At 45.7% G+C, this 253960-nt stretch overlaps 4 protein-coding genes across 7 annotated transcripts; 3 read left to right on the top strand and 1 right to left on the bottom strand.

The window, feature by feature from the left end:
• Positions 1–3054: 3054 nt before the first annotated feature.
• On the bottom strand, positions 3055–63672 carry IFT56 (intraflagellar transport 56). 4 transcript variants are annotated; one of them, XM_037514244.2, is made up of 20 exons: positions 63471–63672; positions 47432–47585; positions 40674–40956; positions 40067–40204; positions 35355–35447; positions 33971–34085; positions 31569–31618; positions 29738–29883; positions 28639–28816; positions 24891–24965; positions 23337–23439; positions 21716–21771; positions 19993–20046; positions 19071–19134; positions 16897–16985; positions 16613–16696; positions 15516–15585; positions 14175–14281; positions 7371–7504; positions 3055–5391 (listed from the first exon to the last, which is right to left on the bottom strand). In XM_037514244.2, exons 3-20 carry the CDS (start codon positions 40674–40676, stop codon positions 5280–5282), a joined length of 1671 nt encoding a protein of 556 aa, XP_037370141.1. In that variant the 5' UTR covers positions 40677–40956; positions 47432–47585; positions 63471–63672; the 3' UTR covers positions 3055–5279. The 4 variants fall into 4 exon arrangements, with proteins under 4 accessions (XP_037370141.1, XP_037370165.1, XP_054548679.1 ...); XM_037514268.2 differs by having other exon boundaries at positions 28645–28816; XM_054692704.1 differs by lacking the exon at positions 63471–63672 and adding an exon at positions 63436–63449.
• ZC3HAV1 (zinc finger CCCH-type containing, antiviral 1) lies at positions 53705–95648 on the top strand. The gene is made up of 13 exons (XM_037514231.2): positions 53705–54079; positions 67609–67744; positions 69235–69487; positions 74635–75561; positions 76036–76134; positions 78490–78613; positions 81166–81337; positions 83148–83268; positions 85019–85121; positions 88312–88486; positions 89232–89362; positions 89728–89861; positions 91461–95648. Exons 1-13 carry the CDS (start codon positions 53778–53780, stop codon positions 91721–91723), a joined length of 2940 nt encoding a protein of 979 aa, XP_037370128.1. The 5' UTR covers positions 53705–53777; the 3' UTR covers positions 91724–95648.
• Positions 95649–102256: 6608 nt separating this feature from the next.
• ZC3HAV1L (zinc finger CCCH-type containing, antiviral 1 like) lies at positions 102257–110966 on the top strand. The gene is made up of 5 exons (XM_054692703.1): positions 102257–102629; positions 103585–103720; positions 107356–107614; positions 109464–109589; positions 110824–110966. Exons 1-5 carry the CDS (start codon positions 102277–102279, stop codon positions 110871–110873), a joined length of 924 nt encoding a protein of 307 aa, XP_054548678.1. The 5' UTR covers positions 102257–102276; the 3' UTR covers positions 110874–110966.
• A 24505-nt stretch (positions 110967–135471) lies between these two features.
• KIAA1549 (KIAA1549 ortholog) lies at positions 135472–252716 on the top strand. Its single transcript, XM_054691921.1, has 21 exons — positions 135472–135497; positions 137594–138033; positions 186190–188883; positions 192550–192638; positions 193586–193763; positions 194692–194822; positions 197232–197415; positions 198881–198940; positions 200088–200236; positions 206733–206910; positions 210359–210543; positions 219299–219495; positions 221140–221255; positions 224813–225018; positions 227144–227367; positions 227985–228138; positions 231473–231790; positions 238324–238370; positions 240383–240540; positions 243915–244060; positions 246386–252716. The coding sequence occupies exons 1-21, from the start codon at positions 135472–135474 to the stop codon at positions 246638–246640; spliced, it is 6135 nt and encodes a 2044-aa protein (XP_054547896.1). The 3' UTR covers positions 246641–252716.
• Positions 252717–253960: the final 1244 nt, after the last annotated feature.

Genomic DNA, 253960 nt, shown 5'->3' with positions numbered 1-253960 from the left:
GAAACGACACATTTACAAATAAAATCAGGCTTTTTTTCAAGGACCAGATTATGTCTCTATATAAATAAATAGGAACAATTGAAGATTAAATGTCTGTAAATATTACTCATGACTCCACTACTCTGTTATCTTCATCTGACATGATTGCTAATTTATTCCCTACCTCGTTAAATTTTATACTTCAATTTTCAACTCAAGACTCACTTCCGGGGCCACCCCTGGAGGCGCAGGCGGTTGAGCATCGCACTGTGAAGCTGTCTGCAGCCTCTGCAGCACGGGTTCGATCCCGGCCAGCCTGCGAGAATCCCACATGGCGAGGCAAACATCTCCTGCCTTGCCCACTGCTCCCCTCAGCAGTGTATTTCAGTCAGCCTGCCTGTTCTGTTCCCCGCGCTGTCTCTGGTGAATCCTCTTACCCTCCCGCAAATCTGGCCTTACCCCGGTTCTTGTATGCATGAATAAATATTAAAAAAAAAAAGACTCACTTCCCCAATATAGCTTTTTCTATTTAACTTATTCCACTATACTTTCTAGTTGTGTTTCCTCAGTGAATGTATAAGCTCTCCTACCCCATCACTTTATTGCTTCTATAGTACCTTGCAATTATAGGTCACTGTTACCATATTTTCATCCTATCCTTGTAATTTAAAAACTTGAATCACATGTCTCAGCTCCACCATATTAATAACTACTCCTCAGTCAAAAACTAGCAAAGATGACTATAATTATGTTTATAGAGGAAATTAAAAATGGACGGGCAAATATAATTACTTAACAGTACACAGTGAGAAATACCTGCCCATGTCTCAAGCAGCAATAAGATGCCCTTGAACTTTTTGTTAAGCATATAGTTATATCTAAGTTAGTATGTAGAAAGCCTATGTCAGAAGCCACAGATAATCAGAGATCACTGAGAAATTAGGGCTCTTCCCCTTAGGGAACTCATTCACCCAGAGGGACTGTGGATTGTGTGTCTGGTTGTGTTTAACCTTTTGCTTTGGCTAGTAGGAAGCTTGAAGGTATAGTTCTGGCCTGTTTATAAGTAATTCTGGCATGTATTTCTGTGTATTGACTTTACTCTTGGCTTCCTTTACTTTTAAATGTCTTCTAGCCACATTTTGTTATGTATCCATATATGTAATTTATCTCAAATCTTTTCTGAAACACAGTGGGACATATAACTGAACAAATATACATGAATATAAGAATGAATATACAAAAATTACAATAAATCAGATAAAATGCATCACACAGTAGAAACTAAATCCCGGGCACCCAAAGCCTTTTCACCTGAGGTTCAGCTAGGAGGCTACTGACAGCCCTAGTTGCATTTGGCATGTAAGTTTAACTTAGAGGGATTTCATATTTTGAAAAAGTGCAAACTATTGTATACACTACACACTCAGTACACACCCACCAGCTGATTGTATTTGTCTCGTGTTTTATCGTGTGCTGTCTCAGACCTTTCACATATTCCTCTGCTCAGAGTCAAGGTGGAGATAGGCACATCATCAGGTCTCTCAGTTTCCCTGACAGCGTCTCTACAGAGGTAGAGCACTATTTGAACATATAAGGGGGATGACTAGCCATCTAAACATAGAAAAAGTCAGTCACTTTGCCGCTAGAAAGTAGATACACTGCCCACTTGCTTGCCACTTTTTTTTTTAGATTTATGTATTTATGTACATAAGAGCTGGGGTGCAGGCCAGAGGTATGGGGGGTGAGGGGGAGAGAGGATTCACCAGAGACAGACCTGGGAACAGAACTGGTGGATCTACTGAAATATACTGCTGAGGAGAGCAGCTGGCGAGACAAGAGAGGTCTGCTGCGTCATGTGGATCAGCTCCCTGGCCAGCTGGGGAACGAACTCGTGCTGCAGAGGCTACGGATAGCTTCATAGGGCTAACGCTTAACCTCTTGTGCCACAGGGAGGACCCTACTTGCCACTTTTGAGGGGCACCAAGGCAGGAAAGGACAGCAATCCTTCAGCTCTGTGTGCTTGGACGCTTGCTGTGTGTGCTGCACACAAGGCAGGAGCTGGGCATCTCTGAGCTGCTGCATTTCTGACTGTTTGTCCCAACTGAGGCAGGATGTATCCCATTTATATGGACACAAACATTCCGATTGCCTTATTTTCTCTCTCAGTACTTTGTTCCTACTGAAAATGACAGTCACATGAGTGTGCTTAGTTGTATAGACTGGTTAACCTGAGTTCCTTAAGGGTCAGGGCTATGCATTATTTATCTTTGTACCCTGGCACCTACCATATGCTTGGCACACAATGAAAGAACTAGATGGGAGCCAGAATATATAAGGTCAGGAGTCCAGTGGCAGAGGCTGGGGGAAGGGGCAGCAGGTGTTACGTTCAACTGTGAAAAGGGCAAATGGAGTCCTTGAAGCAGCCCAAGAAGCAGAAGAGATGAATGAGGAAGATAAAGCATAAAGCATTCAAGCAGAAACAGAAAGAGGAGCAGAAGAACCTTGAGATGCTGAAAGTGAAGTTTGCAGGCAAAGTCCTCCTGGCCACAAGTACAACAAAGAAATCTGGCAAAAGCAAATTGTTTCTTGAGCTTGAAGCAATGGTGATCCTTAATTCCATTCCTGTTTAAACATCTGGATTCCCTGCCATAACATCTGTTGCTACCACTATCTAGAATGAAGTCCTGAAGCCTGTTTCATATTAAATAATAAATGTTTATATTATATAATATATGATATCTGATATATAATATATAATATACACACATAGATAGATTAGATGCATAGATATATATAGTCAGATCTCACAAGTTCCCTGACTTAGCAGCTACTATATGCTTATTCAGTCAACAAGCATGTGAGAGCTTTCTGTGTACAAGGTATTATGTGATGCACTGGTCACACAACTTCTAGAATGCACTGTGATTCATTCAGCAGAGGCAAAACTATTATGACTGAACACAAACAGTGAGCAGGTCTTCTGAGGGAATACCTGTTTTCCTCTTCACTTGGGTTAGGGGAGAAAGGTACATGATGTACCCCAGACTCACACTTACCACACTCAACACAATACCATTATGAGAACCAAATAATAAACTTTAATTTGAATATATTACAATAGAATATAATAATTCTTTCAAAGTACAAAAATAAGTGTAAATTTTTTTTTTGTTTGCAAGTAACATTTGCTACAGACTATAAATAGAACATTGATTTCTGAATTGTAGACATCACACTATAGCCCTAAGCCAGGGCCTTCCCCTCCTACAATACCATCACGTGTAAGAAAAACAGCTGTGCAACACTACTCTGTAATCATGAGGCCTTGCCAAGACATTTCAGAAGTCATTATTCTTAATAACAGAATTGAATGCTATCTCTCTTAAACTAGTCTTTAAGCTTTTTTAGCTCAATTCTGTAGATTAAAAAGGATTTGAAAATTAGCCTTAAAATTCTGGGAATTGTTATTTTTGGAATATCTGATTCCCCCCCGCCCCCAGAAAAAAAAGAAAATAGTAGTGAGAAATTAGTGTTAAATTCAACAAAAGTTCATGTAAAGGTAAATTATCATCAGTGAGAAATATAGTAAATTTGAAATAGCAAATATAGTAAATTTGAAATAGCAATTAAATGGAAGACAGATTTCATTGCCAAAAGCCACTGTGGAGTTCCATCTGTCTTTTCTCACTATTATGTTTCCTAACATTTTAAGTGAGGTAACAGTCACAAGAAGGATTCTAAATATAGCAGGTTCTGCCCAGATCTGGCCCACCTATTACCATAGATGTCAAGAATCAATTATTGAAGTAGGAACAACATAATGAGGAAACAGAAGCTTTGGTCTATGAAGAATGATGTGACTTTGTTTTCTAAAACGCAGTTGTGCGGGTGACCTTATTTTGATTTGTGCTGTGAATTGATTAGAACTAGGACTAAGATAAAAGTTAGGAAAACTGGCCTTCTGCCTGAGTAGAGCTCAAAGAACCCTTTGCAGCCATGCAGAAACCAAGGCTTCTGGTTGTGAACATTCTCTCCCTAGCTGCTCTCCATTCTATACAACTTCCTCGTTTAAGGGAGTCAGTGGAACAACCGAGGCTGTGCTTGCAGGAATTCTGTCTTTAGTGCTTCAAAGAATGATGATTTTTCTTCAGGTGTCATGCTGGATAGGGATGACACTGCACTTTCTACCCTGTTAATTCTGGGTACTGCTCTGAACTAATAGAAAGAAATTGTATTGTGTAGAAACAACAGTAATCTGGTATGTAAAAAGATAAGGGTCTGTTTTCTGAAAATCGGTTATGAGTCTAGCTCAGTTGTAAATTAGATTTTATGTTGGCAGTGCGCAGAAATGCAGTACTCGAAGGTGACATAGGACAGAGTCCAGGCTTTAGGTTGCTTCAAGGGCTCCACACAACCTGTGTCTCAGCATCACTGCTGTAATGGCCACATGAATATACATAATACATACATGTCATATGCATACATGTAATCTGTCATCCTACTTTCAAAACTGGTGCTTATTCAACAAGATAGATAAAGATAAAGCTAATCTGATTTGTTACCTAGAGTATTCTAGAGAAGTGACTACAGCAATTCATAAACTTTGTTTCCTGAATATCTTTAAATGCGTCATACAGTTGTTTTTTTTTCCATAGTACTCACCTATTAAAAGCTGCCACATGTTACTCCACTGTAACGTGTTATTATCACCAGGAATCAGTTACTGAAAGAGTAATCCCATAAGCCTATTATCCTCTAATGACTGAACAGTTTGATAAAGGTTCTTACTGCCATTCTCAGAATCATAAAACTATGTGTAATTTCTGCTCTCCCAGGAGTCAGAGATGCATTGCAAAACTCTTTATGGAGCTCCGCAGTAAAGCAGGATAATGTACAGAGACAGCTGAGATAAGATGACAGAACGATGGGACTCTGGAGCATCAAGGCATCTGTTATTGCAGCTAGGAGAAAATGCCTTGGAATGCTAACAGAGCAAAGTGATGCTGTTCTCCTTAAGGTCAGTTAACGACTCAGTACTCCGAGCACTTTTGGAAGAAAGGCACCAGACAAGTCCAAAGTCGTATTGCTAGTCGTATCACACAGGGGCCACAGTACAGACCATGGCACTTAATTCAGCCAAAAGGTGAGGTCTAAGAAAGTCATTCACTATCTTGAGGCTTGAATAGCAAGGAAGGATCATGTCAATATAATAGAGTCCTGCATCTTACATTAAACTGGAGGCAAATGGTTTCCAGTATGATGTCAAAGTGGTGGCTGGCCCCTAAGGTTCTGGAGTTATCTTAGACAGGCACTCGGTTTTCTTTGGCCCATTTCTTCATGATCCGGATGATGTACTCTACTTGGGTGTTACCTGTGCTTCTCAGTAAATGGAGTACTTCTCGAAGGGTCTCTCTGAGGAAAATGTTTGAAAGTATAGTTTTTCAATAAAGAATGAAAATGAACAAGTAAAACACACTGTAACAACAGTTCATTTACTTCTAATGTGGCACTTCTAATATACTTTCTCACTATGTATTTGTAAACCAGTTACCAACTTCCTAGTCTTCTTACTATTTCCATGGTAAAATGGAAATTCTGTGCTGTCCTTCTTATCAACCCAAATTGTCTTTGTTTACTTGTATGGTTTACATATATACTGTTCATCTTTTTGACCTCCCTAACATGACACATGTATTTCCATGTCTATCTTGCCTCTAGAAAAAGAGCATATCAAGGAGTTGGGTTCTCATTCTAGATCTGTACTAACAAGACATTGATTTCTCTGAGTTGTAGATTCTCCTTTGTTGAAGATGATAATCATCTTAAAATGGGTGGTACTCGTGTGATAAATGACTGTCTCCTAAGACTACACCCTGAGATCTGTGCCACCATACATATGGTGGAATAAAAATTAAAAGGGGGGATTGTAACAGGATGATCCCCAGGAAAAGGGAAGGTTCCAGGTTTCCTGCCACAACCAAAAGGAGGCTACAGTTGAGTAGGGAGAGAAGGAGCTACAGAGGAGACTGAGGAAGGAGGAAGCAGGATGGAGCCACAAGGAGAGCTGGAGGAGGCACATGGAGCTGAGAGACACGTGAAGAAACTGCACTTGCCTTGTGGTCGTGGACTGGGTGACACAGACGTGGGTGAGAGACCCGTGGGGAGGTGACAGTGGTGGTTTTTGTCTTGCTTTTGATTTTGCTCTTTTCCCTCCAGACTTGTCTGGTGGTTTCTGATCCTTTTCTGTGGGTCCCCACTGGAAGGTGCTTTAGACTTGTGCCAGGCTTTGGGGCCTTGCTCTGGGCCAATCCTGCTTGGGTGGACTTTTACCCACGAGGGGACGGGTCACTTTGGGTGCTTGATTTAGAAACTATATTCTTTGCCTTTTCTGTATTGTTTCCTAATTGTATTAAAGTTCCTTCCCATTAAAAAAAATGGATGGTACTACCATATTTGTAAAATTTTACAAAGGCAGAGAAATGAATGTGTTCTTCAAGAAAAATAATACATTAATAAATACAGATGAGAGGACAGTTAAGGATATCATAAAGGTTATTTATGTTTTAAACATAACGGATATTTATGTTTTAAGTTATTTGAATTTAATTAAAATTAAAATTCATGTTTTCAGTAATGCATACAAAAACATCCCTACTACCTTATCAGATCTGTGTCTTTTCCCTAAGGTTCTCTCATATTTTCTACTTTTTTCCCCACAAGAAATCTCTTTCACCCAATCAAATTCTTTAAATTTTTATCTAGGACTGGAAGTAGACTCAGGGCAGTAAGCAATTTTTTTCTTTTTCAGGAAATAATTTTTAGCATTTACTTAGAAGACAGTCACATTTCCTATCTGTACATTAATAACAAATATGTTCCATTGTTATTTTTAGAAAACTGAACTTAGTCTTAAATATTTTAACTTTTGCCACAAAGAGAGCTATAAGCCACTTGATTGTATGCAATCAAATGTCTCAATGTTTTTTGGGATATGAAAATGCAAAAGAAAAAAAAAAGAATTATCCACCATATTCCTAATTTTTTGAGGTTAAAATGGAAAGACACACAAAAAAGTCAATAGGTAAAGAAGAGACTGAAAAAAGATTTTGTGAAAAGGGCAACACTTTTGGCACCAAATCTACATCTTGCTCTTAGAGCGCTATAGTACAGTGTCCCCAGAATATATGCTTTAGAATGATCTGATTCTACAAAGTAAAAAATTCCTGGAGGAAAAAGGCCAGACAGAACTATAAAACTCTCAATCTTTTTACTGCCATTCTAAAACATTATAATTTTGAGTTTTCAGAAGAAAATGTCATCTCAGAAAACAATGCTGTTCCTTCGCAAACCAGCAAACCCAGAGGTAGTAGTGTCTCTTATTGTTCACTTACTTTGGTTCTCTCCCAGCTAAGATCATCTGGAAAATGCCCACACAGGCACCCCTCTTGCCTTCCCAATATTCAGGGTTGGGATCCAGTCTTTCTAGGACATCAAATGCTTTGGCTGAATAGTAAAACTGGCCCATCTGAGTAAAAGAAAGTATGGGGGTAATTGTACATAATGAAACCAAACATAAACCAAACATAAAACAGAACTTATAAAACCACTGCGTGGGTAATGACAAAACTCACTTAGAAAATTAGATACATTTAAATTCCCTCTAAAACAAAGAGGAAATAGTTTAGGTAACATGGTTTAATATAAATCATCTTACCTTTATTCAGTTTTTTTTTTAAAGATTTATTTATTTATGCATACAAGAAATGGGGTACAGGCCAGAGATGTGGTGGGTAAGAGCATCCACCAGAGATAGAGCGGGCAACAGAACAGACAAACTGAAACACACTGCTGAGGGGAGCAGTGGGCGAAACAGAAGAGGTTTGCTGCACCATGTGGGTTGCTCTCTGGCCGGCCGGGGGTTCGAACTCGTGCTGCAGAGGCTGTGGATTGCTTCATAGTGCGGTGCTTAAACCCTTGAACCACCAAGGAGGCCCTTTATTCAGTTTTCAACAATGTTTTTTCTATCTACAGTCAAGTTTTGCTGTAGTCGTATTGGTCATTTCTTCTAATTCTGATCCTGAGGATAAACTCTGATGACTGATACGAACTGGTCATATTTCAGGTCTCCTCAATACATTCTGTAGGTTACTACCATCATTCATTTTATATTAATTAATTTGATCATGTTCAACCCAAGAGTATGGTGCTTCACTCATCTTGTTCCAAAATTCTCAGCATGGGACTCCCTGGTGGCCTAGGGGTTAAGTCTCAGCACTATCACTACTACTGCCTGAGTTGGATCCCTGGCCAGGGAGCTGACCCATATAGGGTGCCGCAGACCTCTGTTGCCTTGCCCAATGCTCCCCTTAGCAGTATATTTCAGCAAAAATCCATCTGCTCTGCTCCCCACCTGTCTCTGGTGAATCCTCTTACCCCCTGCACCTCTGGCCTACACCCCAGTTCTACGCAAAAAAAAAAAAAAAAAAAAAAAAAAATTCTCAGCATTCCTAGATCTATACTGCCACTCTAAACACCAACAAATCTTTGAAACATTTATTTCATTTTGACACACACCTTTCCCAAACAGACTACACAGTTCCTTAGCCTGATTGAGCATGTTGAACATGCTAAAATATCATTAAATTTTGCTTAGATAAGTTTTATTGACTGGCAATCAAAAATATACAGTGTTACCAATTTCACCAAGGCTTCGAACAGCTAGGCTAGCCTCTTTACCCAGTGTGGTTTAGTTACTTCTCCATTCCTATAAACTATTGCTCTAAACCGCCTTCAATTTCCTCAGATCGCTATTGCATTCTTTGCTTAGCTTTTTTCTATGCGTTATAGGGACACCACAACTTTCCTCCTTTCAGTTCAAACAATACCTATAATTTTCATTCATCCTTCCTTCTTTTCTGCCTGTCTCACAGGAAGAAGTGTTCTGATACCTTTTTGAGGTTAATCTTATTCCTGAGTTCTCTTAAATTTTTTTCCAAGGGGGTGAAATAACACAGTTAAATGATGCATGAAACATAAATATACAGTTCAATGACTATTTTTTCAATATTATTCATTAGGGTTTTTTTTCTTTTGCTTATTAGCCAGAGGTGCTGGGAGTGAGAGGATTCACCAGAGACAAGGTGAGAAGCAGAAACAGTGGATTTATTGAAATCCACTGCTGAGGGGAGCATCGGGTGAGACAGGAGAGGTCTGCTGTGCCATATGTGGGTTAGCTCCCTGGTCGGGGATTGAACTCTGGCCATACAGGTGATTGTACTGAGACTTAGCCTCTAGGCCACCAGGGAGGCCCCAGTTTAATGACAAAGTATGTGGAGGACCTCCCTGGTGGCACAGGGGCTAAAGACAAAGCTATCGCCAGCCACTGCAGCACAAGTTCTATCTCTGGCCAGGGAGCTGACCCACATGGCACAGCAGACCTCTCCTGTCTCGCTTACTGCTCCCTGCAGCAGTGTATTTCAGTAGATCCGTCTGTTCTGCTCCCCGTTCTGTCTCTGGTGAATCCTCTCACTCCCTACCCCCACACCTCTGGCCTAAACCCCAGTTCTTGTATGCATAAATAAATAAAAAATCTTTTTTTAAAAAAAGACTATTTATGTGAATACAAATGTGCCCATAGTCCAGGTCAAGAAAGAAAACACTGGTGGGGAGGAGGAAGTAGGATCAAAACAGGGAGGGGTGGGAATTGTATGGGGACTATAACCAAGATGAAAATGCATACATTGTGCAAAAATGAAAAATGATGTAAAAAATACATAAAATTAAAAAATAAAACAATTAAAAAAAAAAAGAAACAAAACACTGACAGCTGAATAGAAGCTCCCTGTGTGCCCCTTCCAGACTACAACCTACTGCCTCCAGAAGTAACTCCTGTTTATACTTCATGGTCATCACTTCTTTGACTTTTGATAATTTTCTCATCTATGCACACATCTTTTTTTCCCAATATATACATGATATGAGTTTGGTCCCTAGAATTTTATCTTTATGAACCAATACTCTCAAATATTCTTTTGTATCTTTTATATGTTTGTAAGATTCATCTACATTGTTGAGTACAACTTTTGTCAGTTAATTTAAAATGTTTTTTATTTTAAAATACAGAATTACAGGAAGTTACAAAAATAGTACACAGGGTTCATGTACCTTTCTCCCAGTTCCCCCCCACCTTAGTAACTCCAGTATATCACAATATCAAAACCAGGAAATGGATATTGCTACACTGTGTGTATAGTCCTGTCATTTTTTCCAATGCTTAGCTTCATGTAACCACTAAGCACACTCCTATCAAGATGCAGAACTGCTCCATCACTACAAAGACTTCCCAAATGCTACCCCTAACTGCACACCTTCCCTGCCCACCAGCCCTAACCCCTGGCCATCACTAATTTGTTCTACATCTCTGTCATTTTGACATTTTAAAAATGTTAAGTGTATGGAATCAAGTAGTATGGGACCTTTTTTTTTATTCAGCATGATATTTGTTCTGATTATGTAACCCTGCAAAGGGAAGAGGGGCCTTCATCCCAAGTTTGGTTTGGATGTTGAAAATGTTGATGTTGCACACACACCAAAAGGGTGTGTAAAGGTTTCTTGGGCCTCCCTGGTGGCACAAAGGGTTAAGTCTCAGCACTATGAAGCTATCTGTAGCCACTGCAGCACAAGTTTGATCCCAGGCCAGGGAGCTACCCACATGGCACAGCAGCCCTCTCCTGTCTCACGTGCTGCTCCCCTCAGCAGTGTATTTCAGTAGATCCGCCTGTTCTGCTCCCCACTCTGTCTCTAGTGAATCCTCTCACTCCCCTACCCCACACCTCTGGCCTACACCCCAGTTCTTGTATGCATAAGTAAAATAAATCTTTAGGGAAAAGAAAAGGTTTCTTACTTATATAATTGAGGTATCCAGGGAGAGCAGGACGGGTCTCATAAACAAGTCCAAATTGACCTGGGAACATGAAAAGAAAACTGGCCGGGTTTTTCAGTGTGGGTGGAGCTGGGTGAGAGCTCTTGATCTCGGGTAGGGGCTTGTGTGGTTTTAATCACTTGATGGCATGGCTCCAGAAATGGGGGTGGGGTGCCAAGCATTCTTATCATTTTCTCCAGATGTAGGGCATGAGAGAAATACGAAGGGGTAAAGGTTAAAATTTATTAGCAGCCAAACAGCAAGAAATGGAGTCAGACTCATCATCACAGTTCCTTTTTTCCCCTTTAATTACTGGGCAGCATTCCATGCCAAACCATGGTTTAACTCTTTGCCTCCTGAAGGACACTTGGATTGTTTCCAGGTTGTGGTGATTACAATAAAGCTGCTATTGACATTTGTGAAAAAGCATTTGTGTGGATACAGGCTTTCATTTCTCTGGGATAAATGCCCAGAGGCTCAATTGTGGGATCATCTAGTCAGTGTATGTTTTGTGTTTTAAAGAAACTGTTTCATGGTCTATCTTTTTAATCCTTTTATTACTTTCAACCTAACTATATTGTTACATTCGAAGCAATTTCTTCTAGAGAGCATATACATTTTGCTCACGGCTCTTTACTGTCAATAACTACCTTTCATTTATTTTTGTTTTGAGTTGGGTTATTTTTTCTTTCTTTTTTTATTGAGGTAACATTGGTTTACAGCACTGTGAGATTTAGGGGACTAGGTTCACACGTCGGGTGTATGTTACCATATCACCTCTACCATCAAAGCACCCACAGTCTTTTACTCTGGGCCACAGGGCCCTTCCCCTTTGTTCCGACCCTCCTCCCCCAAATATCTGTCTTTGAATTAGGTTGTTCAGACTGTTAGGACTTAATTTGGCCATTTTTCTCTCTTTGTCCTGTTTTTCCTGGACAAGGACATCTCATACATGTCTCTGGAGTTTGTAGCTGGAGAAAGATGCACAGAGCAGGCACAGGAAAGCTGGCCTTGACCTCTCTCATCTTCACTGTACATGTCATTCTCCTGGGCCCTGTGCTGCAGTGAGTCTCAGTCACGAGTATAACTCTACACTGGACTGTATGAGTCCATCTAGTGAATCACTGAACTAGTGGGTGCCTGTGGGACACAGAGGCGCTAGGTAACACCAAATTGTTCTTGAAAGTTGTTATCCTCCTTTGATCTTAACCTCATGCCCTCTCCTTCACCTAGGGCTTTAGTCCACCAAGACTGCTCCTATTCTCTTGAATCTTTACTCTCCCTGTCCATGATTCCTTGTCCTCTGCCTGAAATTACATTCTTTATTTTTTTTAAAGATTTTATTTTTATTTTTGTGTAGAAGAACTGGAGTGTAGGCCAGAGGTGTGGGGGTGGTGAGAGGATTCACCAGAGACAAAGTGGGGAGCAGAACAGGCAGATCTACTGAAACACACTGCTGAGGGGAGCAGCAGGTGGGACAGGAGAGGTCTGCTGTGCCATATGGGTAGCTCCCTGGCCAGGGATCAAACTCAGGCCATAGCAGTGAGAGTGCTGAGACTTAACCACTAGGCCACCAGGGAGGCCCTACAGAAAAATTCATACTTCCTATTATAAAAGACCGAGCAGCCTCCATCCCTAACACCATTTTTCCTTTAAAGTTAGCATCACATTTTCCTTTATATCTCCAGTATCCATTTTTCAAAGACTGGTTTTCGTAACATCATTCATTGAATCACGTTTCTAATCTGATTCTCGTTTCTGCATACTACTGTTTTCTTGAACCTCATGCAACTCCATCTGGTTGCAGATCTAACATTCTCCTTCCTTGGTTTTTGATAAAGCAGGAATAAAAAAATGAGTAATGACAAGCACTTTTTCCTCTCTCCTCACTTTCTTCTTTCCTTTCTGTCCCTTTTTATGTTCTCCCTCTTTCTCTGACTCTTCTATTTCTATTCCTTAAATCTTGGAGTTCCACCTGGTTCCTCCCCCCATGCACTGGCTCATGTCTCCCACACTCCGCTGCAGCTACCACCACCAGCACCATTAACTATTACTCACTTTTAAACTACATCTCTCACCCCGATAATTGCCCACTTGTTGTATATCTCTCTGGGAGCCACAAACACACTTCAGGCTTACCACACTGCAAAATGAACTCAGTTGCTGTCTTAATGTTTTCTTTCCTTCTGCCTCCCCAACTCATTTCACATCATTTTCATCCACCAACTCATACATTTTCAAGTTTCCTATATTTTAAAATCTTTTCCATTGGTGGTGATTCACTTTATTTCTACAATGAATCAATTTGAAATGAGCTATTATTGATTTACAGCAGACTCTCTTTAACTGATACTTTCCTATCTTTTGGGTAAGAATATTCTAAAAAATATGAATTTCTGAGATTTGAATCTAATTTTGAAAAAAGCTTTTAATTTCTAGGATAGGGGTCCAAATTCCTCCTACCTCCCTGTCTTTGCCATTCCCATCCCCCCTTTACTAAATCTGACTGCTTTTTATTCTCTCTCTTTTTTTCTTAAAGATTTATTTATTTATTTTATATAAGCACTGGGTATAGTCAGAAGTGCAGGAGGGTGAGAGAATTCACCAGAGCCAGAGCGGGGAACAGAACAGACAGATTGACTGAAATACACTGCTGAGGGGAGCAGCAGACGGCAGGAGGGGTCTGCGTGCCATGTGGGACCCTCGCTGGTGGCTAGGGATAGAACCGACGCTGCAGAGGCTGCGGGCAGCTTCACAGCCCAGCGCTCAACCGCTGCGCCACCAGGGGAGGCCCTTTATTCTCTTTTTTTCTAGTTCTTTCATCTTTCCTTTTGCTGTTTACACCTTAATATTTCCAAGGTTTGGTTTGCAGCCTCTACTCTTTTCACTTTAATTCCTTACTGGGGTAATCTCATATTTTTCAGTTCTTCAATTACTACTGAAATACTGATGATTTCTCCAAATCTGTCTCTAGATGTCAAAAAACATCTTTCTTGAGCTTCAGAACCAAAGTTCCACTGACAGATGAATATTTCTATCTGGATGGTACCTAAAGATATACAGGCTTTAGAAAATCTAAACCTCCTTCTAACTCATTATTTCCTTGGCATATAAAATCTGAAATCTTGTGATCTCTGAGTTTGGCTCTTTCACGAAAGGAATGACGTCTGATAATCCCCATGTCAGTCCTCTCACCAGCAGACACTTTCCCCTAACACTCAGCCAAGCAGCATGTGATAATCTTCTGTTTCATGAGTGTCCCGCTCAAACTCACCTTGTAGCAGTCATTAGCAATGAGCTGCAGGAGGCTAAAGGACTCGCCCGAGGTCTCCATCTTGAGATAAAGTTCCCAGGCCAGTCTTGGTTTCTTATTCATGATATCTATTAAAAAAAAAAAGTATGCTTTTTAAATGTATAAGAAATACATTGCTTACGCAGTTGCTGAGGTGAGAAAATGTACTCCTGAGCCCATGTCTCAATTGAAAAAACAAACAAACATGCCAGTCACTTTAAAAAAGAAGGAAAAGAAGAGAAATACTATGCATCTTGTTGTTCTATGGGTTTGGTTCTATGTTCCAAATACACAAAGTCATGGTGAACTGCTGCCTCACAGGGCACCATCGGCTTTTAGGGGGAGACTCCCCATCAGAACTCTACCACGCTGACAATATTTAAGTTAAGATTCACATCACTCTGTCTCTTTAAATTGGGTGGATTTCCAGTCATTTCTACTTTATTCATCTGCATAAAAGAGGACACCTATCATTGATTTCAATCCTACTCATGTATCTGTAGCCTGATTTAGATATGTGATGCTAAAATATTCCTGTGACCTCAAAAACTCAGTAAACATTTTAAATTCAAGAGAAAAAAAGGAGGTAGAAAAGAGAGTCAAGAGAAAGATAAACAAATATTGACTACAGGTAATGTAATGCATTTAAAAAATTATGGTTTTGACAGTTTGGCATTTTTTAGACCTGCACCATGATGAAAAGATAAAAACAGCAAAATAATATCATTTTAAAAAAACAAAACAAAACACTGTAAACTGAGGCTCTGGAAACTTTGACAGGGCGAGAGGGAGAAGCCGGCATCTTTCAGGACTGTACATGCTATGTCAGTGTTGTACGGTAGAACTAACCACAGGGCAAACACATAACACACATTCCTGGCCACCCTATGACTAGCCTTCACAATGCTTATTTTCAGTGCTTGCTCATTCTTTTTTTTTTTTTTTTATTTAATACAAGATTTATTTATTTAATACAAGAGCTGGGGTACAGGTCAGAGGTGTGGGGGGTAAGAAGATTTACCAGAGACAGAGCAGGTAGCAGAACAGGCAGATGGACCAAAAACACTGCTGAGGGGAGCAGCAGGCCTGACAGGAGAGGTCTGCCGCACCATGTGGGTATCTCCCTGGCTGTCCAGGAATTGAACCCACACTGCTGCAAACAGCCTCACAGCGCGGCGCTCAACCCGCTGCGTCACTGGGGAGGCCCAGTGCTTGCTCATTCTACAGAATAAAATGCAAAACAAAACTAGAAAATATGCAACATAATTTCTATCCCAAATGGTATGTAATAGAGAAGAAAAAGAGGATTCTTTTGTAACTCACAGCACCGAGCTAACCAACTGAGGTAAATGTAGTCATTTTTCATCTTCTCACTTTGGATTAAAAGGAAAACCTGCAAGACAAAGAAAGAAAGGGAATAAAGATGAAGATGCTTTTGGTGTAAAAATAACCACATCAACTTGCCTTAAATTAATGACTAGCACATTTTCTCACCTCAGCAACTGCGTAAGCAGTGTATTTCTTATACATTTAAAAAGCACACTTTTTTTTTAATAGATACCATGAATTTGGTCATTGTAATAATTGACCAAATTATTATAATGACCATTATTATAATGACCAAATTCTAAATAAACTGCCAAGAAAAGTGAGGGACAAAATTGCAGTGACTTCCACACACGTCTCAGTTACTGATATCACAAGCTGAGAAAGGGTCACTAAGGGTAAGATGTGAATGAAACAATCAACAACCGCCCAATACATACACTTTTCAAGCACATGTGACCACACTATTGGGCAATAAAGCCGCAAGCCGTTTTAAGATGAGTGCCCATATACGTCATATTCTATGACACAATACAAGCAAGCTAGAGATCAAAACAAAATAGCCTGGAAGAGATAGCACACATACTTGAAAACCATGAAATATGTTTTAACTCAAAAAGAAGAAACCATAATGGAAATCTGGAAATATTTAGAATTTGAGTGATATTTTGAATAATAACAAAATTGACTAATTCAATTAAATTATTTTGATAATTTAGATAAGTTAATTCACAGAGTGAACAGTCAAGACAGTGGTTAGCTTTTGGGGGAAAATGTGACTCAAAAAGGACACAAGAGGGTATCTAGGGTTTTGACCATTTTATTTCATGACCTGATTACTGACTGTTTGGTATGTTCACACTAAAAATTCATCAAGCTACATAGTTTGGTGTTTATACTTTTCCCTCTGTATGTTATGCTTTTATAAAATTTATGAAAAAGGGAAACACTAAAATGGCTATAAAAATGAATGTAACTTAGGAACAAAAGAACTTTTAATAATCTTTATTCTTGAAGATATTATTTCAGTGAGGAAAAGCAGAACAATATTTGTAGATAGAAACATCGAAATACCTTCAAAAGCAGGTACCCACCTCTTCACCCTCACTGGTATTGCCTGTTGCAGCTTTGGCTTGGGCATAATTAAAGTTAAAGATGTCGTCATTATAGAAGTAACTCTGAAAGACACCCCAAGAACAAGTCACATGAGTATTAACATATAAAACATAAAACATGACTTAGATCAACAAAAATAATATTAAGGAATTAGTGGATGTAACTAATGCCACCATTAGTAAAAGGGAGTTTTCTAAGAGTATATTATCTCCGACACATTATAGAATTTTGCACACAGAGTCATCTCAAAAATTCTACTGACCTTAAATGAGTTGAGGTAAATCAAGACATCATCAAATTGCTTAAGCAGGAAGAAACAGGAAGCCATGCACTGCCTCCCTGGTATCGTATCTGATACAGAATGGGAAAAGAAATCATGTGTATTCATGAAACTAAAAATTATTTTTAGCTGAAATTTGAGTTATTTTATAATTTAGAGATCAGAATATATTCCCTGACATCTTTTAAATACTGAAATTACACATTCTGTTCAGTGGACAAAACCTCAGCACAGCAGAGATCACAGTACTTGAGAGTGACCAGTTTTCTTGGGTTAACTCTCAAAACCAAGTGATCACATGCCCTGCAGGATACAGTATCCCAAGATCTTTTTCCGGGGCTTTGATCCTTCCACCCAACTTTAACATCTGTACACTCAACTAATGTGGCTTGGTCTCCATCATTCTTCTTTTAAGAAAACCTAGCCCTTCCAATCTCAAGTGGAAAAATAATTTTCCATGGAATCATCTGACCCTGACCCAACTTTTGGTCTGGTATCAGATTCCTATTTGAGGTAACAGATTAGTAAATCCCCCCCTTGCCACTGGTGCCAGTCTTCTCACTCTGTTCAATTTCTCCCCCATAGCAATGACCACAGTCAGCTGTATTATATGAGCTATGCGTTTACTATTTTTGTAGTCTGTCCCACTAGACTGTATACTTCAAAAGGGTAGAGCCTTTTTTTTTTAAAAAAAAAAGGGAGTTTTTTTTTTATTTACTTTTTAAAAAATTTATTTTATTACTGTATTCCCAACACCACAATGAATTCTTGTATGAATGGATGGAATAGAGAAAGGAAAACTTTTTTCCCCTAAAGACTTATTTTATTTTTTTATGCATACAAGAACTGGGGTACAGGTCAGACATGCAGGGGGTAAGAGGATTCACCAAAAACAGAGTGGGGCGCAGAACAGGAGGATTCACCGAAATACTCTGCTGAGGGGAGCAGCGGGCGAGACAGGAGAGGTCTGCTGTGCCATGTGGGTCACCTCCCTGGCCGAGGATTGAACCCATGGCACCCATGCCACAATGGCTGGCTATAGCCTGACAGTGCTGAGCCACCAGGGAGGCCCAAAAAGGAAATCTTATTCATTAAATGAGTTCGGTGAAACATTTGAAAGAAAATGGACATTTAGTCATGATACAAATATTGAATGGCCAGTTGAACATGAAGACTGCACTCAAGACAGAAAACACAGACAGCCTTATCAATTCAGACTGTTAACTATCAACCTTTTTTATAGCCCTTTCTCAAATCTTACATTCTTTTTTAAAAAAATTTTTTAATTGAAATAATATTTATATATCCCCATCTTGCCAGCACAGTGATCAGATTACACTGACTCTTGACAGATGAGGTCAGTACTTGAAAAAAAAAATATGAAGCCATAAAATTACTTGTGGACAATATGTCTGTCAGGGTAAAAAGGCACTTTCTAAGTTTGATACCCATGTCAAAATAGAAAAGATAAATTTAATTAAAAGGCATTTAAATATTTTATGTAGGGGAAAAATACCATATATAAAGTTAAAAGGCACATGACCTACTGGAAAAATTATCTATATCATGACAAAAGTTTAATACATAAACAGCTCTTAAAAATCAATACAATTAAGGGCCTCCACGGTGGCGCAGCGGTTGAGTGCTGGGTTGCGAAGCTGCCCGCAGCCTCTGCTGCGCCGGTTCGATCCCCGGATGCTCCCCGGCCACCGAAGGAGGGTCCCAAATGGCGTGCAGACCTCTCCTGCTGCCTGCTGCTCCCCTCAGCAGTGTATTTCGGGCCTTCTGGCTGCTCTGTTCTCCACTCTGGCTCTGATGAATTCTCTCACCCTCCCGTGATTCTGATTGTACCCAGTGCTTGTATAAATAAATTAAAAAAATAAATAAATCTTAAAAAAAAAATCAATACAAATAAAAAACATATTCAAATTTTTCGCACTCTCATGAACTAAAAATACATTTATTCTCTATACTATTTATATATTCTCTCATCCTTCTTTAGGTGAGATGTTGAGAAGAGCTAATTCCAATATTCGTTCCTGCTTCTGCCCTCACACTTTATGACGGGAAGTCTACAGGAGTACACCCGGACACAGGGTCAATGGCAACCAACTCCAGGCATCCATCATGCTCCTAAAAACAGACTTCAGACCTACCACATTCACTGGCTGATCCTCCCACCAACTGGAAGAACTGCTGGGCAATTTTCATATGATCCCTCTGAAAAACAAAGCAGAGCTGATATAGAGGAGTAAGTTAAAAATATTTCATAAAAGTTCATGCCTGTAACATTTGTCAGGCTTTAATATACACCTTTTGCTTTAAATCCTCCCCAACAATACCGATTCTTATTGCATAAGCAACTAGAAAATGATAACCAAAACTGAATTAAAATGTATGCAGGTCATATGGAAAAGGAGAAATATCCAAATTCTAGCCTAGAAGTATTTATTTACACATTCATCCATTCAACAAATATTCATTACTCTTTTACCATATAGCCAATCTCATGGTAGGAGCTGTATAGGTTATAATAGGAGGATTTAATAAATACTCAGTCATTCAATAACTATCTACTATGTGAGGCACTATAAAGTCAGCTGGAGAAAAAAAGTTTATACTTCACTTGGTTCCAAAAAGAACCTAATATGCTATAGTTCAATGAATAAGATATTAATTTTGGAAAGCACTGTAGTGCATTTATGAAACACTTTTCCAGAGAAATAATTATCTCTACTTTACAGATGCCAAAATTAAAACTCAGAGGTGTATAAGGTTAAAAAAAAGTTTTTTAAAATAACAATGCAACCATGTAATACTTAGTTATTGTTAGGGGAAAAAACACTTTAAAAATTGGCTCTTTAAACAAAAAGCATCTTAGAGTTAAGGCTGTTTTGTCTTTAAATAACATGGATTTCTTTTTACAATGGAATCTAGATTGGGGATATGGAAAAGCACCAGGACCTGAAGAAAAACCTGTCTGAAAGTTTTCCGCTGGTTGAATTTTGACATCTGTCTGGATCTTTTCTACATGCTCTAGCCTTGCAAACTATGGAGCACCTGGGAACTCATACTCACTGAGCCCATTTCCTGGCCAAGAGCTGCATTGACCACTCCTTTGAGGATATACTCCTGGAAACAGGCAAGAACACTAATTAATTTTACAGGAAGTTATGAGAGGCCTTTCAAGGTGATTATTGACACCAATGTAGTATTTTATACATATAATTCAAAGTTACCCAGAGTCACTTCTCTCTGTTCTATCCTTAATTTGAATGAAAGAATTAGGGGACTTTCATTTGGTTTCCAGCAAGCAAGTATCCATATAACAGAATTCATTTGTTTATAAATTCTCAATCTTGAGCAGAAATAACTCAGTGGAAAGTTTCAGGAGTTAAGTTTTATTTTCACTCAGTGGAAAAAATTAACAGTAACATGTTTGCATGATAATTTTTATCATCTTATTAGCTATTGCCATATTAATATCATGTGTATTATATTCCATTTCCAATGACATAATAAGTCCTTTGCTAGTGATTTTTTTTTTTCAAAAACAGGATTTCCATTTGCAAGGTAAATGGAGTCCTAAGGCATCACCTACATTCCTTTCAAATGATATATATATATATATATATATATTTTTTTTTTTTTAAAGATTTATTTATTTATGCATACAAGAACTGGGGTAGGTAGAAGTGAAAGTGGTGAGAGGATTCACCAGAGACAGAGGCGGGGAGCAAAACAGGCAGATCTACTGAAATACACTGCTGAGGGGAGCAGCGGTTGAGACAGGAGAGGTCTGCTGTGCCATGTGGGTCAACTCCCTGGCCAGGGATCAAATTTGTGCTGCAGTGGCTGGCGATAGCTTGATAGCACTGAGACTTTAACTCCTATGCCACCAGAGAAGCCCTCAAATGATATATTCTTTAAGTGATGCCCTCTACCATCTTTAACAATTTTATGTGGGCGCTAATAAAAATACTCATAGAAAGAATAGCACAAAAAGATGCTAAAGTTTTTATATACTTGAGAAATAAACTTGTTTAAACTTCATGGGTTCTGAAACATTTTTCAATCAGTCTTTTTATTCAGTAAGTATAATGCCTATTATGAGCTTAGCGTGCTAGAGGAGGTAAAATACAGTCAGCCCCTGACTACAACAAGCTGACAATGTAATGGGGGAGAAAGATAAGTTCAAGACAATTATATCAGTAACATAGTCTAACCTTGATGTTTGTTTCATCAGAAGTCTATATTTCAGTATTTTCAAATCTCAGCCCTTTTGTAAAAATGACTACACATAAAGGAGCTTGAAAAATATCAAAAAATTGGGCCTCCCTGGTGGCACAAGGTATTAAGCACCGCACTCTGAAGCAATCCGCAGCCTCTGCAGCACCAGCTCACTCCCCGGCCCGCCAGGGAGCAACCCACATGGTGAAGCAGACCTCTCCTGTCTCGCCCACTGCTCCCCTCAGCAGTGTGTTTCAGTCTGCCTGTTCTGTTCCCACTCTGCCTCAGGTGAGTCCTCTCACACACCCCTGGCTCCACCACTGAGCCCATTTGGCCTGTACCCCATCTCTTGTATGCATAAAGAAAGAAATCTTTAAAAAAATATATCAAAAAGTCCAGAATATTTATTCTCATAACAAAAGTCTCACATACCATCCTAAATTAGTATATACACACTTTCCTGTATATAGGAAAGTCCAGTAACCTTTTCTAACATGCTTTCCAGCTACCATTCCAAAGTTCTACTTTTAACATAACTTAGTTAGTAAAAATGTAACACATTCTCAAGTACCTGAGGAGTAGTGGGTTCCAGATCCTTAATTAAGTTATAAGCCTCTTGTACATCATCTGAAATATAAGAAATACGTAGCTATACTAGACTGTATGCCGGCATACTCTATCAAACAGTCCCTGTAAGATAAGATCCTTCAGTACTCAAACATTCGTGGGAAATTTGATCTGCATTATCTGTCCTCTCCATCAAGGTTAATGTTGAGTAGTTATTCTAAAGATAATCAAATAACCTTAGGGAATACGTATTAAGTTATGAATCACCTAAAAAAATACAAGCTAAGAAAATGAACCAGGTATTATATATACACCAAAGGCTTTGTAGTCATGTAAAAAAGACAACCATTTTTTTTTTTTTTAATAGAGGCATGCTTTTTATTTATTTGTTTGCTGGTTTGTTTGTTTGTTTTGTTTATACATGCACTGGGTACAGTCAGAAGCGCAGGAGGGTGAGAGAATTCACCAGAGCCAGAGCGGGGAGCAGAGCAGGCAGAAGGACCGAAGTACACTGCTGAGGGGAGCAGCGGGCGGCAGGAGAGGTTTGCACGCCATGTGGGACCCTCCTCCGGTGGCCGGGGAGCAGCTGGGGATCGAACCGGCGCCGCAGAGGCCGCGCGCAGCTTCGCAACCCAGCGCTCAACCGCTGCGCCACCGGGGAGGCCCCAAGACAACCATTTTTTAAAAGAGATATACATATTAAGTATGTAGCAGTGAAATGAAGTCTTGGGTTTGCTTTAAAAACACTTCTGCAACAAGAGAGAGGAGGAAGAGGATATATGAAAAAAGATAGGGAATATCTTGAAAATGGTGAACCTGAGATAAAGACTAGGGTGTTTATATATCTACTTTTGTTTATGTTTGAAAATTCTTATACTAAAAATCAATTTATAAAATGTTTTTTAAACTTTTATCCAAAAGCATATTTCTTTGAGCTTATAGGTCAAATAGAGAACTGTTTGCAAGTTCATGTTCTTATTTTAATAAACACTTACATTTTCCTCGATGAGGAATATGTTGTCTGGTTGGTTTCTACCATGCACCTAAAAAGGCCCACACTGTTAGTCCGAGTCCATGGCAGAGTGCCACCACCGATGCATGGTAGCTGTGCCCTGCACTCACACTGGTAGATAAAAGACTGCTTTAGACATGTGTCTAACAACTTCAACCTTAATTAGGGGTAATAAATACCACATTCTTGTTGAATCATATTTCTAATTAAAAGCCAAAGGTACAAAGAAATGGGAAAACAGAGCAAATAAAATACAAATAATGACAAAAAGAAATACTTGAGAAAATGTGACTAGGGGAACACTGAAAAAAGAGAGAAGATAAGGGGAGGGAAAATAATGGGGAACTGAAATAGAACAGGTAGAGAACAAAAGAAAAAAAGAATAGGAAAAAAAAAAAAGAATAAGGAAGACGGTTGGAAGCACCAAAAGAGTAGAAAGAATTAAGAGAAAAGGCACTAATAAATACCAAATAAATTTGTTCTGTCCTATGAAAATGCTGCAAATATGTTTTGGAAATATTATGGATTTTAAAAGTTAAGCAAGTAGTTCAATAAGAGATTAAATGCTCTAAAATATCTCATTACAAGCAAGACCAAGACCAATTTTTCTTACCTTGACGAAGGTAGTAAATCACTAAGTTTAGCCTTGCTTCAGGAATGACATCAACCAGGGGAGGTAAAACCTGCAAAGCTCCTTCACCTCCTCGAAAAACCACCTACAGAAAGAGAAACTATGTTATAATGGCAGCAAGTACAAATACATTTGTGAGTGGAAATGTCTGAGGCTGCCACTTAAAAAGAGTTATCTGATATCCAATTAAAAAATAGTGCTCAGAATCAGTTCATGTCTGGAGAACTTTCATGATTCACTGAATTAATTATTGAAACTCTTGGTGCTTCTTACCACCTCTCTTTTTTTCCCTGATTTTGATCCTTCTATTAATAGCCCTGCTGTATTTAAGTCATTCATTGTTTTACTCTACCTAAAACCTGCCTGCATTACCAGTCTTATAAATGCTTCATAATCACGTTTTGTCTTATGTACTTCTTTGTGTGTCCTGTTATATTGTTTGCATTTCTTTGTATGTCTTTTGTTACACCCACCTGATCATAAATTCTGTGTGACAAGGAACTTTGTGTTTACTGGATACATTCAACCCCTGGAACCATAATTATTATAATTGGTACTTGGTTAGTCTTTGCAAGGATGCATCTTTTTTTCATTTTCTATAAATTTGTAATATTTTGACTTTTGTAGCACTAGAGTGCTAAAGAGAAGGTGATTCTGCAAATCAGCCACTACATGTTCAAAGATTCCTAATGCCTATTTTGGAAACACTTAAAACAATTCCTAGTCATTATCAATTTTAGTTCTATTTCTTGAATTATACTCCTAATCTTTTCAGTATCCTTTTGAAAAATTTTGAGTGGAACCAATCTTAAGTGCAACTTTATAATCCTGTAGCTCTACATAACTCTAGTTGACAGAATGCTGTTCTATGTCATATATGTGCCTTCATTCTTGCGTTACTTGGTGTCAATAATTCTAGGGCCTGAGAAGAATATTTAGAGGTTTTGTGTAAGTTTTTCATTTTAGGTGGCAAGCAGCCCAATTCAAATACAATAGTGGAATCGTATTAGTCTTATGACTAAGTTGTACACATTAATAGCTGCCAAGTATTTTTTCTTTGCAAAAATTTGTTTCCCTTGCCCTTCAACTGTCCTGGTTTCTTCTCTTAAATCAGCAAAGTTAAGGAATATCAGTCTTCATTGCTCTTGGGATCGCTGCTTGTTTGTGTAGTAACCCCTCCTGCTGCCTGTGATTTCTGGGGGGCATCTGGGAGTACTTCAGTACTTAACCTCATTTCCTTTCCTCCACAGCTAGGTGGGGTAAAGAAATGTTTGCTGAGCTATCTCCCCTCATTAATCTTTCTAACTGATGTGAAGCTGCAAAGTAGGAGAGGATTCAAGTCAGTCAAGAAACTACAAGAGGGAAGAGTTGGCAAACTGGGTAAAGGGAGTCAATTGTATGGCAGCGGAGAGAAATTAGATTTTTGGTGGAGATTATAACATGGGATATTCAGAAACTGAATTACAATACTGTGTACCTGAAATTTATACACTGTAACCTCAATATAAATTTAAAAAGACAGGAAATTATTTTCACCAGATTGTGCCTGATGAGTTCTTTAGCAAATTCAAAGGATGAAGAAGCGTTGTCCATCAAACTTTTGAGTTCTGCCTGAAATTGAAAACGGAAAGGCTTATGAAAGTGGCAAGTGTATATAGTTCTTACACAACATATTTGCACAATGATTTATAATTTACAAAGAATTTAACAAGCTATTTTATTTGTTCATTAGGACTCTAAGAAATTGTCATCATAATGATTACCCTCATTTTACAGATAAGAACACTGAGGCCTATAAACGTTAAGTGACTTGAACCTTGCAAAAAGCAGTTTGAAACTGATGGAGACTTCTAGAGTTAGTCTTCTTTCAGGACCAAAGGTAATAATAGAATTACATTTTAATCATTGAGGTTGATTCTTCAATCTGACCATTCCACTTAAGTCTGGAGTGGTCAGAGCACTCCCCATTGCTGAATTTCCTTTTTTTTTTTTTTTACATAACACAATTAAAATACCTTCTCCCCTCTGGTTACTTATTGAATATATCAGTTCTTTTTTATTCTTCTCCCCTCCCATCTTCCCTTAGAACAGTGGTCCACAGTGTCTTCCCTACACTCATTTACTACCCACCTCAGGTTTCTGTTATTCCTACATTGCCAAACTACACTTTTGAGTAATTCTTCTCTCCTCCTTTTCCTACTTCTATCACAAGGTAGTTAAACTTTTATGGATAAAATAACTAGATCCTTGATTATTTTCACTTTACTCGCAAATGCCCTCACTTAGGGAGAGTAGTGTCGTCATTGCAGGTCTTCACTTATCCTGATAAGGAATTTATCCCTTTAAGTAATTTTTCAAATATTGTATTGAAGACACAAAAATAACCTGATATATAAAGAACCTAGTCTTTATGAGGGAGAGCCAGGAGAAACAAGAGAAAACAGAATCAAGCACACAAAAATTTTATAATTAACAACCTCAGATCACAAAGCAATTATGCTGACAATGTTTAAGGAAACAAAAGACGAGTACAAAAGCAGAAAACAGGAAATTGCAAAAAGATTTTTTTAAAAGAAAGAACCAGAAATATAAAATTCTATGAATAAAATGAATAACTGAACAGCCAGGTGTTTTATAAATGGACCAAAAATAGCCATTGTATATTAGCCCCTAGAATGCTTATTTCCCCAAAGCAACTGAGACCCATTAGCTCAAAAGCCTTCTGGCACCAAATTTTTATAGATCTAATTGTTTTTAAGTGTAGCCCAAACAAGCAGATTTTCAGCCTTTAAGAACTCACCTGTTTTGTGTACCTCACAAACATCCCCTAGGCCCTGCTGGCCATAGATACCATCAACCTCAGGGCTGTGAAGACCCCTTGCAGCTACTGCCTTTATAAAGAGCCCAAGCAGGGGCCTCCCCGGTGGCGCAGCGGTTGAGCGCTGGGTTGCGATGCAGCCCGCAGCCTCTGCAGTGCCGGTTCGATCCCCGGCTGCTCCCCGGCCACCGGAGGAGGGTCCCACATGGCGCGCTAGACCTCTCCTGCCGCCCGCTGCTCCCCTCAGCAGTGTACTTCTGTCCTTCTGCCTGTTCTGCATCCTGCTCTGACTCTGGTGAATTCTCTCACCCTCCCGTGCTTCTGACTATACCCAGTGCTTGTATAAATAAATAAATCTTAAAAAAAAAAAATTAAAAAAAAAAAAAAATGAGCAAATAAAGAGCCCAAGCAGAATCTGACCCAAACACTTTGCAGTGCATTGCTGTGACATACCTAAACACTATAGCTGTCTGTCTAGTCCGCCCCCCTGACCCCTGGCCACCTCGGGGAGTTACCCTGCTCTTCTCCCATTCTGGAGGCCACAGCCTTTGAATAGTCACATGCTGTGATGGACTTTCCCCACACAACAACCTGTCAGAGAGTCACCCAAATAAAATGTGTGTGCTACTGTCACTGCATGATCCTATACTTCCCCCGATCAGTCCTGAAATCACTGTATCCCCTACAGCTTCTGCAGGAAACCTGCCAAATAGGCAGACTCAGGGGACTCTTTAGTTAAAGGGAATACATCCAAGACGTATTTTATATAATACATAAATAGACTCAGTTGTATACTAAGCAATTTAATTGATGGGCATTTCTTTTGCCACAACTGACCACCTTTATTGACATAAGGCACGGGACCGAATCTGGACAAGTATTCTCTGCTCTGTCTCTCTCCTTCAGCTACTAAACTCTGTTCACTAAGGAGCTGATCTGTCAGTGTGAGCAGGTTAGCCGTGCTCCTTATTATTACATTTTCACAATAAATTTTGCTCTGAAAACATTAATTTGTTAGTTTGAATTCTGTTCCTCCTCTCCCTATTTCAGGGCGGCATGATAACAGCTGGAACTTTTTTGGGGGGCAATGATGGGGTATTAATATTTTGAGACATGCCGAAATTTTACATTTTGGTGGCTTCTGACATCAACTAAAGTAATGGCCCCCTGCATGGCCCCCTGCATAGGGTCAACCTGAAAATATCTACATGCAAGATATATAGATACAGCGTTGAACATGATGTCTATCTATATAACCATATATCTACTTATATCTATATGTATGTTTATGTGTATAGACACGTGTGTGTAAAATGTTAACATAAAAAGGGTCATAATATATGGTTTCCTGTGTTCTTTCTGTTTCCAATAAAATGAGAGCTGTAACAGATTTTATCTACAAAATTATCAGTGAAATTAATTAACAGAAAGCATCCTACACAGTGCTTATGAACTAGCTAATTTCTAGGTATCTATAAAATGTCTACACTATTGCCTCTTGGAGATAATCTTTGAGGAGAATTTTAAAGGAGAAGTTGCAGTGTACCAAACAGAGGCAGTCATTACAGGAAATGAGAAAGGTATATGCGAAGTTATGGTAACTGGAATGTATCGTGTAAGTAACAAACTCAGTAGAAGGACTGGAAAGAACAAGAGGCAGGGTAACTGTTTAAAAAACTGAAGAGAGGGCCTCCCCTGGTGGCGCAGCGGTTGAGCGCTGGGCTGTGAAGCTGCCTGCAGCCTCTGCAGCGCCGGTTTGATCCCCGGCTGCTCCCCGGCCACCTGAGGGAGGGTCCCACATGGCGCGCAGACCTCTCCTGCCGCCCGCTGCTCCCCTCAGCAGTGTACTTCGGTCCTTCTGCCTGCTCTGCTCCCCGCTCTGGCTCTGGTGAATTCTCTCACCCACCCGCGCTTCTGACTATACCCAGTGCTTGTATAAATAAATAAATAAAATAAAATAAATTAAAAATAAAATAAAAAATAAAAAACTGAAGAGAAATGTAAGAGATAGGGAACCCTGGGATGGAACAACAGCCAACAAGGTCTAGCTTTGGACAGATGAGGTAGGCCACAGAGCTGATGGGAACTGGTAGATGAGAGATGAAGGAGACAGTGATGAGTACATGAGGTTTCCAACATGATTTACACAAAGGTGACATTCAACCACAGAGCCACGAATACATTTTAGAGGAAGAAGCCAAAATGCTTAGTTTTCACATATTTAAGCTAAAGGAAGGCATCTAGCTAAAATGACGTACAATATATTAGACACACACCAAGAATTCAGAAGTCAACATTCTTTTTAGACTATCTGATAAAATATTCATACAATCAGGTTCTTACAGAATCATACTGACAATGATAAAGGGACTGAATCAAGAGTTGTAAATAATGAGTTTCATGAATAACCTGTAAAGTATATGGTAATTTAAATAGGAATTAAGTAAGCTCAAAACACATTTCCACCTCTACCTCAGCTGCTTTGCCGTTGTATAGGCGAAAATGATTACAGGCCTTAAGATTGAGTGCGATGGTGCTATCAGGGATTTGCTGAAGATAAACTGCCAGAACTTCTTGAGATACATCATAGTAATCCAGTTTGTAGTAACATAGGGCCACATAGACATTGAGGGCAAGGTATTCCCTAGTAGATGAAAGAATTAAGGGTTAACAATGTAAGTCTACTTCACAGAAATGTCAAACTACAAACACTTTTTAATGGCCCCAGTATACAATAAGGCAAAGAGGACATGAATTTACCAGTTGGGGAAAGAAGGCAAGATATAATCAGTACAATCTTTTTTTATTTTAATATTTGATGTTTTGACGTAAGTAAATAAAAGATGATAAATAGAGGAGAAATGGAAAAGTTCAACTCCCACCTGTTGATACTAAAAAAACCCAAACATAAGCTATAGCTGAGCACAAGCGCACGCCTTTCAGAGGCTGGACAGGCAAGGCCAGCAGACTTGGCGACTGGGAATGGGCAGGACACTGAGAAGGCAAGGCAAAAGAGGGGAAGGGAAGGGTTGTGAATGTGATGTATTTAGGATCTGGGAGATACGCCAAGCGATCTGTGGTAAAGGTGGGATATTATTTCTTCAGAATGGTTTATTTCTAATTTTTTCAGCAAGTTACCCACCATGTGACTACAACACCAAGAATGATAGATCGAGACCACGCAAAAAAGGGCTGATATCACCTGCAAAAGGACAAAAACTCATTCTCATGGGGTGGGGGGAACGGGAAACTACTCATATAACATAAAGCATACATATACTTAGCGTACACAGATAGATATATGGTATCCCATGGTATTAAAATTTCATGGCAGGATGATTAGGAAAAGAAAGTCTAAAAAGGTACCATAAAAGAGTGATAATGAAATAAAGGTGCAGATAAAGCCCAGATCTACACAATAGGATTCTTACTCTCACCAGATTATTGAATAAACAGATGTGATTACCTGGTGATACTTAGCACCATAAGATACTAGGTCCTCCCAGCCAATTACAGAGGAAACTAACAAAATCAGAGATGTGGGTAGGGATAAAAAGGCACAGACCTGTTATCTAACAGTATCCGCTTATAAATATCAATAGCTTCTTGGTAGTGAGATCGCATATAGTGGATAGAAGCTAAACTGAGTTGATCTTCTGTGATATCCTGAAGATTCTGATGAAAGTTCATCAATTTCTTCTCATCATTAAACTAAAATTGTGAGAGTGGAAAAAGACATGTAAAGATTCATATTGCAGTCAGAGAAAGCAATACCTATATTATAGACGTGAACTCCTCATTCAACTGCTGTGTATCTACAGTCTCCTGACTTCTCTTTAGTGCCTGGTCTTCTGCTTTGCCTCTCCTTCAGAATAAGAAAGAAAATAGCTCCTGGTTGGGCCTCCCTGGTGGTGCAGTGGTTGAGCACTGGGTTGGGAAGCTGCCTGCAGCCTCTGCAGCACCAGTTCGATCCCGGGCCACTGGCGAGGGTCCCACATGGCGCGCAGACCTCTCCTGCTGCCCGCTGCTCCCCTTAGCAGTGTATTTCATCAGTCTGCCTGTTCTGTTCCCCACCTCTGACTCTGGTGAATTCTCTTACCCTCCCGCGCTTCTGACTGTACCCAGTGCTTGTATAAATAAATAAATAAATATAAATCTTAAAAAAAAAAAAAAAAAAACTCCTGGAGACATATCCTTGGCAATAGAACTATCTTTATTTCTTTTTAAAGATTTATTTTATTTAGACAAGAACCAGGGTACAGGCCAGATGTGCAGGAAGGTAAGAGGATTCACCAGAGACAAAGCTGGTAACAGAACAGGCAGACTGACGGAAATACACTACTGAGGAGAGCAGCGGGCAAGACAGGAGAGGTCTGCCACACCATGTGGGTTGCTCTGAGGCTGGCGAGGATCAAACCGGCACTGCAGAGGCTGCGGACAGCTTCACAGTGCTGCGCTCAACTGCCTGCACCACCAGGGAGGCCCAGAACTATCTTTATATAAAAGTTAAAAAGTCATGGTTTTGAGGACTAGGGATTCGGGGATATGCTTATAGTATAAAAGCAGGCAAAAGAAAGCAAAATACAAAAATACATATTCAACACGAGCCATTCTGCGAAATAAATGAGCAAAAAATATTAAATATGCCTATAAAAATAATCCTGAGATATAATAGACCAAAAGATTGAATGTAGTATGGTAGAAGTTATTTCCTATTATTTCTTAATTATATTTCTATTACTTAATAGAATTAACGTGCAACTTTTATAATTTGAAAAAGTTTTATGTTTCAAATTTTATGATGATGATCAAAAAGCCTTATTGCTATAAGGCAATTCTGAAAAGTATGTGATAAATTCAAGGAGTCAGGACACGGGGGCTCTGAGTGTGTTTCCTAAGAGAAAAGAATAGTTGAAACAAACGAACCTTAAGTGACTACTGTTTAAGAAGAACTAAAATTTAACATTTTGAATACAGTAAAGAACAGTGATGGGGCCTCCCTGGTGGTCCAGGGGTTATGTCTCAGCACTATGAAGCAATCTGCAGCCACTGCAACACAAGTTCGATCCCCGGCCAGGGAGCTGACCCACATGGCGCAGCAGACCTCTCCTGTCTCCCCGCTGCTCCCCTCAACAGTGTATTTCAGTGGATGTGTCTGTTCTGCTCCCCATTCTGTCTCTGATGAATTCTCTCACCCCTGCACTCCAGTTCTTGCATGCATAAATAATAAAAATAAATCTTAAAAAAAAAGTGATGGGGGAGAAAATCCTATAAACCTATATATCATCTACTCTAAAAATGCCATTAATAAGAATTTTGAGTTATCTTTCAGTATTGTTGGTAACAAGAAGAAAAATATTTTAAAAGTATAAAGTGTGAAATGAGAGTATAAATACCTTGTGAGCCAGGTGGAAGAGAAGGCGGTTTTGAAGTCGGCTTTTTGGAGCTGGAAAAAAATCCAAATTGTTTATTAAAGAACTCAATTGTCTTAGTGCAGGGACATGAGGAGTAACCTCTGAGCCAGTGGGTGGCGCTCATAGACAACTCTAGAGCAGAAGGCGGAGCTTTTCTGGACTCCACCCTATGATGTACTCCACATGGGACTGGAGCTGCTTTGGTAGCATAAAACAGTTAGGGCTTGGCAGCTAAATAGCTGGTGCCTCGACAATTAAACCACTGGTGATTTTTTAGGGGTGATGTGGAGAAGCCCCAGCTTGCTTTGGCTTGGAGCAGGGTTTCTGCTCAACAGACACTATCTGGGGTAGGATTGTACAGCTAATAATTTCTTTTACCCGCCCCCTCTCCCCTCAGGCCCCCTTTTCTCACTCCCTATGTAAATACATCCTGTCACTGCTGTTTCTCACAATGTGTCTGCTTTTAAGTTGCATTTCCGGCAATCTCTGGTCTAAGGATCCACCAACTGGGTCAATCCTGGTCCCCTAGTTTGTTCTGCTTCATTATTCCATTGCAGGAATGACATGAGACTCAGATAAATCCTCCCAAGTCCTTACCTATACGTCTCTGCTACAGCATATGTTATTTCAGTCTGATCTCCACCTGCAGTTGTAACATCATCAAGAACCAGAAGAGAAGGGTTGCAAGATTTTGTTCTTCCCACCACTGTTTTACTTGATTCTGTCAGGGCAACTCACAGCACAGAACTCCACACAGTTATGCCAGCATTCTACTGCCAGGCTGTTCACATACTAAACCAAAGACTGCAAATAGATGGTTGTGGTCATCTCAAGGTGTGTATGAATCCACTCTCATTCAGTTGTTCCCTGTATTTTTGTAAATTCCCTGTATTTTGTAAATTTTTATAAATTCCTTCTGAAATTGCTTTTCCACAACTAGACTGCCATATTCCCCTAAATACTAGCCCAGGCTATAGTCCATAGATCTTTTAGCATATGTCACTCTGAAAGAGGTAGCCAAGCAAAAAGATTTAAGACCTTTCAAGTTTCAAATTTCCCTTGCAGACTTAGATAGTAAGAAGTCATACTTCAGTGCACAGAAAAGAAAAAAAAATATGGAAAGAAAACTAGTATCTGGATCACCTTCTTTATATCTAACAACATTCTGGACACAGAAAAGCCTTAGAAACATGAGCTTAAGTAACTTAAGCTTAAAACATGAGACTAACTTAAATTAGGAAAAGCTATACTAGTATATAAGAAACAATCCGGGTACAAATCAAGAAAGATTTGAACAAGCAGGCAAACTGCAATGAGGTGTGTGCAGCAAATAGGCGTGTATACCCCTTAAGAACTGTCTTCTTCACTTCATCTCCTCTTTTAGCTGTTTAACATTATAAGAGGCAAAGAGACTGTCTCCCTTTCCACATCAAAGAATTGAGAACTACTGGCAATGTGGTTCTTCAGCTTGCAAGAAAGGAAAAGCACTTGTTGGGGAAGGAAAAGCTGTGTGGAATGACAGTGAAATCCAGGATAAAAACCTAGCTTGTCCAGGAGTCCTGCAGACTATAAATGCACTTTATTTAGCATACCAATTCTTTTCTTCAAATTATTTTAATTAGTGGAACTATTTTTTTTTAATTCATGAAAAGGTATAAAGCCTAAAAATATGAAAGACTTCAAGTTTCCTTGAATCTGAGCTGGACTTCTTTCTAAATCTGTATATATCAGTTAATTTGCTAGGAATTCTTCCCTGTATGCATTCTACCTAATAATTTCCTAATAAACATTCCCTCGCATGCTTTCTCAAATTTCTTTGAATTTAATTTGATTCTAAGTATTGTAACTATTCTTAATCTCTCCTCCCAAATCTCCTTCTTTGTCCTACTCTTACTTATAAATTTGCGTGCAGATCTCCTAAATTAACTATCACAACAAATAAAGCGAAGGGAAGAAGTCTGGAATCTTCAAGCTGAAATGACTTGTCTCCTCACTCAGAAGCTGGAAAAGCAGCTATAAAATCTACAGCCATATAAGCTTGAATAACAAACTCCACTTGTACCTACAGCAAGAATATCCTATCATGATGGGGCCTACAAAGGGTACTTGACCTTTTTCTTCTCTCATCCTTCTGCTTTTTGGCTTCTGGAGAGGTTGGTGAGTGGAGACTTGGGGGTGTAGACACCACTATGATCAACTATAAACATAAATTTGCTCAAATCCAATATTTTTTGAAGAGTAAAGATACTTTTTAATCTTTCTAATTAAACAACTTTCCAGTGTCATAATTTTTCCTCAATAGGAAAAGGAATTAAGTAACTTAAAATCTCCAGTGTTGGATGGAGATTTTGATGGATACTAAGTATCAAAAGCGTCCATTTTACCTTTAAATCCAGCTGCTTCAGCTTGCTTATACATTCCAAGAAAAAAGTAGGTACAGGCTAAGTTCACCCAGACTTCAGGGTTGCAATTTTCCACTTTGGTTGCATTTTCATATTCCTGAAATATATATTAAGCAGTGATTTCATTTTGACAGTAAAGTAATGGATGGCCGTTCTTCTATCCTGGGTGGCTACACATTTAGAAGATCCTATACGCTCAACTATTCTCTACCTATAAGGTTAAACACTGAAGCTAAAGCTCAATTCACCCATGCAAGGCTGTTATCCCACTAACTTTACTCTTGTTTGCCCTCTCTAACTCTGGTATGGGCTAACAAACAGCAGAAATGAAATGTAACTACTAATTTCACTTGATTCTAATTGTTTTTTTGGTTTTATTTGGCTTACATTTTAAAAAGGTATTTCTTTCCTGCCAAGGGGACACTTTGTGATATTCATTTTGTCAAAGACATTTTCATACTCTTTCTATTGTCTTTACCAGAGGCCTTTGTTTCTTTTTCCTACACATTTGGGTTACTCTCTTTTCGCCTACACCTTTCACAAAGACCGCCAGCCCCTGTTCAGTCCTCTTTACCCTTTCTTTTTCTTCCCTAATTTTGTTTTTACTCTTCATCTCAGCTCCTTCTTACCTTATGGTGGAGACTTTCATTTCAGTCACACAGCTTTAATCAAATAGCCTTAGACTACATGTTGGAAGTAAGAACATGTGGAAAATGTTTAAGCAATTTCATTTGTGAATTAAAAATTGCTTGACATAAAGGCATCTGTAATTTTATGTACATACACAATTCTGTAGCTTACTTATTAGCTAGGCGGTTTCCCTCTACCTCCCCGCCCCAGCCAAAAAAAAGGTTAGCTTTACTGGGAGAGGATGCTGGCACAGATACAAGCAGGCAGGAGAGCTGCCAGCAAGGTAGGGTTCTGAATGACCAAGAAAAACAAGTTTCAAAACTATACTTGCAAAAATATAAAAACAATATAATCTTTCCCATGTTTAAAAACTTTTGATAAAAGACTCAAGACAATATTTTTACAAAGTAGTTCATTTTTCCTGTCTTGTGGAGCACAATCTCATTAATATATATAATTATATAAACACAAACATATATAATTAGTGTGTGTATATATATATATAAACAAGATGTATATATTTGAACATATTTGCATTTCTGAAGCAATATATCTAGTGGTTGTCTCTGTTAACAAATAAGTAATATTGAGGAGAGCAGACAGGGTAGCTTTATGTCTTTTCACTTTGTTCCCTTCTGTATTGTTTGAATTTTACCATGCATATATAATGCTTAAAAACAAATCAAAGTTTAAAGACATTTCCAAAACGCTTCTGATGTGATTTTTAAAAACTAACCTCCAAAGCTCTTTTATAGTCACCCAGATGAAAGGCACAGTATCCAATCCACAAACTGGTATCCTCCTCTTGTTCCCCAACATGACGTTTGAACTTCAGGTTAAAATTTCATGAAAAAAGAAATCATGGAAACCTTTGAATAGTAAATTCTTTTTTTAAAATATGCTATGTTAACTTGCTGATGAACAATGAAACAATGAACAATGAAAATCACAAGTAACAGAAACAAAATAATATCCAATTTAATTAAGTGTGTTCTTTTAGAATTTTTCTAAATATGCATATATTTAGAACTCAGTACTTATCTTCTAATTATCACAGAAACTTATACTTTAAAGTAGTCCATGCTAATTTTCCTGTATTTACTAACACCTTACTTAGAGAAGGTACTTAGGAGTCATCCTCCTAAGAATTTTGGGTGATATTTAAGGAACAAAACAATTATGTTTTGTTACTTAATACCAAATAGCTGAAGATTAGAGAGATTTCACAATGAACTCAAGGCCACACAGCTAGTAATTGCGGGGGGGGGGGGGGGGGGGGGGGGGGGTGGCCTGAAGTAGGTCCACATTCTCACCATGGGGCATCCAGCCTCATACTACAACCTGTCTCATCAGTGAAAGGTCCATGCAGCAGGCCGGAATGCAAAAGCCTACCCGGAAGCCCACCTGGGGGGCAGGAATGCGGATACCTGCCTGGAGGACTCAGACAATGAGCCTCCCCCCTCCCCCCACGAGTCTCTTCTCAAACAAAGAACCTCTACCTGCCCTACAAACTTTTCCCACCTTACGAGCCCAACTACCCACCTGACCTCTCCTCACCCTATAAAACCTTGCTTCCCCCTAACAACGTGCGCGACTCCACTGACCCCTGCCTTGGGTCTGTGAGGTCCGCCCGGGCGCAATAAACTTTCCCTCCCTTTGAGAAATGTAGCCTGGCTCTCCTCTCCTTTACCGCGCCGAACCTTTCAATCAGCACACACATACATGTACTCACAGGTTCAATTTTCACTGAGGACACCGTAAGCTATTAAATCATCTATACCCTTGAACAGATTTATGAGAGCCTGCAAGAGGGCCTCCCCAGTGGCGCAGCGGTTGAGCGCTGGGTTGCGAAGCTGCCCACAGCCTCTGCAGCACCAGTTCGATCCTGGCTGCTCCCTGGCCACCGGAGGAGGGTCCCACACGGTGCACAGACCTCTCCTGCCGCCCGCTGCTCCCCTCAGCAGTGTATTTCGTCAGTCTGCCTGCTCTGGCTCTGGTGAATTCTCTCACCCTCCCGCGCTTCTGACTGTACCCAGTGCTTGTATAAATAAATAAAATAAATCTTAAAAAAAAAAAAAAGAGAGCCTGCAAGAGTGATGGATGTTTCAGAAGATGTCCGCATTCATATCCACTGTGAACAAATATTTATGAATTCCTCAGTCAACAGAAGAACAGTTCTGTTTGAGAGAAAAGGACTGAGCCTTTGAAAGACCCCGAACTACCATGGTAAAGTTAAAGTTTCTCACTTTACAGAGTGATAAATCAAAAACAAAGGTGAAAGGTTAAATAGTAAGTCACCCATATTTACAGATCATGGCTACACAACACCGGGTGCCTTGGCCATCACAAGATGAAGACTGGCACTATCTTGTCTGGGATAGTCACTCCTACAGCTGACTCCATAACTAGGAATCCTCATCTCACCAAATGCTATGAGTACAGTGCCTTAAGTCTGGAGAAATTCTCATTTAAATCCTCCTCTGAAAAAAAAATAAATAAATAAAATAAATCCTCCTCTGAATTTGCCCCAGGAGTTCTTTGCAACCACAGGAGAACTCATGAGACAGCCTCAGCCTAAACCATGACACTTCCCATTGCCATACATCATGGTACTTTGGCTAGCTAAGAATGTAAGCAGTGAGCACAGGCTCCCTGACAGCTGAAAGGCAGTGTGAGATTACAATAAGGAAAATGTGGTCACCTCCTTAAAGAAAAGAGAGAAGAGAAACGGAGACTGAGAAGAATTAGACATATACATAGCTACCACTCTGCCCACTGATTTATGTATTTATTAAAGATTTATTTATTTATGCATACAAGAACTGGGGTGTAGGCCAGAGGTGTAGGGGGTGAGAGAATTCACTACAGACAGAGTGGGGAACAGAACAGGCAGACAGACTGAAACACACTGCTGAGAGGAGCAGCAGGCGAGACAGGAGAGGTCTGCTGCGCCATGTGGGTTAGCTCCCTGGGCAGGGATCAAACTCATGTTGCAGTGGTTGGCGATAGCCTGATAACGCTATGTCTTTAACCCCTGAATCACTTGGGAAGCCCTGCTCACTGATTTACAGAGCCAGAATATTTTTCCAAGTCAACTTCCCCACTTTAAAGATGAATTTTAAAAAAGCAAACCCTTTTTATCTAGTGCTCAATACCATAGCACTAGTAGGAAACATAGGACAATATGCAGAAGAATGAAAAAGATATACAAAACTCAATAAAACAATTATTACAGGTAGATTTGGCTTCACATGGCCAGAGTTGTGCATTTTTTAAAAAAAATTGTATTATTTTCTATTGAGGTAACATTGGTTTATAACACTGTACATGTTTTAGGGCAACAGGTTCATTCCTCTTCAAATGTATGTTACCATCCTACCCCCACTCTCCACTCCACACCTCCCCACTTTAACAGCCCCAAGTCTGCAGCCAGACTTCTAGGACTTGTTTTGGTTTAGTTTTGTCTGTTCCTTTGTTTTGTTTCTTTATATTCTACATATGAGTGAAATCATCCCGCATTTGTCTTTCTCCTTCTGACTTATTTTGCTTACCATCATCCCCTTGGAGAAACGATTATGGCAAAACACAACCAGTCTTGCTGTCAAAGTAAGAAGTGTACCCCTCCATTGTCTTCTTTTTTTTTTTTTTTTTTTAAAGATTTATTTATACAAGCACTGGGTACAGTCAGAAGCGCAGGAGGGCGAGAGAATTCACCAGAGCCAGAGCGGGGAGCAGAGCAGGCAGAAGGACTGAGGTACACTGCCGAGGGGAGCAGCGGGCGGCATATGTCTGCGCGCCATGTGGGACTCTCCTCCGATGGCCGGGGAGCAGCCGGGAATCAAACCGGCACTGCAGAAGCTGCTGGCAGCTTCGCAACCCAGCGCTCAACCGCTGCGCCACCTGGGAGGCCCCCCTTCATTGTCTTCTAACATATGCTTCCAACAAAGCAGTTTTGTCCTTGAACCATCTAATTAAGAAGTACTTAGACTACCTACCTAAAATGCAGACTCCTGAGCACCACTGTGAACTGTTTCAGTAAAGAATAATACCGAGGGGCCTCTCCTGGTGGCGCAGCAGTTGAGCGCTGGGCTGCGAAGCTGCCCGCAGCCTCTGCAGAGCCAGTTCGATCCCCAGCCGCCGGTTGAGGGTCCCACATGGCGTGCAGACCTCTCCTGCCGTGCCTGCTGCTCCCCTCAGCAGTGTACTTCGTCAGTCTGCCTGCTCTGCTCTCCGCTCTGACTCTGGTGAATTCTCTCACTCTCCCGCGCTTCTGACTGCACCCAGTGCTTGTATAAATAAATAAATAAATCTTTAAAAAAGAATAATACTGAGGGAGGGAGCTCAGAAGTACACATTTTAATTAGTGCCCTAGGAGATTCTGATGCATGTAAAAAGTTGAGAACTGGGGCGGCGGGGGGGGGGGGGGGGGGGGGATGGGGGGGAGGTCCTCCCTGGTGGAACAAGGAGTTAAGTCTCAGCCCTGTGAAGCTATTGGCAGCCACTGCAGCACAAGTTCAATCCATGGCCAGGGAGCTAAGCCCTATGTTGCAGCAGACCGCTCCTGTCTTGCTCACTGCTCCCCTCAGCAGTGTATTTCAGTCAGTCTATCTGTTCTTCTCCTCACTCTGTCTCTGAAGAATCCTCTCATTCCCACCCTCCTGCCCCACACCTCTGACCTACACCCCAGCTCTTGTATACATAAATAAATAAATCCTTAAAAAAAAAAGTTGATAACTACTGCCATTGATGTATGAAATACTTTCTGAGGATATAATGTTTAAACTATAAGCATGTAGATTTAAATCTGATGACAACTGTACAACATATAATAGGAATAAACCATAAATCAGTTGGAGGTTAGAATAAAATAATGCATGAACTGACACTGTATTAAATCTCCTTCCTTATTTTTAGTTGAAAAGACTAGACCACCTGAAAGACTAGACATTGGGTCTCCCTGATGGCACAGGGGGTTAAGACGCAACCTATGAAGCTGTCCACAGCCACTACAGCAGGAGTTTGATCCCTGGCCAGGGAGCTACCCACATGACACAGCAGACCTCTCCTGACTTGCCTGGTGCTCCCCTCAGCAGTGTACTTCAGTCAATCTGCCTGTTCTGTTCCCCACTCTGTCTCTGGTGAATCCTCTCACTGCCCCCACACCCCTGACCTGTACCCCAGTTCTTTTATGCATAAATAAATCAATCTTTTTTTAAAAAAAGACTAGACATCATTACAAGTGCCCTTCAAGAAATAAATTTCTCTTTTTAGTTAATCCCTAATCAGGTTTGAACTATCCTGGAATCTTGAATCAGTGTCTTACTAGATTTACAGGTGATTCTTCGAACAATCCCCAGAACACACCTGCTTTTTCCGCTATCATAGAAAACAGCATTCATCTATATTCTGGTATTAACCTCCTAAGAAGCAACATTCTTCAGACATTACCTCCAACAGGGTAATTGCTCCAGTGAAATCTCTTTGTGAAAGTAGCTCCTCTAGTTTTGGAATCTTCCTACCTTTCTTCTTTCTTTTGTCAGTGTTTGGTAGGTCCCCGCCTACTGCAGGTTTGGCCCTTGAAAGCATCTGTGAAAAAACAACAAAGGCAGTTATTCGATTCAATTCCAGCGGTCCAAATTAACGCGAGAGCGTCAGTTCCAGGATTTACAAGTCAAATCCTTAACAACGAATCCCAGGGAAACGTAGTCAAACTCTTTATAACAGATATTTTACCATAAGGGCTACCCCACTCTCCTTATACTTGAGCTGAGCCAGTTACTCCCAACTTGTTTATCTTCTTCCATGAGAGCACAGTACGAGATGCTTTCGCGCAGTTTCTGTCGTCTCACCCTCCCCTCGTTCTGCTCCCGTCACACAGGCAGCTCAGGTGTGGGGCAACGGAGAATTAGGAGGGGAAAAAAGCGTCTACCTACCTACAGTTGCATCCCCATTGCCTGTGTCAACACGGCTGACCTGACACTCTTAGACTTAACACAGAAATGTGCTGGGAGCCTCCGATCTCCAGCACCAGCCCCCCAAGTTCAGAGCCACTAACCATCTTGGCGTCGGTCCTGTGAGCCCCTTCTGCAGACAGGCAGCTCAGGCCGGGCCTCGGCGGGTCTCAGCATCTAAACACCTCGCTCCGTCTCCACGGCAACCCCGCGCGGGGGGACTGGTCCGTTCGGGAAAAGCGCTCCCGGAGAACCTGTGCCCGGAGCTTCTTGGTTCCGTTCCACTTCCCCGGGGGCTGGAGGGGACGCGCCTCTTCCCGGAGGTGAGCGTTGTTCGCTCTGCGTAGAGCGAGGGTCTAATTGTATTTCTACTTACGAGTTTATTTCCTGAAAAACAAAATGCTGCTCTTTGTTTTTCAAATGCAAGGGTCCTGGGAAAGTAATTTTCGAGGACCACTTCCGATTGGACCAGTTGGGCGCCATAGCAACGCCCTGCCGTGGAGTCACGTGCTTAGTCGCACGTGATCTTGGTCTTAGGTGCGTGAGCTAAGCTTGGCGAGAAGATTTCTGCTGAACAGAGAAAACTGGATTTGGAGATGGTAGTTCTCGCTACAGTTTATTTTTATTTTTTTTTTAAAGATTTATTTATGCATACAAGAACTGGGGTGCAGGCCAGAGGTGGGGGAGGGTGAGAGGATTCACCAGAGACAGAGTGGGGAGCAGAACAGGCAGACTGATGAAATACACTGCTGAGGGGAGCAGTGGGCGAGTCAGGAGAGGTCTGCTGCGCCATGTGGGTAGCTCCCTGGCCGGTTGTTGATTTGTGCTGCTGTGGCTGCGGACAGCTTCATAGGTTGTGTTTAAACCCCTTGCGCCACCAGGGAGCCCCAACACTACAATTTATTTAGATGGATACACCTGCACGCAATGGGAACTGTGATAAATATATATTCATTGGGCAACTTAATGTATATGTCTGACTCCTAAATCCTGTTAACACGGCTAAAGGGTTGCCTAAGATAGCGGCATCTTGGAATGGTGTAGTTGGAAAGGCTCTTAAAGGACATCCAGTCCAACTTTCAGAATTAACAAACTAAGGAACTAATATCTGGAGAAGAACTGGGGAGCAGCAGGTAAGACAGGAGAGGTCTGTTGTGCCTTGTGGGTTAGGTCCCTGGCTGGGTTCGAACTCATGCCGCAGTGGCTGGCAATAGCTTGATAGTGCTGTCTCTTTAACCCCTGCACCACCAGGGAGGCTCCATTGAGGTGGGTTTTATTCTACTTATAGAGGAGAAAACTAAAGCTCATGGAAGTTAAGTAATGTGCTCAAGGTCACATAGGTAGGAAGCAGCATCTTGTTGACTCCAAAACACACAACCTGTGTCACTCTTGAGTTCCCTGATCACCATTCTGCAGGCGTCCAGGAGCCATGCTTTTGTACTTAATGCATGGCTATAAAACAGCACCTGCTGGGGGGGAGGGCCTCCCTGATGGTGCGAGGGCTTAAGACACAACCTATGAAGCTCTCTGCAGCCACTGCAGCACAAGTTCGATCCCCGGCGAGAGAACTACCCACATGGAGCAGCAGACCTCTCACAGCAATCCTGTCCCTTTCAGGGCAGCCCTTTCTGCCTTTTTGTGTCTATGCAAGTGTAGCAGCGGAAAGGAACAGGGCAAGATCTCTATGATCTGAGCAGACAGGTAAAGGAGAGAGTCCTGGAACCCTTGGTGGCTTTTTCAGGGTTTTATTGGGATTTTACCATGATGCATGGCAGGCAGGGTGCTGGGGGTAGGGGCAGGAGGCTGGCAGGCCTTCTAGCCCCGGGCGAATCTTCACTCTTGTGGTTTAGTTCTCGCTCTTGTGTTTCTCTTTCATTCTCTTACTCTCTTCCTGCTGGTTCCATTTCCTGTGATGCCGCCCTTATAGGCCCAGTCTCAGCCCAGGTGTACCCACTTACATATGCCCACACCCCCCTCCAGGTGTCTGCCATCAGGCATGCATTCAGGATCCCAGGGATCCATCATCAACGCTAATGGCGGGAGGGCAGAAAAGCCTGATAATCATTTACCCTACAGCAAGTGTCCTTTATTCTTTGCTCCCTTTTATAATAAGCCTGCCCTTTGGGATATAGCTAACTTCTCCATGTTGTGGAGAAATTTACATCTATTATTAGTCATTCTCCACTCCCCTCAAGCTCCTGCCAACCATTAATCTATTTTTTGTCTCTATGGATTTGTCAGTTCTCCGCATTTCCTGAAAGTGGAATCATGCAATATGTGACCCTTGGTGTTTGGCTTATTTCATGTTGTAGGGTAAATGAAGATTGCTCAGTTGGCCTCTGTAGCTATCATCTGTGCCTTGAATGCAGGAGGCACTTGGGAGTGTGGGCTCGGGGTCCGCGTGCCTGATGGTGGACACCTGGAGTGTGGTGTGGTGTAAAGGCAGGAACTGGACACAGTGCAGGTTTCCTGATCCCATGCAGACCGGGTAAAGGAGGAGTCAAAGTCCTCAGTAGTTTTGCAGGTTTTTTATTTGGGGTTCACCAGGCATATGGCAGGTAGGGGTGCTGGCTGGGGGGCTGGGAGGCTGGCAGGCCTCCCAGCCCCCAGCAAGTCTTCACTCTATCTGGGCTCTCTAGCGTTCGTTCTGCTGCTTCTCGGCTTCTCTTTCGGCTTCATACTGCTACTGCTGCTACTGCTGCTGCTGCTGCTGCTGCTGCTGCTGCTGCTGTCCCCGTGACGCCGCCCTTAAAAGCACAGTCTTAGCTCAGCTGAATCCCATCTACCTATGCCCACACCCTATTCCAGGTGCCCGCCATCAGGCATGCATTCAGGACAAGGATCCATCATCTATCCTGATGGCGGAAGGGCAGAAAAGCCTGATATTTTCTCTACCCTACATGTGGGCATATGTAAATGGGTACACCTGAGCCTAGAGGCCGAGCATATAAGGGCAGCATCAGAGAGGACAGAATGCGGTGGAGGACTGTGCAGTGGAATGCAGTGGAGTACAGTGGAGAGTGGCAGGGAATACCAGATTGTCCAGAGAGCCTAGGGAGAGTAAAGTTTCACCAGGGGCTGGGAGGCCTGCCAGCTTCCTGACCCCCTGGCCCCCAACCTGCCCTGTGCTGGCTTTCCACTACAATTGGCGATGGTCAAGGCAGACAGGTATGGAGGCCTCTGAAGACCTCAGGAGGTACTGAGGGGCGGCTGGCCTCCTTGCTGTGGGTGCCTCCCGAGTCTCCGGTGAAGTGGAGAGGACTGCATGTGGTGGGGAAGGCATTGGAGGGACAGGGCGCCTGCTCGGACACAGGGCTGGGGGATGAGTGCTCCCTCACAGCTCTGCAAATGCAGCGGAGGACAACGCTGGAGGCGCCATGGCAGCACAGGTGGTGGCTGGAGTTGGAGCAGCAAGAGGAGCTAGGGACGATGCACAGCACAGGAGTGGGACAAGGTTGAGAAGCTGTGGGACAAGGCATCACGTGGAGGAGGAGACGGCCTGAGAGGACCAGCCCACTACCCCAAGGTGGCAAGCTCGTTGGGAAGAAAGCATAAAGATCTGATGGAGGGGCCCCTCTGGTGGCACAGGCAGTTGAGCGCTGCACTGTGAAGCTGTCCACAGCCTCTGTAGCGCCGGTCCCGGACGGCTGGCGAGAATCCCAAATGGCGCAGCAGACCTCTCCTGTCTCCCCGCTGCTCCCCTCAGCAGTGTATTTCCTCAGTCTGCCTGTTCTGTTCCCCGCTCTGTCTCTGGTGAATCCTCTCACCCTCCCGCACGTCTAGCCTATACCCTGGTTCTTGTATAAAAATAAATAAATCTTAAAAAAAAAAAAAAAGAACTGATGGATTTGGACTAACAATCCCACCAGAAGGAGGGGGAGCTTTGGCAGGTTGATGTTCTGACTATGGGAAATGGGCTGGATGGGATTGCTTGTACACCCCAGGAGGTGAGAATCAACGGGTAGCCAGTGGGCCTTGGTGGCCTAAAGCAGCTTGTGCTCTGCCTGGCACTCCCAGGGCCACAGCCCAGAGAGGCAAGGACCAGAGTAGAGGAAGGAACAGCATGAGAACCCGGAGACCCCCCCCTCTTTGCCCACCTGCACTACACACTTAATGTTTTCAAGTCTCACCCATGCTATAGCATGTGCTGGCCCTTCATTCCATTTGATCGCTGACTACTATTCCATTGCATGGATATGCCACATTTTGTTTAAGTCTTCCCAGTATTTAAAGTACTTAACACAGGGGCCTCCCTGGTGGCGCAAGGGGTTAAGCACAAAATAGTGAATCTATCTGCAGCCTCTGCAGTACGAGTTTGATCCCTGGCCAGGGAGCTACCCACATGGCGCAGCAGACCTCTCCTGTCTCGCCTGCTGCTCCCCTCAGCAGTGTATTTCAGTCCGTCTACCTGTTCTGCTCCCACTCTGTCACTGGTGAATCCTCTCATCCCCCAGCACCTCTGGCCTGTACCCCAGCTCTTGTATGCATAAATAAATCTTTTTTAAAAATGTATGAATTATCTATTGCTATATAACAACTTACCATAAACTTAATAGCTTAAAGCAATCAATATGCTTTATCTCCCACTTGAATGACGTGACTGGGGGGTTCTGACTCAGGTCTCTGACTATGAGTTATCTCCTGTCTTGACTGGACCGAAGGATCCCATTCCAAGTGGCTTACCCACCCGCCTGGTAGGCTGGAGCTGGTCGCTGGCAGGGGTCTTCATCACCTGCCACACGGTCACCTCCACAGGGCTTCTTGAGCGAACGTAACACAGTTGGCTTCCCTGGGCCCCTGACCCACTCGGGTGAATGAGGAAGTCAATGTTTTTTGTGACCTTGCTTGGAACTCACACTACGGTGTCTGGAATATTCTGGAATATTCTGTCTGGAATATACTGATAAGTATATTCAATGTGGGAAAGGAATACACTGGTCTAGATGTCAGGAGCAAACTCGAGGGGGCCATCAGGCCATCAGCACCGAGTTAGCCCTGCCTGTGTTACTACATGCCGGTTGTGTCTGCCTGCAGATGATGCTCATGAATGAAGAAAAGCAGCCTGAAGCTCCTTGTTTTCATGCCACCAAAGCAAAGTCTATATATTCCTCCTTATAGAGGAAAATGACCCTTCTCACTCTGTCTACCCCAGCACCACTACCTAGAGCTCCATTCTACCCCAGTTCAGTTCTTCCCAGTATACCTTGCGGCATGCCCTGACAATCTAGGGGAACCCCTTCTGCCTGCTCCCTACCTCTGCCCTCCCTCCTGTCTGATCATTTGCCTATTGCCTCCCATTAGTCAAATATCTCCTGGAGAACAGCTCCATATCTCCTGGGGTACAGCTGTTTGCCACGGACTTTGGACATTCCATCTGACTGAACCCCGTGCTGTTTATGTGCTTTTCATTTCTGTGACTTAGTAGAGCTGAGTCATTGCTGCCTTGTGTATGTTTTGCTTTCTTCTCTGATTGGTGATTCAACTGATTCACCAGGCTGATATCACTTTGTGGGGAGAATAAAACAGAGAATAAAACAACGTAGCAGAAACTCCTTAGAGTTTCTCAGGCTGATTTTCACTGTGACCATCCACACAGGTGGCCTAGTAGATAACATGTAGCCTTGAGATGTCATCTGCATGTGCAGAAAGTGGTAATTAATATGTGACTTTGATAACAGAGTTTGCATGCACAAAAAAAAACATATGAGGCATAAACTTGGCTCTGTGCCAGCTGTGTCTGTACATCACATAAAAGCTAATAGGGGTCAGGGGTCTCCCGGGTGGCGCAGCGGTTGAGCACTGGGTTGCGAAGCTGCCCGCAGCCTCTGCAGCGCTGGTTCGATCCCCGGCTGCTCCCCGGCCACCGGAGGAGGGTCCCACATGGCATGCAGACCTCTCCTGCTGCCCGCTGCTCCCCTCAGCAGTGTACTTCGGTCCTTCTGCCTGCTCTGCTCCCCACTCTGGCTCTGGTGAATTCTCTCACCCTCCCGCATTTCTGACTGTACCCAGTGCTTGTATAAATAAATAAATAAATCTTTAAAAAAAAAAAAAGCTAATAGGGGTCCTGGGAAGAGGGCACCCACTGATGGGTGGGTGAAGGGCCCAAGGGGAGCCGGGGATCCAAGAGAGCCCAAGGGGGCCTGAGGGGTGCCCAGGGGCCTTACCCCACTGGGCTGGCGGAGGCTTCCGCTGCCCAAGCCATGGGCCAGGCTGCTTCTATCAGGCCAGCCAGACAGATAATGCTGTTGCTACCTGTGTGTCTCCTGTTGCTGCAATAGACTTGTTCCTGGCCCCGCATATGGGCGATGACCTGTTTTCACATCTGCTACCACGAAGAACTCGGCAAGCTTGTAGCTGAGGCTGCACACACTAATGTGCCCCAGTTTGTGCAATTTTGTATGCTCTCCACGTTTCTTTTTTTAAATATTTATTTATTTATGCATACAAGAGCTGACGTGCAGGCCAGAGGTGTGGAGGGTGAGAGGATTCACCAGAGACAGAGTGGGGAACAGAACAGGCGGATGCACTGAAATACATTGCTGAGGGAAGCAGCAGGCGAGACAGGAGAGGTCTGCTGTGCCATGTGGGTCAGTTCCCTGGCCGGGGATCAAACTGGTGTTGTAGTGGCTGCGGACAGCTTCATAATACTGAGACTTAATCCCTTGCGCCACCAGGGAGGCCCCTCTTCACATTATTTTTTTGAAATTTTTGCACATGCCTGGATGTTCTAGTAAAACAACAGCAATAAATAAGACAACAAAAAAATCTCTCTCTAGCTATATAAATAGTGCCTTCCCTCCCCTCTCCTCTATTCTCATCGGTCCTCAAAAAAATAGCAATCTATTTTAACTTCCGGTCTCACCATTCTGAGAACACTGCTTGATCCGGCCAGCTGAAATGGATGTCTGTACACAGGTGAGTTTGTTGACATAAGAGCTCTCTGTTGTTGGTGTTGCCTGGAAATACTGGATTCTTTTCTGCCGGCCACCAGAAAAGAATCTTTTCTTTTGTGGAAACTAAAAGATAAAGAACAGGGATTAAATCTTTAATATGCATTTTCATTAGATCAGCAAGCTAATCTGAGAACAGCTGAGCATCATGCTCCAAAGAAATCATACCAACACTGCATCTCTAATTGGCTATTTTATAGTGAGCTAAACAAAGACAGCTAATACCAGTGAGCGGGGCTTTACTCCAGGCAGCTAACAACCTCTGGGAGTTTTATGGTGCCCCCTCTCCCTGGCAGCCCCCCTTTCACTGGCATCTGGATTTAGGGCACTTCATTCCTTCTGGGCTGGCTCAGTCTCTGACAGAAATGGCGTCCACTACTCTTCCAGGTGCCTCCTGTCCTGGGATGTCAACTTAGAGCAAACAGGTCATAGGTCAATCTGTTATAGGGCAGGATGAGGGACAACCCAGGCCCCCCAAACCTGCCTGCTATAATTGGGTTCTGCCATCTGTCCCATCAAGACAAAACCTACTCCTGCGTGTAAGACCTTCAATAGAAAATAACTTTAATGCATTTAGTGTGCAATAAAGAGAACAGAAAGAATATAGTTCCCAAATCAAGCGCCCAAAGTTACCGATCCCCTGGTGGGTAAATACCCAGTCAATGGGCCTCCCTGGTGATGCAAGGGGTTAAGTGCAGTGCTATGAAGCTGTCCCCAGCCTTTGCAGCACGAGTTCGACTCCCAGCCTGCCACGGAGCTACCTACATAGTGCAGCAGACTGCTCCTGATTCGCCTGCTGCTCCCCTCAGCAGTGTACTTTGGTCTATCTGCCTGTTCTGTTCCCCACTCTATCTCTGGTGGATCCTCTCACCTCCCTCACCTCTGGCCTGTACCCCAGTTCTTGTATACATAAATAAATAAATCTTTAAAAAAATAGGGTTGGCCCAAAGCAGGACCACTGAGGCCCAAAAGCCTGCCACAAGTCAAAGGCACTGTCTGGTGGGGACCATAGGAAAGGGGCAGAACAGAAAGGCCCGGGCAAGTCTGGAAAGAAAACAGCAAAAGTCAAAATCCAAGTCAAGGTAAAGTCTGCCATTGTCAGCCTCCACGGGTCTCTCAACCATGTCTGTTTCAAGTGTTTCCTTCCATGTCCAAGTCCCTGGTACAAGTCCAAGGCTGAGAAGCAAGTACGGCCTCTTCACATGTCTCTCTGCTCCAGGTGCCTCCTCCAGGTCTCCTTGCATCCCTTGCTTCCTTCTCCTTGTCGTCTGCAGCTTCCCCTCCCTGCCTGGCTCCACCCTACCTTGGGTGGGGCAGGGAAACTGGAACCTTCCTTTCCCTGGGGACTACCCTGTTACAAAGCAATGTGTGTACGTGCAGATTCCTCAACTATGCATGGTGGCCTGCTCACCTCCTCCCTAGTCCCTACCATTGGATAAACCACTGAGCATTCTGGTAAGGAAGCGCATGCGCAGTAAAATGCTTCTAGGTGGTTCACAGAAGCTTAGGAAGGTGAGAACCCACAAAGAGCAAGGTTGAAATACCTAAATTTCTCTTGCTGACAGTAGAAAAAAGTATTAAAGGATTTGGAAAAGAGAACGTGCTAGGATAGATATGTTAGATATGTTGTGGATCTTCTCAGAAGATCCACAAAAGATTAGGCCCCACAGAGGGGCTCAGAGGAATTGCGTATGTCAAGGGCACTCACCAATGTCACCTAGAAGTTCGGTGGCACTTTCCCCCGTAACAGCTGATGGAAGGACAGGCTATCCTGGAGCTTGGCTCACTGGTAACAATGGGATGTCAGATCCTCAATACCATAGATGCCAGGTAATACCCTTTCACTACAGAAGCCAGGGATTCAGAATCACAAAGTCAGGGGCAGCCAATGACCCTGACCTGGAGAGTCCATAGAAGGAAAAGAGATCAGAAGTCAAAAAAAGTACTGCCTCAGGGCCTCCCCTGGTGGCACAGATGGTTGAGCGCCATGCTGTGAAGATGTGTGCAGCCCCTGCAGCTCTGGTTTGATCCCAGCTGGCCTGCGAGAATCCCACATGGCAAAGCAGACCTCTCTTGTCTCGCCCGCTGCTCCCCTCAGCAGTGTATTTCAGTCAGTCTGCCTATTCTGTTCCCCTCTCTGTCTCTGGTGAATTCTCTCACCCTCCCACTCATCTGGTCTGTACCCCGGTTCTTGTATAAATAAATAAATAAATAAATCTTTAAAAAAAAAAAAGTACTGCTTCGTATTTATAATCCAAAAGGAACAAGAATCAATAAGCAGGCTGACAAGGAGGCTGACCACCCAATAGCAAGTCATAATTCTGTGCCTGGTGTCCATACCTGGACATGAAGAATCAGGGACATTGGGCTTCCCTGGTGGCGCAGGGGTTAAGTCTCAGCATTATCAAGCCATCACCAGCCACTGCAACATGAGTTCAACCCCCAGCCAGGGAACTGACCCACATGGCACAGCAGACCTCTCCTGTCTCTCTTGCTGCTCCCCTCAGCAGTGGATTTCAGTAGATCTGCCTGTCCTGCCCCCTACTCTGTCTCTGGTGAATCCTCTCACCCTCCACACCTCTTGCCTGCACTCCAGCTCTTGTATGCATAAATAAATAACTCTTAAAAATAAATAAATAAAAGTCCCCTTCATTTGAAGCATGACAAATAATTTAAGAGTTTGTGGGAAAAGAAAGAGTAGACCTCTTGAGATTTCCTAAGTTATCATGACCTAAAGCAATGCTGATGCTATCTACGTGGTGAGGAGGACAATGCCAGGGTTTAATCATTTTCCTGACTTCTGAAGAATGCACTGCGGAGACGTAAAGCCTAGGTACCCATTGTTTAAATCTCTTCAACAGAGTCCTTGGACGTTCATGTAGGGTGAAATGTTATTTTTTCCTCAGGCTCCAGATTCTTGCAGGGCTGCTTCACAGAACAGGACAAGACTACTCAACCTTAAGTTTATGCAGGTCACTTTGCTCTCTTGCCCGTTGGGCCAGTGAGTGGTCTCCTAGAATGTTCGCAATATGTTCACATCAGGCCCTTCTTTAGTGAGCTTGCCAACCACCCAGCAATGCACAGGCCAGAGTGGCAATGGACCTAGGTTTTTCTGCCAAAGTCTAAGCTCCTGCTCCCAGCCCCACCTCCACCCCTAGATCTTGCCTGGTCAACACCAGACTGAAATCCTTTGACCTCCTTGAGTTACACCCCAGGCAATCTGTGCTCTTACCTACTTCTCAGTATTTCTTCCTGGAGAACTTCGAAGGCACACTTTCAAAATTTCTCAAGTGTCTGCTCTTTCTCCTCCACAAGCCCTTAAATTGTTTGTCATAGTCCAAACTGAGGGAACTTTCTATTTCCATTTCCAAGCACTCTAGCTAAACTTCCTCCCTCTCCAATATCCAAAGACCCATCACACCATGTAACTGTTGTGGGGCAGACTCAGGTGTACACCACAGGCATAGGAGTGAAAGAATTAACCGGAGACAGAGCAGAGAACAGAACAGGTGGTTTTGCTGGCACGGCTAAGAGAAGCAGCGGGCGAGAGGCAGGAGGGGTCCGAGGCTCCAGGCATCATTGACTGGCTAGGGTGACTGGTCTTGGGTGTGTCCTGACTGACGACCTAAATTAGCATAGAGGATAATCAGCTCTTCAGATGGGTTCCCATGGCAGTTTCATCTACTCCTTTTATCCAGTCAAGCCCCCAAACTTTCCTGTTGAGCAAGGGATGGGGGTTCGGTTTTTTTTTTTTTTTAATACTTTTAAACTTTTTTTTTTAATAGAGGCATGCTTTATTTATTTATTTGTTTGTTTGTTTGTTTTTGTTTTATACATGCACTGGGTACAGTCAGAAGCACGGGAGGGTGAGAGAATTCACCAGAGCCAGAGCGAGGAGCAGAGCAGGCAGAAGGACCGAAGTACACTGCTGAGGGGAGCAGCGGGCGGCAGGAGAGGTCTGCGCGCCATGTGGGACCCTCCTCCAGTGGCCGGGGAGCAGCTGGGGATCGAACTGGCGGACTACTTCTTAAACTTCTGCAATTCATAAGTAATTTACTAATGTCAGGGCCACCCAAAAGATACTCACTTGAATTATATTGATTCGGTCTTAAAAGCTGAGTTCCTGGAAACCTGTCAGACCACAACTAAAGTCAATCAGATTAAAAGACCTCGGAAGTGACCACTACAGGGAACAATTAGATGACCCCGTGTGTCTCCAGTATGGATGGTTTTTATACCAGAGCATTCCTGAAACAGTTCATCTACTACAATCACCAAACTGAGGACTCCCAGGAATCATTTTGAAGGTTTTCTAATTTGACAACTGAATGCCACTTAAAAAAAAACAAAAGTATTTCCAGGCCTCCCTGGTGGTGTAGGAGTTAAGTCTCACCGCTATCAAGCTATTGTCAGTCACTGCGTCATGAGTTCCATTCCCCAGCAAGGGAGCAACCCACATGGTGCAGCAGACCTCTCCTGACTCACCTGCTGCTCCCCTCAGCAGTGTACTTCTGTCAATTTGCCTGTTCTGTTCCCCAGTCTGTCTCTGGTGAGTGAGGAACACCTCCAGTTCTTGTATGCATAAATAAATAAATATAAATCTTTAAAAAAATTTCCTGTTTAATCAGTGACCCACTTACTCTACTTGGGAGTATAGGGAGGAAGAAACGTTTTCTTCTTTCACCTTGGGTCCAGTATCTGGGGGCGTGCGAGTCGACTGACAGTACACAATTAACAGAAGAAAAGATAAGATTTATTTACCTGTTTTGGAAAAGGGAGAAATCTTCCAGTAAAGGAAATGTCCTAAACCACTCTGAAGTAACTATGTATCTCAATTTAAAAGGGAGGTTTTAAGGGCTTCAATGAGAGAGTGGAAGGTTCTCTTTAGCTTTTTGATGCTAATAACATTGGCTGCCAGTCTCCTCCGGCAGCTGAAATAGCTGGAAACGCCCTTGGAAGGGGGTGAGAAGGAGGAAGGGTCTGTCCTAGGAGCAGATCCTGCTGGGCAGATGAAGAGAAATTCATCTAAAATTTCTTCTGTAGGGGCGCAGCGGTTGAGCGCTGGGTTGCGAAGCTGCCCGCAGCCTCTGCAGCACCGGTTCGATCCCCGGCCACTGGAGGAGGGTCCCACATGGCGCGCAGACCTCTCCTGCCGCCCGCTGCTCCCCTCAGCAGTGTACTTCGGTCCTTCTGCCTGCTCTGCTCCCCGCTCTGGCTCTGGTGAATTCTCTCACCCTCCCGCGCTTCTGACTGTACCCAGTGCTTGCACAAATAAATAAACAAACAAACAAACAAATAAATCTTTAAAAAAATAAAATTTCTTCTGTAACTCAAATGTTTTCACTTTAAAATATTCTTTATGCTAATTCTGGGGGTCCAAGTGGGTCCCCACGAAGGAGGAGCGGTCTTGTCCAAGCATCTGAAGAGAGCTCCCCATCGAAGGTCTTGAGAGACGTCTAAACTCGCGGGTCTGGCATTGTTCGCTCCCGGGGTGTGGGCACCGCACCGCACAGGGCGATCTCGGCCGGGCCAAGACTGTGTCAAGAAGTGGTTCTTCAAAAGGCTCGTCAGAGGCAAAAATGACGCAGAGAAATGGTCGCAGCTCTTGCCGAGGGCGTGGAGGTGCGGGCGCAGCGCACCCACTCTGGGCACCTCCGGGCTGCGCCCCGAGAGCCGCGCTTGTTCGCTCCGGCTCCTTCCTCCAGCCCGGGGAGGAAACAGCCTTTTTGCGACGCGTGAATACCGTGAATACTCAGCTCCCTCCAGGGCGAAGCAGGGTCTGTCCTTTCCGGGATGGGTGGGGTGGGGACAGATGACGTCTCCAGGGGGATTCCCCGACTCGCGGTATTAAACCCCCCCCAGAACCCCGAGATCATTTTTACTTTCTCTTCCTTCCGCGGAAGCCTCGCAGTGCCTGGCGCTCCGTCCTCCCGGAGTCCAGAGCCGCGAGGGAGCCCCCCCGGCGGTCCCGGCGCGCGCGGGGCAGCTGTCTAGCCATTCGGTTGCGGGGCGCGGTTGACTTTAAACTCGCTCCAGGGACGGGCTTGGTGAGATCTGGCTTCTGGACCCACAGCCGAGAAGGAAACCGAAAGTTCTGGGCTCAGCTAACCCGGGCAGAAAGCGCGCGCTCGCTCCTGGCCCCGGGCGCGCCCCGCCCGCCCAGCCCAGCCCAGCCCAGCCCAGCCCGGCCCAAAGGCTTAAGTTTCGATTCTCCGCGCCCCGCTGTCCCGCGCGCGGGCCGGGCCAGAGCGACGCGCCATGGCGGACCCGGAGGTGTGCTGCTACATCACCAAAATCCTGTGCGCCCATGGGGGTCGCATGGCGCTGGACGAGCTCCTCGAAAAGATCGCGCTCCCCGAGGCGCAGCTCTGCGAGGTGCTGGAGGCGGCGGGGCCCCACCGCTTCGTGATGCTGGAGACGGGCGGCCGGGCCGGGGTCACCCGGTCCGTGGTGGCCAACACTGGAGTCCGGATCTGCCGTCGGAAGGTGTGCCAGACGCTCTGCGAAAACCTGCACCTCTGCAAGCTCAACCTGTTGGGCCGGTGCCACTATTCGGAGCGGTGAGTGCGCTGGGAAGGGAAGGGCAGCTCCCCCGGGTCTGGCTGCTTCCGGAGGGGTCCGCCCTCGCCGACCTCAAGCCCGATAGCCTCTTGGCACAGCCTCGCGCTGCTGCGCTCCCCTGGGCGTCCCTTGCTGGCTTTGCACTTCTATCCTTTCGGTTCTCTCCAGCGCCTCCAGACCTGGCGCGCAGGGAGGCTTAGGTGACATTGGGCGGGTGGCGGCATCAGAATCGAGTACCTTCCGGCCAGCCCAGGGTCTAGGGAAGTTGAAGGCAGGGCTGGAAACGAAGGCAGAGGCCTCCAGGGTCTGGATTCTCAAATCTTTGCTCTCTTAGTCCCCGGCGCGACCTGGCTGCGCCCCGCGGGCTTCTTCACCGCAGCGCGCTGCGGGGCCTTGCGGGGCCTTGCGGGGCCTCCCTCTGCGCGCCGCCATGCCGTCGCGTCACTTTGCTGCTACCTGACGCCAGGCCCCGCCACCTGACCAGAGTGGATCTCTTCAAGGTTATCAGCGATGTAGTGACCTCTTCCTGCGCTGCTTCCCGACCCTGCCTCGCCTCTGTGGCCCGCACCCTTGACCGCACACTCTTGGAACTGCTTTTAAAAATTGATTTGAAACGGTGTGGTTTAGCCTTCAAGCAGCTTGTTCTTTCTTTAACCCCTAGATAAAGGGGCGCGGCAAAGTTTGGTTAAGCCTTTGGAGCCAGGGACTTGCAAATCTGCCTTAAGACCGCGCTCTCTTTAGGTCGCGGAGCTCTCTTGTGGGGGTCAGTTGTCACATCTACAAAGATGGCTCCCCAGCCTCTGTGTTTTCTGCCCAGGTCTTCCTACTGAGTCCAGGCTCTTCTGCCTGAGAAACACCTCTTTCTGAGTATCCTGCCAATCCATGTCAAATTCATGTTCCCCCAGCGCAGGGTCTCTGACACTATCCCCAATCCCCCCTTCCCCCTTCATTTAATGAAATCTCCCACCCCCTGTCGAGTTCCTCTTTCCCCATCGCGCTTCTAAATGAATGCCTTGTGGAAATAATGATTTTTCTCTATTATCTCAAGTCTTTTCTGCTCCTCTGCGCTTCAGCACCAGTATTTTTCATGATATAGTACTTTTCACACATCACCTCTCCCTAAAAACTCTAAGTGGTGATCTAAGGTCCAAAATGGTGGTCCAGACACTTTTCATCACGCACTTTATTTGCAAGAACTTTAGATTCCTCACCCGCCTATGTATGTGTAATAAAAACTATGAAAGGCAGATGTTTCAAATGGATGAGGTAGATGAAGTATTTCTTTTAAAATATGTTTAGAGCTAAACAAAAAAAAGCAAAGTGTTTGCATATGCTCCATTATTAAAAAAAATTAATTGAACGGGTTGGGAGGCAAAAATTAGGAAGTATTTCTGAGTTGCAGGAAGATTGTGTAGAAAAGGAATCAGTCTATGTCACAGCAACCAATCAAATCAGGAAAGGAGGGAGGGAGGGGGTGCAGAGGGAAAGTAGAAGAACATTCTAGCACTATGCTGACTAACAGCAGGAAGGCTTTATTATTCCTTTTTCCTCTTCTGTTATGAAAAATTCCCCACCAACTAGTATTGGCTTTTATTTTTATTTTTACTTAAAATTTATTTATTTATTTATTTTTGTATAGACGAACTGGGGTATAGATAAGAGGTGTCAGGGTGAAAGGATTCACCAGAGTCAGCAGAGAGCAGAACAGGTGGATTTACTGAAACACACTGCTGAGTGGAGCCTCTGGTAAAGTGATAGTGCTGAGACTTAGTCTCTAGGCCACCAGGAAGGTCCAGTTTTAAATAAATACCTAGACTTCGTGATCAATTGTGTGCTGGAGAATGAAAACTAGACTTTTGGTGGGGATGATAATATCCTATAGACAGATATCAAATTACAATGCTGGCATCTGAAACCTGTATAGTATCATGAACCAGCATTACTTCAATAGTAATGAAAAATACATATGCCCCTTTTAACTTTTTCCCTTTAATATTTTCACCAGAAGAGAGAACTACCCATCATTCCACTTGAATCATTTTCAAAATATGGTCCATCTTTCATTTATTCTTCTGTCCCCATTCCAGCCCCTACCTCCACCCGTGTTACTTTGAAGCCAAATCCCAGAGATCATTTGCTTTGGAAATATTTTAGTAATACCAAAAGATAGGACTCTATTTTATTAACAAAATCATAGTACAATGATTCTATATATGTGTGTGTAAATATATATATATATATCCATCACAGTTTTAGTCTTATCTAATATCCATTTGGTGTTAAAATTTCTGATTGCGTTACAGTCTGAATTACACTTTCAGCAAAAACCTACACAGATATAATTTATAAACTTTTCTGTTAGTTACATATCTAATATATTTAGAAACTTTGTTTCAGTTTGTTACACACAATAAGTGTAGAAACACTTTCATATTTTTTTAACTTTTTTTTTTTTAAGATTTATTTTTATTTATTTATACAAGCACTGGGTACAGTCAGAAGCGTGGGAGGGTGAGAGGATTCACCAGAGCCAGAGCGGGGAGCAGAGCAGGCAGAAGGACCGAAGTACACTGCTGAGGGGAGCAGCGGGCGGCTGGAGAGGTCTGTGCGCCATGTGGGACCCTCGCCCAGTGGCCGGGGATCGAACCAGCGCTGCAGAGGCTGCGGGCAGCTTCGCAACCCAGCGCTCAACTCCTGCGCCACCGGGGAGGCCCCGCTTTCATATTTTTGTTGTGAAATTTTTCAGACGGATGTGTGAAACATCAAAACAATTTTAAACTCATAAATTGGGTGGTTGGCGCTGTATAAAATTGGGATAATTTGAGCCACACAAGTTTGATGGATTCTCTGGGGAATCCAAAAAAAAAAAAATTATTTATTTATTTATTTATTTTTTTAGTGGAGTGATTCATTCTTCTTTCTTTCCTTTTTTTTTTTTTTAAAGATTTGAAGATTTTTTTTTTTTTTAGATTATTTATTTATTTATACAAGCACTGGGTACAGTCAGAAGCGCGGGAGGGTGAGAGAATTCACCAGAGCCAGAGCGGGGAGCAGAGCAGGCAGAAGGACTGAAGTGCACTGCTGAGGGGAGCAGCGGGCGGCAGGAGAGGTCTGCGCGCCATGCGGGACCCTCCTCCGGTGGCCGGGAAGCAGCCGGGGATCGAACCGGTGCTGCAGAGGCTGTGGGCAGCTTCACAACCCAGCGCTCAACCGCTGCGCCACCGGGGAGGCCCCATTCTTATTTCTTACATTAATTGGTCTGGTTATATTTTATATTTCCTTTGACATCATTTTTGGGAATTACAAAATTTTTTTTTTTTTTTTTTTTTTTTTAATAGAGGCATGTTTTATTTATTTGTTTGTTTGTTTGTTTTGTTTATACATGCACTGGGTACAGTCAGAAGTGCGGGAGGGTGAGAGAGTTCACTAGAGCCAGAGCGGGGAGCAGAGCAGGCAGAAGGACCGAAGTACACTGCTGAGGGGAGCAGCGGGCGGCAGGAGAGGTCTGCGCGCCATGTGGGACCCTCCTCTGGTGGCCGGGGAGCAGCCGGGGATCAAACCGGCGCTGCAGAGGCCGCGGGCAGCTTCGCAACCCAGCGCTCAACCACTGCGCCACCGGGGAGGCCCAGGGAATTACAAAATTTTAACCCACCAATGTACATTGTGGCCCTCATAATAAGAACCCTTGGGAGAATATTTTAGTGCCCACTAAACTACTCTTTACTGACCAAATAAATCTTAACCAAGTATAATGACAGCAACTTTAGAGATGGTAGCCACGTTAGTTTGTTTTTTTTTTTAGCTCTTCTGCCCTTTTTTTTTTATAGAGGCATGTTTTTATTTATTTATTTGTTTGTTTGTTTGTTTGGTTTATACATGCACTGGGTACAGTCAGAAGCGCGGGAGGGTGAGAGAATTCACCAGAGCCAGAGCGGGGAGCAGAGCAGGCAGAAGGACCGAAGTACACTGCTGAGGGGAGCAGCGGGCGGCAGGAGAGGTCTGCGCGCCATGTGGGACCCTCCTCCGGAGGCCGGGGAGCAGCCGGGGATCGAACCGGCGCTGCAGAGGCTGCGGGCAGCTTCGCAACCCAGAGCTCAACCGCTGCGCCACTGGGGAGGCCCGCCACGTTAGTTTTTAACCTTAGCTCCTGAGGTATAGGTATTATCCCAATTATTTAAATCCCACTTCACATAGGGAAATCATGGCTAGAGCTGTTTAGAAATTTCTCGAAGTTCACACAACATAGAGCTGACAGAGTTGGTGTTGATCCAGATCTGTGTGATTCTTAGCTATTTGTGTTGTCGAGTACCTATATAAATATAATTTTTCCATAATTCAAGTCCTTGAAAGTATGATTTCTGTTCAACTGTTCAAAGTAGGTTGTCTGAATGTCTTCAACTGGCTTTGTGGTTTCTGCCAAATGTGGGTGTTTCCTCCAGGCACTTTCCTGTTTGTATGCCTTTCCCCGGGGTTAATTGAGACTTTGGGTGGGTGTGGGTAGATAGGAAGAGAATTAGTTGACTAGTTCATAAACTGAAAAAACCCTGAAAAGTACAAAGGAACATATAACAAGCACAGAGTGCTAATTGGAAAAGTTGAAGCTAAAAGAACATAAAGAATAATAAACTTGGGCCTCCCCGGTGGCGCAGCGGTTGGGCGCTGGGTTGCGAAGCTACCCACGGCCTCTGCGGCGCCGGTTCGATCCCCGGCTGCTCCCCGGCCACGAGAGGAGGGTCCCACATGGCGCGCAGACCTCTCCTGCCGCCCGCTGCTCCCCTCAGCAGTGTACCTCGGTCCTTCTGCCTGCTCTGCTCCCCACTCTGGCTCTGGTGAATTCACTCACCTGTACCCAGTGCTTGTATAAACCAAAACAAACAAACAAATAATAAATAAATAAGACATGCCTCTAGAAAATTAAAAAAAAAAAAAAAAAAGAATAATAAACTTGTATATATAACTCACTTCCCAGAATGAATGTTGTCTCTTCCTTCCCCATTTTCCCCAAAATAAATAAAAACCATAACAGGTCTACGGATATTATTTTTTTCTTCCCTAGTTTCATACCCTTGTCTCTCCCAAAGCAGCCTCAATCATGATTTGGGTATGTATCCTGACTTTCCATTATTTTATAATTTCCTTACAATTAAACAAATTGTACATTTGTTTGCCAGATGTGTATTGTTTTAGATTTTTTACTCAATACTCTGTTTATCTGTTGGTGTTGATACATAAGAATCTAGTTATTCGTGTAAACAGCCACATAGTATTTCATCATAGGATTTATACCATCCTTTAGTTACCTGTTTGCTCAATGATGGACATTTGGGATATTTCCACTTTTTAAAAAAATAAAAGGTTTATTTATTTATGCATACAAGAACTGGGATGTAAGCCAGAGGTGCGGGGTGGCAGGGGTTGGGTGGGGTGGGGTGAGAGGATTCACCAGAGAGAGTAGGGAACAGAACAGGCAGATTTACTGAAATACACTGCTGAGGGGAGCAGCGGGCGAGTCAGGAGAGGTCTGCTGCACCATGTGGGTAGCTCCCTGGCCGCTGGGATTGAACACCTGCTGCAGTGGCTGCCAATAGCTTGATAGCGCTATGTCTTTAATCCCTGCGCCACCAGGGAGGCCCCTATTTCCACTTTTTCCCTACAACAGACCATGCTGCCAGGAACATACAAGCTTCTGGGTGCGTGTGGCAAGAGCTCCCCAGGGCAGATCACTAAGACCGGAATTGCTGGGTTGAATGGTCGTGTGGGGGTGGATGGGAGGAAATAGAAGAGGAGCCAAAAAATCACACAGATGCAGGATTTCAGACTCAGCGAGAAATCAGATTAAACAAGCAAGAGAGCTGGACTCTGGCTGGGAGTAGAGTAGGGAAAAGTGGTTCACAATCCTGTAATACTTGCTCACCCAGAAGACATAATACGCTTCAGGCCACCTCAGAACATCGGGTTCAGAGCGATCCCTGGGGCGGTAGTTTCCAAGCCTTTTGCTTCCTCACCCTTGACAGTGCAGAATGTTGTGAACTCTGTTATCTGCTTAGTTTTTAAAAAGTCATGTAACATAGAATCTTAATCTGTATGTTAAATATTTACTAATTTTTCACCTTAAAAATCCTAAATAATAAAATGCACCCATTTAAAGTAAAAGTTTGAAGATTTTTGACATGCATATGGGTACACCCATATGCATCACTGTGGAGATAAGAACATTTTCCTCAGTCCTAAAGGATCTCCTGTGCCTCTTCTGTGTTAACCAGTTCATCCCCAACTTCTCCATCCCTTTCAGTTCAGGCAATCATTTTTTTCGATAAAAAAAAGATATAAAGGGTTGTAATACTCCCCCGTGTCCTGGTGGTTCAATCTTGGGGATCCCCAGAGTTAAGGTGCCCAGCTATGGGACAGTACTGCCCCTAAATTACTGAGGGGAGGAGATTATTAAAATGCTAAGTCGGGCCTCCCTGGTGGCACAAGGGGTTAAGCACAGCACTGTGAAGCAATCCACAGCCTCTACAGCACGAGTTTGATCCTGGCCGGCCAGGGAACTACCCACATGGTGCAGCAGACCTCTCTGTCTCGCCCCCTGCTCCCCTCAGCATTGTATTTCAGTCAGTCTGCCTGTTCTGCTCCCCATTCTGTCTCTGGTGAATCCTCTCACCCTCCCGCACCTCTGGTCTGTACCCCATTGCTTGTATGCATAAATAAATAAATCTTTAGAAAAATAAAATAAAATGCTAAGTCACACCAGAAATTCTCGGTCAGGGCCGGGGACTCTGCTTTCTAACCAAGGGTTCCTTTGTAGGGGTCGGGAACCACATTTTCTCACTTCCTGGCAGGGTGAGATACAAAAGGAATGGATTATTAGTGCAGCATAAGCAAAAGATGACAAAAGTGTTGCTCTGTTACTTTTATATGATAAAACCATAAGGCATACGGAAAGCTTGGTCATTGCAGCTACCCTATTAACAAATATTTAATTAAGCTCATTGTCAAATAGTGGATTGTTCTAGAGGTTTCTGCCCCTTTCTCACTAAAGGAATCCTCAAACACTGTTAATTCATCTATTTTCATGTTCTTCCAGAAGATAATTATGTTGGGAAATATGGCAGGGGGTGAAGGGACATCTCGGGGGAGAGGAACTTATGTAGCTTTACTAACCAGCAAGACTTGGAGACCACCACCATCTCCTGCCCTACTCTCTTCACTTCCTGGGCTTTTGCTCAGACCTGATGTGCAGTTAGGACAATGGTTCCCAAACTTGCTGCGTGTTGGAATCACTTGAGGAATCATTTTTTTTTTTCCCTTTTTAAAATTACTGTTTTATATATTTTTTACATCATTCTTCATTTTTATGCAGTATATACTTTATCATCTCGGGTATAGTCCCTGTGGAATTCCCACTGTCAATTCACCCATGTACCATCACCATAGTCCCTTGTGCTCTTCCCACCCCTGTTTTGACCCAACTCCCTCCTCCCCCACTGCAGAAAGTCTCTTGTTTAAAGTATGAAGGTGGTCCTAATTGTCAGCAAAGTTGGGGAATCCCTCACTCTAGGGGCTGGAGAAATAAATCAAGACTGGGGAGATTGCCTTTTTTTTTTTTTTAAAGATTTATTTATTCATGCATACAACAACTGGGGTGCAGGCCTGAGGTGCAGGAGGGTGAGAGGATTCACCAGAGACAAAGTGGGGAGCAGAACAGGCACACTGACCGAAACACAATACTGAGGGGAGCAGTAGGTGTGACAGGAGAGGTCTGCTGTGCCATGTGGGAATCTCCCTGGCTGGCTGGGATGGAACATGCACTGCAGAGGCTGCGGACAGCTTCACAGCGCTGCACTCAACCCCCTGCACCACCAGGGAGGCCTGAGATTACCTTCTATAATAGAATTTTTGCGTGCCTCACTCTTGCTGCAACTATAGACCATGCACAGATCCTCAGCTTACCACCTTCCGCCCTCAGCGGACCTGCCCCCTCTTGTTGCCCTCTGTTACCCAGTCCTGCTGCCTTCCTCACATCTCTTCTCCCCAGGCCAAGACCTGCAGACTTGGGTTCACCTCTTGCCACAGGTAGCTGGTCTTTGTGCCTGGTGTGTTCTGGATAATACCGTTGCTGGGTAATACAGCTGCGTTGAAGTGACCCATTTAGTCCTTTAGCTCCACCCTTCTACTTCCCCCATATTGTTCCTCAACCTGCTCTCTCCCATTTTATGAGGGCTTCAGATTCAGTGAAACACCCCTACTTCTAGTAATGAGGCAATTTAATATTGAACATTATAAGTACCAACTCAGGAGTTTGTAGTGTTAAAATAATACTTTTCAGGCTTCTTTTTGGTGGATGACAGTTTATTCTCTAGGCCAAGTTTTTCTAGATTTTATCTTTCACACGTCCTGGTTCGTTTTTAACCTGGCTTATACTGTGGTGAGCTATTTCCTGTTTTCTGTACAAATCAGTTCTCTTTGTCTTTATCATCCAACCCTGTACCTGTGTATTGGGGAGGTATTGGGGAGCAGAGAGGCTGAGGGGGTAAAAGGCAAATTACTGTCAAAGACAGGTTGTCTTTTCCTGTTGTTCTGGTGTGGAGCTCAGAGTCCAAGAAGCCAGAGGTGAGCATGTAGTTCAGGAACCTGACTTAAAATCTGACCTGATAAGCCCGACCTGGACCTGTGATTCTCAGTGCCACTGCACCTTAGAATCACGTGGAGTCCCACCTCTTGCCAATTAAATCAGACTCCTGGGCGTGGCCCAGGTTTAGGAATTTCTAAACACTCCCAGCTGGTTGTTCTGTGTGTCCAGGGATAAGAACCACCCTGCAGGCCCGAATTCATCTGTGATGTGGGAGGATTTATTATCAGGGTTACAATAACATTTTGTTCTATAGCTGAGAGAGAAAAGTGAAAAGGTCATCTGTTTTTGAGCTTTTGGCTTGAGATTCCTGAAAAAGAGACAAGTCTGCCTCTTTCAAGGCTATCTTCTCCCTCCCCCTTACTCCCAAACTTATCTCAAATCCTCCCTCACATTGAAGTTTATCTCTCCAAGGGCAGGCAGGATTCTGCAAACTTGTTTTTCCCTGAGGAGTTCAAAATGGTTTGTGGGTGAGCTCTTTGCTGTGCTGAGAGGTGGGGAGTTTCTGTGGCTGCCAACCAGCTTCTGCATGGTGCCTTGTTGGAAGAGGCAGCCTTGAACCTGCAGTATGGCCAAGTATACTCATCAGGCCCTGGGAATCACCTGGGAGCTAGTTAGAAATGTGACTTCCCAGCCCCCACCCCAGGCCTACTGATAAACTCTGGGAGTGGCCCCAGCTCTCTGTATTCTGACAAACCTTCTAGATGATGAAAGTTTGAGACTTACCTGGTAGGTCTAGATGATGAAAGTTTGAGACTTACCTGGTAGGTCTAGAATGGAGCCCAAGAATTTGTATTTCTGTGACAAACTCAGATGATGGTTGGCTTGGAGACCACACTGTGAGAACCGCTTGGGGTTCCAGACAGCCCAAAGAGGCCACAGGAAACTTTCACATTTCCTGTCTTAAGTCTTCTAGTCAATATTAGGGCCCCGGAGCTGGGGCTGAGTGAGCAGAAGAAAGTGGGAGGGAACTTCCGGCATTTTAATCTGAAACTCCACCCAAGCTGCTGAGCCAATCGCAAGAAATTGTTTCTGGTTTTATTGTGTCTTTACTGTCACTTTGACAATTTATGTGCATTCTCCTTGTGTCCTGCTCTCTAAGTTCATTTAGTCTTGAGGAACTGGCTTTAATTCCTAACGCCAATTTTTTTTCTTTCTGGTTTGGAAACCATTCAGATCTGTTTTGATGTATGTGTGTGTGTATGTGTGTGTGTGTGTTTCAGATTAGGGGTTTTGTTTCTGGAGATCCAGGTTCATTTTCTCAAGGCTTTCTCTTATTTAAGTCACCTCTAATGTCTCGTTTTATCCAGTTCAGTTTCCCAAGGTAAAAATAAACCATTACCTCCTAGGATTATTGTGATGATGAAATCAGAAGCAAAGTTCCTGTCACTTAGCAGACACACAATAAATGCTAGTTGCTATACTTCTGATCTTAACTACTCCTTAGAGGTGAGGAACACAAGCGAGCCCACCCTTGTGACAGATCAAAATGCTAGAATTAGTCAAAGATAAAGCCTTTAAGAAGTTGGGGCGGACCTCCCTGGTGGTGCAAGGTGTTAAGTCTCAACACTATGAAGCTACTGGCAGCCACTGCAGCATGAGTTTGCAGCTGACCCACAGGACACAGCAGACCGTTCCTGTCTTGTCCACTGCTCCCCTCGGCAATGTATTTCAGTAGATCTGCCTGTTCTGCTTCCCACTCTGTCTCTGGTGAATCCTCTGACCTCCCCCCCTCCCCCCCTACCTCTGGCCTACACCCCAGCCCTTGTATGCAAAAATGAATAAATCTTAAAAAAAAAAAAATTTAAAAAGAAGTTGGGAGGAGTCTAGAGAATATGGGAAAACTGAGCAGGCCTTACAGGCCAGGGGCTGAGGTTAGAAACCCAGGCTAGACATATGTTGCAGAGTGAAGTGAGGTTTAAGGGGAGTGTTGTTGAATCTAGAGAAAGGAGCAGTTTGCTGAGGATGGAGATGAGAAATGAGAAGTTACTAGTATGCTACTGAGGGGTGCCCACGGACCCCCAAAATGGAGTGTGTGCTCCAAAGTGGATTCCTGCCATCCAGTGCATAAAGACAAAAGTAGCAGACTCTTAGTAGATAGATCTTAAGTAGAATTAGTGTGCACAGAGAGGGAAGAGGACAGAGGGTATTACTACTAATAATTTTCCAATAAAACACCCCCTTAGGGACAAATGCCTAGTCAAACAGGGTCTGCTCAAAGCAGGGCCACTGAAGCCCAAAAGTTTGCACTAAAGTACCTACTAGTGGGGAACCATAGAAAGGGGGTGAATGGGAACAGCAAGTCCAAAACAAAAGGAGCAAAATCAAAGTACAAATCAAGATAATGGCTGCCAGTCAGCCTCTCCACAGGCCTCTCACCCATGTGTCTCTTCCAAGTGTCTCTACATGGGCCTCACTGGGGGAGCAGGCGTTAAGTCTCAGCACTATCAAGCTATCGCCATCTGCTGAGGCCTGAGTTCGATCCCCAGCGAGGGAGTTGACCCACATGGTGCAGCAGACCTCTCCTGTCTCGCCCGTTGCTCCCCTCAGCAGTGTATTTCAGTCGATCCGCCTGCTCTGCTCCCCATTCTGTCTCTAGTGAGTCCTTTCACCACCCTTCCACCCGCCTGCACCTCTTGTATGCATAAATAAATTTTAAGAAGTCTTAAAAAAATCAGTGTCTCTACATGTCTCTCCTCCACATGTCTCCTTCCAAGTCCTTCAGCAGGACCAGGGTGCAAGTTGGGCTGCAGGAACAGAAGGCCTATTTCAGCTGTCCTGCCTCCCATGTCATAGAGCTTCCCCTGGCTGCTCAGCTCCACCCCTAGTTCCCAGCAGCTCAGGGGCTGAAGTAAGTGGGGGCAAGGAACAAGACACCTCCTAATTCCATGTGGAGCTGTAAAAATTGAAGCTGGGCTCATTGGGTGGGCTGCATGGAAGACATAGCCAGTCAGTGTTCTAGGTAGATTTGTTTGTTTTTTAAAGATTTATTTTATTTATTTATGCATCCAAGAGCTGGGGTGTAGGTTAGAAGTGGGGTGGGGGTGAGAGGATTCACCAGACACAGAGTGCGGGCACAGAACGGGCAGATCCACTGAAATACACTGCTGAGGGGAGCAGAGGGGAGACAGGAGAGGTCTGCTGTGCCATGTGGGTCAGCTCCCTGGCTGGGGATCGAACTCAGGCTGCAGTGGTGATAGTGCTGAGACTTAACCCCTAAGCCACCAGGGAGGCCCACTAGGTGGATTTGTTTTCCAGGTGTGACATGGGCTTCGAAAGACCTGGACACAGGGTTGTCCAGGCAGAGGAGCCCACTGTAGGCTGGTCAGCCTTTGGTGATTTAGAGGAAATGCGAGCTCTGGGACCTTGGAGATGCCACACTCCTCCTGGGGTAGGACCGGGTTAGGACCAGACATGACAATTGTGCATCTCTCTGTGACTTGGAAAGGGTCTTTGTCCTCACATCTGAGCCTCACTTACTCTCAGGGGAGGAGTCACAGTCTTAGCTCTAAGTTTAGGATATCTGGACTGGAGCAAACAGAAGCAAAGTTCTTCATTCCTTCCGACTATCTGTTGTCAATACCTCCTTGTTTGGGTGTTTCATGAGGTTGGTTTCAACCCCATAATAAGAGCACATTCCTGGCAATGGTCGCTCAGATCATGGGGGAAAATAGGCTCACACCTGTCTGGTGATGCTGTAAGGGAGGGGATTTCTGCATGGCGTCGGAGGCTGGGCCCTTACCACAGCTGGGTCCGCCCCACTCTAATCTCTTCAGTGCATCCCTTCCATGGAGGTTGGGGAGTGATACGGTGGAGTCCTATCCCAGCTGCCAAGAGCTCCCCTAGGGAGTTGTTATCTGAAACCACATATTGAACCCCCAAACAAGCAGAAAACTGAAGTCAGTTTTATCAGGGAGTTCCAGAAACACCTTAGAAGCCAGGGACACTGAGTGGAGAAAGCAAGAAGACCCACCTAGGAAAATGGCTGGGACAGAGATGGTCACCAGCTGCCCTTGACTTTGCCATGAAGCTAGGGGCTTGGGAGGGCTGTTTGGACTTCAAGGGCTTGCGTGGTAACTGACTAGATTGTTGATTCTGTGATTTTTCTTAATTATGAGGTTCCACAGCTAGATCTAAGTCAACTCCAGAGGGTTTCAGAAATGACTTACGGGTATTGACATTTGAAGAAGTGACTTAAAGATCAATTTTTTAGAGAATAACTTTTACCTAGATATTTACATTAAAAGATCAATTTCATTAAGATGATTTTGCAGTCATTTGCACTTCTGTTTACTAGTGACAAATAAATGAAAAATAATAATGACAATAATTACATTTTTTTAAAGATTTATTTATTTGTGCATACAAGAACTGGGGTACAGGCCAGAGGTGCGGGGTAGAGGGTGGTGAGAGGATTCACCAGAGACAGAGTGGGGAGCAGAACAGGTGGGTTGACTGAAATACACTGCTGAGCAGAGTAGCAGGTAAGGCAGGAGAGGTCTGCTGCGCCATGTGGGTAGCTCCCTGGCCGGGGATCTGACTTGTGCTGCAGAGGCTGTGGATCACTTCACAGTGCCGAGACTTAACCCCTGTGCCACCAGGGAGGCCCACCCCACACACATCCTGTCTCCCCGCTACTCCCCTGCTTACTGGCACCCTTATGCCTGTCCCTGCAGAGAAAAGTTGCAACCTGTGTGTAATTTGTGGAAAAAAATACAGATTTCTCTTCCCCCTGTTTCTAGCTGTTTCATCGGTTGATCTTTTTAAAGTGTTCTTTAAGCAGGACCAACCTGTATTAGTTACCAAAGGAAACGGGCACTGATATTCGTTGGCTTATTTCCCTGATGTCTTTTTCTTCTGTGAAATGGCAACACTGATGATACTTATATTTTCTTTCAGAAATTTATGCAAATATTCTCATGACATTCTCTCAGAAAAGAACTTAAAAATCCTGAAAGATCATGAGCTCGTTGGACTTAACAAAGAGGAATTAGCAGTGCTTCTCGTCCAAAGTGACCCTTTCTTTATGCCTGAGGTAAGTCATGATGCCTTAGTTTAAAAAGCAGGGGGAATATAATAGGCAGTGTTGTGTTATGGAAGTGTTGGCGTGGGAGTAGGAAAAACTCAAAAGTCAGGGCCAGGTTCTTCAGATGGCAGTCAAGGCTGTTGCTAAGTGACCTAAGAGATCCTAGTAATTTCCTTCCTATTTGAGATTTTATAAGAATTTGAATCTGGAGTTCCCCTCCTTTAGGCTGTAGGGAACCCTGTGTGAGCAAGTGTGATCTGAATACACAGCAGCAGGCCTAATGGATGCTTCATATCAGGGTGGATCCCTGGAGGAGGTGGGCTTTGAATCAAGATTTTGGAAGACGAGAGGGTTTATTGGTTACAGGTCTAGGTTAAGTTATTGTAACAAAGATACCCCAAAATGTAGTGGCTCATGTAGCATATAATTTTATTTTTCTATCACTTTATTGTCTAGACTAGGGGTCATCAAACTATATCCCATGGGCCCATCTTGAGGTGTATGTATGTATAGGCCACACGCATATAATGTTTTTGTGGTTACAGCCTTCAGTGTATACAGACGTCATCAGACTTCACACCTGTAGCCTCAGAACAGGCCGTTCTCTTACATCACCACAATCGAGCTGAAACAGGAAATTCAGCACTAATGCTAAATTTGATTTATAGTCTTCGGTCCTGCTTCTTTAAGTCTCTTTATTTTTATTTTATTTAAAAATAAAATAAAGCTTCCCACTTTGGACTTATTTTATTTTATTTTTAAGATTTATTTATGCATACAAGAGCTGGGGGTTAGGCCAGAGGTACGGAGATGGGGGTGATTCAATAGAGACAGAGTGAGGAGCAGATGAGGCAGATCTACTGAAATACACTGCTGAGGGGACCATCGGTGAGACAGGAGGGGTCTGCTGCTCCATATGGGTCAGCTCCCTGGCTGGGGATTGAACTCACGTTGTAATGGTTGGCGATAGTTTGATAGCACTGAGACTTTAACTCCTGAGCCACCAGGGAGGCCCTGGACTTTTATAATATGGGGTTCACTTTGGGTCTTGTCATTGGTAGCTAACCATCTTATTTTGATTCTTCTGAAGGGTGATGAAATTTATCAGTTTCTTTTAGTTAGTCTTCAGCCCTCTTTTGCCTCCAAATAAATCATCAGTTCGATACAGGTTCCGCCTGCTATCAAGAAAGTAGACTGTTTCTATTTGGTGGGTTATTTTTGGCATCTGGGAATGCTTTTAACACTAATATATATAGAAAAAAATATTGAGCATTCCCAGAACCCCAAAATCACCTATAAAATCATACCAAGCAGGTGCGAGCTACTTTGCAATAGCGGGGAACTGCTCAACTCACCAGAGATTGTGGCATCCGTGTGCATTTCCCCCCCTTTGGTGTATCTCTGCTTCCAAATTTTTGTATCCTTCATATTGCTTTAATGACTGTGTGGCAGTTCCAGGAAGGTGTTTTGCATGTGGCTATTGCTTCTCCATCCTGTAGATATGCAAAAGTTATAAAGGAGAAGGCCGAAGACAGATCTGTGCCCAGCAGCCACCCTGTGAAAGGCTCCACATCTGTGAACACTTCACTCGAGGCAACTGTGGTTTCCCCAACTGCCTCAGGTCCCATAACCTGATGGACAGAAGGGTGCTGGACATCATGCGGGAACATGGCCTGAATCCGGAAGTGGTCCAGAACATCCAGGACATTTGCAACAGCAAGCACCTCCGCAGGAAGCCCTCGGGCTGGAGAGGTAAATCTTTCTACTTTTGAAATTGATAGGCCAAGCAGAAATGGGAAAAAAGGAAAAGTTTTTACCTAAAGGGCTCTACCATACTACATAAAACTCCCGTTATTTTCCCTTTTAGAACATAGTCATTTGCATGGGCCACCCCAGTGGCGCAGCGGTTGAGTGCTGGCCTGCGAAGCTGCCCGCAGCCTCTGCAGCGCCGGTTTGGTCCCCAGCCACCGGCAAGGGTCCCACATGGTGTGTGCAGACCTCTCCTGCTGCACCCGCTGCTCCCCTCAGCAATGTACGTCATCACTCTGCCTGTTCTGCTCCCCGCTCTGGTGCTGGTGAATTCTCTCACCCTCCTGCGCTTCTGACTGTACCCAGTGCTTGTATAAATAAATAAATAAATCTTAAAAAAAAAAAAAAAAGGGACATGGTCATTTGCAAATGCAGTTTTTCCATAATTATCATCATAGTATATATGTGATTAATACAGTCTGATTTTCAGGCTAAGCACTATCCCACCCCCCCCAGATTAAAAAAAAAGTTTACCATTTTTCTAAAAACTGATAAAACTTTTTTAAGAGGAAAACACAAGACCTTAACATTTAGTCACAATTCTCTTGTGACCACACACACGTAATGTTTTTGTGGTTACAGCTTTCCACGTCATCAGACTTCACACTTGTGTTCTCAGAACAGGCCGTTCTCTTACATCAGCACAATGCAGCTGAAACAGGAAATTCAGCACCAATGCTAAATTTGATTTGTAGTCTTTAGTCTTGCTTCTTTAAGACTTTTTTAAAGATTTATTTTAATTTAATTTAATTTATTTATTTATGCATGCAAGAACTGGGATGTAGGCCAGAGGTGCAGGGGGTGAGAGGAGTCACCAGAGGCAGAGTATTGAGCAGAACAGGCAGACTGAAATACACTGCTGAGGAGAGCAGTGGGCGAGACAGGAGAGGTCTGCTGCACCATGTGGGTTAACTCCCTGGCCAGGTATCGAACTCATGCTGCTGTGGCTGGCAATAGCTTGATAGCATTGTGTCTTTAACCCCAGGGCCACCAGGGAGGCCCCCTTTAAGAGTTTTTATTTTTATTTTTATTTTTTTATTTATTTTTTTTTTAATAGAGGCATGTTCCATTTATTTATTTGTCTGCTTGTTTTGTTTATACAAGCACTGGGTACAGTCAGAAGCGCGGGAGGGTGAGAGAATTCACCAGAGCCAGAGCGGGGAGCAGAGCAGGCAGAAGGACCGAAGTACACTGCTGAGGGGAGCAGCGGGCGGCAGGAGAGGTCTGCGCACCATGTGGGACCCTCCTCCGGTGGCTGGGGAGCAGCCGGGGATCGAACCGGCGCCGCAGAGGCCGCGGGCAGCCTCGCAACCCAGCGCTCAACCGCTGCGCCACCGGGGAGGCCCCTTTATTTTTATTTTTAAATTGACTATTTTCACTATTGTCAAGTGTAGTTCAGGGACATTAAGTACATTGGCATTGTTGTACAACCATCACCACCATCCCTCTTCCAGAACTTTCTCATCTTCCCCAACTGAAACTCTGTCCCCATGAAATGCTGACTCCCCAGTTGCTCTTCCTCTAAGCCCTTCCTAGCTGCCACTCACTTTTCTTTTCTATATATATTGAAAAAAAGAATATGTATATATTCTTTCACATATATGTATAAATGTGTTTAATTGTGATAAATACATATAACATAAAATGTATCATCTTAACCCTTTTTAAATGTTCAATAGCACTGAATGTGCTCACATTTTTTTTTGCAACCAACATCTCTTTTCATCTAGCAAAACTGAAAAACCTTCACCTAGTGCATCAACTCCCCATGGCTCCCTCCCTGGTAATCCCCCTTCTATTTTCTGCTTCTGTGAACTTGACAGATCTAGGTGGCTTTTAGGCAGGATCATACATCTTTATCTCTTTGTGATGGGCTAATTTCACAGAACATAATGGCCTCACAGTCCATCCAGGTTGTAGCTTTTGTTAGAATCTCTTTACTTTTTAAGCTAAATAATACTCTGTTTTATGTATTGGCCACATTTTGCTCATCTGTTGATGAACACTTGTGATACAACTTCTTTTTGGCTACTGTAAAGAATGCTGCTATGAATATGGGTGTACAAATATCTCTGACCATGTTCATTATGCTCAAGTATGCAGTTCAATGACATTAAGTCCAGCTTGCAATTCTTTTGGGTATGGACCCCAAAGTGGAATGGCTGCATCATGTCATTCTATGTTTAATTTTTAAAAAAAAAAAAAAAGATTTATTTATTTATTTATGCATAGAAGAACTGGGGTGGGGTGTAGACCAGAGGTGCAGGGGGTGAGAGGATTCACCAGAGACATAGTGGGGAGCAGAATAGGTGGCCTGACTGAAATATACTACTGAGGGGAGCAGAGGGTGAGACAGGAGAGGTCTGCTGAGACATGTGGGTCAGCTCCCTGGCCAGGAATTGAACTCAGGTCACAGAGGTGATAGTGTGATAGTGCTGAGACTTAACCCCTACGCCATCAGGGAAGCTCCTATATTTAATTTTTTGAGAAACTGCCGTGCTATTATCCATAGTAGCTGCACAATTTCATATTTGCACTGGCAGTGCACAGAGGTTCCAGCTTCTCTACCTCCTCACCACAAGATTATTTTCTGGTTTTGGGCTTTTTTTTTTTTGGTAGATAATAGTCATCATAATGGGTGAGAGGTGATCTGTTCTATTCCTTTAGCTTTTTCACATTGTTTAATGGTATTGTATTAATACTTGCAGCTTTTAATGTCTTTATGAAGTAGATTTAGAAGAGATGAGTTTTATAAAGTAAATACATAAATGAGATTCTGTAAGAGTTAATATATAACTATGCCTCCTCGTGTTTGAGGAAATGCTTTGTGGTTTTCAAGGGATTTTTCACCTAAAAAATTCCCATCTTTGTTCTTTACAGCAAAACCATGAAGAAAGGAGGCTATATTATTAGCCTTACTTAATGAAAGAGGAACTGAGGCTAGGAAATTTTAAGTGACATTTTATCGCGAGCAGCCTGAAACTATTTTTAGAACATTGGGGGAAAATACCATGATTAAATAAGAGTCATGTTTTCAAGCCTTCATGCATTCCGATTCCATAGCTAATTTTTTTTTCTTCACCCACAATGCTCTCTGAACAGGGAAACATCTGGAGGGATGGTTTTTGATATAGTTTCCCAATATGAATTTATTGTATGTGAGAAAAATCTTTATCATCACTTCTAGTTAACCTACTTAGTTAACTATTTTGTTAACAGGAGGAGAAATATTTTACTGTATTCCTGCTGTTTCCTAGATTTGAAAGAGAAGAGACCTCTGCCTCCACACACGATAGCACAACTCACACACCCTTAAATGGCAAACACAAACACATGCCACGTGCAGTGCCACTCATGCACAAACATCACATGTCACATGGTATCACACACATCCAGGAATCAACATGTGTCACCCATGCTTGAGTTCACACCAACACTCCTTCATACCTCACACTGATGCACACCGCCTGTACCACACCTCACACAACAAATACACATTATGTATTTATGCACCTTGCACACACACCACACATGCACCTGTTAACGCACATCTTGTGCAAGCGCAGACATCCAGCACAGCACACACTACATGTAAACATCACATATACTCACTCCACGCACACTCACAAACACACACTCACTCACTGCCTGCTCTCTGCTTCCCAGCAGATTTGACTCATCAAATTTTTAGAGAGAGACTAATTCTTTCTGATATTATTCACTTAACCTTGGGCATTTGGGGTAGATGAAGAATTCTGGGAAAATTTCTAGAGTGAAGGAAGTCACATCTTTAGACTGGAGATTCACTTTTTTTTTTAAAGATTTATTTATTTTATTTATACATGCACTGGGTACAGTCAGAAGCGTGGGAGGGTGAGAGAATTCACCAGAGCCAGAGTGGGGAGCAGAGCAGGCAGAAGGACCGAAGTACACTGCTGAGGGGAGCAGCGGGCGGGGCGGCAGGAGAGGTCTGTGCGCCATGTGGGACCCTCCTCCGGTGGCCGGGGAGCAGCCAGGGATCGAACCGGCGCTGCAGAGGCTACGGGCAGCTTCGCAACCCAGCGCTCAACCACTGTGCCACCGGGGAGGCCCGGAGATTCACTTTTTTAAAAATTTAAAAAAATTTTTTTTTTAAAGATTTATTTATTTATTTGTACAAGCACTGGGTACAGTCAGAAGTGCAGGAGGGTGAGAGAATTCACCAGAGCCAGAGCGGGGAACAGAACAGGCAGACTGACGAAATACACTGCTGAGGGCGTGGCAGGAGGGGTCTGTGCACCATGTGGGACCCTCGTCAGGGACTGGGGATTGAATTGATGCTGCAGAGGCTACAGGCAGCTGCGCAGCCCAGCGCTCAACCACTGCACCACCAGGGGAGGCCTCCACTTTTTTTTTAAAAAAGATTTATTTATTTGTGCATACAAGAACTGGGGTACAGACCAGAGGTGTGGGAGGTGAGAGGATTCACCAGAGACAAAGCGGGGAACAGAACAGGCAGATTTATTGAATACACTGCTGAGGGGAGCAGCTGGTAAGATAGGAAAGGTCTGCTGTGCCATGTGGGTTAGCTCCCTGGCCAGCTGGGGATTGAACTCGTGTTGTAGTGGCTACAGACAGCTTCACAGTACTGTGCTCAACCTCTTGCACCACCTGGGAGGCCCCATTTTCGGTTCGAGTAGTATGCATCCTTAATCACTGGGCATGCCTATATCTTAAAATTGACAAAATCAGAATGATTTTTTGGAAATTCTCCCTGGTTTGTACTCTCCCTTCACCATACTGGCCAATGTTGATCCGAACTGGGGGTAAGTGGACAGCCCAACCTCAGAGCTTGGGGATACATCTGATTCGCAGTAGAGAAGCCAGGAAGAGCCAGGTCTGACACCCCAGCTTAGGCTGTGGATGGCTTTTCTGTTGGCCCAGCAGGAGAGCAGGATTCCTTTATTGCCATTAATCCCTTTCCTGAGATTTTTGCACACCTTTTACAGACAAAGAATTTGATAGAATTTGGATACAAACCTGGAGAAACTGAAGAGGAGCAGGGTGAGCATGCAGGCATGTTAACTCTGTCATTGTTTTTCTTGTCCTAGCTCCTCCCTCACACCCCAGAGGTGTGGCGTCTCGAGGCAGAAACAGGAGCCGAAACCCGCCATTTCACAGAAGTCAAGAATTCTTTCCATCGACCTCAACTTCTGCTCAGAGGTCCAGGGCATCCAGTCCAGAACAGAGTGACCGCAGCTCTCCCCTGGATGATGTGTCCGTGGAGGACCTCGCCCACCAGTTTGTGCATCTGAAGAGCAATGATTCGGCCTCCATTTCGTCAGAGCCAGCCAGTCCTGTAAGAAAAAGTCAAGCGGAAGAAAGTCAGAGATTGTCAGAGAATGGCAAATCAGAGAATGTCTTTTCTGGAAATGCAAAAAACGCTTATCAAGAGTTGTCTAGCCCAACCCCGGCTTCCAACTGGAAGTGCCTCCCCTCCTGGCCGAATGGCCAAGGCACAGGGAGAGAGGCTTCATTTCCTCCAAGCCAGGCAGCCTTCAGCGCTTCTGGTTCTCCACAAACACCTGCAGCCGGACCCATCCAGAAGAGCATGTCCCGGGAGCATGAGGGCACAAGAGGGAATCCAGAGAGCCAGAACTTCTCTCTGTTCAATGATGCCCAGGAGGAAATGGCCACAAAGAGAATTTCCACAGGATCTTTAAATTACCGAGACAAAATCATTAACAAGACAATAAAAGCCTGGACTCAGAGTACTGAGATCACTGGCAGAATCCCAGATGACACCGACCCACCAGCAGTGGCGTTCGTGAACAGGCAACCTGGCGCGGAGACACTTGGCGTTAGTAGGTCTGTCCACAACGGCTCTAGGAAAGTTACGGAGGAAGCTTCTTGCGGAGATAAATCCGATGCTTTTGGCTTATTCTCAGCAACCAGAGTGGATAAAGATGCGGTACACTTTGGCAGCCAGAACCTGGGAACCCCGGTTCAGCCCACAGCACCACCTTTGAGCTACAGAGGTACAGTGTAGGGGACCAGGCTCAGAACCATGCCCAAGTCTCGTTAACTCTGCCAGAGAGCATAGAAGCGGGGGGTTACCCCGGGCTGTGCTCTGCATGAGTCACAGAAGAACGAAGGGGGCCTGTGTTTTGTGTCTGCAGCCGAGTAGATGCGGCTGTGGTTCCCCTTTGGACGTTTCTTGCCAGTTAAGGGCTTAGAAGTAGAGGGTTTGGGGGAAGGGGCGGGAACGGCAAGTGAAAGACCAACCAGTAGAAGCGAATGAGTTAAGTGGCTCTGTTTGTTGAGAAAGGGAAGTTTCAGCTCCAGTTTAAGAAATCGACACACCTGTTACGTGATTCTCACGCCCACCGTGAGTCACTGGGATTTTCTTGACTATGACTCCAGATTCTCATATTCTTTCCCAGAGTCACTGGGTATCTTGGTTTTTGATGGAAACATGAGATTGGCATCTGTGCCTCCTCTTTGTTTTACAGATTCTATAGATGACGTTAGAAGTGCCGCATCTTCCAGGATGGACGATCGTGGCACAAAGGAAATTTGCCTTGACCATCTGTACAAGGGTTGTCAACTTCGTGAGTAACCTAAAGACATTCTAGAAGCAGAGACTTTAGTCATAGTGATAGCGACATTTTCTAGAAGTCAGGCACAATGATAAAGAATCTCACATCTATCTTCTTTAAACTTCGCATCAGCCCTAGAGGTAGCTTCTATGATTTTTTAAAAAGTATTTATTTTAGGGCCTCCCTAGTGGCACAGCAGTTGAGCGCTGGGTTGCGAAGCTGCCCACAGCCTCTGCAACGCCGGTTCGATCCCCGGCCACCAGGCAATGGTCCCACACGGTGCACAGACCTCTCCTGCCACCTGCTGCTCCCCTCAGCAGTGTACTTCGGTCATTCTGCCTGTTCTGCTGCCTGCTCTGGCTCTGGTGAAGTCTCTCACCCTCCCGCGCTTCTGACTGTACCCAGTGCTTGTATAAATAAATAAATCTTTAAAAAATATATTTATTTTATTTATTTATGCATATAAGAACAGAGGTTGGGGGGGTGAGGGATGAGAGGATTTACCAGAGACAGAGTTGGGAGCAGAACAGGCACATCTACTGAAATACACTGCTGAGGGGAGCAGCAGGGAGATAGGAGAGGTCTGCTGCACCATGAGGGGAGCTCTCTGGCCGGGGATCGAACTTGTGCTGCAGTGGCTGGTGATTGCTTGATAGTGCTGAGGCTTTAACCCCTGTGCCACCAGAGTGACCTAGTAGCTTCTATTATAAACCCATTCCACAGACGTGGAAACTGGAGGCCTCCCATGCACAAGTTGCTGTGTTGGGTTTGATCCTAAACCCCCCCTCCCTGTGATTTGCTGCGGCACAGCATTGAGCTTTCTCCTTCTGCAATTCAGTTGTAGATGAAATGATTCATCAAGTATCTTTCACATACTGGAAGCAAACAAACAAATGCATAAAATGAAAGTGTCCTGGGACACATTTCAAAGCTCATTGTTGGTGGTGATTTTGGCATTGGCTCTTCTGGACATTGTCTCCTCTGTGGGCTCTCAGCCTGTGCTTCACAGTTCCTGTCACGGGGCCAAACCACTCACTGTCCCTCCGGCCACCTCACAGGCCCCCTGTAGTGGTGTCACACTGTGGGTTCCCCGTGCTGCCTAGACCTGCTTTATGTTGATTTCCCATGTGCTGTGCTTGGGACAGAATGGGGAATATTGGGATGTGGTGGAATATTATTCAGCCTTGAAGAGAAAGGAAATGAGTGCTCAGGCTACCGCATGGATGAATCTTAAGGACCTTATGCTAAGTGAACTAAGCCTGCCTCACAAAAAGACAAACAGCATGTGATCGCACTCATAGGAGGCCATAGGGTAGATGTTTTCATAGAAACTGAACCCAGAATGGTGGCTGCCGGGGAGTGGGAGGGGACTATGAAGAGCTATTGAATGGCTACAAATTTTCCACCACGCTGCTATGTACCACATTCTGTTCATCCGTTCTTCTGTTGATGGCCGCTTGGGTTGCTTCTGTTTTACCTTTACTTACTATCAGTAATGCTGCTATGAACATGAGTGTATAAATACCTGCTTGAGATCTGGGTTTCAGTTCTCTTGGGTGGATATATATATATATATATATGTATATACAGAAGCACAATTGCTGGATTATAAGGTGATTCTAAGTTTAATTTTTTGAGGAGCTGCCACATGTTTTTCCATAGCAGCTGTACTTTTTACATTCTCATTAGCAATGCACAAGGGTCTCACTTCCCGCGTATCCTTGCCAACACTTGTTTTTTTAACAGCAGCCATTATAATGTGAGGTATGGCCTATAACCAGTGTTTCTCTACTCTTGAGTCAGTCATAGCTCCAGTAGTGTCGCTCTGTGGGTTTCTTTGTGCTGCCTACACCTGCTCTATTTTTTTTAAGATTTATTTTATTTATTTATGCAGGAGCTGGAGTGTCAGCCAGAGGTGTGAGGGGGTGGTAAGAGGATTCACCAGAGACAGAGCGGGGAGCAGAACAGGTGGATCCACTGAAATACACTGCTGAGGGGAGCAGTGGGGAGACAGAACAGGTCTGCTGCGCCATGTGGGTCAGCTCCCTGGCCAGAGACCGAACTCGTGCTGCAGTGGCTGCTGATAGCTTCATAGTGCTGAGACTTAACCCCTTGTACTGCCAGGGAGGCCCCAGGAAGTTTTGTTTTTGATGAGTCTCTATGGATAACAGAGAAACCTGGAGATACAGGATTGGGGCAGTACAGGTGAGGGCGTCTTGAGCAAAGGTGTAGATGGAAATGTGCTGGCTTGCAGGTCTGGTGGGCTATGGGGCTGGCCTTGATGGGGGAGTCAGCAGTGAACATGGTTGTATTGGTTTGACCCCCGCCAACCATCAGACCCTCAAGATTTCCTTTCTGTCTTTGTAGAAAGTTGCAAGAATGTTCACTTCCACCTGCCCTACCTGTGGCAGAGTTTCACCGGTGGCACCTGGACCAACCTCCAGCCCATGGAGACTATTGAGAAGGCTTACTGTGATCCCCAAATCATCGTGTAAGTTGCTGGCTGGACTCTGTCTGCTGAGGTCCACCACATCATCAAAGGAAGGCTAATCTTAATTTTCCTTCAGATTCCCATTTAAGTATGAGCTAACTCTTTTTTTAATCTTTTTTTTTTTAAAGATTTAGTTATTTATGCATATAAGAGCTGGGATACAGGCCAGAGATGCGGGGGGTGGGGGGGTGGGGTTGAGAGGATTCACCAGAGACAGAGTGGGGAACCGAACAGGCAGATTTGACCAAAATACACTGCTGAGGGGAGCAGCGGGCTAGACAGGAGAGGTCTGCTGTGCCATGTGAGTTGCTCCCTGGCCGGCTGGGGATCGAACTCATGTTGCAGGGGCTGCAGATTGCTTCATAGTGCAGTGCTTAACCCCTTGCATCACCAGGGAGGCCTTGAGCTAACTTTTGAGATAAAAGTGGCAAATGCCTGCTGAGTTAATGAAGGAAAAACAAGCTGGAAAGACTGGAAGTTGCTTAGAGCCTGGCTAGTACTAGGCATTCTGGGAGTATTTGTCTACTCAGGTAAAATAAACAGTGACATGATTGTTTAGTTAATATTTATCCATGTGTCCTGCAGAAAAACACGACATGCAGGTCAATTTGTATTTCTATCAGAGCATCCTAGGACAAATTAAAAATACTTAAAACAGGGCCTCCCTGGTGGTGCAGGTGGTTGAGCGCCGCACTGTGAATCTGCCCGCAGCCTTGCAGCGCAGGTTCGATCCAGGCCGGCCTTCGAGAATCTCACGTGGCGAGGCAGACCTCTTCTTTCTTGCCCACTGCTCCCCTCAGAAGTGTATTTCGTCAGTCTGCCTGTTCTGTTCCCCACTCTGTCACTGGTGAATCCTCTCACCTCCCTGCACCTCTGGCCTACACCCCAGCTCTTGTATGCATAAATAAATAAAATAATAAATCTTTAAAAAAATACTTAAACAGCTGATTTGAGTCATTTCATATAGTTCTAGTGTAAAATTTGGTTGTCTGGTTTGGCATTTTATACCTTCTTGTTGGCTATTTTTTCTCTCTTGGAGTTATCAAAGACATTACCATACATTTCTCCTCCTGTCCAGGACCCAAGTGGATTGGGTCCATACCACACATGGCCTTATTTATAAGATGCATCCTACTTTTGTAAGGAAATTGTTTGGGGGAAATTATGTTCATTTCATCATCTGAATTTTTGGTGGCAATTCTGTGTTTCTGCATTTGGCCACTAGAGGGTGGCATCAGCTGTTTTCTTGCTACTGGGTGCCTCTCCCCAACACCCCCTCTGCCATCTGAGGCTGGGCTTTGCTACCTTGGCATTGTGGGACCAAATAAGTATTTTTTGGGGGGGTAGGCTGTTTAGCAACATTCCTGGTCTCTCTCCATGAGATGCCAGTTGTAATAACCAAAAATGTCTTCAAACATTTGCCCCAAGGGGGCAAAATCTTGCCTAGTTGAGAGCCGCTGGTCTCTAGGAAATCCGTTTTTTAGCTCAGCCATTCTCAACCTTCGTGGCCTCTGACACCTCGGAGAACTTAAACAAACTGAGAATCCCCAGAAACTTCTGCATATGTGGATTATAGCTACCAATATTTAATATACTAAAAAGATCAAAACCAAGAAATCGAAATGTTAATGACTCATTTCAAAGATAACAATTATAAGCTCATTGTTAACATGAATAATGTTTTCTAGAACTATGTTTATATATTTTTATGTCTTTATGTATAGCTATACAAGTAACTTTTCAAAAGCAAAATCATTCATTGAAAAGAATGACATTGTTTGATATTTTGGGAAATCTCCCCAATCTGTCATGAAATTACTTATTACGTAGTCTTTGGGAAAACCCGCTCATTGTGTCCTTGTGAGAGTATGAAAGTGAAGAAGGCAAATAATGTCTTGACATTATTATGAAAATAACTTTGACCTCACTGGCTCCCTAAAAGGTCTCTGACCACATTTGGATAACTATTTAGTTAACACTAAATAATTGAAAAAACCAAACTGAGTTTTTGAATATTGAGGCAATTATTTTTTTTTTTAAGTTTTATTTGTTTTTGCATAGAAGAACTGCAGTGCAGGCCAGAGATATGGTGGTGGGGGACCAAGGGTGAGAGGATTTACCAGAGACAGAGTGGGGAGCAGAATAGGCAGATCTACTGAAATACACTGCTGAGGGGAGCAGTGGGGAGACAGGAGAGGTCTGCTGTGCCATGTGGGTAGCTCCCTGGCTTGGAGTAAACTCAGGCCATGGCAATGACAGTGCAAAGACTTAACCCCTAGGCCACCAGGGAGACTTGCTAATCAATTATTTTGTGCAGACTTTTATCGTGGTATATATTTTAAGGGAAGAATACATTTGTGAGACCATTAAATATGTGGGTTACACCTCCGTATCCCTGCTTTTTCTTTTATGTTGCAAGACCTGGAGCTGTATAAGGAAAAGATGAAGATCCCTTTCAGCTCCTAAAGTTCTGTGCTCTTGTTCTAGAAGATTAAGTTTTAAGAAACGGAGTCCATGAAATGTTTTGTTAACTCCAAATTTTTCCCTCTCAGATTTGCTCTTGAAAATTTTACCATCAATTTTGAGAAAATGACTTGTAATTTTAATCCCATGCGACGTATCTCCACGCCTTCATCTGTCACACCAGTCACAAATTCTGTCTTCACCACAAAGTGGATCTGGTACTGGAGGAGTGATTCTGGCAAATGTGTTGAATATGGGGCGGTGAGTACCTTTCTTCCATTTGGAGACTCTTTAAAGATTTATTTATTTATGCATATAAGAACTGGGGTACAGGCCAGAGGTGTGGGGGGTGAGAGGATTCACCAGAGACAGAGTGGGGAGCAGAACAGACAGATCTACTGAAACACACTGCTGAGGGGAGCAGCGGGTAAGTCAGGAGAGGTCTGCTGCGCCATGTGGGTAGCAACCTGGACGTCCAGGGATCGAATTCGTGCTACGGTGGCTGTGGATAACTTAATAGTGCTGCGTCGTAACCTCTTTGCCACCAGGGAGGCCCCCATTTGGAGGTTATGTTTCAGTTCTAGGAGAAAACTAATGCAACATTTGGCCCCTATGTGGTTACCCTGGGAGAGATCTGGTAAAGGAAGTGGTGCATTTCTGCATTTGCATTTTTTTTTTAGCAAGTATGTATTCCAATTATAATGATAAAAAAGTGTACATTAATTATTTTTTAATTTAATTTTATTTTTAAAGATTTGTTTTATTATGCATACAAGAACTGGGGTACAGGCCAGAGGTGTGGGGGGTGAGAGGGTTCACGAAAGACAGAGTGGGAAACAGAACAGGTGGACTGACTGAAACACACTGCTGAGGGAAGCAGCGGGTGAGAAAGGAGAGGTCTGCTGCACCATGTGGGTAGCTCCCTGGCCGGGGATAGAACTTGTGCTGCAGTGGCTGTGGGCAGCTTCATAGTCTGCATCTTAACCCCTTGTGCCTCCAGGGAGGCCCTATAATCTGGTTTTAGAGGCAGATGCATTTCTGTTTAAACCTCATGCTTAGGCCTCCCTGCTGGTGCAGGTATTAAAGACAGCTCTATCAAACAATTGGCAGCCATTGCAGCACGAGTTCGATTCTGGGCAGGCCAGGGAGCTACCCACATGGTGCAGCAGACCTCTCCCATCTCTTCCTCTGCTCCCCACACTCTCTGGTGAATCCTCTCTCCCCCCACACCTCTGGCCTGTACCCCAGTTCTTGTATGCATAAATAAAATAAATCTTAAAAAAAATAAACCCCATGCCTAAAGTAAAATTATATAAGACAGAGTGGTAGAATATAGAGGATATTGTATGTTTAAATTGTGAAATACAACTCAGTTATAAATAAAAAGATGAACTCTTGGTATTTGTGACAACCAGTGTGGAACTGGAGGGGATGCTATTTCATTTTTTTTTAAAGATTTATTTATTTATTCAAGAACGGGGGGACAGGTCAGAAGCACGGGAGGGTGAGAAAATTCACCAGAGACAGAGGGGGGAGCAGAACAGGCAGACGGACCGAAGACACTGCTGAAGGGAGCAGCGGGCGAGGCAGGAGAGGTCTGCCCTGCCATGTGGGTATCTCCCTGGCTGGTGGGGAATCTAACCCGCGCTGCACAGGCTGTGGACAGCTTCGCAGCGTGGCGCTCAACTGCTGTGCCACCGGGGAGGCCCTGGAGAGGATGATGTTAAGTGAAATAAAAAGAAACATAAAGGAACAAAATAAAGGAACTGACGAAACGAAATCAAAATAAACCGTAGAAATCGGACTATAAAATGAGGCCACCAGTGGGGTGGTGGCGTGGAGGTGGGGCAAGTAGGGAGACATCCAGCGGACTGTGATGGGGACTGTGGGTGCTTTGATGGTGGGTGTGGTGTGGCAGCACACATCTAACAGGGTGTGGATTTATACACTTAAATCATGCAGTGTTGCAAACCAGCATGATTTCAATAAAAAAGGACAAAGGAGAAAGACATAATGGTAGAGATTTCTTAAAAGCCAGACCTGACATCTTTGCTTTTTTCCTTTTAATTAGGAAAGCATTCATCCAGTTGCAGACGTGGAGTCTTCATACCTGGAGTCTTTGTTTCTGACCTGTCCCAGGGGAGTTGTGCCTTTTCAGGCAGGTTCCAGCACCTATGAACTGAGCTTCCAAGGTAAGTTTCGAGTCTGGAGCTGGGCTCTGACACACACACACACACACACAGAAGGGAAAAAATAACTGGGCATGCAGATTTTTGTGGCAGCCTCATCTGTAAGTTAAATACAACTAACATAGAGGACTAGCCCGTGTCCCAATAGAGGAGTGACTAAAAAATTAAGACACTAAACTTCAGTGGAATACTAGGTGGCTGTTAAAAATGATGATCATGAAAACTAAGTAGTAAAAACAAAATTTGACATTATTCTATGACATTATTCTATGACAAAGGCGGAAACCCAAATTTATGTTTCTGTACTTTTCTGTTTGTATGTTACATTTCAGATGATGAAATTAATTTCATGTGCATGAATAGGATGTAGCAAAGAATGTCTGTTGACCAAGACTAGAAGCAATAGAGAAAAATCTTCTGTTGGATGGTGAAATTAAAAAATAACTTAAATTTTTAAAAAAGATTTTATTTTATTTATTTATGCATACAAGAGCTGGGGTACAGGCTAGAGTTGGGGGGGGTGTGGTGAGAGGATTCACCAGAGACAGAGTGGGGAGCAGAACAGGCAGATCTATTGAAATACACTGCTGAGAGGAGCAGCGGGCAAGAGACAGGAGAGGTCCACTGTGCCATGTGGGTCAGCTCCCTGGCCGGGGGTTGAACTCAAGCCACAGCAGTGACTGGTGATAGCTTAATAGTGCTATCTTTAACCCCTGAGCCACCAGGAAAGCCCCTGTTGAGTAATATTCTGCTGTAAGGCTATGTTATGGTTTGTTTATCCATTCATCTGTTGATGAATATTTGGATTGGTTTTGCTTTTTTGATTATTGTAATAATGCTACTAGAAACATTCAAATGTGAGTCTTTGTATGAATACAGGTTTTCATTTTGGGGATAAATATCTAGGAGTGGATTGCTGGATCACATTAGCAGTGTATATTTAACTTTGTAAAAACCTGCCTGTTTTCCAAAGTACATGGGCCCAGTGACACTTTTGCTAACAATGTGCTATAACTAGTAACTTTTTATTTTATTTTTTTGAAGATTTATTTATTTATTTATACAAGCACTGGGTACAGTCAGAAGTCGGGAGGGTGAGAGAATTCACCAGAGCCAGAGCGGAGAGCAGAACAGGCAGACTGACGAGTACACTGTTGAGGGGAGCAGCGGGTGGCAGGAGAGGTCTGCGCGCCATGTGGGACCCTCGCCTGGCGACCAGGGATCGAACCGGTGCTGCAGAGGCTGTGGGCAGCTTTGCAACCCAGTGCTCAACCACTGCACCACTGGGGAGGCCCAACTAGTAACTTTTTAAAGAACTCAGTCTGGATGCAGCCTGCCCTTAGTTCCACAACACGCATGAGCTGAAAATGACCTTTCATGTTTGATGTAGAAAAAAATCCCTTCAAGTTATAATTAGTATGTTTCAACCCATATCACTGATGCCTGGTTTAGGGGAATTTAAATGGATGATGTCTTGTTATCTTACTGCCCTGCTCTTTACCATCAGACTTTTATTAGAGATTAGATTGATTAATAAATGTTCATTTCCCTCTTTGTTTTCTGGATCTTATAAAAGGACAGTGAAAAGCACTGGATTTTATCATGAGTAACTTCCATCAGAAGGAATTTCTCTATTCATGTGTGTACAATTCCGTCACGAACATCTATGGTATTACTAGCTTTGAAAATAACAATAAATCACTTTCTAGGACTAATTCTTGATTCTTGGTTGTTTTCTTTTTTCCATCTAAAGGGATGATTCAGACAAACACAGCTTCCAGGACCCAAAGGGTGGTCATCAGAAGACCCACATTTGTGTCTCACTCGGATGTGGAGCAGATTAAACGTAGATCAGAGTAAGTGTTCTGCAGTGCTGCTTGTCGGGAGGTGTTCTGAGTTGTTCACGCCCATCTCATCGAATCACGCACTCCCCTGGACCATTAGCATGAATTGTTCCTGCTTGCATTACACCGCAGTTTCCTTTAGCATTATCTTACTGCGGTGCTCTACAGTGTGACTGGAAGCACGAGTGTAGGAGAGCTATCCTTTCCTCTGACTCTTGGGGCTCTTGGGCAAGCCCCTCAAACATCTGGGCCTCTGCTTCAGCTGTGAGTGGCTGGATTCGTGGGTTGTGCTTAAGAGATCAGCACCTGAATGATTGCCGGGGTTCCTTTGTTTTGGATTGTTCTTTGTAGCTTTCATTTTGCCTAGTGAAAATATAGGGGGTGGGACACAGGAAAAGAAATGGAGAGGAGTAAGGCATGAGGCAGTGGTTTGAGCAAGGACTCTGGGGATAAAATTGATTAAAGGGAATTTTCAAAGGAAATTTTGCTGTGGGGCTTTCAATGTAACCCTCTGCCTGCTGATGAGATTCAGTAAAATCTACATTGTTCATGCACCTGGTGTGGTTTTTTTCCTGGGTGAGGTGTGATTATGTAAAACAGTTTTCAAGGCAGGTGTAAAATCAAGGTGTTCTCATGAGGGTCTTTTGGTTGTACGGATTAAGGCATTTCATGACCAAGGATAAACATGGTATAATATGGAAAATGATGTTTTGTGAGACTCCAAGGATGGAAACTGAATATAATCCGGGGCCTCAGGAATGGGAGTTGGTTCCAATTCTGCCTTAAAACCTGAGCAGTTTGGGCTCCCAGATCCTTTCTGGAATCTAGATGCTGGATCTACATCTCCTTAGTTTAGCTTCTTCCCTCTACTCCATGAACAATCCTGCTTCCCCCTCGTCTATAAAATGGGCTTAGTATTAATTCATAAAAGTTGCTTATTGAATACATTAAAGGTATTCAAAATGACCCGCACATTGGGGTTCAGTACTTTGTTAGTGACTCTTATTTTTATTCCTCTGATATCAACAGACTCAGTGACCCTGTCTGTTTGTCTGTTTGTCTAGCTATATATCCCATCCTTGTTATCTGACTGACTAACCATCCATCCCCAAATACTGTTCTCTGACTAAAGCTTGACAATTTGGTTTTTTTTTTAATTTATTTATTTATGTATACAAGAACTGAGGTACAGGCCAGAGGTGTGGGGGGTTGGTGGTGAGAGGATTCACCCGAGACAGAGAGGGGAGGGGAGCAGAACAGGCAGATTGACTGAAATACACTGCTAAGGGGAGCAGCGGGTGAGACTGGAGAGGTCTGCTGCACCATGTGGGTAGCTCCCTGGCCTGCCAGGGATCGAACTCGTGCTGCAGAGACTGTGGATTGCTTCATAGTGTGGTGCTTAACCCCTTGCACCACCAGGGAGGCCCTCAATCCATTTTCTGACTTAGTAATTTCACAACTGCCTCATGCTTTTCCATTTGCTCTTCCCCTTCTCTGGGAACTCTGCTTCTATCACCCATGAATCCAGACTGTTTCACCCCCCAGTTCCAGTGCTTTTGCTCCCATACCGATTCCACTGGTGACTCCCTCCAAGCCCCCATCCCTTTGCCCTCCAGTTTGTACGTCCCTTGTGCTCTTACCTATTCCACCTCACGACAATTTTTCTCTGACTCTCTCCTAGCATAATCCTTCCATCCCACCACAATTATCAGCACCTCAAAGCTCTTAAAAATGTTTTGCTAAGGGCCTCCCTGGTGGCGCAGGGGTTAAGATGCAACCTGTGAAGCTGTCCGCAACCACTGCAGCACAAGTTCTATCCCTGGCCAGGGAGCTACCCACATGGTGCAGCAGACCTCTCCTGACTTACCCGCTGCTCCCCTTAGCAGTGTTTTTCAGTAGATCTGCCTGTTCTGTTCCCCACTCTGTCTCTGGTGAATCCTCTCACCCCCCACATCTCTGGCCTGCACCCCAGTTCTTGTATGCATTAGTAAATAAATCTTTAAAAAATGTTTTGCATAATGAGTAGGTATCTAGCTATACTAAAGAGATAGCTAAGTGGGTGAATGAATACAGTGCATTGAGAAACCCATGTTAGTTGGAGGTTTATAGAAGTCAGCTCTTCCTGTCACCACTAATCCAGAGACACACCCATTTTAGGATAGAATATGGGCTGAGCACTATCCTGAAGAGTCAAAAGGAAAGTGAACTAGCGCATGCCTCTCTGCTGCTGGGCACCTTACAACAGACCGGTTTAATCTGTTCTACTCTGCATAAATCCAATTTTCCAATATGGAGGAAATCTGAACCTGGAGTACAGAAATATGGGGCCCAGTAGCTCTCTTCAAAAATAATTTTCATTTGGGCCTCCCCGGTGGCGCAGCGGTAGAGCGCTGGGTTGCGAAGCTGCCCGCGGCCTCTGCGGCGCCGGTTCAATCCCCGGCTGCTCCCCGGCCACCGGAGGAGGGTCCCACATGGCGCGCAGACCTCTCCTGCCGCCCGCTGCTCCCCTCAGCAGTGTACTTCTGTCCTTCTGCCTGCTCTGCTCCCCGCTCTGGCTCTGGTGAATTCTCTCACCCTCCCGCGCTTCTGACTGTACCCAGTGCATGTATAAACAAAACAAACAAACAAGCAAAAACAAATAAATAAAGAAAAACATGCCTCTAAAAAAAAAAAAAAAAAAAAAATAATTTTCATTTTATGAAAGGATGGCTTAAAAGTATTTTTTCCTTAAAGCATTTTCTTAATTTAAATTTTTCATTATGAATTGTACAATAAGCCTCTATGTATGTGTTCATGGAGGGGGTCATGTAGGGTTATCCTGAAATACAGTTCATATAGGAGTGGTGGAATTCTTTCCCTGTACCCCTAAAATTTAAATGTTTATCGTTTGACAAGAAGTCTCGAAGAAACACTTAAGGCTAATGCATTAGGATCTTTGGAGACTGAGCAAAACTATAAAAAGGAATCAATGCTTTTGCATTTTAAAGCAAGAGGGAAGGAACATTTAATTAATTTACCAAATCATGAATAATTAATGCAGAGAAACGCATGATCACTGGTACACTCACCAGAAATATGCAGGAATGTAGTACAAAGAATAAATTCTCTGAGAAACCTTGACTTAATGGTTGCAAGTTAAGTCAGAAAGTCCTAGGGGTAGCAGAAACAGGGTGCCCTGAGAATTTCCTACTTTTATTTGTAGCCATTTTCAAGCGAACATCCAATCAGATCCTCTTCCTCAGAGGAGCACAGGCCTCCCGAAGACCCAATCAGAGCCTTTTCCTCAACCAGAGCCTTTTCCTCAACCAGAGTCTTTTCCTCAATCAGAGCCTTTTCCTCAGAGAAGCATGGGCCTCCCGCCCTCCAGCGGATTTGAGGTACTTGGGTTTTACTTTTTGGCAGAAGAATTGTTTAGAGGCGGGAAAAAATACTTTGCTACCAATGTGTGTCTTTGAGTGAATGAATTGCTTTCACAATACTAACTTTGAGATTCTAAGGTCGACACATCTCTGTGGTGATGTCGCCTTCCCAGGGAACAGCTACCTGGTCTGTTCAATGGGCGCCGCCTGGTCTCCACAGTCCCGCCACCCACGATCTCACATGGGCGACCTTCTGAGGTAGATAGTGTCTCCATAGACTAGACAATTGACCTCAGAGGAAAAGGGACTTGTTCATGAGTGGGAGTTGAGAAGGAGCTTTCTGCCAAAGTCAAAGGGTGGCTCCTCCTCTCACCTCACCTGGTTGGCGCCAGACCCTTGCTAGGTTGATCAGCCTCCAGTCACTCCAGCGCTGGGCACGGCCTCTCTGCTCGGGCTCACTGGGCACCTCCATTGCCTTTGCCCATGGACTGAGCTCAAGCCACGGACTCACTGAACTAAATCAGATGCCTGCCAGGTTAGGGGTTTCCCTTGACTCTTTAGCATTGTATTTTGTTAAGTCAGCCTGGACAGATGGGCCCAAGGCCATGTTCATTACTGGAATGCGCTGCCAGCTGTGGAAACCCTAAACCAGCTTATCCACCTCACTTAGATTCCCCATGGTGTAGCAGGCTACACATATGGCCATATCGTCCTTTAAATGTTTCCTGTTTAACATTTATGTATTTCTATTTATTTTTTTTAGTTATTAGAGGTCAGTAACCTGACTTCAGAATATGCCAGAATAAGTGAGCATTTTAAAGCTTCCATGAAAAACTTCAAGATTGAGAAGATAAAGAAGATCCAAAACAGGAAGCTTTTAAATTCATTTGAAAGGTTGGTGGCCACATTATCAGGTTTCTTTACATAATGTTTGAAAAGATTGGTTAAGATTTATCCCTCAAGATTTGTATTTACCAGTTTATTTTGGTGAAACAGTGTCTGTAAGCTCTAGTTGCTCCTTCTTTGTTCAAACTTGAGCTTCTCTTTTTCAGCTTTAGTTTTACAATTCACTGTTTCATGTGTCTATCATTAAAAAGATTTCACATATTTATTTTTTTACAGCTGTTGTCTAATTGTTAGCTCCGTAATGCAATGTGATAGAATGAAATTTTAAGACAATTAGATTTCAGCCTAATTAATATCATTAGCTGGAATGGGAAAGGAATGTTCTGGTATAAGTCTCACATTTCCTTCATTAGGAAAAAAATGAACATGTTGAAGAAGGATGAAGAAATCCTATTTTATGCAGCAAGCCGCGCCCATGTAGCAACAATCTGTGCGGATAATTTTGACTATACCTTACATGGAATTTATGAGACCAAATATGGAAGAGGTTTGTATTGGGATGGACTCATCAGGACTCACCGGGGAGTTCATGAGTCAAAGTCTACATGTGCTTCTCTTAAGGAGAGACATGCCATTATTAGGTGTTAACCAGCACGTGCAGGCTTTTGCTGTCCTGGAGAGACTATATATGTGGGTTAACCTTAAGTGACCCAAATTAGAGCAGGAAATTGACGTGGGACTTGATTGTTGCACCTTAGCCCTGTTCCTGTCTTCTGTTTTTTGGGGAGAGGGACCAGAGTCTCATGCAAACCTGCAAACTACCCCACCTGTTGGCTACATTGTCGTCCAGTACTACTCACTTCTAGCCATGCCTCTTTCTCGCCCATGCCCATCCCTGGAAGCTACTTGAAATAGCAGCTTCTCCCAATCTTATGTTCTAGTCAAAGAGGCATCTACCCATTTCAGGCCACGAGGGTCACCTGGGGACTGAGGTAGCTTTGTGCTTCTAAATACTTTCATGCCACTCTTTAAAAAAAAAAAAGATTTATTTTATTTATTTATGCACACAAGAACTGGGGTACAGGCCAGAGGTGCTGGCGGGTGAGAGAATTCACCAGAGACAGAGTGGGGAACAGAACAGGCAGATTGACTGAAATGCACTGCTGAGGGGAGCAGCGGGCAAGTCAGGAGAGGTCTGCTGTGCCATGTGGGTAGCTCCCTGGCCGGGGATCGAACTCGTGCTGCAGTGGCTACCAATAGCTTCTTAGTGCTGAGATTTAACCCGTTGCACCACCAGGGAGGCCCCTTCACACCAGTCTTAAAAAAGCAAATGAACAAATAAGATAATTGCTTATCTTTAGGGAACAAATAAGATTTGTCACAGTCTCAGTGTAGGTCCAACTCAGGTAATTGAGATTAAATCCATACATCACCTGTAAGCAAGAAGCCAGTGAGTCAGTCAACAAATATTTTGGAGTGTTAGATGCTGGGGGACACAGGGGTGAACAAGTTGGACAGCCCCACCCTCAATTATTTGACATAATTAATGAAGTGATCATGAATATGTGGCTGCCATTAATGGAACAGATCAGGCCCTCAGACTCCTAACCTGGCTGGAGAGGTGCCTCCGAGAAAGGGATATGGGGGTATTCACCTGCCTTGTGGAATTAGCATATAGAGTCAGGGACAAGTGATATAGGCTGTATGGCCACACAGTAGAACTTGGACTGAACCCTAAAGATGTGGGAAGCGAATGAAGGATTTAAGATGGGGGAGTGACTGGAGAATGTCATAAGTTTAGTAAGTTTAAATGAATCACTAAAACTTGCCTAGAAATGCTTGGGGAAGTGGGGTAACCATCTTGAGTGAAATAACACATGTGAAATTTGAACCCTTCAGTTTCTCAGGAGAGTTATGTAAGGACTCAAATACTTACCTAGAAAGTAGAAATACAATTTACATATGTGATCTGCATTTTTGATCAATATGCTAAGTGGTTGGAAAGAAACAAAAATGTTGTATTTGAAGAGGATGTGTCTATTTAGAAAACTTAAAAAGAATCTACAGAGACCTCATTGTGTATAAATAATTGTATAACTGTATACCTCTCTTTATATTAATTCTTATCCCTTCTGATTATTTCTAGGGACTTACTTCACAAAAGATGCCATCTCTTCCCATAAGAATTACCCGTTTGAACCCAAGCACGCCGTCATGTTTGTAGCCCGAGTCTTGGTTGGAAATTTCACTGAAGGAAATAAGGGGTACACGACGTGTCCTCTCCACTATGACAGCTGTGTGGATACGAGGGTGAATCCCTCCACTTTTGTCATCTTTGAGAAAGATCAGATTTACCCACAGTATGTGATCGAATATTCTGAAATAGACAAAGGCTGCATAATTAGTTAGAAACGCTCAGTACAGTGACCTACAGGAAACCATGGCTGTTGTGTTCAATACGCCAGATTGCGGTTAAACCTTTCTATTTCTTCGCCAAGAGATCAACTTCCTTCCATCAGTGGTTCCCAGACTTCGCTGCATGTTTAGATCATATAGGAAACTTTTCAAAATTCTGGTGTCCAGCTTGCACCTCCAAATAGTGATTTATTTCTAAGTTTAGAAATTTTTACTTCTGGAGTATGATTTTTTTTTTTTTTAAACAACTCCCTGAAGAATCAAGTGTGTCCTAAAGTTTGGGAACCACTGTCACAAGTGGAAGTGATTTCTAAAGCTCTCTAAGGGAACCATGTTTCCTTTACAACCACTTTCTAGTTTTTAATGTGGCGTGGTTTTGTTTGGGTTAAATGGAAAGAAAATTAATTCAGGAGAAATCTAAAAATGCTTTCTGAAATAAGGACCTAAGAGAGCATAGTCTTAGATGGAAGACTGTGAAACATTGGGGGGGGGCGGGGTATTTAGGAAAGTAAAGGTAATTTGAATGGTATTACAGACCTAGTGATAAGGTTATACTTTACCTTTGTGGTGAAACTGATTTAGGGCACAGTTCCCTACATGAGGGGGCTCCATCTAGGAGGGCTTTCTGGAATGCAATTGTGCAGAGCCACTAGGTGTGGCTCAGGGAGAAGCAACCACATGGAGTTAACGGCCCGTTTATTTAGCTGTGTTGGCAGTGGCAATATGCAGTTGCTGTTACCAACACCAGTATACAGTGGTGGCAGTGGACACATTGTCATTAATATGATTGCAGGGCAGGTTTTTTTCAGGTGCATCTTTCTTGATGTGTCTATATCTAGTGGTGGAGGGGGGCACTGAGTTACAGTAACCAGATTCACACAAGTATGACTAATAAACCTGAGCGCTGTAGCCATTTGCTGTAGTAGATAAGGCTCACCTAGGAGTTAGAAGCTGGGCCACCCCTATTGAAGGCTGGGCCCCTAAGGAGGCAAGATTAGTTTCCTGGTGAGCACTGAATCAGAAGAGAACGCCTCGAGCAGTCCTCATGCCTGCAAGGGGCTTCTTTTTCTAAATATAGCAGATTGTAGGTATAGTCTGTAGGACAGTTGAGGTGTCTGACAAGAGTTCGTTCCTTGGTATAATCAGGTTTTCCTTTTTTTTTTTTTTTTTTTGTGGGACCCTCGCCAGCGGCAGGGGTCAGAACCGGCGCTGCAGAGGCTGCGGGCAGCCTCGAAGCCCAGCGCTCAACCGCTGCATCACCAGCGGAGGCCCAAGGTTTTCCTTTTTTTTAATTCCAAACCAGTCCCACGGAGTTCCTGTAATAGTTCCTCTTAGCAGACATGCTCCCCCAACCAATCAGCGTTAGCGATGATGCCATATTAGTCAGATTTTATATCCATACAAAGATCCCCACCCCTCCTTGGCTTGGAGGGCTCCACCATTAACAAACATGGAGGGGCTTTTAGAGTCAGATTATGCTCTGGGATGCTTGCCACAACAATTTTCTCTCATTCACTCCTTTTTCTTCGTGGTAGCTTCCGTTTTGGAGTTTTTATTCCCTGATCTTTCTCATTAGAGAGAGAAATGTGTCCAGCTTGCTCTTTCTGACTCATCTCTAGCTGGACATTGCACAACTAGAATGTCCACAATGGAGCTCTTGATCTGCCTCCCGGGAAGGAATCCGCTGTCCCCCAGATCCTACCTATAGTAAGTGGTGTCCCCATCCATACATCTGTTCGAGCAGAAATCCCAAGTCATCTTGACTCCTCTCGCGCCCCACATATCTGAGCGGTTCCTACGTCCAGTTTTTCTTCTTTGTTTTTTCCCTTCTGAGTTATTCTTTGCTTAGCAGCCAGATGGTTATATTTTTTAACTTTTTACTTAATTTTCAAACACACATCTGATCATGCCTTTAGAATAAATTTCAGCTTCATTATTATGGCCCCACACAAGCCACCATAATTTCTGCTCAGTTCTTCGGTTCCCTTTTCATCTAGCCCAGTGGTTCTCACCCCCCGCCCTTTTTAATGAAAAATGCTTTGTAACATCTACCTTAGTGTACTCAAAATGCAATTCAGTGGTAATATACTCGACTACATACATTTTTAGAAAGAAAATTAACATAAAAGGGAAATATAAGCTATATAACATGGGCCCTATTATATGAGAAGCCCTAATTAAGTAATCAGATTTTTCCATCTACTTAAAATGAGTACATATGAACTTAAGGTAGAGATCAGAACTATTTTGTTCAAAGAACTACGGGAAAATGAAAAAGCAGGGATATGAGTGGACATTAAAATAGAAACTAGTGATACAGTAACTTACATATAGTGTTTCTTTTTTTAAAGATTTATTTTTTATTTATTTATGCATATAAGAATTGGGGTCTAGGCCAGAGGTTTGGGGGTGGTGGTAAGAGGATTCACCAGAGACAGAGAGAGGAGCAGTGGGCGAGATAGGAGAGGTCTGCAGTGTTATGTGGGTCAGCTCCCTGGCCATGGATCGAACTCAGGCCTCCGATATCTTGATAGCACTGAAAGTAACCCCTATGCCACCAGGGAGGCCCTAATACTTGTTTCTATAAGAGAAAGAGTGTAATAAAGATACTAATGCAAGAAAATCTACAGATTGTCGGTATGGAGAAAATGAGAAACTGTATTTTTGCTGACGAACTGTAGGTCATACATGAATGTCTAGAGAGACATTCAAAATTCGTATAGAGCGCAGGGTAATTCCTTCTTGTAAGGAACTGTCGTGTGTGTTGTAAGATGTTCTGCTCACACACTAAGTGCCAGAAGCACTTCCTCCTACCCCAATTACAGAAGTCCCTCCTCCCCCAAATCTTACCAGATCTATTCTTTTCAAAGCATCTCCTTTGCTGTCCTGAGAGGATTCATAGATAATACAATCTACTCACACATACACACTTCTTTAAGAAAATGTAGTGCCCTATTACAACAGAGAAACAAAGGGAAAGAATTTTGTAATGAGATAAAAAAGAATTTCAATAGGTAAATACTCAGGCAGGATTATCCTGTCTGGCATCATAACAGTGAAATAGGCATTGACTTCTACTTTTACTGAATAGGTTTGGATTTAAGAGTCGATTAGAGGCTACTTTCTGTAAAGAAATACAGGAAAGTGAAAAATATTAGCGATAGGGGTCACACCAGAATGAAAACCAGCCTTAGGGTAAGTCCTAACAGACCCTATAACTGATCTGTACATGGTAAGGGAAAGTGTGAAAGTAGCTTAATTGAAATAGGATAATAGGACAATACATATTACAGATTGTCTAAGAGGAAAAAAATAAAATTGTATTCTCTTAGATGAACTGTAGGTTCTACATAAGTGTCCACAGACGTTACTGTATACAGAATACTTCTTCGTTGTATGGGACGAACCCATACACTTCGGTTATCCCCAGCTGCATTCAGTGATAACCCCCAAGTGTGGTGAAAACAACAGCCCATCCATTTCCATGATACTACAGTGAGAACCACTAACAATGGTAACTACCATCCTTAGATTAGCTTAATTGCTGCTTCTACAAGGAGGTTCTTCTGGACTTCAGGCCAGATGCTTGCTTGCTTTCCAAACGCCAGATTTACAAAGTAACTTTGCATCTTGCTTTGTTCATTGGGAGGCTCTACCCAGCTGTAAGTTGTTTGCTTTCTGCATTAGAATGTAAGCTCCCTGAGGGTGGAGCCAGCCTGTCTTTATTCTCTGTGCAACCTCCAATAAATAAGCTGAGCTTTTGAGATGCTAATACGTGGAAATGCTTTGTTGAGTAGAGTAAGCTCAATTACTTACACCTTAATAGTTGTGCTGCATTTCTTGTCCTTCTTCAAACCTTACTTGAGACGATCTAATAAAAGGAAATAAATACAAATTTTGCTCTGCTGTCTTTATTCGGTCAATTTCCTAGGTATTTCCAAAAGGGTAACCAAAGTTTCTTACCTCTTCCAGCTTCATCTTTCCAGGGCTGAAGGTCTAGGAAACTGCCAGGGAAAGGAGGTGATGGTGGTGGAGAAGCCCACCATTGGGGCTTTGAGAGGGAGCGGCTGGAAGGTGCTAACTCACCACTTTTAAAAATGATCATCAGCAGAATGTCCTATCAGTCACTCCTCCACACATTATTTTAATAGTTTTTTTTTTTTTTGTAATTGAAGGAATAGTGGTTTGCCACACTATATAATTTTGGGGGTACAGGTTCACACGTCTTTAGATATATGTCACCATACCAAACCCACCAACCATCAAAGCACCCATGGTCCTCCACCATAGCCCATTTGGTGCCCACCCCATCTGCTCCCCACTCCCACCTGCTCCCTCTGGAAGCCTCATTCTACAGTGCATGTCCCTGGAGCGACTTATTCAAACCCTGTGCTAGAGATCGTGGGTGGTCATCCTTGGTTTCAGAATGAGCTTCAGAATCTGAGCTGGAAGGTAGATCAGAACTTTCAAGGAATTCCCTAAATCCTAAAAACTCAACTTCTGAGGGCCTCCCTGCTGGCGCAGCGGTTGAGCGCCGTGCTGCCAAGCTGTCTGCAGCCTCTGTAGCGCCGGTTCGATTCCCCGCTGGCCATGGAGAACCCCACATGGCATAGCAGACCTCTCCTGCCTCGCCCGCTGCTCCCCTCAGCAGTGTCTTCGGTCCGTCTGCCTGTTCTGCTCCCCGCTCCAGCTCTGGTGAATTCTCTCACCCCCCTGTGCTTCTGACCTGTACCCCAGTTCTTGTATAAATAAATAAATCTTTAAAAAAAAAAAAACAAACTCAACTTCTGAAATACCATTCCAACCTTAGTGTCACGTTTCAAGTTTCCATTCCCTTGTGAACCTGCTTGTTATCTTTAGCCTTCACTCCAAAGTCCTCTTTTCTCCTTGAAATAATGTCACTCCCTGGCCCCCGTAGTCTGCTCTGTGATTTTCTTTTTTCCTGTCCACACCTCCCCATGAAGGAGCTCATTTATTCCCATATATCAATTTCATGCACTTCTGGCCCCAGACTCGATACCACTGCTGAAAGATCAGATCATTTACCCATTTTCGGGACCAATAAGTATCAGAACCAGGACTATGAATCACTGGGGTTCTGGCCCAGAACCCACATTAACCACACTGCTCTGCCACCTCTCTGCCTCTTTGCTCTCACCTCCCCAATCTGCCCCCATTAGCCCCTGCACATTTGCCCTGTCCTGCTTCCACAGGCATCAAAGATTTGCTCTGACTCAGTTGCCCTCTCATCTCCCTTCAACCCTCTGTACAGCCCACCCGACACACCTTGCCTTCCTCTTTTACATTCTCTGCATCTACTTCAGCCCCGCCCTGCTTTTGTTTCAGCCCACTCTTTCAATTACTATATTCAATCACTCAGAACCTTTGACCTTATGTCCCATCCATTTGGCAAACCTAAGAGAGGATTAATCAAATTATGTTTCTAAACATTATTCTGAGTGAGAATTGCAAAGCTGTCTGAATTAATGCCACGATGAGTTCCTGGCTTCACCTCTGTGCTCCCCATCCATCTCTTCAGCCTTCTCCCAACAGCTCTGCCAAACCTTCCCTGTCTCCTCAGGTGACCCTCCCCACCGGTTCTTGGTGTTGTCTTTTTTTTTTTCCAAGATTTATTTATTTATGCATACAAGAGTTGGAGTACAGACCAGAGGTGTGGGGGTGAGAGGATTCACCAGAGACAGAGTGGGGAACAGAACAGGCAGACTGACTGAAATATACTGCTGAGGGGAGCAGCGGGCGAGACAGGAGAGGTCTGCTGTGCCATGTGGGTAGCTCCCTGGCCAGGGATCGAACTAGTGCTACAGTGGCTGGCAATAGCTTGATAGTGATGTGTCTTTAACCCCTGTGCCACCAGGGAGGCCCTCTTGGTCTTGTCTTAACAACAACAGCAATGCAAAAATAGCTACTGGGGCTTTTCTATGTCTCTGTCTTAACCTATAAACATCTTTTTCCTCTTGTCTAAATGGAAGAGATGTTTTTCCCTTTGCCTGAGGTTCCTTCTCCCAGTGTCCTGTTCTCTTCTGCTCCCTTGCAAGTCTCCCCCCATGAGTTCCCATCTTTGCAGCCATCTTGTCAACCTTCCTCCTTACGGGCTCTCCTGGCATGCACCTGTGCTGGTCCCTCCTGACAAGATACTTCCTCACCTTTATGGCTTCCTGTAATTATCACTCCCTTACCTTTCCAGATAATTTTTTTTTTTTTTAAGTAATCTGTAACCTCTGGACTTCTTTTTTTTTCCTTCTTTATGTTTAACCGATGGAAACTTCACTATTCTCGGGCCTCCCTGGTGGCGGTGGCGCAGCGGGTTGTGTGCAGCACTGTGGAGCTGTCCGCAGCCTCTGCAGCGCAGGTTTGATTCCTGGCCCATCAGGGAGCTTCCCCCCTGATGCGGCAGACCTCTCCTGGCTTGCCAGCTGCTCCCCTCAGCAGTGTATTTCAGTCAATCTGCCTGTTCTGCTCCCCAGTCTGTCTCTAGTGGATCCTTTCACCCTCCTGCACCTCTGGCTTGTACCCCAGCTCTTGTATAAATAAATTAAAAAAAAAAGAAACTTGACTATTCTCATATCTCTAAAATAAACTCGCCTCACTTACCAGTGCCCATGTGGAAAAACATGGGCAGTTTGTATATGTATTGCAATATACATATTGCAGTCTGTATAATGCTGATGATTTCCTCCTTGGAAATTCTTTTGTGCATCCATGAGTGAGTCTCTCATTTCCCCTCCTAACCTCTCTACCAGTTTCTATCTTAGGCTGGGTTCTCCCAGAAGCAAAAAGAAAAGAACTGAGTGTGAGCAGTTTATTTGGGAGGTAACCCCAAATAACTCTGGTAGCAGAGTGGGGAGTTGACACAGGAAAAGAAAATCAATAGAGGGTTTGCTAATGAACAGATTATGGCTGCCGGCAGCTGGGGTTCAAGTCCACTGAGGAATGTCCGGGAGACTATGGAATATAAATCTCCAAGTTGCTCCAGCTGAGGAATGATGTCCTGTGATATTTAGGCACCATCTGGGAGGAAAACATTTTCTTCTGTCTTCTTAGGTTCAGTTCCTGGGGGCCTGAGAATTTAACTGACAAGAGATGAACAGGAGGAAAAAAAATTCATTTATGTACATGGAAGAAGAGATTCCCTAAATGAGGGGGGGGGGCGTGGAGGAGAGAAAAGGTTTCTATGTTTCCATAGAACAAAAAGGTTCCTAGAGGAATAAAGGAGAAATAAGGAAATTTGTGACATTTTCTGTTTATGAAGGTGTCTGTGATCTCCACTTTTTTTTTTTTCAAGGCCATAAAACTGCCCCATGGAGAGGATTTTTGCTTTTAATGAAAAAGAGAGGCTCCTAGGTTTCTGTATCTGTTGAATCTTAGATGCTTTTAGTTTCAAGTACGTGTCAGAGCAACTCTGGGAGTGCAAGTAGATTCCCACATCACTAACTCCCTAATATCACTGGTTGAGGGTTCTCCCTCGAGGTATTCATTCCCTGGTAATGCCAGCCTGTGTCCATTGCTCCTCCTGCAGGAAAAAGACCCTCGGTGGAGAGTCCAAGTGTAAACGCTGAGTTCCCAAGGCACATAGGCAAGGCATGAAGAGATACTTGCCAGTTCTCCTCTGATTTTTCTCTTCCATCCCTATTTCCTTAATGCTGATATTTCCCAAGTGTCTATCATTCCACCTCTGCTTTTCCACTCTTCATTTTTGCTAGTTGATCTGATCAACTCTTGTACTACAATTACTTAAGACTTTGATATCTTGGGAATCTGTATTACCTCCCTCTCTCTTAAATCCTTGCCCTGCACACCTGTTGATTGCCGCACACACCTTGCGACTTACCTTGGATTGCTCACTGCAAACTCAACACGTGAAAAATTGAAATTATAGTCTCTCAAATCCTGTGTTTCTTCCATTAGTTCCTATTTTGTCTTGCTTTTCTAGAAATCCATTGCTATTGCTGCCAAGGATCTTTCTAAAATACCTAGCCTACAGCATGGCCAGGCATAGTGTGGGGATACAGTGGTGAACAAGACAAATGAGTTTCCTGTTTTCACAAGCTTGAAGCCTACAAATACATACATATAAACAGGAAAAAAATATCAGTGATAACTTCCATGCAGCGATTGGGAGGTTACTTTAGATTAGGAGGCCAGGGAAGACCTTGGTAAAGAGACGTTAGCTTAGAGTCGAATGACAATAAAGGGACATCCACATGTGGGGTAAACACCCCAGACTGGGCAGGGTCATGGTTTATTAGAGCAAATGGAAAAGGATCTTGAAGCTCTTGGTATATCTGACATAGTTTTAATGCTGAAGCAGGGAACCAGGCACACAGGCAGACTAGCTGGCAGACTAGCTGGCAGAGAGGCAGGCATGAGGGAGGCGGGCATGAGGGAGGCAGGCATTAAGGGGGCAGGCAGTAACCGAGCTCATGGTTCCCACCCTCCATCTCCCTGCTCTCTCCCTGACTTCTCTCCTCTCCCTTGTATCCTTTGCTTCTTAGCCCAGGGGTCCTATAAATGTGCAAGCCCTGTGCTTGTGTCCCCAGCACTTTTTGCAACAACATGCTATCACGTGTGGGTAATGAAACCTAGGAGGAAAACAAGGCCACAGGTGGCAGCCTCAGAGTCTAGCAGTGGGAAGGTGAAAACGCCTGAGTAACTCCATTTTCCCTGCACCACATCAGGGGGAAAGGCTTTGAGACCGTGGGTTGTCACTTCCCAGCTGAATCCCCATCGTGGCTTCCCAAAGTCTTCACATAAATCCAAATTTCTTAGCATGGCTGAGATGGTCTCCCACTATGTGGCCAGTTGTCATCCTCTTTATATCAGAAGATATTAATTCGTTTCATCCTCACAACCACCCTGCAAACCTGCAGCTAAGCTGGCAGAGTCCCAGGTTCTGTGTCACGTGTCTTTGAACTGCCACTGCATTGTCAGTTGTCCGGACAGATGTTCATTCAAAGAGCAGGTGTTGGGCAAAAAGGACAGCCAATTAATAAATGCCCAGCTGAAATACCGTGTAAGCCAGATACGTCATTTAAAATGTAATTTATGGGCCTCCCTGGTGGCGCAGCGGTTGAGCGCTGGGTTGTGAGGCTGCCCGGGGCCTCTGCAGCGCCGGTTCGATCCCCGGCTGCTCCCCGGCCACCTGAGGAGGGTCCCGCATGGCCGCAGACCTCTCCTGCCGCCCGCTGCTCCCCTCAGCAGTGTCCTTCGGTCCTTCTGCCTGCTCTGCTCCCCGCTCTGGCTCTGGTGAATTATCCCACCCTCCTGACTGTACCAAGTGCTTATATAAATAAATAAATAAATAAAATTAAAAAAAATAAAATGTAATTTATTTTCAAAGTTACATTAGACAAGTAAAAGAGACAGATGACATAGTAGTAACATTTTATTTAATGGGATAGATCCAAAATATCAATTTAACATGGTTAACATCATCTTGATGAGTCAGTTTACATTCTTTCATTCTACTCCATCGCCTTAACCACTCTGCCACACCTATGTATCTTCTTTTTTTTTTTTTTTTAATTTTTTTTTCTTTTATAGAGGCATGTTTTATTTATTTATTTGTTTGTTCGTTTGTTTCGTTTATACATGCACTGGGTACAGTCAGAAGCGCGGGAGGGTGAGAGAATTCACCAGAGCCAGAGCGGGGAGCAGAGCAGGCAGAAGGACCGAAGTACACTGCTGAGGGGAGCAGCGGGCGGCAGGAGAGATCTGCGCGCCATGTGGGACCCTCCTCTGGTGGCCGGGGAGCAGCCGGGGATCGAACCGGCACCTCAGAGGCCGCGGGCAGCTTCGCAACCCAGCGCTCAACCACTGCGCCACCGGGGAGACCCTGTATCTTCTTTGTTTAAAAGCTTATTTATTTATTTATACAAGCATTGGGTATAGTCAGAAGCGTGGGAGGGTGAGAGAATTCACCAGAGACAGGGGGAACAGAACAGGCACACTGATGAAGAAATACACTGCTGAGGGGAGCAGCGGGCGCGGCAGGAGAGGTCTGCGCGCCATGTGGGACCCTCGCCCGGCTGCTGGGATCGAACCGGCGCTGCAGAGGCTGCGGGCAGCTTCACAGCCCAGCGCTCAAGCTGCACCACCGGGGAGGCCCACACCTACATATCATTTCACTCTAAATCTTCAAAACCCAGCATGTGCATTTCACACGTCCAGCTTCCCTCAGGTGGTCACCCCATGGCTGGATCTAGCGGGTCCCCCTCGGACTGTCCCCTAGGCCTTCCAGCCCTGCTCTTCCTACACTACCTATCTTCTTTGCAGCCCTTACCGGCGCCCCCAGTTCTCTCATTTGCTCGGATGTCATGACTCCCGGACTGCACAGGGCCAGGCCGGCCGGGCTCACCTTGCATGGAGCCGGCAGAGCGCGCGCGGCCTCCACCCGGCCCCTGCCCGGGCTGCAGCCCCCGACCGCCCCTGGCGCGCCCTCCCCCGGGCGGGTCCAGCTATCCGGCCCGGAGCGTGGACGTGACTGGGAGGAGCCGGCCGCGTCGGGTTTCCGCGCGCAGGGAGGGAGCATGGCGGAGCCCACCGTGTGCTCCTTCCTCACCAAGGTGCTGTGCGCCCACGGCGGCCGCATGTTCCTGCAGGACCTGCGCGCCCACGTGGAGCTGTCGGAGGCGCGGCTGCGGGACGTGCTGCGCCAGGCCGGGCCCGACCGCTTCCTGCTGCACGAGGTGGAGCCCGGCGAGGGCGCGCCGGGCGCCCAGGCCCAGGCGGCGGCGGGCCCCGGCGCGCGGGCCTGGCGGGTCGTGGCCGTGTCCTCCGCGCGCCTCTGCGCCCGCTACCAGCGCGGCGCGTGCCAGGCCTGCGACCAGCTGCACCTCTGCCGCCGCCACATGCTGGGCAAGTGCCCGAACCGCGACTGCTGGTGAGCGCGCCCGGCTGCGGGGGACCCGGCGGCCTCCCGGCGGCGCGGTGGGCGCGCGCGGGCCGCGGGCCTGGTGGAGCAGGGGCGGGCGGGACCCCGGAGGAATGAGAAAAAGGGGCCCTTTGTCCCGGGGGCGGGCGAGCCCCTTCGAAAAGGCGGGAGGGAAGCTTCTGGAAGGGGCCCCCACCGAGGCCTGGGGGAGGCCTCTTTTGCACCCCCAGCTTCAGAGCGGACTGAGACTGCAAGTCGTTTCAATTGGCATTTCTTAACCTGGTCAAAAAATAAAATGCAGCTGCAACAGCCTCTGGGATCCCTGAATAAATGGGGATGGAGCGCCTTTACTCCAGTGGCCCTTTGGGGTGCATTTGAGGATTCCCCTAAACCCTTTATTGAGAGACTGCCGGCCCCCTCATAACCGCAGAGTTTCCCTGGAGGGAGGCTGTGCTCTCCGGATGTGGCCGCCAGCCAGTGGGGCAAGGGCCTCCTGAGGCCACCTCTGAGGCCACCTCTGAGGCCTGCCTCCGTGGTTGACTCTGGGGCCTCCTGAGCAGGACTGGGCAAGCTTTGTTTGTAACCTTGGTGGACAGTGGCGGTGGGCAGCGGTCTGGGGTGGAGAAGGAAGTGTAGCCACTCATTGCACTGGTGGGCACCCCAGTCAAGGCAGAGACCCGGAGGGGAGGCACCCTTGGCTTTAAAGCAACTTCATTTGAAATGAAAATGACCCTGGAGGGGAGTTGCTTCTATCCAACTTTTTAATTACCCGTGCGCGCTCAGTAGGCTGTGCTGTCTGTGGGTTCATGAAAAATTATTTGATTTCACATGTAAGTTGAAACATGTGCTCAGGTTACATTTGGTCAGCAATGCACACCGAAAAAAAAAAAATGCCCTAGGCAAAGAATTCAACAGACTGGAACTTTCTTCGTCTGGGCATCTGATGCAGAGCTTTGTATTCTAGGTCTACCTGCACTCTGTCCCATGATATCCACACACCTGTCAACATCCAGGTGCTGAAAAACCATGGACTTTTTGGCCTCAATGAGGCCCAGCTTCGAGTTCTGCTTTTGCAGAATGACCCCTGCCTTTTACCTGAGGTGAGTCTCCAAAGTGTCACCCCCGTGTTGTCTACGCCTGAAAGAAATCAGTGGGGAACATGAAAAGTCTGCTTGTAGAGGACAGCCTGCGGGTACAGGGAGGGGTGAAGGCATAGGGCTGATCTTTGTGGAGGCTGTGATTTTGCTGGGCTTTGATGCACATAGTCATGGGTTTGTGTGGTCTAGAAATAGTAAGAATGGCTTCTGGCTTTTGGGGTGCTTCCTGAATGCTAAGCAATTCCTGCACCTTAGTCCTTAATAACCCGTCCTCATTTTACAGGCGAGGAAACCTGGACTCAGAGGGATTAAACAACTTGCCCAGGGTCACTCAGTAAACGACAGATTTGAATTTAGTTCTGACAAGAGAACTGCTTTTAGTGGCTTGCCTGTTTATGCTTTCACTTATTTTACTGTTAAGGCATTTGTCTTTCCTGTTGATTAATAAGATGCCTTTAATGATATAAATTTTTTGGTCACATTTGTTGCAAGTATTTCCCCCATTTACTTTATTGAGGCTTTATTTATTAATTTTAATTGCTTTGAAATCACATGACTTTGTTCCAAATGCTTGAAACGACTCATTATAACTGCTGTCTGGCATAATTAGCATGTTTGTATCTGTTTAGCTATACACAAAGAATTTTTTTAAACAATCTAGTTGGAGCCCTCGAGGAAAATATTCGAGAGACTTTTGATTCAATGTAGAATTTTGTAATCTAGCACAATGATTCTAGCGTAGAGACTCCCAGGTTGACAGAAGAAGGGTGTGAAGGTGGGGCGGTGTTGGGAAAATAGAGAGTAGTGCCCCATCATGACCTCATTTTAAATCCCAGGTATTTCGGGGTCTGGAAGGGAAGACAGTGGCAACACTGGAGGTGTGCTGGGTTTTTGTTCAGCTGAGGGGGCTGCCCTGCAGAATCCCTACCCAGAGGCAGCACTGGCCTCAGCTTTAGGAGTCCAGAGGCTTCCTCTTGGCATCTGGGTCTTTCCTAATTTCTTCAAGCTTTGAAGCCAGGTTTGGCACATGTGCTGAGGAGCCTGACACCTTCCAACCACGTGGCCTAAGAGGAGTGGGAGCTGCAGCTGGAGCGGGCTGTTGGCAGGAAGGGAGAGAGGATGGCAGCAGTTAGGAGGCAGGGTCCAGTCTCTTAGAGTCATGTCCATGTAAAATATAGTTCCATCCTGCCACTTCACGGTGTAATTCTGCTTATTAGAATAATCAGATGACGTTAAATCAGGCCATTATCTGAACTAATTAAATTGATATAAAAATATTAAAATAGGGCCTTCCTGGTGGTGCAAGGGTTTAAATCTCAGCAGTAATGAAGCTGTCTGCAGCCACTGTAGCACAAGTTTGATCCCTGGCTAGGGAGCTACCTACATGGCCCAGCCTTGCCTACTGCTCCTGCCTCACTCGCTGCTCCCCTCAGCAGTGTATTTCAGTAGATCTGCCTGTTCTGCTCCCACTCTGTCACTGGTGAATCTGCTTAGCCCCTGCACCTCTGACCTACACCCCAGCTCTTGTATTAAAAAAATTTGAATCCCGTATTTTCACCCTAATGTTGACAGGTGCTGGTAAAAATGCTGTCAACCAAAGTCCTTGAGTCCATGTCTATATAAAGAGGGAGAAGAAGAAATAGAAAGCCAGAATAGTCCTTTCCTTCCCAGAAGGTAAAAGTGCTAATATAAACATTTTAAAAACTCCACAAAACCGGAGCATTTGTTAAATTCTTCTACAGGAAAACATCAGGCTCAGATAGTTTCATCACTGAGTTCTGTTACCTCTTTAAGGAACAGAATATTCTGATTTTTGGACTAGGTCTAGGTTCTACTTTTCTTGATCAGGACATTCTTCAGCCAGTATCACGCCATCTGATTAAAGTAGCTTTAATATATAATAGTACATCTCTGTGCCTATTACTCTTCTTTTTCAATTTTTTCCCTTTAATCCTCACTTGTTTCTATTTCCAGATAAGCTTTAGAATTATTTAAATCCCTAAAAATATTTTACAGAAATTCTTTGGTGGTGGATGGTGAAATTGCTCTAAAATTATGAGTTCATTTTAGGAAATTGGCATGTAGGGCGCCATTTTGTTTTAAACTAGGTCACTTGTGTCCAGTAGAATTTCCCATGTTTTAGATTTGACTGATTGCATTACTTATAACATCATTTAGCATGTTCTTCTACTACCTTAATTTACTATATGAAATATAAACTTACTGTGTGAAAATTACTACTTTTTTAAAGATTTATTTATGCATACAAGAGCTGGGGTACAAGCCAGAGGTGCAGGGCGGGGTGGGGAGTGGTGAGAGGATTCACCAGAGACAGAGTGGGGAGCAGAATAGGCAGATTGACTGAAATACACTGCTGAGGGGAGCAGCGGGTGAGACAGAAGAGGTCTGCTGTGCCCTGTGGGTCAGCTCCCTGGCTGGGGATGATGAAACTTGTGCTGCAATGGCTGCTGATAGCTTCATAGTGCTGAGACTTAACCTCTTGCACCACCAGGGAGGCCCTGTAAATTAAAATTATTGTAAACAGTGAAGATTTGTTTGGATTTAAGTTTGATTTCATAGTAACATTTCTTTGTATACATGGTGCACCGATGAGGTAGCTAACCCTCCTTGCCTGCCTGGGACTGGGGGGCTAACAGTGATGTCAGACTTTGCTGCTAAAACTTGTACAGCTATATTACCTGGCATGCAATATCTGAGCATCTTTTTTGAGTGTGATTTTAAGATTGATTGATTAGTGGTTTCAGGGTTGATGGCTCGATATATCATAAAGTTCCCCATCAGCTATGTCTTGGTTTGCCTTAGGTAGATCCAGTTTACATCAGTTGTCCCAATGTAATTATTAATAATGCTTCCCAAAAAATGTCCTTGTCTGGGTGATAAATGATCTGTTCGCGCCACCTGTCTAGATTGGTTTCCCTGGAGTCGAGCCTGACATAGGGATTTAGGTGCATATGATTTATTGAAGGAGGGGTCCTTGGGGAAAACTCTGTGAGGTAAAAGAAAGAAGCAGGATACAGGGAAGGAAGAGCACAGTCTGACCTTGACTTGATTCACCCGGGGCTCTGCAGCAAAGTGCCCTGAAGAACTGTTCTGACCTTGAGGCCAGGGGGTCAGCTTTGGGTACCAAGTGTTTCCAGAGAAATCACTCACTGGCAAGAGGCTTTGGGAGCTGAGGGCAGGTCAACTGAGGGACTAAGTGTGGGAGGGGAAGCTGTGAGTGGTAGCGGCTGGGTGAGATTGTGGGGGTGGGTACCCTGATAAAACCCAATGATTGTAAGAGCCATTTATCAGAAGTTGCTACTGAGAGAACCTCTCATTTCTTGGCTTAAAAAGCAGAGAAGAGGGGCGTCCCTGATGGCACAGGGGTTAAAGTCTCAGTGCTATCAAGCTATCAAGCCACTATGGCACGAGTTTGATCCCAGCCAGGGAGCTGACCACATGGTGCAACAGACCTCTCCTGTGTTGCCCGCTGCTCCCTTCAGCAGTGTATTTCAGTAGATCTGCCTGTTCTGCTCCCCACTCTGTCTCTGGTGAATCATCTCATGCCTCGTACCTCTGGCAGTTACACCCCAGCTCTTATATGCGACTGTTTTGAGTGTTGCCTTATTTCTGTACAGGTCTGTTTGCTCTACAACAGAGGTGAAGCGGTTTATGGCTACTGCAACCTCAAGGACAAATGCACCAAGTTTCACGTGTGCAAATCCTTTGTGCGAGGAGAGTGCAAGCTTCAGAAGTGCAAGCGGTCTCACCAGCTCATTTACGCCACAGCCCTGCAGTTGCTGCAGGACCAAGGGCTGAATATTCCCAGTGTCGTTAATTTTCAGATCATCTCCACCTATAGGCACATGAAGCTGCACAACATGCTTGAAAACAATGGTGAGATACTCAGAGGCAGACAAAGCACTGTCAACCACGTAGGTCTCACCCAAAAGTGAGTCTGGGGGGGAAGCACTGTACATGCTGGCAGCCTCTGCAGCACGAATTAGATCCCCTGGCCAGGGAGCTACCCACATGGTGCAGCAGACCTCTCTTGGCTTGCCCACTGCTCCCCTCAGCAGTGTATTTCAATCTGTCTGTTTGTTCCCCACTCTGTCTCTGGTGAATCCTCTCATACCTCTGGCCTACACCCCAGTTCTTGTATGCATAAATAAATTTAAAAAATAGAGAAAATGACTGTTTTGAGTGTTGCCTTATTTCTGTACAGGTCTGTTTGCTCTACAACAGAGGTGAAGCGGTTTATGGCTACTGCAACCTCAAGGACAAATGCACCAAGTTTCACGTGTGCAAATCCTTTGTGCGAGGAGAGTGCAAGCTTCAGAAGTGCAAGCGGTCTCACCAGCTCATTTACGCCACAGCCCTGCAGTTGCTGCAGGACCAAGGGCTGAATATTCCCAGTGTCGTTAATTTTCAGATCATCTCCACCTATAGGCACATGAAGCTGCACAACATGCTTGAAAACAATGGTGAGATACTCAGAGGCAGACAAAGCACTGTCAACCACGTAGGTCTCACCCAAAAGTGAGTCTGGGGGGGAAGCACTTCGTACATGAAGTGCTCCTCTGTTCTTGCGTAAGCTTAGAATTGTCAACATTTCATGATATATTGGGCCTCCCTGGTGGAGCAAGGGATTAAGACATAACCTATGAAGCTGTCCTCAGCCTCTGCAGCACGAATTAGATCCCTGGCTGGCCAGGGAGCTACCCACATGGTGCAGCAGACCTCTCTTGGCTTGCCCACTGCTCCCCTCAGCAGTGTATTTCAATCTGTCTGTTTGTTCCCCACTCTGTCTCTGGTGAATCCTCTCACCCCCCACACCTCTGGCCTACACCCCAGTTCTTGTATGCATAAATAAATAAATCTTAAAAAAAAAACATTTCATGATATAGAAGGTGATACTAACCAAAGGAAGGAAGCCATGGGCTTTGTCTTCAGCACTGCCTGCTAATAGCATCAGCCCAAGTGTTTGAGTAGCTCGCTAGTATAGGGAGAACAACCTTAAGAGGGAAAACATAGGAAGGAGATGGGCCACGGATCGCAAGGTCAGGATAACGTGTGAATGGCTTTCCTCGATAAAACGGAATTAAAGTTATTTTTCTTTTAACTTTTAAGAAATTTTAGCCACATCACAGAAAAATTTGGAAGATAGAGAGTAGAACCATGCATGGTCAGCTTCCACTCGCCGTGGTGCACAGTAATTATTAATTGCAGGCGGACCCTTCAGTCCCATTATCATGCAAATACTAGCCCAGATGTGGTCAGAGTATGAGTTAGTTTAGCGTCTTAAAATTTCACTTTCTACAACATGAGAGGAATCAGTGATAGGAAACCAACTCACAACATCAGAGCTGCCGCTAAGCCTCTGTGGTTTTCCGATGTTGGGCTGGCGGTGGCTGACTTCTGAGCAGTCAGTTTGAAGGCAGGGAGGACTCTGCACATAAAGTCAGAGGCCATCAGGGAGCTCCAAACGGGGCAGGTCCCTTCTCTATCCTGCACATGGGGCCTGTCGTCATTTTCTCCTGGCCTTGCGTAGTGGGTCTCTCCTACATACAAAAGAGAGACTTTTGCTGTTGGGCTGTGAGTGTGTGTTCATCTCCAAACTCTCTACATCAACGTGTTGGGAGTTTTGTCTGAAATCTGATTAGCTGCGCCATAGTCTAACATAAATAAGAAACTGAGAACGATGCCAGGGCTGTCTTAGGAAAGCTCACCTTTTTCTTCTTTTCAGATAATTCAGCCTCCTCTGGGGAGCAGTCACTGGGCCTGGAGAAGCAAGGAGCGCACGCAGCTGGGGCCGCGGAAGCCAGGCCTCTGGTTTCTGTCCCTGCTCAGTCTCCCAAGAAGGCAGGTGCAGGTAAACCGTGAAGGCCTTCTGTGAGAAAGGCCGCAGCTTGACCAGTTGGAAGGTCATAAACGCAGCTTCCTCTGAGCTTTCATCTGCAACCGTTCCTAGATATAATTGTTGGTTAATAATGGCCCCAATCATACCTACATCACAGGCTGTAGTGAAAATTAAAGAAGATGGAAATGGAGAATAAAATCCTCCTCAGTGGAGGATAAAATTGGGGAGGAGTGGCTGGGGATGGGGTTGGGCATTGAGGAGGCAAAGAGTGGGTAAAACACATGTGCAGATGTGGTGGGTCCAGGGCAAGCCCTGCAGGTGGCTCTTCTGGGTGCAGCCCCTGAGCTCCCCGAAGCTGGTGGAGCCAGAAAGAGGCAGTTTCCTACTGATTTGTGATGTAAGTGAACCAGTGTTTTCTATCCACAGTTTGCACTGTGGTATTCACAGAGTACTTACACTTTATACTCTTTTTAAATTTAATATTCTATAAACATCTTTCCATGTCGGTTGACATTTATCATGCATAATCCTTTGTGTGCACAGACACACTAATATATCATCATTTACGTAACTCTTGCCCTTATTCTGGGATGTTTCCATTTTTCCTAACAAATCTTGAGTACAGTTCTTAAAATCCACATGATATCAAATTTTCAAGTTATCCTTTGCTTTTGCTTAGCATGTAGGTGCTAAATGATACTGTCTTTCGACATGTGTTCCTTCAAACATACGTGTGAGTCACTTTTCTCTGTGTCTGCTTTCTGTGTGTCTTTTGTGCATTTTGTACCTGCTTTTCATTCCTGGGCCTTCTGTGCTGCTGTGGGGTTGCCTTCAGCTGGGCTCCTTGATTTGCATAGTAGGACATCACCCATACTCTGTTCCTGTGGCTCCATCCTCTGACTGCTCGCCAGGGATTTCTACCCCACTGTGTCTTCTCTTCATCTCTTACTAAACTTTCAACCAAAGCCAGCTGCTGCAGGCGGAAGGATGTGTAGTTCCTCTCCCTCTAAGCTCTATCCAGTTTTTCTGTGCTTCAGGAGGGGCCATCAGCAAGCTACATGCCTCACCCCTGCCATGCTGACTCGCTGCTTCCTTCCCTCTCTCTGAGCCATCCCCAGTCACACTTAGATGTTTAATCTTTATCAAATGTACCACAGAGAAGCAAATTTACGAAACCCTCTCTGTGTTTGCTGTAGTAATACCCCTAAATGTCAGTGTGCAAAGTGTTTTTTTTTTTTTTTTTTAGTTCAACTGCCCTGCAAAAATGCAACATTTGAGAAATTAGGAACAAGGTAATCTTTTTTCTGGAAAGCTAATTTTCTTTTTAATTTAGAGAAATGTTTATTGTAGAATGCTATCTTTTCCATTGGGGGAGATGTGCAAAAATGTCCTTTTAAAGTGAGAAGTTGCTGTTTTCTCCTCATGGACAGTAAGACTCATGCGATTTCTGTTATCTCTCGTCAACAACAATATTTTTTTTGCTAGTTCTGATAGGTGCTATTTTTTAAAAATTATTTTTGCATTTTATTTTATTATTATCTTTGTTATTTACATTTTATTCTTTTACTAAGTGTACTTTTTGGGTAAGCCATCATAAATCCTGAATGGAAACAGTGTAGCGTGTTCATGTATATCCTTTACATGGAGAGACTTCTGTATTTTAGTGTTCTTTTTATATATCTTATAATTATACTCGTATACAAAGTATATGTAATTTTGGTGACGATATTTTATTCCTTTCTCCAACACTACGTTTTTGTCTTCTGTTGGTATTCATTCTGCAGAGACACTTTATATCATCATTTCTGTCGTTTTCATCTGATGATTCAGCAGTTAGAGAGTTACTCTGTTCCAGCTGGTCTTTGGTAATTTATTGAGGCTGGTGGGAAGAAGCTACATGCCTGTGGGCTCTGCAGTTTACATTCTACATTGAATGATGAACCTTTCTCCGGGCATGTTCGTCCTTTCGAGTGTCACCACTTAATGACTTAAACCCCAAACCTGCAACTTGTCCTGTACGTTTCTTTCTCCCCTTTCACCCGCGCACCATCATTTGGTTACCCAGTGCTGGAGATTTTTTTCCCCTTTTTGCCCTTTCTTTCCACCCCTCCATACTGCCTGGTTTCAGACCTTCATCCCTGATGGCATATATTCCAGCGATACGTAACTCAGTGGTAACTCAGTAGTTTCAAGTCATGTCTGGTGAGAGTTTATGGTGGGAGGTGCTAGGTGGCGCCTGCTGTTCCTCATGAAAGAGCCCCGTTGTAATCTGTAATTGACTGCACTTTGCAGGCTGCATCACTCTCCTATCTGCCCTCGCCTCCCTCTGCTTTCCATCTTGCTGCCTGGTGATCTTTGGAAACACAAACCTAATCATAATGCTCTTTCTGCCATAACCTCCATTGGCCCCCATCCTATGGAGGGTGGTTGTAAACATCAGCGCCTTCAGAGACAGGAAAGGGGCATTAAGTGGACCGAGCTGGATGTCAGAGAAGTGACGGGAGAGGGAATGCTGTGCTAATGTCCCCTCTGAAAGGGGTGCTGTCTTCTGTTTCCTTCTGGGCCTGTGGGAATGTGTGCCCAGCTTGTCACATTGTCCAGTTTGTCGAAAGAAGCCAGTAATCCAGACTTGCATCAGGAATTTCAGATTTTTAAAATATTGACTTTTAACTGAATATTTAAAATGCACACCGATATTGTATGTGTTGACCTACTTGCAGTTCTTGGATTGTGCCATTTCTCGTGACCCCTGTGGTTGTGAATGTTCCCTCTTTTGTAAGAGCTACTCCTTCCCTTCTGGTTCAAAACCTGGCAAAATTAGATCCTTTTAAAATGGTCTCCCTGGTGGCGAAAGGGGTTAAGTGTCAGCACTGTGAAGCTATCAGCAGCCACTGTAGCATGTGTTTGATCCCCAGCCAAGTTGCTACACATGGCACAGCAGACCTCTCCTGGCTCCCCTGCTGCTCCCCTCAGTAGTATATTTCAGTAGATCTGCTTGTTCTGCTCCCTGCTCTGTCTCTGGTGAATCCTCTCACCTCCTGTACCTCTGGCCTGTACCCCAGTTCTTATATGCATAAATAAATAAATCTTAAAAAAAAAAAAAGCCCTTTAGCCTTTCATGACCCCAGCGGAGCTCTCTTGGTGCTCTCAAAGCTCCAGCCCAGCACTGGCTACAGTACATGGCATTACTTTGTGTTTTTATTCCCTAACTTTGAGCAAAGCTGTTATTTCTTCTTGGTAATCCTCATACTTGGTAGTTAAATACTTTTTGCCATATATTGAGTGAAACTTAGCGTTTCAATTCACTGAATCAGTATCATGCTGGTCTTTGTTGTTCTTTTTTCTTTCCACATGTATTTTTTTTTTTTTTTTAAGATCATGTTTTGTTTTTTTTAAGATTTATTTTTATTTATTTATACAAGCACTGGGTACAGTCAGAAGCGCGGGAGGGTGAGAGAATTCACCAAAGCCAGAGCGGGGAGCAGAGCAGGCAGAAGGACCGAAGTACACTGCTGAGGGGAGCAGCGGGCGGCAGGAGAGGTCTGTGCGCCATGGGGGACCCTCCTCTGGTGGCCGGGGAGCAGCCGGGGATCGAACCGGTGCTGCAGAGGCCGCGGGCAGCCTCAACCCAACGCTCATCCGCTGTGCCACCGGGGAGGCCCTCCACATGTACTTTTAATATTCAAAAAGGTTTTTCCCCAGGAAGGTGTTGTATAAGGTCAATGTCTTTATGGTGTTTCAACTTTAATCACCTGGGTCTAAAATGAACTCTTTAAGACTTATGTTCACATGTACAATAAGGTAAAGACTCTCCATCATTGACTTGTTTCTTGATTTCTTGCATTATAATTTGTTCTTGTTTTTGTCTAGGTCTTATATAGCTCTTACTACATGAATTCTTTCTTGGCTAAACATTTGTTTTGCTACTCAGTATGGGAACCTCTATCATTAGAATGCTATTAATGTTTAAAATATTTGTCTTTTGGTGACTTGTCTTTGTTCTTTTAATTGGCCTATTTGTTTTTTTAATATAAAATCATAGCTACAGAACTATTTGTCTTTTCTTATGTATTTCTGTTTTGTCTTTGTGTTAAATAAAATTGTAATAAAAAGATATTTTTGGATATTTGCTCATTAAATATGAAGTTAATTGTTGGTTTTAAACAAATGTTCTCTATTATAAAGAGAATAACATCTTCTATTTCTATTCTTTGGGAGCTTTTAGTGGGAATTGTTATCTTTTGATATAATCATATAATTTTAGTCCTTTAAGTCAACTAAAATGATTATATTAATGTCTTTTATGAATTGAAAGCTCCTTAGTAAACTCAACTTTATACACCCTAGTAAACTTTACTTGATGAAGGCATATATTATTTTATTTTTTTAAAAGTATTTGGCAACTTTTATTTTAGACCTATAGGTCTAAACATTCATAAGTAATACTTATGTCTTATATGTGTTTGCAACAATTTCCCTTTTTTGGTGTAAGCTGAAGGTGTAAATTTTGTTTTAAGTATCATTTTGAGTTTTTATATTGATTTATAATGTTATTTTTACTTTAAAAATTTTCCAGCCTGTGCGTTTAAAGTGTGCAAGGTGATTGAACACATGTACATACTGTGAAACGATCACCACAATACGGTTAGTTAGCACATCCACCACCTCATATTTATTATTTTTAAAATAATATATTATTGTATCTTTTACCTCTTTATTATTAATTAGGAATATAACATTGTGGAAATTTCAGAGAATATAGAAATCTATTAAGTAGGAAATCATAGTGCTACTGTGTAGAGATAATCGCTGTTAGTGCTTTAGGATTTTTCTTTTCAGTCTTTTTCATGCACATGTTCTTTTTCTTCAAATTTATTTATTTACATATATTTTATATCATTGTTCATTTTTGTACAATATTCACTTTCTCCTCTCAGGTGTAGTCCCCATAACGTTCCTACCACCAATTTACCCATGCGCCATCACCATAGTTCCTTGTGCCCTTGTTTTGATGCCTCTCCTTCCCTCTCCCCTGCAGAATGTCTCTGGTTTATAATTGCCTGTTAATTTTGGTTTTAAATTTTTTATTATGATTATTTTTCTCCTCATCCCTTATTTGGTTCCCCTATAGCCCACTATAAGTGAAACCATCCGATGTTTTTCCTTTTCCTTCTGGCTAATTTCACTGAGCATAAACCCTTCCAGCTCCATCCATGTTGCTGCAAATGGCATGAGTTCATCTTTTTGATTGCTGAGTAATATTCCATTATGTATATATACCACATCTTCTCGATGCAGTCATCTATTTTTTGGCATTTGGGTTGTTTCCATATCTATTGTAAATAGTCACATGCATATCCTTTAATATTAAGGGTATACAGAAATTCTTCAACTTATGATGGTGTTACATCCATCTGCATAAACTTATTATAAGTTGAAAGTATCCTAAGTCACACCATCATTATGTCTTAAGTCAAACTGTCGTTAAGTGGGGAACCATCTGTATCCAAAAATGGTCCACTGTAGTGTCCACTGTACAGTGCCTTCCTGATCTCCTGGCTGATTGCCAGCTGCCCCTCAGCTCTGCCCTGGTCACAGGAGAGCCTGAAAAAATCCAGATTCACAGTATAGTTTCTACTGAATGAGTGCTGGTTGCTTTCACACTATCATAAAAGTCAAAAAGATCTTTAAGTTGAACCATTGTTAAGTGGGAGATTATGTAAATACAATTTTGTATTATGCTATTTTGGATTGATACTATTTTGCTAGCATTTTCCTACATAATTGAAAGCATCACATTTAGACTTGATGACCGCATTAAATGTTCTGTGTATCGTTTATTTAATCATCGTTCTATTGTTGGGGATTTACTGTTAACTATGGTTTAGTACATAAATCATTGTCTGCATGTCTGCTTATTTTCTTCGACTACATTTCTAGATGTGAATATACTAGACTCCCAAAGTTTATGAAAATTGTCGTCCAGGGTGAGCAGTGCACACTCACCCTGTCCCTGAGCATGGCCCACCTCGGTGTGGCCAACAGCACGCTGTGAGCACATGCTGGTGAAAGGCACAGAATGCATTTTGTTTCCTAAGGGGTTCTTCTGGGCAAATATTTAGAAAAATACAATCGCCCTAATTGCTACCTAATTATATACGAAAGGCTGTATTTTAACCTATTAGTCAACAACATGCTTAAGTTTTGTGTGGTTTCTGAATTATGTGTTATTTTTATTGAGATTTCAAATTTAAAATACAGAAGGTTGTAACAGTACCAACAAAATAATTGATCTAGGCAACAAAGCACAGAGATACAACTGTAGATTAAAAGGAATTTCTGAGAAAGCACCAGACTAGCAGTTTAACCTGGTTTATAATAGAGAAACATTTCCTAGAACTGGAAACAATAAACTGAGCCCGAAGTTTAAAAGCATGTCCAGGGTCCTATCAAAAACTAGCATTGAAAACAATGAACCCTATGTAAATACTTTGATTTTTGAGCTTTAAAGGTGAAGAGTCCTCTAGGCAATTAAAACAGGGTAGATAACATTTAAAGAATTAATTTGGACATTGGAATCCAAATAAAACTCCTAAGGACTGAAATCTCTATCTTTGAGATAGGCAAAGCAATTATAAGAAATAGTAATACTATAGCTTCATTCATTGCATCTCTACTGTGTGACAAGTACTGTTCTAAGTCCTCTCGCTATGCTAAGGTGTTTAATGATCAGCATAGACAAGAGTCAGATCAATATTACCCTAACACTTGGCTACAGGGCTTCTGCCCTGGGTCTCTTTTAGAAAGCTTTCTGTTATGATTTACACCTGTCAGCCCAGGCAGACGCTTCCCCACATCTCTTATGCCGTGTCCTCGGCATGAAAGGTGACTGCTTCTGCCTTGCCTCTGCCTGCTGTGCAGCCTGTGGGTTGTACCACTGCCAACATTGGAACCATACTGTTTTGAAGTCTGGAAAGATTTCAGTGGTGGAGTGTGAGGAAAGCAAAACTGAATGAACTTGGTAAGTCCTGCCTTTCAGACAGTGTGGATGCTGCAGATTTTTAGAAAAATGAAATTTCTTTTCCTAGTAGTTTCCAGGTTTTGTCTTTCCTCCTTCACTATGTTCTGGCCAGTTGTTCTAGAAGGTATTCACACACTCTGTTGTATTTGCTGCAGGTGTACATGGTGGCTGCTTTGCACGATGAAACAATTCATACTACTTCTCAATAGTAAATAAGTAGCTTTCTGTGTAACCTGGGAGAGGCAGGCTATTGATTCCTGCCATTAGCAATTACTTGCACACTGAATGTGGTAACGAATATCATTTTCTGTCTTATTTTTTATAAAAGTATGGTGATGGTTCACTGGTGACTTGTTGATGGGAATTTTACGGGCACTATACCTCAGAGGAGAAATCAAACTTTGTACAAAAATGAACAATGGTACAAAATATATATATGTACATATATATATGACTGTATATATATATATATATATATGCAAGGATACTACTAAGCATTCAATATTTTTATACTCTTTTCTTGCCTATATATATAAAAATATTGAATGCTTAGTAGTATCCTTGCATGTATTAAGTATTCAATAAATGCTATCAAAGGAAAAAATATTGTTAAGAGTTCATTAAAATTTAAAAAAACTAAATGGGGTGTTTCACTTTGGCTCATGGTATAGCAAGTGATAAGAAAAAAATCAGATAACCTACAAAATCATAACTTTTCTGGAGAGGACTGCAGTCGAAAGTCAACTGAGTTAACTGAAATCCAAAAAATGAGAAGTTTCTGCACAAAAGATGTGACATGAAAATGATTTTACCTTTGACAGAATGATGGGGAAAGACAAGACCCTCATACAAATGGCTGAAGCGAAATCAACTAAAATATTAATGGATTATTAGAGGCTAAGAATGAGCTAGCATGTCATTTTGTAATGTGTGATAGTGGAGGAAAAAACTGAGAAAGCTATACAAGAACAACCAAAGCAAATAGACAAGGATTATAGGGCGCCTCTCCCAGACACACACTTACCAAAGATGAGCTTCTCTCCATATCAGAAATGTCAACCAATGCAGCAGAAGATAAAAAGAGCTGTAGTAGCAAGTTGGATGGGGGCCTGAGGCTGACACTCTAATGCACTGCTGGAGGGAGAATACTGGATGGTAAGCTGGCAAGCTTATCAAAATATTTTAACAAACAAATTCTCATTTCACCAGTTTTTCAAGTGATAACAAAAGACGTGTAGAGGAATATACTTACAAAGTTGTGTGTATTTATTATAAAACTGTAAGAAAAAGGCACACTTACACAGGTCAGTGGGGAGAACTTAAATGAAGGATTCTTTCTAAAGGTGTGGGCAGGTTGGTGGAAACTGACAAGGGTTGGTGGAGTAGTCAGTCTAGCAGTGGTGGGGATACCATACCGCCCTGAGTATGAAGGTACAACAGGAGGGAGCTGGTACACGAACCTAGGAGGGTAGTCATAGGAGAGAACCTCCCCCCAACTTCAAGGCCTCCTGCTCAAGCACACAAGTAGTGCTTGAGGCAGGAAGCTGGGGGGAAAAATGCCTGGTCCCGCTCTTTTCCCGTTATTGGAATTCTTGCTGGAGCCTCTCTGTGGTCAAACCCATAGGACACTAGATGGCGCAGTCTTGCAAAGGTCAGCTTTCTGAAAGCAAAGGGCATGGTGGAGAGGGGTAGAGGATGGACTGAGGACTGATGAGCATACCAAGCAGTGTTTAATGCAGCTTTGCTTAGAATGGTAAAATATTAAAAGCTGCCTAAGTCACCCAACAGCTCCTGATTAGTCCTTACCCTGGAACACAACGCCACCATTAAAAACTGATGTTTTGGAAATAGGATTTCTTAAGGTGAAAGGGTTTTTTTTTTTTTTTTTTTAAGATTTATTTATTTATTTATACAAGCACGGGGTACAGTCAGAAGCACGGGAGGGTGAGAGAATTCACCAGAGCCAGAGCGGGGAGCAGAACAGGCAGACCGACGAAATACACTGCTGAGGGGAGCAGCGGGCACGGCAGGAGAGGTCTGTCGTGCCATGTGGGACCCTCACCAGCAGCCGGGAATCGAACTGGTGCTGCAGAGGCGGTGGGCAGCTTCGCAGCCCAGCGGTCAACCGCTGCGCCACCAGGGGAGGCCCAGGTGAAAGGGTGTTTTTAATTAAATGAGCTTTTATGTAAAATCTGGTCCTAATTTTCTATTAGTGTTTATATGTGTACATTATAAAATATCTGAAAGAGCAGATAGTCTAATGTTAACTGTGTTTCTTTTGGGATGGTGAAATTACAGGTAATTTTAAAATTCATAACGTTCTTCTAATATACTCTGCTTTTTTTAACACTGTGTAATAAAAAATTAAAGTTCAATTTAGAAAAATGAGAAATATGGCATGATCCCAAATTTAATTCTATGAGTTCAAAAGGTACTATTCTTAACAGTGACAAGGAAAATTCTCTAAAATTCTATTCAAAGCCAATTTCATTTTTTGAATAAAGTTACAAATTTCTTAAATAAAATTCCAGCAAAGAATTGAGTAGTAATTTCCTTAGATGTCAATTATCATACCGAGGGGTTTGCCTGATTCTCTAAGCTATTTTCATACAATGCTATGAAGTGGATATTAACAACTTTAGGTGAAGGAACCATAGCTCAGAAGAATTCTGCCCAACTTACTTGGTTATTAAATGGCAAAATAATAAAGTCAAGTCTGTCTTCATCTAAACCAAGTGATCTCGATCACCAAAACTAAAAACTTGAAGCACAAGAGTGGCAAGTCACAAAGTTACCTCCTTATGTGAACAGTGAACATCAGTAGGTGATTTTATAGACATGGCAAAGCCATTGCATAGTAGTACTTCAGTCTCTCTGAAGCTAGAAGCAGGAAGATACTTCATCAATTTGGTGTCTGTGTCTTTAAAAACAAAAGTCAGCGTCACTCCTGCAGGACTTCCCTGAAGGAGTCTGAGAACCTTTGGAGGGTCTGCTGAGCCATGGACTTTATTGTAGGGTGATGGGGAGTATTTGAAGCTTCGTTTTTATATTTAGGAAGTGTTTATTTTCATGACAGATGTTTAATTTGCAGATGTGTCTCATTGTTTTATTTACCTGGTCACTATCATCATCATGTAACACTAGTCTGGTGGGAAGGTGAACCTACTATGTGCCAGATACTCTGCTAGGCACGGAGCAAATAGTGGCAAAGAAAACTTGACACTAACATAGAGCTTGCTATGTGCTAAGGCTCTTTTCTGTGTGCTTCATGTATACCAACTGATTTCACTTTGATGCCACCCCATGAATAATTCTCGTATTATTGTTCCATTTCATAGATGAGGGCACTGAGGCACAGGGGCCAACAAACGGTGGGGCTGTGACACTAATCCAGATAGTTTTGCTTCAAATGCTTGTACCATTTACTTTGTGTCCATATCCCTCTCTAAACAAGACGTCATGGTCTCGTCCACTTGGAGATTTTGACTGAGCGGCAAAGCTAGACTCGAAGCCCAGTGCAGAAGTAAGTGTTCAGTTTCGAGTAGTGACTGCTAAGGAAGAGAGCAGCAGATGGGGTGGGGCAGTTGAGAAGGCTGGGTGAGGAGGCGCCAAAGGAGTCTGGGTGATAGGCCAGGGGCAGGGGGTGGTTGGGTGAGGAGTGCGTAAGGAGGGCCCTGGCAGTTCCTGGAAAGGTCCCAGTGGCTGGACTTCCCTGCAGGAGTCTGAGAACCTTTAGAGGGTCTGCTGAGCCATGGACTTTATTGTAGGGTGATGGGGAGTATTTGAAGCTTCGTTTTCATATTTAGGAAGAGTTTATTTTCATAACAGATGTTTAATTTGCAGATGTGTTTCATTGTTTTATTCACCTGGTGATTAGTCTGTATTGCTCCTGGGATTTCCTCTGATATCTGTGATCACAGGTGATGGTGGTTGAATTTGACTCTGACCTGAATTTAAATTTAACTTAAATTTAAATAAACTTAAATTCATTAAAATTAAGTACCATTAGGGCCTTCCTGGTGCCACAGGGGTTAAGTCTTAGCACTATCAAGCTATCAGCAGCCACTGCAGCATGAGTTCGATCCCCCACTGGGGGGCTGACCCACACAGCGCAGCAGACCTCTCCTGTCCCGCCCGCTGCTCCCCTCAGCAGTGTATTTCAGTAGATCTGCCTGTTCTGCTCCCCACTCTGTCTCTGCTGACTCCTCTCACTGCTCCCTGTACCTCTGACCTGCACCGCAGCTCTCATATGCATAAATAAATAAAAATAAATCCTTGAAAAAAAAGAATTCAACCTCTTAATCACACGAGCCAAACCCTGAGCACTCATGGCCCTATGTGACTAATGGCTACTTCACTGGACAGCGCAGACCTTAAGAACAGTTCCACCATCACAGTATATTATTTTGGACAGCGCTGGTCTAGAAACTTCTTCACCACTAAGTGGTGACTGAGTCCGCACAGAGCTGTTTGTGGGCAGATAATGTTATCATTCAGCTTTTCAGGATGTTCACCCAGACCTCATAAAATTTGAATTTTCTAAGCGTATTTTATTGTTGGAGATTGTCATTTCCTAAAGGCCAGAGACTGTGTTCTTCCTCTATTTCTGCAAAAAGCCTCAGTTCACAAAATGTAGTAATTGTTTGCTGCTGCCAATTACCGTCACTTGCCGAACTCTGTACAAGGCCAAGGTAATGTCATGTCTGAAATTAACTTTTATATTTCTCAAGAAATCTTCAGCTGGTGCTTCATTAAATATAGCAGAGGGCTCTAGTACTTCTTGACATTTTGTGAAGTCTGTGTAGGAATGGGTAAGTGGATGCCGAGACATCTTTTCTGGCCCTGGAACCAAAGAACTGTCGACATACTCACACTCCCCTTAGATTAATTCACTGAGTTAATTTGATTAATTAATTAGGTGATTGCTAATTGGGATGCAGAGAGGACTGAGAAGAGGGAAGAGACTGGCTTGGGTCTTAGTTCTTATACTTGCTTTTGTTCATCTAATAAGCATTAATTGAGCCTTACAGCCTGCCAAGCACTGCACCAGGCACTAGGGAAAAAGAGATGAAAACAAGAAGGTCTCTGCCCTTGAAGAACTTACAGACATGGAAGATTTCTACTGCAAGGTCACTGCAGTGACAGAAGTATCCCAAGGACTGACGGGAACACCGAGGAAAGGCTCTGAGATCAGGGAGGGCTCCCAGGAGTGAGGCTGTCCTGCCCACAACTCCAGGAGGTGCAAGAGCAGACACCTCTCCTAGGAAGGTGTCCCTCTTGGGATCTGAGTGAGAGGGAGTTTCCTAGAGAAGCGGGGAAATCAGGACAGATATGTGGTTAGTGTGGGTTTAGCTCTATCCATGTAATTGATCGGAACTCACAACAAGGTGGAAGAAGGAACTGAGCTAGGCTATTATTCTCATTCTGAATCTGAGCCAGAGTTAATGAGTTTCAGAACACAGTCATATGTGAGTTAGAGTTAGACTGCCAGAGGATGAGGTGGATTCTAAAAACAGCTTTCACCAACTGTTGCTGTGTTTCTGCAGATTTTTGGCAGCCTCAGGAGAACTGCCCATGCGGCTTTGGGGCTATGGTGGGGATTGATCCTGGAGAGTACAGGCAGAGATTGAACCCAGTGGGTTGGAGGCACCTTGTGTATTGCGGGGAGGAGGTTGGACAAAGGCACAGACAGAGAGGCAAAGGCCGGAATGTTCTTATTGGCCATTATTGCTACCAAACTGGGCAAGAGGAATAGACCCCCCCAGCCCCATCCATTCAAGATCAGGATCCTAATTTTATTTTATTATTATTTTTTAAAGATCTATTTATTTATTTATGCAATAACTGGGGTACAGGCCAGAGGTGCCGGGGGTGGTGAGAGGATTCACCAGAGGCAGAGTGGGGAGCAGAACAGGCAGATTGACCAAAGTACACTGCTGAGAAGCAGCGGGTGAGTCAGGAGAGGTCTGCCATGCCATGTGGGTAGCTCCCTGCCAGGGGATTGAACTCTTGCTGCAGAGGCTCCACACAGCTTCATAAGTTGCTTTTTTTTTTTTTTTTTTAAGATTTCTTTGTTTGTTTGTTTGTTTATACAAGCACTGGGAACAGTCAGAAGCGCAGGAGGGTGAGAGAATTCACCAGAGCCAGAGCGGGGAGCAGAACAGGCAGAGGGACCGAAGCACACTGCTGAGGGGAGCAGCGGGCGGCAGGAGAGACCATGTGAGACGCCATGTGGGACCCTCCTCCCGTGGCCGGGTTGCAGCTGGGGATAGAACCGGCGCTGCAGAGGCTGTGGGCATCTTCGCAACCCAGCGCTCAACCACTGCGCCACCGGGGAGGCCCCATAGGTTGCATCTTAACCCAGGGAGGCCGGGGGATCCTAATTTTAAATATTGTATGTGGGGTCACGGGTGCTAGGCAGGAGGTCCTCCATAGGAATTGGGGTAAATTGAGGTAATTATTCCATTTAGATCATGGCATCTAAACTCTTTGCTTACTACAATCTGAGCTGTTTGCTCTTCCCAAATTCCTTCTAATTAGCTTTTTCTCTAATTAGCCAAATCTCCTGTGCTCAAATTCACCTCATTTTGACTTTCTTGCTTCTGCTTGTTTCTGTGATGTCCTGTCTCCTCTTCCTTTTCCTTCCTTTAACAAACGTCACCCTTTGTTCCTGCTGTTGAAGACCCAGCATCAGCCCCAAGAAGTCTGTGAAAACTTCCGTGAAAACTGACTATAATTCCAGCCGATCTTTTTCTTGTGAGATGTTCAGATGCACAATCCAAATTGTGTCACCCAACACTGAGACTTGGGGAGGGGAGGAGGGAGCATCATTTTGGAAACCGCGAAGCTACCCAGGTCATCGTTTGTCATTTTTCTCTTTTCTTGAAGGAAGATATTGCCTTTTTCTAAACATTTGTTATTGAAAAGACAAATGCGACCACACTATCAAAGAATGCCCATCATCCCATTATCTTCATACAATTTTTGGGGCACAATTCCTTCCCAGCCATACATATTGCTTTATGTCAGTTTGTAAACCATTTTATATCTAGTGTTCCTCCCTTCTTCATAGTTATTGTAGCAAAAGCAGAACATTCCTTCTTGTTTTACTGCTGTAATTGTATCAAGATCGTTTCCTGACACTGGACATTGGGTTGCTGACTGTGTTTTCACAGGAATCACTTCTAAGAATTTACCTCAAACCTCTAAGAATTTGTCAACTCTCTCTATCTTGCATTTATTCTCTCACTGGCTTCAGACATCTTCTGTCTATGGGGATGTTCAGTCTTGTCTATCCTAAAATATATCTAAACCCTCCTGTACAACATTGTCCGTCATTACCCAAGCAGCTCATTCTTTTTTTTTTTTTTTTTTTAAGATTTATTTTATTGATTTCTGCATACAAGAACTGGGGTGTAGGCCAAAAATGTGGGGAGTGAGAGGATTTATCAGAGACAGAATGGGGAACAGAACAGGTGGATCAACTGCTGAGGGGAGCAGCGGGCCAGTAGGGAGAGGTCTGCTGCGCCATGTGGGTTGCTCCCTGGCGGGGGATTGAACTCAGGCCACAGTGGCTGGTGTGGCCTGAGAGCTTGGTAATGCTGAGACTTAACTTCTGCGCCCCCTAGGAGTCCCCAACCAGCTCATTCTTTTATCCTCGTTCTTTGCACCCTCCTAATTTCAACAGAAAGCTGCTTTTCTTTTTTTCTTTTAAAGATTTATTTATTTATTTATTTGTTTTGTTTTGTTTATTTGTTTATTTATACAAGCACTGGGTACAGTCAGAAGCGCTGGAGGGTGAGAGAATTCACCAGAGCCAGAGCGGGGAGCAGAGCAGGCAGAAGGACCGAAGGACACTGCTGAGGGGAGCAGCGGGCGGCAGGAGAGGTCTGCGCGCCATGTGGGACCCTCCTCCGGTAGCCGGGGAGCAGCTGGGGATCGAACTGGCGCCGCAGAGGCCACGGGCAGCTTCGCAACCCAGCGCTCAACCGCTGCGCCACCGGGGAGGCCCAGAAAGCTGCTTTTCAATGACCACACCATGCAGCCCAAAGAGAATTTCTCAGTCCTTGTCATCCCTGACATTGAGCTTTTTCTTCTGAAACGTTCCCCCCAGCACATTCCTGTTCTCCTCAGCTTTCTCTGCCTTTCCCTCAACTCTGCATCACTTTTCCAAAATGAAGGTTCTTTCTCGAGTGCCTGTCCCCAGCCCTCTTCTTCCTGTTCTCTGCTTCTGAGCATGGTCATTTACTCTCATATCTTTACTAATAACTCGGTGCCAGTGATTTCGCTGTGCTTTCTACTTTCCCCGCCTGAGGTTCCCCTCCGCCATCTGCTGTGTGCATGTTGCTCTCTGGGGGCCACCCAGCTTCTCATAGCCCACATATTTCACACCCAGCACGTCTTCTCCTCCATGAACCCCATCTCTCCAGCTGACCCCCCTCATCTAACCCAGTGTGTGGTCTCATAACCTTAGTGTCACCTTTATTCCTTTCTCCCTGTTGCGCCAGCAGCACCACACTGAGAAAGAAGTGAAACGGGAATCGTGGAGCAGGCTGTAGGATGCAGGATGCTGCTTGAAGAGCAAGATCCTGACCTTTTTATTGATAGAACAAAGAGAAAAGTGTCGATCAAACTGGAAATATGATTATATTATTATCATTATTTTAAAGATATATTTATTGGGCCTCCCGGGTGGCGCAGCGGTTGAGCGCTGGGTTGCGAAGCTGCCCGCGGCCTCTGCGGCGCCGGTTCGATCCCCGGCTGCTCCCCGGCCACCGGAGGAGGGTCCCACATGGCGCGCAGACCTCTCCTGCCGCCCGCTGCTCCCCTCAGCAGTGTCCTTCGGTCCTTCTGCCTGCTCTGCTCTGCTCCCGCTCTGGCTCTGGTGAATTCTCTCACCCTCCTGCTCTTCTGACTGTACCCAGTGCTTGTATAAACAAACAAACAAACAAATAAATAAACAAATGAAAATACATGCCTCTTTAAAAAAAAAAAGATATATTTATTTATGCATAGAAGATCTGGAGTACAGGCCAGAGGTGTGGGGGGTGAGAGGATTTACCAGAGACAGAGTGGGGAGCAGAACAGACAGATTGACTGAAATGCACTGCTGAGGGGAGCAGCGGGTGAGACAGGAGAGGTCTGCTGCACCATGTGGGTTGCTCCCTGGCTGGGGATTGAACTTGTGTTGCAGAGGCTGCTGATAGCTTGATAGGTTGTGTCTTAACCCCTTGCACCACCAGGGAGGCCCTATGATTATGTTATTTAGGGCTTTAGCCGGGGGTTAGTCTGCTAATCATGTTAATCATAATCCTGACCCCCACCCATGGTTCCAATTGTATTAACAATGTGTTCCTCTGATCAGTCTCTGGGACACAAGGTACATCAGTCAACGGCCCCCGGGGCGTTCCCAGTCATACGTCAATTTTCTAATCTCTATTTCAACCCATAGTTTTTATTTAAAAATTTTTGAATACAAAAGTAGAACATGCTCATGTTAAAAATCCAATATTATTTATTTATCTCAATGAGATATCACCTTATAATTAGATGTACTTACACAGAGAGTTATGAAAGTGAAGTTCCTTTTCATAGATTACTCCTAACCCCTCTCCAAATTCTATTTCTGTTTTTTTGACGTCTTTTTTTTTTAAAGATTTATTTATTTATTCATTCATTCATTCATTCATTTATTTATTTATACAAGCACTGGGTACAGTCAGAAGCGTGGGAGGGTGAGAGAATTCACCAGAGCCAGAGCGGGGAGCAGAGCAGGCAGAAGGACTGAAGGACACTGCTGAGGGGAGCAGCAGGCGGCAGGGGAGGTCTGCGCGCCATGTGGGACCCTCCTCCGGTGGCCGGGGAGCAGCCGGGGATTGAACCGCCACCTCAGAGGCCATGGGCAGCTTCGCAACCCAGCGCTCAACCGCTGCGCCACCGGGGAGGCCCCAAATTCTATTTCTTTCCCAGCAGTCACTGTGATTTACACTCATACTTTTTTTTTTAAAAAGTGGATTTAACAAAGTCACCAAGATGGTGACAGTTTATTCTTGACTTTGCTCCCCCTCCCAAGAAGAACAACTAACAACTGTTCAAGAACAAGACACTGCTGAGGGGATTCTAGAACATGCAGGTGAAGTCAAGGCATATGCTTGCCCCCCAGGGGCCAAGACAGACAGCCTTAGAAGGAAGTTAGTCTGTCTCAAGGAAGATTCTAGCACCAGCAGTTGAGCTCAGGGCCTGAGAGAAGAAAGGGGTAGGACTTGCCAGGAGCGAGAATTCTCTGCTATGGTTCTGCGTCAGCCGTTGACCATAAAGACCAACTGACTACAGTCAACAATCCACCATGTTGCCAGTGAAAGGAGAGAGACCCTCCTCCTTTCTTGCCTCCTGACTAGATGTAATGGGGCGGGAAGAATGTCCGACAAACCCCGACCACAACAATGTCACTATAAGAACAGAACCCGGGCCTGAACAGAAGAGCGAACCCCTGCGAACAGAAGAGCCCTACTAATGCACATCAAATGGGGATATTTACAAGAAGTAAATCTGTGTTTGGCATAAATGAACAAATTAACATTAAAAAAGTGAATTTATCATCCTAGTCTTCTTCCCCATTAATTGGGTTATGCAATCCGGTCTCTTGCTTTCCTTCTTCCCATGTAACATATGGATCTTCATGGAACAGAAAAGAAAGTCCAGAAATAGATCCACATATCCATAGCAATTCATTTTGAGAAAGTGCAAAGTCATTTAAATGGAGGGAGGCTAGTCTTTTCAACAAATGGTGCTATAACAAACAGCTATGTTTTGCCAAAAAAATGAACTTCAACCCTCTTCTCATAAAATATATAAAAGTTGACTCAAATGGATATTAGAGTTAAAGATAACAGTAAAAACAATATGATTCTAGAGGGAACATAAAAATATTTGTGACCTTGGGTTAGGCAAAGCTTTCTTAGTGAGGACAAAAAAAAAGCATTTGCCAAACAAGTAAAAAAATTAAAACTTGGACTTCATCAAAGTTAAAAGCTTCTGCCATACGAAAGATACTGAGAGTGAGATAAGAGAATGAAAAGACAAGCTATGGACTGGGGAAAATAGTTGCAGAGCACATATCTGGGAAAGCATTTATATCCAGAATATGTAAAGATTCTTACAACTTGGTAATGAAACGACAGACAACCCAATTATAAAATGAGTAAAAGATTTGAACATACACTTCATTAAAAAAGAGGTATTGATGGTAAATAAGCACTTGGGAAGCATGCTCAACATCATTCGTTATTTGGAAAATGCAGATTAAGACCACAAGGAGAGGGGGCCTCCCCAGTGGCGCAGCGGTTGAGCGCTGGGTTGCGAAGCTGCCCGCAGCCTCTGCGGCGCCAGTTCGATCCCCGGCTGCTCCCCGGCCACCAGAGGAGGGTCCCACATGGCGCGCAGACCTCTCCTGCCGCCCGCTGCCCCCCTCAGCAGTGTGCCTCGGTCCCTCTGCCTGCTCTGCTCCCCGCTCTGGCTCTGGTGAATTCTCTCACCCTCCCGCGCTTCTGACTGTACCCAGTGCTTGTATAAACAAAAAAAAAAAAACAAACAAACAAATAAATAAATAAATAAAAATAAATTAAAAAAAAAAAAAAAAAAAAAAAAAAGACCACAAGGAGATACCATTACACACGTACTAGAATGGTTCAAATGTAGATGACCAACAAAACCAAGCATTAACAGGGACGTGAAACAACGAGAACGCTCGTACGTTGTGGCAATGTAAAATATTATATCTGCTTTGGAAGACAGTTTGGTGGTTCCTTATAAAATTAAATATACACCTACCACATGACCTAGCAGTACAATTCCCAGGTATTTATCCAAGAAGTGGAAGCTTAGAGGGTTCATTTTCCCAAATTCTAGCACAAATGGATATAATCAACTTTTTAAAGTTCTATTTGATGGTGAAAAATGTTATGGTCCTGGGCACTTCACGCGCACACTGCGAAGACATTGTCCTAATTTGGTTTCTCTGCTTGCAGTCTTTTCTCTTTTCAAATCATCTTATGTATTATTAATAGAGGAATCCTTCTTTGGCTTAGTTCTAATAATATCTCCCCAAAAAGCCATTAATAATGCCCCATTCCCGGCAAAATTAAGTCTAGATCATTTTGCCAGATATTTAAGTCATCCTTATTCTACCCCAGCTTCCCTTTGCTCTTATACTCCATACTTCTTTAAGTATCTGTCTTACCATTTTTAGTAGCGAGGTTGACGCTTAAGTTTCTAGCTGAATGGTTCTTATTCCTTTCCCCCCAGCTTTAAGGAGATATCGTTGATATATACCATCGGTTAAGGTGTACAATGTGATGATGTGATACATATAGATATATTGTGAAATGCTTGTTACAATAAGATTAGTTAGTACCTCCTTCACCTCATATGATTATCCTTTGATGTTGTTATGGAAAGGCATTAAAGCTCTACTCTCTTAGCAATTCTCAAGTACATAATACAGGATTGTTAAGTATGCTAGAACTTATTTATCTTATAACTGAAAGTTTATTTAAGGTTTATTTATTTATTTATGCATACAAAAGCTGGGGTACAGGCCAGAGATGTAGGGGGTGGTGAGAGGATTCACCAGAGACAAAGCAGGGAGCAGAACAGGCAGACAGACTGAAATACACTGCTGAGGGGAGCAGCGGGTGAGACAGGCAAGGTCGCTGCGCCATGTGGGTTTCTCCCTGGCCGGCCGGAGATCGAACTCATGCTGCAGAGGCTGTGGATTGCTTCATATTGCGGTGCTTAACCCCTTGCGCCACCAGGGAGGCCCTAACTGAAAGTTTTTACAAACTTTGATGGTCATCTCCACATTTCTCCTGCCCCCCAATCCTAGCAACTTCCATTCAACTCTGTGTCTAGGAGTTTGATGTTTCTAGATTCCACAAACAAGTGAGATCATAAAGTAGTGACCTGATTCACTTATTTCATTTAGCATAATGCACTCAATGTTCACCCATGTTGTTTCATATGTCAGGATTTCCTTCTTTTACACGTCTGAATAATATTCCACTCATCCTTCAATGGACACTAATATGTTTCCATGCCTTAACTACTGTGAATAGTGCTGCAATAGACATGGGAGAACAGCTGTCTCTCTGAACTACAATTATACATCAGTTAATATTTCACATACACTGTGGTGGTCCCAATAGGGTATACCATATAGCCAAGGTGTGTAGTAGGCTGTACAATCTAGGTTTTATACTCTATAACATTTGCACAATGATTAAATTGTCTAATGACACATCTCTCATAAATTATCCATATCATTAAGCAACATGCCACCATACGGATTTCATTTCTTGTGGGTGTTTACCCAGAAATGGGATTGCTGAATCATATGGTAGTTCCATTTTTAATTTTTGGAGGAATGTCCATACTTTTTTCTAATCGTTCTTACTCCTGATTGCACATCAGAATTTTGGAGAACCTTCAAAAGACATGATTGCCTGAAGCCTTATGATACTAATTACAATGTGTGTGTTTTTCCACATCACCAAATAATTTTCCAACACCAGCTGAGTGTCCTATGCTTCAACTCAATTCTGCACTATCTACTTGGTGAAGGTCACATACAGGTTAAGGGCTCCGTGCTGTAAGACTGTCCTTCCCCACTTCTGATAGTAATCTAAAGTCCAGGTTGGGCCTCCCTGGTGGCGCAGCGGTTGAGCGCTGGGTTGCGAAGCTGCCCGCAGCCTCTGCGGCGGCGCCGGTTCGATCCCCGGCTGCTCCCCGGCCACCGGAGGAGGGTCCCACATGGCGCGCAGACCTCTCCTGCCGCCCGCTGCTCCCCTCAGCAGTGTACTTTGGTCCTTCTGCCTGCTCTGCTCCCCGCTCTGGCTCTGGTGAATTCTCTTACCCTCTCGCGCTTCTGACTGTACCCAGTGCTTGTATAAATAAATAAATCTTTAAAAAAAAAAACCTTAGAAAAAAATAAAGTCCGGGTTATTAACTATGCTTCTGACCAGTCAGAGATTGGAAGCTGCTTGGGGTTGATATAGATTAGCTCACAGGACTCAGATAAACATTTTATTTCCCAACCACTGGTTGAATATAAAAGGAGGGATATTATGGGGAGAGAGATGTGGAGTTTCCATGTCACCCCCCCAACACCCCTTGTGTTTACCAGCTGAAAGGCTCTCTAAACCCCATCCTTTGAGATTTTTATGAAGGCTTTGTCACATAGGTATGATTGATTAAGTCATTAGTTATTTTCTACTGGACTTTTCAGCTCTCTCTCCTCCTAGGAAGTTGGGGTGGGATGGAAAATTCTAACTTTTTTTAAAGATTTATTTATGCATACAAGAGCTGGGGTACAGGCCAGAGGTGTGGAGGGGTGAGAGGATTCACCAGAGAAAGAGTGGGGAACAGAACAGGCAGATTGACCAAAGTACACTGCTGAGGGGAGCAGCAGGTGTGTCAGGAGAGGTCTGCTGTTCCACATGGGTTGCTCCCTGGCTGGCTGGGGTATCGAACTTGTGCTGCAGTGGCTGCAGATAGCTTCATAGGTTGCTTCTTAACCCCTTGTGCCACCAGGGAGGCCCCCCAAATTCTAACTTTCTAATCACATGGTTGGTTACACCCCCATCTTGAGGTGTGACCCAAAAAGTCACCTTATTAACATAGAAAAGATGCCTTTATCGCTCACCACAGAAAACTCCTAGGGTTTTAGGAATTCTGTGCCAAAAATGGGAAGAGGACCAAATACATATGTATATTTTATTATAAATCAAAGTATCACTCACACTTCATTTGCAGAGATTTAATTGATCTGAGGTCTGGCTTGGGTTTTGTTGTTGTTTTGCTTTGATTTTTGGAGTCTAGATGACTATGAATTGTGAACCATTGCTCCAGGGGTCCAGCATACCAGCTAGATAGATCACATGCTTTCCTGCCTTGATATCTTGATTTATACCATCCTTTCCACCTGGAACACTTGTCCGGTTCTCTTTACCTGCCAGATTGTCTACCTAAAAATTCAGGATGCAATTGAAAAGGCAAAGCATGTTCATTTGGGATCAAATAATAGTAATTTGGGGTACATAGTTTCAGGTAGAAAACCTAACACCTGTCCCATGGAGGGGCAAAGCCGGTTTTTTTATGGGAGGAAAAGAGGAAGAAGAGATAAGCAGTTAAAGAAAAGAGTTGAATAGGTTTTGTCTGACCCTTTTGTTTCTCTATATTCCACATGTGAGCAAAACCACCCAGGATTTGTTTCTTTCCTTCTGGCCTATTTTGCTGAGCATGAGCCCTTCCAATTTGTAGAGTTAATGAATTAATCAGGTGTTTTACACCATGCGCCTCTGTGGCCATCACCTGTGGTCTTGATGTGTTCATGGAAGGCGCTTGAAGCGTGCTCTCGGGGCACGCGTGTCTGATTGTGGACACCTGTGCCTAGAGGTTAAGAGAAAACAGTGATGTGACTACAGAGGAAGTCGAGCGGCCTGACTACAGGAAAGAAGAGAGAGAGAGAGTGAGAGAGAGAGAACTGGGAGACTTGGTTGCCTTCAGAACCTCCTGGCCCCCTATGCTGGTGTCCCCCAACCGCCCTGCCTGCCTGTTGCCAATACACAGTTCCATCCATGTTGTTGCAAATGACAAGAGTTTTTTTTTCCTGTAAATCCAATAAAACACACTGTAGGGTAAGGTACTAGGTTTCAGGCTTTTCTGCCCTCCCGCCATCAGGATAGATGAGGGAACCCTGTGATCCTGAATGCATGCCTGATGTTGGGCACCTGGAGTGGGTACACCTGGGCTGAGACTGTGCTTTTAAGGGCGGCATCACGGGGATGCCAGCAGCAGCAGAAGCCGGAACAGAAGCCGAAAGAGAAGCAGAGAAAGAAGCTGAAAGAGAAGCCAAGAGCAGAGAAGCAGAGAGAACGCCGGAGAGCCCAGAAAGAGTAAAGACTTGCTGGGGGCTGGGAGGCCCGCCAGCCTCCCGGCCCCCCAGCGCCTCTGCCTGCCATGTAACTGGTAATCCCAATAAAAGACCTGCAAAAACCACTGAGGACTCTGCCTCCTCCTTTACCCGGTCTGCTGGATCCTAGAAAACCTGCACTGTGTCCGTTCCTGCCCTTACACATACCCTAGAAATCTCACTATAAAACTGAAGCTACCGGTGGGGAAGGAGGAGGGTGGACACCAAAGTTGGGGGGTGGGGGGGCAATGGACTGTGGTGGAGGACTATGGATACCTTGGTGGTGAATGGAGAGGTGTGACCCTGTATTTCTGAATCCTGTGCAATATTCTAACCCAGTGTTACCTCAGTGAGAGAAAAATGTATTTTAAAAAAAGAAAGAAAAAGTTTTGTAGCATTAACAGGGTTAAGCTGTTCTTGGCTATATATCATGGTTACTGATTTTCTAGAAAGGATGACAGAGTCTATCCTCTGGCTAAAAGTCCACAATGTCATTTCTCAAATAATTGTTTGCTTGATGATTTCTTGAACAATTGTTTTTGACTCAATCCAAAGATCCCTGGCCCAGTCCAAAAGTCTTTGACCTAGTTCAAAAAGAGACAGGTGACACAAGTCCTCTGTAATGGCTGTCAGCTCTATTTTTCCCCCCAAAGATTTATTTATGCATACAAGAGCTGGAGTGTAGGCCAGAGGTGTGGGGGGGTGAGAGGATTCACCAGAGAGAGTGGGGAGCTGAAAAGGTGGATTGACTGAAACACTGCTGAGGGGAGCAGTGGGCAAAACAGGAGAGGTCTGCTGCGCCATATGAGTCAGTTCATTGGCTGGGGCTCGAACTCATGCCGCAGTGGCTATTGATAGCTTGATAGTGCTGAGACTTAACCTCTGCACCACCAGGGAGGCCCTCTCAGCTTTAATTTTAAAACTGCTTCACAAAATTCCACTTTTAACAAATCCTCTTTATCTTTAAAGCAATTAAAGATAAAGGGCTGCTGAGGTGCAACTTGTAAGCAAGTCCACAACAGTATGCTCCTTGACACCCCCTCCCCCCATCAAATCTTTTCCTGACCATTGTAACTTCTCTCTGACCCTTGTCATGTTCTGCTTTGTAATAATATATTTTTAAGCTTATTTTTTTTTTTCTGTAAGATTGTTAGCTCTTTGAAAAAAAAACTGTAGTGAATTAATCTTGGTCATTATTCAGCACATTTGGGTCACTTACTAGGGGTACAGTAAATATTTTTGAATGTTTATTCCAGCTTCTTCACCTTGCACAGTAGCTACCTCTGCCTGGAATCCCTTTCCCAGATATATTCCTGGCTCACTATCACTGTATTAGAGAGATCACCCCATCACTCAATTTGACATGGTGACACCTCGTCTCTACACACTCCTTTCCCCTGTTAGTAGTCGCCATAGCTCTGTCTCACCAAGTGCAGCTTCACTTACTTGCTTATTGCCTATCTCCTCTCACTAGAATGTAAACTCCATAAGGAAAGGCCATTGTCTTAATTTTAATGAATGAACTTTACGGGCATTACCTGATTTTGTATAATCCTAATCGTGAAGGACATTACTTGCTTCGTCTGTCTCCTTTGAACTAGGTCAAAGACTTTTGAACAGGGCCCGAGAGCTTCAGGGTGAATCAAAAGCAATTGTTTAAGAAACCACCAAGCAAACAATTGTTTGAGAAATGATGATTAAGTACTTGTAGCCAGAGGATAGAACTGAAAGTTCCCTTTTCATTCTTTCTAGAGAATCAGTAACCAATGCTGTATGGTCAAGCACAGTGTCTACTTGTTAACACTAATCGAGTCTTTTCTTTAATCACTTACCTCATTTTCTTTTCTGCTCATGAAAAATCCCATTGTCCCTCCTTGGGGCATGCTTTAGGTTTTCAATTTGAATCTGTCTTCTCCAAATTGCAAGTTTTTGATCCCAAATAAACATGTTTTCTTTTTAAAGGTCTCCTGAATTTTTAGGTTATATTCATAGCAATGCACTGCTGGGGCAAGACAGGCACCACCACATAAGACTGAGGCTTCAGAGCAGGGACAAGCCTTTCGCTCAAGATGAAACCTGGTGAGACAGAGCAGAGCTCAGAACTCAGTCATTCTGACTCCTGCTCCAGGACTCCTGGGCTCAGTCCCACTTCCTCTTAACTACTTGGCCTGTCCATCATTCCTTCCCATTTCTAGCCATGCCCATCCTTAAGACTTGAGATGCCCAGGTCAAAAATACAAATGGAGGCCCATATAGCATCCACTGAAATGTCAGGAAATTACATGCTAAGCAAGCACACTATTAAGCAAGGCCTTTTCCTGCCAAGTATACCCTCCGAGCCGCCTGGCTGGGCAGGTCAAAGCAGTGTGCTCAGACTCCTTGGACTCCCGGCAGGACACGGCAGCAAATTTGCCTCATGGTAATGGAGTTCATTCTGCCGTCTCTTCCAGTCCTTAGTTCTTTGCTTCCCTCCTATAAGCTTTATGTGCTCCTCTCACCCTACCTCATGTCAAAACTCCACCACTCCCTGCACGCAGGCACCCGTTGGCCACCCTTGGGACCAGACACAGGAGCTGTTGGCCCACCCTTTGGGAGGAAGAGGCCACATAGGTCCTGGAAATAGGCCTGGAGTCGAGCGGCCAGGGTATTCTGTTGTCCTGGGCCCCTGAGCATGAGGGAATTAGGGACAGCATGGGGGAATTAGGGAATTGGTGGGGTATTGCCTTGGCCTCTCAGAATACCTGTCATGTGGGAAGAGGTGCATTTAGGGGAAGCCCAGAGGATCTAAGGCCTTTAAGGGTGAACTGATCCTATTTTCCCCCTTCCCCAAACCAGACTATAAGCCTTTTGAGGACCAAGCCAATTCCCCTCTCCCCCAGAGGTCCTGTGGAAAGCAGGATGTGAGCATGCCTGTGGGGGCAGACAGCCCTAGGTAAATAAACTAACCTCTCTGACTTGTATCTTTAGCTATAAAATGAGAACTGGATGAGGTAATCTCAAAGTAGTTTCTTTTATATTCCCCCATAACACCAGCACTTCACAGTAGGTGCTTACCAGTGCTCATTAGATTTATTTGTTGCATAATTTGGTATGACTTACTTAAGGTCTTGTCTTAATTCTTCTCAAACACAATGCGTAGGTGTGTGTGTCTATACATGTGGGGGCGCATGTGTGTGTGTGTGTGTGTTTGTGTGTGTGTGTGCATGGCCACACACCTGTACCATTCTGTCTTGGACTTCCAAGTCACACAGCTTACCAGCTGGACTGTCAGAGCCCTGGGAGACCTTTTCTTAAACACTGAGGCCTAATGCCCTAAATCATTACAGAAGTATTAGTTAACATTATGCCTTCAGAGCTTCCAGACTGTGGCTCCCTGGGGAATCTGACTTTTCTTAGAGAGTTGGTGACCTTGAATCGTTTCTAATATCTTGAAGTTGCGATTTTTATTTCCGACAGATGACAGTCCCTTCTCAATGGCTGGGCAAACATTTCATTTTCCTTGAACTAGCTGAGAATTGAGAGGGCACCTCCATCTGCTTACATTCTGGTTCTAGTGTAGGTGAGATTTACTGGAAGCTGGGGTCAAATTGGAAAGGTTGAGCCTCTGGTTCAGAATGGCACATGGATAATGGGATTTACTGGTGCTATGGGAAAGCCTCGCAGAGTGGCACCATCTTTTAAGTCTTATAAATGTGGTTGTCTTGAAAGGTAAAGTATAACTGCATAAAACATAATGTAACACAACAGGACAAAACAAGTTAAGAATTACCCCTAGGCAGCAGTTTGTGGTCAGATGAGGTGTTTACACAATGAGTTGGGTGGATGAAGAAAAACATGCACAAGAGGTCTCAGATCTAGGAACTTGTGTCCAGGGACCAGACAAATCTAGACACAGTGTCTCCTAGAGGTCCTCACCTGGAGTTAAGGTGCTGGGGTAAGATATGCAAAGGCCTCTGTTTATGGGCGGCAGATGGAGGAGATCAATTGCTCAGAGTAGGGACTGTTTATAAAGCGGAGGCACAACAAAGTCCTCAACAAATGAGGAACATCCACAGAAGCTAAGGCCACTGCCCATTCTCCAATAACCTCCCCACCAGGCCAGACTCCTAGATGGACTAGAGCTGCCTGGCTGGGCCTAGCAGGCAAACCGGAGCTCAGAGCAGACACTATCCTCTTGTCAGTGTAGATGATTCACATTGCCCGCTGTCGCCAGTTTCCAGGGCAGCACTACAGCACCAACTCACCCCTTCAGTACCCTGCCTGCCGCCAGCACTCACACCCCATGCAAAGGTCCAAAACTGCAAATCCTTGTTCCAAGACCTTTTAAACTACTGAGGTCGTCGGCGTTGGATGCCGGGCACCCAGCAGCCCTCGGCCAAACGCTAAGTCCCTTCTTCACCTTTTCTACCCCCCACCCCCAAACACCAATCTTTGCCCTGCTCTCTGTCCCCCTGCCCTAAATTGCCTCAAAGGGGCCTGGACGTGCGGGGTGTCTCCAGCTCCGCTCCAGCTCGGTTCAGCAGGCGCGTCCCGCAGGCCTTCTACCTGCGGGGTCTTGCGGGTCTCCCGGGCCCAGGGCGTCCGGTCGTTTATCCACGACCCGAACAAGAGGCAGAACCTCTAGGCCGGAGGGAGACCGGGCAGGACAGGCAGCGCGGCCCTCCATGGTCCATCGGGCTGCTGGGCCGGGGCCGGCGCTGTCCTCTGCGACCCCGACGGCTGTCCCCAGGCGCGGGCACCCGAGCACCTGGGGCTCCCGCACACCTGCCGCCCGCGCGCAGCCCGCAGCAGCGCGAGGCAGGCGCGCGCGGGGCGGCCGGGCTGGGGGCGGCTCTCGCCCTTCCTCGCGGGCCTCGCGTCCTGCGGGCGCCCCGCGGGGCCGGTCGCGCGGGGCCACCGGGGCGGCGCGCCCCGGGGCCAGGCCTCCGGCGGCCCCCGGCGCCCCCGCCCGGGAGGCGGGCCCGGAGGAGGGCCGGGCCGCGGCCCCGCGCCGCGCCGCCCCGTGGCACCCGCGCCCGCCGCCCGCAGGCAGGCGCCGGCCGGCCGGGAGGTGGTGCTCGCCTCCCCGCGCCCCGGGCCCGCGCGTTGCCGGGCAGCGCCGGCTCCGGGCTCCGAAGGGGGCGGAGCGGCGAGGCCGGCGCGCGGCTGGCGGCCCCGGTCCGCGGTTCCGGCCCCCGCCCGCCCGCCCGCGCTCGCCGGCCTCTGTGCGCGGAGCGCGGCGCCCGGTCCCCGCCGCCTCGCCGCGGCCGCCCCTGCTGGGCCCGAGCGCCGAGCCGCGAGGCCGGCCGGGCCCGCCGGGCTGCCGGGGGCGCGGCGCCGACGCCGAGGCGCGGCCATGGAGGGGGAGCCCCGCGCCGGGGTCGCGCTGGCGCCGGGGCCTCGCGCCCGCCGCGCCCGCCGCCGCCCGGGGCTGCTGCTCCCCGGCCTCTGGCTGCTGCTGCTGGCCGGGCCCGCCGCGTGCGCCCCAGGTAAGCCCCGCCGCGCCCCGCCGCGCCCCGCGCCCCTGCCCGCCTGTGCTGCTGGTATGTGCAGGAGCCTCTCACGTCCACCCTCTTTATTCTCGCCGCTCCCGGCGCTCCCGGCCGGAGCCGCCTCTCCATTCTGCTGGGCCCAGCAGAGAGAGGCAGGGGGAAAAGAGAACGCGAAAGCCGGCGGCTTCTGACCCAGCTTGCCGGAGGTCTGGAGGGCCAGCCTCGGTGTCCACCGCGCCGGAGGCGGGTCTGGCGGCTGCATCTCTCTGAATGCGCTTTTATTTTCCCTGCAAAATGCAGGCACGGGGATGCTGTTTGTGCATGGCTCTGGGAAGGTGGGTAGCAAATGTTTTGGAATACTTTGTTGTCGGGGCGAAGGGGGTGCATCGGCTGCTTGTGCCCGACTCTGGGTGGCCCCGCGTCCCCCGCCGAGGCAGGCAGGCTGGCCGCGGCCCCCAGTGCACTAGGACACAAAGAACAGTCAAAGAAAATCTCTTGGAAAGCGCCCTGGCCGTGCATCTTTCCAGGGAAACAGCGATTGCTGTTACTTCTGCAAAGGCATTAGTACAATGGAGTGTGGAAATATTGTGATCCCTGAGTGTCAGGGCGTGAAAGGAGTAAGGGCTGTTTTTATAATAGATGCAGTTTAGAGACTGTTAGCATGGAATTAGGAGGCATGATGTATGAAGAAGCATGTGGGCGGGTTTTGTTGTTAGGAAATGATTTTAATTCGTGTTGCTTCTCCCAAATGTTTGTTTGTCCACCCTGAGCATTCACACGGGATGGCCTGGAGACCTGGACACCCGTCTCTGAGCTGACAGGCTGCAGGCGGGTGCTGGGGCCCAGCTTACCCCTGGACTGCCTGGGGCAGCAAAGGGAAGGTGGCACTGGCAGTGCAGAGGGAACAGAACGCATGGAAGCTGCTTTACATCCTCCGTGCTCCTGGATGGAGCCCCGGCCAGTGGCTTGGGGAGGAAATGGAACCCATTTGAAGTCTCTTGGACTTCTCTGCTGGAATGAGAACGAGCAGAACAGAGGGGCAGGTACTGTAGAAGCACCCGCAGGGGTTCAGGGTTCTCAGAAGGGGACCCTGCCTTTACTAAAGAAGAAACTGATACAGAGAAGTGACTGGCTCAAGGTCACAGGCTAGTTGGTGTAGTCATCACTCTTTCAGACCCCCACCCCCCTTGACTGGCTTACACCAGAGACCTCCACAGTGATTTCACGTAGTCAGATGGAACCAGCCTCGGGAGAGACGCCAGCTCCGGGTGCGCCAGGTGGGTCTCCTTTCAGGCAATTTGCAGAGTGCAAAGGACTTGGAGTTAACCTAGCACGTCAGGGCTCAGTCCTGCCCCTGCTTGTGCAGACCAGGAGACCTCTGGCCTTCAGTGAGAGGAGGTCATCATGAAGTGCGCTCTTGGCTTTAGTCAACTGAGCAAGCCCATCGGAGGCTTCTGGGGTCATCAGTTGTGGGCGCGGCAAACTCAGGGGCCAAGTGCCCCTGAGTGCCCGGCACTGCCTCTCCTGTGCATGCTCCAGGCATCGCTACCCCCATTTCACAGATGAGGAAATGAAGGCATCTGGAGTTTGTTTAGGTCTGTTTGGCTGCAAACTCTGTGCACTTAACCTCTGCACTCAAAGGCTTCCCCAAGCCTGTGTGGCCATCTGGATAAACGGTAGATGTTATGGAGAATGTAGTTTTTTTTGATGCATTTACAATAAATAGTGGAGCCATTGGGACTGTGTGTCCAGAACTTTCTCTTCTTTAGAATCTATTCCTGTTTCTTCACACCCCCCAATCTAAATATTCTACCTGGAGACATGACATAAATTCATTGTCCACTCTAGGCCACAGAAGCAGCATGTCATCCCTTCACTGTTGTGTGTTGGGTGCTTGGTTTGCGCGGCTGCTTCCAGGCTGGGAGTAGGACAGGAACAGAAGGAGCAGAGGACCCCACGCGCCTGGCCTCCGTCCAGCTGGGATTGCAAAGCGGTGCGCCAGCAAGCGGACCCCGCTCCACTGCTCACGGGCACAAAGGGCAGTGAGGACCCGCCAGTCAGGGGTCCGGCCGTCCGACGCCCTCTGAAGGGCCCCTGGTCCACTTCTTGGAGGCACTGGGGACCGCTCGTGGGAGTGCGCCTTCCTAATGCGGGATGTCTGGGCCGGGCGACTGCTGCTTGGTCCTGGGCAGAGGTTGCATTTCAATTGTCCTGAGCCACCAGGACCCTCTGTCTCCCAGTCCTGATGGTTGTACTTTCACCAGCAGAGCAGGACTGGGGGGCCTCAGCCGAGCTCTGCCGGGCGGTGATTCTTTCCCTAGAGTAAGCTGCTAGTCTGAAAATGGCAGGTGTTAATCCTGGTTTGGATTTGCTGGGTTAGGCACGGAAACCTTCTTGCAGCCTGAAAACCACCTCCTGCGCAGGCTCCTCTTTGTCAACTTTTGTTAAATGGACGGCACCTGCTAGCTGGACCCTTTGTTTCTCTCTTTATTTCAATTTCCATGTTTTACTGATTTCTTGTCTATTTCTACTTCGTTCAGTATTTTTGAATGTGCCCCCTTTTTTGGTTTGTTTAAACTTTTTTTTTTTTGGTGAAGAGGGTGGGATGTTTAAACATTTCTAAGTTGGGTCTTCACTCTTCACTGTTGTGTAAACAACTTGTAATACTTTGGACTTACTCTAAAGTGTGGTACTTTGGGGTGATCCTGCAGCCCTAGTCTATAAAGAAAGAATTGATGTCCCATTTCTTTAGCTTATTCAGGGAGAAAAGGCTTTTTAAAATTATTGAGATTATGAAATTGATAATTTTTTGAAAATTTGGAAGTTACCAAAAGGTACAGAAAAAAAACATCCATAAGTTCACAACCCAGAGGTAACACTGTAAATAGTGGTCTCTTTTTTTGGTTAACTTTTAAAAAGTTGAATTACATGCACAGTTGTGTCCACTACTCCTGTTTATTTATTAACTTAAGTATTTCTTGATTCATTAAATGTTTGAAAACAGCCTTCCATCCTAATAGTTTATATAATTATTTTCAGCTATTTTGTTATAAATGTTATGATGAGTAGCTGTGTAGGCAAGTCTATTTATTTTTCTTTTGTGTGTGGGTCTTTTTTTTCTTAGTATGCATTTCTAGAGGGGAAATCAGAATGTAATTAAATTCAAGGCCCATCAGGCTGCATCATTGCATGCTTTGTTCAGAGTGCTGGGTGCCTACTAGGTGCTCAGTGAGTGATGGTGGAAATGAAGCAACTTTTTGAAAGCTGCGAGGCTGATATACACCCTGGCATTTAGGCGGTTGAGTTTCAATTCACCGTCACTAGCATTAATATTATTAAAAAAAAACTTGTTAAATAAATTTGTAATACATTGCTTTAGTTTTAAAGTGTCTTTTCATGTGAATATATTTTTATTTTAATAAATTTGCGTTGTTTATTATTTTTTAAAAGTTATTTTTGCATAGAAGAACTGAGGTACAGACCAGAGGTACGGGGTGGGGGTGAGAGGATTCACCAGAGAGAGTGGGGAGCAGAACAGGCAGATTGACTGAAATACACTGCTGAGGGGAGCAGCAGGGAGACAGGAGAGGTCTGTCATGCCATGTGGGTCAGCGCCCTGGTAGGGGACTGAACTCAGGCCACAGTTATGATAGCTCTAAGACTTAACCCCTAGGCCAGCAGGGAGGTCCTGACTATATTTGTATTTTATTGAGATAACATTAGCTTCCAACACTGTTTGGATTCTACCAGGACGTTTTCTTGCCATGTCCAACATCAAATGCCCAGTGTTCATCCACTGGGTCAGCTGGCCCCTTCTCCACATTTTCTCCCCCAGGTAACCACCATTCTGTTATCAGAGTCCAAGGGTTTCTGTCTTCTTTATATTCCATAAATAGCATGCCCATAGGATACCATGTGGGGTCTTATGCCTCCTGACTTATCACTTCACCTAATTCCCTCAAAGTCTATCCCTATTACTCTCATGGTGAGATTTCATTTGAGTGGAGTAGTTTTATTTATTTTGTATTTGTATTCTATCAGTTTTCTAGACCTTTGTTCATTTATTTGTTCTGGTATGTATCTTTGCATTTTTATTTACTAAGGATAATGGCCATTTTCCCCTCTTGTTTGTTGCATTGCCCTGTCCAATGGATTTTCTTTAAATTTTGTGTAATTTTGATGTTCGAAAGTCTGGTTATTTTTATAAGCAAAGTACCATTTTTCTTTTTCACAGTTTTCCATTTATGCTTATGGCATGTTGAATTTTTTCTCTTAATGTGCTATTTTAGCCATTTTGAGGTGAATACTCCTTCACTTTGTGAGCGGCTTAGTATCCTATAAACAAAGACTTAGAGAAATGTTTCAAAACTTCCTGATGTTCCTTCAACATCACTGGGGGATGTTGGGTGTGAATTTAGATTTCAGGGGCTCACCCTTGACCTACATTAGAAACGATGGTGGTGATACCTGGGAATTTCATTTGTAACAGGTGAATTTTTAGGCATTTAAAACTTTGGAACCATGGCTCCAGATATGATAAACCCAATAACTGAAAGTTAATTGTAATTTGGGGCTACACCATCAAAAATCAGGCCACCATACTTGGGTTTGTTCTATCTGCTTTGGTTGGTTTCCTTTGGGCTGGGAGTTAAAGGATGGAGAGAACTTCATCTTAAACTCTCACTCCTGGCCACGGCCACGTGGGGCCAGCTGCTGTGGCCTGCGTCAGCAAATGCCTCAGTTAATTCTGAAAGCAGAACCCTGGGAGTTGTTGAGTCTCCGGGGACAAGGAAGCCGCAGGTTTTCGTCAGTGGCCTGGGTGCTAGAGGCGACTAATTAATGCAATTAAAATCACACTGGGTTGATGTTCCCAGCTAGGAAGATGCTGTTCTAATGGGTCTAAGTTGTTGCCAGGTTGTGACCGCCCACCTTTCACCTCTAGCCCACAGGGCATGACTGTCTGTCCTGTGCTTGGGCAGCAAGGTTTGCTGGAAAGCACACTGAAACCATGAGCCGCGCACCCCAGGGTGCCCTCAGCTGATCGCTTCCTTTGTGAGGGGATAGGTTGCCTTGTCCAGGGATTCCTCCTCTGAGGTCGCCAAGGTGGTCTCTAAGTTCCTTTTCGGCTATTACCTTTCAAGTCCGCATATTCAATGCCTTGGAATGCACTTTGTCCTGTTTCTATTGAGCGTTTGCGAGTGTCCCTGTCTTCCTGTCCCATTGATGGGATTCGAGACCCTTTATTACCTTTAATTCTTTGAAAAATCCTCTTCTCTGCTTCTCCTCCTGTATCCCCACCTGCAGGACACATGTACTTTGCTTTCTCTTACTTGCTTTCCTTTATCACTCCTTATTGACAGTGTGTCAGATATGCCAGTGCTCGGACTTATGGCCTCGGTCAGGCCTTGCTTTTCTTCATGAGTGGTGCTTTTCTTCATGAGTGGTGCCCTGACCTGTGGCATCATCACCATCTGGGAGCTGACTCCAAACGCGCAGCCTCTTAGGCTCCTCCCCAGACCTTCTGAGTAGGAATCTCCCTTTTCACAAGCGCCTCAGGTGATTTTGCAAACTCACTCAGGTCTGAGAAGCACTGGCTGGGAGGTTTTAGACTCCTGTTGCAGCCTTCGGGGGGCCAGTGGTGTGGAAATGCTGGGACCTGAGTCATTCCAGACTGCTCCGGAGATAGTCCAGGCCGTCAGAGTCCTGGAGATACACCTGCCTTTGGGCTGAGCTGTGTGGACAGGGTGGAAGAGCCCTATTCCATCTGGCCGGCAAGTTCAGAACAGACGAGTACTCTAGACCTGGCCTGGTCCATAACCCAGTTATTCATTGTGGACTTGTGGCTGATGGTTAAAATAGTGAAACGCTGCCCCACCCGTTGCTCAGTAGCTGCGGTAGAGAGCATGCCCTGCCCCCCAAGTGTCTTGGGCCTCCCTGCACTCTCTCTGGGCTCTTCTCCTAGAACCCCTATCCTGGCCCTCCCCAAGATCCAGCAGCTGATGGGTCAATGCTCAGCACAGCAGGAATCTCAGGATTCTGCTTTAGAACAGTCAGTGCTCATGCCCCACCTGCTGTGACTGGGTTGAGTAGCACTGGAACCATCCATCCCTCCCAGACCCAACTTTCAAAAACAATTGTTAAGTGGCTGATGGTATTTGGCCTCAGAACTGGGATACCTACCGGGGAGGGACTTAGAGTTAGAAGGTGAAGGACAGAGGCCCAGGAAACTAACATTATGGAGCCCTGGGGGAGGTGAGCATTACCTGGGTGAGTGGTCCCTCAGCTCCGTGCTGCTCCTCTAAGCTGCTTCTCTATGGGTGGGGTGAAGGCCACCTGGTAAGAATCGCCTTGTTGCGAGGGAGGGCCTTGTTCAAAATCGGGATTCATGGTCAACCTCGACATACTGCAGCTCATAGGCAGGTCACGCCTGAGGATTTGGGGTTTTGAGGGGCCCAGCTGTCTCACCGTCCTCTCGCTCGGCCAGGTTTGAGTTGCTCCCTATAGCCTAGAGGCGGCAGCAGGTGGACGGAGGTTTCAGGGAAATGTTACAGACTCGATGGTGCTTATAGGCTGCAGGGAAGGCTGTGAAGATGTGGTGGTTGAAAACAAGAATAGAAGTCACTGGTAGGTGATTTACTGAGGGAGCATGTGACGGCAGCCTCGCCGTGGCATTGGGAGGAGAGGAAGGGACTGTGTAGCTGCAGGAGGGGCCAGAGTAGGAATCTATGATCCGAGCAGACCTGGTAAAGCAGAGTCCTGGAGCCCTCAGTGGCCTTTTCAGGCTTTTATTGTCATTTTACCAGATACACAGCAGGCAGGCAGGGGTGCCAGGAGGCCAAGAGGCTTGCCCGCCTCCCTGCCCCCAGAGAATCTTCACTCTTCCTGGGTTCTCCGGCGTTCTCTCGTGGTCTCGCTCTCTTTCTTGTGCTGGTTCCATTCTGCTCTTACAAGTCCCATCTCAGCCCAGGTGAACCACAGCCCACTCCAGGTGCCCGCCGTCAGGCATGCATTCAAGACAGCAGGGATCCATCATCAATCCTAATGGTAGGAGAGCAGAAAAGCCTGACAATCATTTACCCTACAGACTGGTGGGAGGTTGGGGTGAAGTCGATGGTCATGGCCGCCAGCGCACAGGCGGTGTGATTCTGCTCCTGAGTGTGGCTGGGGTCAGGTGGGTGAAGAGCATGGGAATTGAGGGAGCTGACAGGAGACGGTCTTGGTGATGTGCAATGGTGATGTGAATGTAGACCTGAGGGGCGATGAAGAGAAGCAGTGGGTGACGAGCTGGGTGGGTAGCCAGTGAAGTGGGGAGTGGGCTGGATTGGTGGTGTTGGTGTTTAAGTTGCAGAAATGGATCCACTCTGGTTTTGCCCTTGGGTGGTGACCCACTGTAGGCGTAGCTGTGGGAGTCAGTTGTTGAAGTGGGTGTAGGGAAGACTTGTGGATGAGCAGCTCTTGTGAATGTTGACGTGGCAGGGGTGAGGCAGACAGGACTGTGAGCTGCAGACTGTGAGCTGCCCCCCAGTGCAGGGAAGTGACGGGGCAGCTGTGCATGAGAGAGGAGGGCCTGTCCCCTGAACTTCTCCCTGCTCTACCATCGCCACCACCACCTTCCTCGTCACCAACATGCCCTCCGCCTCTTCCCTTTCTCCATCCACTTCATCCTCCACCTTCACCTGGGGGGCCTTTTAGAAGTGAATCTGGCCACCTGCCTTCCTTCTTGCTTGCACATGTGTGGTGGCACTTGTGGTTTTCATTCTGCTCCCAGTCTGTGCCCACAGCCTAGGCTCCCAGGGACAGCTGTGGGGCCTGTGGGAGTTGGCATCTGGGATGTAGGGGCTTTTGAGCAAGTGGACACAAGTGGATGCAGAGTGTCCAGAATGTTGATGCTGAAAGGGATCCACAAGATCACCCCAGCAGGAGAGTGACATGCTGTGACTGGGCGAGTTTCATTCCCCCCTGTGCCCCCATCAGGCCAGCAGTCTGGGGAGTTTGTCAACTCCAGAGGTGCACTGTGTGGTGACTGGCCAGCAGCTGGCAGAGGGCCAACTTCTTTTGGGGTGCTGCGTTTGTGCAAGGGTTGAAGTATGGCAGTAAGCCAGGGGAGTGAAATACAGCAGTAAGTCGGTAAGCCTGCCTGTGGGGTCACCCAGCCCACGGACAGGAGGGGCGGCCTGTGCAGGTGAGGAGTAGGGAGGAATAAGTCAGCCTGGGCGGGGCTGGAGGAGACATTGCTGGAAAGGGAGGAGCAGAGTCTCCTGGGTTTGGGCTTCAGGGCAAGAGGGAAGGAAAACAGGGGCCCTGGGAGGTCAGTTCTGGAGACAGAGGCCTGGAGGAGCAGGTGACTATTTGTGGAGGTGGGAGCTGAGATGACCTTTTGGGAGGATGGCTAAGTGCCCGGGGAATGGGTGGCTTGAGAAAATACAACTGGTTCCCAGGGGAAATGGAGAAGAGGTTTGCCAGGAGTGATGGGGTGGGGTTGAAGCTGGGATGCCAGTCTCTGTGGCCAGCTGGGCGGGCCATGGGCTTGCCCCTCCACCTTCCCTGGGTGGCCCAGAGCCTGTGGCAGGTGAGCAGGGACCGAGGCCCTGGACTGTGGATTGGCATGTGTTGGTGGGGGCCAGAGCTTTCACAACTCCGCCTCCTTGGTGATTGGCAGGTAGCTCACAGCCCCTCGAAGCCCTTGGAAACTCTCCTTGCTTCCTTTGTTCTCCTGTCTCTTGTTTGGGCCTGTGGGAGGAACCCTTCATCACTTGTTTTGGGTGCGAGGATTAACTCTGGAGCCAGACAGCCTGAAGGGCTGTTTTAAAACACTGGGTAAACACTGCTGGGGCGCGCTTTCAAAGGGGGACGCCTCAAACATACAAAACAAACCCTCTTCTGAAGCCAGCTTGAGGGGAGCTTGGGCGAAGCCCAGAAGACAGGTGTGAACTGGTGGGAAGCTGCTAGGCCTTTGCTACTTCAGGTGTGGTCCCAGATCCCCGGCATACCTAGGAGCTGGTCAGAAAGGCAGCATCGCAAGTCCCGTTGCAAACCTACTGCACCTGCCTTTTAAGAACTTCTGGTGATTTGTCTGAGCTCCAGGGTTTGAGAAGTTCTGGCCTAGGCAGTGTCTCGCTGAAGTTGGGTGCCTTGCAAAGATCTTTGGTTGTTAGCTAATCAGGGGGGAGGTTCTACTTGTAAACATCCAGCCCAGATTTCAAGATGATGGAGAGCAGCAGCAGCTCAAGTGTCTGACTGGACATTGGCTCAGAGAGCGGCTCCTGCTCTGTGTCGCTCCTCAGGGCCTGAGTATGTTTGGAAGCCTTTTGGCCAGTCTTTGCTTTCCCTGCATGGGCCTCAGCAGGAGTCGGGGGGGGGGGGTGACAACCAAGGATTCCAAAAGCATCTGGAGATGGTTGAAGCAAACAGGTGTCAAAGCTGAGGCAGAGGGCCTCCCTGGTGGCGCGTGGGGTTATTTCTCAGTACTATCAAGCTATCGCCAGCCACTGAGGCATGAGTTTGATCCCTGGCCAGGGAGCTACCCACAGGGCACAGCAGACCTCTCCTGTCTCGGCGCTGCTCCCCTCAGCAGTGTATTTCAGTAGATCTGCCTGTTCTGCTCCCCACTCTGTCTCTAGTGAATCCTCTCACCCTCCCCCCAACACCTTTGGCCTGTACCCTAGTTCGTGTATGCATGAATAAATAAATAAATCATTAGGAAAAAAAAGCTGAGGCAGAGATGGAAGCGGCCTGTAGCGGCAGTGTTATAGAGCAGCCCCGATATTGAACGGGTTCCTGGCTGTGGGTCCTTACCCGCGCGCTTACAAGGGACTTATGAATACTCCACTACAGGCACACACAAAAGGTTCAAAGGGAAAAGGAAATAAGGAAAATGTACAACTCAGGGAGAAAATAGGGAAATAAAGTCTTTAATGCGTCCTACCCGATCCGCCGACCTGGAAACCCAAAGTCACTCTCAGAGCTGGCCGGACGCTGCGAGCTGGTGGAGAGCCAAAATGGGGGACCCCCCCAACGCCCACGTGTCTGCCTTTATACCAACTTGGCTGCTTAACCCCACCCTCAGGTCCCAGCCACCTTCCCTTGGGTGGTGATGGGATCTGGAGTTCCCAGTGTCATTGGCTTTGGCCTGGGGTGGGGGTGGAGTCCACAAAGCCTGTATGGGATTAGCTTTAGGACAGCCTTTTCCCCCTCACAGCAAGAAGGCACAGTGCAGGGATCTCCATGATCTGAGCAGAGGGTCCTGGAACCCTTGGTGGCTTTTTCAGGATTTTATTGGGATTTTACCAGGTACATACATGGCAGACCTCCCAGCCCCGGCGAGTCTTCACTCTTTTCTGGGCTCTCTGGCCTTCTCTCGTGGGCTCGTTCTTTCTCTTCTGCTATTCTTTCGTTCTGCTCTCTTGCTTGTTCTCTGCTGGTTCCGTTCTGCCGATGCCACCCTTATAAGCCCAGTCTCAGCCCAGGTGTACCCACCTATGTATGCCCACACCCTACTGCAGGTGTCCGCCATCAGGCATGCATTCAGGACCACAGGGATCCATCATCAATGCCTGATGACAGGAGGGCAGAAAAGCCTGATAATCACCCTGCATGGCCCATGTGCCCATCGGCAAATGACTGGATGAACAGAAGTGGTGTGTACGCACAGTGAGATGCTTATTCCTTCTTACAAGAGGACATTCTGACACAGCCTGCGACGTGGATGAACGTTACACTCATTGAAATAAGCCAGTCACAGAAAGACAGCATGTGAGATTCCACTTCAGTCAGGTGCCTAGAGTCGTCGGAATCAAGGAGACAAAGTCGAGAGTGCTTTGCAGGGGCTGAGGTGGGGGGGTGGGGAGTTAGTGATTCATGGGGACAGAGTTTCATTTTTGCTGGATAGAAAGCTCTGGAGATCAGTTACACAGCAACCCAAATATACTTAATATTGCTTAGATATATACTGAGAAATAGTTAATATGGTAAATTTTATGGGCTGTTTATCACTGTTATTCAAAAAACAAAATGAACCTGAGTTGGATGCTAGGTGGATAGTAGGAGTGAACATTCCTCAGAGCCGGGAGCCACCGTGGTCTGGGGTAGTGCAGGCACTCACTATTGAGCAGGTGGGCTGAAGCAGGTGACAGGCTTGGATGGGAGGATGCCTGCACACCAGCACAGGCCAGGTCTGGCTGGAGGTTGGGCAGGGAGCAAGTCAGTGACTGGCAGCTAGGAAAATGGTCTCAACCTCTGCCCTTTTGCTTTGGTACCAACAGGAATCTCCAGGCTTCAGGACTGTGTCACCTCCCTTTATCTCTCACCTCACACTCCTCACTTCACCTCACCTCACCCCCCTCACTTCACCTCACCCCTCACTTCACCTCACCCCCCTCACTTCACCTCACCCCCCTCACTTCACCTCACCCCCCTCAATTCACCTCACCCCCCTCACTTCACCTCACCCCCCTCACTTCACCTCACCCCCCTCATTTCACCTCATCTCACCCCCTCACTTCACCTCACCCCCCTCACTTCACCTCACCCCCTCACTTCACCTCACCCCCCTCACTTCACCTCACCCCCCTCACTTCACCTCACCCCCCTCACTTCACCTCACCCCCCTCACTTCACCTCACATCCCTCACTTCATACCTCACACCACTTGCCTCACCTCACTTCATCTCATTTCTTACCTCACCTCTCACCTTATCCCCTCAAATCTCACCTCACTTTACCTCATACCTCACTCACCTTACCTCTTGCCTCACCTCTTCTCTCACTTTACCTCACACCTCACTCTGCACCTTACCGCTCACTTTATTTTACCCCTCAATTCTCACCTCCCTGCTCACCTCACCTCACTTCTTACTTTACCTCTCCTCTCATTTCACACCTTACTTCACTGTCCTTGCATTGCTGTACGATTTTCTCCTGGACAGCAGGAGAGGATCGAGGATAGAGACTATGCTGGGGAGGCGGATTCTAGGAACAGGTTGGAGTTTTCAAGTCGGAACTGGATAAAAGTTGAATAGTCCTATTAAGGGAAAAAATCAGTTTCTTCTTTCTAGTTTTTAGAACTTGTCTTTTAAACATTTTTATGTATTTTCAGGTTTACAATACTTTTATTGGCCTTTTCCTTATTGTAGAAATGATGTGTGTTCACCACAATAATTTGTACTCGCTGTTCCCTCTGCCTAGAACATTCTTATCTCTGGTATTATCTTCATGGTTTACTGCATCCCTTCCTCCAGGTCTCCGCTCAGACCTCATATAATCAGAGGCCTTCCCTAGCCATGTTTAAAAAAAAACAGCAACTTCCTCCATAGTTCTTTGTTCCTGACCCTGCTTTATTTTTCCCCACAGTGCTTATCACCAACTTATATGTCTGTTTATTCTGTCTCCCTCTCCCTCTGCTAGACTGTGAGCTCCGCCAGGCATCTGTGGTTTTTTTTTTTTCATTTATTTTATTTATGCATTTTGATTTATTTTATTTATGCATACAAGAACTGCAAGAACTGGGATGTAGGCCAGAGGTGCAGTGGTGAGAGTATTCACCAGACAAGGTGGGGAGCAGAACAGGTGGATCTGCTGAAATACACTGCTGAAGGAAGCAGTGGGCGAGACAGGAGAGGTCTGTTGTGCCATGTGGGTCAGCTCCCTGGCTGGGGATCGAACTCAGGCTGCAGTGGCTGGTGATAACTCTGAGACTTTAACCCCTATACCACCAGGAAGGTGGCATCTGTTTTGTTCACTATTGTCTGTTCACTATTGTTTACTCAGTGAATCTTTCTTGAGTGCCTAGTCTGTGCTAGGCCTTGGGGTACACCAGTGAACAGTTAATCATGTGGTGTGTTGCTGGTGATCAATGCCATGAAGAAGTGGAGCGGACAGCGAGCTTGGGAGTGAGGACTGGTGCTGTGACCTGGTCAGAGAAGCCTCACTGACAGGGTGATTGTGTTGATTTGCTGGCACTGCCAGAAGAGCGCACCGCAAACAGAATGGCTAAGCAACAGCAGTTTATTGTAAAGTTCTGGAGGCTGGAGTCCTGGATCAGGTGTCAGTAGGGCCAGGGTCCCTCTGAAGGTGCCAGGGGAGGGTCTATTCCAGGTCTCTCTCTAGCTTCTGGGAGTTCCTTGACCCATGCAGTGTAACTCCAGTCAGTTCGCATTCTGTGTGTGTGTGTGTGTGTGTGTGTGTGTCTGGCATCAGATTTTCCTGTTTTATAAAGATGGTCACATTGGGGCCTCCCCGGTGGCGCAGCGGTTGAGCACTGGGTTGCAAAGCTGCCCGCAGCCTCTGCAGTGCCGGTTCGATCCCCGGCTGCTCCCCGGCCACCGGAAGAGGGTCCCACATGGCGCGCAGACCTCTCCTGCCGCCCGCTGCTCCCCTCAGCAGTGTACTTCGGTCCTTCTGCCTGCTCTGCTCCCCGCTCTGGCTCTGGTGAATTCTCTCGCCCTCCTGTGCTTCTGAGTGTACCCAGTGCTTGTATAAATAATAAATAAATAAATCTTAAAAAAAAAAAAAAAGATGGTCACATTGGATTAGGGCCCACTGTAATGTGACCTCATCTTAACTAATTACATCAGCAGTGATCCTGTTTCCAAATATGGTCATGTCCTGTGGTACTGGCCACTCCCCCTTTGTGGTGTGAATTTTATTCAACTTTTTTTTAATACAAGAACTGGGATGTAAGCCAGAGGTGTGGGGGGTGAGAGGATTCACCAGAGACAGAGTGGGGAGCAGAACAGGCAGACTGACTGAAGACACTGCTGAGGGGAGTAGTGGGCGAGATAGGAGAGGTCTGCTGCGCCATGTGGGTAGCTCGCTGGCCAGCCGGGATTGAAGCCTCCTCCTGCAGAGGCTGTAGATTGCTTGATAGCGCTGTCTTTAACCCCTGCACCACAGGAGAGGCCCCCTGATTCAACTTTTAAGAGTGACCTTTAATCTAGGAGTTTGAAGGAGCCAGGGGTTGAGCCAGATATTTGAAGGGACAGTGTTCCCAGCAGGGCAAATGGCCAGTGTCACATGGGAATATTTGCAGGCAGGTGGGGGGAGGCCCATGGTAGAGAGGGTGGGGGCTGGGGCTGTGGGAGGCAGCAAGAGCTAAGGTGTGAGAGGAAGTGGGTGCTGGGTGGAGCCTCAGAAGTTCCCTAAGGACTTTGGCTTTGCTCCAGGCAGGGTGGGAAGCACTTGGAAGCTTTCGAGCAGAGGAGTGGTGCGAGGAGGCTTAAAATGTAAAATGCATTACACATTAAATGAATTCAGATGGTATGAAAAGGTGTAAGTTAGAAAGTGAAAATCATCCCCCAGATCCCACCGCTGAGAGATAACCACTGTGACATTTGGGTGTTTCTGCTTTCAGACTCACCTCCCGCACCCCAAACACACACACCAGCACACACCGGCCAAGTAATGGTTTCATATTCCTCCGTGTTGTTTGCTGACTTGCTTTTTTTTTTTTCTCTCTCCACTTCACACTTTATCATAGAATCTCTACATTGTCAGGGAATAGAGATCCACATCCTGACTTTATTCCATGCTAGGGGGGTTGTATACTTTTTTTTTTAACCAGTTCTCTGTTGAGGATAATTATATCTTTCAACTTTGGCTGGGATAAGAAACACTGCTGCGAGCATCACTGTACCTTGTATCTTTACACACTTTTCTAGTTATTTCCTTAGGACAAACCCCCAGAAATAGAATTGCTGGACTAGGCAGCATTCGGATATTACATTGGTGCCTGTTGCCAGCTTGCTCTGCCAATGGGTCGAAGCATTCTCCATTCTCTCTAGCAACGAACCACAGTGCCACTTTCGCTCCACCTTCCCAGATGCAGCCTGCTCCACATCTGGATTGGCCTTTGCCCAATTCCTAAGTAAAACGTACCTCCTTTAAAGTTGCCATTCTTTGTTTGTTAATTGCCATTTGGGCAGCCCCCCCCCCGCCCCACCTTGTCTCCTTTCTCTGGTTCTCTCCTGCAGAAACCTCAGGACTGACCTAGACATAGGAACAGCACCCAGAAAGACCTAACTCCTGCATGATGAATGTTGTGCTAGGTGCTGGGGGTCTTGTTTTGTCTACCCGCCTCTGTGAGGTGGGCAGTTATCCCTATTTTACAGAGGTGGAAAAGAAAGGGGTAGGCAGGTGCACCCCCAGCCAGAGTTTCCTTTGCCCTGGGTCCCTGGGAGGGAAGGCTCCGTGAGCTCTAGCTCTGAAGTGCCCACACCAGGCCTTGCTTGCTTGGTAGAGTGAGGGTGCCTGGAGAGTGGTGGTCAGGGGCCAGTGTGCTGTGGCCGCTGGCCACCCCCATGTGTCAGGGTCCTGGCTGTGAAGGCATGGCCAAGGCTCAGCTTCTAGAAGGCATCACCCAACGCTGGATAAGAGAAGCAGGCTTTTGGCACCTCCAGTATTGAGTGGAAGTGCCATTTTGTTTTACTTTAGCAGATTAAAAAATAAATGTGTAAAATACTTCAGGAAGTTAAAATTCATATTGCGCCCACATGCCATGTCCTCCAGCACAGAGGATGTTTTTGTTAATGCCAGGTAACATTTTCTGACTGCATTTTATCTCTTATCACATCCTGGATTATATCTTTGTGGTTCTGATAATACTTTCGACTCTCCTGTTTTTCTGTGGTTTGTTTCTGAGCAAGATGTGTGGTTGTAATCCATCCTCTTTGTTAATGAATTAGAGTGTTCCACTGGTTAAAAATCAATTTCCCATTCACTTTGAAATTTTGGTGGGAGGAAGTGAATGCCTTAAAATTAATACCTGTTCAAAACCTAAGCAGTGCCCCAAGCTGTATCTATTTCCATTGCTTTATATGCCCCTTATGGGTCTTCATAAAGCACAGTATATTAATGCCTTAAGTTCTTGCCTGGATCTGGTATTAAAAGTTTAATCTTCTAGATAGTTTGCAGAAATCTGAGATGTGCAACTGTTACTTTTTTTTTTTTTTTTAACATTTCATAATGACTTTACTCAATAACAACCTTCAAGTTCCCTTTCTCTTCCCATTCAGGATTCAGCTCCCCATGAGAGGGGAAAACATGTGTTTGTAGCATATGAATTCTGCTAGTCAGCATAAACTAGTTGTGCCACAGGAAAGAAATACCCAAATCTTGGTGGTTTCCAACTTGTGGCTTCTGATTCCCCCATGCTGAGCTTTCCCTTCATCTCTTTACTATACATTTTTAATTGTGTCTGGTTCTGGAAACCTTATTTGCCTGGATCCTACATTTTTTTCTCTCATCTGACTTATTGTACTTAACATAATCTCCTCAAGGCAAGTTCACTTGACACGCACGTCAGGATTTTACCTTTTTATGGCTGAGTAGTATTTCATTGTGCATGTATATACCATCTTTATTAGGCTAACTTTTTTTTTTGTTTTGAGTGAAATTTGTTTATACCACTACATAGCATTCATTTTACTCCCATTACAAAGTGTTAATTTTTTAATATAATTTTTTTTTAAATTTTATATTCCCCATACAATTGCGACCCCCTTACTTATAGTTATTCTTTTTCCTGGTCCCTTATTTAAGTTTTCTAGATTCCTGCTATGAGTGAGACCATCTGGTATTTTCCTTTTTCTTTCTGGCTTATTTCGCTGAGCATGATCCCTTCCAGCACCATCCATGTTGCTGCAAATTGCATGGGTTTATCTTTTTTGAATGCTGAGTAATATTCCATTGTGTATATGTACCACATCTTCTTGATCCAGTCATCTAATTTTGGGCATTTGGGTTGTTTCCAAAGCTTAGCTATTGTAAACAGTGCTGCTATAAACATAGGGGTGCAGGTGCTCTTTGGAATTGATGTTTCTGTGTCCTTTGGGTAAATATATTAGGTTAACGTCTGTGGTGTAAGCTGAACCTCTACCCAGACCAGAGTTTGTCCATGTCAAGGAACCAGCATTCTTCTGTGTCTTTGCACTCTAGTCATAAACTTGCCCCGTAGAACGAGGCTAGTACTCTTAGAGTTGAAAATAGGTTGTCCTTGAGACTAGTATTTAAAGAAGGTTCATATCTGATTGAGAGTCAGAGTTCCCTGCTCAATGGCTCTGTGATTGTCACCAGTGAGGTTGACCTCATACCCTTTGGCCCAATGGTTCAGTTTTTAGGTTATAGTTATAGTTCTGTGATAGTAAAATTTACATAAATTTGTAAGGTGATTTGTTAATGGATCCTCTAATCAAGAAAAAAATAACATTTCTAATGTAATATAAATTTAAGCCTTATTTTGTAACCAAACTTTCAAGGCATATTTCACGCTGAAGTAATTGACAACCAACATCAGGGTTAAAATGATCACAATAATTGTTAGATTTTCTCTACTTATAAAATCTGCATTCTAACTGCAGGCTTTGGGAAATTAATATTAACTCTTTGCCCTCTATAGTTTGGACTTCTCCTTTGTAAGCCTTCATTTCCCTTTTCCCAGAGTGGGGACCCTGTTGGAGTTACCTTTTTATTCTACGATGTCCCACACAGTTTCTCGTACCAGTAGGTGAGTGAGTTCCAGAGTTCCAGGCTTCGACAAGGTCATTGGTTAAGATTTATCCTTTGACTTTGGTTTTCTGTTTGTGTTCGTCTTCATGGACCTCTTGGCTCTGTCCTTGTCAGTGATTTTACCAAGTTCATTTGGTCAGAAGGGCAATGTAATATAATGCCTTAGATGGTAAAGTCCCTGGTTGGTTCCATCTTCATTTTTCTTGACCTCCTTATATTAGTGGAACAGTCCCCACTTTCCTGCCTCATTCTCCTGCCTCTCCATTGCTCCCTCTGACCATAGGGTTGTTTTCCACAGGGAACTGTGTTGACGTCTGTGTGTTTGCATGAGATGTTCCTACTGCTAGAATGCTCCTCCCTTAAAACCTCAGCATAGACATCACCTCCTCCAGGAAGCCTTCCAGAAATCCTAGAATGGTTTTGAGGCCACCCATCTGTGTGCTCCCTGTTATAGTCATGAGTCTCTTAATGATAGGGTATGTCCTAAGAAATGTGTTACTATGTGATTTTGTCCTTGTGTGAATGCCAGACAGTGTAATTACACAAACCTGGGTGGTCTAGCCAACTATACCTGTAGGTTATATGGTATCCCTTATTGGGGCCACCATGTGCGGTCCACTGTATAGCACAGACCACTGTGCAGTGAGTGTTTCTAGCTAATCAGACCCTTCTGGAGGGTAGAGATGGCACATTATTCACCATCTAGCACTCAGTAAACATTTGTTATCATTAAATGGATGATTGAAGAAAGGAAAGATCCTATGACTGACGATTCACTGGTTAAATGACTGAGTCAGTTGAACGAACCGTAATGAATAATGACTCAGCAAATTCAGCTGCTGATTCATAAAGCCAGACTTCCTCTTATCTTTCGCTGTTCCTTACTGGCTTCCGCCTCCCCATCCTAACTCAGAACTCCTTCTCACACTCTTTGTTCTTGAAGATTTTATTCAGTCTCTTGGCTTTAAGCATCACCTCCATGTGGTTGAACTTCAAACTTCTCTGTTGGGATAAGAAAGGTTTGTTTTTTTAATTATAAATAATACTCATTTATCTATTCTTTGGAAAATAAAGAAGTATATTTGGAAGACAGATATTTCTATCACCTACTAATATTTCCTGAATTGCTTGCTATGCACCTTTTTAGTCTTTTAAGAAATGTGCATACATATACTTGACTTTTTCATAAAATGGGATCAAAGATCCTATATAATTGCACATCTGTGTAAAATTGCATCTTGCAGTATTCATTTTCTGAGCTATTATATATTCTTTTTGATGACTACATAATATTCCTTTGCAGAGCAGAATTTTTCAGCAATTCTTTAATTGTTTGGCATCTTTCTTGGTATTCATTCTTACCTTTGCATACAGTGTTATGGTGAGCCTCTTCATATACAGGTCTTTGAGCTTGCTTCTAGGATGTATCCTCATAGAAGGAGGATACCTGGATCGAAATGGATAGACTTTGAAAGAAAAAAAACCTGTGTGTGTGTGTGTAAGCCAGATGATTTTCACAATAACTTCCAAAATAAGCGCTCTATGATGGGATTTTAGAAATAGATTTATAGTTTATATAGTTCAGCAGTTTTCTTGAAAGGGAGCACCTCACTGGGACTATTGTTTTTCCCAGCCCTGCTGTCTGGTTACACCTGCTTCACCTCTATCATGTGAACAGGTGTTTACCCATCACCGGCTCACTTTAAAGAAACAGAATCCAGCAGTCAGAGAGTGTTTTGCACTGGGAAACTTGTGAGCAGGCAGTGACTGTTACATCCTGGGGGACAGGGATGGTCTGGGGTGGAAGGAGGGGAGCTAGAAGACCATAGGGCTCCCTTCTGAAGTCCTGTCTGCGTATCCTCCAGAGCCCAGCCCCAGCTGTCTTCCTGTTTGGGTCTCTCCTTGACCTGCCTCTACTACAACTCTAATTCATTGTCTCTATTTTGATTGTTCTTACCTTGGATGACAGTGATTGGTTGGCTGTTGTGGTGAATATATACACACATATAAGATTTACACTTGAACCACCACGGTTCAATGGCATGAACCGTTGGTGATGAGCCATCATTTAACCAATTGCGCATCCTCTCATCCCAGAATCATCCCAGACTGTGAGCAACCTGGGCTCAGAGGATTCGCTTCTGTGCCGGGTACACAGTAGGAGCCTGAGCTCCTGCAGGTGCTTCAGAGCAGGGCAGAGCGTGTCACTTAGTCTCAGTCCTGGTTGTTCTTTTTGGGGTCTTTCCTGGCAGTCCCATCTGCCTCTCCAGCCTGCTGGCTCCAACACTCCATGGCGTGGCTGTGATAGAATTAAATTGCATGAATGTACGCTGTGTCTCACTACGCTTTTAGCAGTTTCTGTCTATGACATTCATTTGCCCTTATTGGAAGCTAATTATTATTTTTATTAATCTAGGCTTTTGTGCATACATCCTTACACCCTAATTAGATTATTAGCCCCCTGGTAGCCTGAAGCCTTGCACATAGTAATGTTACTGCTGATTCCTGGCAGGATATTTCATTGAAGCTAAGCTGCCATTGAAGGAAAGTGTGGTGGATCATTTAGTTTTTGTACCTCTGAGAAAGAAAAATGATCAACATCACCGCCACTTCAACCACAACACACCATTGGTTGTAAGTGCACATTCAGATCTCTTAGAATGTGCAAAAAAAAAATCCTTAGATGAATCATAATAGATATGAAATACCTGTTTACCTTCTTTTGTTTCATTGTGCATGTTTATTTGTGTAGTTGTGTTATGTGGAAGATCGATAAGTAAGTTTTAAAATGTTACAGGAAACGGTCTTAAAATTTTATTTCATGAAAATTCTTAATTAAATTCCCATTGATTGCCTATTTGGGAACGAGAGGCGTGTAGCTTTCCCTTTTGAATTCAGTGCTGTCTGCTTTCCTAAGGTGGCTTCACTCTATTTCACTCATTTTTTTCTTTCTCCTATTTTTGTTTTCCACTATAGATTTTTCAGCTTGCTCGCTGTGTTGTTTTTTTGGGTAGCCATTTCAACTAGAAAGCACCACCACTGACCTTGTTTTAAAGCTTCCTCAAACTTCTAGAATCCTTTTTCAGGATCCAGTGTGATAGGCATGATAAGAGTAAGAACTAGTATTTTTAATGCCAGGTACAGCTTTCAGTGGATGTAAAATACATTTTAAGACTGAGTATGAATGTTTGGCTAAAGTGGCCCATGTCTGTTTATGATATTAGCCTCTGGTTACAGTGTCCAGCGCTGGGATTTCACATCAGCACGTAACACTCTCTACTGCTTAATCATGAGTGACCTTCACTTGATGTGTAGTGTCCTTAATTTATTCCTGGGAACTATGTTTTTCTGACTTCACTAGGTGAGAAGAACAGGGAAAGAAAGCATATTTGCCTTTAAGTGCCCTTGAACCTTAAGGTTCCTTATTGTTAAGATCCACTCACCTTAGCTTTGCTTTTATGTGTCTAATTGTTTGCACCTAGAACCCTGGCTTCTTCTTTTCCTGGTCATATTATGAATACTGATACTCATAGCTGGCAGTTGTTAGGAAGGTCGCCATGTGGTAGTCCAAGGACTGTGCACATCACAGTCACCAGGGACATTTAGAAATTGCGCCCCACACCCGGTCACATTAAATCAGAATCTCTGAGTGGGACCAGATGTTGGTATTCTGGAAAGCACCCCGGAGACTCTGGTGTGCAGCCTGGGATAGTCCAGTCCATGCCTCATCTCATTTCCTCTGTGTGGTGACCCTGTGAGAAGGTGTTCCTTCCCTCTCTGTACAGACAGAGACCCCGAGGCAGTGCTGACAGACCCAGCGTGATGAGATGCAAATGTGGCTTGGTTCCAGGACAGTGCTTCCAATCTGTAGCAGGCGCTAGAGCTGGGCTGTTTGATTCAAACAAAGCAGTTGCATTCTGCAGTGTTTGGAAAGGTAACTCTTTAACAGTGATTCATGAACACTTTTAAATTCCCTGCTATTGTGTGGACACCTCCGTGGTGTTCTGCGCTCTGGTGATTTGCTCATCATGATATGGAAAGTTCCCATTGAGTCAGGAGTCTTTGCCAAGATTAGCATTTTGTTAACTCAGATTTGATCCTAGATGAATGACTTGCTAAGTTTCTTGGTACTTGTTTCAACCTCCTGGTTATTTTAGATCAATGGTTTGTGGAGAGAGCAGATGTTTTCATCTAACAAGTGTGTTTGCAACTTAAGCCCCTGCACTTGTCCATCTGGGGGCCGCTCACTGAACTCTGCAGCTGGACACACACATTCCTGCGGGCACATGGAGGAAAAAATGCGGGAAGGGATGTCAGCTGTGCATTCCAGGAAATACCCAAGGAAGGAGAGGGAAGGAAAAAGAAATTGTAGCTGGGCAGCAACAGGCTTAAGGAGAAAGTGTTGTAGGGAGATGAGAACTCTGGTGTTTGATGGTGAGATCGAAGCTTCCAGGTGTGGGAGAAATGAGGTTGGGGGTGGAGAGAAGATCCCAGGAAGACATGTTTGGGGTTCAGGTTACAGGAAAGGAAGGTGTGTGGGTGGGCTAGGGGAGAGGCCCACCCAGCCCTGGAGATGACTGTGCCGTGGAGCTGGGCTGAGGTGATGGTGGGGACCTCATGTGAGATGGTGCTGATAGCTTAGCAAAATAGGAGAGGTTATCTGATGAGAGTGTGAGGTTTCAGCCCCATGGGGAGTATAGCAGCTGCCTGAGGAAGGCACTCAGGGTTGGGCCACGGCAGGAGGGCTGGTCACCTCCCCCTTCAGGAAGGCAATAGGGGGTGGTGGAGAGCTGCACGGCAAGCGATTAGTCTCTAAATGGCAACTGTCCCCTGAGTCATTCAAATATAATTCACATTCCAGAGCTTTTTAAGAAGTCGCCTCACTACACAAATTAAGGCTCACAAAGCAAATTCTCTCTGCTGGAGAATGAGATAGGCTAGAAAGAAGACTCTATGCAGCCTTTCCTTTTCTGGAGAGTTGGCCCATAAGTGATCAGTTTCTTTTGAGTGAGGGCTGTTTTCAGGATTTTACAAGGTTGACAGAAATGGAGTTTTTTGAAATTTTATATATCTCTACATCTTTCTCGCTGTATATCTCTTACTTGTAACTTCTTCGAGTATAATGTATACACAGAAAGGTGCTTCTGATGTGTGGCTCATGAAATTGTACAAAGTGAGCACAGCTGTGCAACAGCGCAGGCCAGGGAGCAGCCCCTCCGGCCCTTCAGACGCCCCCCTCTAAGTCCCCTAGTCGCCCCCTCCCCCACCATAATCCCTACCCCCGTTTCTAGCCACTGAAAACCCTAAGCCAGCCATCATATCACGCACAAACACAGCACAATAGAGACCCCCAAAGTGTTAGTTTATGTTGCTAGGGGAACTTGTTTTTGCGCAGGTCTTGGAATAAGAGGGCCTCAGCCATCTTCTTGGAAATGTGGCATCAATTAGGATTGTGGTTTGGCACGGTCTGAGACTTCAGGTCTGTTCACCGCTCTTGTGAACTTGCACAAGCTGCCCCCACCCCCTGCGGGAGCCTGGCCAGCTCGGGGAGCCAGGGTGTTGGAGGTAGTTTGGAGATTTGTCCTGGGTCATCTGCCCCTTGGGCCACTCTGTGTTCATTCAGGGAGTGTGAGTGATTGTTTGGGAAACTTGCAAATGCATCCTAGCATTCTTCTCTTGAACTTGAGCCTGAAGAAGTTGTTTTGTTGGCCTGCAGATGTATTTATTTTTAAAGGTTTATTTATGCATACAAGAACCGGGGTGTAGGCCAGAGGTACGGGTGTGTGTGTGTGTGTGTGTGTATGTGTATGTGTGTGTGTGAGAGGGAGGATTCACCAGAGACAGAGTGGGGAGCAGAACAGGCAGACTGACTGAAATACACTGCTGAGGGGAGCAGCTGGGAGACAGGAGAGGTCTGCTGCGCCATGTGGGTCAGCTCCCTGGTGGGGGATTGAACTCAGCCTGCAGTGGCTGCGGACAGCTTCATAGTGCTGAGATTTAACCCCTTGCACCACCAGGGAGGCCCTGCCAGATGTATTTATTTTTAAAAAATGTTGAAAAGAATTACTAACATTTAAAAATCAGGAGACTTCACATTAAAATGCAGATATCTGTCTTTTCTTGGAATAACTGAGTATCCAGCCTCCCCGAACCTGCTCTTCTGAATTGAGGCAGTGTGCAGGGGGTGGGGGGATCATGAATCCTGGATTTTGCCCAACTGACTCCTGGGCCTCTTCTCTCCCCACTTCTTTCTATAGGCATTTGTGCTGAAGAGCCCCCGAGACTGCTGAGTGAGGACTTTAAGAATCATTGCAACCTTTTCTCTATCTTTGATTTAGAATTTTCAGTGTTACTCTTTTCTAGCAAATAAATTGTCTAAATTATGGATCACAAGCTTCCAGCCCAAATCAGCAGGTGTGATATATTGCTTTTTGTTATTTAAATTTTTAATATTCTAATTATTGACTAGGTCATACCCTCCCACAATTCAGATGTGTTCGTGGAGGGTGTGACCTGGTCCGTCAGGAGATGGTGGGCTGTGAGCAGTGGGGCCAGGGGCGAGTGCCCTACTGGGGGCTGCAGACCCTAGTGCACATCCCAGCAGACCCCAGTGCACTTCCCAGCCTTTGCAAGGTCCATGACTTGACAAACAACCTTTGTAGGTTCCCTAACCTATCTAGCTTCAGCCGCCTCATCTGCAAAATGGGTTGTTGAAGAAATTCAGTGATAATTATGCTGGAGAGATGCTTAATTAGCTCAGAACTTGATGTATAATGGACAGTAAATACTAGGTATCATGAGTGTGAATAAATTGATTTTCCCCCATGGTAGCATATTTTATTTACTATTCCATCTGGGAGAAAAATTGGTCAATTCAGGGGCCACACATTACACAGAAACTGAACTGGATAAACCGTGAGATGGGTGTGAGGGAGCCAAAGTGTGTGTGTGTTCCTCCCTCCACTTGTGTGAACATGTAGATAAATAGAACCAAGTGAATTGCCCGCTGTGCTTTTCCTACAGTGGGGGAGTCAGGTATGACTTGGGGATTGCTTTCCCCTTCCCATCAGCTTCTCTCCCAAGGTCACCCCAATAAACAAGCACTGATGCACAGTGCTGCACAGTGTCACCTACGGGAGCATTTATTTCTGTCACTGTCAGAATAAGGAGGCATTACAGATAGTGGGTGGGGTCCAGGATTTGAAAGAACTGGGGAGCCCCTGATGCCCCCATATAGGACTGCAGCGAGGCCTTTTTTAAAGTTAAAGCTCTGTTTTAGAAAATCGATGGTACGAAAGACTTTTCTTCCTGTCCTGATCGCCAAGCCAAAGAAGGAGCAATTGTATCATGCCAGCCGAGTGGTTTGAAATTCTCAGAGGATGCCCTGTGCTCCTTATTTAAATAGATCAGTAATCAAGAGTCCTTTTCTCTTAGAGGCCACTGATTCCTCTAGAGAAATCAACCAAGGCTTACATACAAGCAGAAAAAAAATTTCTTAAAGAACAAATTACAACCAGTGTTTGAAAGGAGGGAATGAAGAACCTCCTTCAGTGAAAGTGACAATGAATATATTCTTTGGTTTCATATTCTTATTTAAACAAATTGAGGATGGCAGAAGATGGGAAAGGCAAATAAGAACAGGGGCTGGGGAGAGGCTGGCAAAGGCCGGTGAGATTAGGAGAGGGTCTGTGGAAGGGGGAAGGGAGGGTTAGTAAGCTCAGAGATGGGTGTTCTTTTATATTAAATTTATTTTCTTACATCGTTAATTTGGATACAATATTTAATTTCTCCCCTTAGGTGTAGTCCTTGTGGTTTTCCTGTAACCACCCTTGCAATATGCTTCAAATCTATAGTCAGCCTGCAAGTTTTGTCCTTTTTCCTCACTTTCCAGATATAAGTGAAACTATCTGATAGTTATTTTTCCTTCTGACTTGTTTTGCTGAGCATAATCCCTTCCAGCTCCATCCATGTTGCTGCAAATGGCATGAGTTTATCTTTTTTGATCACTGAGTAATATTCCAGTGTGCATATATACCACATGTTGATCCGTTCAAAAGATGGGGGTTACTTTGCCAGACTTGCTGTTGACACAGACTGTGGATATGTTTAAATATTGCCACTTTAATTAAAAAAAAAAAACCAACCTTTATAACCTTCTAAAAAATCGGTCAGTTTTAAAGGATGATTTTAATATGCCTAGAAAAAAGCATGCTCACCTTCTGGTTTTAAAGTGGAGATGGTCGTCAGAACTCAGTCTCTGGGCAGTGTGGCCCATGTGAGCTCGTGCTTTAAATATGAACTATATTTAGGGCCTCCCCTGGTGGCGCAGTGGTTGAGGGCTGGGCTGCGAAGCTGCCTGCAGCCTCTGCAACACCGGTTCGATCCCCGGCCGCCGGGGAGGGTCCCACATGGCGCGCAGACCTCTCCTGCCGCCCGCTGCTCCCCTCAGCAGTGTCCTTCGGTCCTTCTGCCTGCTCTGCTCCCCGCTCTGGCTCTGGTGAATTCTCTCACCCTCCCGCGCTTCTGACTGTACCCAGTGCTTGTATAAATAAATAAATAAATCTTTAAAAAAAAAAAAAAAAAACTCTGCTTTTAAGGAGATCAAATGCACCTTTAAAAAAAAAAAAGAACTATATTTAAATACAAAGCATTGGTGGATGGAATACAAACATAGAAAACCAAACAGTCCCATCAATTTCAAAGCATTGTGCACCAAACAATACCTTTGTGGGCCAGAAGTAACACTCACTGTGGTTAGTGGGGCCATGGTCAGCTTCTGCCAGGTGGAGGTGGGGCTTGACTTGGAGATGGCAGCTTGACCGAAGCATAGCACATGCTAACAGCTCAGAGCTGGTGCCCAGACAGCAGCTGTCAGCATGTAGTAAGGAGGTCATTAACACCTTCCTCTTGAGAAGCCTGGGGGAACTGGCTGGCCAGCCAGAAGGACAGGGATGGTGCCAAGGCACTGGAGTGTTTGTGAAGATGTGAATTCCTGTATCCCATCCCCTACGGAGAGCCCGGGGAAAGACCTGGAAATAAATATATACATATTTATTATTCTGACATGATTGATCGAACAGAATAATTAGAACAAAATCTGAATTCCCTGTTTGCTAATGTTCAATGTCCTCTGTCAGAAACACTGGGTGATCACAGAAAACTGCACCCAACTGAGCCAGTTGTCTAGGAAAACACACACACACACACACACACACACACACACACCCCCCTTCCCCCCACCCCCAAGCAAGCACATCTTTCCACCAGTGAAAGAGAAAACCCTCTCTTTGAAGATCATGGTGGGAGACGAGGTCCAAGTTCTAGAAGCAGCTCCTTTCAGGCATCGCTGCAACAACTGTCAGCTGCCAGTCTGGCAAAGCCACAGGCAACAATGAGAAAGCCACAAAGGAGTCTCCAGTAAGCTGTACAGAAGTTACTTGAAGAACAAATCTATACATTGGGTCAAAAATTCAATTTCCACTAAACAGCTATTACAAAAGCACTCCTTGTAGGGCCTTCATTTCAAGTTGGATGATCATGGCCAGGATTAAGGCTTGGAAAGATGGCCTCACAGTCTTGTTTGGCCTCAAAGCCAAGCTGAGGACCATGCGCCACCGCCACTCATGGCTGGTGCTAGAACTTTCTGTGGGATTTCAGCTCGTCCTCCTCCTACCGCTTTTCAGTACCTCCCAAGCTGCGGTCCTGTGACACCCACTTCTAAGTCAGGTCTTCTGGAAACCTGTCTTGTGCTTTTAGGTGATTCTGAGGGCAGGTCACTCTGACAAACTGCCCTGGGAGAAAGGAAAGTCGGCCTTGGGGGTAGTAAGAGCTTGTCAGGTGAAGTTTGGAATAAGGGAGTGTGATTTGTACTTGGCAGTTTTTGCATTTGAGACCTTGAATTGATGGCATAAAAAAAAACATTAGTCAAACATATAACCTACACTTGGCATCTCAGCCATTTTCAAGAGTGGTTCGGTGGCCTTAAGTCCCTTCATGACAGGGTGCAGCTGCTTCCACCATCTGGCTCCATTGTCCCCAGTCCTGGCTCCAGGGTCCACGTTCCTGCCTCTGAATCTTCCACGTGAACGGAATCATACAATATGTGGTGCGCGCGTTCGCCCGTGTGTGTCTGGCTGCTTTCATGGGGCGTAATGTTTTCAGGGTGCATCTGTGTGGAAGAGTGATCAGCACCTCGTTCTTTTTTTGCAGCTGAATAACATTGCACCAGCCACACTTTGTTCGTTAGCCGATGGACATTGGGCTGTTTCCACCTGTTGGCCGTTGTCAGCGGTGCTGCAGCGAACATTCCTGTACAAGTTTTTGTTTGAACACCTGTTTCCAATCCTTTGGTTCCATACGGAGGAGTAGAATTACTGGGTCATATGGTTATTCTACATTTAACTTCTTGAGGAACAGCAAAACTGATTTCCACAGCAGATGCACGAGTGGTGTGCGAGGATTCCAGCTAGGGCGGCTCCTCCCCAGGACGCATTTTTTCCCGTTTTTCATAAACTTTTGCTTATAATGGGGTGGGGGTGGATGAAGCATTAACTCATAGTTTTGATTTTCATTTCCCTAATGACAAATGACATTGAGTGCCTTTCTGTGGGCTTGGTGGCCATGATATTGCTTTTGCATCAGAATTTATTCAGGTGGGTGTTGTTTTCTTGGTGCAAGGTAGTGGTATTTTGTAGCTGCTGGAGATGGCAGCCCAGCATTCTAGAACTCTCCATGCTGCCTTTCTTGTGGGTGAAATGCTGATGATTATGGCAGTTTCCCATTTGGCATTGTGAGAACTGGGGGGCCGTGTCTGCCCAGCATCCAGGAACAGAGTGAGCACTCGAAGACGCTTGTTACTGGGTCACAACACACGAGGTCTGTGATCATATCCCTGCTTCTTTCTCGTGGACTGAGCACGCTGCCTTGGCTTCCTCGGTGCTGAGCGTAGAACACGGCGGGGCACGGGTAGCTGCCCATGCACTGTGTGTGAAAAGTTGCCACCCCTGGAGGCATTTTAAAAAGGGGTCTGAGAAAGTCCCTGCAGACAAACCTCTTTCGAGGTTCGTCTGGGCCAACCCTCTGGACTGGGCTAAACTGCCAACATTGTAAAAAGCCAGTAAGAGAGAGTGTTCTGGGCCTCCCTGGTGGTGCAGTGGGTTGAGCGCCGTGCTGTGAAGCTGTCTGCAGCCTCTGCAGCGTGGGTTCGATTCCTGGCCGGCCAGCGAGAAACCCACATGGCGTGGCAGCCCTCTCCTGCCTCGCCTGCTGTTCCCCTCAGCAGTGTCTTTGGTCTGTCTGCCTCTTCTGCTCCCCGCTCTGTCTCTGGTGAATCCTCTCACCTTCCGCGCCTCTGACCTGTACCACAGTTCTTGAGTTCTTGTGTAAATAAATAAAATCTTTAAAAAAAAAAAAAAGGGAGAGTGTCCTTGAAAGGACTGAAGTCGATTTACCCACTCTTACTTTGTGACCCCTCCACTCGGCCACTACTTCAGACTCCTTTTTCCCCTATAACCCCCCCTAATTTTTGCCCCTCATAGGGACACAGATTGGGGTCTACTGAACACCTGCACACTGAATTGCGCGCAGTTGATCCCAGATAAACTCTGCATGGCCTCTCTGTTGGACGCCTCATTTTTAGGTGAATGTGTGAGGTGAGCTGATTCTAGGGGGTGTTTAGGTGAGGTGAGCTGATTCTAGAGACCTGCGGGTCCCAGGTCCTTGGGGCCTTTGTATTTCTTGCTTGCATTTCCCAGCTTCCGGCCCAACCTCCCCTGTGCCCCTGGGGTAAGCGTGTGCACTCGTGAGCAGCCCCGTGCCTGGAAGGAGTCCAGACCCTTTCGTGGGTGGTTGGCTGCAGAGCTGACCCCAGGAGCTAGCTGGTTTCTCTTAGGGGTTTAGTGTCCAGGGTATTATTTTTACTGTGTTGCCTTTTTCAATATTGCTTTAGTCCCCCTGTTGACAGGCCTGTGTCGAGGCAGTGAGCATGTTTTTCAAATCGGGAAGCTGTTTTTACTAGCGTTAGAATTCTTGTTTGCCGTCTAACAGTGAAGATTTTTGAGCATGGCTATTTAAGAACAACAATCTGGCAATGCTCCTTGAAATTCTTGGGTGCATTTCAAGGCACCCCTTCCCAGAGAGACAGTGTGGTGTTGTGGAGAGAGCAGGGAGTTTGGGGGGCCGATGGATCCAGGTTCAAATCCCGGCTACTCTTTTCTCGCTGCAGGCTGTGATCAGGCTACTGCATCTTGGGCGTCCTGGTTCCTCAACCAGTAAGTGAGAGTGTATTGGGGCACAGCACCGGGCACAGGGTCTGGTCATTGCCAGTGTGACCTTAAGTCTGTAAATTGACCATTGCCGCTTTTTTTTTTTTTTGGGTGGTGTAATGGGCAGGAAGGGACAGTGCAGATTTTCTATGATCCGAGCAGATGGGTGAAGGAGGTCCTGGAGCCCTTGGCAGCTTTTTGCAGGCTTTTATGGGGTTACCATGTACATGGCAGGCAGGGCAACCGGGGGCTGGGAGGCCTGCGCCCCCAGCAAGTCTTCATTCTTTCTGGGCTTTCCGGCCTTCTCTGGTGGTCTCTGCTTCTCTTTCGCTTTTTCATCTTGTTCTCTCTGCTTCTGCTGGCGTCCCCGTGACACCGCTCTTGTAAGCCCAGTCTTAGCCCAGGTGTCCCCACCTACATATGCCCACACCCCACTCTAGGTGCCTGCCATCAGGCATGCATTCAGGACCGCGAGGATCCATCATCAATCCTAATGGCAGGAGGGCAGAAAAGCCTGATACTTTTTCACTCACCCTACAGGTGGTAAAATGCATCAAAGTAAAAATTATCCTTTTAATAGTTATTAAGTGCAGAGGCCCATGGCATTCGTTGCAGTGCCTTTGTTTGTTTGTTTGTTTTGGTTTTTACATCTCCTGTTCTTTCCTCCGTGGAGTTTCGGTCCCTCGTCGTCATCCTGCGGGTGACCCCTGATGGCGGGTCTGCCGCCTACTCCTCCACTCTGCCCGGGCTGGTGAAGTTCCGGGAGCTGCAAGATCCTCACCCCAAGGGGAAATGCAGGTGGCCTCTGAGACTTAGCTGCTCATAGAGCCTTTCCCAGGGTGGTTAAGTGTTTCTGCTGAAGGCATGCGCTGGTCTCCATTTTTGGATGTGGGAGGAGTTGCCTGTCCACACAGGTGTTGTCGTGTTTATCAACACCTCTCTGGATGTGGAATAGGGAAGGAAGGGTCAGAGTCTTTTCTGCTGTTTTCTAGAAACTCTAAGGGTTTTGGGAAGAAGTGGAAATTGAAACTGTTTAGCTATCCACGTTTTAAGATTATTTTAGTACTGCATTAATCCCCCTTTTGAAAAGGGACTAAAATAAATGTACAGCTTTGGAAATATTCTGATATTTCTATTTCCTCTCCCCCTCCTACATAATTGTTATATGTAGGGTAAGTGAAAAAGTGTCAGGCTTTTCTGCCGTCCCGCCATTAGGATTGATGATGGATCCTTGTGGTCCCGAAGGCATGCCTGATGGCGGGCACCTGGAGTAGGGTGTGGGCATGCTAAGTGGGTACACCTGGGCTAAGACTGGGCTTAGAAGGGTGGCGTCACGGGGACGCCAGCAGAAGCAGAGAGAGCAGAGAAGCAGAGAGAACGAGAGTGAAAGAGAGGCAGAGACCACCGGGGAGCCCAGTAAGAGTAAAGACTTGCTGGGGGCTAGGAGGCCTGCCAGCCTCTTGGCCCCCCAGGACCCCTGCCTACCATGTACCTGGTAAATCCAAATAAAAGCCTGCAAAAGCCACTGAGGGCTCCAGGACTTCTCCTTACCCCATCTGCTCAGATCATAGAGATCCTGCCCTATGTCCTCCTGCCATTACATTATAATATGCAAAAATCTTCTTTATTCCCTATATTTTCTGAATTTCGAATTTCAGAGAGAGATAGACACTTACATACATGCAGAGTTAGTAGATTTTCTGTAATCTTTCTAAAGAACAGTACAGAAATGAGCATCTTTGTATTGAATACCCAATCAGGTGTTCTCAAACATACCCAAATATATGTTTGCAAATAATTGTTATTCTTTCTATAATTATATCTGTGAACATTAGCAATATCTTTAATTAGCACAGACTTAAAAAATCCAGCCTTCCTAATGAAATCATAGATGTAAGCAGTGATCATTCTGTCTGCTTAATCGTTAGGTGAAAAGTTTCTGGGAGCCTTATGAAGATAGAGCAGGCTGTCCCCATCTAAAGTCCCTGACAAATTTCACTATCACACAGAGGCCAGTGAGGTCTTCGGCACCTCCTAATGGGGCGCCACAGCAAGTACAGAGGACCACCTTGAAAATATTCTTGCTACCAGTACTGATCCTGAATTTAAAGAAGCCTCTCCATCTTATAACCAATTTCTAGAAACGTTGGCGGTTAAGCGCACGTATTAAATGACACCATGAAAATATAGTCAGCCTAATATAGAATATGAGCTGTCTACAGGGACAAATGATGTTTTTCTTTAACAAGTACAATAGGGGGCCTCCCTGGTGGCGCAGTGGTTGAGCGCTGGGTTGTGAAGCTGCCCGCAGCCTCTGCAGCGCCGGTTCGATCCCCGGCTGCTCCCCGGCCACCAGAGGAGGGTCCCACAGGGCGCGCAGACCTCTCCTGCCGCCCGCTGCTTCCCTCAGCAGTGTACTTTGGTCCTTCTGCCTGCTCTGCTCCCCGGGAATTCTCTCACCCTCCCGCGCTTCTGACTGTACCCAGTGCTTGTATAAATAAACAAATAAATCTTAAAAAAAAAAAAAAGTACAATAGGGGCGCTTAAAAAAAAAGAAAAAAGGAGGGGGAACTGTGATAGGGTGAAAGAGACTTAAGAGGCATGTTAACCAAAGCAGTGTGTGCACCTGGTTTGGACCCAGATTTGAAAGAAAGCATTTGTACCAAAATATTTTGAGGCCATCAAGGAAAACTAAGTGTGGCATGGATACTTAGATGATATTAGGAACGAATTTTAATTTTGTGGGTTGTGATAATCATTGTGGCCATAAGTTTATAAAAATCCCTCTCAGAGACACCGAAGTGTTGGTGAGTGAAGTGGGGACTGGAGTCTGGGAATTTGTTTTGCTTTCACTGAAACAAAAAAAGCTGTGGAGAGATTAAGTGAGCATGGGAGAAAGTGAGTGGCGAAGGGGCGGTGGGTCCTCGTCTTTCAGCCTCGGTGTGTGTCTGCAGGAATGTGTGTGTGTGTGTGTGTGTGTGTGTTTATTTATGCGTGTCATAAGGAAAAGCTAAAAATGCTGAAACGGCTTCATTGCTGGCCTGTGACCGTTTCGGCAGAAACAGAAACCTCTCCGCTCCGGTAGAACCTCAGTTTTGGAAAATCCCCTTTTGACTTAGCTACATACTCAGTTTGATGAGTTTCTTGGCAAATTAGTATTTACATTAACTTCATGTGATGTCTCATCCTGGAGTCCCAAGGAAGCCCCAAATAAATCAAGAGAAGTCATAATTATAGATACTCGCAGAGATAACGCTTTGGATAATTGCTAATCAGCAGGCTCTTCATGGCAATAAGCAGGCAGAAAAGGGGGTTTGGGAAAGATTGTCAGTGAATGGAAATGAATTAAGTAAGGATGAGAACAACTTCTGCGCGTCCCGCGCGGAACAGCAGAAGTCTGTGTAAGCAGCACCGTCTTTGAAATGATTGCCGACCGGGCCCCTCAGACTGGAAGAATATGGGTTCCCACCAGCCCTGAAGCCAGCGTAACCCTCTGCAGTGGGGAAATCAAGCTCTGTGCTTTCTCTTCCTTGATGGGGCCCTTTGACCTCAGTTACCGACTTTCTGCAGAGAATCACCAAATCCGGAGCCCAGTTTGACCCCTGTGGCATCGGCTGCCTGCCTTGCTCACCTGGCTCTCCCGGCCTCCTCTGGGGCCAGGCGTCCCTCCCGCCGGCTCCATCTCTCGCACCTCCCCTCTGCCTGGAGTAGGTTCCACTCTCTTGGCTCCTCAGCTTTCATGCCTCGACTCAGACGTCACGTCCTCTTAGGCCCCCGTCCTTTTGTCTGTCCTCTGGGTCACAGCGCCTTGCCCGTTTGCTCCATCATCCTCTCAGATCCTGTCTCCTCCTCTTCCCTGTCGTGGCTGGCACTACCTAGCCTGCACCTGGCGTGCATGATCAGGAGGTGGATCTTGCGTTTATGAGCGACCGGTGGAAGGGATGAATGGACGCGTTAGGATTGGGCAGACGTGGGAGCCTGACTGATGAAGCTTGCGGTCTTTCCTTTCAAGCAGCCCAGTCGCCTTGGGGATGCGGAGGAGCAAGTCAAAAGTTACAGCTTATGAGAAAAGCGCCCACAGGGCTCTGGGGAAGGTGGCAAGGGGAAGCCTGGGGTGTGATGGGAGTTAGGCAGGGATAGGTGTCCCCAGGAGAGGGACCAACCCTCGCAGCCGCATGGGGATGAGAGACCTCCGGAGCTGAGGACTGGGGGTTTCTGAAGGCTCTTCGGAACCACTGGAGGATGTCAGGGCAGGGGTGACGTGGTAAGATCATTTCTTCTGTTCGATGCACCTCAGGCATGTAGAAACGGAGGCATCAGCTCTGCAGGACAGAAACACGCAGGTAGATGGAGGCTGCAGGGTTCAGACTGGGTTATGGCTGGTGGGGAGAGACCACAGCCCCAACCGATTTCTGTGACCAGAACAAGCTTGTGCTCAGGGCAGGGCAGTAACTGCCCTAGGGCTTGGGGTGCATCGAGAGGGGGACTCACACATCTCTAGTGATGCTGTGCACCAGTCAAGAATTATCCTGGAGGTGTTCACCTCCTGCTGAGACCCCCCACCTTTGCACCTGGAGGCTTGGACACCCCACAGGAAGTGCTGCCAAAGCAGTTCTCCTGGCCATTTGAAGAATGCTCTAGACTTTCCTGGCTTGTGAACCAAATTGAGAGTGAGCAGGGAAACAGGGTTGGTGTTGGGGCTCCTGTGCAAGGGTGCCCCCAGTGCCCATCCCTTCACAGAGGCTTTGCCAGCCGAGTTCTAAGCTAGGCCCCAAACTAGGTGATGGGGATGAGGATAAAGGGGCTTGTGAGATCGAGAATCCAGCTTGAGGGTGCACTATTAATTGGCATGAGAGGGAGCATCAGGGGCCTATCTGATACCCAGGCGGGATGTTCTGAAGTAGCCAATGGAATCTTAGATCCAGTATCACCTTGGACTTGGCCTTCGCGCTGCATCCGTCCCCTCAGCTGCTGAGTTTATTGTCTCTTCTCCCTCTGAGGATTGCTCTTCCTTGCAGCTTCTCTTCCACTCACCCTGGCTCCCCCTGCCCCCTGCCCCCTTTACGTGCACCCACCTGGCTCCTCTCTGCACCCTGCCAGCTCGGCTTTTCTGCAGCATCACTTCGATAAAAAGGCCCCGGTGCTCAAAATACCCAGGGGCTCCCCACTGTCCACCGATACCCTCACACCCCTCGGCCGGCTTTCCTGGTATTCTCCCCAGGAGTATGCAGCCACCACCATTTCAGACACATCCACATTATCTAGATGTGGGTCCTTTGTCCAGGTAGCTGCTTCCTGCCGGGATGGCCCCCCTCTTTAAAGCCTCCTGTTCCCTTGATATAAAAGCTTAATTTAGAGCTGAGTTCAGAATTGAGCCTGCAGCATAAGCTCGACTGTTGGTTGATGTCAGACCCACCCAGGGAGGCCGCGATCGCTCCCGGTCACTTTGTGACTGGTTTGTGTGGAGCCGGTGTTGGCGGCTTGTTGGGGGGAAAGTGTCTGCTCATGCTCAGTCACGGGACTCGGCCCTCCAGCCCTGCCTGTAATCAGAGACAGGAGATTATCTTGAAGCTGATGGTGTCCTTTTCCCTGTTGTTACGGGGCTGTGTTTTGAATTAAATTATTTTAGAAACAGATGGCTGACTGAGAAATTTTTTGCCTTTGTTCTTAGTGAATCGAGTATTTAGTTGAGTTTGTTTTGGTTACTTAAAGTGCTGACATTCTGGCTTCCCAGGTTGGTAAACGTGAGGACTGAATTTTAGTCAGGAAAGAGTAAAACAGTGAAACAGGACACCTTCCAGTAAATACTCTGTGCCATGCTCTGAATTAAACCTACATGTAATGTCCGTATCTCCTCAAATGAGAAAATTATGCAGACACACAGTGTCTCTCAACCTGCAGTGACATTTTAACTATAATAGTATGGATTTTCAAAAAAGTTGTGGTTGCATTATTTCCGTATTGTTGATAGCGACGGTTTTCTGAAGCTACTCGTTAGCTCTCTTCGTGTTTCAGTGCAGTCACTAATTGTTATGTGTCCCCATCTCTAGAGGAGGAAATGGAAGGTGCGACTAATTAGATGGGATTTCTCCAGGGGAACCGAGCAAGTTGATGACAGAGGAGGAACAACTCTGCTCTCTGTGGAATGTTCTAGAGCTTTTGGTCATTGTCTCCCTTTCTGAGTGGGATGGGATTACATCAGGTGGGTTTTTGCAGCGAAAACTGAAGCCTCCCATTACTGACCCAGTGGCCATTTGTCACTGGGGGACTACCTTTATCCCTTTCAAAGGAATCCCTTCATTTGGGGGGTCAGAGGGCTGCAGGGGTGACGAGACATGTGGTATGTGACTTCACCTGGACCAGGTGGACACTCCAGGCAGGACTTCCAATGTTGAGGGGGTGCCGGTGAGGTAGAGGAGTAGAGGTGCCCTTGGCAGTGGTGTGGGTGGTGGTCCTGGCTTGGGGTCAGAGGCAGACACTCCCTGCAGCTGGACCCTGGTGGCCTTTTCTACCACCCAACCTCATGTGGCTTTTGACTGCTCAGCCTAAGCCACCTTGTCCATTCCCCAGACCCCTCCTGCTCTTGCAGCCGAGTCTCACTGCCAGCCAGAGAACCCTAACTGAGTGAGCCCCGCGGCGTACGCCTGGGCTCGGATTTCAGTTCATACATGGAAGGCAGCCCCCGGACACCTGTTTTTTAGGTAGTAATTTTCAGGAACCCTTTATCTTATTAGCAAAAGAGGGAATTGAGACCCAGGAATGTGCAGTGAGTTACTCAAGATCAGCAGTTAATTAACTCGGGGCAGAGCAGGACGAGATCCGAGGCCGCTGGCTCCCGTTTCTAGTAATCTCTGCTCCATCACAGGGCCTCTTGTTTGAGTCAGGAATGAAAGACATTGTCTTAGTCGCTCGGGCTTCCATCTCTGAATACCACGGAGGCACGACTTAAACAGCATAAATTGATTTTCTCGTGGCTCTGGAGTTTAATATTCTTAACTTCTCACCAGCAAATCTGTCCCACCTTCCCCCAACCCCAGTCTCTCCTCCAGTGGGGACCAAAGGCCCTGGCCCTGTGAGTTCCACTTCCTCCTTTTTCAGCCACCCGGCCTCACCACTTATCCTTTGCATCTCCCATCTCTTCCTTTCTTCCAGATTTTTCCATCAGCATTGCACTGGTCTTGTGCTTTTCGAAGAAAGGTCCCTTTTCCCATGGTGTTGGTTGAAAAACAGATCGTGAAACAGCAGTAACAACAACAATGCACACATCATACCACATACACACCATATACACACTGCACACCATATATACACACCACACACACACACCCCAGTTCCTGAGCCCAGCCTATTGAATGAGAACCTGAGTCATTTTAGCTTTCATTTGGAAAGAACTTTATTTTTTTTAACAGATGTGAGATTTATTTATTTATTTATTTTTATTTATTTATACAAGCACTGGGTACAGTCAGAAGCGCGGGAGGGCGAGAGAATTCACCAGAGCCAGAGCGGGGAGCAGAGCAGGCAGAAGGACCGAAGTACACTGCTGAGGGGAGCAGCGGGCGGCAGGAGAGGTCTGCGTGCCATGCGGGACCCTCCTCCGGTGGTCGGGGAGCAGCCGGGGATCGAACCGGCGCTGCAGAGGCTGCGGGCAGCTTCGCAACCCAGCGCTCAACCGCTGCGCCACTGGGGAGGCCCTGGAAAGAACTTTAAACATACAGTAAAGTCTTTTTTACTCAGCTTCCCCAGTATTAACACCGCATCTAATCATCTAGAGTTATCAAAACTGAGCAGGTAATACAGATGTTGCAGGATTTCATTCATTTTCCCATTTCTTCTGTTCTGGACTCATCCAGAAGCCCACATGGAGTCTAATGGTCCCATCTCCTCCTCCTGCTCCTTCTCTAGTCTGCGATGGTTCTTCTGTCCTCCCTTGTTTTTTATGACCTGGAGGTCTTTGAAGAATCAGGGCTTTTATAGAATGTCCCTGGGTTTGTCTGGTGTTTTCTCTTGATTAGATTGACATCTTGCTTTTTTAGAAAACTGCATCATTTTTTTTCTAATGTGGTAACATTGGTTTATGATATTGTATAGGTCTCAGGGGTGCAGCCTTATAACCCACATCTGTGTCTACCACTACTTTATGTTTGCCCAAAAGTCTCGGCACCATCCACCACCACACAGTTGTCCACTTTAACCTGATTTACTTCCCCTTTGTCACCCGCCCCTCCTGCTCTCTTATTTTCTTATAGCTAAAGAGTTTGTTTTTGTTTTGTTTTGCGCCTTCATTTGCTTTGTTTCTCTCCACACATGGTGTTTATCTTTCTCTGCCTGACTTATTTCAATGCCCTCTAGTCCATATGTGTTGTTATAACTGGCAGGATTTCATCTTTTTAAAAAAATAACCGGTGGTATTCCATTGTGTGTCTATACCATGTCTTCTTTATCTGTTCACCTGTCTTAGGTTGTTTTCCACTCTTGGCTATTAAGAATAATGCTGCAGTGAACATAGGAAGACATTTATCTCTTTGAATTACTCTTCTTGTGTTCTTTGACTAAATTCCCAAAAGTTGTATAGCCGGATCACAGTATTTCTAGTCTTAACTTTTTTCTGTAATGGCTGCACCAATTTATAGTCCCACCAACAGAATTCCCTTTTTGTTGTGTTCCTGCCAGAACTTGTTTCTTAAATTTCTTTCAGTCATGTCTTAGAGTTTTCAGTGCAGATTTTTTCACCTCCTTTGTTAGATTTGTTCCTAGTTAATCTTATTCTTTTTGGTTCGTTTTACATGGGTTTGTTTTCTTAATTTCTCTTTCTGAATGTTCAGTGTTTGTATATAGACATGCAAGCCAATTTTGTATATTGATTTTGTAGCCTGTAACTTTACTGTGTTTATTTTTTATTTCATAATAGTGTTTTTTTTTTTTTTTAACATGGAGTCTTTCGGTTTTCCCATGTACAAAATCATATCTTCTGCAAATAGTGACAGTTTTACTTCTTCCTCTCCTTATTTGAATGCTTTTTATTTCCTCTTCTTGTCTAACTGGACTTTTAATACTATGTTGAATAGTATGAGAACCTGCATCTTTAATTAGATCCTAGGTGATTCTTACTTCTTATCTGAGTACCCTCCAGTTGCCATCCAATCCTTTCCGGGTTCTACCCTGCTAAGCCTCTCCAAAAAGGTGTCTGCACATAAGCCTTATTCCTCTCCTGTTACTCTGCAGCCCCTGGCAACCTGGTCTCTGCCACTGTAAGGCCAGAGCAAGCTGTCACATGCGGGAGGTGCGTCTCAGCGTCTGGGTCAGTCCCCGAATGTGCTCCTGGCTCCTCTTTCCCGGCCCTCACGTTCCTGCTTCCCCTGCCTCTTGGGCTCCTCCTTCTTACTTTTGCAGGTTTATCTCTAGGCTCATCTCGCTATTTGCAAACTTGACATATCCACATGGATTTCTCTAAAATCAATCTCAGATGAATGCTCTCGGACTTTTACATGTGACTCACCTGCAGATCTTGTTAAGAGCAGTTTCTGACTCTGGGGTCTTCTGGACCTAAGATGCTGCATTTCTGAAACACTCTCAGTGAAGCTGATAGTCTGCAGGCCACACTCTGAGTAGCCACCTTCCCAGAATGCCCCTCTCATCCGAGCCTCCATCATCTCCAGTCTCACGTGCCGTCACCACCTCCGTGGCCTATTCTGTACTTAGCAGTGGGAGGGATTATTTGCCAAACCATTATTTTGATCATGTTGCCCTCATGCTTTTTAATTGGCACCCCATTGATTGATATTTTAATTGGCACCCCATCAATCAATGGCACCCCATTGATTGATAACATGGTTTATCACCCTCAACTTGTGACTTTGGAGCCTTGAGTGTTCCTATTTTTTTCTTACGGCAGTTTTATGGTTTTATAAACACACTTCATTGTGCCCAGAACCATCTGTGGGTTTTCTTCGTGGTACAGCCTGGCCTTGAGAGGGGCTCTGGGCCCAGCTGGACTGCTCTTTCCACAAGGACTTGGTGGTTCTTGGAGGAGACGTGGTGCCATCTCCGCATAGCAGGATTTGCAGCATGTGGGCAGCACCCCTAGCGCCATGATGCTGTAAACCAGGAGCCCCCGGGAGGTGCCCGTGGCTCAGGCTTTGTTGTCTTCTTGCTCCTGTGGCCAGTGCTGGGCATTGGCACTGACTCTTGAACCTTCTCACATCCTGTTACAGTGGCTTTGGGTTTCCCCCGGTCATGCTTAATTTTGACACACAGTCTGGTTGGTGCATGATGAACTTCTTGGTTCTCTCTTCGCCAGTCTTGGTCTGAGGGTAGCCCTGATGCTGAGATGGCTGCCTCGGCAGCTGAGGAAGAGCACCTATGTGTTATGAGACCCCCTCCAAGTCCTGTCCTGGAGCCCCTTACCTTTTCTTCCCTTCCTTTCCAGACCCTCTGGCTTTACTCTTCTTACGTGGGCTGCATTACCAGTGCTGCCTCCAGCACCCTCAGTGCTGGGCCACATGCTGATCCCCTGTCCTCTGCCCAGACAGCCCTGCAGTGAGCTGACCTGCAAACTTATTTTCTGCCAAGATGAAACAGAGTACTTAGGCTGGAGGGTGAATGGCCCTTCCTGGAGCTGCATGTGCAGCTGACACTTCTGTCACTCCCTCTACCCTCTGAAGGGTGTGCATTGAGTTCCATGCTGATTCATGCACCTCATCTCATTGCAGACCAGTAATGAAAAGTGCACACACTGGTGTGGCATTGGTCCATGTACATGCCCATGTGTGCTTATACACCCGCACATGCACACACACACAAAACACCTGTGTGTGTGTGCTCATGCATTCATATGCCTTATACCGGCAGGTGCATTTAGCTTTAAATGAGAAAGGTAAAACCTTAAAACTTTTAGAAGACAATATAGAAGAATATTTTGCCCTATTAAAAAAATTTTTTTAGAAGTGGGATACAGGCCAGAGTCTCAGGGGGTGAGAAGATTCACCTGAGAGAGCAGGGAGCAGAACAGGCAGACGTACCAAAATACACTGCTGAGGGGAGCAGCGGGCGAGACAGGAGAGGTCTGCCACACCATGTGGGTTGCTCCCAGCCAGCTGGGGATTGAACTCTCACCTCAAGGATTGTGGACATCTTCACAGCACTGTGCTCACCCCCCTGCACCACCAGGGAGGCCCTCATTTTGCCTTTTAATGTAGGGAAGGACTTCTTAAATCTTCCATCTTAAGCACACACACACACACTTTAATCTCAATAACAGAAAAGATTGGTAAATTTGACTATATTAAAAATCAGGACTTCTGTTCATGAAAAGACCACAAAAAAGAGAATCAAACAAGCCACAAACTGGGAGAAGTTATACGTGACATAGGTATAACTGACATAGGTATAACTGACATAGTTATACCTGACAAATTCATATCCAGAATTTATTAAGCGTGCTTTTAACTCAAAAGGCTTCCCAGGGCAAAATGGGCAGAAGAGCTGAGAGGAGAGTAGAAGAAGCTACCTGCCCGAAAAGGGTTTCAGTTCATTATAATCAGGGAAACACAAGTTTAAACCAGACGTTTTACACCAGACAGATGAATAAAAGTGGGAGGTCTAGGGGTAGTAAGATTTATAGCAATTGAAGGTGGGGCCATACATTGCCTCAACTAGCTTGAAAGATTATTTGGCATTATTTACTAAGAATACCCTCTGACCTGGCAATTCTATCCTCACACACCCATGCAAACATTCATGACACATAACACCTGTCACACATGCACACTCATGCCCGTGGGTTTGCATGCACACATGCAACTTACACATCACACTTCAACACATGCACACACATACTTTATATAAATAAATAAAATAAATAAATAAATAAATAAATAAATAAAAATATTTATGTATGCACATGCACCAGGAGCTAAGTAAGAAAGTTCATATCAGAAATATTTTTAATAATGACAATTGACGGCAGGCAGTGGGCACTACAGTCCTTCCCAGGACAACCCAAGAACCGCCAGCTTAAAAGTTGCTAAAGATTTGCCAGATGACTGCTTTTGTTCTTAAACACTTAGAAATTCTAGGGGGCTCTTGTTTCATGGTAGACAATATCCCCAAAGAGTTTAGATGACTCATCTTGCTTTGAAAATGCCACAATTTAGCAAAAGCAAAAATAAAGGTTCTCTTTGGATTAAAGCTCTTTGGAGATGTTTGAGCTGCTGTCCCCTGGGTTTCTCAGGCCAGAGAGGTTCTGTTTGCCCTGCACCCCAGGCCCCCAGGCTGTGAGGTGTCCCCAGTGGATCTCAAGGAAGCAGGTCTTTGCTTGGGTTTCAGTAACAAATTCAACATGTGCTTTCAACTCAATTGCAACTTAACATAACTTAGCATGTTTTAAAATTTTTTTGCTAGACTGATTTGACTAAACTTGGTATGCTGTGAAGAGCATTCAACCCCTGGGAAGCTGGAGTCTGCCTTTCTAGGCTGGCTCTTCCCAGTGTGCTATTTTGAGCAAGACAGCTTGCACTCTTTGAGCCTCATTTACAAAGTAAGGGAATTGGCCAGGACCTTAAAGGAGCCATTCAGCTTGAAAAATACATCAGTCTATGATCAATTACTGTATTTAGGGAAGATTTCCAGATAGAAAAATATGACTTAAAAATGCAAAACCCAGCAAATTATCTGGTTTATTAAGATCAACAAATTCCTAGAGATAGCTAAGCATCTCCCTCTTGAATTTTTAAGTTTTTATGTATTTTCAAGAGATTTTTTTTTTGGGGTATTTTTTTAAAATCTTTTTTTTTTTTAAGATTTATTTATTTATTTATGCAAGCACTGGGTATAGTCAGAAGCACAGGAGGGTGAGAGAATTCACCAGAGCCAGAGCGGTGAGCAGAGCAGGCAGAAGGACCGAAGTACACTGCTGAGGGAAGCAGCCGGTGCGGCAGGAGAGGTCTGCGCGCCATGTGGGACCCTCGCCTGGCGGCTTGGGATTGAACCGGCGCTGCAGAGGCTGCGGGCAGCTTCGCAACCCAGCGCTCAACCGCTGTGCCACCAGGGAAGGCCCTTTTTTGGGTATTTTTAAAAATTGAGATAATGCTGGTTTATAACACTGCATATGATTCAGAGGCACGGGTTCACGTCTCTTCAGATGGATGTTACCAATCACCACCAAAACACCCATAGTCCACCATAGTCCATCGCGCCCCCTCCCCACTTTCGTTCCATCCCCTGCCCTCTCCCTCTGGGAGTCTCAATTTTATAATCAGAATTTTAGGATTTGTTTTCATTTGGTTTTGTCTGTTCCTTTGTTTTGTTTCTTTATATTCCACATATGAGTAAAATCAGTTGGTATTTGCCTTTCTCCTTCTGACTTATTTCACTTAGCCTCATCCCCTCCATTTCATCCATGCTGTCACAAATGGCAAGGGTTCATCTTTTTTATAGCTGCATAGTATTCCATTGCACTTGTGTGCGTGTGTGTGTGTATACATACACATATATCACATCTCTTTAATTCACTCATCTGAAAAGACTTAATTTTTTAAAAGGAAGTTCTAGATTCACAGCAAAATTGAGTGGAAGATATACTCCAGTTATCCCCTGCCTTCCCACATGCACAGCCTCCCTCATTATCAGCATCCTCCACCAGCATCATATTTACTGCAATCATGAACCTATACCCAGTGGTCACCCAAACACTTAATCTACCTTAGGGTTCACTCTGGGGGTTGTGCATTCTTCAGGTTTGGCTGGGGGTGAGTTTTTAACCTCTGTGAATCAGTGTGGCAGTGGGCAGTTCCTGCTCTGTCATATACAGCAGGGCCTGAACCCAGCCCCAGGAACTGGTACAAGGCAGGTGCCAAGAAGCAGGCATCGTGTTGGCTGCGCGGGCGAAAGTGCCTGAACACTGGCTGCTCAGACCTGTACCACTTGGCTCCCAGGTGGGAGCTCAGCTCCTCCTCCCAGCTCTGCAGGTCACACCCGAGTTGCACCAGGATCCCTGTACCCAGGTGTACACAAAGTCTGAGAAGCTCTGGTGTCCTTGCAGCCCCCTATTTTTCCCGTCATCTTTACTCCTTTGTGAACAAACGCTTTAGAGCTTGGAAATTGATCTCTAGGGCTTGAAATTAGAGTCCCTGCAGCCTTTTGTGCTGGGGAGAGACTTCTCTTGGGTTTTCTAACCTCTTCCTGAATTAACTTCAGAAGTAATTCCCTGGGCATTGTTACTGCTATCTCTGCAGAGCTGGATTTTCTCCTCTGGGGCTTGATATAAAGGGAAAAAAACCAACATGAAAACAAACATTTCAACTTGGCACGCCTCACATTTCTTAACAGGAAGTTTCTGTTCCTCTGTTTTACTGGTCAGGAGAAGGTTTTGTACTTTCGACCACTTTGTCTTCCCGGTTCCCTGTCCTTTGAAGGCAGAGTCCATTGCATTCTCATTTGTATCAGATACCTTGATAATGGCAGTAGCACGTAAAATAGCCTCTAAACGTTGCTTTTCTTTGCTGTTTTATCTCTTGCAGTCTTCTGGAGTACAGATGAGTTTCTGATTCATTTTGAAGGGGCTCTTCACTCCCTGTTCAGATCTTATATTTAAAAATAAATTACAGCAGCGTTTTAAAACAGATACCTACGTTGATTTATCTTCAGGAAAACTGTCAAATCTGTATGCTACGTAATTGAACAGAATATTGATTTCATTAGTTCTTAAATTTATCTCTCTGTAGCCTTTGCTGTAGAACCAAACAGCTGCTACTTTATTGTAGCTGTAATAAGGATCCTGTTGACTTTTACTCAAGCTTGGAATGTGACAGGTCAGTAATAAAAGAACACAGACGAAAAATCCTAGAGCCAGATTCTATAGGGGACAACAAATGCCTAGTATGGCTATGAAACAACTTAATATCACTAAGAAATGGTTTCCTTCTTTTATTGTTGACTCATTTTTGAAAGTCCTATTACATAGAGAGGAGTATGACCCTTTAAAGTGAGCTGCTTTGTCTAGTGTTAGTTTGTCTTTCAAATGCTAAAGAAACCACTAGAAATATTTTATCTCTGTAAATATGTAACTGAATGTCATTTACAAGTGTCAGTATGTACACACAGATCTATTCACAGAATTTTGCCTTACTTTTGATTTCCTTACCACTGCTCCCGCCTCCACCCAAGCGTCTGTACAATTGTGATAAATGATTTTAAATCTGTATTTTGTCCTTTGTCACCTCACAACTTATGTAGTATTGTTCATTAATAGCATCGGTATACTGGTTTAGATTTAGCCATAGCTTAATCATTTATTTATTCTCAATTCCTAATCTTTTGTTTAGAGAGGCTTCTCCTGTGAAGATCTTCTAATTATATAACTTTTCATTTATCCGAAAAAGTATTTTATGTTTCTTTTTTAAAAGATTTATTTATTTATGGATATAAGAACTGGGGTGCAGGCCAGAGATGTGGAGGAGATGAGAGGATTCACCAGAGGCAGAGTGGGGAGCAGAACAGGCAGATCTACTGAAATACACTGCTGAGGGGAGCAGCTGGGAGACAGGAGAGGTCTGCTGCGCCATGTGGGTCAGCTCTCTGGTGGGGGATCGAACTCAGGCCACAACAGTGATAGTTTTGAGACTTAACCCCTAGGCCATCAGGGAGACCCTGCAGGTGTGGGTTTTTAAAATAAATAATTTTGCTGGGGATTTCTTGGTCTTCCTAAATTGAAGGACATACATCTTTTTCTAAGTTTGGAAGATTTTTAGCACTCTCTTTGAATATTGCCACTACTCTATTCCCTCTGTTGCTTTCAAACTTCGAACAAATGTATGTGAACTGTCTCATTCCAGCTTCCATGTCTCTCACCTTCTTATAGTTTTCATCCTTTGGTTTCTCTCTGTTTCATTCTGAATAATTTCCAGTCTGTCCCCCAGTTCACAAAGTCTCTCTTCAGCTGTGTCTAAATTGTTCTAATTATATATTGTTCATTGTATATTGAGTTTTAAAATTTTAATTGTTAAATTTTTTAATTTCTTTTTTAAAAAGATTTATTTATGCTTACCAGAGCTGGGGTACAGGCCAGAGATGTGGGGGGTGAGAGAATTCACCAGAGACAGAGTGGGGAGCAGAACAGGTGGATTGACCAAAGTTCACTGCTGAGGGAAGCAACAGGCGAGACAGGAGAGGTCTGCTGCGCCATGTGGGTTGCTCCCTGGCCAGGAATCGAACTCGTGCTGCAGAGGCTGTGGATTGCTTCATAGTGCAGTGCTTAACCCCTTATGTCACCAGGGAGGCCCCAAATTTTTTAATTTCTAAAAGGCTCCTTTTTAAGTTTTTCTGGCCATTTTTCATAATCTCTTGCTCCTTACTCAGGTCCCTCATTATTGTTTTAAATGAGTTAAATATACTTTACAACATATGTCCCCTAATTCCAGTTTCTGAAGTCTTTCTAGGTTGGATACTATTTATGTGGCTTTCTTTTCACCCTTTTTTCTTGGGATTTCTATTGATTTTTTGCCCCCCACAGTACCTTATTTCCTTTTGTTTTATCATTTTTAGATTTGCACTCATATTTGTTGGAACTCTAGTTGCAGGGACACTTAGATGCCTGACTTGACTGTGTTTTTTGGGTGATGATTTATATTGGCCTCTGATAGGCTGTGGGGACCTGTTCCAGTTTAAATTATGTTCTCATAGCTTTTAGGGACATACAAGTAGTGTAGCTTCCAAACTTGGGTAGATTTTTTTGTAAAATACCTGTACTGAGTCAAAGCTGAGACAGACACTTTTTCTTGCTGTTTTCTCTGTTTGGCTCTTTTTCTTCCTAATTCACTTTTTCTGTGAGTTTAAGACACTTTGAGTCTCTAGTTTTTGGAGATGGTCTTCAATTTGGTTCTTTGCATATTGAGATCCAAAACTCATCCCTCACCCACTGTGGCCAAAGCATCAGGCCACCTGGTCCAGAGTCCCTGCAGGCTGCCTGGTGACTTCAGTACCTGCCAGCCTCCCTGCCAGCTCTTGCTTTGTTCCTACACTCAGCACATGTCCCTTATTGTCATGCAGCTTATCCAGTCATTTAAAAGGATGTTTTTGAACTTTCATTAAACATTCTTAAGTGTTACAAAGTGGGATCTCAAGTTAGCTGTATTGCCTCGAAATAGAATAGAAATGACTCACTTAAAAAAAAACAACAACAGAATGAATTGAAGATTATCCCTATCCTACTTCACATGTGTTCACATAGGCTGTTTGGAGAAGACAGGAGAGGACTGTCATGGGCAGTGATGATTGCTGGGTGTCCAGACGGTGCTGCTGTGGGTGGTACCCAAGGCCCAGGCCTTCGTGTGTCCTCTGTATCCTGTTACAGATGGAGACACCTGACCCACTTAACTGGTAATGACAGTGGATGAGGAATGTGGACATTTGATCATCTGATAGGGTGATAGGATGCTTTCGGCACATGCCAGAACTTGGTCCTCAGATACTGTTCATTCATTCAACAGATGTTCATTGAGCACTGACATGTCATTCGCTGGTCCATCAGAGCCTGTCCTCAGGAACTCACACTGTAGTGAGTAGATGATCCATTTTACTAGCACAATAACCTGACAGGTAGAAGCCTAAGTGGAGGCACTAACCAACTTAGAGTATTGAGGAGTGTGGTAGTTACCTGCCTCTGCAGGACCAATAGCAGCCACCCAGGTGGAAAGCCAGGAAGGGCATCCTCGGCAGAGGGAGAAGAATGTGCAAAGTTATGGAGCAGACAGACTTTGGATTAGGGACCATCAAAATCTAGACTGAAATCCGGAGGTGTGAGAGGGGAGCAGGGAGTGCTGGTAGCCAAACCTGGAGGCAGGACCCAGAGGCGGTGTCTGGAGAACCCTGGGGAGCCTCTCCTAGCTGGGTAGTAAGCAATGGAGTCAGACTTGTCGTGCTCATGCTTCTTGAGAGCCAGCTGTTCTGGAAGAGACAGACCTCAGGAGTCCAGGCAGGCTTATGTTCCGACTCCAGCCTCTCCTCTGCCTTGGTTGTCTTGGATTTGATTTTCTTCTCTGAACCTCTCTTTCTATGTGATAAATGAGAGTGAATAGGTCTAGACAGGCCTTCTCCACTTCCAATGTTCTGTGGTGTTGCTAGGAAGAGAAGAAACGTATAACCACACACACACCCTTAAGTGACGATGGTGCTCACATTTATGAATATCGTGATATTAGATGTTGTCGTTTATGTTAATCATCCTGTGTTTGTTCTAGCAATTTCTGCCTGCCAACTAGCTGTTTGTCTTCTATTGGTGGACAGTCACAGTGAATGGATCTTTTTCAAAGAGTATATTTTAATATTTCAAACAAAACATAGCAATGTGAATTCCATCGCCTGGTCACTAACCCAGCTCTTATTGTCTTTGCAGATGAGCTGTCTGTGGAGCAGCACACCCCGTCCTTGTCCTCCGTGGAGCTCATGCCCCAGAACAGTGCTGAGCTCGGCTCTGCACATGTGGCCTTAACAGCACCCACGCCCGGGTCCCCGCTCAGCAGCCCTCCCCACGCCATGTCATCTCCATCCACCGCTACTTTTGATACAAACTTTTTTAATCAAGGAAAACTGATCCCAAGTACAGCCGACCCAGGCACCTTCGAGACAGATCACGTGTCTCTGATGAGCAACGAGGTGTTCATTGATGACGACGAAATGGATAACTTTTTGCCAGAAACCCACTGGACCACTTCCCGGGGCGGTTCTCCGGTAAGGTCTATCACAGTCAGTGCTCCTGGGCGGCCCAGAGACACGTTCGACTCTGGACCGACTCCATCATTACCCATCACGTCTTTGCAAGATAAAGAAGTGACATCGGTCTGGCAGATCTCAACGCAACAAGCAGCAACGTATGCTGAGCCTCCCAGTCACCCCAACACCTTTCAGTCATCTCTTCTCGTCTCCGATGGCATGATTCTGACTCCGAGTCGGAATTTGGTGCTTTATCCTACTCTCACTTACGGGCAGTTATCGAGCAGGACTCTGCTGGAGGTCATGGCTTCCGCGCCAGGGGCTATAGAAACCTCCCCTTCTCACCCCGGGGCTTCAGTGCCTCAGCCTTCAGGGGATGGCATGACCCCACAGCCGTCAGGGGAGGCCTCACAGCCTCCAGGGGACGTCCTGGCCTTGACGATAGGCAGGTACCCTGATGTGACCCCCACTTTGAGTCACAGTCTACAGGAAACCGTCTCTTGGAGCACGTACCCTGCTGCCGCTGGAGCTCAGCCAGCCCCGACTTTAAACAGCGGCTTCCACACACACTCGGCTTCGTTTCCAACTCCTCTTGTGGCTATAAATTCTTCTACACCGTCAGCGGATGTTTCCTCTCTCCCCCTTCTTCCCAGCAGCTCCAGTGACACATGGGACTCGCCCCCTGTGTCCTTGGCCGCAGGCCCTGTGGGTGACCCTGACACCCGGGGCCCGATGTCTTCACCCAGACCCTTCACGTGGTGCGTGTCCTGCACGCTGGCGTCCCCACATTACGGCCCGTCAGCCAGCCTCCTGGAGAAGGAAGTGGGGTCGGGGGACGGTGCAGAGACTCCGGCCATGACCCTGCTGGAGGCCAGCAGCAGCATCTCTCCTCCGAGCAGCCTGGAGGCAGACTTCTCAGAATTCGAGGAGGAGCCTCAAGTGTTTAACACCCTGTTTCCCTCAAGGCCTGTTGTTCCACTTTCTTCTCGACCTGCAGAATTTGCAGAAACCAGCGTTGGTGTTTCGGCCCAGGTGGGCATGGATGGGGCTCTGACCACACAGGTGTATCCTGCCCAGGGCCTCCCGTCCACACCAGTGATGCCCGAGGCCCCGTCTGTTGTCTCCTCCTCTGTCATGCTGTCCAGTGGGACAGCGGTGTTGTCCTCAGCTGTCACCAGTGCTCCCCTTGACATGTCTTTCCTCAGCACGACAAACAAAATCATTCCATCGCTGGCTCTCAGTCCCTCCAGCCTCTCCCCACTGTATAGTTTGGGTCCTTCAGGAGAGTCCTCACTGTTCTCTGACCCAGACCCCACCAGTTTTTCCAGACATGAAACTGGAAGTGTCTGGGATTTTGCATCCAGCTTTTTCTCAACCCCTCTGCTGGAACCCAGCAGCTCCGGGCCTCCCCCCTCAGTACCAGCTTCTCCCTCTCTAGTGTCAAGCGACGGGGCAACCTTTGTTTCTCAGGCTTTTCCTACCTTGGTTGAGACGTTTACATTGTCTGACTCTATCACTCCACAGTCGCCGCCTCAGCTCTCTGTTCCTAACTCCACAAACCCGGAATTTTCTCTGCTCTGGCCAAGCTCAGGCATCCTTTCCACGACATTTGGTTTTCTCCCCACTTACTCTGAGTTCTCACTACTCTCAAGCATCCCTCCTGAGTCTCTGCCGTTCTCAGAAGCATCCACATTTTTGCCGACAGAGTCTGGAGCTCATCTTACCTCAGCTTTCACTGAAACTACCTCCTCTTTTGAGTTTTCACTCACGCCCCAGGAACCTGCCGTCTCCACACTGGTGCCCCCCAGCTCCGAGCCCCTCCTGACCAGCTCGACGGCGGGAAACCACCGAACGTCACTTTGGGCTGCTTTCCCCACGACCACGCTTTCAACTCAGTCTTCTCTCTTTTCGACTTGGACACCTTCCGACGACAACATCAGCGCCCTGGACGGTCACGCGTCCGCCTCACCCGCCTTCTCTAGAGCCGCCTCCTCCCCTGCGCCACTGGCCACCCCTGTGTCCCCGCCGCCAGCATCCTCCTTCATTTCCGAGGTGAGCCCCACGGCAGTCCCCACGGAGCCGGAGCCGGTGTTGGCGGGCCCGTCTCTCACGCCCACGCGTTTCCCGATGAACGCCTCTGCGGAACCCAGCTCAGGGGACACCGGCACTGCACCTGATTCTGCCATCCGCACCACCTTGAGCGGCCCAGCGGCGAGCCAGGCTCCCCCCGAGGACAGCTCAGCTTCCCCACCTCCGTCCCTTCCTCCCGAGACCACCTCCATGCCAGAAGCAACAGAAGACACCCCGGCGCTGCTCGCCACCAAGCCGCCCTACCTGTGCGACATCACGGTCCCCGACGCCTATCTCATCACCACCGGTAAGGCCCAGCCCAGGCCGCCCCCCATGGGCATGGTCCTGCCGAGGTGCTGCTGTAAAATGCAGCCACTGCGTCATGGCTAAGGGTGCAGGCTTTGGACCCAGACACGAGTCCTCACTTTGGCTTGGGGATCCGTTAATTGGGGATCCTTCCTTTCCAAGCGCCACAGTCATGTTGGGGTGATAATGGCACCTGCTCCATGGGGTTATTGTGAATATTTAATTGCTTTAGTGCATGTAAAATGCTGAGTACAGTGACTGCCACAGAAGGAGCACCCAGAAAACATTACAAATTGATAATAGCAATAATAATAAAGATTTGTTTCTTTATTTTTTTATATCCCCCAAAGGCAGGTTTATTATAAAAAAGGAAGGGAGGAAAGGACATGAGCGGGCAGAAGGAGCTGCTCCTCAAAGGGACAGGTTTGTGAAAAGAAATACCTGATAGTCACAGGCGGGCGGGAGAGCTGCTAAGAATAAAGATTTAAACAAGCCTTAGAAGTACCTGTCTTGGTACTGTGGGGACTGTCTTGGGCACGTGTGACCCGGCAGGTGCATAGGTGACAAGGGCAGGTCCCCTTCAGGTGTTCGGTTCCAGTAGTTAGTTGAGCAGATGTGTGGAAGGGTGACCATTGCAGTTTCTTACTGATTTACCCTTTTGCTTAAAAGCAGGGCTGCTTTGCTCTTTCACATTCCTGTAAATGCCCCTTGGAGCCTGAGGAAAGACACAGGGAGTGGCTGGTTCGCTCCTGAGTTCAGTCTCAAGCCTTGACCCTCTCCCGGTCTGCAGCCTGACTTGTCCACGAGCAGCAGCTGCGTCATGGGAAGCCTGGTGCGGGGGCAGCGTGTCCCCACAGGCCAGTGGCTGGGACCCGCCAGGTCAGGTTCTCCAGCTCGGTCTTCATGAAGTCCGTGACCTCTTAGGACAGACTGACACACACGCTAGTATTGGTGAGCGGCCTGGTTCTGTGAGTGGGCTCAGGACGATCGGGTCAGGAATGAAGGAGGGAGAGATGGCAGAGGGGTAGAAGCGAAATGGAGTGGAGAAGGATGGAGCAGTGAAGAAGGGAGTGGAAGGGTGAAGAAGACCTTTCTTCTCCATGCCAGGAGGGGGCCATGGATCCCCTGCCGTGAATCCTTGAGGGGGTGTGTGGTTGGAAACAGGGGAGCTGTTGGTCTCCTGACTCCCTCTTTCAGATGACCCGGAGTGGGCTTGGAAGGATGTGAGGTTGGAGGTTCACATTAAGGCCAAGAGGAAGACTGTCCTCTGGAGCAGAGGGGTGTGCCTGCAGGGGGAGGGTGTGATTGCAGGTGGAGAGGTCACACGGCCAAGGACACTCAGCTCGACTTGTCATTAGACTAGGCCAAGAGGTGGGTCACAGTGGTGGACTCTGGCCAGTGGGGTTAGGGTAGGCCAGAGGGGGAGAGAAAAGACCTTGTCACAGAGTGACCTGATGATTTTCTTCCTTCCTAAGAATTTCTGCAACAGAGCGGTCAGTTGTGAGCAACTTATTCTTTGTCTCGGTCTCTATGACACGTGATGTTTATAGCTATGCTGTTGTGCCTTTCATAACTTTTTGGGAAGCATTTAGTAACCATTTTGGAAGTATCTCTAAGGATATCAGGTGTGATATGGCATGGACTGACTTAGTAACAGATGTTTAATGAATTTGGTGTCCCTTATTAGGGACCCATCTGTTTTTAATAGCTGGGTGGGGGGGCGTAAAATTCACCCACTGTAGACGTGCACTTCAGTTTCAGCAACTGTGTGGAGCGGTGCCTGCGTCTCCTGCCAGGGTAGATGTATTTGTAAGGGGAGGAGAATGCCAGCTTTTGTTCTCAGTGATCTCTGACCCAGAGAAATGCCACCTCATCTAGAATCCTCATTCAAATTTGACCTTGATTTCTTTGGTAGTAATTACCTGTCAGAGTCAGAGAGACAGACTTGGTTGAGGTGGCTCCTTGTCCTCAAAGGTGCTTTTTGTGGAGCTCGGTAATAAAAGTAAGACTAAGCCCAGTGCGTCCGGGAAGCGTTGGCCCTCATGTACCCAGAGAGGGTGAGGCTGCTGCCCCCAGCACCTGCCTGCCCCCGGCCTCACTTCTTTTGGCTCCAGGGAAACTGGATATTTGGGAAAACTGTAAGACACTTATTTGCTGACCTCCCACCTTACCTGAAAACTCTTTTATTCATACCCCAGGTTGCGGTTTTAGATGCACGTGATTAGAGAAGGTGGAGGCTGGGGGGGCTAGGCTGTGGGGGCCATTTAGAGGGATATTTAAACGGTTTGCCCTGATCCTTTCGCCATAGTTACCCGAAGTCCCCCTAGTTTTCCTCTTTTTTTTTTTTTTTTAAAGATTTATTTATTTATTTATACAAGCACTGGGGATAATCAGAAGCACGGGAGGGTGAGAGGATTCACCAGAGCCAGAGCAGGGAACAGAACAGGCAGACTGACGAAGTACACTGCTGAGGGGAGCAGCGGGCGGCAGGAGAGGTCTGCGCGCCATGTGGGACCCTCGCTAGCAGCCGGGGATCGAACTGGCGCTGCAGAGGCTGCGGGCAGCATCGCAGGCCAGTGCTCAACCGCTGCGCCACCAGGGAGGCCCAACCCCCAGTTTCCTCTTTAGGACACCCTCTGTCTGATTGTCTGTCTCTCCTTTCCCTATGAAAACGTCCTTCTCTGCTTTTGTCTTTCCCTCCCTCCCCACCCCCACCTTTCCACTCTTTTTTTTTTTTTTTGTCTTTCCCTTTGAAGCCCTGGCTGGTCCACGCTGAGCCCTAGCTCTGAATTTGTCCATCTTACCAAAGAAATTCTCCTCCCCCCTTTTGAGATCAAAGTCACTGATCAACAGGAAAAGCAAGCAAATGTATATTAAACTTTTTTTTTTTTTAAAGAATGAAAGATGCAGTTTTAAAATTAGGGCAGGAAATGGAAAACTGAATAGTAATAAATGAATTTTGAGTCCGCATTATAAGCAGTTAGTGGGATAGGAAAGAAAAGATAATGGGGGAAAAGAGGAGTAGGATATGCTTAGGAAATACTGAGAAATAGGATTGCTTCTTATTATAGTTTTAAATAGAATTTTTTAAATGTGGAAGGAAAGTTTGAACATAGCTAGACTTTGTTATAAGAAATTTTATTTCCTACATAAAATGTTAATACATGCCAATCATGAAAATCCTTTTCCCCCACCATTAGGGGCACAAACCCTTCACTTGCTGTATTGAAATGTTGGGGTAGGAAACCCCTATTTCATTTTTAAGATGTCGTCTATTTTTGCTGAGTATTATCTTAAGACCTTTTACTGCTGGGATTTTTTTGAGGCTGTTGTTTTACACGAGGGGCATAGCCAAGAGAAATGCTGGTATTTGCCAGATGAGAATGAGAGCTCCAGGCTGTCTGGCCCCTGAGTGGGCCATGACCACGGATTCCTGGTCTCACTTCCCAAGTGAAGTCAAGGGTTTTCTTAGCACGTTGAGCTGATGCTCTGCGCAGTTCACCTGTGCCTCCTCTCTTTCCTAGTTGAGGCCTTATTTTAAAAAATGATTTCTGGATCCGTTACCACACTTCGGTTCAGCCATCTCCTCCCTGAGGCCCTGAAGTGTGATGCCCACATTATTCATAACAACACTAACCTGCCCTCGGTGGCTGCCTTTGATTCACAGTGCTGGCCAGAAGAGCCGTGCAGGAGTACATCATCACATCCATCAAAGAGGTGTTGAGGATTCACTTCAACCGAGCAGTGGAGCTCCAGGTGAGACCCGGGGGCTGCAAGTGGGATGTGGGAGCCTGGGTCGAACACAAGTTGTGATGCAGGGGAACCTTCTCTTCCCTGTGCCCTCCCTCCTGGCGACCACTCCAGTGTCACAGCCTCCCTGAAACCAGCCCAGGCCAAGGGACTCCATCGGAGGGGAGTGTTGGCAGAGTTGCAACAAAGGGGCTCTAAGACCAGGGTTTGGGGTGATGACCCTGGCATCTTTGCTTCCCTGGATTTACATGAAAGAACTTGGATGAGAGCCTCAATTAGATTTTGGAGTGACTATTTTTGTATATTCAGTGAGACAGACATAGATTCCAAATGGTTTAGCCTGGACCCTGAGCTAGTGCCTCTTCTCCCCTGGGAGCTCAGAAAGCCACACTGCAGACCTGCACCATCCCAAATGGAGCCACAGGGCACATGTGGCCGCTGAGCAGGGATAGTGGGGCTTGGGACACAAGATGTGCTGCAAGAACAAAATACGTATCAGATCTCGGAGACTTTGAAAAAAAAAAGAATAAAAAGCATCTCCTATTTTAAATAAAATATATTTAAAATTAATTTCACCTGTTTCTTTTATTGGCACTGTGGCTACTAGAGTTATAAAAATTGTATGTCTGGCTCTTCTATTTCCTCAGGACAGCCCTGCTCAGTAAAATAAGTAAGATAAATACAACACAGAATCTTGCGATCGGCATAGCTCATCATTCAGCTCAGATTATTGACTGCTCTCCTTTCTGCCCTGGGTTTTGTAATTTTGTGCTGAGGAAGGTTGGCTGCTGTCAGAAGGGATAACTAAAATTTTATTGTGAAGTATGATCCCTTTCTTTATAGTTTACCTTAATTACTTAATTCTATTTCTACTCAATAGAGCATTGTGAAGGTTTGAATTAAGATAATCTCGAATTTTGATCATTATTGTCTCCTGTATCTTATTTTTATAGGTTTATGAGCTATTTGCTGACTTCACATTTCTGGTCACATCTGGTCCTTTTGTTTACACGGCAATCTCAGTCATAAACGTCCTTGTCAATAGCAAACTGGTCCGAGACCAAACTCCTTTGATCTTGGCTGTGAAACCTTCTTTCCTTGTGCCAGAGTCTCGGTTCCAAGTTCAAACCGGTGAGAAAGCAGTCTTGTTGATTTGACTTGTCAAAAGAGTTTCACTTAATTTAAAAAAAAATTTGGAGAGGATTATTTTTTAAATTTATAGTTAAATATTCAAGGAACTTTGTAATTACACAAAATTTCTAGCATATATAAAAGTACACAGAGTAGTTTATTAATGTCCCCCCATGCACCTGTGTGGCCCCCATAATTTCCTAGCTAGTCTTGTTACACCTGTATCCCCATCTCTGTCCCCTTTCTCTCACATTCTTTTGATATAACATCAAATCATCTCATTCATAAATGTTTAAGTCCATGCATCTAACAGATGAGGACTATTTCACATGCTCATACATGTACCTGCCTGCAAACCTACACATACCAACAAATTTATTCACAATATTTCTATCACCCTCCCTAAAATTAACAGCAGTTCCTTAATAGCCTACTAAACTTTTTATTATAGACATTTTCAAACATTAACAGTATCTGGATAACATTTAGTCTATACATGCCCATCACTAAAGCCTTAAAAACTATCAGAAATTTCCCAATATTGTTTCATTTATTTCTCCACCATTTTTCCCCTGTGAAAGTAAGAGTATTTTAAAACAACACCAGATACCATGTCATCGCACTTATATGTACTAAGAATTTATCTCTAATGAATTTAGCTGTATTTGCAAATATCTCAGTTGTCTCTTCTGATGCTTAAGATATTGTCTTCTGTATTTTTCCATTTGAAAATGATACGAGTCATTTGAACTTGCATGTATCCATTGGAGTGGAGTTGACTTTCTATATTTCCTTGAGAGGATGCACATAAATAGTTGTAATACTTAGTCTCATGCTGTGGATGAATCCATCAATTCAGACGCTGTTTTCCCCCACTCCTTCATACTAAAGAAACTCCCGGCTCACACTGTGGCTGCTGTCCTTTCAGTGCTGCAGTTTGTGCCTCAGACCGTGGACACGGGCTTCTGCAACTTCACCCAGCGCATCGAGAAGGGCCTGATGATCGCCCTGTCTGCAGTGAGGAAGCACCAGCAGGGCACGTATAACCTCACGGTGCAGGTGAGCCCTGCAGGAGAGCCCCGCCAGATGCTTTATCCTTCAAAGGGGGATTGCTTCATAATCCTCCATTCACTGTGCATTGAACTCTCACTAATCCCCTCGCCTGGAGAGGGTTGGGTTCCCAGGGAGCAGGCTGCGCCCTCCCAGACGGTGTCTGCGTGGGGTGACTAGGCTCAGCGTATTTGAAGATTGCAGAGGAGCAGGAGAATCCGGGAGCTCAGATCCAGTGGCATGAGAAGGGGTGACCCTATACAGGAAATTCGGTCACGTCCTACAACGCTCAGTGCCAGCTTCCATGTACGGTGGGGAGGGCGCCTAAATACACTGAGATGCAGCACTTCCCTGGAAAAGCAGGCCGGCTATGAGGAATGGGCTTTTCATATGTGCTGTGTGGCAACTGCTCATGTTTAGCCATTTCTTTGGTGTTTTCTTCTTCATAATCTTTGTTCTCTCTTCCTGGAATTCATTTTAAATGGATTTTGGTGCTCCTGGACTCACTTTCCATTTTTCGGATTTTGTCTTCTCTTTTCCATCTTTTATTTTTATTCCCATTATTAGAGATTTTCTAGGGATTGTCCTCCAAGTCCTTAATTTCGTCTTCAGCTGTGTCCATGATGCTATTTAATCCTCTGTTGAACTTTCTCTTAGCCATCCTTTCCCCCCTTGTCCTCTGCTCCTTTCTCGTAGCCGCCTTTCCGGCAGGGGTGCAGGGTCACCTCACACTATGGTGCCTTGAGAGTCTCCGAGTGTTACAGGGCAGGGAGAGGGGAAGCCCAAACCCCACAAACCTGCCTATTCTATATAGGGTTCTGCCATCCGCCGCGTTAACACAAAACATGAGACTTTAATGGGAAGGAACTTTAATACAATTAGGAAACAATACAGGAAAGGCAAAGAATCTAGTTTCTAAATGAAGCACCCATTGTTACCCGTCCCCTTGTGGGTAAAAGTCCATCCAAATGGGATTGGCCCAGAGCAAGGCCCCAAAGCCTGCCACAAGTCTAAGGCACCTTCCAGTGGGGACCCACAGAAAAGGGTCAGAAACAACCAGACAAGCCCGGAAGGAAAAGAGCAAAATCAGCATCAAGATAAAAGCTGCCATTGTCACCTCCCCACGGGTCTCACCCACATCTGTGTCACCCCGTCCACGACCAAAGACAAGCGCAGTTTCTTCACGTGTCTCTAGGCTCCATGCGCCTCCTCCAGGTCTCCTTCTGGCTCCATCCTGCTTTCTTCCTTCCTCAGTCTCCTCTGCAGCTTCTCCTCTCCCTGCTCAGCTCCACCCTCCCTTGGGTGGGGCAGGGAACCTGGAACCTCCCCCTTTCCTGGGGACCCCCCTGTTACATGAGGACACTAACTAGAATATTTTAAAGTTATGTCTGTTTTCTCTGCAGCCGCTGTTCTGTGTGTCCATCTAAGACCTTTGGTCAAATCTTATCAGTTTGCCAGAAATGTCTAGAGTTGCTTGTTGTAAAGAAGGTAGAAGCCAGTTGTTAATTTTCGCAGCTCCTTTGGCTTCGCCTCCACCTGTGGACTTGGCATCTCTGTCCCTGTCTCCTGATGGGAGTGCTCCCGGGAGCACCGGCTTGTGGCCTCTCCCAGGGCAGTGTGTGGTCCAAGGCAGGCAGACTGGCCCGCGCTGTGTGAGAAAAGGACAGGAGCGCATAGCACTTCTGAGTAATGGTCACGGCGGCTCTGCCACTTTTTCCTTCCCTTTCTGTCTCTGTCTCGTGTGTGTGTGGGGGACACTGGCTCTATCTCGGTCTCTACCCACCTTCTCTTTTGGGGGCCAGACCCACCATAGGGCTTTCGTTCCTTCCAGGCAAGAGCTCATTTTCCCCTGGGAGCAGCTCTGCGGGGCGAGGACGTGGCTGCTGCTGTCTTGGCTGGGGTGTGGCAGTTCAAAAGGGGAGGGGGGGAGTTGACTCAGCTTGTTGGCCCTTTAGTCCTCTGGTTGTGCACCGAGCAGGTCTCCCCGGACCCCTTGGGGGAGGCCGCTCTCAGCTGGTATGTGCTTGGGGTCTCAGCTCTGGCTTCTATCAGCGTGACCCCATCCTTTCTCCATCTTCCAGAAGTTTGACACAATCTCTGGTTTTCTTCCAGTCTCAGTGCTGTTGTGGATTTATCCCCCTTTGTTCGGCTTATTGTTAGTTCAGTGGGATTTAGGGTGGGCGGGACTATAAATATGTGTGCTCAGTTCATTACTTAATGTAAAAAACATTTTCAGTAAACATTTTAAAATAATGCAGAAGGGAGCCAATTTGTAAAGCCAGTTACTCTTCTTTTTAAAGCTTTACCTCCTCAGAGAGAGAGAGAGAGAGAGAAATTGTGGGAGAAGTCACAGTTAAGCTTTTACCAGAACACTTATGTTCGCTGTGGAAGCTCACTCTGCCCTCTTCCATCTTTCAGATCCTGAATGTCACCGTGGGTTCTCCCCGGATGGCCCCTCGGCGTGGCCCTGTCAGCATCGTCTTCGCCGTTCGGGGCTCGCAGGGGCTCCTGAGCGGGTGGGAGGTGAGCGAGAGGCTCAGGAACCTGAGTGTGGTGGAGTTCAGTTTCTACCTGGGGTACCCGGTGCTGCAGATCGCCGAACGTGAGTACCGTTTCTGCAGGTGCCGGGGTGACTGCGGGTGCTTTTGTGGGTGGACCTCTTTATCCAGAGGAAACATTTGGCTGCCATCCAGAATATGAAGCAGATAAGGTTGGAACCTCTCAGACTCAAACCAGAGAGGGACCCCCAGCGTCCTCAGTCACCCAGGGTTCGTGGTGTTATTACTCTCTTTCCAGAGAACAGCAGTTCTGGAAAAGGTAAACCCAGAGTGGTGGAGACCAGATGTTGGTTGCCAGGGGTGATGGACGTGAGGAATGCTGGATTACAAAGGACGCAGAAAGGGGATGATGGGATTGTTCTGTGTCTTTCTGGTGGTTACATGACTGTGCATTTCTCAAAACCCACAAATCTGTACACCCCAAAGAGTAAACGTTACTGTGCGTGTGCTTGAAAATGAAAAAAGAAGAAGAAATGAAAGCAAACAAAATCTTTCTTCCTGGCTGAAGCAGTTAGATCCACAGTGCCCGTGGGGGGTGGGGGAAACATTTACTTCATACAACAGTAGATTCCAGAGTCCGAGTTACATAAAAGTAATAGCAAAATCAAAAACCTTATTTTTTCTCAAAATGGAACAGCCAGATAACCTGATGATTGTTCATATATTTTAGTGTAACATTCATGAAATGAAGAAGAATGACTTGTGAAATACGGAGGTAGACAGGGATGAAATTGTTAGTAACATAGAGCAGCCCTCCTTGTGCACTGCGCAGGTGTGCATGAATAGTAAGTGTGCCAGGTGCCAGGTGTGACAGGCTCTCCCAGGTGAGCCAGCTCGGAGGGTCACGTCCCTCGTCAGTGCTGGGAAGCCCTGGGCTCGGAGAACACCGTGTGAAAACTCATTGTTCTGGAACAATGGCATTTCAAGGGGAGCTTGTGGGCGAGTTCTCTGAAACAGTATCCCACAGATGTGGTTTCAACAGGCCATTATCATACATTAATTCAGCAAAACATTTACAGACAAATAAAAGTATAGGAGGGAAAAGTTTTAATCGGCACAATAGAGAAACTACCGTAGGGAATAACGGAAAGAGGTATTTAAAATACTAAACTTCAAAGCTTCCTTCTTTTACCTTTTGTTTAATAATTTATCTAGAATGAGTCAATGAGGCGGGTGCAAGGTAAATCCCTCTACCTGTGAACAGTTTAAAGACCAAACGTCCTTGTAGGAAGATAGTGAGACATTTTATAGCCGTAGGCAAGAAGCCCGCCTGACTAGTGATTGCGGGTTCTCCAGCTGTGCCTTGCTGTCCCCCCTCTTTCTCCTTGAGACTGCAGTCCCCGCCTTCACACCCACATGGCCTTCTGTCCTTCCATCCCTCTAGAATTAAATAGCGTAGGGAAGAGAGGGTGGAGACTGGCCCAGCCCTCCCAGAACACCTGCCTTCCAGACTGTTGAAAACGTGTTTTTTGCTGATTTTTCTGCTCCCCCAACTCTTTCCTTTCCCAGCCTTCCAGTACCCACAGCTCAACTTGTCTCAGCTGCTGAAGTCCTCTTGGGTGAGGACAGGTATGTTGAACTTACGTAACGTTCTGGGAGCTGTGGGAAGGCGCGGGCTGTGCGGGGTACTGAGTATGATGCCGCCCTTTCCTGTTTCTGTCCTAAATTGAGGACAGAATGTACTTTAAATTCTTGGCAAAGAATGAATGAGAAAGAGATTCAGTTTTGGCTGAGGGCATGTGTCCCCGCTGGGTTACGGCACAGAAAGGACCGGCTTTCTTTAAAATTCATACATCAAGTCTGGGACAGGGCCGAAGAGGAGCTGACAGTGTTCTGACCCAGAACAGGGACGGGTTTTGAAGCAAGGATCTTTTTTTCCCCTAAGGTCTTATTTGTTTGCTTTTAATAAGGATAAACAAGGTTGCTCCATATGCAAATAAGGAGCTTTCGTTAAAGTCCTGCAGGCCTGGGTCAGACACTTACAGCTTTCCAACTCGGGGCCCTGAAGAGTGTGTACTCGGCGCCCGGGGAGGAAGCAGTTGGGGAGGAAGCCTGCAGCCTCTGGCCATCACCCCACACCCTGCAGGCTCTTTTGGCTTTCCCTACGGCACCTCATGTAAAGGACACCCTCTTTGCAGTGACCCCATTTCTAGATGATTTTCACAGGGGCCAGAGACTTGCTCCTGTTCTAGCTCAGAGGACTTTGGCCCCGGGCCTGCCGATGAGCACACACTTTCCCCTCCTCCACCTGCGGACACACCAGCTGACCCAAGAGATAATCTCATTTACAAGCCCCTGAGATCCGGCACCCATCCTGCCAGTCAGCTTGTGAGTCTAAGTCTTGAGTCAGGATAGGGGGTGAACTTGAACCCTTGCTAGACATTTTGAAATGAGTGTGGGTGTGTGGTGCTGTTGGCGCCAAAGCCCCTGCACTGGGAGTTCCTGGGACTTCTGGTCACTGGTCTGTGAGACACTGAGAGCATGGACTTGTCCCTGGGACCCATGCCCTGCGCTTCCCGGACTCTCTTGTACCCCAGTTATGTTCTTTTCCCCCTTTGAATGCCTCCTGTCTAGGGACTGGTATAGTGTAATAATCCTGTGTTAATCCCTCTCTCCCTCCTCCACACCCCTTCTCTGTCTCTAACACACATACCCACACCCCTCTTTCTCTCTCCTGTCACTGGTCTTGGCACCTGCATGTTCCATCCTCCTGCAGTCCTCCTAGGTGTGGTGGAGAAGCAGCTCCAGAATGAAGTGTTTCAAGCTGAGATGGAGCGCAAGCTGGCCCAGCTGCTCAGCGAGGCGTCCACGCGGAGACGCATGTGGCGGAGGGCCACGGTGGCCGCGGGCAACAGCGTGGTGCAGGTACCGCGGGCGGCCGAGGAGGGGTGGTGGGAGAACCAGCCAAAGAAGAGGCCCTGTTTTCATGCAGATGGCAAATGCCACGAGGACTTTCTGACCTGGCTGATTCTATAGTAGGGAGCCCCTGAATGTGGCAACATTTCAGTTCGCTGGAGTCTAGACAGACATCTCTGAGGCCTCGCTGAGGGGTCGGTACAGCAGCGGGCCTCAGGGTGAGCACAGTGACGACCTGTCACTCGGCTGCCATGGGGTTACCTTCTCACTCACAGGAGGTTTTTCACGATCAGATATGTAGTCAGTTTCAGGGAATGCTGAGTATCATGGATCGTATCGTAGGGATCAATTATTCAGCGGCAAGAAATCTAAGAGATCACAAAGAGGAAAGTTTTCTGCCTGCTGCTCTAGCAGTCTCCTCCCCACCTCCCCCTGGCCTTGGCTATGCCTTGTTAGCCCAGGTTTTCCGCATTTTGTAAAAATGGCAGCAGAGTTGCAAATGGCAGATACATTTGAATTGAAAAATGACCTGTTTTGAAGAGCATATACTCACAGAGTTGCAAGTTGGGGCTGTGATATATTTCCATCTCAATGTGAATTATTCTTGTGGATTTTTTTCTTGACCAACTGCTGACTTGTAGAGATAGGGAATGGGGTATTTAGAGTGATGGCATTTTGGAGACAGGAAACCAGGGTGAAACCCTGACTGCAGGGGTGGGGAATGGAGGTTTTGGAGGCTTTAGAGAGAAAGCCCACAGCTGACCCTGGGGAGGGAGAGGTGGCAGTCTTGCTGAAGCTGGCATCCGCTTCCTCGAGGTCCTTGACCAAACTTCCCCCCTTGAACTTTGCTGTGTCTCCCCCAAGAAAGGTGGCTGTTGGGTTACTAAAATAGTTCCTTTGCCAGGTGCAGCAGAATATAGAGAAATATGAAAAAATGAATCAAAAATTGAAAGTAAGATTAAATGAAGATAAAACACAGAATGAAAATGATTTCTAAAACCTTCACCTTATTCAGCAGCCCTGGCTTCATAGAACTTGAGGTCTGGGTGGAGGTGAGTCATGCAGATAAAGAGACACACAGCAGTGTGCACGTTCTGTGAGGCGGGAATGTGGGATTTATGAAAGGGGCATAAGCCACCCCAGGCCATCGTCCACGGGCTGGGTAGCTGTGACCCCATACCCTGCTTCTCTCCACTGTCTGGCTCCCAAACAGAGATACAGACAAGACATATACAGCAGGATAGTAAAAGTGGAAAAATATGGAAGTAACCTAAATATCCTACCAATGGGACATGGGCAAATAAATCAATTCTGGTGAGTCTTTGTATGCTGAAATATTATGCAGCTCTTCTCTTTTTAGAATTAGTGAGTGATAAAAAGGCTCAAGGGAAGAGAGGCTACAAAGGAAGGCATGCAAAGCCACCTTGATATTTATATAAAACTCAGAAAAATGTAATGGAAGGAAAGACACCAACATTTGTGCGATGGTTTTCCTTTTTTGGTTGATGGACTGTCAAATGATTTTTCATTTTATGCTTTATGCAGTTGTGTGTGTTTTTCAAAATTTCTTCAGTGAGCATGTGCTTTCCAGAGTGAGCATGTGATTTTCATCAGAAAATAAATAAAAAAATGAAATTGGAGATCTTGCCCAAAATGATGACTCCATCCTTCATACCAGGGGGGTATGGGTTCCAGGTATGAATCTGATAAGAAGTTGTCTGGAACGGATGCAGATATTAGAGTTTTCTGATGATTTCTTTCAGATTGGGCAAGGTTGTAGAAGGGGATTACTAGATATTTTGGGCATATGGCTTCTGCAAGAAGTTTCTAAAACTTAACAGAACTTTTCAATAGAAGCAATAGGAACTTGAATAGAGAGGCCAGGGGGTATCATCAACTTGCGTTTCACTCTCCCTTGGATGAGATTCATTTTAAAGGTTGAGCAAAGACTAATCCCTCTAGCACATTTGTGGGGGAGGGGTGGGTGTTTAGGGAACAGAAGTGGTCTGGCCTAGGATTGCAAGCAAAGGACAGGACAGCGGTGGAGAGGTTCAGAGAACAGATTCTCCAGGGATGAGAGTGTGGATCTGTATTAACAATTTGTGTGCACGGTCTGGAAGAAGGCGTTCACAGTGAAATCATGAAGTTGCTGGTTTGCCAAAAGTTTCCTGCAGTGAAGTAGGAGGTCCAGCGGTCGTGTCCCGAGTGCAGGGCAGTATTACACAGCTGTCCACGTGGTGGAAAAGCAGCTGCTGCATTTTGCCAGTAGTTAATGCAGAGACCAAAAAATTACATTGTGCGTGTAAAATTGAGGATTCTGCATCATCGATCATTTCCCCAGAGCAGCAGTCTGGCGTTTTGCTGGTGTCTGAAAGGGGCAGTAAAATTGTATATATATTATTAAGAGACAGAACAACAAAATAGAAAACTGTATTTATGCAAAACTGTGATCTATCAAGGGTACTAAATTCTGAAGTACTAATTAAAGAAGGATACCATTAACACCAGAGTGATACATTTCAGGACAAATCAAAGTGCTGTCTCACCCAGCAGACTGAATTTATGATTTTTCTCCAGCCTGATTGAGAGATACTGACATACAGCATTGTGTAAGTTTAAAGTGTACAATGTGATCATTTGACTTATATGTGGTAACATAATTACTGCAACAAGGATAGTAAAAATTCATCATTCATACAGCTCCCTTTCCATGTGCGCTGAGAACTTTTAAGATCTACTCTCTTAGCAATTTCCCAGGATACAATATTATTGTTTATTACAGTCACCATGTGCTAATTTAGATCCCCAGAACTTAAAACTGGAAGTTTGCTCCTTTTGACCCACTTCACCCATTTCACTACCACTTGCCCCTGGCAACCACCAATCTACACTCAGTTTCTATGAGTTTGACTTTTTAAAATTCTACATATAAGTGACATCAGCCAGTATATGTCTTTCTCTCTCTCATTATTTCACTTAGTATAATACTTTCAGGATCCATCCATTTTGTTGCAAATGACAGGATTTCCTTTTTTATGGCTAACTAATATTCCCTTCGTGTGTGTGTGTGTGTGTGTGTGTGTGTGTGTGTGTGTGTGTGTGTATTTTCTTCATTCATGCACAAATGGACATCTAGGTTGGTTATGTAAGTAATGCGCAGTGAACACAGGAGTGCAGATGTCTCTTCAAGATAATATCATTTCCTTTGGATCTATACCCAGACGTGGGATTGCTGGATCATATGGCAGTTCTATTTTTAGCCTTTGAGGCCCCTCCATACTGTTTTTCATAGTGACTGCACCAATTTACAGTCCCCCAGCAAGGGTTACCTTTTCTGCACATCCTGACTGATACTTGTTATCTCTTGTCTCATAATATCTGCTGGTGCTTTTGATTTACATTTCCCTTATTAGTTGTATTAGCATATTTCTATGTACTTGTTCGCCATTTGTGTGTTTTTTGTGGAGAGAAATCATTAATTTTTTTGGCTGAGTCATGAGTTTCCTACTTTTTTTGGATATTAGATATATCATTAGAGCTATGATTTGCATTTTCTCCTATTCCGTAGATTATTTTAATTTTGTCAATTATTTCTTTTGCTATGCCAAAGCTTTTCAGTTTGGTATCATTTTTTGGTGTAGTCTTTAGCATTTTCTGTGTATAAGATCACTCCATCTGCAAATGGAGACAATTTTACTTCTTTTTTTGGGATTTGGATTCCATTTATCCATCTGTCTGTCCATTTATTTATTGCCTGATTACCCTGGCTAGGTTTTTTGGTACTGTGTTGCATAGAAGTGGTAAGTATGAGAACCCTTGTCTTACTCATGCTCCTAGTGGAAAAGCTTTCAACCTTTCACCATTGAGTATGATGACAACTGTGGGTCATCATATATAGCCTTTATTATATTAACACATGTTTATTCTATACTCAGTTTGTTGAGAATAAATGTTGGATTTGATCATATGCTTTTTCTACATCTGTTAAGATGATTGTGTGATTTTTATCTTTCATTTATTGTGATGTATCACACTTATTCATTTGTACATGTTGAACCATATGCATTCTCAAGACAAATCTCAGTTGAGAATCATAGTGTATGATCCTTTTAATGTGCAGTTAAATTTGGTTGGGTAATATTTTGTTAGGAAATTTTGCATTTATATTCATCAGAGCTATTGGCCTTTATAACTTAATTTTCAGTAAGTTCCATGTCTGGCTTTGGTATCAAGGTATTGCTGGTCTCTTAAAAAGAGTTTGAGTGTATTTCTTCCTCTTCAACTTTTGGGAACATTTTGAGAATTAGTCGTTAAATGTTGGTGGAATTTATCAGTGAAACCATCTGCTCCTGGCCTTTCCATATTTGGCAGTTTTTCATTACTGATTCAGTTTTGCTATTGATCTGCTCATATTTTCTGTTATTTCATGATTCTTTCTTGGTAGGTTGTATGTTTTTAGGAGTTTTCCATCTCTTGGTTTTCCAATTTATTGGTGTATAATTGTTCATAGTAGTTGCCGATGATACTTTGTATTTCTGTGATATCTCTTGTTATGTCTATTGCTAATGATTTTTATTTGTGTTCTCCCTCTTTATCTTGGTTAGTCTATTTTTTTAAAATTTATTTTATAAAAGCACTGGGGTACAGACCAGAGGAGCGGGAGGGTTAGTCTAGCTAAAGTTCTGTCATTTTCATTTCTTTTCAAAAGACCAACTTTTAGTTTTGTTAATCTCTTCTGTTGTTTTCCAATTCTTTTTTTTTTTTTTTTTTTTTTTTTGTGGGACCCTCGCTGGTGGCCGGGGAACGAACCAGTGCTGCAGAGGCTGTGGGCAGCCTCGCAGCCCAGCGCTCAACCGCTGCGCCACCAGGGGAGGCCCTGTTTTCCTATTCTTTATGTAATTTATTTCTGCTTTTATTATTTCCTTCCTTCTGCTGACTTTGGGCTTAATTTGATCTTCTTTTCTCTAGTTGTTTGAGCTGTAAAGTTAGGTTGTTCATTTGAGATTTCTTTTTTCTTGATGTATGCCTTTATAACTATAAACTTTGCTCTTACCACTGCATTTGCTGTATCCCATAAGTTTTGGTATGTTGTTTCTTCATTTTTATTTGTTTCAAGATTAAAGAAGTTCTCTTTAGATTTCTTCTTTGGTTCATTGGTTGCTCAGCAGTGTGTTCATTTTCGGGCATTTGTGAATTTTCCAGCTTTCTTCCTACTATTGATTCTAGTTTCACACCTTTGTGCTTAAAAAAATACTTGATGTAATTTCTGTTGCCTCAAATTTATTGAGCTTTGTTTTGTTGTCCAACTTATGGATTATCCTAGAAAATGTTTCATGTGGGCTTGAGAAGACTATTCTGATGCTGTTGGGTGGAATGTTTTTTTTTTTTAATATATATATATATTTTTTAAAAAGCATGTATTATTTATTTATTTGTTTGTTTGTTTGTTTATACAAGCACTGGGTATAGTCAGAAGCGCGGGAGGGTGAGAGAATTCACCAGAGCGGGGAGCAGAGCAGGCAGAAGGACTGAAGTACACTGCTGAGGGGAGCAGCGGGCGGCAGGAGAGGTCTGCGCGCCATGTGGGACTCTCCTCTGGTGGCCGGGGAGCAGCCAGGGATCGAACTGGCGCTGCAGAGGCCGCGGGCAGCTTCGCAACCCAGCACTCAACCACTGCGCCACCTGGGAGGCCCTGGGTGGAATGTTTTTAAATGTTGATTATGTCCATATAGTTTAGAGTGTTATTCTAATCTGCTGTTTCTATGTTGATTCTCTGATTTACCCATTGATGAGAGCTGGCTATTTAAGAATTTATGAGATTCATTATTCTGAGAGTAGTGATTCTCAGTGGGGCTGATTTTGTCCTCCTGCCCCCTGCTTTCAGGGTTCATTTGGTAATGTCAGGAGACAGTTTTGGTTGTCACAGCTGGTGAGAGGGGAGGGCATGGTTGTTGCACTGGCCTCTAAACAATATAGGGCAAGGTCGCTGCTAAACACCCTATAGTACTTGGGACAGCCCCTATGTCAAATAATTATCTGGACCAAAATGATAGTAGTGCCAAGCTTGAGAAATTGTGCCTTGAATAACAGGGAGAAAATTCTAATAGATTCAAGAAGGGCTTAGATAGACGCAATAGTACTTTCAGAGAACCAGGAATGTACCTGACACTATAGTCGATGATGGGAGGACAACAGTTCTCTCCCATGGCATGTGGGTAGCAATTCTAGACAGACCAGACTCTGCCATCCTATGTGCTCTGTACACTGCTTGCCCCTTTGTCTCAGAAAAGACTTGGAGCAACATGAAGTCCATTTGTTATTTCACATAGAGGCACTTGCATTTTTACTGTCCTCCTGTCCATCAAGAGCATCGTAGGGATTCTGGAACCTGGAATGGTATGTGCAGCTTAATAAGAGGGCTGGAGTAAATCCTGGCTAGCACAGTCAGGACTGAGTGTTTAGAAACCTGAGCTTCTAAATGCTAATGGTTTCTGTTATCTTTCAGGTGGTAAATGTGTCCAGGCTGGAGGGAGATGATAATCCTGTGCAGCTCATTTACTTTGTGGAGGATCAAGATGGAGAAAGACTCAGTGCAGTCAAGTCTTCAGATCTGATTAACAGGATCGATATCCAGAGAGCAGCCATTATCTTGGGTTACCGCATTCAAGGCACTGTTGCCCAACGTAAGTGTGTGAGACGGGGCCTCCCATGGCTGGCTGTGCTGTGCTGGGTTGACAGTGAACTCAGAATTTAAAACATTATGTTTTAAGCCCTTGTTTGGAAGTGTCACTTATATAAGATCTCAATGGTTAAAATTCATTTGCCAATAGTTTTTTTCAGTTGCTTGGAGCTGGAGTCCTTGCTGCTGGTTTTTCTTGCTGCATTTTGTGTTCCTAGTGTTACAGGGAGTTACGGTAGCTGAACTTTAATATTTCTCCCCCACTCTTGTCCTATTTCTCTTTTGAAAGAAACATTTTGTCCTAGGTAAAATAACACGCGTTCTCTGTGTGTATTCCAGAACCTTACGTGTCCTATTTTGACCGTTGGTGGGGACGGTGAGTCACGCAGGAAGCTGGGAGGTGCCCTCTGCATTTGCTGGCTTCCTTCTGAGTCTTTGAACACAAAGACACCCTTGATCCTTACCCTGTTCTGTCCTGCTTTTCTCCCAACCTCTCCTTATGCCACTCCACAATTTAGAAAGAGGCGTTTTGATATTTCTTTATTTTTATTGGAAGATTCTTGGCTCCTGACCCCCCTGGCAGTGGTCACCCTCGGTGCCTTTTTCTCCAAGTCACGGATTTGGGGGTATTTAAAATGAAGAAAAGGGAGAAACCCAGAAGGGTGTATTTCTGTCCATCTACCTTCGGGAATGAGACTATTTCTGTAATCTAGATGTGTTTTCCTTTATGATTCTGGAAGCCGACCTCAATGGTAGAGGGAAAGCAACTGTTTGGAAGTGCTCAGCATCAGAGAACATTGAGAATGCTTTAAAGAGGACATGGAGGGCATCAAGGCAGTTTGTAAGAATGAAATGACCCAAGGGCTCATGGATAGAGGATTGGACCAAGAAAATGTGGTTTGTACCACATGGAAAACCACTCAGCTGTCAGGAAAGAGCATTTACAGCTAATTGGAAGAAGCTCGAGGGAATGATCTAGAGTAAAGCAGAGCAAAAGATAAAGACAAATATGGGCTGTTTCCATATATGGGGTAAAACAGGCAATCACAGTGATGCATTGATGAAGCAAAATAATTACAAGTGGTGGACATTCATCAACCAAGTGAGGTTTCTGAGGTTAAAGCGTGGGCGGGGGTGAGGGAGAAAGGGTCGGAGGGGATATAAGGGATGGAGGTGGGGAGAAAACAGACAGACAGACAAACAAGTAGCGTACCAGAATGACAGTTTTGAAATTATCCTTGGACGTGGAAAATTCTTGGTGAAATCTACACTTGTCCCTGGACCCTAGCCAGGAGGAAGGCTAACGCCTCCGCCCACCACTGCCCTTCGTGGATGATGGTGGGGGACATAAGCAAAGCGCTGAGTGGTTTGTGTGTGTTTAAGACAAGGTTGTGTTCACGTGTTCCTTTTCAAAGGGGTGAGGAGCTGAAACTCGAGAGCTTTCAGTGCTTCATCGACGGCGTTTCACGAGCCGGGCTGTGCCCTCCAGCTGGGCACGTCTCTGTCTTTTTTTTTTTTTTTTTTTAAAGATTTATTTATTTATTTATACAAGCATTGGGTACAGTCAGAAGTGCGAGAGGGTGAGAGAATTCACCAGAGCCAGAGCGGGGAACAGAACAGGCAGCTGACGAAATACACTGCTGAGGGGAGCAGCAGGTGTGGTGGGAGAGGTCTGCGCGCCATGTGGGACCCTGGCTGGTGGCCAGGGATCGAACCGGCACTGCAGAGGCTGCGGGCAGCCTCACAGCCCAGCGCTCAACTGCTGCACCACCAGGGGAGGCCCATAGGCATGTCTCTTTTGAAGGAAGATGAATGGCAGTAGGGTCTGGCCGCCTCGCAAGACCCTATCTGCTTTTCCTGCCTCTCTCTCCTCAGTTTCATGCTAAAACCCACCGTGGCCACAGTCCTGGGATTTCAGGATTGGTAGGAGGAAGAAGTGGGAGCCAACACCAGGGCCACCCCAGGCATTGTGCACCCCGGTGTTGGCCCCATGTGGATCCATCTGTGCTTCTCACAGGGTCTGCTGGGTCAGGACAAAGAGGAGTATCTTGCTCCAGCTCCTCATTTGGACTCTGTCACCCTTCTCAGTGGTTTTCATGCAGAGTGAACTATATCCAATTTAAAAATACAATTTTTAGCACTTGGTCTCTTTTTCCATGTTCCACGCAGCCTCTGTAATTTGTTACCACCACGTGTCAATTTCCCACCATCTTTCCACAGAGCTTTTGCTTCAGAGGGCTTGCTCTCCGCCTTTGTCACCCCCTCAGGAGCTGAACCCCCAACTTAAACTGGCACCCAAATCTCCTCTGCTGTTCCATCTTTGAAGAGAAACATTTCTATCTCTGTAGCATGTGTTAACCATTATAAGATGTGAAAAGAGCATAAAACTTGGTCCCTGTCCATGAAGACTGAGACATATTTGAAAAGACAAGACTCAGCGTCAGTGACGGATGAGCCAGGCAGTGTGCTGATGCAAGATGATGGTTGTGTGTGATGAAATGCACTGGAAAAGGATAGTCAGGAACGGCGGATAGTCAGGAACAGCGGGACGTACCAGGGGGCACTGGTGTTGGCTGCGCGGTTGTGATGAACAGGCCCTCGGAGTTGCTCCGAGTTGCCTCGGAGTTGCTGACATAAACACTCTGGGTGGAGCCTTGTCCATTATCTGTTGCTTCAATAAACCATCAGAGGACAGCGACTTCGAGTCCAAATTAGGATCCTCCCCCAGCTGGGTGGCGAGGCTGGGTGCCAAGGGGGGTTGTTGTCTGGGGCCTGAGTGCCAGGAGGACCCGCAAGAGCAGAGCTTTGGGAGGAGGCGAGTCCTGTGAGTGGGTGTGGAATGAAGACCAGGGCCCTGTGCTGGGAGGTGGGATTAGGGGAGGGAGCTGGTGAAGAAGATGGAGAAGGACAGAGTAATTGGAGCATAATCATCCTAGGCCCTAAAAGATGGGGGGCTGAGGTGGGGAGAAGGGGTGGCAGGAGGGTGGGGAGTTGCAGATTCAGAAAGAGTCATATCGATTCATTGTCATTTAAAAATGGATGCCCGGTGCCTTCGATAAAGCAGTTTCCATGAAAAGCCCTGTTTCAAGGGTTGGGGGGACACAAGGGAGGAGATTAAGGCAGTGCTCTTAGACTGCTTAGTAGGATTTCTGATTCAGTGGGGAAGCATTCCTGTGTGAGAATGAAGGGGGAGCCTGGAGTTCACCTGGCCTCGCTGTCAAATTGGTTCCATTCGTCTGGCTGCATCATGTGTCCTCAATGCCTCCTGGGGCTGACTTTCTGTGGGGTGTGCTGGGACTCCTGTCCCCAGGAGATGTAGCCTCTCACCAGTTGTCTTGAGCTGAACTGACAAGAACTTTGCAGGTTTCACGTGCACAAAGGCACGTTCGCTCCACAGAAGGGCTGTCTGGACAGGAGGAAGAATGACGGAGCCTCCTCTTCTTCATCTGCAGCCGTGGATAGGGTGAAGAGGCCATCCCCCGAGTCCCAGAGCAGCAACCTGTGGGTCATAGTCGGCGTGGTGATCCCAGTGCTGGTAGTGCTGGTCATCGTGGTCATCCTCTACTGGAAGCTCTGCCGCACGGACAAGCTGGACTTTCAGCCTGACACCGTGGCCAACATCCAGCAGCGCCAGAAGGTAAGGGTGTGCCCTGCCCCCCGACACGCGGCATCTGGGCTGGGAGTGGTGGGGAGATGTGCAGACTTGGTGCCAAACGACTGGGAGGTCCCGTTTAGGACGCCTTGTGTCCTCTGTGGCACGTCCCTTCTCCTCCAGGCTTGCTGCCTGAGAATTCAGACCTATTCAAACCCCCGATATTTGCAGAGATTAGGAGCTGTGGGAGGTTTTTTTCAGGCCTGCGTCTCTTCCTTACACACACGCCTCCTCTTCATGGCTCCTGTGTGTTCCATCCACCTCCTGCAAGCCTGGCTACCCACCCTGACTGAACTCCTTTGTCAGTAAAATATGGTAGAACATGCCTTACACATTCTGACTTAAAATGTATAACTAGGTATTTATTGGCTAATCTTTCAAGGAGGGGGGGTGGGGTGTGTGTGTGTGTTTTGGAGCAGTTCCGTTCTGGGAGGAATTGTCTGTGGTCTTTGCTGGAGTAAGCATCACCCATAAGGCACCAGCTGCAGTTTCCAGTTTGGGTTTCTGTAGAGAAGTGCAGCCTGAGTGCAAAACTCTAGATTGTTTTTCCAAACCCTCCCCAGGTATTGGGTGTAAGTGAATTTAGAGCTATTTTGACAGCAGTTTCTTTTCTTTTTCTTTTTTTTAAAGCAACTCCTTTGACATGTCTTTCCAAAGCATTCATCTAGTTTTTATACTGACAGCCATTCTCTTCTCGGGCTTAGGTGCCAGCAGTTTCTGTAGTATTTAATTGTCACATACAAGTTTTAGAGCAAGAAATTGGCTCTCAGTCGTACCTAGCTCACCTGGGAAGGAGGACATGTGCCCGAGTCCCAGAGGGTCCCTCCCGCAGCTGCGGCATGGGCCCAGCGTGCAGACCAGCCAGCCCCAAGGGAATGGGCGGGGGTAACCACTGTGAGGTGTATTAACATGTGCCCTCACTGGAATTCTCGGATTTCGAGCACTAAATCCACTTTAAAAGTGAAGTAAGAAAAAGCAAGCAAGCAGCAAAAGAATAAGAAAGAAAAAGGCTTGTTCTATGAATCTTTTACTTTTCTTCTGATTTGATATAAAAACTGTGCATTGCACTTCGGGGAAGTGCCCGGAAGTCTTTACCAGCTAAATGAAGAAATACATGCTTTAAATTTATTTGCCTTTAGTAAAAGTCAGTAAAGAGTATTTTTCTCATTCTTAACTACGAAATGCAGACCCCTGATTACACTGTCAGCTTGTGGTGAGGAAGTCTATCAGAAGCTTTTACCCCCTAATATTGTATTTATCACCTGTCTGATTTATTATTTACATAGTCTGCTAAGCTTGTTTTGTTGTTAGACAAGTGAATAACATGGGGAAAACCTGGAAAAAAGGACTCGACACGCTAAATGATTCATAGCGTGCATTTAGTAGAATTAAGATCAACAGCAGGTTTGGCAACACTATTGTCCTGGACTAAGGAGTGTTGTTACGGGGAGATTAACCTGCAGAGAGGGTTCCGTGTGTCAGCCTTTTATGCCTCGGAGTTGCTGACATAAACACTCCGGGTGGAGACTTGTCCATTATCTGTTGCTTCAATAAACCATCAGAGGACAGCGACTTCGAGTCCAAAGTAGGATCATACCCCAGCTTTCTCCTCCACTTTCACTTCCGAAGTATTTCCACGTCCCAGATGTGGCTATAAATCAAGCAGACAGTTTCACATGGACCTGCCAGCCTTTGGCGTTTGCTTTCCTGCCAGCGCCCTGAGATCTGTGTGCAGCCTGGACAACATGTTTACGGGAAAAAGGGCTTCTGCGCGGAAGCTTCCCTGAGAGCAGCTAGTGTCTCCAACGCTGTTGGCAGGACAAACCCGGCAACGTCGCCACAGGAGGGGCTTGGTTTTGGGGGCACCAGAGCCCATCCCGGAGATCTGGTGGCCCACACAGTGGCAGTAAGAAAATGAGGAGCTCCATTTACTTTAACAACAAGCAGCTCCGCTTGCCCGCGTGTCATGGGGGGTGAGCTGGCAGCGTGGGGGCTCCCGCCTGCGTCTGGGCAGCTGGGAAGTCCCTGCCTCGCGTGACTGCAGGGGTCCTCGTTCCCCTGCTGTGCTCCGGGCGTCTGGCTCTATGCTGCTCACCCGCCCCACGCCGCTCCTCTCCGAAATCCTCTAGCAAATCCCAGAGCTGGAACATCTGGAAGCAATAAATCTGCTGACCTAAAATCCACACCCCCTTCTCCTTGTAATGAGCAGGAAACCTCTCCAGATTGTCTGGGAGGAGATTAGTTTGGAAACAGGATAAGAGGGAGAGGCTGTCCTGTCGTATTTTGAGGCTGGGTCCTTTATGATTTCTACGAATCAAGGAGCAACCCACCTAACCCGTGTCTTTCGCTTGTCTGTATTCTCTTTGCCCTGGAGCCCGAAGTCACTTGTTTCTGTTCCCCCAGAACTCTGGGTTGGGCCTGCCTCACCCTGTGGAGGTTCTATTTAAAGATCTGGACGGCTCTGCTAGATGCTGCTGGTGCCGCAGAAACTTGTCCTTCTGACGGGGACAGTTGCTGCCCTGTCATTGGTGCAGGACCCTGGCTCCTGGCCACTGGCACTGTGGGCACCATGGAGCGGCCCCAGCACTGTGTGTGCATCCAGTAGACACCGGGCATTGGCTCTGGGCCAGGCCCCTCACACACACAGACCACTGCGAGGGCACACGGCAGGGACACACGGCAGGGCACATGGCAGGGACCAGGACAAGCAGTGCCAGAGCCAACCCAGCATTGGGAGTCTGTAGGGTGCTGCGGGAGCACGGAGGAGTGGCTGCTGCCCTTGCATAGGTGCTGGGCTGCTTCTGCCTTCCTGGAGCAGGTGATGCTGAAGCTCTGAGGTGGAGCAGGGGAGCCAGAGAAGGGGCTCAGGTGGAGGGAATGCCCATAACTCAGGATGAGAATGGACCAGACGTAGAGAAGGACACCCCAAAATGGAGGGCACGGTGGTGGGCACGGCCAGGTGCAGGGGCCTATGGGACACATTAGGGGCTGAAGAGGTGCTGAGGGCACTGGGGAGCCCCTGAGGCTGTCTCAGTAGGGCAGCGGCCTGCGCAGGGTCTGGCCTGGGACTGTCCTTTGGCCACGCGGACAATGGATTGAGAAAAGCTGCCAAACTCAGCTCATCAGCTGCCCTGGCTCTTTGGTTCCCTGCAAGGGTGCCTTGAAGTCTTACTGGTGGGCAGTTCAGTCTCCGCAGGGCCGGGTCTCACGGTGGCCTGGGGCAGGAGATCAGCGTGCTGCGCTCTCAAACTCCCAAGCCCCAGAGCTCCAGGGCTTGAGGGAGACAGACGGCTTGTTGGCCTACACTCTGGAAGGACGTTATGGGGTGGTGCTGGGTCTCAGGGAGCACCCCCCAAATAGCCACACTGGGGCTGCCCTCTTGAGAGCAGATGTGTATTTGTTCAGACACTTGTAGGATTGGCGCTGTGGTTTCCCTTGTTATGTTACTGCTCCTTCCTGGGGGCTCAGCCTGACGGGTGCTGGGGCCTTCGCTCTGCCCGTTCCATCTGGGCCACGTTTTATTCATGGCTGAGTGCGTTCGTCTCTCCGGCTGCCTGGCTGACCTCCCTGATTTGTGGGCAGTGCGTCCCAGTGCGGCACCGACAGTAGGGACTGCCCCTCTGTGACAAATTAAGGGAAGAAGGAACAAAAGAACTCTCTTCCCTCAGAAATAACTGGGTCCCAAGATGGACGGGGAAGGCACTCGCTGGTCATGGTCCTCCTTCATGAACTACTGATTCACACTACACCGCACGGGGGCTGAAGGAGCTGGGGGTGCGATACAACCAGACCTTTTTGTTTCCCTTAAAGAAATGGGGAAACTAGAAAAAGTTCCAGAAAGTGGAGCTGAAACAAAAGGAGCTGATTCCATAAGTGGCAGAGGCTGTGTTTCCTCTAATTTTTTCCTTGTGTGTGGAGGGCTTTTGTTTGGGGCATAAGCACAGATTGGTTGCCAGACTTCTATTGTCATGGAAGTTGGTGACTCACCAGCTTGGAGAAGTACAAGGATTTAATGGATATATTTAGAGACCAGTGGAATCACAATCAGCCTGCAGGACGTCAAGGCTATTATGATGGGTATTTCATCCAAGACAGGCACCCTTTTCTCAGTTCCCCACAAAATCCAGCAAGTTTGGTGTTTCGGTTGGCTTTTGGATAGTCTCTAAGGGTCCACCATGTGTCACACCCTTTGCTGAATTACACAGCCTGGTATCTCAATTCACGCCTCTGGCTGCATCTGCTGGGTGCGAAGGCTGAGCCCACAGCTTAACTGCTGGTTCTTTGTCCACGCACAGCGCTGCCATCGGTCTTTTTCGTGTGAAGCATCTCAACCTTCCATATGTGTCTCTCTCATGAGCCCTGAGGGGTGGCCAGGAAGGTATTTGGTTCCTGCACGTGGGGGTCCAGGGGCTGCACATGGAGGCCATGCTGTTGGCGGTTCTCTCTCCTTCACTCTGGAGACCTTTGCTAAGCACAGTGGCTCCTCCTTCCATTTTTTTTTTTTAAGATTTATTTATTTATACATACAAGAACTTGGGTACAGGTCAGAGGTGCAGGGGGTGAGAAGATTCACCAGAGACAGAGTGGGGAACAGAACAGGCAGATTGAGGGGAGCAGCTGAGGGGAGCAGGGGGGAGACAGGAGAGGTCTCTCAGCATGTGGGTAGCTCCCTGGCCGGGGATCCAACTCGTGCTGCCGTGGCTGGGGACAGCTTCACAGTGCTCTGCTTAACCCCTTGCACCACCAGGGAAGCCCTCTTCTTCCATTTAGAAAAAGAAAACATCACTTGCAAAAGCCATTGTTCCCCAGTCATTTAGACACATTTGCTTTCTTCTTGAAACAGACCCAAAAAGATTTTACCAAGGTTTATTCAGCAAGGGTGATGGTGATGATTCTGTGACAGTTGTTATATCTGTTACTCTTTTACTTAGAGGAACCTTGATTATGGAGCTAGAATAAGGTGGTGCTGGGGTAGAAGCAGCCCCATAAAACTGGAATTTGCTCACTGTAGGATTTTTATCTTCAGCTGTGAACAGTTCATATCAATTCTGATCTCCTCAGTCATCTCACAGAAGGCTTGCTAGATGGGCACTTGGGGTTGTTTTATGGCTGGATTCATAAATTTCATTCTGTGGTGAAAAGAGCATTTGCAATCATGTGTTTTGTAAGTTAGGGTAGCATTTCAGCCTCAGAGTGAGGGCTCGTCCTAATCACATGGAGGGAGTTATTCAAGTTCCACCATCCCCTCTTGTCTGATTTCCCCTCTACCCATTCACTCCTAGATGCTTTGCTCCTAAGAGTGCAGTGGAATCTTGGTGGAAATTTACAAGAAAACAGAGAAAGGTGTCAGACTAGTAAGTATGTGGTTTACAAAAGGCGTGTTGATGATTGCCGTTGAGTATGTTACTTACAGTAGAATCCAAATAGGGTCTTGCTTAATCTAAATCTCGTAAGTCCCGAGGGGTAATGAATAAACCAGCAGAGAAGAGCAATAAAAGACAGGGAGTGAGGGACTCAAATTTGGGGAAACTAAGCGTAAACTTAGTGGTTTCACATCATCTTTGGAAAGAAGGCAACGAAACCAGTCTACAAGTCGGAATACAGTGCATGTTCAAGAAAGTGTAAAGCACTAATTTAGCTCATCGAGATGTTCCTTTGAAGTTGGAATGTCGACCTTCCAGAAGTAAACATGCGGCCCATCACGCCTTGGTCCTTGGCCTTCCGACCCCACCTGAGATGGGGGAGTGGGAGCTGGTCAGCCCTGGATCGTCTCTGAGATGGGGCAACACGCACTAAGCATGCACTTGCTGGCACACGGTGTTTAAAGACCATGGACACCCCGATTTTTGGATGGATCAGGCAGAGCCTGGCGCCAGGTGAGATGAGACTGTGCCCCTGATGCCTTTTCCTTGTTCTCATGTTTCTTCCCGGGGAGGGATGCTTGCTTCGGTGTTTGAGAGACTGTTGAGGTGAAGTTGTTAAACAAAAACATCCCTTACCTGCTGCCCTCTCTGAAGGGCATATGAATGCAGGTCCTAACCTGGACTAAACTCTGCCAATCCTTAGCCACCTTCTTCCCTTAAAGAAACATAAAGCCTTATGAGTAGGTGATTGGATCATCATGAGAGATGCGCCTTTTGTCTTTTTATTGCTGTCCCAGACAGCTCTACCCCTCAAGACAGAGCCCACGGGAAGGTGCTGCATGGTTAGAGGTGGGCCTCTCTGTAGACTGGAGAAGGACACGCACGAAAAGTGAGGTAGGAAGGCGAGTGTGCGTGATATTCTGACCACAGGTCATTCTCAGGAAGCCCTCTTTATGTAAGAGCGTCCACAGAACTTGTCCATTGTCCAGGTACCAGTTAGATGAGAGTGTCTATAGAGGTTGTCCAGATATCACTTTAGGGGAGGGCGGCTAAGATCAGAGGTTGTCCACCTGGAATTCAGTTCCCTTAGAAGGACTGCAGGCCTCCAGGAAAGTGCACACTCCAGGGGTTCTGGGAGCCAGTTTAAGATGACTGTGTTACTCCACAGTCCAATGCGTGAGAAAATAAACCTCCTGGGTGACTGGGTGACTGGCGGTGGGGGGGGGGTGAGAGGCGGAATCAAGCATAGTGGCAGGTTTGGATTCATTGTCTGCTGAACAATGTTCCTGAGCTGAGGGGCGTGGAAGCTCACAAACTGCCCTTTGGTAGAGTTGCTTGCTTTTGTAACATGATATCATTCATTTAGAAAATATGGGCAAGTCAGTCTTTGCCTTTTGTTTCCAGGCAACACCTTTGTAAACTCTGCTTACAGTAAGTTTTGTCCCCCTCTGCCGGCGCAAATCATTATTGCAGATTGCTTTCCAGTTCCCCATGGATCCTAGATTTTTAGGGCTTAAAAAAAAAAATGTGAGAGCCTCCCCAGTGGTGCAGCTGGTTGAGCGCAGCGCTGTGAAGCTGTCCACAGCCTCTGCAGTTTTTTTGGTCCATCTGCCTGTTCTGCTCCCTGTTCTGTCTCTGATGAATCCTCTCACCCTCCTGCGCCTCTGGCCTGTACCCTAGCTTGTATAAATAAAATAAATCTTTAAAAAAAATCTGAGCCATTGGTATTGTCATTCATTTGTGCATAAAACCAGCTCAAGTATGACTGAAATTTTCCATGCTTAGTACAGTATCTATAATGACTCCTTGGGTTGCTTGGTTCTTGGCCCATAGGACTGTCTCTAGCCTGAGGGGCCCTTGAGACAACCGTGTCCTGCAGTATCTGCCTGTCCTCCACCAGCTGGACCCTGGCTCTTCCAGTGTGGTCGGGAATGGCGCTCCCCTTTGTGTTCACATTCCTGTGTGGCGAAGCACCTTTCCTGGCTTAGCACAGGCTAGGAAGCTGGACCCTGGGGGTGCAGGCTTATAGGGTCTTGGTTGTGGTTCCCCGGGTAGGATCCCCACATCCCGTGTGAGAGGTGGACCCTCTCCTGCAGCTTTGTGCCCATTGTGTCTGGGGCTACTTCTTTCTAGAAACTCTTTATCCCCTGGATTTCCATCGCACTGACCTTTGCAATTCCTTCAGTTTCTTTGAATCTCCTTCTGTTTCCTGCCTTTTGTCCTGTTCCCCCTCTTAGCCCCAGCTAGATGTTCTCCCACATTTTATCCCTAAAGGCCATTTTCATCTTAAAAATCTCAACTCCTCTACATGTCACCTGCTATACAGTCTTCAAAGTCGCGTCTGCAGCCCGAAAGGCCCCTCTGTCCCAGACCGTTGTCTTCTGTCTCAAGCTACTTTCCTTTGGGGCTTTTCCTGCCCTCTCAAACTGGCATGTCCAAGCGTCACCTGGCTGTCCAGGTGAACGTACCGGTCAGTGCATATGGCAGCCAAGCCCAGCCCAGAGTGATTGGAAGCACGTGTTTATGCTTCATGGGATCGTTACCCATATCTCCAGAGGAGATTATTTTCTGCTTTTCTTCAGAAACTGGAGGGGAGTGTGAGAGGGGAACAGGCGGGGATGTTCATGCAGACACTTCTATCACTGCCCAGTTCCAAGGAGAACAAATGTGTTTTCCACACTGGTCTCAAGCAGGGAAACGTGCCACACAGGAGCGAGTCCTGCTTCGTCACGCTTCATACTTGGGGTCTAATATTGATGAAAGCCCACACGTGTGCACAAGAAGGCAGTGGACCGATCTGGTGGCATATTACTTGGACTTGAGTGTTCCTAGGTTCTTGTTTGGGAAAGGACTTGAAATATAACTACAAGAGCACAAAAATTATTAATTTATTTTCTTTTATATATTTTTTTACATCATCATTTTTATACAGTGTTTGCCTTATCATCTCAGGTATGGTCCCCATGGAGTTCCTATCACCAATTCATCCATGTACCATCACCAGAGCACAAAATCACTTTAAAAAAAAAAAAAAAAAGAAAGAATCTCTCTCCTGGGCCATGCTTTCTGGGATTGCATAGCAATTGCTGTGGTTATGTTACCATGACAACGGAGCGGGTATCACCTTGTGACGTCTTGGGTGCTGTGGTCCTTGCACTTTTCCTCAGTCTTAATGATTCTCAAGTATCTCTGTTTTCTGCACACTCTGGGATAAGCAGCATCTTGCACCCAGGCACCCCTTGGAGGATGCTGGTTGGGTTGGGTGGAATTGCAAGCCCAGTGCTGTGAGAAGTCAGTGCTCACCAGCGCTCCCAGCTGCTCTTCACAGTACTGGGATTTCCGCTCGGCTGTGTCACCTGCGTGTGCGTCTGTTCTAGTTGCAGATCCCCAGCGTGAAGGGCTTCGACTTTGCTAAGCAGCATCTGGGTCAGCACAATAAAGACGACATACTGATCATGCACGAGCCGGCGCCACTGCCGGGGCCCGTGAAGGACCACACCACTCCCTCGGAGAATGGGGATGTGCCGAGCCCCAAGGCGAAGATCGTGGCGAAGACCATCCGTCACCGAGGAAGGTTCTTACTGGGCTTTCTCTGTTGTCCTGTACCCCGAGCATGCTGTTGTTTTCAGGGTGTCAGTGTCCAGTGCTGGAGGGGCTGTGGGTGTGCTGCCCTGTCTGCGGCCAGGGAGACTAACAATGGCTTCCCCAAAGTCAAGGAGGTCGCGGGCTGCTGGCCACTTGGTAGGCCAAAGTGGGCCTGATGCTTGCTTTACCAAAAGGGTTCAAGGTCATGCACCTCTGTGATGTGGGGATGGTTCCCGGGACTTGCTTTGGGGTTGACCAGCTTGATGTATATTTTCTGAGGTCAGCATGCCAGGCCCCTGGAGATGTATCACAAATAGGATGTGGGGGTGTGTGGTCTGTGGCATGCACTGGGCCAGCACGGGCTCTGACCTTGTCATCGTGTCTGGGGGACCATGTCACGCGCTGCTTTCTCTGCTGGGTTTTCCCCCCATAGTCTTCCTTGTTAGCATGTTGGCATGAGGCTCCTCACGGCTGCCTCCCTCCCCAGCAACCCATCACTTTATTTCATTTGTCCTGTCAAATAGAGCATGTGGATAACTTGTCATCAGATGGCCTGGGAGTCCTGAGTTGCCCTTGGGTCCCCAGAGCAGGGCCATGAAGGCCAAGTGCAGAAGCAGCTTTGACTAAATGGACTCTAGGTCATGACGTTCCATCACAGGGTTGCTCTTGAACCCTCAAATGATCAGCCTTCCTTTGAGCTTGGAGTTTCAAATTCTGATTTTCTGCTCAGAGGAAAAAGTGTATGATCACATTTGAAATGATGTTATAATTTCTGACTTATCAGAAAACCTACCCCATGGGGTTCTGACCTAGTTTTAAGAATTTGATGCTATTAGAACATGATCTTTACAAAAGAAAATGAGTGATGGAGAGAGATGCAGGCTAGGATGAAATCAGATCATTAAATTTAGTTCATAGGCTGGTACAGTCTTGCAAAGTATTTTTTTTCCCTGTGGTCTCATCCTAAGCATTCAGTCACGACATCTCAGTGGTTTGCAGGGCCGGCGGGTATTTGAGCATCTCTCAGGCACCAGAAAGTCTTGGCATCTCACACTGTGGTTGAAGCCAGGAAACACCAAGAACAGGAGAGCTATCTGGTTACAGATTTTCACTGGCGTGGTCCAACCTTTGCCTTCTCGTCTAGAATCAAATCTCAGAGGGGCCATTGTGGGGTAGGCCATTGTGAGTGTAGGCCTCTGGCAAAGCTCTGGACTCATGTAGGCTGATTGCAGAGCTTCCCTGGCTTCCTGGGGATTCTTTTGGCCCTTGAACCCTGAACCTGGCCTGAACTCACGCCCTCAGATCCCCCCTCACCCAGATCCCAGATCCCACCCTTGCCCAGATCCCTGCTGCTGGCCGGGGGAGTCAGGGACTGTCCTCCAGTTCAACCCTTCGTTTCTTTGCACTTGGAGAGAGGCGGCCCACGGTCCATTTCCTAAACAGGCTGTGTGGTCTGCGGCTGCGAGCTGTCCATGTGACCCTGGAGCACGCCGGGCCTCGAGATGATGTTTTGGGTTGTCCATTTCTACCGGGGTTGCCGGAAGCCTGGCTTCTACCACTGAATTAACGTGATTCTTTTCTCTCCCTTTCTTCCAACTTCCTAATGGCTGTTTTCTTGTGTGTGTGTCTGCAGAGTTTCTCCCTCAGATGCTGACTCGACAGTGAGTGAAGAGTCCAGCGAGAGGGAAGCCGCAGACAAGACCCCGGGAGTGGTGGCCGACGGGAAGCCCCACCGCGCCCCGCAGAGTGGTCTGTGACACCCCTCATTCCCTACCTTACCTTAGTCACTGTGCTCCCCACGGGAGGGCTCTCGGGGCTGCAAAGTGGACATTAAACAACAGCCCAGTGAGGAGATGTTCGTCCCGTGTGGGGAGATCTCAGCGCACTGCTTGGTTGCCCTGGTCTGGGGTCTGCTTGCAGACGGAGAACAGGGCTGGGGGTTCAGGATCTACCGAGGTCTGCTTTGAGGCTAATAGCCACATACTGTGCTTGCTTAGAGAGCCAACCATTTCCTCCTTGAGGGGCAGGAGGAATCGAATGAAAACCACAGTCCCCAAAACTGCCCCAAGGACCCAGTGACCTTCTTGGGAACCATTCAGTGGCCCAGCTGCCATGATCAGGCAGCTGTTTTTCAGGTGGTTTGGCATGTTTGCCCTTGGGGAGTCTGATGTGGTAGCCTCATGCGCCCCGAACCCCAGTCTGGACCCCAGCCTGCAAGCAGACACCAGAGCAGGGCCAACCGAGCAGCGTGCTGAGCCTCCGAAACCATCTTCACTCCTGCTGGAGAGTGTGTGGCTGGGAAATGCATGCCCAGTAGTAGAAGGAAGCCCATGTCTCATGAGAGAGGGGAGCAGTTTTTGGTACAGTTTTTGGTTTTGGTTTAGTAGTTTCTGTTAAGTGGATGTGCTGGTACAGCTGTTGTATTTGTGGGAGTTTTGTTTACATTTCAGGATTGTGTCTCAATAGTGCAAAGAAAATTGGCAGGCCTCAGGGTGTTTTTAATGCTAGCTTTTATTTCCCTGTAGAAAATGCAGGTGAGAGTAGTTGCAGAACAGATTCTGGGCGGAAGCGGGGAGCTTCTGTCTATGCCACATGCAGGTTTGCAGTCCCCAGAGCTATGGGCGCCACTGGGACCAAACTAGCTGAATTTTTAAGATTCCTTCCAGCTCCTTCCAGTTGTTGCTCTTATGATGATAAAGAAATACCCCCTTAGAATAAGAATTATTTAATTCTTTCTCTTTGGGTCCAGTTTTAGAGAATCCTTTTCCCCCCAATTTTATAAATTCCTACCTGTCAGTTATCACCATGTTACCGATGTGCTGTTTCTGATAGACAGGATTAAATTTTAATTCCTATCCCAGGGAAGAAATAGTTGAGACAAGCAAAAAGATGAGTCAACTCTGGATTTTCTGTTAATTGCTTGTCTTAGAAAATCTGGCTTTTCCGTTTAGCATTTAACTCGTATTAATATGACAGCATTATAACCAGTGTATGCTAAGTGGGTCACAAAAGTCAAATATCGCTCTCAACATATATCCCAAATCTCAGGGGCTAGCACTTCAGTGTGGGGGCTGGAAGGTCATGGGACCAGCTGTTCCTGGGAATATTAGAAGCTCAGCTGCTGCTGTTATGACTGGATGAGACATCAGTCCTAAGTTTCATATTTTAGAAGGATATTTTTCTCACTACAAATGTCAATTCCCTTTGAAAACTTTATTTCTTTAAGCTTTGATGCAGCCATAAAGGCATTTTTATGGCTTGCACAGAACTTCGTTAATACACTATTAAAAAAAAATTGGGTTTTTCATCATAGCTTTTCAGTTATTTTGTGACTCAAAATAAAATCCTTCTTCTGTTGCAAGTGATGATGAAATGCAGAGCAGGGAGGTGGGAGATGGCCTGAGAGCCACACTGGCGTCCCCCTGGCACCCTGGGACTCCACCATGGGTGGCATGGCATGGCCACTGGGGGTCTCTCGGCCAGGACACAACATCTGGCAATGTCAGAACCTGGCAGTGGAGGCTGAGAAAAGAAGTTGGTTTTGGTTTTGGTCATCTTGAGGTTGCACTTTCCTTCTGACTTACACTTTGGGGAAGGTGGGTAGGCACTGGGGACCTTCCACGTCCCCACCTAGCCCTGGGGTTCTTGCATGAATCCTCTTGCTCTCTGCTCGCAGATGTGCAAGGGTAGGGTTTTTAAGGGTGGAGTCAGATTTGCGTTCCTTACAGATTTGAGTTCCACATCTTCCACCTTCTAGAATGTGCCATGGGAACTCCACTGGCATCTACCTTTGCACGTGCTAACCAGGTTGCCGAGCACACAGTTTGATTACTTCTACTTTAAAAGTAGTACTCATTAGAGAAAATCCTCATGATACAAAATACAAGAAATTGAAGAAAATCACCAAGTATATCAAGATTCAGTCTCCGTTAGGATTTTTAAGTACTTCATGTCCATCTTTTTTCTACACATTTATTTTTTTTTTCTTTTTCACTGTTAAGATTACTTTTGGGGGAAAAAAATCACAGTGATAAAAGATACACATCATAAAATTTACCTTTTTAGCCATTTTTAAGTGTAGGCGTCATCTCTTTTTAAAATGCAAACTGATTCCCTGTGGGCAAGTTTTTTCTTCTCATGCTTCTTCAACTTAATTTTCTTCTTCCATCAGAACTGAAAGCTGAGTGTTCGCTGTTAATCAGTATGTAGTTTTGTGTCCCCAGTCTCCTTATTTGCTTGCTTAATGGCATAATCGCCTTGCTAGCCAAATGCAAGTCACTCCAAAATGACAGCAGACGTTCCGAGCCGCTATAACTTTTTCCAAAAGTTTCGTCAGTTGCTTGTTGACTGACAGACTTCAGGCTCAGCTCAATGTCCTTTGCCTTTTCTTCCTGAAAACTTTGAAACACCTTTAGACAAAACAGGGCAGATTTTGGACAAAGTGCCACAACTTTCACATCTTTTCCAGGGATGATTGATGTCACATGGGCTCTCTACCTTGCCTGAATTTCAGGTGTCCTGCTTTATGCTTCAACTTCTGGGATATTTGTAATTTTTAAAAAAGATTTATTTATTTATGCATACAAGAGCTGGGTACAGGCCAGAGGTTGGGGGGGGGGGTGAGAGGATTCACCAGTGACAGAGTGGGAAACATAACAGGCAGATCGACCAAAGTACACTGCTGAGGGGAGCAGCGGGCGAGTCAGGAGAGGTCTGCTGCGCCATGTGTGTTGCTCCCTAGCTGGCCGGGGATCAAACCCGCTCTGCAGAGGACAGCTTCACAGGTCAGGTTGTGCTCTAACCCCCTGCACCACCAGGGAGGCCCATATTTGTAATATTTTTTTTTTAAAGATTTATTTATTTATACAAGCACTGGGTACAGTCAGAAGTGCGGGAGGGTGAGAGAATTCACCAGAGCCAGGGCAGGGAACAGAACAGGCAGACTGACGAAACACACTGCTGAGGGGAGCAGTGGGCGGCAGGAGAGGTCTGTGCACCATGTGGGACCCTTGCCGGTGGCTGGGGATCGAACTGGCACTGCAGAGGCTGCAGGCAGCTTCGCAGCCCAGCGCTCAACCGCTGCGCCACCAGGGGAGGTCCCATATTTATAATTTTTAACAAGGCCAAGGGAGGCAGTATTTACCACAGCCAGTTTAAATAGTGAAGACTCAAATACTCAGCCACAGAGTTGGGGTGTGTTTTTGGATAGGAGCCCATCTGTGGATTCTGGAAGGGATAATCCATGTTAGTGGGTGTTGGCCCTTCTCTGGGGTGACGTTACTTGTCCTCCTGTCCCTCCATTCCAGGGCCACCTGCCCCCAGTTCAGGCACAGAGCAGCACTCGTCCGCCTCCATCTTTGAGCACGTGGACCGAATTTCCCGCTCCTCTGAGGCCAGCCGGCGGGTTCCCAGCAAGATCCAGCTCATCGCCATGCAGCCCATCCCAGCCCCTCCTCTCCAGCATCCTGTGCTGGCCGACCGAGTGGCAGAAACCAACAAAATTAACAAAGAGGTATTTTTTCTTTTTAATTACAAAGCACATTCTTTAAAAAAACCTCACATTTTGATTTGGTCAGTGCTGAAACGTGCATGAAAGTGACAGTGTCCGGGGAGGCTAAGTACTGGCATGTGGTCTTCATTTTCCCATGGCACTCAGGTTTCCTAGGTCACATACTGTGCAAAGGCCCTGTCAGGGGCTTTGGCAGAGGTGCAGAAAAGAGTCTGGAGCCTGCCGTCATCGGCACGTCCTGCTCTGACCCTTGGCTTGTGTTTGGGAACTTGGATTTTGGAAGGATTCCCAGCACTCCCAAAACAGAGCAGCCCGCTGTGCCCCAACTGTTTGGCGACATAATTTATGCAGCAAACTGCTCTCCTTCTGGGAGTCTGGAGTTTTGGCACATGATGGCCAGAGGGGTCTGTGTGGCCAGCCCCCAGTAAAAAGCCTGGGCGCTGAGGCTCCATTTGGCCTCCCCAAGAGTACATATCTAACCCAAGTTGTCACAGCTCATTGTTGGAAGAGTAATCAAGTCCTGGGTGGCTCGTGGGAGAGGCTCTGGTCCAGGTTTGGTTTGAAGCATGGTCCAGATTTTCTCCAGAATCCACCACGTGCTCCATTTTCCTTTGCTTTATGTCCTTTGCTGTGACAAGTGAGACTAAATGCTGTCTTGTGAGCTCTCTCAGTGACTCATTGAACCTGGGGTGGTCTGGGCACCACTGTAGACTTTGGGGTATGTGATAGATCTGCTCTGGCCTAGGAGATGTGGGTAATTCCTAGTAAAATCCTTTTCCTGGCCAGCTGGAAGAGTGAGTTAGATCTGCTTCCTCCTGAGAATCTGAAGCCGGTTTCTGCCCTCCCCACAGCCTTGCTCACAGCTCTGCCCACACTCACACCCGCTTCCCCCACCCCTTCTATCTTCAAATCCAGTCTGCTCTTCTAGACCTAGTTCACACACAGCTGTGAGATGTCTGCATACCTGTGGGTGCTCCTCTTTGGGGAGGAAGGCCTCTTGTCTGGGAACTTGTTTTGGTAACTCCCGATGTTTATCAGTAAATGGGCATTTTACCAGCACAATGCAAATGTCTTCACTGAATCCAGCTTAATTTAAAATTCTCTAAAATAGCAATATTATTGGGTTGGAAAACATGTATTCCTTCCCCAGAGAGATTAAAAAAAAAATTTCATTTGGGGCCTCCCTGGTGGCACAGCAGTTAAGCGCTGGGCTGCAAAGCTGCCCGCAGCCTCTGCAGCGCCAGTTCAATCCCTGGCCTCTGGCGAGGGTCCCGCATGGCGCGCAGACCTCTCCTGCTGTGCCCGCTGCTCCCCTCAGCAGTGTATTTCATCAGTCTGCCTGTTCTGTTCCCTGCTCTGGTTCTGGTGAATTCTCTCACCCTCCCGCTCTTCTGACTGTACCCAGCGTTTGTATAAATAAATAAATAAATAAATAAATAAATCTTTAAAAACAAAACAAAATCCTTAAAAAAATTTTTTCATTTGGATGTTATATTTTTGCTCTCCCATATGTGCACATGTTCCACTTACTCTCACTAATCCACCCATGTCCTTGCCCTCTCTGCTTCCCTCCCTTAGCCCCAACCATTAAATTCTTTTGCTGAGTTCAAGATTTATTCCTGTTGTATTTTGGCTGTGTATGTTTTTGTTTACATTCCAGAGATGAGTGGACCCATCTGTTATCTATATTTCACTTTATGACTTATTTCATTAACATAATCAACTCAAGTTCCATCCAGTTTCTCCCAAAAGCCATTACTTCATCTTTTTCACAGGTATATAATATTCCACAGAAGCTAGAGTCCACAATTTCCTTACCCATTCCTCTGTTGAAGGGCACTTAGGTTGATCCGAGGGGCATATGATAGCCAGTTGTCAGTGTCCTTAAAAGTTTCCCAAGTTGTCCCTGGCGGAGCTCCCCACCGTCACACCTCTTGTTTGGAGCTACAGTCTGCAGGTGGGTGTGCCTGCCTCTGTCACACCCTCTGTGGCCTGGTGGGAGCCGAGGGCAGCCGTCCAAGGGCAGGGGCTGTGGCAGGACGGTCTCCCCCAAATAGCTTATGCACCGAGGTCCCAGAAACTTTCCAGCTCCGGCCTTGGCCTCATTTCCTCGTCCCTCACCTGACAGATTCAGACGGCTCTGCGGCACAAGTCGGAGATCGAGCACCATCGCAACAAGATCCGACTCCGCGCCAAGCGCCGCGGCCACTACGAGTTCCCGGTGGTGGACGACCTGTCGTCGGGGGACACGCGCGAGCGCCACCGCGTCTACCGCCGGGCGCAGATGCAGATCGACAAGATCCTGGACCCCACGGCCAGCGTGCCGTCCGTCTTCATCGAGCCCAGGAAGAGGTGTCGGGGCTGAGCCGGCCCTGGGGTGGGCGGGGGGGGGGCCTCTCCCGGCGGAGTCCCTGACCGGGTCCAGAGGTGTGTTCTGGACCAGCCAGTGGCCGGTACTGGGTCGGCTTTGGGGCTGCTGGGGTCACCTGTGTTTGCAAGGGCTGCGTCCCTCGCCCCGCCCTCTCTCGCCGTGGCCCCAGAATAGGGCCCCTGGGGTTATTTAACCTGCCCCCTGGAATTCAGCCTTCCTGGCTCCTCGCCCTGCTGCCTCCGTGCGCTCTCACCCGCCATGGAGTCCCCGGGCTTGCTCACCCCAGGCCGTGACCTCGCCCCTTGCTGCATGTCAGATTAGCCAGCTAATGTCATGCTTGTTCACTGCCGCCTGTGAGTCCTGTTCATGCTGCTCGGTCGCGGTGTCTGGCCAGCAGCCCTCGGTTTTCCCGCCATGCGCACAGGTGGCCGGTGACTCCCCGGAGCGCACCGAGCGTCGCCGTTGCGCCCCCGTGGCGGGGTGGTCACTGCGGTGGCCGGCGCGTCCTGGGCGCGCGGAGCGGCCTTGGTGTTGCACAGATAAGCCAGTGTCAGGAAGGCGCGTTTCCTTTGGGGATAATCTCCTTTTTTCCTGGCAGCTCACGGATAAAACGTTCTCCAAAGCCGCGCCGCAAGCACCAGGTCAATGGCTGCCCGGGCGATGCTGAGAAGGACAGACTCATCACCACTGACAGCGATGGCACCTACAAGAGGCCCCCCGGCGTCCACAACTCTGCCTACATTGGCTGTCCGGTGCGTGCTGACCACGGTGCCTCTAGGGTCGGTCTTGGGTGGTTCTTAGAGAGTGAAGGAGCAGGCTGGGTGCCTTCTGGCTGGGCAGCGAGGCAGGGCCTGGGGCCTTGGAGGGGAGACCCAGGCCGCCCTTTGGAGGGGAGACCAAGGCCACCCCTTGGAGGGGAGACCCAGGCCATCCCTTGGAGGGGAGACCCAGTCATTGGAACCAGGGGCCGCTGGGTGAGCCCTCTGGAGACAGTCTGTGCCTCTCCTTTCTCTGCGCAAGCCCTGTCCTGCCAGGCCCTATCATGGGTTCTTCTTGAAATTCTTTGGAACACAGAGAAATGTCCAGAAGTTTTTTTCTTCTCCCCTCATCAGAGAGTTGTTTGGGTTTCTTGTTGATAGGAGGGATATTTAGGGATTTGCCCCTCCCTTCTGCTCCTGAGCACTAAGAAGATGCTACATTTACTGATATATTTGTTTTCTACTTTAATGGGAAAAAGAGCTTACTGGAAATCAAGAAGTAGGGAACAAAACTTTTTTTTTCTAACTGAAAGAGCCACAGAATTGCTTGAAATGTTGAAGTCAGGCATTGATAGACACACACAGGCCCCATTGAGTAGGGAAGAAAGGGCCAGTCTCCCCGAGGGGCTGTGAGAAATGCCTACACAAAGACACCCCGAGACAGAGAGAGGAGCCTCCTCCACAGCACACGCCCGCGGCCTATGCTGGACACAGCCTGTCTTGCTGCAGGAGGCCCTTCCTGCTGCTGACACACACAGAGCAGTCCTTGTTCAGGAGAGATGGGCCGAGGCCCTGCCATGGCAGAGGAGTGTGATGACATGACATGACTTCAGCCTGGACATACACGGCCGACCGTCTCTTGTTTCAGTTTTGTGTTTTGTCCCCTAAGTTCACAGGCAACTGACACTGGAAGTCGCTAAGCACACACCCTCCACCTGCTGGGCTGACTGGGGCTGAAGATAATTGCATCCTGGGATGCTTAGGAACCAGGCTTTTCCTTGGGCACTTACTGGTTCTAGTGTGCTAAAGACTGGTGGCACCTCATCACCTGCTCCTGAGGACTGGGGTGATCCTGGAGTGCTGGGGGGCTGCAGAGAGCCTGCTCTGTGCCTCCAGACAGAATCAGAGATTTCCTGAGTGGAGGAGCCTTGAGCAGTTCCCACAGCAGAGGGCGCTCTGGTGCTGCTTTCGCTGGGCTCTTGTGGGTGCCTGTGTGGCTTTTGGCTGGATCTGAGCAGCGCTGCCCAGGGCAGTCACCTGGAGCTTTTGTTGTTGTCTCACACAGGGACTTCTAGACCCCGTTGCGTGACCCTGAGGAACAGAGGAAGGGGGAACATCCTTTTCCTCCCTTCTTGTCTCCAGCCTGGGCTCATGCTCTCGAAGGAATCTGCAGGAGAGCCCTTCCCGCCCCCTCCCTGCTCTCTCTTTCAGTACTTTGCCTTCCATCATCATTGCTGGCCCGTCTTGTGCAGGGAAAGTTGTCTTTCCCTGCCTCTCTCCGTCATTCCCCTAATCAGGCCTCTCTCATGGGGGCATAGGCCACCCTCCTCCTTGCTTTTTTCCTATAGCCCGTAGGATTCTAAGCACTAAGCATGCCCTGGGGAGGTGATGGCAGCTCCTGGGGACTTCCTCCCGCTGTATGGAAGATTCTAGACTTGTGGCTTCTTTATGGGGCCACACCGCTCACTTTCTCGCAGTAGAAGCCAGATGCCAGAGGCCCCATGGGAGCACCAGGGGAGCATTGCCTCTGGAATGACCCCCTCCCTGGCCTTGGGATGCTTTTCCAGACACGCTCTTGCTTGACATGCACGTGACGTCGGCGGGGCACTGCTGAGTGCGGTCTTCCTTGCCTCCTCCTCGGGCGGCCGGGCGCTGGAGAGGGGCCTGTGTGTTTACTAAACTCCATTCCCGAGGAAGGGTGCACGGGGTCCTTCCAGTGCTGGGTCGTAAATCAGAGACGCCTTTGGGAGCCCAGGTCCTTACTGAGAATCCCTCTGGATGCGTGTCTGTCAGCACAGCCATGACCAGCACGCGCACACTTTGGAAGCAGATGGACAGGGCCCAGCGTGAGGCTGGGGAGCAGGAACTCTGGTGAGGGGGAGAGCGCCTCCCACCCTCCATCTCTGGGCAGCCTCTCTCCGCTGGCTATTTGTGTGGGGCCAGAGCTTTGGTTTCTGCCAAGAGAATCCAGAAACCTGAATTTCGATATGACATTGTCAGATTTAAAAGATAACTTTTTAAAGACTGTGTGGGCCAAACAAAACTGGTTGATGGGCTGGTTGCTGTTTATATATAGTAGCCTGTAGACTTGTGTGGTGACATGTGTAATGTGTAGTAGCACATACACCATGCAAAAGCATGTATAGAGTGTAGTCTGTGTGCATAGCATGTAGTACCACATTGGTGCCTTGTAGCACATACCACATACAATATCACACGTAACATGTCTTGTGCATGTAGCCTGTAGTAACACATGTGGGATTTAGTGCTATGTGTGGTATGCCATAGCAGCATGCAGTAACATGTAGTTACACTGTGATATGTAAGCAGCATGTATGGAAGCTTGTGCCACATGTAATGGCAGTGTAGTATGTATTAACAGGTGTGGTGTGTCTTAGCATGTGTGGCATATAGCGGCACACATGCTGCAAACTAGCACCGTAGCATGTAGTAGGACATGTAGCATGTAGTATGTAGCAGCACAACTATGTAGCAACAGGGCAGCATGTAATTGCATGCACTGTGTAGTGGCATGCGTGGTTGTAGGAGCACATGTAGTGTGCAGTAACATGTGCAGAGTGTAGTTGCATGTGGCATGTAGTAGCCTATATGCCATGTCGCTTCACATGTGGCACATAGTCATTGCTTATGTGTGGCATGTACTAGCTTGTGTAGTCCCAGTGCAGCATGTGGTAGCATATAGGGTATAGGGCCTTCTCTCTTGCTGTTCAGCGTCCATAGGCTGCTGTAGTTCTGGGTCTCCATGTCTATGGAAAGTGGGTGAGATGTTTTATTATATAAATTTTGAGGGCTGTTTTTGTTGCTGCTTAGGGCTTTCGATAAGAAATGCATATTTCCAGGTACTGAAATGCAGGTTAGGGAGCTGATGACTGAGTTTTGCTGTATAAACGATTATGCAATATTTTCCTTCTTCCTTTGTCTGGACTCAAGCATTTCCCCCCATGAAATACAAAGCTCGTTCTCACCGTCAACCTTTTCCTCAGTGTCTGTGAAAATTGTTAAATTCCATTTATGCCCTCACGTTTTGCTTCTGGGTCACTGTAGAAACTTGTGTCTGACTCTTCTTTCCTCGCTCGTCCCCCTGCAGTCCGACCCTGACCTCCCGGCCGATGCGCAGACGCCATCCTCGGCAGAGCTGGGGCGATACCCGGGCCTGCCCTTCCCGGCCCCCCAGTACATCCCGCCCCAGCCGTCCATCGAGGAGGCGCGCCAGACCATGCACTCCCTCCTGGACGATGCGTTTGCCCTGGTGGCCCCCAGCAGCCAACCCTCCAGCACCCCGGCTGCAGGCCCTGGGGGCCCGGCCGGCCTGCCCGCCAGCAGCACCCCATCCCGGGAAGAGCGGCGAGCCACCCAGTGGGGGTCCTTCTACAGCCCAGCACAGACGGCCAACAACGCCTGCAGCGTAAGTACAGGCCTTCTAGAATTCTCTCGTGGGTAAGGTGTAGGAATGTTCTTGCCGGGTGGCCTCGCTTTCACAATGGCTGTGATGCTCTGGTTGTGTCTGACAAGAACTAAAGCTTGGTAGTGGGTCTTGGTTTTCATTCTCTTCCCCTGAGCTCATTCTCAGAGTTGGAAGGATCCTTTCCTGCAGCTCTGTTGGTTGAGGGGTACAGAGGTGGTTTGGGGAAGTGCCTCGGGTTCCTCACGATGTCATGACATGGAGGGGGCGTAACTCAGCAGATTCTCATTCTCATCGTGTCTCCATCAAAGGTGCAGCCTAGAATGTACCCAAGTCGTCCAGCCTCTCTGGGCCCTCTGGGACTGCGTGGGGCCCGGGGCTCTGGGGGTGGGGGCAGCTATGCCCCAAGCGGGCAAGGATGGCCGTTTTCATGTAGTAGGTTTCCATCTTGACATTTCCGCATTGCATTTGCCTTTTATGATCCTCGTTTTTTAATGTTCAGTCCTTTCAATTGTGTCTTCTCAAGATAAGGAGAAGGAAAACTCAGGGAAGTCATTAAATATTGTTTTATGCCAATGTTAGATGAAATGATTGCACTTAAAAGACGGCTTGGAGAGAAGTGAATAGGTCACAGTTTAAATTTCTTTTTCAAGGAGGGTTTGTATTGAGTTCCTCTGATTTTTTTTTTAACCCATATTAAGTATGGTGAAATCAGGTGATAATAAACATTTGTTCATATGACTTTTCTCTCTGAAGTTGATTTGAATTTTCAAAGTGTGAGCTTAGTAATAGATTATATATTCATGCAGTAGAATAGTACTCCCCTGATGTGTATTCTTTTTTTTTTTAAGATTTATTTATGCATATAAGAGCTGGGGTACAGGCCAGAGATAGGGGTGTGTGACAGAACTCACCAGAGACAGAAGTGGGGAACAGAACAGACAGACTGATGAAATACACTGCTGAGGGGAGCAGCGGGCGAGACAGGAGAGGTCTGCTGCGCCAATGGGTTTCTCCCTGGCCGGCTGGGATGGAACTCGTGCTGCAGAGTCTGCGGATTGCTTCATAGTGCGGTGCTTAACCCTTGGCGCCACCAGGGAGGCCCCCTGATGTGTCTTCTTAACAATGAGATTCATTTTGGCTGACTGATATCTGGCTGGAAGTAAAAGCGGTAAGACATGAGGCAGGTGCGGGAAGGCAAGAAGCTGATAGATGTGGAGCCTAGACCTCCTCAGGCAAAATCTAGACACTGAAAGATGCTGAGCCGACTTGAGATGTAACTAGATGTGCCTTTTTTCAAGCTTGCTCTCCTGTTAGGATTGTCACAGTGCAAGACCAGAGACAGGGAGACAGTTATGAAGTTATTGTCATAATCTTGGGGCGAAATATTGGTGGGCCCAACTCGTGAATGCAGTGAATGGAGATGAGAAAAGGAATCAGCATGGCTTTGGGGTGTTCGTTGTTGATGAATTGAGCTAATACAGAAGGTTTGATGACACGGAAAGGAGTCCAGAGTACAGATGGAGGAATAATTCTTAGAAATAAGGGGATATATTTCTTCCAATATAATAGGAAGGAATACAGTAGAATACAGATACAGATACAGATACAGCCAGGTTTGTAGTTGAGAACCAGTCAGCAACTATATTTGTTGAGAATTTGGGAAGAAGTGTGACCAAGCAAGAGAGTTGAGGGAGAGTCGATATTTGAAATACTTACGGAGAATGAAAGAAAACAGATTAGGACACAGGAATAATTACCGAGCAGCACCGAGACCCTTGTTAAGACTGACTATCATAGAATTAAAGTGGCACAATTAAAGTTCTGTAGTTATACGTCAGCGCTCAGATACTCAGGTATAGGCAAGGAGAAAACAGGCAGTTGGATTGATCCAGGACTGGGGCTTTACCAGGCAAATGTAATAAAAGAGCTAATGGGCAGGAGACCTGCAGATTAGAGGATGCAGTTGAAATAGTCATGGACAGAGAAAGTCTAGGAAGCTGGGGTGAGTTAAGCAGGCCTTCTTGATTCTTCTCTCCATCTACTGCATTATGCTACTTGCATTCACTGTCCCCACTCACCTAGATTATTCTTTTTTTTTTTGCCTTTGTACATCTATATTTTGTACTCTTTCTTTTTTTTAATTTAAATTTTATTTTTATATTCCCCATACAATTACAACTTCTTTATTTTACCCCAAGCCCTCCTTTTCCCACCCCCACCCCCCAACCCCCGTAGAGTGTCTCTTGTTCATAGTTATTTGTTGATTTTGATATTTTCTTTCTTATAGTTATTCTTTTTCCTGGTCCCTTATTTAAGTTTTCTAGATTCCTGCTATGAGGGAGACCATCCGGTATTTTTCTTTTTCTTTCTGGCTTATTTCGCTGAGCATGATCCCTTCCAGCGCCATTCATGTTGCTGCAAATTGCATGTGTTTATCTTTTTTGAATGCTGACTAATATTCCATGGTGTATATGTACCATTAGGTTATTCTTAAGAACTTCCTAGTTACCTCCCTGCCTCTGTCTTGAGTGTAGGGTGTCAGGGCCTGGTGTTGAACAGGCCAAGGAGCTGGGAGGCTACACAGTAAGTAGAGCATCCTGTGTGTAATAGGATTTTGAATGAAGAGGATGACCTACCCGTAGCCTCTCAACTTCGTCTTGAGTTTCCCAAAGGGAGAGTTCTCCCCTCACTTTCTGACCTGACCTTGTTCACTCTGGCATCCATTTGCTACTTCTCTCTGCTCCTTGAATTGTTCTGTGGAGAAATCTGTGGCCATCTCATCTTCCTCCTGCCTGAGGGCATGTGCTCTGCTAGCAAGCAGAAATAACTCCTGGTACCCAACCTGTTTTTCTGGATCATCTTCCCTTCCTGAATCATAAGTGTCCATTTTTAATTTCAGATTCAGCGCTTTCATTTCTTTTGAGGAAAGTTTCATGTTATCTCTGAAATAGCTTTCTTACACTGTTCTCTTTATTGGAGTTGAAGATTCCAATTATTTTTATGTAGGCTCCTCTTTGTTTTCTGTATCTATTGCTTTACCTCTAATTGCCTTAGCTACTCTGTTCTTTTTATCTGCCTTGATTCATTATAATTCTTGTGAGTCTTCTCTCTGTGACAGTGATTTAATTTTCAATCATATCTGTTTCTTTCCCTGCTAGTTGATTTCTTAGAATCATAATGGCATTGTTTTGGTCCTCAAATTAATTTCACAGTTCTGTGATCTCCCACTTAAGTTCATTCTAAGATTGTTTTGCCATCTTATCTTTGAACTTAAAAAAAAAATTGCTTTTCTTACTAAATAGGAGCCACAGCATACTGGGAGAATATTTTGTTCCTTCTTGGCCACCACTTTTCTTAGAATATAGTATGATTCTATCTCTTTCTTGTTTGGTTTCTGCTAACAAATTTTAGTAGTAATTTTTGACAGATTTTAATTATTTGCACATGGGTGCTGGAAATAAACAATTTCTTGATGATGACTTTAATCCATCATTTTAATCAAGAACTCAAACCATCATGAGATTTTTATAAATACTGTTTTCAGTGACTTTTGCATTCTGGACTTTTGATGTATTTAGATGAGAACAGTAGCAGTGCAAATAGTTTAATCTAGTGGAAAATAAGCATCATTGACTGTATCGATACATATTCAATATATTTTTTAAAGATTTATTTATTTATGCATGCAAGAACTGGGGTGTAGTCCAGAGGTGCAGGGGGTGAGAGGATTCAACAGAAAGAGTGGGGAGCAGAACAGGTGGATCTACTGAAATACACTGTGAAGGGGAGCAGTGGGTGACATAGGAGAGGTCTGCTGTGCCATGTGGGTCACCTCCCTGGCCGACCAGGGATTGAACTCATGCTGCAGTGGCTGACGATAGCTTGATAGCGCTGTGTCTTTAATCCCTGTGCCACCAGGGAGGCCCCATATTCAATGTATTTCTTGGCATCTTTATATATTGGTTGTACAGTTATTGTTTGTGGCCAGGAAGAACCTGATCACCCTTTATTTGCCTCTTCTGACTACAGTAAAAACCACTGGAATGTAGATTCCAACGTGCCTGCAGTTACTCATGAACCTTTGTTTACCAACTGATGGCATTTTACTTCCCTCTAACCCCCCCCCTTTTTTTTTAGCATGGGTAAGGCTGTCGTTTATGCACTGATGATCCGGGCCATTTGATGGATGGTATTTCTGCCTCCCTGAGTAAAGATGACCACTCTGGAGTAGTCCCCCAAATGGCAAGTGAGGATACCTGAACCAAGACATTTTATAAGCAGACCTGTGTGTGGTTGCCTTAGAACCCTCCCAGACTCCACCAACCATTTGACTTGTCCTGTTGGCCTGTTTTATAAATAGAAAGAAGAATGCATTAAAATGGGTTTTTTTATTGACTTAGCTGGTTGAAATTGTAAAATTCTATTTTATTACGCAAGCTTTATTATAGGTATGACTCATTTAAAGTTAATGCCACCCATTCTTTCTGCAGCTTTTAAAAAACCTTTTCACTGGAGCATGAGATGTTTAGAAAGTAATAGGTTTTCTCTGATTGCAATAGAATTGAAATGCCCCGCCTGCAATATTAAAACAGATAGAGTGGACAGCTATCTTTACTGTTTTCCTTTAAGTTGATCACTTATTAGACCTCCTGAAATCTGAGAGGTAAATTGTTCAGCCTTGATCTTTTTTTATTTGCAGGCATATGTTTAAAAGCTCCACACTTGCCATGAAATACAGGGATTGCTATGGTGGGTCTCTGCCCATCTCGCTATGAAGAATCTCTATCCATCTCATATTTCCTTTTAATTATTTGGGGAAAGAACTGAAACTTCCTTTGCTTCTATTCCTCCCTTCTTCCATAATCCCCTTTGGCTTATTTTGCCTTAGAGGGTCAGAAGGTGAAGTAATTTGAACTTGGTGTCATGTCTAATCCCTCCTGACCTCAGTGGGAATGGAGATCACTGGATCCTTCTTGGCATAAGGAAACAGACCCAGGAACACTGAATGCCTTGGACTGTCTGTTTGATCCTGATCCTCTCCTTCCCCCTCATAAAGTAGAGATTTATTTGAGGGGAAAGTCTAGTGTGGGCACCTTGAGCAGCTCAGTGAAGTGGTTGAAAGCATGGACTTTGAAGTTAAATTTAGGAGGAAATTAACTTCTTTGTGAGTTACTTTCTTCTCCAAAACAGAATTGAAATACCAAACACTTTGTAAATGTTACCATGGGTCCAAGTTGGTGATCATACAGTGCTTACCACCAAATACTAACTTAGTAAATTGCAACTTAAAAGATGGAAAGCTAGAGCAAGTCCAGAAGCAAGGCTGACTCAAGAACAGGCCGTTGTGCTCCTGAGCCTGGACAGTGGTTGGCTCAGGCTGCTGGAGTTGGATGGCAGCACCCAGTCACTCTTCTAACATATCTGATCCCAGCGTAATGATGCACAGTTGTTGGAAAGAAATGTTGGACTAGCAGTTAGGGTTAAGGATACGTTAGGGTTAAGGATATGTTGGTTTCAAGAGGCGTGCAACACAGGTAAGGTTTCTTTAAGTCTGGGGCCAGATTGTTCTAGTCAGTGAGCACCTGGTTAGCTCAGATTCACTCGAGCTGAAAGAGTTGATTGAAAGGTGCAGGGAGGGCCTCCCTGGTGGCACAAGGGGTTAAGTCTCAGCTCTATGAAGCCATCAGCAGCCACTGCAGCATGAGTTTGATCCCTGGCCAGGGAGCTGACCCACATGGTGCAGCAGACCTCTTCTGTCTGGCCTGCTGCTCCCCTCAGCAGTGTATTTCAGTAGATCTGCCTGTTCTGCTCCCTACCCTGTCTCTGGTGAATGCTCTCCCCTCCTTTGCACATCTGGTGAATCCTCTCACCCCCCTGCACATCTGGCTTACACCCCAGCTTTTATATGCATAATTAAATAAAATGAATCTTTAGGAAAAAAAGAAAGGTGCAGGGACACTTTATGGAACATTAGGGCAGACAGTGTGGCTGGGTCTCCTTGGGACCATAAAATTATCAGAAACTGAAGGTGCTCACTTCATCTTTAAGTCTCCCTCTCACTTCTGGTTCTCTTTGTATTCTTTCTCCTTCTACCATATTCTGTAACAACTTACAGCATCGGCTACTTTAGCCTGACTGCATTGAGTTGCTGCCCTGGTGGCCCTCGAGGCCCCTGTGATGAGCCACTTGCGCTGAATGTGCTGCCAAGGTTGCCTTTTTAGCAGAAGAAACAGGTTTGTAGAGAAGGAGCCAGCAGGAAGGAGCAGGTCTAGAAAACTTGCCTGTCATTCATACTTTTACAGAAAAAACATCTGGACATTAGTTGTGTATTTTTAAAAGTCTGGTAGTCCAGTTCCCTGAAATGAGCCTTCTGGCATTATTTGATGGCAGAGTGCCCCAACAGCATGCTCACTTTTTATGAGAAAATAATTCTTCTGAAAATGGATCCTGCAAACCAAATTTATAAGCTTGCTGTTGTCACTTTATAATAAGTATTGAATGTTAATCTTCAACTTCTTTTGAATTCCTTCCAGAGATATGAAGACTATGGGATGACTCCCCCATCAGGCCCTTTGCCAAGGTAAGGCACACAACTCTTAAAGAAACTGAAATAATTATTAAAATTCCTCCTGCAAAGAAAACTCCAGAGCCAGGTGACTTCAACAGTAAATTTTACCAAACACTGAAGGAAGCAAAGGTGTTAATGTTGTAAGAATTCTTTTTTTGTTGTTTCTTTTTTTTTTAGTCTTTTTTTAAAAAAGATTTATTTATTTATACAAGAACTGGGATACAGTCAGAGGCGCGGGAGGGTTGAGAGAATTCACCAGAGACAGAGTGGGGAGCAGAACAGGCAGAGAGATCGAAGACAGTGCTGAGGGGAGCAGTGGGCGAGGCAGAAGAGGTCTGCTGTGCCATGTGGGTTTCTCCCTGCCCAGCTGGGAATCGAACCCATGCTGCAGAGGCTGCGGACAGCCTCACAGTGCGACACTCAACCCCCTGTGCCACTGGGGAGGCCCGATGTTATAAGAATTCTTATAAAGAATATGAAAAGTGACCCCCTCCCTCTGCACCCCCCCCCATACTTACTATCTTAGGAGACCTGTATAGCCTTGATACCAAGGCAAGAAAAGAAAGAAAAATTGAAAAGTAAACATGAGCCTATATACCAAAAGGTATGACACACAACCAAATTGGATTTATTCCAATTTTAAGTGTTTACATTTAAACATTTAAAAATCAATCACTGTTATGGCTTTGGGGAGAATAAAATATACAGCATTTAATAAAATTCAACTTTCATTCATCGTAAAAAATCTTAGCAAAGAAGAGAAGCAAACTTCACTCATCTGATATAAAATATTACTTGTTGGTGAAATGTTAACAGTTTTCCTTCTGAGAATAGGAGCAAGACAAAGCAGCTTGCATTACTTCTATTCAGCGATGCCCTGGAGGTCTTAGCCAATGTAATAGGCGAGGAAAAGAAACAGAAAGATTAAGGGATTCAGTGTAAGAAGTAATACTGTTATTATTTGCAAATGATATAATTTTGTAGTAGCAAAACTAAAATTAAATTGAAACAAACCCTGTAGAATTGGACTGCTGGAGGGGGGTGCGCGAGGAGTGGGGAGAAAGCAGGGAGAGGGCACAATGGCCTTGGGTAAAGGATCTGGGTGCTTTGATGGTGGGGGTGGTGTGGCACCATACATCTGAGGTGTGACTCTATTTCCCTAAATCCTATGCTGTGTGCTGTGTTCTAAACCAGTGTTACCTCAATTTAAAAGCACGCCAAAAACCAGCTTTCTATATTAAAAAAAAGCCTCTATACATGTTTAATATATGTAATTGGTGAGTTTGGGCATTTGCATATGCCTGTGCTACCATAACCATAATTAAGATAATGAACACATCCATCACCTCCGAAAACAAAACAAAACAAAAAGAAAATCCAAACATGTCAACACATAAATTGTTAGAATTAAGGGAATTTATCAAGATCGCTAAAATACAAGGTAGCTGAATACAAGGTCACTTTTCAAAAATCTGTTTTGTTTCTGTTTATGAGCAACAGACAGATTTAAAAGTCAAAGATGTTACTTAAAATACATTGGAAACAAAATCAGAATGAACCTAACTCAAGATATTTAAAGGGGCTTTGAAAACAGCCAATATTGGGGTCCCACTCTAGAGATCTGTTTTCATTGGTGGGGTGCAGCATGAACATTGGGGTCTTTAGAAACTCCCCAGTGCTGCTAATGTGTAGCTGAGGTTGAGAACCATCACTTTAGTCAGGCTAAAGATGAACAGGCCCTGAACTTGAACTGCACCTGTTCAGTGTGTAACTGGATTATTTCTTCAGTCACCCGACAGATCTGCTCAGTATCAGCCACGTTGCAGGCACCGTCCTTAGTGCCGGGGACCTCCAGTGAGCAATCAAGGAAGTCCCTGCCGCCAGGGAGCTCGTGTTCCAGCAGCGGAGAGGGATAATAATCCAGGAGACATAGAAACCTTATTTTCCTGCAGGGCTGAGGGTGGGCATAAGGAAGCACCAGAGCGGGGGAGTCAGCCTGATGATTGAGTGTGCTTTGCCTTCAGACCAGGTTTTGGCCCCGGTTTGCTGCAGTCTTCGGAGCTGGTGCCCCCCGAGTCCCAGCAGCCACAGGCACCTGCCGAGGCCCCGTTCACTGCCCGAGGGATCTACTCTGAGGAGATGCCACCGGTGGCCCGGCCTCGGCCCGTCGGGGGCACCACAGGTACCTGAGGCAGCTTAGCTTGCTTCGTGGCTACATTCTGGCAGGGCACGTTTTAGACTTGCCAGGTGTCAGCATCTCAGTCTCCAGCCTCTTTCACATGCGAGAGCTGTTTTCCCGTGGCCCCTGGTGGAGATGGCAGTAGGGCAGGTGGGAAAGGAGACAGTGGCTGAGATCCCAGGACTCTTGTCCGACCATTTGCTCCTGCATCAGTGTCTCAGGAGCAAAGCCTTCGTATGGAATTCACAGGACACCGCTTCCAGGGGCAAGGTTTCTCAGTTCTTACTGTAAACTGAAATGATCTGTTTCTGAGCCCTTAGTAGGTCTTCAAAAGAAGTGTTTTTTAAAAGGCAGCTTTCTAGCTTCTAATAAGTGACTCTGAAAATTGCTGGATGGTGACCAGGGGGAGATTTTTGTTGTGTATGGTCCTTTCTGGAGGGGCACAATCACTATTTTCTTCTGTGCTTCACCTCCCTCTTTTTTTGCTTTCTACCTTTCATGATACAATCTTTTTAAGTTTTCTTGTCATTTTTTCATGACTCTCTGCCTGAGCCCAGCTGTGTCCTCACGTGGGCAGAGTCACCAGTGGAGGACCTGGGGCAGTCAGTGGCCATGTGGAAGTGTTCTGCTCCTTTCCACCCTTCTTGGGGAGGCCATCCCAGACCCTTGTTACAAAGAACAATCTTACGTCTCTCATGGGTAACTATTGCTGCTCTTTATCTTGAAAATTCAGAAATGAAAGGTCACATTTCTGAAGTGGGTTTCTAATTCACTGTTAGACTTTTTTTTTTTAAAGATTTATTTTATTTATTTATACAAGAACTGGGGTACAGGCCAGATGCACGGGAGGGTGAGAGAATTCACCAGCGACAGAGCTGGGAACAGAACAGGCAGACTGACAAAATACACTGCTGAGGGGAGCAACGGACGCGACAGGAGAGGTCTGTCGTGCCACATGGGACCCTCGTGGAGGGGCCGGAATCGAACCGGCACTGCAGAGGCTGCGGACAGCTTCACAGCGCTGCGCTCAACTGCCTGTGCCACCTGGGGAGGCCCTCACTGTTAGACTTTTAAGTCTTTGGCATGACTTTTCTCTTTTAGCATTTTGCTCTTCCCTTTTAGCATTTTGATGTTCCCTTAATTACCTGTTGGAATGCAAATAAAATTAGCCTCCGGTTTCTTCAGCTGTACAGTGGGGATATTAGTACTTAGCTCCTATGGTTCTTTTGATGATTAAAGTAGGTAACAAATGTAAACTGCCCTCTATAGTGCCTGCCTGAGCGCCCACTAATACTAGTGGCCATCGTCCTGTGACTTGCGGTGGAGTGGAGGTCGCTGCACTTTTGGAAAGAAATTGGAATTATGACCTATCACTTCATTATAATTTTAGTAATTAAAATGATATTTGATTACTATTTAATACCATTATAATTATGACTTCATAATTTTACTTCTGGGAATGTAGGCTCTCCCCCTTAGGAAATATAAAATATTGGGGAGAAATTACATGTTTTTTGGTGTATTATTCTCCATAACAACCAGTGGTGGGCCCCCTAAATGAGCACATCAGTGAGTAGTAAATCGTGCAGCTATTGAAAATGAAGAGCTCTGAAAGAACCAGAAAAGGGAATTTCAAGTTTCCTGATTGCCTCCTATGTGTCTGGTACTTGACCCATTTTCTCTATTTTAAGTCTTGGAGTTGACACTGCAAGGTAGATTTTGAAGCCCCCATTTCAGAGGCTAATGACGAGGCTCAGGGGGCACGCAGCCAGGGCCTAGGTTCCAGCTGCTCAGTGGCTGGGCTGGAAAGCAAAGCAGGCTCACAGGGGATCCCCACACAAATCAGGGATAACTGGGCTGTGTGGTTAAGTGAACAACATGGGATTCAAAATCTTATCTGAATTACAGTTTCAATAGCCCTCCAGTTTTTATGCTTTTCTCTGCTGCAGTCCCTTGCGTCTTCAGAGGTGATGGCGATCACTGTGTTGGCTTTTGTCCTGGGCAGCCTTGCTTGGACAGTGCCCCCAGGCCAGCAGCAGCGCCCATCGCTGGAATACTTCATGCCCTTAGGACCCTTCAGGAACTGAGTGGTGCCCGAGCAAGTGCTTTGCTCCGCTGAGGCCTGGATGGTTTTTCTGACTTAGTGTTTAGTTCTCACTATTTATCTACATAAAGCCTCGGGCAGTTTCTTTTTACAAATATGTGTTTGGTTCAGGAAGTTGGTAAGGAGAGAACTAGAGTAGGCGTGGACGACAAGAGGAGAGGGTGGCCTCCCTTCCCTCTGTGAAATCTCTGCCCCTGGGTAGGACCAAGCCGAGCTTCGAGCTTCGCAGGCGAATCTGATGACCCTGGGAGCAGGTGGAGTGAAGTATTTAATGTCATGTTCTCCTCCCTCTTAATCTGCAGTCTAAATGGGATACATCCGCATGCCAGCAGTTGACAGGGGAGAAAAACATGTTGTTGAAAGCCTGGCCTGCATAGCCACATGAGGCTACTGCATGTATAAGTGTAGGAGCAAGTCTGAGCGCCAAGGGTATATGTCACTGATGAGGCTAGGTGAGTGGCTTTAAGATCTTAATTTGTGATGTGACTTAATTGCAGAAACAATGTGAGTATAACGACAATACACTTTAAGTCTGAATTCAAATAATCTTGCACTCTGCTAAGAAAGCAGATAGTGCTTTCAGCTCCGTGTGAATCTCAAAGCCAGGAGCAAAAAGGAGGCAGTTTTTTGTTTCTTTATCATTTCAAAACCTTTTGCCTCCTGTCTTCTGAATTATAAGAATAAACTTAGTCGTAACCTCTATAGAAATGACTGGAAGGACCTCTGTTTGGACTCTTCTCGTCTTTATTGTCTAGCCGGGGAGATACAAACATCCAAATCAGCCTCTGCATTAAAGGAGGTAAAACACCCTGACCCAAGAAGCTCCCGCCTGTTTTTGTAGGAAAGGTCTTTCTGTGTGGAGAGAACTGGTGTCGTGTTTGAAAAGTACCTGTTTCTTTTCTTTTTAAAAAAATTTTTATTTATGCATACAAGACCTGGGGTACAGGCCAGAGGTGCAGGGGGTGAGAGGATTCACCAGAGACAGAGTGGGGAACAGAACAGGTGGATCCACTGAAACACACTGCTGAGGGGAGCAGGGGGGAGACAGGAGAGGTCTGCTGTGCCATGTGGGTAGCTCCCTGGCCGGCTGGGGATCAAACTTGTGTTGCAATGGCTGTGGATAGCTTCATAGTGCTGCAACTTAACCCCTTTCACCACCAGGGAGGCCCCCCAAAATGCCTGTTTCTTAGTGTGGTGGTCAGTGCCAAAGGTGCCTCCTGGCAACCCTGCCATCTTCTAAGGGCTGACCAGGCCATCTCACTGTGCCCCCCAGGGTCCCAGATCCAGCACCTGACGCAGGTGGGCATTGCCAGCCGAATTGGAGCTCAGCCGGTGGAGATCCCAGCAAGCAGAGGCGGCCAGTACGGCGGGCCAGGCTGGCCTTCCTACGGGGAGGAGGAGGCGGGCCGGAGAGAAGCCGTGAGTATCCTGCGCATGGCCGTCACTGGACACTCTGGGGTGATGGCTGCTTCGGCCTGGGGGTCCCTTTTTAACACCCCCATCAGTCAAAGTTCTGACTCCCCTGGCTGTTGCCCCCTGGAGTGTGTGTGTGTGTGTGTGTGTGTGTGTGTGTGTGTGTGTGTGTGCTCTCCTGCATGGGGAGAGTGCTGGCCTCAGCTTCTGCATGGTGTTTGCTCTCTTGAGGTAGGTTTCAGGCTTGAAGTAGTGAATTTATAAAAATAACCTTAAAAAAAAAATTAAAGCAGTATCATTACAGGAAATTGGGACAGACACCTAAATAAAAGTCACTTTTACATTTGTTATTTTGTAATTTTTTTTTTTTTAACTGTAAAAGGCACCTAACAGAAAATTCACCTTTACCATCTTTCAGGGCACAGCCAACTGTTTTTGGCTGCACTTGGTGCCATGACACGCTCACCACCATCCACCTCTGCAGTTCATTTAGAAAATGAAACTCGGGATATTCCATGCTAGGCTCCCCTCCCTCTCCCCCAGCCCCAGGCCACCTTCCCTCTGCTTTCAGTCTCTGTGACTTTGACTTTTATGTAAGGAATTTGAACGTGGAGGTGACAATGATCTGGACTCCATCTCTGGTGTCAGCGCCTATAAGTATTCGTGATCTCAGCGACCTGCTTGCTCAGCGTAGTGGCAGGGCAGGGACAGAGCAGGTTTTCTATGATTGCAGCAGACGGGTAAAGGAGAGTCCTGGAGCCCTCGGTGGCTTTCTCAGGCTTTTATTGAGCTTTTGCACATAGTGCAGCAACTAGGTACACGGCAGGCAGGGGTGCCAGGGGGCCATGAGGCCGGCAGGCCTTCAAGCCCTCGGCAAGTCCTCACTCTGGGCTTCTCTGGCCTTCTTTCTCCTGCCTCTCTTCTGCCTCTGCTTCTCTTGGCCAATATCTCAATTCTGAGCCATGGCCCACAGAAGTAAAGACACAGCAGTGTAACACCTGCAGGTGCCCTATGAGGCAGGGCAATCCTAATGGTGGAGGGCAGAAAAGCCTGAAAACCATCTACCTCACATTCAGTGTTTGTGCCACGTGGGGCTCTGTCCCTACCATTTTCTCGGTGACCACTGCACACTGTTGCTCTTGTAAACACATGGCCTGGGGTATTTCAGAGTTTTCTTTTGGATGCTTCTCATCTCCTGTTCCTTCCTCGGAGCAGAGATGTGAGCGCAGGTCACTTCTGCTTTCCTTTGTTTCCTTCCCAGGAATTTTACATCCATGGGGGGCAAACAAATGAACTTGAAATTACAAACCAAAACGATACTCTCCGTTGGTTGTGCTGCCACATTCACTGCACGTGTATGCCTTTCCAGCAGAAACACTGAATTCTTCCCTGACTGGATGCTTTTATTCACTGAAAGGAAATTCACTTTAGAATATATTTTTCCCTAAAAGGTACTTGTTTGAACTTAAGATTTCAGAATCCCTTCCAGTTCACTGACATTTTCTTTTCTTGCCTGCACTGTGCCCAACTTAATTAATATCATGAGGAGTTTGGGTTTTCCCATCAAGTCCAGTGTTCCTTTCAGAGCGCCTCCAGGGGCTCTAGCCCGAGTGGTGACCTGCAGAAATATTCTAGGGTTAAACGTCCTTAGAGTAAATGAAATCAAGTTTAGTGCTTGTATCTATGTTTATATGCAAAGAGATTTTTCCATGGAAATAATATGAAAAAAGTCACTGGAAAGTATTATGATCCATGTCAAATGCATGCCAGATGAAGCTGCCCTATGCAGCTAGCAGCAAAATTATATGTTTTAATACAGATAACGTTTATTTAAAGAGCACTTGATGGACACACAGATAAAATGGAAAATGCCTCTGTGCCCCTGCCTGCTCCTCCGCCCAGTGTGCTCACCTGCACGGCCTCCCTGGCGCCATCCCTGCCCAGAGCAGCTGTTTTGTCTCTGCCGCTCTCTTCCAGCTCCCAGCTCTCTTCCTGTCACCTTCCTGCCCACCCCAACCCTCAGCCTCCCTCCCTCCCAGCTCTCCAAGCCCCTTCCTGGCTCCTGGGCCTCTCATGTCTGCACAGGGCGATGCGGGCCTTTGCGATGGGATCAAATGCCGCCTCCTTCTTTCTCAAGGCCTCTACATTGCACTCACATCCCTCAGGCGCTCCACAACTCCTCCTCTCCTGCAGGGTTTTACAAGCCCCCCCGGGGCTGGCTTGTGGGGTGGGGAGAGGTGAGGAGGTCCCCCTGGCCTCACCCACGGCCCACCTGAATTTGATCCCCCGCCCCAACCTGGGATGCACCATGACATCTGCTGTCTTTTTCAGACGCACGTGCTGGGACAGCAAGAGTATTCCTCGTCGCCGCTGTTCCAGGTGCCAAGGACTTCAGGCCGGGAGCCCTCTGCGCCCCCGGGGAACCTCGCGCCCAGGGGCCTGCAGGCCTCGGCGCGCGCCTACCCCAGCAGCTCCACGGAGGACCTCCAGCCCGGCCACTCCTCGGCGTCGCTCATCAAAGCCATCCGCGAGGAGCTGCTCCGGCTCTCCCAGAAACAGACCCCGGTGCAGAACTTCCACAGCTGATGGGCCGGGCGCGCGGGATCGCCAAGTATCCGCTTCCCGTGGAAGCAAGACGAGGGGCGCGCAGGGCCCAGGGCCGGGGGCCGGGAGCACCTCCGCGCGGGTGGCGGGAGGGAGCACGGAGGCCGCCGAGCAGGCCCGAGGCGCGATGCTTTTGATAAGTGGGCAGTTTTGTTCGGTTGAGTCAAAATTTACATCCTTTTGACCAAAAGCCAGCAGCAAGTCCTGCAAGACAAACCACACTTCTACGCGAAGGAAAGGACTGAGAGCAGGTTCCCTTTGAAAAACAAAAGGTGAAAATATGTAGATGGTGGAGGGATGCCCGGGGCGGGATGCCCGGGCCTGCGGTCCCTGGAGGATGAGAGTCAGACTGGTTTGTAGGATGAGCCCGCTGCTTGGTTTTCTGAGAAAAGAGATGTGAAGACATTTTATTAGTGGCTTGATTGATTTCCTTCTTTTCCTCCCTAGGAACTTATTTTAATAGTGATATTAACAACAGTACTAAGATGGTTTGGGGATTTAAAAGCTACTGGTGAGAAACCAAAACGTAGATTGTAGAACCTGATGGTTGCAAACGAAGCCATCCTCTGCATTTTCCTTCTACTCCTGGTGCTACACCTTTATGTCTGTGAAATGCGACTTTGGCTTTTTCAGTGGAAGAATGTGTTGAAGGTTTCATTTTGTTTTAGAAAGAAAAAAAAAAACCACCTCCCAAATGGGGGAGGCAACAGCTTAATATTTGCTTGGTCATTCAAAATACATATGGACGTTTGGATTTCCTTTCTTAAGTGTATTTGCCATTTCTTAACGGAGCACGTGCAAGGGAGAGCATCCTGTTCCAGCATGTCATCATGTAGGCCAGTTCCATCCCAGGAGGCGTCCAAGAGGCCCTGTCTCATCCTGGCACTTCGCTGGTGAGCGGCTCATCAATGATGTTTGGATGAGAAATCTCACATAAGCAAAAATCCCAAAAAGTCCTGGGACCACCAAATTGTCGTTCACGCATTCCTAGTCATTTCAGTCCCGGACACACCCTGCTGCATTTGAGACCTGCAAATGAGGCTGCGTTCAGCTCAGCCTTTCTGCAACGAATCAAGAAAAGTGAAGAAGAACTGTTAAGACCACGAGTGAACAGAGGATTGCTCTTAATTTCTGATTTTTCTCGTGCACGACTCTGCTGAGCGACTGTTCAATCCATTTAAGGTACTTTGGGTCTCACGGAGGGTGTCAGCTCACCTGAGGTTTTCTCCTGAAGTCAACACTAATCCACTTCCCAATTAAAGTGAAGTTTTGTAACAAGGGCCGCTTTCTCCTGGTACCTGGGTGAAGCACAGAACAGTTAGCAAACAGGTTTCTGCTCTGAATCCTTTTTCACAAAGGTAAATGGCAGATAAGTGGGTAGGATTTGGGGCTCTGACCAATCAAAATCTGAGTCATGTTCTACAGCCCCTGAAACAGCTAAGCCAGGCTTCCAAAGCGTGGCCCTTGGGTTCCAGAACTGTGGTTCTTCACCTCCGCAGTGGAACCTTTTATACAGACGTAGAGTCTAACAGTACGGGGAGGCTGGTCCTGGGAAGTTAAGTGTAGCCGTTTGCACCTGTTCACCTCTCTCCTCCTGTTCACACGGTCTGCACAGACTTCCAAGAACATGGCCCCTTCTGGGTTTCATTTCTTACCTCTCTGTCTTGGTTCAAAACCAGACTTGCTCCAAAGTAGAGGATTTTCTTTGCTTATCTCTCAAAAATACCAGATTTCCTGAACATGTTAGTAAGGATTTCAGATATCCAAGCAGAATTTTATTATGGCACCTAACAGTGAATTCAAGTCATGTGCCAGCAGATGGAATAAACGCACACCCATACTCTCCTGCTCTGTTCACCATTGTGTTTGCACAACTAGTGCTAATAATGGTGACTTCTTTGTACTTTGCAGAAAGGGGTGTCTGTTTTAAAAGGGGTTGACTGCAGTAGGGACGTTGATGCCTGTCAAATTAGCATAAGAGGATTGTACCCATTTGGTTACCCTTAGAGCCAACATACCTTTCAAACAGGTGTCAAAACCAAAGAGGACATAGAATATATAGCCAGTGGGGTTGGGGTGGTGTGAGCAACCCAGGGGTTCCCCAGCATGCTGGAATGGGTCATAAAGCACAGACTGTGCGCTTGTCTCCTCTGAACACGTCCCAGCCTTTGTGGCTGTCCCCAGACTCAGCACAGGCTCGCTATGGGGGCGGGGGCTGGTGGGGGGGTGGAGGCCACCACACCCAGGGTATCAGATAATGCAACTCAAGTGATTTACTTTATTTTTTTTTTAAGATTTATTTATTTATACATACAAGAACTGGGGTATAGGCCAGAGGTGTGGGGGTGAGAGGATTCACCAGAGACAGAGTGGGGAACAGAACAGGCAGATTGACTGAAATACACTGCTGAGGGGAGCAATGGAGAGACAGGGGAGGTCTGCTGTGCCATGTGGGTAGCTCCCTGGCTGGCCTGGGATCGAACTCGTGCTGCAGTGGCTGCAGATAGCTTCATAGGTTGCATCTTAACCCCTTTCGCCACCAGGGGTCCCCTCAAGTGATTTACTTTAAAATCCCTCCTGTGTGGCTTTGGAGTTCATCAATGAACACGCTGTTCATTTAAGTCAGAGCTTTGGAGCTGATTGTTTGGGAAAATGATTGCATTCAGAGTTTATTTTGTCATTCTCTCGCTGTGTCCCTGAGCCTCATTCTCCCCATCAGCCAAGGAACAGGCCTCCCCTGCCCACCTCCCAGCATATCTCATTGTGAGAATCACATGAGGCCGTGTGTGCAAACATTCCTGGAGGAGGGAGCACAAAACCCTGTGGTATATAACATGCCCTGTAGGATTGACTGGAACAGACCTTCTGAATGACTGTGATTTCTGTGAATGAGCTCAAGGAGGAAACCAGAGCAGGACCAGAGGCTCCTTTGCTTTAAATTCACTTCTCCATTCACTTGCAAACAGCATTTATTAAGCGTCTTGCTGCTCCTGCTTGTCTGCTGTTCCTGGCACCGAATAAGTCAGCAGCCCTGAGCTCTTAGGATCTAAGTCAGAGAACACAGATGGCTGCTAACAGACAGAAGACGGAGAGCAGCAGACTGGTTACAAATTCTCGAGAGTACAAAGTTGCTCAGAAGAATGGCAGTTGCACATTTGGAAACTGTGGGATCTTGGAGTGATGGCAGCTTCAGAACAACTTTTAATCAAGGCAGAGGGGAATAGCCCAGGAAAGTGATGAGATCTTGCTCCGAGGGGGCCTGGGGAAGGATGTAGAAGGACAGTAAAAGTATCCCTGGAAATGGACTTGATCTTGGTCTGCTACGATGTCAAACCAAATCCCTAAATCTACTGTGTCGGGAGTTCTAATGACCCCAGCGGAGAGCATGGTGCAGTGAGCTTGCTTGGGCAGTGGATGCAGCGGGAAGATAGCGAGGTCTCTGGAGGTCTGTGAAGAGGAGAACCAGCCGGGAGAGGGAGTGGAGACCAAGAACCACTGGGGGACCCTGAGAAGTAGGAAAACGATGCAAGTTCTGTCCGGGCTTGTTGCTCTGGGCAGATTTCAGCAACCAGTCATTAAATCCTTTGTGGAGCGGAGCAGGTTATAAATAAAGACATTCAACTTCTTTATGGCTGCCTACACCTGTTTTGCCACATTTCACTTAATTTAAGATTGTGTTTTGGTTTGGGGGGCACATGGCTTTTCAGGGCACGGCGCCGGTGATGCAGAGCAAGGCTGCAGGTTGCCAGAGGCTTGGGTGGAAATGAGGGATTGTGGGTGCTGTGATCCTGCGTCTGAGACCCCGTGCAGGGTCAGCGCTCTCACCACTGCTCTCAGCACTCCTCAGAGCCCCAGCGGGCAGAGCCGTCACTCGGATGCCCACTGCGTTTGCAGTGATTCACGAGTTCATCGTGAAACAAGCTTTCTCTCTCCCTTTCATACTAGATTCTTGGACACGAATGAATTTGTCAGTTGGAAGGAGAAGTGGTTACAGTTCTGGGGGCAGGGGTTAAGGGCAAGCTCCAGTCTTAACTCCCACACTAACTTTAGCTCCATTGGGTTTTAGCCATTTCATTTCTACCTCCACAGCAAGTCTCCAAAGCCAGTCTCCAGAGCCTGCTTATCCACATTTGTCCCAGGCAAGAGTGCGAAGAAGTCTACTTCCATACCTGCAGAGAGAACATTTGAACACAGAACCCATTTTTTTATGGGATGGCCACCTGGACTTCATGTTTACGTTTACCCCAGTTTGTTAGCAGGTAACCACCAAACAGGTGAGAGGGTTTCTATGAGCAACAGCTGTAACATCCTCATAAAATGTACTCGGTTGCATGTGACCTAGTGGACAAGGAGTGTGCACATTGCAGGTTTTAAAAAAATACTCGTGGAGGTGAATTTTCATGGTTTGAACAGGGACTCTTTTCTCCACGTCTCCAAGAAGACTTGAAAACTGAAACCTCTCGGTACAATCCTAATTCCATGCTTGTGTGTGTAAAAGTACACCTGATATTTCATCTTAAGAACATGCAGGAGCATTGAAATTTAGGAAAAGAATATTAAATGCCTACTAAACGTGAAGCAAAGTTAGGAAGCAGCGAGCAAGTGAGAGGAGGAGCAATGTCTTTGTCCACATCAGTTTCCCACAGAGTGGATGATTATGCAGGCTCCTTGCTTTTCCTTTTTTCCTCCAAGTTTTTCTGTGCTGGGGCCACTTCACATGTAAAGAGTGCAAAGGTATATGGGACAGAGATAGAAGTTTTACGTGATCCGGGTCTCGCTGTCCTTGATGCCACAACCTTTCCAGACATCTTGGAGCTTGTGGTTGGTCCCTTTTCATGCCCACCAGCTTTCAAGCACTCATGACTGACCTCCCTAAGTGGAAGTTAGGAACAGTACCAGGTCAGAGTCAAGCCAGACACCCTGTACTGTTCCTCCTGCAGATGTGGGGACAGAAGGAGGCTCCACCCATGTACTCAACTGCTCTGAGCTTGTTTCAGAGGGCTTGTTTCAGAAAAGGGGAGTAGAAATTCTTCTCAACTTTGCCCTCCACCATTTAGAGATGGAGACCAGGTTAGCATTGCCCTTGCAGGAAAGGTAGCTGCTCTGGGACGCCCACCTGGTTCCTGCTTTGTCAAGACCCATGTTCTTCTTGCATCTCATTCCTCGATGATGAGTGTTAATGTACGAAAATATGCAGAGTATGTTGAGGCCACTTGATGCCTCAATACTGCAACTTGAACTTGACAATCATGGTTTGCTGGTCTCAAACAGGCACTTAAAGTTCAGAATGGGTATATGATTTAGGAAGTGAATCTTCCCTTCTCTTTGTCAGTTACGTTTCTACCCTTCAATTAGCTGCACTGTTTTCTAATGTGCTGTAGAGTTTTTGAAATAATTTATGCAAGTGTTTGGTTTCCATGTTTACAATTTATACAGCTTTCCTAGCATTTTAAATGGAAATGTCAATAAATGCTATGAATTGGTGTCAAATGATACTTTTCTGTTCATTTCCTTTGCAATATGACTATCATTTGTAAAATGATAAAGTAGAGCAAAGAGATGATCTCTTTATTTTCCAATTTTGGTGTCCCCCAGAATACCGAATGCTGTCCATTTCCAGGGAGCTGAGTTGAGTGTAGTCTGTTCAGTGTGTGGATTTTGCAGAATTGTTTTTGCTCCCACTGGCCAGCGCCACCCTGGCACTCAGGTGTTCTGCTTTACTGCCACCCATTCATCAAGTTGATGTTCCCACTAAGAGCAGATTAATTTTGGAATGAAAAGATTAGGACGCTAAAGTCTAGGAAGATAAAACGAGAAGACCAAAGGCTATACAATCTTGGAAGGTAATAGGATAATCCTTGAATTGTTTACAAAGCCCAAGAAAATAAGAACCCAGTGAAACTGAGAAAAGCAAAAGGAACTAAAAAAGGGCAGTGGAATCTAACTACAAAATGAAATGTGGAACCTAGATAACATCCTGGAGCAACAGAGACAGTAACAGAAAAGGTTGTCAGTGGAAAAACTGGTGAAATCCCAATAAAGTCTCCAGTGTGGTTAACAGGAATGTGCAAAGGTCAATTTATTGATTTTGCTAACTTTACTGTGGTTGTTAAGACTTTATATTGAAGGGAAACTATCTAACTATGTTATTTTAGTATCTTTTCTTCTCAATATAAAATTACTAAAAAATTCAAAACCAAGATAAAGCCCATTGGTCTCATGCAGAGGCTGATATGACCCTGGCATCACAGCCCATACTTGCCACGCTTCTCCGGACAGCCAGCTCCTGCTGCTTAGCTGAAACCACAGTTGACAAGTGTAAGTATTGGCACAAAATAAGCATTCGTGAAAGAGAATTCATAGGCTCAACCAAAAAGGAGAGTTTGAATCTAAAAATGACAGAAAGTAGTCCACTATGAAAGTGATAAAAGTGTTTTTCAAATGTTTGGAGCGATTGAAAAAAGCTAGTGAACAATAGATCAGGATATTATGACTGTTGAAGCATATTTGACAAACCAGAAATCATCCTTGAAAGAAAAAGAATTTCAAACCATACTTATGCCCACAACGGTCGGATGCTCCCATATTTCAGATATAGATGAGGAAACTTTATTATGTCTTAATAAATATGGTTTTATATTTTGAAAAATGGACCCTTACAGCTCATTTCTTTCAGAGATTGATGTGCTATGCTAGCTGGAAGAACAGGGAGTTACTAGGAGCAGCTCAGGCTTAGAAAAAACCCACACTGGGCTCTGGCCCAGTGCCTGAACACAGAGTTGGCATGAACGTGAACTTAAAACATAATTGGCATTTCTTGTCCCTTTTCTCCTCTTCCAGGTTGCACCTGCCAAGCACAACTTAGGACAGTAAAAAGGAAGCAAGAAACAATAACAAAAAGAGAAACACTTTGGTCCGGTGCCCGAATGAGAGATTACACTGATGGAATGTGTTATTGTCAAACCACACACTATTTATCTAGTAACTTTCTTCCTCTAAAGATCCTGCACTTTCCTCACCACACCTGCTGGGGAGTGAGAGGGGGTGGTGTGCCTTTGATTTCTCTGGTGTTGAGGACTTGAAAAACTGCAGCCGCAAGAATAGGTAACCACATCTGTGTAGTCCAACTATTGTGCTTCTGCCACAGATAACATTACAGAAGCTGAAACAAGTGTTTGGAAAACCCTTGGTGGAGTCGTAGACCCACTGGGTCACGTAGTTACATCCGTATCTTGAAAATATACGTGAGTGGAGAACTTGATGACTTCTTTCAGCATTTTAAAATTCTGAGGTTGCTTTAAA

Source organism: Talpa occidentalis, unplaced genomic scaffold (assembly GCF_014898055.3).
Source record: "Talpa occidentalis isolate TD23 unplaced genomic scaffold, MPIMG_talOcc4v2.1, whole genome shotgun sequence".
Lineage (NCBI taxonomy): Eukaryota > Metazoa > Chordata > Mammalia > Eulipotyphla > Talpidae > Talpa > Talpa occidentalis.
This window is presented reverse-complemented; position numbering and strand designations above follow the sequence as displayed.

Bases quoted from the DNA above. Each gene is read 5' to 3' on its own strand.
- ZC3HAV1 (XM_037514231.2), top strand. From the start codon at position 53,778: ATGGCGGACCCGGAGGTGTGCTGCTACATCACCAAAATCCTGTGCGCC. The intron at 54,080-67,608 runs GTGAGTGCGCTG...ATTTTCTTTCAG, and splicing joins CGGTGCCACTATTCGGAGCG to AAATTTATGCAAATATTCTC. The intron at 75,562-76,035 runs GTACAGTGTAGG...TTTGTTTTACAG, and splicing joins ACCACCTTTGAGCTACAGAG to ATTCTATAGATGACGTTAGA.
- KIAA1549 (XM_054691921.1), top strand. From the start codon at position 135,472: ATGCCTGTGGGGGCAGACAGCCCTAG. The intron at 210,544-219,298 runs GTAAGGGTGTGC...CGTCTGTTCTAG, and splicing joins ACATCCAGCAGCGCCAGAAG to TTGCAGATCCCCAGCGTGAA. The intron at 238,371-240,382 runs GTAAGGCACACA...CTTTGCCTTCAG, and splicing joins CCATCAGGCCCTTTGCCAAG to ACCAGGTTTTGGCCCCGGTT.
- ZC3HAV1L (XM_054692703.1), top strand. From the start codon at position 102,277: ATGGCGGAGCCCACCGTGTGCTCCTTCCTCACCAAGGTGCTGTGCGCC. The intron at 107,615-109,463 runs GTGAGATACTCA...TCTTCTTTTCAG, and splicing joins CAACATGCTTGAAAACAATG to ATAATTCAGCCTCCTCTGGG. The intron at 109,590-110,823 runs GTAAACCGTGAA...TTTTTTTTTTAG, and splicing joins TCCCAAGAAGGCAGGTGCAG to TTCAACTGCCCTGCAAAAAT.
- IFT56 (XM_037514244.2), bottom strand. The intron at 29,884-31,568 runs GTATTTATACTC...TCACAATTTTAG, and splicing joins TCTTCCACCTGGCTCACAAG to TTTAATGATGAGAAGAAATT. The intron at 28,817-29,737 runs GTCTGTGCCTTT...TTCATCTACTAG, and splicing joins CGGATACTGTTAGATAACAG to GGAATACCTTGCCCTCAATG.